This window comes from Equus przewalskii, chromosome 1 (genome assembly GCF_037783145.1).
Source record: "Equus przewalskii isolate Varuska chromosome 1, EquPr2, whole genome shotgun sequence".
NCBI lineage: Eukaryota > Metazoa > Chordata > Mammalia > Perissodactyla > Equidae > Equus > Equus przewalskii.
Genome location: NC_091831.1, coordinates 37,286,155 through 37,574,512, shown reverse-complemented (window position 1 = coordinate 37,574,512; position 288,358 = coordinate 37,286,155). Strand labels below are relative to the sequence as shown.

General features: G+C 40.5%; 2 protein-coding genes and 1 pseudogene across 13 annotated transcripts; 1 reads left to right on the top strand and 2 right to left on the bottom strand.

Annotated features, from left to right (window-relative positions):
* Positions 1–75,292: 75,292 nt before the first annotated feature.
* Positions 75,293–76,224, bottom strand: LOC103559030 (ADP-ribose pyrophosphatase, mitochondrial-like; annotated as a pseudogene).
* Positions 76,225–84,570: 8,346 nt separating this feature from the next.
* PCGF5 (polycomb group ring finger 5) lies at positions 84,571–202,235 on the top strand. Of its 12 annotated transcripts, none has more exons than XM_070610563.1 (10): positions 84,571–84,854; positions 139,638–139,932; positions 157,420–157,516; positions 163,348–163,403; positions 163,516–163,575; positions 166,048–166,196; positions 179,405–179,503; positions 182,609–182,698; positions 189,883–189,942; positions 196,516–202,235. In XM_070610563.1, exons 2-10 carry the CDS (start codon positions 139,821–139,823, stop codon positions 196,561–196,563), a joined length of 771 nt encoding a protein of 256 aa, XP_070466664.1. In that variant the 5' UTR covers positions 84,571–84,854; positions 139,638–139,820; the 3' UTR covers positions 196,564–202,235. The 12 variants fall into 12 exon arrangements, with proteins under 12 accessions (XP_070466664.1, XP_070466705.1, XP_070466675.1 ...); XM_070610574.1 differs by lacking the exon at positions 84,571–84,854 and adding an exon at positions 85,195–85,333 and having other exon boundaries at positions 163,519–163,575; XM_070610546.1 differs by lacking the exon at positions 84,571–84,854 and adding an exon at positions 85,195–85,333.
* LOC139083297 (basic proline-rich protein-like) lies at positions 123,724–138,790 on the bottom strand. Its single transcript, XM_070618808.1, has 4 exons — positions 138,756–138,790; positions 137,185–138,342; positions 134,976–135,060; positions 123,724–128,013 (listed from the first exon to the last, which is right to left on the bottom strand). The coding sequence occupies exons 1-2, from the start codon at positions 138,788–138,790 to the stop codon at positions 137,226–137,228; spliced, it is 1,152 nt and encodes a 383-aa protein (XP_070474909.1). The 3' UTR covers positions 123,724–128,013; positions 134,976–135,060; positions 137,185–137,225.
* Positions 202,236–288,358: the final 86,123 nt, after the last annotated feature.

The following is a 288,358-nucleotide window of genomic DNA, read 5'->3' as shown; positions in this document are numbered from 1 at the left end:
ATGTTGCTCCCACTTATGAGTGATAAGCTAACAGAATTATGACTGATGGACATAAAAACCTATGTGTGACATACAAAGTTGCAAATTTCAGGTTAAATATGGAGTATGCGCTCATTTTTGTAAAAAAGAAAAGCCACATAACTGTATGTGTACACACACATCTGTACCTGTGTGTGTGGGTGATCATAATAGCACGGCAAAAAAGCTCGCAGCATACATTCCAGTCTCACCAATGGTTACCTCCTAGGGTAGGAGCGAGTGAAAGCGGCTCTGGATGAGAATGTTCACTATTATGTCTATGCACCTTTGTATGGCTTTAATGTTTTAAAATAAACATATTATTTTTATAAACTCAAAAATAATTTTAAAAAAGAAAAAAAGATGTCCCACACAATGGACAGACCTAACTAGTTTATTTTGTTGTATTCATGTTTTCACAGTGATTTCAAAGAGACATTGGAAACACCTGCCCCATCTGTGCAAGAAAATAGTGGCATGACATCTGAGTCTTGCATAAAAACAACCTCCTGCTGGATCCCTCTTGGAGGCCTTTGCTCCTGAATGGACTGGAGACTGAGTTGGGATGACCAGAGGCTTCCATCAGCCATCTCTTTGGCTCCATGGAACTCTTCAGGAAGCAACATAAGGATTTCAACAAGTGGAATATAGTCTTCATGATTTATTTTGATTTTTGTAAAAGGCTTTGATAGGATTCCATAATGAAAACAATTTGGGGACGAGTAGTTCACATGACAAAGTCCTCTCATCTCAGTAGGAATTTGACCAAGGAACTGTTAGCAGAAAGAGCAAAAATTTGGACTTCGACAGAATTGCATTCAAGTCCTAGCTGCTGCTTAAAATCAGTTTGGCCTCAAAGAATCTGCTTAACTTCTGTGAAACTATTTCCTCGACTACAAAATGGAATAATCCAGGGGTGAGGGGTTATGCGTAAAGGGCATTGCACAAGACCTGGCTCATGGCAGGTGTTCAAGAAATTCTACACTGGCTAATAGTAAAAAACAAAAAGTGTAAATGGGCTTTAATCTATATTGATACCTACAGTGAACAAATAAGGGAACTTAGAAGGTGAATACCATTTCAACAACCCCTCGGCAGATGGGCAGGAAGTGGCAATGATTCCATCCGTGGTCTAGTTTCCTGTCTGTCCATTATGTTTCCTATCTGGCCAGATTAATCCATCACACTGTGCAAAAACTACTTGAAATGTATCTCCTACCAAGGAAAGGCCAACAGTGTCAACTCTGCATATGAAACAACCAACATGCAAAAAGTAGAAAGTGACTCATTTGTAGACTTACTTGCAATTGGGTTGTTTACAATTAGGAGTTCCTAGTCTGCCATCTTCTCCACCATTCAGCATCAAATAGAGATGGCAAAGCCTGTTCAATTTCTCAGGGACATTTCTCTGAAGACTAGACTTGGCCTTCGAGGGCAGAAAACCAAGCAAAGGAAAATCTTTCAGTACTTACTGCATAAGAGGCAAATGGATGACTGAGGCATTTCAACACGACAAATCCAAAGAAAGCATTTGGGAGGAACTAAACGAAACTGTGTCTGTAGGATAATTGGTTGTAGGTTCTCCAACAATGACCTTGGAAAGGCACCTAATTGTCACTCATTCAACTCATATTTGCGAGCAAGATGCCACATTAGGCCCTACAGGGGATTCAAAGATGGATAAACATGGTTCCTGCCCTCTAAAAACTAACAGTCTTGTAAAATTGCAGAAGACAATGACTCACTGGATCATCTAAGATTAAAATGTACTGGTTTTTATCCTCATCAGATAGCTTCCCTGCAGAGTGTCCTCTGTGATGTTCCAACCGTTAGCGGACATGGCATGCTTTCACATGGAAGAAAGCTCCAAGTCTTGAGACAAACGAGCAGAAAGATGCAAAAGAAGACCATAGCGACCCTCTGTGAGACCACCGTCCTGGGGCTGCAGCCCTTGCTTCTCTATTTTCTATCTCCTTTCCTACAAGTTGACCAGTTGAAGCATTACAGCCAGGTCATTGATTTGGGGAAGAAGTGACTTGTGAGGAATATAGGGACATTTCTTGAGGAAGCCCGGGGCTGGACTAAGGGAGTTTTAGAGTCCAGCCCCTCCCAGCCAAGACCTTTTCCTTGTCTGGCTCCCTGAGTCTGAATTTTTCTTCCCAATGCCACTTGCTGTTTTATCTCTCCCAAAGTGAAGAATTTCTCTCAGCTCTCCTTATCCAGAGGCAGTAACACTGTCTGATCTGCTCTCAGAAACAACTCCTAGATCCTGGGAAAGTGGGGACCCTGGGTACCCAGGAGCCACTAGGTGGATGTTGACGCTTCCTTGTCAGCACATCCCAAAGTTCTCTCCTGAACCAGCTCCTCTCAGACATCATCTTCTCCACTTTCCCTTGCTTTTCATAACTCTCTTTTCTCCCCTAACAGCTGCCAGCACCCAAAGACTGCACTCTACTTCAAAGCTTTTCCTGGCCAGCTTGGGTTTGAATTACAATTGATTTATGCTGACTGATAATCAGGTTGTTTGTGTTCTAGTGCTGTCTCTGTGGCCATAGGTGAGTAACTTCGCCCCTCTAAGCTTCAGGTGACTGGATGGGGAAAACTCCATCATTGGCCAAGGCCTGTTCACCAGGCATTCCCACTCAAACATACACATTTACACATATTTTCAGAACTCATTCTGAAGGTAGAGTGAATTCCATCTCCACCATTTACAAGCATGTATAATCTTGGGCAAGGTAGTTCTTTGAGTCTCAGTGCCCTCATCTGTGAAGTGAAGAAAATAACTCTTCCCTGAAGGGGATCTATAAAGAATGAATGGGGGGCTGGACCTGTGTTGTAGTAGTTAAGTTCACATGTTCGGCTTCGGTGGCCCGGGGTTTGCAGGTTCAGATCCCTGGCACAGACCTACACAGCGTTCATCAGGCCATGCTGTGGTGGTGTCCCACATAAAAAATAGAGGAGGATTGCCACAGATGTTAGCTCAGTGACAATCTTCCTAATGCAAAAAGAGGCAGATTGGCCACAGGTGTTAGCTCAGGGCCAATCTTCCTCACCAAAAATAAAAGGGGGAGGGGAGCTGGCCCAGTGGCGTAGTGGTTAAGTTCACACATTCTGCTTTGGCAGCCCAAGGTTCACCAGTTTGGATCCTGGGTGTGGGCCTAAACACCTTTCATCAAGCCTTGCTGTGGCAACATCCCACATAGAAGAACTAGAAGAACTTACAACTAGGATATACAGCTATGTACTGGGGCTTTGGAAAGGAAAAAAAAGAGGAAGATGGGCAATAGATGTTAGCTCAGGGCCAATCTTCTTCATCGAAAAAAAAAAGAATGAATGGAATCATCTAGGCAAAGCACTTAGGGCAGAGGCCAGCAGAGGAAGAACTCAGTAAATGTGAGTGCCCATCATTTGCTCTTCTGGTTCCCAGGATCTTGCAAGTGTGAGCACATGCTCTCCTAAGGCTCCCTCCCCCACTCTTCTTTCCTTCCTTCTTTTCTATCATCCTAACTAAATGTTTCTTTAGTTTTCCCTCTTTTTTTTTTTCATTTGCACTGAAAGCAGCAGAGGGCTGGGAAGAGAGTGAATTTGCATCCTTTAAAAGTGCCAACTTGTACTAATTAAGGAATGACAGCAGCTGTACCTACACCTTTCTGGCCTTGGCAGCCAAAAGGGACAATATGATTAAACTGAAGAAGTGGTCCTGAGGTTAATTGAGACTACCCATTGAAATCACACCTTCATGAAAAACATTTTCTTGCCATCACATCATATTCTTGGAAGGAAAAGCTAATATCAACATTAGATGACTTCCTAAAAGTATTTTCTCAAACTTATTTTTAATGAAAATTATACCATAGGGAAAAATGTGGAGTAATATGATTTTAATATTCCTTTTATTTATTTTTTCTTAAAATTTATTTTTATTTGGTTTTCCTGACTACATATTTATTCTAGAAAACTGGAAATTACAGAAAAATATTTGGAGGAAATTAAAATTAAAATTATCCATAATTATACCACCCCAAAACAAACATGGTTGGTTTTTTGTATTTTCCTCTTTGCAAATGCTTTTACTTTTAAAGTTAAGGACATATTTGCATATGTAGTTTTGTGTCCTGTGAAGATTTTATGATGCCAATAAAATTTTTTTATAAACAGAAATTTTCAAGATATGCCGTTGTCTCCAGATTTAGCCAATTACTACTGTGAGCTGTTTTGGTTGTTTGCAATTTTGTTGATTTTGTCTACTCTACATCCCTTCTCCTTTTCCCTCTTTGATTATTAGTGATGCTAAATATTTTTAATGTTTATTCACCATGAATATTTATGAATTGTCAGTTTTGACCATTTTTCTAGCGATGGCGGTGTTCACCATCATGGTCCTCATTGTAGCATTCGTGGCCAAAATAGTCAAGCCCAGGTTAGGTCAGAAACGGGTAGAGAAGAGAACTGAAGAGTAGAAGAGACTTTGTCTCTTTCCCAGCATTTATCTTCCTGATACTGGCATTCCCTGGGACCAGGTAGTATTGAAAAGAGTTATTTTCTTGCCAAGAAATCTATTAGTGGGTTTCTCCCCCACTTTCCCAAGGACATCCTGGCCTGGTGTGGGGTCTGAAGCTGAAGAAGAAGCTACAAAGTCATGGGCCCTCTCAAGATAGCTTCATGCTTAGCTAAGGGAACGAAATCCTAGGAAGAATCACTAATGGGAAAAAAACACATGGAACCTTTCTTATTTCTAAACACAAAAACTCTTCCTCCAGGGAGGAAGTAATTTCCTCCTAAGTAGCTCCCTTTTTGACCCAACCTTTACCTCTAGGCCCAGCACAACTCTACTTGGAAATCTACAGAAGGCGGAGAATGGGAAGTAGAAACCCATGCTCCAAATTTGGGATTGCACACCAACCAGGACCTTTCAAGTCACCTACCTGCCAACTTCACTGATCATCACAGGGGGCATGTCAGGGAAGCTAAATGTAGCTTGAAGACAAGTAGGAATGTTGGTTTCTTTTCCAAGGAGAAAAACCAGTTCTTTTGCCTGTTGCTCTAGAAACACTGGGCTTGCCTCCAGCATACTTCCTGGCCTTGATGCTCAATGACCTTCACAACTTTGGGGCACAGGGATACACTTAGTCTCGTCCGTGAGAATATAGCACTCTTGAAGTCAGAGGTGAAATCTTCAACTTCTTTGGAACTCTTACCCCACAGAGGCTGCCCAAAGCTGTCAGGCTAGGAGTCATCCAGAAAGTGTATTGCTTTGCTAGGTGCCAGGTCCCTGGAGGGCTGGGTGTCATTGCCTAAAGGGGAGGAAGTGGGCTGGAGCAAAGTCAGGGATTAAGGACACCATCCAACATAAATCAGCTCACATCACTGCCACTCAACTCCCTCGTCCCACCCCATAGCACTTTGAGTAGAAGCCAGTGTTCTCACAATGGCCTCCAAGGCCCTCAATGATTTAGCCCACAATCCCTTCCTGACCTCTTTTTTTCTCCTTTTCCTACTACTCTTTACTCCACACTATGCCCAATGACATAGAGGGGGGACAATGCTGTTCCCTTACCTAGAAGAGCATGGCCTCAGCGTGAAAGCTAGGGAAAATCCTGACACCGCTAACAGCTGGATGCTCTCGGATAACTACACTGCAGGAGCTGAACAGCAAGATCTTTCTTAAAGGGAAATCCAAGTGCTTTATTCCATGGCTGCCACTCTCCCCAAAGCAATTTTTTTCAGGAGGCTTTCCCCATCACCGCCCCCCAACCTGCCAACCATGTCTGGGTCGGATGTCCCAACAATGTGCTCTCACAGCATCCTGTACTCCCGCATCACTGCACATTCCCATAGCGCAATTGCTCGTTCACTGGTCTCCGTCTCCCACTGGACTGAGGACAGGGGCTGTGTAATTTTATTCACCATTGTATCCTCAACCCTAACCGGAGCTTGGCACAGGGAAGACATGCAGCAGATGGCTGTTGAATGAAAATATAAATGAATAAATGATTACCAGCTGCCTCCATTCCCTTAACCTGCTACAGAATTAATAAACTCATCTTGAACCTAGTGGATACACGAAAATAAAAACATCGTTGAGGACCATCAGGCCAGCCTTTCTTTACTGGTTGCTACCTTCTGCTTGTTGACTTATGCTAATGTTACTGCCACTTTTACTTTGGATTTGGATGTAAAACTATAGTGTTACTGGAGGGAAAGTTCCAAAATTTCTAAGCACGGGGACTCTGCTGAGGATATGAGACTTCAAAGGACTCGGAAGGAATTTATCACATATACACACATGCGTGCGCACACACCACTTTGTAAACATCTAGCAGACTGCTTCTAATAGAAAAATTCCAGAATGAACTTTTTATCTCAAACTCATCAGCCAAAGATCTTCCAACCCCATGGCTGAGCCAAAGATGATACAGCATCCTTGTAAAGATCGGTAGGAAAATATGAGAAGGACTCAAAGTTCCGTCTAGAGCAGGGTGTGTTTCTAAACCTCAGCTGTGCCATAGGATCTCTCAGTAGACTTTTAAAATTGCCAGTGCTCAGGCCATACCTGAGACCAATTACATCAGAATTTCTGGGGGCGGGAACCAGAGAGTGATGTTATTTCAAATGCCCCACATGCTTCTAATGTGCAGCCGGCGTTGAGAACCACTGCTCTGAATACTTCCTCTCACTGAACTCCCTCACTGAGCCCTGCCGGGTGCCAGCCATTGTCCAAGGCCCAATCTTGTCCCTTAATTTGTTGAAATAAAATGGTATGCCATCCATCTTACAGGGACTGCACTGTACCCTGGAATGGGACCAATTTTTTAAGCTCTCGTTGTTTATTCTATACTGTCAGAGCACAGAAAGACTAAGGAAAAAATGTTGTATCCTGGCTTCAGCTATCCCCTTAATAGCTGAAGAGAATCCTTTAGCTCAGTTCTTTAAAAGATCATTGGAACTAAAGCCATTCTATAGATGGTCTCTATCACGTTGAATTTATCCACTTCAGTTTACATGTGAAGGGGTAAAGATTATGAATGTTTGGAGTTCACAGCATTCTCTTTCCACCTTTGCCTGCTCAGCTCCTTATTCTTCCCTCACTTTCTGTGAAAAAAAGAAAAAATCTGATTCATGAGAAAAGTGATTAGCATAGGACACCCCTCAATCCTCAGGGTGCGCTGTGGGACTGGGGGCGTGACTCCTCTGGAGCCTGTGTAGAACTAGATAGAGAAGAGAGGGGAACAAGGGACCAGGGTGGCAGAGACCAGGCAGAAGAAAGAAACTCCAAGGAATTTAGGGGTGCTGAAGAGAGAAGCGGTCAAGAGATTTTAATGAATTTCTAAGGAGTGCATTTTTGGATCTGCTTAAATCCCTACGAGAGAGTGAAGTGTAAAAACTAAAACTTCCATATGGGCCATGTTAACCAAGCTCTGACCTCCGCCTGGACAGGACTGCAAAGGTCACGCCTTTCTGTCAGTTACAAGGACCTGCTGGCGTGCAGGTCCACAGCTGGGACTCCGACTGCCAGCTACTGTCTCCTCATCGGCTATTAAGGAGACATATCAGGAGCGACTGCTGACAGGTTCTGCTCTGCTTCCCAGTGAAGCCTCTTCCTTAGCTGTCATTCTGATTTTCCATCTTCTTATCTTCCCCTTCCTGACCCTCACTGCTCACTTCTGCTTCTCATGCACACTGGTTGCCTCCTGGAATCAGCATCACAGACACACAGAGTTGCCCCAACATATATTGTAGTTGTAGGTACAGCCTCATATACTCCCATCTTCAAGGCTGTGAGCAAACCAGACACTTATTTATTCAACACATATTCACTAAGTGCCAGCTGCGTGCGCAGTGCTGTAGAAATTAAGCAGGATAGACATAGTCAAGCATCTCTGGCCTCGAGGAGCCTACACTGTAGCAGGGACTTAGCAAGCAATAGTTTTGTAAAGTATTACTTTCAATATAGGGCAAGAATAGGGTGCACACTGCAGGGCCTCCCAACCAGAGAGGACTTCTTGAGGAAGTGGCATTCAAGCTGAGAACAGGAGACAAGTGACAAGAAGGGAGGAAAGGGTATTCTAGCAAGGGGGAAGAGCCTGCTGGACTCCTGGAAAGGAGAGGGGAGAATACTCAAGTGCAGCATGATTGGAGAATAGCGCTCGAGGGGAGGCATGGCAAGAGTCAATGACAGAGGTCAGGAGGGGCCAGGTCTGCCTCTTGTAAGCCATATTAAAGAATCTGAACTGTGTCCTGAGGGAAAAGGAGCCCCTATGGCAGCACTAGCCAAAAGAATTTAGGGGGATGGTGGAAATGTTCTATATCAGCTCTGTTCAATATGGCAGCCACTAGCCTCATGTGGCTAGTGAGCGCTTACAATGTGGCTAGTTCAACCGAGGTACTGAGTTTTTTATTTTATTTAATTTTAAGTTAATTTGAAAATGCAAATGTGAGTAGTGGCTCCCATATTGGACAGTGCAGCCCTACAGTGTTACAATCACAGGACACTGACACACATATCCACTTGTTGACACCAGCGTGGACACCTACCTGCATAAACGGTTTTGTATTTGCACATAATTATATACCCTCATATCTCAAGAACGTACGTAGAGATACAACTAGATGCAATTGCATTAAACATACATTACCTATTCTTATAGAAGGATAAGAATGATGACAATTGAAAAGTATGATGAGATTTGACACAAGAAGAATTGGAGCAAGAAGGATATGTGTGGGTTGGAAAACAAAGTGAATTTGGGGTGACACTTTTTGACTGAAAATGAAAAAAGAAAAAAAGGAAAGAAAATCCAATGAGACCAAGTGGTTTGAGAATCCAAGCTGTTTCCTTTGATCTTTGAGCAAAAAAACTTTCACACATGACACATATCCTTCTAAGGCAGACTCGGACAGCGAGGATGGCCCCGATTGCGGGAAGAACTCCAAAGGACATAGACAGAAAGGGGAAGAAAGCACGTCTTCACAAGGAGGACCTAATTCTCTAACTGACGCTCATCCGCCAAGGAAATTTTAGGCACTCTGGTTTGCAGAAGCATTTATTTCAAAGTAATTAAAACTGTATGACAGAATAGATGAAGTCGCAGCTATGAGAATTATTAGTTTACCTAAGAGCTTTACCATCCCATGGACCAGAATATTGACTTTTTCATTGTTGAAAATGTAACTAATTTCTATACCCATGGACTAAACAACAACTCCTCCATCCAGTAAGCAGTGTAATGCACCAGCTAGGGACGTGGTGATTTGTTTCCCAGTGCTCATTTCATCCATCTAAGCCTCTTGATGGGTGCCCTTTACCAATACTGGCCTTGCAGTTCTCTCGATATGCTGTGTTCCTGCCTGCCTCTAAGTCTTTGCACATGCTGTTCCCTCTCCATGCAACATTCTTCCCAATCTCTTGCCAAGTTAGCTCATGCACATCCTTTAGGTCTCAACTTATATACGACGTCCGTAGGAATGACATCTCCAACCACCCCACCTATCCCAGATTAGATCAATCCTTCCTGTTTTATGTCTTCATAGCACCCTGTTCCTTTCTTTCATAGCACTTTTTTTTTTTTTTTTTTTTGGTGAGGAAGATTCACCCTGAGCTCACATCTGTTACCAATCCTCCTTTTTTTTTTCTTGAGGAAGATTACACAATGGTAAACAACTTCAAAGAAACCCTAAGCCTTGTACCTAGTTAATTAACTCTACTCTTCCTCGTTCAGTTCCCCTTAAGATCTGAGAAGCCATCTGGTGGGAAATCTTTAAGTCACAGCAAGTATAAACATGTTCAGGCCCAGCATGAACCTGGTCTGCCATCCAACCAGTCTTCTGGCTGTCACAGAAATGCTTCTATCCATTTCAGATATGTGCTTACTACAGAAGTACGATGCTCAGCGTGCTATATTTATAAGACACTGAATTTCCAGGATGCCTTCAGTCAATAGAAAACAGACATTATATTCTTACCTGAAGGCAATAGCAATGTGCCTGGCTGTGAATCTGGGAGTGAGGAAATAAGATGGCTCTCAGAGAATTATTTTTATTGTTATTTATTTTTGGTGAGGAAGATTGGCCCTGAGCTAACATCTGTGCCCATCTTCCTCTGTTTTGCATGTGGGATGCCTCCACAGCATGGCTGATGAGTGGAGTACGTCTGCACCTGGGATGCAGACCTGTGAACTCTGGTTGCAGAAGGGGAGCACATGGAACTTTAATGACTTGGCCATGGGGCTGGCCCCTCAGAGAATTATTTTAATACAGAGATGTGCTAACTTACTCTAGAGAGAATGACTCACAGAACAATTAGGCTTGATTATAATGAGAACTACAGAAAATTTTTAAATGTATGTTGGTCTAAAGGGGATTAATCAGTGATGGAGAGATAGAAAGGAAGTGACAAACACCCAAGAAGGAGGTCCCAGACAAGGGACCTTGAGGAGCGATGGTCACATTGGTAGAAACTTCTCCCTTGTGAGAAGGTTGAGGGGGCTATCTGCCTCTATTGAGATTCAACATCCATTTCGTTAACCCCTTGTTTTGACTCTATGCTCACTAAGCTACCTTTGATTACAATTTGGTGTCTTACATAAGTCCGTCTACTGGAGAGTGTATGTTAATCTTGCCAATATGCACATTCATTTTGGCCTAACCCGTTCCATTCCTCACTGGAAAGACATACGCTGGCACATTAGTCTTGGGAACTTGGTTAACCTGAGTCCTCCCCTGACACGTCCCGCAGAGGCAAGCGTGGAGAATCAGGTGATGGCGCAGGTATTGCTGAGGCCAGCCCCGAAGCCTGGTGCCTCCACCCCGAATCCTGCCCTGACAAGCTTCCTGAGGCGTCTTCTGCCCTTCCCCTTCCCCTGGCAAAAGCCCAGCCTTGCTCGACACTGTTTCCTTCCAAATTTAAAACAAAGACCAAGGGAAGTGAAATGTCTGTTAAATCTAGTCACACTCTCCTAGAGATCCTTTTGAAGATTTCAGTTATGAGACTTGAAATTCAAGTCATATTGTGGCGATGAAAATTAACGCCTCAGGAAAAAGAAAATTGGGAGGAGGGCAAGGAGGAGAGCGGAAGGAAGGAGCGAGGGGCTGATATCCTCCCTGGAGGAACTGAAGAGACAGAGATATGATGTCAAAGAACTGGATACAAATGTGGTAGAAAATAACTAAGTTACACGAATAATCAATAAAAGAACTAAAAAGAGTTATAGTAACTACATTGTAATAGACAGATACATAGATGAAGAAAGAACTAAAAATAGTAATAGTAACTACAATGTAAAAGATAGAGAAGGGCCGGCCCCCTGGTGGCCGAGTGGTTAAGTTCGCGCACTCTGCTGCGGCGGCACAGGGTTTCGCCAGTTCGAGTCCTGGGCGCGGATATGGCATCGCTCATCAGGCCATGCTGAGAAGGTACCCCACATGCCACAACTAGAAGCACCCACAACTAAAGATACACAACTATGTACCAGGGGGCTTTGGGAGAAAAAGGAAAAATCGAAAAAAAAAAAAAAAAAAAAGATAGATACAGGGTTGAAGAACAGCAGAAGTGCAGGTGGATCCAGTCCAACTCTATCGTAGCAGGGGGTCAAGAGGCAATGTCAGCAGAAGAGTGTAATTTAGAGATCTGGGGGTAAACTAACAGAAACCAGAGCTTAAAAAGTTCTACGTGGTGACCTCTGGAAGTGTGACTGAGTAAGAAGGGTTGGGGCAAAGGAGATTTCTTATAAGTTCTTTATTATTATTACTTGATTTTTGATCATGTGCATTTTGATCCATTCGACAACTATTTATTAAATTTCAACCATGTGTGAGGCAGAGTCTAGGCACAGGAGACACAGCACTGATGATAACAGATAAACGTCCTGCCCTCACAGGGGAGACAGAAAATAAGCAAGTAAAGCATATGGTAAGTCAGATGGTGTCAGGTGGAATCGAAAAAAATGAAACTCTTTTAGATCAACTGAGAGATTTCAACACAGACTTGAAGGAGGTGAGGGAAGGAGCCATGTGGATTCCCGAGGGAAGAGTATTCCAGACAGAGGGAACAGCCAGGGCAAAAACCCTGCGTTGGGAGTGCCTAGTGAGTTTGAGGAACAGCAAGAGGCCGATGTGGCTGGAATGGAGTGAGTGAGGAGATACATTCAGAAGCGGTAGTGGTGGTGGGTGGGATGGAGGGGGACACGTTGTACAAGGCTTTGCAACTATAGCTATATTTCGGGTTTCACTCAGAGCGAGGTGGGAAGTCCACGGAAGGTATCTGAGCAGAAGAGTAACATCTAACAAGTTTTTTTGTTTTTTAATATTCTGACTTTTTTGAGAATAGCCTTTTTTTTGAGGTTGTCAGGAGAAGGAGCAGAGGGACTAATAAGGAGGGAGAACAATTGATTAAAAAAAATTTTAATTATAAAGAAAGACAGTAAAAAAAATAGACTCTCTTCCCAATTTATCATGAAATAAAAGGGCATGTTTTCTTGTTTTAACACGTAAACATCTGTGCGCTAACTATCTTTCGTGACGTAGTGGAAGAGCTTCCTATAGTTGCCCTTGGAGGCACTTCTAACACAAGTGTTCTCAGTGACAGTCTGTCTGCCAACCAGTGTGATCCAGGATGGGGTTTCTAGAATTTGGGGACTTGAGCGGCTCCTGATACCCCAGCCTCCTCCCTTGTTCTGAGTGGTAGGTATTTCTGTCTCTGTTGTTCCCCTATAGCTTCCCAACCCTGGCTGATGACTGGAATCACGTGGGACAACCGCGTACAAATATAGACCTCTGGGCCCCTCTCCCCGCGAGCTTCTGAATATTTTGATTGGAGGTGGGATCTAGGCAGTGATGTGCCAGGGGCAGGTGCAGGCAGTAAGTGGGTGCTTTCTCTTTGAAGAACGATAATAGAACCAACTAGAAGTCAGCCAGCTTTGTCTTATCACCATGTGCTGACAGTTCTAAACAAAGTCAAGGATAAAATACGTCTTCTCCTCCAGAAAGGTCTAAGTCCTAGGCAGTGCTATGGAGTGTAAGCTTACATATACACGCAAGCAAGCTTCCAATGGCACGTGCTTATGACTTCGCCTTTAATAGCCATCACAGTCTACATGGAAGTGAATTTGGCAAACTCCCAGCAACCCAGTCGGTCCCCAACACACAGTCTCACCCACACATGGCCGTTTCCAGAGAAAGTTTTAACAGTCGGAGTCTAAGGCTTGCTTTGGGCTCCGTGTGTGTCTTCACCACCTGTGGTACTATATTTCCTTTATTCTAAATAAATAAGGAGTAAAATGGTAACAGTCTGAGTAAAGACAAAGAAACAGAACTTGAGCTGCTTCAATTTTGCCACCCCGTGTAATCACCTGGTGTTTTGACTTATGTTTCAAATTTAAGATGGTAAACTAGAGTGTAAAGTATGAAGTATAACATTGTATTTTGGAAAGGGCAAATTTTATTCCAGGCAAGAACTATTTTATCAATAATATTTTTTAAATTTTATTTTTCCTTTTTCTCCCCAAAGGCCCCGGTACATAGGTGTGTATCCTTAGTGGTGGGTCCCTCCAGCCATGGCGTGCAGGACGCCGCCCCAGCACGGCCCAACCAGTGGTGCCATGTCCAGCCCAGGATCCGAACCGGTGAAACCCGGGGCCGCCGAAGCAGAGCACGCAAAACCAACCACTCGGCCACTGGGCCGGCCCCTAAACAATATTTTTAATTAAAGGTTGTTCTTTCATTTTAATGGTTAGTTTATAAAATAAAAATGAGTCAAGAAAATGTTTTTATATATAAAAATTATTTGTTATTTTATTAGATATACATGATATATAACATAGACATATATTATGTCTTTTTATACATTTTATATAATATAATCAGTGATCATATAACTGGTTATTGCATAATTGCTATCACAATAATTTTGTCACATACAGGAGGGAGAAGTTTGTCTGCTCCAATGATCAAATGCGCTAGGTGCTTCACTGGCTCTGGAGCTCTTTATCTTTTCAAAGTTCCCCAGGTCACTTCACGCACAGCCAGAGGCAGGGGTCACTCTCAGTAGCATGTTCATCACGTGCTCTGACTCTATTTCTGTATCCCCGACTTCCCTCCCGACCTCCGCCCTACTCCAAGTTTTCACCACATTAGGTCTACTAAGGTCCCTGGGGCGGGCGGGCGAAGGGGTGCTAATTAAAACCTTTGTTCCTTCGAGGCAGCGAGGCAGCGGTGTGCCAGTAAAAACTTAACAACCACTCTCTGCAGGAATTGATAACATTTACGGATTTCCATAGTGTAAAAGACTCCCAGACACCAACGTGGTGTCAACCTGCTTGAGAAGTTCTTGCAAAGTGAACCAGAGCTCTCACAAGCTTGGACAGACAGCTGCAGCACCCGGCCGCTCCCGGGGGCTCCTAAGACATTCTGTGAAAGAGTAACCGATTCCCATGGAGGAGTTTTGCTCATTCTTTACACACTAAAGTTCAGTTTTCTGGATTATTTCTTAAATTTGTGAGTTCATCTTTAAAATCTAGACTACTCTTACATACACTCTCCCACCAAGGGTCAGGAATAACCACCCTCCATGTTTCTTTCTTTATCCATTTTATGTAATACATACAAGCTCTATATTCAGAACTGCTTTTGAATGAAAAAGTGACTTTGTAACAATCTGTGTATAAACATACACCTACAAACTCTTCCTTCTCCTAAGTTTGTTGGTGGAATATTCTGGAGAAAATTTATGCTGCCTCATCCTATCTCCAGCCAACCTGCTCCCCCGTATAACTCAGCTTAAGTCTTTCTTCATTCTTTCCTCTCAGAAGGATGAGGCAAGTTCCCATCCTGACCTTGAAGCTTGAGCCGTAAGCCAAACAGACCTGGGTTCAAGTCCCAGCTCTTATCACTTACGCCACGTGAGACCATTTCCCTGCTTTGAGCCTCAGGAGTAGTTGCTGCCTCACAGAATTGTCGTGAGGTTTAAATGGGGAAGATACCAGCAAAGCGTGCTGCCTGTTCCTGGAACACAGCTGGCCTCACCATGTGCTATTATTATTCTAATCACCTTGCTAAGTATTAATGTGATTACTCCCCTAGACTTCCCAGTTACCACGAGTGAACAGCTGAGGGGCTGATGTTCACTGAGATGCATACTCAGCTGGACTGAAAACAGTGGAAGGATCTTTTCATATTGCTCAGTCCTTGCATTTATAATTACTTGCAATGCATTGTTTAAAAGCAATCCTAATATATACTTTCTCTGTAGAGAATGCTTAAGGAGGATCTTATTACTTACCTGTTCACTTATTGTGCTTTGTTTTCTTAACTATTTTGTGAGAACACGGGAGCCACGTCTTATTCATCAGTGAGCTCCTTCATAGCACTTAGCAGAGTGCCCGGCATGAAGTGGGTTCAGTAAATATTTGATTGCTTACACTGTTAACGGAAAAAGTTTGCTCTGTGCTTTTGTTTTCTTGCTTTGGTAACATTTTCTTATTCTTGATTCCCAGGGATTAAAGACTGTGGACAAAGCAAGGCACCTCCTCCCCCTCCCCCAATAGAAATGTACGTTGTTTATGCTAATACAAAGTACATATGGATATGGATATGTTCAGTTAACAAAAATGATATAAAGAATATAGTTTATCGGGGCTGGCCCCGTGGCCGAGTGGTTAAGTTCGCGCGCTCCGCTGCAGGTGGCCCAGTGTTTTGTCGGTTCGAATCCTGGGCGCGGACATGGCACTGCTCGTCAGACCACGCTGAGGCAGCGTCCCACATGCCACAACTAGAGGAACCCACAACGAAGGATACACAACTATGTACCGGGGGGCTTTGGGGAGAAAAAGGAAAAAATAAAATCTTTTAAAAAAAAATAAAAAAAAAAGAATATAGTTTATCATCAAAACGCTAAGAATGCATTGACTCCTCAGACCTGTTGTGTCTCTCTGTGCCTCTGTTAGAAGCTCAGCAGCCCTCAAAGGGGCGTTTTGGAAGCTGACCCAGGCTGTGACCATGACTGTGCCCTGCTCAGGCGTTCAACACCCGCCGGCCTCAAGACAGATCTTGCCATCCTGTTCTTATAGTGGAACCAGGGAGCAGAAAGCCTAAAGAAATTCTGGCACCAGCTGCATGGATATGACTAGAAATGAGAGATGGCACTCGTTAAACTTTTAGTTTTAGAAGGCAAACAATAAGGAGAGTCAGGTTTCTGACTTAAACCATGGGGAGGATGCAATCTACTGAGTTGGAAAACTCTGGCAGAAAAATAGGTTTCAGAGAGAAGAAAATAGTCTAGTTTAGGAAACAGCAAGTTAGAGATGCTTATAAGTCATCAAAGTGCAGATGTGAAGGAGGAAATTGGACCTAAGAGATGAGAGCCCTAAAGAGTAGTCTGGGCTGAATACGTAAACTGGGGGGTCATGAATGCATAGGGGGCATTGGAAACAGGAATGGATAAATTCACCCGGGAATAGAAATGAGAAACTCCTATTTAGAAAATACAGAGAGAAGAGTGGAAGCTTGAAAAGAAACAGATATGGACTGACAGAGAAGTGGGAGAAAGACCAAGTAGACTCACAGAAGCCACAGGAGGAGCATTTGAAGAAGAGAGCATCTCAGGTTGGTTTCCTCAGGAAGCAGACTGAGACAAATTTCAGCAATGGAGGGGTCTCTTTGGTTCACACCCACAGAAGGGAAGGGAAGGAGGCAGGAGTCCGGAGAAAAGGAAGTTGAGTGCAATGCAGGGCCAGAGGCACATTGGCCCACCCCACAGGTTCCTCTGGAGCTCGAATGGCTGTCCAGAGTTCCGCTCGGGTAGGCAGGCCTTTACCCTCCCCCACATTGGTCATACTGGATGCAGGCCATCTAAGGAGAACCGTGATCGTGGCTGAGGGGCTGTCTGCAGCTGAGGTTGTCCTTGAACAGGCTCACAGCTGAAGGCTCTGCCTTCATCACTCCCAGCAGCTGGGGCAACAAGTCCTTCACTAAACCAGTTCCGGGTGGTGCATCGTCAGCAGTGCTGGAGATTTGGGTAAGTTAAGGGTGTGAAAATATACATTGCATCTGACAACGTTTTAGTTTGGTGGCATTACGGGTTAGAATCTGGTTTTCAAAGGGTTGGAGAATTACTGAAAGTGAGCTAATGCAGGAAAATGTGCAGATAATTCACGGATTTGAAAGAGAGCTCAAAATGGAGCAGAGGCTAGAGAATGGAATATGAGATAAGAGAAGGATTTTCATGGTGGTGGTGGTTTTAATATGGAAGATTTTCTCCCTCCCTGTGACCCAACTGCTTTCCCATCCTTGGGTTCCATGCGACACTCCCACATCCTTAAAATAAATTACCATCTATATGCTTGGGCTATGTGAAGGTGGCTTCTTACTACTGGCAACCAAAGTGGCTGTATGGGTCAGGATTTGATCAGAGAAGTACTACTATGGGGGCTGTAAGATAAAGAACTTATTATAGGATTTAGACCTTATACAATGGTGGGCTGTGTTGGAGAAGTCTATATAAGGCTGTTGCCTCTGCGTCTGATGTTGGACCTGAGTCATTACAGATCAGCCAGGAAAGAAGGAAGGGAGAGAGGGAGGAAGGGAAGGAAGGAGAGAAAGCTGTTTAGGAAACAGGGGAGAACAAGGACAAAGTAGAACCCATGAAGACACATGAAACTCATAAGGACAAACTGAAGTACACAGGACAAACTACTTCAATCTTGATGACATGAGTGACCTTTGAGCTGCATTCCCCACCATGGAGCTGCACACGCACCTGGCCCAGGCCTCTGAGAAGCCAAAGGAAAAAGTTCCAGGGGAAGATAGAGGAGCTGGGAGCCTGGGTGCTGCCCCATGCCAAACAAGCGGAGCCAGTAGACCAGTGACAACGTGCAGGAGCTGCCGGCCTGCTTAGTGTAGAAATGGCAGCTGCTTCACTTGTCTCCCAAATCGCATCCAAATTTCTCTTGGGTTCAATCCTAATCCCAAATCATACAGAGAAGTCATTTCACTTCTCTAAATAAGGACAGTAAAAAGCCACCACAGAGCCCCAGATAACACAAGGGCTATCATTTCCTTGCAGAATTATTGTAAAGGACTGGAGACAACACATGTAAACCTGACAGAGTTGACAGGCACATAACTGGTCCTCAAGAATGAGAGGGGAATGATAGTGCTGTTGATGGTAGTAACAAGAGAATTTGCTACAATGTTAATTTATGGTTTCTTTTCCTTATATTTTAAGCCGATAGCCCTAATTGTCCCTGATATATATCCTCTCCTTCTCCTTCTCAGTACCAGAATTCCCTCCACTACCGTATTTCTTTTGCAGCCAGGGGCGGTCTTGTGAATTAGCTCAGGCGATGGTTTGGGAGTAAAAGCGCCATGAGAACTTCTAGATCCTCTCCCAAAAGACAAGTTACAGGTCCTGGGTTTCCTCTCTTTCCTCTTTCTGCGGACTCGGTCATGGATATGAGGTGACCCAGCTTTGGTCATGCAGATGAGGACGACACCCCAGGGACTAGTGGAAGGAGAAATGGAAGGAGCCTCCATCCCATGTGACCGCGTGGAGGAGATGAGCCCCGGCTGCCCTGACTGCTCACTTCCAGGCTGCTGTTCAAGTCATCGTACTTTTGGGTCTCTTGTCATGGTAACTGAGTCCATGTCCTCACTAAAACCCGTGCTATTTCCCAGCATCCCGGCTTTCCTTCTGATGACCTAAAGCAGAAACTGCTTGACGTCTCTACTAGTTTCAAGTACCTAAACTCGTTGAATAGATATTCCTGGGAGAGAAGGAGAGAGTGAGAAGTGACTTGAGGACAAGAAAAAGAGAGCTTTCTTCCAGACAGAGAAGAGGACTGCAGGCTTCAGGACCCACGAACAGTGGGAACTCTCACTTCACTCTCTGGCAGAGTCTCAGGAAGTGGCAAGTATTAAGGAGGACAACACCACTGTGCCCCAGGGAGGCTGGACCTTGGCACACTGGCTCCAAGTCTCGTCACAGACTACCGCGGTTGAGGCAACAGAGATGCCAGACATGAAGACCATTTGGCCTGGGACAAAGAAGGTCTTAGCAGTAACCAGTCAAGCAATAAGCAAAGGGGTCATGCAAGGGCTGGGCCATTGGAAGACTCAGGAACATTTTACCCAATGGCAATCAGGATAGAGCCTCAGTAATAACTAAGAGGGATTGGCAGGATGGGGACTCTGAGATAGTTTCAATATTATTTTAAAGGAGATACGGAAATGTGATATTTCTGACACCTCTGAGTTTACGGATGTGGATTCCATTGGATGCATCACGGTTTTAATTATTATCCGAGAGTCACGCTAGATTTTGTATCTATATCAGGGTAATCCCTGCCTTGGCTCAGGGACTGACTAAGACTGATCTGCAGAGTGATGGTGTTAGCGTCCACAGGGAGAAGGACTCGGGGAGGCAGGGCAGAAGGCACCCTAACAGTCTTGCTGAAGACAAGAGAACAGGCTCCAAGTGGAGCTGCTTGTGCTAAGCCTCACTTCACCAAACCAAAACCTAACGACAATGTCAGCTTTCTCAGAAATGGAATCTTAAGCCACCCAAACTGGAACCTCCTGATTGGCACTAGTCAGGTAATCACCCTGATAAACCTCTACCATCCCCTATAAGGAAAGTAACCTAGCAATAACCAACCCACATTTTTCCTGGTACGACTTCCTTATTCCTGCTCCCTTCTGCCTATAAAATCTCTTGCCTTGTATAGCTTTTCAAAGCTCCTTTCTAGCTTGTAGATTACATGCTGCTCAATTCATGAATGACTGAAGAAAGCCGATGAGATCTTTAACATTTTCTCAGTGGAACTTTGTTTTTTAACATCCTCAATAGACTGTGGCTCTGGGGCTGAGTAGTCTATTCCTTAGTTCTTGTGCCTCTGACATCCACCAGGTTATCCTTCTCTCTCCCCAAAATGTTGATCTTGACCAAAACAAATGGGCCACTTGGGGACAACGGTTACCCAGAGTGTCCTCCATTTCATGCTCTTCTCGGAGCAGTGGCTTCCTAGACATCAGCATCACCAAGGGGTAGTGGTGGTCAGAGCCTTCCTTAGAACTACAGAAGAGCAACAGCCAGGAAGAACTCTAGAAATTCTACAGCACTACGTTCCCGTTACCCAGATGAGCAAACCAGGGCCCAGAGAAGAGAGACTTGCCCATGTTTACAGCTAGTTGGAGGCAGAAATAAGACAGGGACCAAGGTTATTGATTCTCAGGCATATCCCTAGTTTATCACAGATAAGAAGATCCTAGAGAGAATTTTTTCCGTTGATTTCACTGGGGGAAACTTAAAGGAGGATTAAACGCCCATATTCCCCTTCCATAATCCTGCTGAGGTGCTGCAAACTTTCAGTATTCATTTCAACCCTTGAAGCCTTAAGCCCATAAGCTCTTGTGTTGACATAATTAGGAACAGAGCTCCATGTGAATGTAGAAGGGGTTGTGGAAGCCAAAAATGCTGACAAGTGGGCTTCCCGAGGACTCACAGAGGAGCCGTCTTCCAGAGCCTCACTCTGTTTCTCTCTCTCCCTCTCAGACACATACACACCATCCCCAGCCAAGGGAGGGTACAAGAAGAGCTAAGAGTGACAAGGATCAGAATGCCAGCTCAGAGGGTAGAGATCCCTCCCCAAGTAAAATACTGATTTTTTCTAGTGGGTAGTGCCACCTGGAAACATTTGAGATGCTTTGTAAGTTACAAAGGGATAACAAATTGTGGACAGGCTCACCACAAGGGCCTGAGATTTTATGGCCCCAAAACAGATGTAACAAACAGCTGGGGAAGACAAACAAAGCTGCTTCTTGCAGCCAGGGTGCTCTGGTCCTGGGAAGCAGGGTGGCCAGCCCAGCGGTCTGTTCTCAAAGCCCTTCCTTCCTTCCTTCCTTCCTTCCTTCCTTCCTTCCTTCCTTCCTTCCTTCTTTTCCTTCTTCCTTCCTTTCCTTCTTCCTCCCTCTATCACTCATTAATTCAAAAACATGTATTTGAGTTCCTTCTATGTGCCAGGAACCATGCTTAGACACTATGGTTACAAAGACAACATTTAGTCTCTACCCTAGAGGACGTTGCACTATTTTTATAGATTATTCATTTATTCATCCCTTTAACACACATGAGTTGCTGGCTTAGGAAAAATACTGTCCCCTGGGACTGGAGCTTATACTGACACATGCCCTACACAATTAGCAACTCCCTTCTACCAAACATGCAGGAGAAATACACAGTTCTTCTACAGACTGATTACAGAATTATTCATCTCTCCCTTTCTCCAGCCCTTTCTCAACTCCTAAATGTACTCTTCTATGCCTGTGTCCACTAATTTTTCTTCCCAAAAAGGAAAATAGTTTGTGCCTGAAATTCTAAACTCCCTGATTTCAGACAAGGCCTGGGAGAGTATAAATAAGCATATGAATATTTAGCAAAAATGACTGCTATGCGAAGCTTGAAGCCCTGTTGTCATAATGCAGAGCCCACTTTAATCGCAGCCACAGGAAAAGCATTTGTCGCTGTCTTATCACACAGGAATGATTTTTCCCATTGGCAATGGCAGCCTGCCAGCTGGCTGTGGCGCCAGTGCCTTCTTGGTCCTTTGGGTCACAATATCAGTTGGCATGCTCCACCACCGCCAGGCACTGACATTTCTATTTTTGCAGGAGGCGCCAGGTCAGGAAATAAAACTGCAGAATCACAGACTAATTCTTATTTACATTGAATGTGAATCTCATTTTGGCTCAGAAGCCTACAAATTTCCAAACCTTGTGGTTCAATACATCAGAGGTGACTTCGAGCTCTGCTGATGGAAGTTGGCTGATAATCTTTGGATCTTATCATTCCCTTCAAATTCTCAAGGTGGGTGGTAGAGAGTGTCCCTGTTAATCTGCAGTAATTTGTGATTTCTAAATAAAGCAGCAGCTCAGGTGGGGTATCACTTTCATCCAAGCCCAGCTCAGAATGAGCATAACAGAGTAATGGCTTGTATGGAGAAACCGAGACCTCTGGGAGGAGGGTTTGGAACCGTCGTTAGTTGCCTCCTGCAAAGAATGCTGCCAAGGGCTCCTTCAGACCTTTATGTGAGACAGATCACAACCATGTAGATTTGTTGATAACTGTGTCTCAGAAATATTTAACATTAGATTGGCATTTCTGATTCTAGCCAAGATGGAGTAACAGGGACCTGATTTACTCTCCCACATAAAACAAAAATTGGACAAAATATATGAAACCACAGTTTTCAAGATATTGAATACCAGGCAGTAAAGTTTCCCTGACAGCTGGGAAACAAACGAGATGAACACTGTGCTTATCTCAGCTTACTACTTTGAGAGACTTCACAGGTTGCAGTTCAGGGGTGAGGAAAATGCAGGAAGTATACAATGGACTCCCTGAGTTGAGGGATAGAGCTGAGAGTCTGAGAGACCAAGGCAGCTAGAGTTTGCCGGACAGAATACTGGGGAGGAGAAAGCAGCATGCAGAGAGCACTCTGAACATCTCAACAGAGTCGCCTGTGAGTATTCAGCTGAGTAATGATCAGTTCATGTGTGTGAAGAAACCACATGAGGCTGGGGAAAGAAACACCCAAAACATTAGAGGTAATAGTGCCCAACAATCACATACAGCTAGGATTAGTACCTGTTTCCACAAGCCAGAGTGGAAAACCTCATGATTCATGGAGCATTGGGTAAAGTACACAAAATAGTCTTCTGTAGCAGGGAAAAATTAGCCTTCAACTGAGCACTGCTCCAGTCCTGCCAAATCTTAAAAGCAAGACCCAAAAGGATCAAAGTATTTCTAAATAACTTAACTGGATCCCAGGAAAAAAGCTCAAGAATATTTATAGGAATGTAAAAATACCCAGCACCCAACAAAGTAAAGTTCAAAGTGTCTGGCATCCAATCAAAAATTACCAAGCATGAAAAGAAGCAAGAAAATACAACCAATAATGAGGAGAAAAACCAATCAAGTAAAATCAACCTAGAGTTCACACAGGTATTAGAATTAGTTAGAATTAGACAAGGACATTAAAACAGCTATTATAACTACATGCCACATGTTCAAAAATTTAGAGACAATGAAGATACTTTTTTTCAAAAACTCTAATTCAACTTCTAGAGATGAAAACTACAATATGTGAGATGAAAAATACTTTGGATGGGATTAGTGGCAGATCTGACATCGCAGAAGAAACAATTAATGAGTTTGAAGACAGAACAATAGAAACTATTCAAAATGAAACACAGAGTAAAAGAAAATTTTAAAAGTGAACAGAGCATCAGTGAGCTGTGTGGCACTTCAAATAGCTTAATAATAAGTGTAATTGGAATCCCCAAAGGAGGGGAGGGACAGAAAAATATTATCTAAAGAAATTAAATATTATTTAAAGAATTATATTTAATGATAAAATATTATTTTATTTTAATAATAAAAAATAAATTTAAAAAGTATTTAAAGAAATAATGACCAAAAATTTTCAAATTTGATGAAACCATAAACTCAAAAATCCAAGCAGGTCAACAAACCCTAAGCACAAGAAATATTTTTTAAAAGTACACCAAGGGTCATCATAATCAAATTGCTCAAAACTAGTGATGCAGAGAAAATCAGGGGAACAAAGAAAAGGGTAACCGCAGATTTCTCATCAGAAGCCATGTGAGTGAGAAGACAATGGAGCAACATCTTTAAATTAGTGAAAAAACTTTCAAACTAAAATTCTAAATCCAGAGAAAATATCTTTCAAAAACAAAGGTGAAATAAAAACTTTTTCATAAATAGAAAAGCTGAAAGAATTTGTCACCAGCACACACATACTGCAAGAAAAAATTAAGGAAAATTATTCCAGATGGAAATATGGACATCCACAAGGGAGAGCTTCAAAAATGGTAACTACATGGGTAAATATATAAGATTTTTTCTTATTATGTCAATCTCTTTTAAAGGATGATTATTTAAAGAAAAAGTATAACAAGGTAGTATGGGATTTATAACGTGCATGTATGTGTGTGCACCCAGGTACCTAAAATGTTTGACAACTATATCATAAAGTCTGGGAACGGAGAAATAAAAGAATATTGTTGTAAGGTTCTTATATATACATGAAATGGCCTAATATCATTTGAATGTAGACTGTGATGAGTTAAAGATGAATTCTATAAACCCTAAAACAATCACTAAAATAACAAAGAAACGAGTTATAGCTAGTAAGCCAACAAAGAAGATAAAATGAAATCATAAAAAATTCAATTACTCTCAAAACCATATTGTCTAAGATACTAAAAACAAATCCTGTTGACGTTTGAGGTAGCAATTTGCAAAACATAAGAAGTGGTAGAGGGGTGGATGATGGGAAAGAGTGTAATTAACTGAGAGAGGTGAGCGGATGGTGGACAGAATGGGAGGGTAAAAAAGCGTTGTAGGAAGAAAACAAGGGAAACTGGGGAGACAGAAGGTCAAGAATGAGAGAGTTGTTTGAGCCATCTACACTACCACTTAAAGCGATAAAGCCTTGTCCCTTTCTCCACCCTTGGATCTACAAAAAACAAGTTGGTTAGTCACTATATCTCTCCTCACTTAATATTCCTCCACTCCTATATTCAGCTGATGACTTTATCTCATTCTACATTGAGACAAAAGAAAAGACTTAGTGAGAATTCTCTGATCTTCCCATGATCAATACTACTATCCTACTGCCTCTGCCCCTAACTCCTGCTTCCTGCCTCCTGGTTCAAATGAAAAAATGCCCACCCTCTTTTCGCTCCTTCTCATCTTACCAACAACTTGGCTCTTTCTTTTGCAGTATTGTCTCTCCCTGATTACCAGATCATTCTTTGTGGTATAGATGTGTGCTCTACCATCCCTGCGTACCCTGCTTCCCACAATATGACCACTGGGCTAAACCTCCTCCTCACCCCTACCAGGCTGACCCAAGTTTGTGGCCAATCTTGGGTCTTGGTTTCTTGCTGTGAGCTTCAGTTCTGCCCCTTAACCACTGGCAATTTTGACTTTAGCTCTGAGTCTTGTGTATATCACACACATTCTTTCCACAACCATACTCCTCTTCCTTGTCCCCTCTAATATGTAATTACATTAAAATAATCCTGTGATGTATGCAAAGAAAATAATAATATCCTCATCTATAGATAAAACTGAATGAGATTGGATGATTTATCCAAGGTCACACAGTAAGTGGAAGAGCTGGGATTTAAGCCCAGGTGTTCTGATTATAATAATTTAATTTCATTGCACCAGAGCAGCTGAGCTCATGGGAATGGCCACTGTCTTGGGTGAGCTTTGAAATCCTGACCCCTTCTCAGATTGTACCTGATCTGGGAAATTTCTGAGAGCTGATTCCCTTTAACAATTAGGACAATTCTCCTGTCTCCTCTGCTATTTTTCTGTCTCTCCAGCTCTCAGAAGTCCAGCCCTTGGGTGAGGAGAAATTTCTGTTTTGTCGTTGGCTGTAGGTTATTTTGATCAAGGATAGGGAAGTGAGGTATGAAAATCAATATGGACCAACTTCCTGCAAAATTCTCTAACTCACGTGAACTCACAGAACCATTACGACAATCTTGTGAGAAGGGGCTCAGGATACCACTTATGTAAGTATGCATGTGTTCTTGCATGCTGTATGTATCTATCGCTTGAACTAAGATGCAAGCCACTAGATATTTAATAAAAAAATGAAAAGAATACAGCAAGTTGAAGGACTTACATTAACAGACACCAAGACTTCTTTATAAATCAATCAAAACAGAATGGCACTAACACAAAGACAGACAAATAGAGCAAAACAAAGCAAATACAAATCATACAGTGTAAGATTTTATTTAATCTCTAAAAACGGAAAGCATAAGGTCATTATTATTCCTACTATGTGGAATATAAAACAATGCGAACAATCTAATTTCTAACATATCAATCATATCAACAATTGTAAATGAGTTAAAATCACTATTAAAAGATAAGACTATATTTAGTTTTACAAGATGAAAAAAGCTATGGAGATGGATGTTAGTGATGATTGCACAACATTATGAATGTATTTAATACCACCAAACTGTACACTTGAAAATGATTAAGATTCTAAATTTTATGTTACGTATATTTTACCCCAATAAATTTTTTTAATAAAAGATAAGTCCAACTATATATTGTTTATAAGAAATATATTATGAGAACACAAAAGAAGCCTTGAGCAAATGAAGAAGCATGCCTTGTTCTTGGAGAGGAAAGCTCACGTCACAAAAATGTCAGTTCTCCCACAGTTGACCTATAATTTTGAAATACTACCCAATAAAATTGCCAATAGGAATTATTTGAAACTAGACAAACTAGTCCTAAGGTTTATATGGGAAAAAAATTTAAAATAGCCAAAGATATTCTCAGAAAAGAAAAGTAATAGGAATGAATATTAATACATATTATGAAACTAAAATAATTTAGGCAGTATGGTACATGAATTAATAAACAAATAAGCAGATCAGAATAGAACGCCAGATACGGATCAAAAAAAATTGGGAAATTTAGTAAATTGTTGAAAGGACTTCAAATTAGTAGGAAAAAGCATTATTTGACAAATAATGTTCAGACAAGTGAATGGCCATCTGGCAAAAATAAAATTGAATCCATGGATCTCATACCACACACCCAAAAAATTCCAGATGGATCAAAGATTTGAATGAGAACATGAACCCATAAAAGTACTAGAAAAAGAGACCTCTCTAATTTTGACACAAAACTCGGGCATAAAAGAGTAGGTTGATGAATTTAACTCTTTAAAAATATGCATGTGGACACATACATACTCATCTACATTTCAAGAGACAGCACCATAAAGCCAAAATATAAATGATAAAGGGGGGGGAATATCATATTTCGACAAGGGCTTAATGTAATAACAGCAAGTACAAATGAAAAGAGGGACAACAATAGAAAAATGGGCAAAGCTTTATTTTTTAGATATATATCTTAAAATCCCCTGATGAAAGATGGTTTTCTTTCATTTCCCAGTCTTCTATCTCTCTAACACCTCTAATATAATCATTGTTATACTTTATTGAAACTTTGGTCATTTTCCAGATGATGTTCCTTGTATGTCTTCTCTGTTTATTCATTTCACCACCCAGAGATACCAAGAACTCAATACAAATTTTACCACCACCAGCTTCCTTATAACCCTTGTCTTAGGCCGTTTGGGCTGCTATAGCAAAATATCACAGACTGGGAAGCTTATAAACAACAGACATTAGTTGCTCACAGTTCTGGTGGCTGGGAAGTCTAAGATCAGGGCACCAGCATGGTCACCTTCTGATGAGGGCTTTCTTCCCGGTCCATAGCCAGCACTTTCTTGCTGTGTCCTTACGTGGTGGAGCAGGCAGCAAGCATTCTGGGGCCTCTTTTGTAAGGGCACTAATCCCGTTCATGAGGGCTCCATCCTCGTGACCTAAGCACCTCCCAAAGGCCCACCTCCTAATACCATCACATCGAGCATTAGGATTTCGACATATGAATTTTGGAGGAACACATTCAGACCACAGCATCCTTTAAGGACAAGTCTAGGGTTGAGCAGCAAATTCATGTTGACTCTCTGCTACCCACACAGGCTACCCAGAGACACCATATATCTTGAACCCAGGTCTACTTAATACCTCAACCTGGGTTCATCTCATTTCCAATCAGTGGGTCTGTTGGATGTATCACAAGCAATGCCACATCTCCTAATATGTCTCCTTGGTAGACATCACTAAGTGATCACATCATCCTTTTATGTTGAGCCCATAAAGCTTCACTCTTCTTCAAGACAGACTGCAGGAACTTCAAAGAGAGGGTGACATACACAATCCCCACCAAGGGTGGATCTAGGCCGGTTTCTACCCTGGGTGGCATTTACCACGGAGTTCAGGCATTCATTCACCCCTCCCCTGAACGTTCCAGTTGCACTCACAATGCTAGTGCTCCAACTGGTGACCTTCTCAGTTCACTGCCTTTCCAGTGTTGATGGAAAAGAGTAAGTAGCATATTTTTGTTTTACTTTTATTTTACTTCTAACCAGAGGAATCCCTAAACTCTCCTGCTTACAGGACCCTCATTAGGTTTCCATGTTTGTAGGTATTTGTCCTAAACCAAAGTCAGCCTGGGTTTATATTTGAAATTTCCTAAAATGTAGAGAAGAGGAAGAGGAAGGAAAAGGATGTTATTGTTGTTGAATGCCTATCCACTGAGAACAGCAGAAGGACCATTTTTGGTTTTGCCAAAATTAGCATTGCTAGATAAATTGAGAGCCTTATATCCTCCCAGTTGCCAGGAGAGCATGCCAGCTAATTTTAGGCCACTGTGTAAATATAACCTGCACTGGTATGCACTGGCCTTTAACACTGACAGGGGCCAATGATGTCCTGTAGCAGCCAGAGAAGTGCCTGTGCTGCCCTGGTATTGACCGGACTTCCTGGGCCCTTAGGCCCCTGCTCCTCCCAAACACACTGATTTTCTCCTTGGAAAGGACCTTGGAGATCCTTGGCCTGACTCGCTGCACCGAGTAGGGCCTCCTCCACTTCTCTGAGCAGAAAATTGTCCCAGCAAAGGCAATTTTAATAAGGCAACATCCTGAATCAGTTCATGTAAAGTATTTAGAAGAGTTCCTGGAAGATAATAAATGCTTAATAAATGTTAACTATTGTTTTATTGTCATTGTATGGACTGAAATAACAGCTCACCATTTACTAATTGGATGATCTCAGGCAAGGTAACTTAAGCCTTGGTTTCCTCTTCTGTAAAATGGGCATAAGAAAAAGCTCTACCCGATAGGGTTGCTGTTAGGATCAGATGAGTTGAAGCATATAAAGATCTTGGCCTCTGCCTGGCACTGTGTGTGCCCACACAGAGTGTGTGTGGAAGCTGCTTTTGCTGTTTCTTCGGGCACTCAAGAGTCTTTTCAGTCAGCCGTCAAGCTGACTCAACTTAGATTGTTCCAGAAACAATTTCCAAGTGGCTAAGGAAATTTAGCAGGAGATGTATATGTGTTCATTTTCAACACTGTTTTTCTTTATGGCTACTGAGATTAAGATAACAATAAAGACAAAATGGTTTTAAATTATGTAAATATATAAAATATGTAAAAATAATCATTGAACAGGACTCAGGGTTCAAGAAAGAAAACATTTCTGGCTTGGTTTTTTTTCTCTTTATCTTGTTTCCAGGTGGGTTTTGTTTTGTGTTGTTTGTTTTGGGCTCAAAGTTCTTTACAAGAATAAGAGTAGGATAGAGATATTAGCCACAGTGGATTGGCCATGCTGCTGGTCTCAAGATCCTTGATGGACGCAGATGATGACTGAGATGAGTCAAAATGGCCTACTAGTTCCTGGTAGATTATGCATACCTGGAGGCCTGACGGGGCTAATGCAAACTGGTGGATAATCCCCTAAATTTTCCTCATTCATTTAGTATGCATCATGGTATTTCTTTTTAGCACCCAGCTAATCCTGCTAGCTATGTATTTGCTTAGGCTAATATTAGTTAGGTTGTCTTTCCTGAGCCAGCCAAGCAATTGGTGTAAGACAGTGACACGGGGTGGGAGTTGGCTCAGAGTTTTAAAACTGACAGCAGAACAACTACAAAGCAAATAATTCGGTATTTAAATGTGGACTTCTGCTAGGTCATTTTCTTTTACATGGAGAAGCATTTCTTTTAGGTAAAACTGTTTCTAGTATTTAAAAAATTGTACTCCCGGGAGTTTTCCCTCATTCGTAGTTTCTTTTAGAGGCAAAGATTTCATTGTAATGATGGAATTCCTCTCTGGGGTCCTTGGAAACACCTCTCACTGTGGCTCGCTCCTCCCTCCCAGGGACTCTCAGGGGAGCTGTGGTCAAACTGTGCTGCTGTGTAATCCCAGGTTGTGATAAGGAAGGAGACGTTTCTGCTCTCTACCTGGAACCCCAGTGTGAAGAGATTTACCTTGATGGCTCTGTGAACAGAGCACAGACCCAGAAATAAGACAGACTGTGTTTAAAATCCCACTCTAGAGCCAGCCCTGATGGCCTACTGGTTACAGTTTGGTGCACTCCACTTTGGCAGCCCAGCTTCAGATCCCAGGTGTGGAACCACACCACTCGTCTGTCAGTAGCCATGCTGTGGCTGCAGCTCACATAGAAGAACTAGAAGAACTTACAACTAGAATATGTACAACTATGTACTGGGGCTTTGGGAAGGAAAAAAAAAAAACCAACTTTAAAACTGCACTCTAAAATCAGCAAGCTGTGTGACCTAGGGCAACTTGCTTAACCTCTCAGAACCTCTAAACAGGAACAGTGGTCCCTGCTTTGCATGCTTGCTTTCAACTCAATGAATGTTAGTGCTTTGCATGCATAGTTCTGTTTAAGGCTCACGACACTTCTGTGAGGTGGGTATTATTATTAGTCATATTTTATAGATGAAAAACCAAAGCTAGTAACTGATTCCAAAGTCACGCCATGGTACTTACTGTAAGGCTTGCATAGTACTACTACTGAATGGTGCATGTGGCAGGGGGAATTGCCCTCACCAAGAGGATACTGGCACGTGTAGAGATTTGGTTCAGATGCTCCAAACACACTGCCCCTGTACTTGCCACTAATGGGAGGTAGAAGGGAGAAGATGAAAGCAACCTCCTTGCATTTGTCCTTCTTTCTGCCTATGTGTCTCCCGCCCTTTTTCCCACTCTCTGTTGATGACAGTTTTTCTGAACTGCAGGCAACTTACTTGACTAGAGTAGCTATTCCTTTTAAAGTAGCAAGATTTTCATCTCATTTCTGCTGTTAATAGAACGTGCTGCTCACTCTCCCCACACACATGCACATGCATACACACAGGCACTCACACACACTACTTCTCACCCCTCAGTCCCGTCTCCCCACACTCACACTCTGCCATGGCCACAGAGGTGGGCACAAGACTGTTCTTGGCAGTGATGCTAAATTGAGCCTTCTGAGGCCCAGAGCCCAACAGCTTGGAATAGGCCTTGTCTGGAGTGGGAGACTGAAGGACCAACACAGAAAGAAGCAGAGACCAGCAGAAATGAGAGATGCACAGATGGCAACTCAGGCTGAGTCAGCCAACAGCACCTCCTAAGGAAAAGGCCATCAAGCTGCTGGGTCTGAGATCCCTGGCATCTCTGGGTCCTGCCCTCCTGAAGCCTGGCTGATCATCCTTCTCTTTAGTTCTGTGAGCTCAGTATCCCTCCCTCCCAGCTACCTGAGCCAGTTTGAGAAAGCAAATTTGAGTTGGGTATTTGCAGCTGACAGAGTTCTATTTTGGTACACTCAAGTCTTCCAGCAGAAAATTAAGGAGAAAGAGAATCCTAAATGTGAATATAGTTCTCATTTTTCTGAGGATGACTCTATACTCATTCATTCAACAAACTTTTATTGAAGGCCAACTGCATGCCAGGCACCGTGCTGAGGGCTGGCAATCTAAGGATGAATAAGACACGGCCCTGCCCTAAAGGAGCTTACAGTATAGAAGAGGAAGAGACACACTGAGTTTAAATGCAAGAATATGTCACCAGTGTTTTGATAAAGCCATTGGGAACTATAGATACAGGGGGAAAAAATTGGTCAATTTCAGGAAAGGTTTCAGAGCGATGACAATTCTTTGCTGACATTTCAAAGGCAAGTGTGGTCTAGGCCTTTGCTATTCAAAGGGTGGTCCATGGACCAGCAGCATCAGCATCGAGAAATACAGAATCTGGGGCCCTGCTCCAGACCTAATGAATCAGCATCTGAATTTTAACACAATCCTCAGGTGATTGATGCCCCATGAATGTTTGAGAAGTGCTGATTCAGGCAACAGGAAGGGTAGAGGGAGGGTAATTTCAGGCGGAGGGACCAGTCTGAACACAGACTGGCAGATGTGCTAGCGCGTGATGTGTTCATGAGACTGTAAGCCACAGCAGAGAGCGTGAGGGAGGATACGGCACGAAGGAAGGCAGGTCTAGCCCACGGAGAACGCTGCAATCCATGCAGGAAGGGCTGGACTTTATCCTATTGCCAATGGGGAGTCAATAATGTATGTACAGCAAGAGTTTACATCATCAGATTGCACACTTAAAAGCCGAGTAAGAAAGCTTTCTGTCAAGCAGAGTAATAGATGAAGTTTGGACATGATCCGAAAGGAAGGGGAGCCACTGAGAGATTTAAGGAAAGAGAATAACGTGAGTTGATTGATTTGATTTGATGCAATTTATTTTAAAGTCTTACAGCTAAATGTCTGACCGTAGTGGAAGATGGATTGGAGAGAGGGTAACACAAAAGGTGGAGAGGCCGACTGGCATACTCTCATCCTGGTGAGAGAGGATGAAGATATAAACCACAAAAGGAGCCTGTGAATGGAAAGGAAGAGATGGTTTTCGGACAGAAGATGAGGTGGAATCTGCAGAACTTTGTGGTTGGAAATTGCACACCAGAGTTGGGCAGAGCTAAGATTTCTGGCTTGTGTGATAGAGATATGGTGGAAAAGTCAGTTCTGGAATGAAAGGTACTGAGTTTTGTTCAATGTCTGTTAAAGTTGGGCCATTTGTGAGACATATACATGGAAATAAATAGACAGAACATGTTCGCACCAAATACCAATCTTCATCTACAAGGTCTCTCTTGAGATTCCTCAATTAGAACCTTCTATACCAGCTTAGAAAGCATTTAATTAATTCCACAAATAATTAGCTCTGAAGTAGAATTCAGTGGCTGTGAACTCAGACTCTATGGCTTAAAGTGGATCTTCCGCCTGTTACCTCTGCTCACAGCACACACAGCATGGAAAGTCATCGAAGGCTCAGCTGAACTCAGAGAGTGATTCTGGTGACAGAACGAGAGGACTTCTCTCTGTCGTTCCTAAATGCCCCTAGATCCCTAACACCTTACATACAATTCCACTGAACGAGGAATAATCGAGCATCTACCATGAGCCAAGCACAGCGTTTCACAGTGGGGATACAATTACCAAGGGGACAGTGTTCTCACCTTCACTGGCTCACATCTAGAAGGGAGACAACAGTTAAGCTGAAAAGAAAGGTGGCAGGTGCAGAGACCTGCATAGTTCTCCCTTCGAGAAAGGACTTGCTGCCCAGCTGTCAGGAGTGTGGTTAGCTGACAGCCTCCAGCACTTAGCACCTTCAGGTCTCCCTCAAGGTCACACTTCTCCTGGCAGCTCCTAGACAGTAGCTGAGCAAAGCAGTGGTAGCTGAGTGTGTACTTCTTAGGGTGACCCCCAGCTAGAGTTTCCAGATTTAGCAAATAAAAACACAGGACATAGCTAAATTTGCATTTCAGATATACAATGAACATTTCTTAGTGCAAGTATATCCCATATGTTGCATGAGATATACTTGTATTTTAAAAAATTTATCTGCAATGCAAATTTAACTGAACATCCTGTATCTGATCTGGCAGCCTTACTCCCCAGCCAGTGACAGAGCAAGGCAGTGGTACAAAGGCTTTCCCATTTCCACTCAACCTCAGACTGTGTTAATAGGCCGTCTTTGCTTCAGAGCTCTTGTTGGGTGGGCAAAGACTTTGTCATGTCTTTATCCTGGTCTGATGGCTCTCTACACAATCCCGATTTGTCCCCTTTTCCTTTCATAGGTATTATACCCCAATATATATTTTGCATTTCTAAGTCTTTTCAGCATCTGCTTCCCAGAGAACTCAACTTACAACAGATGGTAGCAAGAATGACCTGAGAAAGCAAGTAGTAAGATAAAAGTTTGGGGACTGAATCACTCACTACCCAGCTGGTTATGGGGGTCCCCCCAGTCCTTGGTGGTAGGTGGTGTGCAGAGAGCCCTTGGCATGAAATGGTGGTCCAGTTGTTAAAAGTTTGACCCGTGGTGGGCTGGGATGGCAGGCAGGCAGAGGAAAATGCACCGATTCAAGCATTTGAAATGTACATTGGGATCTGTAAGTACAAAGATAATGGAACTGGATGGTTATCACTAAGTTGCATTGATACTCTTCAGGAGGACAGTGAAAAGCTGAGAACAGTTACAGTTGCAACTAAGTGAGAAAGGAGTCTCCACAAAGAAGCCCTCTCTCTTACTGTGGGTGAGCACAGAGACTGAGGACGAAGCACAGGACTTGACAGAGTTACTGAACTTCAAAGACAATCAAAGCAAAGCAGGACTGTTATGCCATAGGCAGGGCCTAGTTGGCAAAACCTGGGACCATGACACATGGGACTGGACCATTTGGGTGGATGTTCCCTAGACTCCTCCCAGCCATCTGAGCATGCAGCGTGGCTCACCTCTCTCAGTTAAGAGTTAGCACATTCTTTGTGCAGGAAGACAGTACAGAGGGTTTCCACCCAAAAGGCAGCAGGTGGATCCCTCTTCCTCCCTTGGACATCAGGCTTACAATCAGGGTTAAGTCACAACATAACCCAGCCAGGGATATGCTGGGCCTGATAAGGGAAGACAGTGGCCATGACCCCAAAGGAGCCACAAGATGAGAACAGGTGTTTTGATCAAGGGGGCTGGAGCACAAGTCTGGATAAGGGAGAGTTTCTTTACTTTGGTCACTCTCTCGAGATACAGAAAACAATACAAACTTGCTGCTAGGGTTGTTTCTAGAAGCTTGGAGAAAGCGATGGCCCATGCTGAAAGGTTAAAATGCCTGATTGCATGGCAGATGTACGGAAAGAAATTAAAAGGCTCAGGTAAGTGGGTTTGCAGGAATAAGTGTATTAGTGAGGCCAGAAGACCAATCAGAGGACATGTCATTGCCCAAGGACGCTGAGAATGTGCTGGCAAGAGGAGCATGACCAGCGTCACTACATGGTTCAGTAGTGGCTCTCATCTGGCGCCGGGGCTGACAACAGAAGAGTCCATCACAGGACTTGGCTCCCTGATGGCAATGGGGATGTTTCCTCCCTCTAGTGGGCTGAATGGTGGCCTCCAAATATATATGTCCCCCTCCCAATTCCTGTGAACATTACCTTATTTGGAAAAAGAGTCTTTGCTCATGTGAATAAGCTAAGGATCTTAAGATGAGGCGACCGTTCCGGATTATCTGGATGGCCCCAAACGTAGTCACATGTATCCTGACAAGAGAGACCCCCAGAGAGAGACCCAGAGAAGGCAGTGTGAACATGGCAGCAGAGATTGGAGTTATGCAGCCACAAGCCAAGGATGGCTGGAGCCCCAGAAGCTGGAAGAGGAAAGGATTCCCATCTAGAGAAGTCAGAGGGAATATGGCCCTGCTGACATCTTGATTTTGGACTTTCAGCCTCTAGAACTGTGAGGGAATAAATTTCTGTTGTTTTTAAGTCGCGGAGTTTGTGGTAATTTGTTGCGACAGCCCTAGGAAACCAGTAAACACCCCTTTTCTTTTCACAGATGTCACTCCCCAGTCTTTCCCACTCCTAACTACAATTCTGCATCTGCTTCCTGGAGAACCCAGCCTGCAACAGCGTGATAGCATACAATTACATTGTATGGTTGGAGAGAGTTCATAGGAAGGGTACTTAGCCCAGTCTTGGGGGAGGAGAGCAGGGAGGGCCTTCTGCTGGAAGCGACATCTCAAGTGGCCTGAAGGCTCTGTAGAAGTCAGCCAAATAAAGACACACCAGAGAGAATGTAACATCCTCAAAGAACCAAAAACTATTCAGTATGGGAGAAGGGACTAGCAGTAGGAGATAAGGGCATGGAGGCAAGCAGAGGCCAGATCACATGGGGTTTTCTAAGTGATCTTAAGTCTTTGTGCTCAATCCTTAAAGGATTTTAAACAGAGGATGCTATGATCAGCATTTCACTAATAAAGATTAATTCCTTTGGCTTAAAAGAATTGCCAGAATACAACTATTCCTGAGAAAAATACTGCAATAATATCTTGTGTATTGATGCCTTGTGTGACCAGCTGTATCCGATCCTATCCTGAGAATGTTTCCCCTGGGGAGTTGGAGACTTTATAATGGCTTCAGGCAACCCTGCCTTCAAAATTTGATAAGGACAATTTATCACCTTTTCTCAACCTTGATATAAAGTGCTGTGCAAAGGCAGTTTCAAATCCCACCTTCCATCCAACCGGATGGGCAACCCTAAATCCCCTTGAAATAGACATTCTGAAACTGTCTTCGGCCATGATCTTCAGGAAAGGATTTTCAGCCCACGAAGGAGCAGAAGTACTGCAGAAAACATCGCAGCCATCTGCAACCTTGGAAGAGTCCCCAGGGACTGAAGGCCTCGGGACAGCACTGCAGGGGTCGTTATCTCTGGAGGAGCAAGTTGTGAGATATGAGCGGACCCCTGAGGGAGAAACGCAGCACCCATGCTAGGAAGGCCCAACCTCCACAGGAAGTTGTTATCTTACCTCCCCTCCAGAACAAAGAGGAAGCTTTCTTTGATGCAGACATCAAAAACAAGTGGCCTTAGGGCCACATGTGTACTTTCTCTGGTCCTCCAGTGCTGCTGCTGTTGTTGTTTGTCAAATACAAGAAGAGTTTATGTAACTTCCAAGTTCTCTTGTCAAATCAGGACCCCGGGCTTCAATTCAGCCACATTCCTGCAGCGACCAGAGTCCAGCGGGGGGTCAGTGGCCCTCCCCTCCACAAGGGACAAGCCTGCTCCCGTCTACACTGCCCTGCACCCTCCTGACTTTCTTCTTAATACAGAAACCAAGTGTTTGGTTTTTCTAGCACAAGCATAGGAAATATTTATCTGTAACCTTATTCCCACCAAAAGTGGGGAAATGAATGCTCCATTGAGAGGGCCAGAACTTCTGGACCAGTAGGAAATACTATCCAGTATTTTTCCTCTGACACCAGCCAATCTCCTTTATTTAATTTATATGCCCAGGTTTAAATGTTTTCAGGGCCTCAGCCCTTCCCCTCCTGGTCCAGCTCATCCGCTCTGCCTGCAGCATCCCCTCATCCTGCACACCGGAGGTTCCAGGCCTTGCTTCCATCCCGGTGGCCGAGCCTCACCACCGAGTGTAACCAGGCCGGACATACCACAAGCGAGACCGTTCCTGGGAACCCGGGGAACTCCAAACTTCTAGGAAGAAGCCACAGACAGAAGCACTGGGGGAACTTCAGGGAGAACTTTGGCAGAAAAACTCTGATCAAAAAGGAGATTATTTCGTTTCAGGAACCCCCTTCTTCCCCTTCCTTAACTGGTAACTCACCTGCACACCCAGTCTAGACCAAGCCTCACTGTTAAAGATACCGAGAAATGGAACTGGAGTCTGCTCAAGAATTACTCTTCCTTCGTGTTCACAATCACTGGGGGAAAATGCTAATCCTCTTGAGGAGCTCTGCAGGGACGGCCTGGTGGTGGGAGACGTGCAATTTCCTCTCTCCACTCCAAAGAGCGAGCAGCAGCCCTCCTGGGTAGAGGCGAGAATCCGTGGGTGGTAGTTTCCTTTGCTCGTTCTCCAGGCCAGTGTGTTCTACAGGGTGGGGTGGGGCAAGGTGGGGTGTGCAGGTGGAGCAGATCTCCCTAGCACAGAGGAGTATTTTATCACTGGTAAAGGCTACAATTGCTGGCACGATTCAGTATTTGCTAATTCAGTGCTGGCAACCACGCTTTTTATTCCGTTTTATTATTGCTCTTAAATTCCCCATAGAGAGAGCACCCTCTTATTGCCTGCACCCAGGGCAGCCACGTTCATGGCCCATCCCCACTTGACATGCCATTGCTCCCATCTCTCTGCTGCCTTTTAGCTCCAAGGCAAGCCTAGAGCCACACAGTGTGAGCCTATTATGATGTGGGCTCAGCGAGCCAAAGAGTTGAAAGAAAGATTTCTTGGACTCTCAAGGTCTGGTAGTAGTGCTCCTTTATTCAGAGAATAGCATGGGGACAGGACCCATGGGCAGTGAAGAGCTGCAGGCACGGGGACAGGACCCACAGGCAGGGAATAGCTGTAAGCATGGGGACAAGGCCCATGGACAGTGAAAGGCTGCAATGTGTTGAGGGTTAGGGCTAAATTTATAAGGCATGGGTACGTGACTTATTTTTACTAGACAAAGGAAGATGATGTAAAAAGTGATTAAAATGGTATCAGTGCAGGTGGGGTCTGGTTATTGTGTGGTCGTATAACTTTAGATATGAATCGGGTCATATAGATCGGCATGTAGGCCAGGACGCCTTGGGCTTCTCTCCCTGGGGCAACCTGGATCCACATCATATTAAACCTGACCTCACTGATTCGTATGTCTTATTTGATTGAAGCCTCCCAACCACCCTGTGAGGTTGTATAATCCTGTTCATTATTCAGATGAGGGATTGAGGTTTAGGGAGGGGAGGTGCCTTTCCCAAAGCCACAACTAGGAAGTGGTGAAGGACAGGACGGATGAATTCACGTTCACAGGACTTCAAGTTCTTACGCTGTATTGATCTCCACACCCACTTAGTTTCTGTCTGGGCAGGCTCCCAATCTTGCCCGCTGCTGGGCTGGCATCTACAGTCTCTGTTTCAGCCTTGGCTCACCCATTGGACAGAGCGCCTAGGCACCTCTTCCCCGACTCAGACCTTTGCTTTGCTTCTCAACCAAGTTTAGGATTCTCCCTCTTTCCGTGCTGCCACTAGATTTCCCAAGAACAATCCTCCAATGAATCCAACCTGGCCAGGAGGAGGTCCTCCTGTCTTGATATATTTGAATGTCTCCTATGAATAGGATTTGAACAACATGGATATACGTGTGTGTGTGTGTGTGTGTGTGTGTGTTACATGCGGAGGTCTGGAGGTGTGCAATGGCATGGAGATGCATGGGATGGGGCAGTCCTTTGGGGACAGAGTAGGTAAGTAGAGATATAGGGAGAAACCTAGGAGTGACGGACCTCATGGCTGTCCCTGCACACTTTATAAACATTGCTTCCACAGAGATGTCCCGCCTGGAAGACCATTCCTGCGTTCACTTCTCCTATTCCTGCCTGACACTCTTCAGGAAGAATTCCTTTGTTTTGCTTCTTGAACATTCTGTCAGTGTTCAATCCAGCAATGCAATTAGGGTCCTAAAGATGCACTCCTCCTTGGTCCTTCACTAGGTCCTCTCTCCCTTGTCTCTCAGACCCAGGACCTTAGGACACAGGCCTGGGCACCTGCCACTCATGTGCTGCCACGGAGGGAGAATGGCTTCTGGGGCACCAGGAGCGCCAGAGTAGAAGAAGGAACTGGCATAAAGGTATATTTTAAATGAACGATGCCATTTAAGTGCTACAAAATGGTTTTAGAAATGAATTTTAATTTCATAAGTAATACATAGTTGTTGAAGAAAAATTAGAAAATCTATTTATGCAAAATGATAAAGTCTCACCAGATATTCAGGGAACCATATTCTCCGACTTCCTAATAATATGAATGTGTATGTGCGTGTATGTGTTTTTATAACGAGCATGAGAAGTACATGCAGTTTTATAATCTGCTTTTCTAAGGAATTGACTATTATGGCTTTGGTATAGTTCAATAATTTTCCAGAAATGCAGGTTTCCCTCTATTACACTCTCTTTTTGTAATTTAATGCATCATTTACCAAACAAGTGACAATCAGTGAGCCAGGAGCAAGAGGAATTAATTTTTTTTAATTACGTTTCTGACCTAAGGTCGGCCTATTATGTGCTGGATGCTTACATTAAGTTGATTTTATCACTTTTATTGTATAGATAAGGAAACCTGGGCTTAGAGAAGTTAATTAACCCTCCCAAGGTCACACAGCTGGGAATTGGCAGATCTATTCAGGTCTCCCTGACATCAAAATCAAGCTCTTTACAAATTACTGATCTGTCAGTGAATTAGAACTTGACTTGGTGCAGGCGGGAGAAGTGTAGACTGAAACCAATCATGTGACGTGGACTTTAAGAGAAAGCATCCACCGTTAGCTTGGGGCCCATTATCAGCATTAGGTGTAAAGGTCTCTGATGAAGGCCCCCATGAAAGTCAAACTCAGTCTCTACTGATGAGCCTTCTCTTAAGCATACCAGGGAAACTGAGGCGGTTGGGCCAGCTGATTAAGAGGCAGACCATCTCTTGCCGTAGAGAAAAGTAGGCAGATGTTGCCATCAACTGGGGCTCTGCTGACTGGAGTTGACTGGCACCTGTACCAGCCCTAAACTGGGCTCCCGGGAATCCTGGGCAGGCACACTCAGGACTTATTAAATTCAACTTCTCCTTTGGAAAAGGGTCCCTTCTGTTTCTTGTAAAAGTTCAGGATAAAACAGGTGAATTTCCCAGTGGCTACCCATGGACATTGGCTGACCACATTCTGAAAGAGCAGAGCAAACAATTACTCCATTTAGGAATCCTTTTTCTTCGAGAGATGAAACCCAAGATGTACATGCCCACTTGCAGATTTTGGTATTTCTGCTATAAAGGCTGGAGGATTCGCGCTCTGTAACTTTACCCTTCACTTGCAAGGGGAGTAGTTATTTGCCAGAATGACAGTCATTCGTTTCCTTCAATGCTACAGTCATAACTCTAAACTATTTTAACGTCTTTGAAGAGAATTAATTAGCTCTTCCGTTGATACTTCTAAAGCACTTTAGTGCAGGTCTGGTTTTTACTCAGCCTTTGAAAGAATTTCCATGGCAGCCATTTAACAGATAACAGACTTTTCAGGAAATTCCCAAAGCTTTGGAGCATTTGAAAGGAATCACGTTTGATGGACATTTGTGCAATTACAAAATATAGTTACTCATTGATAAAAGTGAACTGTTGATGAAAACTCCTTTGAAAATGAAAGATATGTCTTATAATTGATTTTTTTCTTAGTTGGAAAATAATGCCATGACCAATTTCTTTAATTATAAGGAAACTTTAAAGTATAGGGCAACACTGCCAGGAAAATCACAAATTATTTAAAATGTCCAGAGTGAAATTCATTATTTCTCCTGGTGGCACATTCCCATGTCTGACAGACATTTTCATTCCAAATGAAAACCTTCTTAGTTTATCATTTTCTTAGTTTATCCTTAAATCAGATTTATTGAAAATCATTGAGCAATTGCTGTGTGCCAGGTTAATTTGGCAATCAATATTTTAAATAATCCTCAATATCAATTCCACACGACAGAGAGTAAAGTAGCAAAATACTGCCATTTTCCAGATGATAAAATTATAGTTTGGGAAAATCAATTGATGTGGTTAAAGTCACATAACTATCAGGGCCAGAAGCAGAATTTGAACCTAGATCTTCTGCCCGGAGTGCCCATCAAGCCACACCTGCTTTGCAACGGGGCTGCTATAAGAAATGCAACCTGCTGTAGTCACCTGCACACCCGTCCCTTCTCTTGTCCTTGTCCCCAGCCCAGGGCTCAGGGGTCAGTTCCCAGACATACTGATTAGGACTTTTGGCTTAGACCCTAGGCGTCTGTATTTTTTTCAGCTTTCTAAGTCACTTTCAGATAGAAAGAGTTGAGAAACCTGCTTAAAATCTAGGAATCCAATTCCTTTGTCCTCTGCTCAGAAATCTCATTTTCCACCAACCGTCTTCATTTTGCTGTTGCTCCCTTTGGGACTCATCTCTCATAATTAACATGGAGTAGCCTTGTAAGAGACTGCCAGTTCCAAGAGACAGAGTGATAGAACTTGTGGCCTGTTTCCTTCCTGTCAAACCGCCTCAATATCTTCTCGTTCCTTCAACATTTAGGTAAAAATTTCAATGACTATTTTCAAAAGCTAAGAGAGGTCTGTAGGTGTAGATGTGGAGGCAAAACACGTCAGTATAATTGAAAGAACAGGAAAATTCCAACAGCCTTTTCTTCAATCCTTGTGACGTGATTTTGGCTAAACCATTTACTCTCTCAGAACCTATGAGATAGCGATAATGATAGGTACCTCTTGGAGCTGCTGGGAAGTCATGTATGGGTCTCAAATAAAACTGGTCCTTCTTTTTCCCACCCTGCTTAGCCAGGGTGTCATGCTCAAAGGAGATGGAAATCAATTCCAAAATATCTTGAAAGCAATTCGTGTCTGTATGGAAGTCTCTTAAAGGATGACAACTGGGGCTTACAAAGGGCAGTACATGTGTGATTAAGCCACGGACTTGAGAGCCAGACTGCCTAACTTCAAATTCTGCCTCCCTCACGTCTTGCTTGTGTCCTTGGGCAGGTTACTGAGGTCATCTCTATGCCCCAGTCCCTTCCTCTGTAATGTGGAGGTCATAATAGTATCTACCTCATAGGTCTAGAAACTACAAGAGATAGGACAGCCGAGATAGAGTAAACCTTTTGGAGGCCAGCTGCCTGTTTCTTGGAAACTCATCTTGATTGTGAGTAGACTAGAACTTGAAGAATCTAGAGGCAAGGCCTGTGTCTGTCCCCTTCCTCCTCCCTACCATCCTGACCACCACCTCCACCTCCGCCCTAATATCTGATTCCAATGGTCTTGAACCTCTAGGGGCAGCTTCTTTGGCAGCCAAGGCCTGGAGGCTCAGGAGTAAAGTATTAGTAGATGTAAACAACAGCACCTGGGACACAGTCTAGAAAGTGTTTGCGGTGATAATTATCATTGCAGTACATAACACAGAGTAAAACATCCTTAAAACACTTGACCCAAGTAAGTGCCCAAGGTCCTACATTGGGTGGCAGCTGCCCCAGTCTCTAGTTTCTTTCTGTCCCTAACGCTCCTGCCTCCCTAGCTAATGCCCTCCACCTGCCTCTCAGACATCCTCTCACATTCCCCAATCCACACAGGCTCAAACCTTTTCACAGGTAACGTGGTGTACCCCTTTCTCTACTTCTCTTGTTTCTTCAACCCGGCACCCCCGACCTTTGCTCCTATCAGCCTAACAGACAACGTCAAGGGCCTGGGGAGGCAGAGGTTGCAGGATGTTTCCTCACACACACATAATATTTTTATGATACTTGGTACCTGGTAGGCACTCAATAAATATGAGTTTCCTTCTCACTTCAATGTTAATTACAGAACAACGAGGGCAAAGCGACACATTTCAGATGTTTATGTCTGATAACGCCAATTCCTTCTCTTTCACAGTGTGTTAATACACTTACCTGATGACTTTGTTTCTGAAAACCAGGAACAGAAACTGACGCATGGACTCGGGGCATATGCAATCTGAGGGTCTAGAGTCCTGCTGACCAGCATGGTAGCCACCAGCCACAGGAGCCTACTACAGTTTAATTACAATTAAATCAAAGCAAAACTTCAGTTCCTCAGCCACTCTTGCCACCTTTCAAGTGCTCACTGCCAGGTGTGACTAGCGGCTTCTACATTGGACAGCACGGCCTGGGAACATTTCCAATGCAGTGGGCAGTTCTATAGGACAGCACTGGTCTCCAGAAAGATAAGCAGACCATGACTTGGGTCCTCATAGAGCCTCATTTCAGACTTCCCTGAGCCTCTAGGCCTCGGTTATAGGAGAAGCTGAGCCTCCAGAGGTTCAAGGTCATTGGAACTGGATGTTAGGGCAGAGGCAGCAGTGGTGATCAGCATAGTAGGAAGGGAAAAAGGGACAGACACAGGCCCTGCATCTAAATTCTGCAGGCTCTAGACTGCTTAAGATCAAGATAGGTTTCCACGAAACGAGGCAGCAGGCCTTGAAAGGATTCTTTCTCCCTCAGCCAGTCTACCCCTTGTAACTGAACTGCTTGGGAAAGGAACTCGGAGGTTATTTCTTGCCTTTTAAATTGAAGTGGAAATTGGGAGCAATTATCAGGACACTTCAAAGAGAAAAATGTCTGACATAAGTTATCAGCAAGATTGACGCAAAAGCAAGTTTTCTGCCCTGAATGATCCCGATTATTGCTTTGATTCTTGGGTAGAAACGGTCTGAGAATTTGTTGCTGACACTCCATTGTGATTTCTTCCCACTGTGAAGTCAGAATCAGAGGAGGCAGGAATGGCAAAGACAGTAAGGAAAATGCACTGGCGTCTGTGACTCGGGCAAGTGGCAGAGTAGGCTGAAGGGGATGTCGGTTATCAATTGGTCCTTTAGAGATGAGAGAGGCTGCTGCCACTCTGATTCTGAAGGCATTCTTTCCTTTCCAGGGCCCCCTGCCTATGGGCCTTTCTTTGCCACTGTCTCTGGGAAGTTTCCACACGCAGAGCTGATGAGTGGGGTTTTCCGGCCTTTTTTACAAGGTGTTTTTCATCAAAGACCTCTCCTCAGGGAGGATGCGAGCTCATGCTCGATGGGCATAGGTGACATCTCAGGGTACTTCTAAGCTGGGATGGCAGCTGCCCAAATGAGTCGTGTGTCTGAGGAAGGGTAGTGCCGTGAGTTACACAGTAGCCCGGCAGCCTCGTTGGCCCCTGGCAGCTTAGGGAGATTTCTCAAGCTCTCTGCCTTAGTTTCTCTCCTTTTTCTGTCCCTTTTCCTACTGCCCCACAGGACCACACATGGAGACACATCCTGATGCTTATACAATATGTGAGGGCTTCTTTAGGAAAAAGGGTAAAAAATTGTGAACACAAATTAGGTAGAAAAGCAAATATTTATTTAGACCTCAAATTCCTGGAATCAAAGAGATTCAGGGCCTCTGAGATCTCTTCAGGCAATTTACCAGAAATGCTGATGTTAAAATGCTTCATGATGGCAACCTGGCTTCTCCTCTCTATCTGGAACATCCTCTAGCACCCTGCAACACCGGCACTCACCAGAGCCCTGCAAGTGAGGGTCTCCAAAGCTCAACATCTCCTAGTGTCATGGTAAATCCCCCTCTGACCATAGATCCCAGCATTCTGGATGGGGTTGTAGAGTGACCTCAGGTTTTTGAGCCCTCCAGTTTTTCTTTGACAAATAAGAGAATGACCCCAGAAAAGTAAACTAGGTTCCCCACTCTCTCGTAACTTTTAACATCGGGAATGAGAATGAGAACCAGGTCTCCTGTTTCCCAGCCCGTGTCCTGGCCTGTAAACTACAGTGTCTGATAAGAGGTTGCACCATGAAGCAGTCAGAGCTTAGAGCTTAGAGTCAGAAGATTGGAGTTACAAATCCTTAAGCTGCATCTCTCTAGCAGTGAGATCTTGGGCAAATCACACAGCTTCTCTGAACCTTACTTTCTTCATCTAATATGAGCCTCTTGGGTTTGTTGTGTGCATTAAGTGAAATAATGTAATGAAAATGTATAAAATGTGGTAGTACTTAATGAACATTGATTGCCTCATTGTCTTAATGCCATTCCTTGCACTATGCCTTTCTACAAGAGCGTGTGTGTTTGGAGCAAAAGAATGTGAAATTAAACGATGTAACTAAAATTTCTTAAATTGTTTTTTGCAAGTCTAAATGGAGAAGAACCCAACACCCTTATATCATTTTTGCAATTCAAACAACCCAGGTGTCGGGTTCCCAGTGTAAAAACTGGCTGTAAAATTAGCTCTAACCAACTAGGAAAATAAAGTACAGAAGTGATTTATAATTAATATATTCTCCATTCTGCCTATGCTATTTTCGTGGCTAGTTTAATGCATTTAAAATTATGAATTCAAACCAAAATTTAAAACATGGGGTATTGATTCTATTCCCTATTTGACCTCATGACAAAAGAGATTTCATGCTGTCATATACACATTCAAGCAGAAAGCCATTTTGCTTTTTCCATTTGTTTTCATTACTTTTTTTCTATATTTGTTCTTTGACACTGTTTGTATTGAAGCCAGGGTTTGCCTTCTTTTCACTTTATCTCTCCATGGCAACAGATAGATTGCAATGCCACACACAAAAATGCAGAATTACAACCTCCCTGCCAGATCAAGCAGAAAGACCTGTATACAGTGTAACCAGTAATGGGAACTTGGGATTGTTAATGAATAAGCCACATCTTTCTTTCTCAGATAGAATATAAATCACAATTCCTTTTTGTATCTTCTCTTTTCTCCCTAGGAAAGATCTCTACGAGGCACTCAAATATTTGCAGAATGAGTGACTGATTGACTATCACCATTTTCTTTCCCAAGCACTTACAGTCATCCGGTTAATAATATATTGAGAAATTATAACTATAATTATTATAGTTTATTGAATGCTTTCCATCCACCATGCACTGTACTGACTGCTTTCCATGCATGAGTTCCTGACATCGTCACCACAGCCCTATGAAGTGGTCATTATCATCTCCTGTTTACAGATGAAGAACCCGCGGTTCAGAGAGGTTAAGTGACACACTCACAGCTAGAAAGCGGAGGGACTGAGCTTTGCTCCTTTAAAGTCTGTCTGATGCTAGAGCTTGGGTTCTTAACCCCTCTGCTGGCGTGCTCACCCAGAATTTTGCTGGGAGATCAATGTCAACTCTATGGACTTATTATTTACCTGAGCTACTGCCCCTGCCTCTATTTTAAAGGGCGGGGGGGGGGGGGTCCATTCACTCATCTCTGATGTGTTCCCCGGACTTTCTCACAGGTTCTGACAGTGGCTCTTCATTACAACCCCAATCTCCTTCAGTATCTAGGATTTGTTCAAAACAGACACCTAAACTCATCTGAAAATAGCTACATGTCCTCTTTCTTTATAATGTTTGCTATAGTCTTTCCAGTTTCAATACCAAGTTATTTGCAGAAGATTATTCTCTTTGAAGATTCATTCTCCTTGCAGTGCTTACAGGTATTGGCATGAGCACATGCTTTGAGCTCATGCTTTGAGCTCCTGGGGTTGAATCCTGTGTGAGTATAGCCGGGTTTTTAGCCTCCTGAGCCTCAGTTTTCCTCTTCTGTAAAATGGGAATTAGTAATATAATATAAACCTCCCGGTATTCTTCAACGCTAAGTAAGTGCTGTCTCATTCTTTTTCCCTCTTGGGACAGGAAATAAGAAATTAGGCTCACCCTTCAGGTTCATCTTACGTATCACCTAAATAGAAGGTGTAACATCTCCACCTGCTCTAAGTAAAAACCTGGCCCCTTGTTATTCTCTGTCACTCCACACTTTTCTCCTTGACAGTGTTTAGCTGCAACTTGTCTCTTAGTGTTACTTATTATCTTTCTCTATTCCTAGACCAAGCTCCATGAGGATGGGAGACAAAATCTGTTTTACTCACCACCTAGTACAGTGACTAGCACGTAGTATTTGCCCATTAAATACTTGTTGAATGGATTTAAAAGTGAATGAAAGCATGAATATTCTTGCCTTTCTACCAGTTCCTTATCAAAGTCAGCACAGCGCCACCAAGCTCTGAAGGCACCAGGCTCAGAACTCAGGTGCCATATTTGCTCTTCCTTCAGTACTTACTCCAAAGTCCTGTTGATCTCTTCTCTGCACCCTCATGCAGACCTGCCCTTTCTTTCCCAGTTCCACAGCCTCTATCAAGTCAAGACACTTTTAAATCACCCCTAAATTACAGCAGTATCCTCATGAACATCTTCCTTTAAGATCTCTACCTCCACCCAGTTCTCCTGCTAAAGCATTTGGGATTCTTCTGTTTAGGTATTTACTGAAGTTTTCTGTCTCTTCAAGGATAGGTTCCAAATCCCTTCACCGTCCTTGAAGTAAGCCATTCTCTCATTCTTCCCAAGATCAGACCTAGACTAGCAAACTGATCAGTCTCTAACCTAGGGCTTACTCATTTCTGCCTCCACACTTACCCTGACCACTCTTCTGACTGAAATTTCCTCTCCATTCCTTTCTGTCAAAACATATCCTCTCCCTATAAATCCCTGGTTTGAAGTTTACGTCCATGATTATAGAGACCTAGCTTCTCTCTCAGCTCTGTCATTAACTAGTTTGGGATCCTGGATAAGCTTCTTAAGTTTCTATCTTTTCAGGCAATTAACCAGAAATGCTTACATAGAACTGCTTCCCAAGAGATTGGCTGTCCTGGGCTTCACGGTGCCCTCATTGATTAAGGCTTCCCTTTGGCTGGGTGCCCAGGAGGTTTTACACCTTGAAGCAAGGCACCAAAGTAAGATTTTAGGTGAACAAGGACCATGTCTTCCTTTTGTAAAGTGGGAAAATGAGCCAATTCTCAGGCAGATCAAATTTAATGAAAAGATCAAGTTTAATAATAATATAGAAGTTAAGGATCTGAAAATATATTCTCTTCAAATATCCATACTTAAGTATCCCTTGAAAAATCTTCCTATTCCCCTAGAAATACAAATACTCCAGATAGAAAATTGCTGGGACTAGTGGATATTTGAAATCTTTTCCAATGATAAGATTCCATGCAATTTGCATTTAAGCTTCTATCTGAGCATCCAGTGCAGTGCAGATCCTGGAGCCAGTTGATCAACATTCAGATCCCAGTGCGTTCTATCACTTACTACCTATGTGACCTGGGGCATGTTACTCATCCATTCCTTGACTAAATCGAGAAAGTAATAGCACCTCTCTCATACAGATGTTGTGAAGAGTAAATGAGTTAGTGCAAGGAAAGCACTTAACAGTGTCTGGCACATGCATTAAGTGTTTACTAAATATTAGCTACTGCTACTACTGTAACTAGAGGGATGCCGCAGCAAGAGTTGGAGAAGTCAGTCATATCTGTATGGTTGCGGAGATATCCGCAGGCAAGTGGTAATGTAAACTGTGTGTGATGATGCTTCTAAGGACATTCTTTCATTCAAGTGTCCATTGATCACCCACTTGCTCTGTGCTAGCTGTTGAAGAACAGATAAGTCAAAGCCCTTGCCCCCCAGGAGCTAACAGCTTGGAAGGGGAAGTTAAGTCAGTGCGTGCTATCATGCAATTAAGAGGTGAAATGATTGGTAGACCATACTTATGACAGGAAGTCAGAAAAGGGTAGAGCAATACGGGTTGAGCCCTGTGGAACTGACTGTATTCTCAAGGAGGATTTGGCTTGGATAAATGTAGAGGGTCTGAGCATTTTACCCACGGCCAGAGCATCAGGCAATGAAGAGTTAGTATAGGAGACCAGGCTGGTGAGAGAGAAGAAAGGAGCTCAGTCAGCCAACACTGAATCTTAATAAGAAAGGGACAATGGTCCCAAGCCAACAAGATGGCAATTGATGGTGATAAAGGCAAAGTCCTGTGTTCATGTCCAAAATGTCACTGCACAAGTTCAGGAGTAGGTAACCCTAAACTGATAGTAGTTTATGTGAAAAATCCAAGGGAAAAAGTAGGGATCAATTGATTGATTATAAGCTCAATGTGAGTGAGAATTTTTCAGCCTGGACTGAATTCCTCACCAGCCTAGGAGGAGATGACAACATCGAGGAGATCTTTGTTCAGTGTGAGGTTTTCCTCTTGCCCTTGAGGAGACTTTTGAAAAGACTCTTAGGGGATTGATTTTGGTTTTAAATTTTAGTATACAATGATTTAAGATACATATTTTTTAAACCTAGTTCTTAAGCTTTTAAGTTAAATTTACAAAACCTATCATTCCATTCTAGTAAATTTAACAATCATTTTAAAGGGGCTTTGAATAATACTTGGCCCTAATTATAAACTTAAAGATCTTAAACCATGTAAACTATGTTTATAAACTGAATGTCGTCTGTCATATTTTTAAAAATGTCTTTAATACCTGACTTAGTAGAAGACCAAACTTTCCAAGTACTTAACTAATTATTATGAAAACAATAAATTGTATTTATAAATATGATGACTCAAATTCTTTTAATGTTCCAATACTGTATGTATACTTAGTAAGATTTTCACTTAAAATCGTAAGTCCAGGTCACATCCTCAATGATACATTTTAAACTGTAGCAATAAGGTTGCCCCTCAAAAAAATTCTCATTGGTCTAAATATACAAAATACTAAATATGCATCAATTTCTTGATACAAAAATGCTAATATCCTGGGTTTGATTTTCTTGAAACCTGCTACTCAATTCTAAAGGTTGAATTGAGTTCCAATGTTGGAATGGGTTTAACCCTTTGTTAACTCCATTATTACACTGCACAGTTTGGGGGATTATCTTTGCCCGTAATTTGGGGAATGGCCTTCTGCATATGAGATTACAAAATGATCAGAGATTTCAGTGGGGGGCTGTCTGAATTTTCTTCTTTGGAAAACTTGATGGAATGCTTTGAACCCAATTAGTTTTTATGGAAATGACTCTATAACTTCAAAGTGTTTATGGGATAGAAGAAGGGAGAGAAGGGGAGACTAGTAACCCATTTCCTTGAACTCAAGGTTTATATATTACCTACTTTTTATTCTTCTCACAGACGGCTGCAATTCCTACCCATATTGACCATTTGACTGGATTTTGCATTTGCTTGGTTCTTACGAGAAGTGTTTTTTTCCTTCTAATTCTAAAAGCCCTCGTACTTAACAGAATATTCCAATTTTTTTTCATGTATTTGTGATTCCATTAGTATCACACAACTCTTGCAATTACTAATAAGATATATTATTTGATTCTGGATATCTCTCTAGGTTTCACCTTACTTTTTAATCTCAACCTGCAAGGCTACGCTGATAGTCCAAATCCACCATATTTGGTTCTAGACAGACCGTGTCAGGTGTCTTCTGTCCAGCGCTGCTGTAAGTGATAAAAAATATCATAACAGCGTAATGAATGCTTTCCAAGGACAGCCATCTGGACTGCAATGGGGACCGGAACCCAACATTCACACAGAAGGGTGGAAGGGAGCGTTTAGGGAGACAGGATGACTATCTGCAAATGTGTGAATGACTATCCTGTGGAAGAAGGAGTCAACTTCTTTTATTTGACTCCTGGCCCCACTGGATAGATGAAACAGAATAGCAACTCAGTTCAGCAAAAGGAAGAACTTTCTAACAATGGAATTTCTCACAAGGGAATAGATTACCTTGGGAGATAGTTAGCCCCTAGTCACTGAAATTATCCAAGTGAACCTGGGTACCCTCCTGTCAAGGATATACTAGGAGAGATTCAAACAATAGTCACCAGATTGGCTTAAATGATTTATACACTCTCTTCCACCTTCAAGAATCTCTGATCATAGAAAACAGAGTTCACAAAGCTAGATGGCTCATAAAAGGCATCTAAATGTCAAAAACTTAATGGTATCATTATATCGCCCCACTTACTGCAGCATGGGCACATCAAAACTCCTGATGCTGAAAGCCTTCCTTTTTCCTGGGACAGAAAGTCTTTTGAGTTTTACAGAGAGATTAGAAATGAGATGGATCAGAGAAGGGGTGGAGGAAGGAGGGAGAGAAGGCATTGCAGCAACAGCTGGAAGAAATTAGAGCCACAATAGAAATCAAAAGAAACAGATACCTTGAAAGGAAAGAGAAAACAGAACCACTCTGCAGTTTGAGAGGGGGAAATGGTAGATAAAGCTTTATCTCAAGATAAAGCCCTTGAAGATATAGGTATGCATATATATGTACGTGTGTGTGTGTGAAACACTCAACGAGAATTTGACCTAAGGATAAGTAACTAATTACAGTTTATCAGGTGTGGGACAAAGTCAGTCATTTGAACACTTCATCATTAATCATCGTGTTTTCAGAATAATATTAGCTAACATTTATTGAATACCTGCTCAGGAATAGGGGCTATCCCAGGCATTTTTCCCAGTTCTTTCCTGTTCCACACCAGCTGCAGATTTAGCATGATACGGTGATCAGAGAAGACAAGGAAGCCTCAAGAACATTGTAGAAAGATGTCCATTGACCACTCTTCAGATCACACAATTAAACTTTCAGATTCTCTCGTCAGACACTTTGGCTTTGAAACTCAGCTCCACCATTTTACCAGGTATGGAAAACCTAACTTCTTAAAAACTCAGTTTTCCTAAAATGCGGATACATGATATATCCACTATTGCATAGTGTTAAAAACAAGACAACAGGCCTAAAATGGAGTCACTCCTGCCAGGCCCCACATCACCAAACCAAGACTTAACTTAATGACAGTTTTGGCTCTCCCAGAAATGGAATCAAACCAGTCAATCAGAAATTGCTCCATCAGCACTAGTTAGGAAATCTGCGTGATAGACCCCTGCCATCCCCTAAAGGAAAGAACCTTGCAATAACCAACCTGCTTTTTTGCTTAGTACAACTTCCTTGTTCCTGTTCCCTTCTGCCTTTGAAAGTCTTTCATTTTGCACAACTCCTCAGAGCTCCTTTCTATCTGCTAGATTGGCTGCTGCCCAGCTCGAATCAATTTTTGCTCAAATAAACTCTTAAAAATTTTAAGTATGCCTCAGTGTAGCCTTTAACAATAAGAAGAGCTGTGAAAATTAAATGAGGAAATTTGTGTAAAATTATTTCTATAGTACTTGGCACACAATACGTGCTCAAGAAAGGAAAGCTGTTCTTCTCCCAGGAGCCAGCAACCTTTTTCTGTAAAGGGCCGGATAGCAAATTTTTTAGGTTTCGTGGGCCATGCAGTCTCTGTCACAGCTACTCAACTGCACAATTATTTTATTTATGGAGGCTGAAATTTGAATGTTGTCAAACTTTCACATATCATATAATATTATACTTCTTTTATTTTTTCAACTATTTAAAAATACAAAACCATTCACTCACAATCTGTGGGCCATAGTTTGCAAACCTTCGTTTCAGTATTCAGAAAACCTTTGCCTCCATTCCACAGTGGCCATGAGTAAGGCTGCTCAGCCCTTGGACCACGTCATCAGAAGAATACCCTTTCCTCTCGAATATCTCATCATTTCTTCTTTTCAGCTACAAAGTGAAAAAGAATCTTTGCTAAGTGTCCCCACTGTGCTAAACATTGCAAGGGAACAGGACTGCCCTTTGATCCTCCCAACTCTAATCCAGTGGCCAACAGTAAATTCATGGAGAGCTGATGACCGCTGCCTCCTTACTCTCCCAACATATCCATCAAGACCTGTCTGCCTCCTTACAGGGGCATCTTCACACTCCATTTCTTTCTTCCTTGTGCCACAGATTCCCTCCCCAACCTAGATCCAATGGCATCGACTTGAAGCTGACCTTTCAAGCAACTTGGTCTCCATTAAAGTTTTTAAAAAATGTTCACAGATCAATATAGGGAAACACACAGTCTGACTGAGCCCCTTTTGTGGGCTTTCATTACCATCTTATTATCAGAATCATGTTAATAAATGACCTCTCAAATAAATTAACGTTTCTGTCCTAATGCAAATTGAAAAGGGTCTGTCAGATGGGCATTTTGCAACCGCACAATGCATAGACGTGCATACAACTTTCCTGGAGAGTAACTTGGCACTGTCTGTCAAGATATTCAATGTTGCCAATCCTTTTGACTAGGTAATTGAACTTCTAGGAATGTGCCCTAAGGAAATAATCATACAGATACACAAAAATTTATAAACAAGATGTTCATCACAGCCTGTGTGCCTCAGACTAAATTCTTGAGAGAGACTAATTAATTGCCATAGTTGGACCTATGGTTTTCCCCCTTGTGCCAGATGCCTACCTCTGGTCCAATGGGCTATGATTGAAAGGGTTGAGAGGTGAGCAGAGTCAGGTGGTAATCAGGGCTGACCCTTCCAGGGACTGTGGATAGGGATACAATACTTTTCATACAATATTTAGTGATAGGAAAACAGTCACGATATAATGGCAAGAGAAAAGAGCAGGATGAAAATTATATACATGATAGATCTTAATTTTTAAAATATAAAATTATTCAAAAAGAAATGAGTACTTACAAAAATGAATCATTCAAAAACTAAGTTATATATGAACATATAATGAAAACCTGTTTGTGAAGAAACTCTTAAAGTCATTTTCCTACTCTTGCAAATGTCTGGTATGTGTCCCTCATGCCACACTGCACCCATCAGTTCTACAATCTGATTCATCCTAGCATATCACCATCAACAGTTAAAGGATTTGTTCCTCTGTTTCCTTAAAGGCTATGAAGAAAAGTGATCCAAATATAAGGTTTTTGACATACATACACCTACAAGTAGAAGTTACATGGTATAATGAACATTGTAATTTGTTCAATTGTTTTTAAATGAATGTTGTAGTTTGTTCAATTGTTTTTAATCAACCTGTAGATATATAACACAAACACATGCACACTTTAGCACATGCACACACATACATACACACAGAAACAAACACTAGAAGGATGTACACCAAAATGCAAGGGGTTATTATCTCTAGGCGATGGGATTACCATTGTGGTTTGTTTCCTTCTTTATATATCTTTCTGTATTTTGTATATTTTCTGCACTAGGTATGTATTTCTTTTATAACAATAAACAGTAAACTTTTTTTAAAAAGATTAAAAAAACAACTATTGAAAGGCAACAGAATATACAAACCCGAAATATGACTGTAGGAGTTCAAGACACGCCACCTCAAAATACGATGCTTTCAAATATTGATTATTTTAAGCTGTAGGCACTTAAAAAATAGCAAGTTTGGGGAGAGGCTTTCTCTGAACTCCCCTTATCTGCCTAAAGACAGGTCCTCCAAAAGGAACTCGATTGTCATAAATCCGCTCCCCAGGAGTTTCATCCACCAGGAAGATTGACTCTTAGCAAGGAGAGATTAGAAGCAGACACCACACCCAAAGTTTGTCACAAACTATCATCCCTCTCATCTATTCCTCTAAAAGCCCATTCATCTTTCCAAAAAGCCATTTACTCTCCCCTAGGAGGCCTAAATCCTTCCTCCCCTTTCCCTTTTTTTTTTTTTTTTTTTTTGAGGAAGATTAGCCCTGAGCTAACATCTGCTGCCAATCCTCCTCTTTTTTGCTGAGGAAGGCTGGCCCTGAGCTGCCATCCGTGCCCATCTTCCTCTACTTTATATGTGGGACACCTGCCACAGCATGGCTTGACAAGTGGTGCACCCAGGATCCAAACCCCAGGCTGAAGCAGAACATGCGAATTTAACTGCTGCGCCACCGGGCCAACCCCTCCCCTTTCCCTTTTAAGATAGTATTTAAGACTGAATTCTAAGCCATCTCAAGGAGTTATTCCTTTTTCTCTGAGTATCTCCTGTGTATACACGAGTTCTACATGTTAATAAACTTGTTTGTTTTTCTCTTGTTAATCTGTCTTTTTATTACAAGGGTCACACCTAAGAACTCAGATGGGTGAAGGTAAATTTATTTTCCCTCCTCTACTGTATTCTTTTATTAAAAAAATAAACAGTGACCACACCGGCACCATTCCTGAGCCATGCCCCCCAATCTTTCCTCTGTTCGTATATGTGAGAGGGGAGCCTCTCTGTTGGAGGAAGATGCACAGCCGTATTGATCAGTCTAGAAATGTACTCTGTGCTGCTATCTTCCATTGGCTTCTCCAGATCCACTTTCTACTCTGCTCTGTGCTCCTGTAGACTAATCTGTGCAGATCTGCATTAAGCAGGCTCCTTTGCCCTCTGGCATCAGTTGGGTTGGGCCAACCCCAAAGAAACGTGTGTACAGCAGGGAAATTGAGGGCCACAGGGTCTGCCAAAAGCCACAGCTCCCCAGCTCCTGTCAGGCAGCCCTCTCCTACTTCTCTCTCGTTAAGTCCTGGTAATTGGTTTCTCCCCATGTCCCTTCAGGCCTTGTACTGATAAAGGCTCCCCATTATTACTGCTCCAGAGTGTTGCACCATTCCTTGTCACATTCCCTAAAAGGTTGAAATCAACCTTTTATTAAACTCTCCTTAATTACCCAGATTGAGTGTGCCCTCTGTTTCCTGCTGAGTCACTGACTAACAAATACTCACATTGCTCTACACATCCTACATATGCCCCGTAGTACTCACCACCGGGTTACATTCATCCTACTGACTCTCCAGGGCTCTCCCACAGTGAGATCCTCAGCACGTTCATAGCTGGATCCAGAGATTCCTCAGCCTTCACAGACTTACTTGCCCCTCACATCTCCCTTCTGGAGATCAGGAGTCAGAGGATGGGGCCTCTCACAAGGCAGGGAAACAGTCCTCCGGGACAATCTGTTCCTAGTGCTGTCCCGATGTGGGCCCACTGCCCAGACTACTGTGACACCCTAGATAGTCCACCACACCCTTTTCTCCCTTTCATTTCATGATATATTTATTGTCCACTTTTTTAATCCTCAAATCCATCCTTTGCCACACACACACACAAGCGCACGCACACACACACACACACGGGCTTTGCATATGGTATTCAGCTATTAGTGAAACTGAAAAGAAAAAAACAGAATTACATAGGTACTCAGGATACTGTCCTTGATTGAGTATACATATTGAAAATATCTCCCAGTTGACTCATCTTTTTACACTTGCCACCTTGAGTTTCGCTAAAATGCCCCTGGTATATTTCTAAGTATATTCAAAATGAGTATAAATTTGACCTCAATTCCTTTTCCTTTGACCAAGTGTGTATATCGCAACCCTTCTTGGGAAAAATTCCTTTCCGTCCTACTAGAAACACTCATGTAAGTAGACTCCCAGTAGGTTCACCCATTCCCAAACACTCACAGAAAGATAAGAATCCTAGTTTCTTGGACAAGGCCCTTAGTTCTCCAAGCTGTGCCACCATGATTGGGCCAAACAAGTCACTCACGGAGTCAGTGAATGGAGTCAACCAATAGAGTGAGAGGCCTTCCAGCTCCACAACTGGGGGGATTAGCAGATACACAAGCTGCAGAGAGCTGGCAGGGTGGAGTAAAAGTTTGGATTCCATTTCAGTTTTGTACACACACAGGAGAACCACCTCTCTCTTCCACCCCTAGCCTCAGTTGCTTTTCCTGTTCTCTCACTCTCCCCCTCTCTCCTTCTGTCCTCACATCCTTTCTTCTCGTCCCATTAGGGTAGTCCTGTTTACAGTCCATGGCAAACCCCTGGCAGCCTCCCAGGGCAGCCGGGCCTAAAACAATTTATCTCCACAATGACAAACCAACCAAGTGCTCAACTAAAACCTTGGTGGGAACTTTTGATCAGATTTTGATACACTTCTTGTTCCACAGCCTAGAGATCTGCCCTGACTTAGACTTTTCAAAGCATTGCACTTGGGAAAGTACCTATCTGTGGATTTCTTTTATTTATTTCCTCCTTTGTCGTCAACGCTAGGAGCATTAGACTCTGTCTCATCTGAACTTTCCCAGTTGACCTTCATGGTCACCTTAGAGTAACTGGAGGTTCTTTTCTTCTAACTCTAAAAACTCATCAACTCTCTATGAACCTAAGATATTTTGTTTTATTTTGTTATTTATTTATTTATTTGACAGTGTGTGTGTGTGTCTGTGCGTGTGTGAGGAAGATTGGCCCCGAGCTAACACCTGTTGCCAATCTTCCTCTTTTTGCTTGAGGAGGATTGTCGCTGAGCTGATATCTGTGCCAATCTGCATCTGTTTTATGTGAGATACTGCCAGAGCACGGCTTGATGAGTGGTGCTAGGTCTGCGCCTGGCATCAGAACCTGCAAACCCTGGGCCGCTGAAGCAGAGTGCGTGATCTTAACCACTACATCACCAGGCTGGCCCCGAAGATATTTTATTTTATTTTATTTTTTTTTTTTTTAAAAGATTTTATTTTTTCCATTTTCTCCCCAACGCCCCCCGGTACATAGTTGTGTATTCTTCGTTGTGGGTTCTTCTAGTTGTGGCATGTGGGACGCTGCCTCAGCGTGGTCTGATGAGCAGTGCCATGTCCGCGCCCAGGATTCGAACCAACGAAACACTGGGCCGCCTGCAGCGGAGCGCGCGAACTTAACCACTCGGCCACGGGGCCAGCCCAGCCCCGAAGATATTTTAGAGAGCAATATGGCGATTGCCATCTAGGTAGAGAATATAGCATAGGCACTGGGAAGTATATAGAGTATTAAAGGGGATTTCCAGCTAGTCATAATTTTAAAAAAATGACATGCATAGCGAGAAACTTAAGTAACAGAATTTAGAAGCAGTTCGAGAAGGTCCTCGAGGCAGGAACTATGCCCTTGTTGCCAGGGCTCTCTCTACACGGTGTGTGGCACACAGTGGTAGCTACGTAAGTGATAGTCAATGAAAAGCATGAGGAAGCCTCCCAAGGTGCCCCACAGCCAGCTCGCCTGGGGTCCTACCACCTCCCTGGCTCTTCCTCACCAACCTCAGCCCCATCCCCACCTCCAGGAATCACTTCCTCTCACCTGCTTTGGCTTCGTCCTTCTCCACATGTCTTAGTCCATTTGGATTGCTACATCAGATACCATAGGCTGAGTGGCTTAAAAAGCAAACATTTATTTCTTTTAGTTCTGGAGGCTGAGAAGTCCAAGACCAAGCCACCAGCAGATTCAGTGTCTGGTGAGAGCCCACATTCTGGTTCATAGATGGCCATCTTTTCACTGTGTCCTCACACGGCAGAACAGAGCTCTGCCAAGGGAGCTCTTTGGAATACCTTTTATAAGGGCATTAATCCCATTCAGGAGGGCTCCACTCTCATGACCTGATCACCTCCCCAAGTCCCCACCTCCAAATCTTATCACACTGGGGATCAGGTTTCCATATATGAATTTTGGGGAGACACATGCATTCAATCTATCGCACCACCCATGGCACTTGGCATAATCCCCGCAGTTTAAATGTTTAGGCTTTCACCAAAGCAAGGAAAAGAATGTCACCTCAAGCAACTTCTGAAGTACAGCCCTACAAACACCCTTGAGACTGAGAACACCAAGGAAAACAGCAGGAACTAACACTAGTTAAGGGCTCCGTAAAGTACCCTGCCACACCAGTCAGGAAAAGTTCCTTCCATCCTGCTGGACTGAGATCTCACTGGTGGCAGGAGTAGGGGGGAGTGGGGTTGGGGAGTGGGCTCTTGGTGGTAGGACAGTGAGATCCAGCTCAGGACCAGGACCGGTGGGATACACCCAACACTGCAGAGCCATGGCCATTTGCTTCTTTAGCTTTGGATCACATGTTACCTTGAGGCGATTCTGATATTATTGTCTTATATCTCCATTTAGTTCTTGAATTCTCATTTCCCTTATTACGGTTATATATCCTGCCTTGCCAACTACCTTTTAGTTCTTATAAGAGCAGGGACCTGGATATATACCTCTTTATATGACACACGGAACTCTACAGGTGCTTGATAAATAGCAATCAAATTAAATCATGCCTTTTAAAACTTTAGACAAATCCGCTCTCTTTCCAAAGTAAGATCCTAATTATTTTAGTCTTGCTCCTCCAACCCTGAATAATTATAGTTACTGATCTCCACATAATCTTCCTTATGTGCAAAGAAAAGTATTTCAGCTACAGAAGTCATGTTTCTAGAGAAGCAGAGATTCAATTTTTTTGTGAAATACTTTGTATTTAATTTCCAGTAGTAGGCTGATGAGACAGAGCATTTTCTTGCCTGTCTAAGGTGAGGCAATGTATTCAGGGATCAGCCTAAGAATGGGGTTTGGAAAGTGTGGTCCACAAGCCCTTGTGTCCCTGAGACCCTCTCAGAGGGTCAGAAAAGTAAAAGCTACTTCATGATAATACTGAGAAATTATTTGCCTTTGTTACTGTGCTGGATTAGCATTGATGATGCAAAAGCAATGGTGGGTGGGATTACTGGCCCCTTCGCTCGAGTGGTTATTGCGTTCTTCACTAGTATGCACTCATGGTTCAAAAAAGCCAGTTTCATTTAAGAATGTCCCTGATGAAGCAGTAAAAATTATTAATCTTATTAAGTTTTAACCCTTAAGAACACATCTTTTTAATATCCTGTATGATAAAATGAGAACTACATAAATACCTTCTGCTGCATTGTGAATATGAAGATTGTCTTGAGGAAAAGCACTCGTAAAATCAGGTTATGAACTACACTCATTGTTTTTTCATGGAACACCAGTTTTACTTGAAAGAATATCTGCCAGAATATGGCTATAGTATTTGGCAGGTATTTTCTCCAAAATGAATGAAGTGAACCTGTCACTTCAAAGCGGTAAAACTGATAGTATTTGTTGCCAACGATAAAATTTGCATCTTGAAGCAAAAATTAGAATTTTGGAAAACTTGCATCCCCCACTGTGAACTGCATATCTTCTCATTGCCTAAAGACTTTTCTGATGAGATCCATGGTGATATTAATAAATACATGCTTTTCCATTGTAGAAGGAAACCTCAACATTTGGAAGATCTACAGAACTTAGTCAATCCATAATTTCCAGGTGAATAATTCACTGTGTTACTCAAATTACAGATGGAGTTAAATTTTTTAAAAAATTCAAAGTGCAAGATAAACCAATGGGTTTTAATGTAACAGAACGTGAAAGGATAATTAATATGGTTTCAGAAAATTAATATGGCTCCCCATTGCAACTAACCTGTAAAAAAGCCACCACTTGGTGAGTTTTAGTGTAGTATCAAAAAGAATATCCACAATTATCTAAAAAAGGCTATGAAAACATACTCCTTGTCCAACTATAGATCTGTGTGAGGCCAGATTTTCTTCATCTACTTCAATCAAAAGGGCATTGTAACAGCTTGAATGTAGAAGCAAAAATAATCATCCACTCTTTTCTCCTAAGTCATACATTAAAGAGACTTGAAAAATAAAATAATTCCATTCTTCTAATTTTTTAATTTGGAAAATATAATATATTAAAATTGTTTTATTTACATTAATATTAACATACAATGAGTTTACTGTAATTTTATTTATTATCTATTTATTTTTTATTTTTTAATTTTTTTAAATTTATTTTTATTTTTATTGTATACCACTTATACAAGTGGTATAAGTCTTCTCTCGGGATCCGAATCTGCAAACCCAGGCCGCCAAAGCAGAGCACATCAAACTTAACCACCATGGGGCCGGCCTCTGTAATTTTTAAATGAACTAACAAATAGCTCTTCGGAGTCTTCAATAATTTTATTTTTTGGTCCTGGAACCAAAAGGTTTGAGAGCCACCATTCTAGGATAATTCAATTTGTAGGTCTTCTTCTTTGATCATAACTTATGAGCAGGGAATAACATCTTTAAAGTCTAAACCCAACATCTTTAAAGTATAAATGGATTATTTTTTATCCACGTCTTATCTGATCCTTGCCTACACTGAGGCTCCCATGTGGTGTTTATGGTGGCTCATATGGCGTGATTGAAGAGCATCCTGTATTTCACTGCTCAGGGGAGCTTAGTGTTATTTGAAAATTTGGAGCTTTTGCCTTTCCAGGTCATTAATGAAGATGTTGAGTAGGATTTCTCTTTGCACTTATTATCCTTAAAAGGCACCTATTTAGCTTTGTACATTTTCTGTCTCAATGACAGTATCTGCCCTTGACAAAACATTGCCCTCAGTTTCACAAAATGTTGATGTTAGGATTGTCTGTGGTGTTCAATCTAGTAAAAGGCTGATTAATAGTCAATATTGCTCATATCCATATATTCCCTTCTCTATAATATGCAGAACTCCTTGAAGATTTCTACAGCATTTTTCAGGTGTGATTTCTCCTTACAGAACAATTTTCCCAAATAGTTTATGCCTGATTTAGTATTCCTTGATCTTGCAGCTTGAGCGACTTATTCCATAGAGTCCTAGTCACTCAGAGATGGTTCACATTAAAATGGCATTCCCTGTTCTATGGGATCCTTGAATTTCTGCCAAATTTCTGATATGGATTTGATCTGACAGAAGTTATATGCCCTCGTTTCCGTCATTTGTGGAATGTTTCGCTTCTCCCATGAAACCCTTTTTCCTCCAATGATTTCGTTTACTGCTCTAGTGAACAACATACGAGTTTTCCTCCAACATCTAATTTGTAAAATTGGTGACAATCATTTCTCAAGAAGGTATTTTTAAAGTCTTTGTATTATTTTTTAAAATGAACTACAGGTATTTATTTCAATCTAGCAATTTAGTCTTGTTTCCTTTTTAAAGTTAAGCATCTCAGTGGATTTTTTCTTATTTTTCCTCTCCCTCTGGACTCTGAATTCAATCATATTGTCACTGTTATGTAACGGTTCACCCACAGCTATTTTCTGTAGCTATTGCTAATCACCACTCAGGACAAAGACAATATATTTCTTTCCTTGTGGATTTGAAGACTAACTTTTTAAAGAAATAATTTGTATTATTGCAAACTCCTTATTTCTATAACTCATCATGATTCAAGAACTACTACAATTTGTATAAATCCTTCTTTGGGGGTAAGTCTAGTTTGGGTCTAATTTTGTAGCTTACGTCCTTATTACAAAATGTCAGACCAGGCTCATCATTTAATTCAATAAACATGTGTTGAACACAGATGAGAATAAGTGCGATGGGGATACAAATATGAAAGAATATGAAAGACTAGACACACCATGGTCTCTGACCTCCCAGGAGTCCTTTCTAATGAGGGAAACAGAGGCTGACATGAGCAACTCCAACTGACACAACAAAGTACTTTGGGAACACAAGGGAGGGTGATGGAACTCCTGGTCCCATAGCTGCATTCTTTAAGATGACTGTGCCTTAAGGTTCTTCACCACCTTTTTGGTGTAGCCATTTCCCTGAGCTACACTAGTCTTGGCATTTATGAGGCTCAGTTAATAAGTACAAGGCCGTTTGTGTCCATCCACCTCAAGAGGTTACATTTGACACCCTCTACCTTCCCAGTGTGTGCTCTTCTGGTGGGTTCTTTGGCTGTTGTCATTCTGTAGTGCCTCTTCTAATGTGTGCCTGGAACCTCACTGCACCCCAACACTGTAGTCATGCCTTCCAGTGCCTTTGGTGCTGGGCTCTACTGCCCTTATTGCCATCACTGAAGAAGTTCTAGAAGCTGAAACAATATTTTTATCCAGTCTTTGAGGTCTGAGAAGGTGGCCATTGGCAGATGTTTTTAAGCTCTTGGGTCGGCCTGTCTCTTTTCCCTAGCCCCTTCAGAAGAGGGCTTGGTAACAGCCCTGCAGAGAGGTGATGGTGATGGGAAAGATGACTTAAGGGTCCCCACCATCCATGTACTGAGCACTCACAAATATACTGTTTTCTCCTCAGAGTAAATGCTCCACCTTCCTAGAGGCATACTGATCCCAGAGGCTGGGAAACTCTTTATCTCCTTTCTGTTGAGCTATATGACCCAGGCATCCTAGAATCTGACCATCAGCTTCAAAATCCCTTCACCACTTATCCCAGGAATAAAGTCCCCCATGTAGATAAGAGTCTTGATGGACTGCCCAACTACCCCAGCATTTCTGAGGTGGGCATTCAGATTACGCCCCAGCCCAAGCCTTGATCCTCTTTCCAGTGCTTTTCCAGCAAGTCTTTTCAGTTATCAAAGTAATACATGTTCTTTTCCAAAAATCAAAATTGTACACAAAGTATATATAAAGTAAAAAAAGTCCCCATCGTACCCTCCCGCTAATCTCACTTCTCAGAGACAGTGACCAATTCAAATTTGATGCTTTTTCTATTTTCACACACAATATATGTTCACATATAGATCTTTAACAAAATAATATTATGCTATGTATATTATTATAAAACTGGCTTTTTTCCAATAACAATATGTTACTGTCTTACCACATCAATTCATATCATCCTAGTTTTTTCTTTTCATCAGATTCCTGGTATTCCATAATATGAATGTATCATAATGCATATAATCATTTCTCTACTCATACATATTTATATCATTTCCAGTGTTTTGTTTTTTCAAAAAATATTGTACTGTAATTAATGCCTTATATGACCAATTGTGTATATGCACATTTTTATAGATAATGCCAAAATAATAAGATTTTAAAATTCTTACCAATTATGTAGCTCCTCACCTACGATGCTTCACCCTCTTCTGTATGTCCACCTCTGTCCTGCAGCAAGAGTTTTGAGTAGCCTGTAGTTCTCTGTCCCTTTGTTTGCCCCAAATCTTAACTATGTATCCTCATTTTCTCCCCAATTGCTAGCATCATGCCTGGCACATAATAGGTACCCTATAAGTGTTCAGAAAGGAGGGAAGGAAGGAAAGATAGATGCCAAGCTCTGCGGTACGTTTATTCTTTTATTAACTGCTGTCTACATATCTTTAACATAACTTTTCTGCCAGTCTTCATGCCAGTAGCTGCTTAAAGAGGTCTTAGTTTGGTCTAGTAACCAGGCTATGGGGTGACGGAAAGTGATTGCAGGAAATTCTTGGTCTTTGGCCTTGGAAGCCCTAGAACCATCTCAGAATTAGGGAAAAGTCAAGAGGTTCAAAGGAGCATCATGATTCCCACCCTTCGTGTATCCCTGTCACGTGTCTTTAGGCTTGGCCATGTAACTTGCTTTGGCCAATGGGACAATAGTAAATGCGACATAAAAAGAGACTTGAAAAGTGTTTGTATATTTGGGCTTGTTTTTTCTGGCTGCTCTTGGGAACCCTGAGAGCAACACGAGAAAAAGTTACAATTTGGGCTCGACTCCTGGAGGTTTAGAGACCACATGGAGCAGAGACAAATCTTCCCAACTGAGGCTTTTTAAATTAACCCTCCTGCCAAGCATCAGACATATCAGTATCACTATCTGAGATCATCCAGCCCCAGCCAAGCTGTCACCTGACTGAGCTCTGACCAGAAAAACCGCCTACAGCTGACACAGACTCATGTAAAATAATAAATGGTGTGTTTTAAGCATTTAAGTTTTAAAGTGTGTGGTTTTTTTTTTTTATGCAACAAAAGCTAATTGATACACAAGCATTTAGCAGAAAAGGACAGCATCAGAAAGAATAATTTAGCTTAATTTTACACTCTAACAAAAATGCAAAACCCTTCATAAAACATTAGCAAACTGAGTCCAACAATGCACGTGCACACACATGGTATCATAGACAACTTGCATTATCCCAAGAATATATGGAATTTGCCACATAAATCATCCTATTAACAGAATAAAGGGACAATGTTTTTAATTGCCTTAATAGACGCAGAAAAAATATTCAATAGAATTCAACAATTAGCAATTTCTAATAAAACTTTTAGCAAATAAGAACAGAAGGAAACTTTAACCTTATAATGGTCATCTACCAAAAACACATCTAATATCTTAGCTAGTGACAAAATGCAGAATTTTACCTTTAAAGTGAGAAACAAGATTAGGATAGCCACCATCACTGCTTCTGGAAGTCCTAGTCAGTGCAATGAGATACGAAAAATAAGATATAAAAGAACTAGAAAGAAAACAAATTGTCATTCATAACCAATATGACTAAGTAATATAAAAAATCGAAGAGCATCTAAAATATATTACAAGTTTAAGAGATTTAAACATACTGGCAGGGTACAAAACCAATATATAGAAATCAACAGTATTTTCCTGCATAATAGCAGTAAGCAACTAGAAAATGAAATTTTTAAAAGTAGTAATCACCACAGTCCAAGCCCAGCCTACCCCAACCGCTTACTCATCTTGGTTGTATTTCCATGTGATATGGAAGGACTAGTTGCATATTTCTAGATTCCATGAGGGCAAGGACAGTGTGTGTTTTGCTCACCACTGCAACTCTAATGCCTGGCACATAGTGCGTACTCAATGAATATTTTTGCGTAAAGAAACCTGATAGAGTGACTAACTGTCCTGATTTGTTCAGGGCCGAGGGGCTTCTGAGAACATGGAACTTTCAGTGCTAAAGCCAGGACAGTCCTGAGCAAACTGGGACAGTTGGTCACCCTACCTGTCAATGAACCCAAAAGAAAGAGAAAATTTGAGCGTCCACGTGTATTGAAAAATTCAGTTCAGTCTACCTCCTTTGTAGGCAGACACCCAGTTCTTCCCTACTGTGTGTTTCTTCCCTGTGAGTTTCCTTTACTACTCACACTAAACACTTCACTTCTGGTGACCAACATGTGGAGGTTTTTCCCCACACTAAGCACTTCTCTCCAACACTAGCTGGGGGTCCTACAATTTAACTCAATTCTGACACTATCTACCAGGCGATAGCTCAGATCGCACAGGCTAATGGCTCAGTCCCACAAGACATCTCCCCACCCCTCCATACACACACTTCAGATGCAAGTCACAAACACAGATGATAACCTATGTTTCTGAAAAACCAGCTATATATGGGAAGTTCCAACAACCTCTGTTTGGGTTCAATTAATTTGCTAGAGCAGCTCACAGAACTCAGGGAAACACTTAAGGTTACCAGTTTATTAAAGGATATGATAAAGGATACAGGTGAGCAGCCAGAGGAAGAGATACATAGGGCAAGGTCTGGGAGGGTCCTGAGCACAGGAGCTTCTGTCTCCACAGAGTTGGGGTGTGTCACCCTCCTTCTATGGATAAGTTCACCCACCTGGAAGTTCCCTGAACCCCATAGTGTTGGGAGGCTTCCTCATGCAGGTATGATCAATCATTAAGTCCATTTCCAGCCCCTCTCCCCTCTCTGAAGGTAGGGGGTGGAGCTGAAAATTCCAAGCTTCTAATCATGGTTTGGTCTTTCTGGTGACCAGCCGCCATCCAAGAGCCATCCAGGAACCCACCTAGAGTCATCTCATTAGAACAAAAGATGCTTCTAGTGCTCTCATCACTTAGGAAATTACAAGAGTTTTAGGAGCTCTGTGCCAGGAACTGGGGGCAGCGAACAACATCTATTTTCTATTATCTCACACCATGGTTAACCAAGGAATGAGCTGTTGCTTTCAGGGTTAGAAAAGAAAGTGAAAGAGTTTTCTTTGAATTTGTTTTGGTAGGTTACTAACCAAACCAGGCTAAGTTAATGAAGCAGTGTTTATCTATAATAAAAACTATACAGTGATATTTTAGAATCTATAACAACATTAAAACTAAGAGTTTGTAGAACTTATAAATATAAGATTCTCCCTGCACCATGCCAGCACAATCTAACAGCATCCTGAAGTGAGAAGCTATAAAAGAGTTTCCTTCATTAAATTGCAAGTAACTGCAATGTCTTTTCTCTCAAAAGTCATCTGAAAAAATCAAAAGGCCTTGTTGCTCTGGAAGTGAAATAATAGTGAGAGAATATTCATCTGATAAAATAGCTACTTCTGATGAGAAATATAAGTAACAAATCTGCATTACATTCAACACCTGATAATTAATTTTTCTAAAATACTCTGAACAGCCACACAGATTGTTTATTTCAAATCAATATTCATTACAAGCAAAATGCAGGGGAGGGGAACAGTGGCATAGATTATTCAATAAGTAAATAATATCATTTACCGAAAAGTGTCCTATCATTTTCCACCATTTATCTATCCACAGACAATAGGTAACGAATTCCTTCAGCAGTGATGAAAAAAGAGAAAATAACATATACCAAGTAGCTGCAATGTGCCAATAAATAAGTTGGCACATTTAATCCTTAAAATAACTCTGAGAGGTAGGTATTGTTATCCATTCACTGATGAGGAAACTGAGGCTCAGAAAGCCTGAATATACTGAACGAGGTCATTCAGTTACTGAGATGTAGAATTCAGATTCCATTCTAGTCAGTCTAACTCTAAATGCTGTGCTCTCCCACTGCATCTCATCTGTGTGAACATGCCCGTGTGGCTTGGGTAGTCTATGATAACCAAATCATTACGACCCAGATAATTACAAAGTGAATTTTCCTGGTTTTAACTAATAAGAAATGTAAAAAAATTAACTTGCATAAACGTGTAATCTTACTTTTAGATTTTATTATGGACATGATATTATAACTTCAAATTTTGATTAAGCTCAACTAATAAGCCACGTATATAATAAATGTTGCCTACCCCTCACCCAAAATAATAAAACTCACCTCTTTGTGGATAAACCTGTTCTCTTTTTTTAGTTTCAATGTATATTAGTAGTTTAAGTTGGAATTTTATATTATTTCAAAAGTTCACCTAATTTAGGATATCTCATTTTTGATCAAATTATCTGATACATGATGCAAAAGATCATCCAGAAAGCCATAATTGCTAAATAATTTTTCTTTCATTAAAGAAAAAAATTTAGCCTCAAATGCTTAGCTTTATTAAAATTTACTTTGCTCTGTTCAGTGATATTGTATTCTTTGTTAGATCATTTAATAACACTAATTTTGTTTAACTTACATTTAGATTATGAAAATGTAAACTATATGTCATTGTAACAAATTAAACAAGGCAGTTGCATATAAAGAGAAATATAATAGAACAGATGAGGTTAGAGAAACAGGCAGAGGTCAGTTTATGTAGAGTTCTATAGGTCAGGTAAAGAGTTTGGACATTACTTACATTTGATAGGAAGCCAATGGAAGATTTTACTCAGGAGAATAACGTGCTTTGACTTATGTTTTAAGAAAAACGCTCTGGTTGCTGTATGAAGAGTGGATCATAGAGGAAGGCAAGGCTAGAATCCATAAGGCCAGCTGAGAGATGTGGCCAAGCAATGTTTGGGGGGAAGACGGTGGTAACTGTGAACAGCGGGGAAGCAGTGGAAGTAGAAGGGTCATGTTTGTTATCTTATTGGTGGATCGGATTGGGGGTGGGCTGGCTAGAGAGAGCAAACAGTCAAAGATATCTCCTAGGTTTGAATGCTGAGCTGTGGATGGCATTTCTGAAATGGAGAATAAGAGAGAAGCAGGATGCTTCCCTTGTTGCAAGGTTCATATATGTGTGCTTTGAGGGGGGGCGGCTCCTAGAATTTTACCCAGTTCTACTGCTCACACACATTTTATAATTTCCCATTGTGGAAGATAGACTCTAGGGTGGTCCCCATAGTCCCAACTTCCTGGTGCTCAAGCTTTGTGTGATCCCTTCCCCTTGAGGATTGATGGGACCTATGACTTGCTTCTAATCAATAGAATACAACAAATGTGACAGGATGTACATGAATACATTACATAACACTGTAACTCATTTTGCTAGGAAACTCTCTCTCTTGTTGGCTTTGGAGAAGCAGGCTGCCATGTTGTCAGCTGGTCTGTGAAGAGGGCAAAGTGGCAAGCAGCAACCAACAAGAAACTGAGGTTCTCAGTGCAATGACCTGAAATGAATTGAATGCTGCCAATAACTACGTGAGCTTGGAAGCAGATTTCTCCCCAGCCAAGCTTCGGATAAGATAGCAGCTACAGCCACATATTGTGGCCTTTCAATACCCTAAAGCAGCTAAACTGTGCTCAGACTCCTGATCCACATAAACTGTGACATCATAAATGTGCGTTGTTTTAAGCCGTGTATCAATTTGCTAAGTAGAAATAGATGACTAACACACCAATCTTCTTAAACTGTTTTCTTAGAAGAAATGATAGTCACAACAGGATTCAGGTTTCTCTCATATATAAATCTTTATTCCTATTTTGAAAAAGTTGCTTTTTATAAATGTATAATATTTATAAATGTGTAAGTCTACATACTCTATCCAGCAACCTACATATAAAAGTATTGCACATATCTGTCAATTTAACACATAGAATTATAAGCTACAAGGAGATTTGGAGAGGTGAAGCAGCTTGCCCAAGTTCCTACAGCTAGTTAGTGACCAATCCAAGAGCAAAACTCACCATATTGAAACGTGATTTTAGCATTCACAAAACATATAACTATGAGGAACGTCTTGACAATCTTCCATTTTTAACCTTTCAAGAACTCCCAAAAGGCAAATATTTCTTACTTAGAAAGCATACTGCCATTGGTAAACTTTAGCATTATAAAACTCATCAGAGCTGAATAAAATGGTTTTTATTTGTATTTGACTCATTACTTCACTTTTAATTATTTCATGGCAGAAGAGAAATGTTTTTTAGTTTTTGTATTTCATTCAGGATCTTATTAAATACATTTTCAGCCAGAGGAGATGCTCTCACAAAGCTGCTAGTTTGAAGTGGCATAGATAGACTCATCTTGGCTTAATGAAAGCCTGTCTTAAAATGTTTCATTTGGTTCTAATAAGAAAACATTAATGATAACGCATGCACAGTGCCTGGCACAGAGTCAATGTACCTGTTACTGTCACTACTGGACAGAAAGAAAAAGAGAGGTACACAGGGACAGTGTGTACCAAACTCTAAGAAAATGATGAAGCAAACCTCACCACCCTGTTACTTTGTAATTCTTCATAATTTTACTTTCGACAGTTTGTCATCATATTTGATTAAGACCTTGGTAAAAAGAAAAGAGCATGTTGAGCAGCATGCTGAGAGTAACTGGAAATGATTCATCAAAGGGAAGAATTGCCTAACTATTGCCAAGTGTAGAAAGAGGCAGAAAGTTGCACCCATACAGACAAATACTTTTGGACTTATGCTAGAAGCCTGAGAAATGTTGATAGGTAAACCACAAGGTTCAGCAAGCAAAACCTGATATTTCTTCCACTCTTTTTGGCAGACATTTATAGAGCACCTGCTGTGGATCAGATGCTGGACTAGACACTGTAAAAATGAATACCATACAGTCTTTGGCTTCAATAAAAATGAATTGTAATAGAATTCTACAATAGAAAAATAAACAAGGCCACACAGAGAAAGAAAAGATTAACTCCGTTATGGGAAGCAGAGAAAGCTTCTCGGAGAAGGTATGGGGTTTCTTTATGGGGTGATGAAAATGTTCTAAAAGTGATTGTGGTGATGGCTGCACAACCTTGTGAATATAGTAAAAACCACCGAATTATACACTTTGAGTGAGTGGACTGTATAATATGTGAGTTCCCAATAAAACTGTTAGGGGAAAAAAGGCACAATAGATATAGGATTATTGACTGTTCAAATGGCCACAATTCTTCACGCCGCTCTGTATCGATGCCCTTTGCCATGTGACTCTCCACTTCTTCTCACCAAATAGGTAGAGTCATTTTCCCGCCCATCAAATCTGGCTTTACCGTATGACTTGCTTTTTCTAATAGAATGCAGGGAAATGAGTTGGTGCCAGTTCTGGGACTCAAGAACCCTTGTGTGTTTCCATTTGACAATTGCTCCTCTGCCATCACCATGAGAGTGTGCCTGAATTAGCGTGATAGAGGATGAGAGACATGTGGTGCAGAGCAGATTCTCTTCAATCATCCCATCTGAGGTCATCCTAGATTAGCCAAAAGCCAGCCAGTTCCCAGACATGAGCCCAGTCATTACCAGAAAAACCACCCAGGCAAACCCAACCCTAATTGTCAACCTTCAAACTTATAAACTAGATGTTTTTTGTTTTAAGCCACTGTGTTTGGGGATTGTTTGCTTTTTTTTTTTTTTGGTGGAAATAGGTAACTGATACAGTGGGATAATACAGCATTCAAGTGTCATCTCATGAACTTGAAGGAAGAGGATAAAAAGAATAATGAATGAAATTCAGAGCTTCCTGGTCACCTTCTCTTACAGATAAGGGGTGGGAAGGTTAGAATACATATATTCAACTGTGTGCGTGTGTGCGTGTGCACACACGTGCACACGTTCATAAAAATATAAAAATGCTGGTCAAAAGCAGTACAAGGTCATTGGAAATTTCAGTGACACTTTAAAATATAGCATATACTATTTACTACCTAGTTTACTAGTAGTGATTACGCTGAAAAATTTACCTTAATTTTTCAATATAAAAGTTTAGCCAAACAGCATCACATCTGTGGTATTTGTGCCAAAAATATATAACCTCAATCCATCTACGAGAAAATGTCAGAATAATCCGAATTGTGGGACATTCTAGTAAAAAATCCGCCAGTACTCTGAAAAGTGTCAAGATCATGAAAGACACACACACACACACACACACACACACAAATTGAGACACTTTCCCTGATTGGAGGAAATACAGGAGACACGGTAATTAAATGAAATGTGGAATTCTTGGATTCTAGAGCAGAAAAAGGACAGTAGTTTAATGATTAGCAAATTTTAAATAAGATCTGTAGATTAGTTAATACTAAAAAGTATTAAATTAGTGTTAGTTTTCAGGTTTCAAAATTGTACTATGTAAATAAGTTCTCAACATTTGTGGAAGCTGGGTGCAAGATTACACTGGAACTCTGTGTACTATTTTCGCAACTTTTTTGTAAGTCCAAAATTATTTCAAGATAAACAGGTTTTAAATAAGAAAGTTAGGCCAAGGGTATTGTGATCACATTTGTAATTTTTTAAAAAGAGGGAAGAGTGTATAGAAAACTGTTAACAGCAGCAAATAATTTGTTGACATGGCAGACACTATTCTAGATACTAGGGGTAGAGTAGTCCACAAGACAGAAAAATCCCTAGACTTTCTTGTATGTAGACAGAAATATACAGGATAACTTCAGCTGGTGCTAAATTCTATGTAGAAAATGAAACAGGGTCAGAGAGTAGACACAGATTGTGGGGAAACAGCCATTTTGTTGAGGTGGCCAGGAAAACTCTCTTCGAGGAAGTGTTATTTGAATGAGACCTGACTGACCTAAGGGGCCGCTTTGTGAAGATATGAAAGGGACATTCTAGGCAGGGAAGAGCAAAGCAAAGGCCCTGGGGCAGATGTAAGTATGAAGTATGGCAGGAAGAGAAAGGCTAGACTAGCTCTGAGTGGAACGTGACCAGGTCAGACTAGAGATTAGGCATTGTTCAGAATAGGTAGGCCTGGGTAAAGAGTTTGTGTTTTATTTTATGTAAAAAAGGAAACCACTGGATGGTTTTACGAGGGGTGGGACATGATATGACTGACATTCTCAAAACTGTCATTTCATTTTTTGTGGAAAATGACCTTCAGGAGGACAAAAGTAGAAGGAGGGAGGCCTGTTAGGAGGTCATTGCTATAGTCTAGAGAAGGAGGGAAGCCAGCTGTGGGGGTCTAGTGGTTAAGATCTGGTGCTCTCACCAGCTGAGGCCGGAGTTCGCTTCTCAGTCAGAGAACCACACCACCTGTCTGTCGGTTGTCACACTGTGGCAGCTACGTGTTGCTGTGATGCTGAAAGCTATGCCATTAGTATTTCAAATACCAGCAGGGTCACCCATGGTGGAGAGGTTTCAGTGGAGCTTCCAGACTAAGACAGACTAAAAAGAAGGATCTAGCCACCCACTTCTGAAAAAAATTGGCCATGAAAACCCTGTGAATAGCAGTAGAGCAATGTCTGATGTAGAGTCAGAAGGGATGGTGCAAAGACCGGGCATGGTTCCCGTCTGCTGTGCACAGGGTCGCTAGGAGTTGGGGTGAACTCACAGCACTAACAACAAAGAAAAGGAGGAATGGTGCCTTGATTAGAATGGTCAGTGAAGGAACGCTGTGAATGATTCTGGATATATTTTGTTGAAGATTGAGCCAACTAAACTTTGCAGACTGATTGGACGTGGGAGGTGAGGGAAAGCAAGGAATCTAGGAAATTTCCCCGTTTTGTTGTGCAACTTGGGTGGATTTCAGTGACAATTACCAGGGAAGAGTGAGGGAGGAACAGTCTTCTTGGGTAAATAAATCAAGAATTCTGTTCTGGATATATTAAATTTGAGACATTAGACCTTCATTATTTCCAGTTTTTCCAATGACATTTTGTGTGTGTGTGTGTGTGTGTCTAAGTGTATTTTTTTAGTAGCTTACATCATGAAAAAAAATAATGAAGTAAGGTTAAGAATATTCAAAATATGTTAGGCCAACCAGGTACCTCAATCATTCAAATAAAGTCAGAGAGCATATCTTACCTGGAAAAGTTAGTGAGATGAGACTAACATATAGGACAAATGGCTCCATCCTAAAAAGCAAGCAGTTATAGAATTCACAAAGAAAAGCGATATATTAAATTTGTTCCTGAGTGTGAACAATGATGGGCAACCGTGGGTGAAGCTTTTTACAATTGTTATCACTCTTATAAACACAACTTCTTTCAAGAGAAAAACAAATGAAACCACGCACGTGTCCTTCAGGTTTGGAAAAGGGAACTCTGACCAAATGTGCACGTAGGGAGAAATACAATAGAGATATAACCCTTTTTTAAAGGAGCAGTGCACAAGAACCTGGAGACTATAGGAGGGTAACTCTTGGAGGGATTATGGTAGAGTGGTCAAGGGAGTGGACTGTGGAGCCCAACAGTCTCTGTTCTAATCTCGCCTCCACCACTTACTGGCTGTGTAACTTGGTTCAGTTATATGGTCTGTATAACAAGGATCATATGTGTTGGACCCTGTAATGCCTGCCCCTGTCCAAGATTCCCCTTCCCAGCTACTGCAAGTATTACCAGAAGATGGCCTTCAGCGGTCAGCCATCTTTGGGGATTGCCTTGGCTGAGGAAATTGTCTCTCCCAAGGTCACATCTCTTTCCTGGGGCAGCCCACATCCGATGACTGATCAACAAGGAGTATAAAAGGCCTAAACCTCCCACCCCAATTTGGGGCAGCTGGAAGCACTTTCCTAGCTTCAGAGCTCCATACCAGGTTGGCTAAGGACTTCACTGGGCTTCAACTTCAACGTCTCGCTCTACTCAATCCTGCTTCCTTCTCCTCCCTTCCCCAGGAATTGATCCCAAAACCACTGCCTGAGAAACACCTCATCTCCCTCTCAGAGTCTGCTTCCCAGGGAGCCCGATCTGTGACCTAAGAGTACCCTTCTCATAGGGTGATCCTTAGGAATAATTGCTACCATATATTAAGCACTTAAAAGGAGCATGTGCACATAGTACATGGAATATAAGTGTTAGCTATTACTATTGAAGTGTTTTCTTGTGAGGTTATCAACGCCTCCAATAGTCTTTATTCCCCCAAGCCATAAAAGCCTCATTGCAGTGGTTTGAGTTACTTTTCCACATGTTGTAGTACATACAAATAAAGTTAATCAGCTTGTTTGGGGTTATAAGAAAAGAAAGAAATGTATTTCTGGCTTATTTGTTGCTATTGGAAACTCATTCTTGATTGTCAGGGGGCCATCTCTGTTTTTGCAAACTGACTATAAATGCCTTCTCTATTTATATATTGCTTTTTTTTAATTGAGAAAAGGTAGGTGTGAATTGTATTTTTATTAGAGATTACATACATCTCCTGAGAAAGACTTCTTCATGACAGGAATTCGCATTTGTCTTCTGAGGTCTTCTGAGACGAGGGTCTCATCTTCTGAGATGAGAGGACACAAATGTCCTGAGTTTAGTCCATTCTGTTCAGAGAGAAACAGTTCTGATAACCAAAGGGCTGGATATTAAGCTCATTTTGTCACTGCATTTTTTTTCTAGTTCATGTGTACTTGATCCTTATGGACTAAAATAGAGATGGAACTTTTCCCATAAAACTGAAGGTTCTAAAAACAAGAATAACAAGAGAGCTTCGTACTTGAAAGTAACGAATACAAAACCACCACATAAAGCTAAATTTGAAAAACAAATGCTATCCAAAAAATCAGATTAGACATTAAATAAGATCACAATCTAACACATTGGGAGAAAGAAAGAATTGACTAATGCAAGCTGGCTGAAAAATAGAGGCTATGGTTGGTAAGAAGTTATCTTGCTTTACCAGCTATTATTCAAAGAGCATTAGTTTTATAATTTGGTTGAAGACATGTATACAGCATATACAATGTGACTATATTCCTCTTCTTCCAATTAGAAAGCCAAAAAGTTTATGATTCTGTTCCCCCATATTTGTCTAATATTATTCCCTGATACAAATTCTTCACATTGTGAACAGTTTTGAAAATAATCACCAAAAGAAGTAACCCTCCCTGTCCTGTTCAGTGGGAATTCTGGGCTGTTTGCTTCTTACCTACCTCTGTTCATTTGCAGGCCTTTGGCTTACATAAGACTCCCAGCCACCACCCATGGCAATCGAGGTATGGGTCTTCACTCCAGTGGACACCTCATTTCTCAGCCACAAGTTGAATAAATTGGGAGTGACTGGCATAAATCTTCAGTTTATCATTAATATCCATCCATTTCTCTTTCTTGGCATCATTGCCAGCTTCCAGAGGAAGATAGTCCATTACCTCACCTGTTTCATCTTGGGAGTTCTCAGCCTCTCTGTCTCTATCCACGCATTACCTGCGTTCCAAGGATCATCCATACAGCCTTTATTGACCACAAAATGTCATGGCTGAATAGTTTCTTCAATCGTTTCTCCAACTTCTGACTTTCTGCTCTGGATTTCTGTAAGGAGATTATGGCTTCCTTACCAAATTCTCTCCTCATTGTGGTACTAACCTCTCATGGATCCACCATCCCCCGTGGGATGGCCCAGTTTCCACAGTCCTTCCTCCTGATGGCTACAAATTGCAGGATGCTTCTCCCAGAAACAGGGTGGGTAACTTTATTTCCCTTGCTATCCTTGTTCCACCTGGTTAAGATGGGAGCTGCAGGATGATTGAGGACCCAACATCCCCAAAGCCCTCAGGCAACCAGCTGTATCTGACCTGCAGGATTTCTAGGTTTACCATTTTCAACCTCATACAAACCATTCTGGCTCCCTCTCTCAACGAGCCCACCCTTTCATTAAATTTAGGAGAGAAGTTCCTTTCAAGTACTTGGGTGCGTGCCCTCATGGATCAGACCAAGAAAGAGCCTGCAGTGTACTGGCTCTGAATTCTGGCCACTCAATCAGCCAGGTCTCTTTCTCTTTGTGGACCTGGCTTCACTCCACTTTAGAGCCAGGGTGCAGAGATGTCCTGGCCTTCTTGAAGGGGTTCTCAGCAGTGCCACTGGAATCTGACATGACAAAGTTTGGAGGACACTCATGTGAGAAAAATGGGCCAAGACATTGGGGCAGCCCCTGGGCTTGACTGCCACAGTGACCAAGGCCACCAAGAAAGACGCCATCCCTGAAGCCTTAACCAGGCGGTGTCTAGCCATCCACCGCCCATTGGCTGGTGGGGCTCTCAGTTGCTCTCAGGTAGGGCACTTCCAAGGGCTACCTCGGGGTGCAGGGACACACGTGGGACCAACTGGTGCAGCCAGGCCTAAGGAGGAGCACCACGACCCTTGTCCAGTGCCCCCTTGCCATCGTTGCATTTTTATTTTACATTGAAAGATTTTAACATCTGGAAGGCTTCCAAATGCCAAGTGCTGGGGTTGAGAAGAGCATCCAACAACAAGAATGAAATTAGGACACAATAACAAAAGTGCTTTCTTGCTTACTGGGTTATTAGCCATTACAGGCAGATTTGGTTCACTAGGTCCAGGACCGCTGTTTGTTTGGGAGAGCGTAGAATGAATGTGTTGGGGGTGAGGCTGGGGTAGAAAGAATTCCTTGGTTGGGATGCTCAAGAGTCTAGTGAGGGTGACCTCAAAGGGAAAGGAGAGCTCGCGTGGTATACAAAGCATGGTCCTGGTGATAAACCCTTGAGGTGTGATGTGTTCAGTGTGAGAGACGGTTTCAAATCTTGGGTTCATCGTTTACTAGCTGAATGGCTTGGGCAAGTTGCTTAATCTTTCTTTTCAAAAGAGTATAGGCTACAGCATGCCATGTGCTGTGTCAAGCACAGAAGATTGTACTGAGGTCTGGACCAGGTGGCTTCTGCTCTTAAAGGATTCTGGTTGGGGAGGCAGCATATACATTAAAGAATAGAACTAACACTGGAAGGACAGTGCCTGGTAATCCTTAAGAGTTGAACACAATCAGGTTCAATCAGCTTCCCTTCCTTACCTGGGACTTTCCTGGGCAAAGTTACTTAAGCTCACTTGAGTTTCCTCATGTGTAAAATAGAAATAGCAATATCTACCTCACAGGGTTGTGGTGACAATTAAGTGAGATGTTACATGTAAAGCTGTTAGCATAGTATCTGGCCCACCATACACTCTCAAAAATGCTAGTTGTCATGACTACAGTTATCACTAACTTTTTGACCCTTTTGACCTTGAAAACTGTATTAGAACAGAACAGTTGAAATGATTATGCGAATTGAGCAGCTCACATATGAGGTCAAAGTTAAACCACCTACGATTTCTGGAGAGATTCAGGCTGAGAAATAACAGCATCTAGGTCTTGAAATGATAAATATTGAGAAGAAGAGGCACAGGCTAAGTCATTATATCTAAGAAAACAAACCCCAGGGAAAAGTATCTTAACATTTGAAACTGTTTTAGAACAAATGGAGTACCATATACTCTAATTGAAACCCACAGAATGTTTAACATTTCCCACAGTTTGTTCCATGTTTCACAAGTCTCATGAGAAAGGCGTTCAAGGAATAAATGATTTGATAGTCAAATATGTTTGGGAAATTCTACATATTTCACCCACCCTCCCTTAGAAATTCAGGATTCACATTAGTGTTTTAAAGATCCTGTGAATTCTAGTAAAAACAAAACTAATCAACCCTAAACTGTTTAATTCTGTTTCATCCAATATTTTCCAAACTACCTGACCAGAGAACGCTTCTTTTATGCAATAGCTGGTATTATTTGGGGAACACACTTCCTTCAGTTTAGAAAAGTTTCACAGTGCGTGTGTGTGCTTGAGGGGAGATCTCTAACCATTTGGAATTATCACCATCATCACTATGGAAGGCAGCTACTGAATACCAACCATCACCCTCATAAGGAACTCTAAACTAAATGAGCCAGGCTTCCAGAAGTCTTGAAACTCAGAAATAGCTGGGACTATAGAGAACAAAATAGTAGAAAAGGACTGAGAGCAAAGAAATATGAGACCTGGTCATCACTAACCATCATCACCATCAAGATTGTTGAGAATTTGCTGTATGCACTGTACAAAGTAGATAAATGCCACTAGAAAAGAAAGATGATCACTAAGGCACACAGGCCCAGCTCTGTAAACTCGCGTCTTCTGATAGCTGCATTTTTCGATCACGGAATACCTATTCCTCTGAGCTTCCTGGTAAATGTATTAGGAAAACCACTGACATGAAAATGTAAACATTTTGGGAGAAGACATTTGTAAATTCCTCATATAAATATTTCCAGTATCATAATCTAACTTACAAGAAGCAAATGAAGCAGAAGTCTTGGGTTGGCTTCTTGCTTGCCCCATCATAGGCTATGTAGCTTTGCATTGGACACTTGACTTCTCTGGGTCTTAGTTCGTCACTATAAAAGGAATCAGTTGGCCTCTGTTATCTACAAAGTCCTTCTGACTTTAACATTTTATGATTCTAGGACCTATGAAAATCTCATTACTGGAAGGCCAAGGTCAATTTTTGCTATGAATCAAAAAGACCAGATGTTCAAATATAAACAACCAGATGCTCAAGTGGCAACAGACACTTGAGGAAATCAAGAGGCAGGGAAGGCACGGTGTGTCAAGTGTGATGTAAAAATACAGTGGGCCAAAGAAGCGTTCATGGAATACCTGGAAAGGGACATCAAAACCAGTAACGAGGGGTTTTGTTTTGTTTTTAGCATCATCACAGGGAAGAAGAGAGTTAAATCAGACCATTTGATGATCATAGTGCAAAAGGTACCCTAAGGGAAGGAAATTAAATACTATAGTAGAGACCAAAAGAATTATTTACTGGGAAGCCACTGGGGAGATTCTTTTTCCTAAATGATCTTCTAAGACAGATAGAGCTGAGGCAGAAAAACTAACAGAGCGAGACACAGATAATGTTCTGGTCCCATCCATGAGAAAGCCCTAAAGCGACAATCAGAGAGCAAATCTTTGGCCTGTCACTACGAACTATTCTGGGGTCAGAGATTGCCTGTGTGATTCCCATTTATCAAGAATATTATGGAGGGCAGACAGGGGATGGGGAGGACCAGGGTGATTGCAGGGTCCAAGCAGTGCAAGAACCCCTAACCACCCTTCCAGTTTCTCTTTGGGAAGCAGAAACAACTGGTACCCAGAACACTGGATTATCATGAATTATCCATCTCTTCCTAAAGTGATGTTAAGGTTCAACTTCTGAAAGAAATCTGGAAGGGAAACAGAGAAAATGTTTTCTCCTCTCTTTAAGGTGATAATACTGATAATAAATAACAACCATAAAATAACTACTGCTTTCTCTGTACCAGTCTGTGGCATACAGGTTTGCCCAAGTTTGACCAGGGAGTTTTGAAGCCTGGTTCAGCCACTTCTTGGCTTGTTGATCTTGGGGAAATTTTCTCAATTCCTTTGGTCCTCAGTTTTCTCATGTAGAAATAATAATGAAATCTATGTTATAGAGCCAATATGAAATAATTCATTTAAAGAGCTTAGAACAATGCCTGGTCCACGGTAAGACCTCAGTAAATACTAGCTATTACAACTATTATTATTAATTATTTCACATTTATTATTCCATCTAATTCTCAAAAAAACCTATGAGTTAGGCACTTATACTAATAATAGTACCAACTGACAGACTGAAAACATTGTGGTTCATAGAAGTTAAATAACTTGCCCAAGGTCACACAGCTACCTACTGGTATATGTTTCAGAATTAGAAAGGCTTGACAATAATAAACTTGTATTTTACGGATAGTCTAAATGAATGTTGAATTTGATTTTATATGACAAAATGGCACCATTTTATTATAACTATAAAAAAATTGAGTTATATTAAGATGGTTCTGCTAGGTTCACTCTGTGTAAGAGGAAGATGTTGGAGACAGACAATGAAACCATAAGCAACCTATGGTAGTAACATAGTTATAAAGAGAAAATGCCCTAAGCCATGGGCTAGTTCAGACTAGAAAGACAAGTCAGAGAGACATCCTGAAGTGGAAGAGGAGGTTTGAAGAGAAGGAAGAGTCAAAGATGACCCATTTGAATCCTTAAGGCTCAAAAGATGGTGGCAACAGGCAGAAACAGGGAAGTCAGGAGGGCAGTAGGCAATGGTGAATTCGCTTTTAGGCGGGCAGAGCATGGGAGGGGTGCTTTGGGAACTTGAGATTCTGTCACTGGCATCTCCATGCCTCAGTTTCCCCTTCTATAAAATGAGGAGTTGATCTAGAATTAATCCTTTGGGTTCCTTCCAGCTTCCTAGAGGAAGCACGTATATGAAATAGAGGAAGTAGAAGGAAGATTTCAGGGATTAAAGAGTCAGTGAGTGATCAAGGTATTAGGTCATTAGTCTGGCTTTGAAGTAAAAGAGAAAAATGAAACAATGATTGATTTTTTTAAGATTAAAGAAAACTGTGCTGGGGCTGGCCCCGTGGCTGAGTGGTTAAGTTCGTGCGCTCCACTGCGGTGGCCCAGGATTTCGCCGGTTCGGATCCTGGATGTAGACATGGCACTGCTCATCAAGCCATGGTGAGGTGGTACCCCACATGCCACAACTAGAAGGATCCACAACTAAGAATATACAACTATGTACCAGGGGCCTTTGGGGAGAAAAAGGAAATAAATAAAATCTTTAAAAAACAAAAAAAAAGATAACTGTGCCTTTTAAGAAATGACTTAGGCAGGATAATTAATAGAGCCGTACGTAGAATGGAGGCCATCTACAAATTAACCTAAGAAATCTAAAGTAAAACGTGTAACCATGAAAGTCAAATAGGCTTTATTTAAAGGAGAGATAAGCTTCAGTTTGTGTGGTGTGATGTGAAGGTGTTAGGAAAGTCCAGCTGTCTCCAAATGTCTTCTTGACTCTCTTAAAATACTGCCTGGATTTACACCATTAAAATAAACTCCTCTGAATGTAGATTGTATTGTTCCATGCACATTTATTTCACATTCAGCTGTTGTCCTGTTTTTCAGTAAATTAGGGTAGCAGGCTGAGAACTAGCTAACGGCAGTCAACTGAGCAGGGAAAGATCTGAAGGGAGAGGAGGAAGGAATGCTTCTGGTATGTGTGGCGTTGCTCAAGTCAGTCAGTTCCACAACCTGTTATGCCCCAGATACTGAGCTAGGCTCTAGAGATAAAAAGGTCAGTAAATTGCGGTTCATTGCCTCCAGATGCTTAGAGTCCAGAGAGTGGACTACATGAAGATCACGGGGCTGGAGGAATTTTGAAAAGTGGGACCAGGGACTCAGAAAGGAAACGTGGAGGGACAAAGAAGATGCTCTTCCATCACAATTTTGTTGAAGGGCTGGACACTCAATTAGGAAGGCTTTTTCTTGGTCTTAGTGAGCTCTCCCAAGGAACTACCAAAATTTAAGCTGGTAGGTTTAACATTCTGTAGGTTGTGGAATGACAGATAATTCAAACCCCTTTAATTCAATGATTTTGTGGTCCTTTGAAATTTAAATTAGTAACATTTGACTATAGCAGAACTTGTAAACCATATTGTTGACTATGGAACACATGCCCAATCCTTATTCTTCATGTCCCCCTCCTCTCCTGGAACTCTGCAGTATGCAGTACTGAATACTCAGCAGGATTGCTGAGGCTGGTGGTAGAGCACACTGCAGGAAATGTAGGAATGGGAGCTAGAAGGATAACTGAGAACCTCTTTAAACAGCAAACCAAAGGAGCATCATATTTTTACAGATGGCATTCAACAAGCACCCTAAGATATAACTTCTAGAAATGGAGAGGACATTCAATTATGGCTTAAAGACTCAGGGGACCAGTTCTGGCTCTGGTATTTACTAGCTGAATAGCCGTGGGAAATCATAATAGTATGCACCTATATTTACTGAAGACTGACTATATGCTCGATACTGTGCTATATGTTTTACCTCTAAAAAGATTTAATTCTCACAACAACCCACTGAGATAGATTCTATCATTTTTCCTATTTTATAGATGAGGAAACTTAAACACAGATGAGTTCAGGGTCATATAACCTAACATTTGTCAAAGCAGGGATTTGAATACAGCTGGTCAAACTCTGAGGCCCATGTTTAACTACCATCATACTCCAGTTACCTAAGTCTTTTAGCCTCAGTTCCCTCACTTAAAAATGGACATGTGGGGCCAGACAATGTCTAGATTTCTTTCTGGCTTTAAAACGTTTTGACTCTATATGAATTATACCTACACTTAATATACTTAGGGTTAATCTGTGTTTCTGAGTAGTCTATCTTAGAGAACTGAGATTTAAAGACAAATTTCTGAACTCTGATCTTATTTCCTAGCCATCCCTTCTGTTTCAGTGAAGTTGAATCATATTCACTGTTCCACCAAGAACGCCCTTCCTCAATCTCCATCTATCGAAATTCGACCCATCCTTCAAAGCCAGCTGAAATGCCCCCTCCAAGCAGCCACTCTGCGTCTTCAGAGATTTAGAGTGGAGATGTATTAGACTATCGGGGGCTGGGATTTGGGAGAAACATCTGTGCCAATGAAAAGAAAAGATGTAGGATAAGAAGAAAGGGTGGAGGGAGACCCTTATAGATGAGGTAAGATAAGAGAACTGTCTGCAGTGTTGGTGGTGACCTGCTCTAGCCAAGCCCTCCCTGTGACAGGCAAGAGTGAAGCCATCAAAGTTATACTCAATGGTGCCCTGCCAGTAGGTGTGAGGTGAAGACGAAATGAGATAACATATATGAAATATCTAGCACAGTGACTGGAGGGACAACAATATGATGGTTCTGAATCCCACTACCTACCACAGGAACCTGGTCATCCAACTTCATGCTGAAGAAGGTTGCATTCCTGCCCAGGAAGGAGTAGGATGAGCAGAGGTGAGAAGAGACTCAGCCGGGAAAAGAGAAGTCAAAAGGAGGTATATGGGAACACAAAGAGAAAATGAAAGCCAGAAACAGAGAAGAGAGAAAAAGGAAACATAAGGGAATCACAGTAGAGAAGAGGACAGAAGGAGAAATGGAAGCAACAGGGTACAGAGGGAAAAGGAAGAGGAAAGGAGTTCTGGGGCTGGAAGAGAAAAAGTTTGTGCTGCAGAATCTGACAGGAGAAAGAGTCCCAGAGGTAACCAGGTACAGTATCCAAGCCCCAGTGCCAGTCACTTGCCCTGAAGGCAGGGGATTTCTCCCACTCTCTGCTTTGGGTGGCATCTCCAGCAGTAGCAGCACTTACTTCATGGCTCCACCTCCCACTGGACCAGCCCTTCAGGGTTCGGGCAGCCTCCTCCCTTTGTCCTCCAGCCCTAGGGGAGGAGGTGCATCCAGCAGTTGCTAATCCCAGGATTGCCTCACCTTCCCCTGGTTGCACTTTCAGTTCTTTCAACAGCTTTGTAACTAATTCACTGCATTAAATTATCACTAGTGAATTATATGGGAAAGAAAACTTTGCTTTCACTTGGACTCACTCCCGGAGTTCAAAGACAGCTTTCCCAGTGGGACCAGAAGCAGTGCAACTAGAGAGAGAAAGAAATTCACCCACCCCAAGAGCCAGGAAGAGTGAGGGTCCACTTCTCCAGTGTTTGATTGGAGAGCGACAAATCCACACCAGCTGTCAGAGTTGAGGGACTCTTAGCCTAGGAATTATCTGTAAAATGGCTGGGTTCATGGCCATTCATGTCTATTCCTTCATGATTTACTATATTCACTTTGATCACCTTGAGCCTTAGCTTAAGGAACACCTGTTTCTCCAAGGTTATTAAGTGCCCAATGCAAGTATGGAGGGCACATAGCTAGGTGTGGTGGGGAGGAGACACAGAGACCCAGGAGAAACGAGGGCATTCTCAGTTTTTGGAAGTGCTTGCTTTTTGCAGGATGAGGTTTGTGGACCGTCTATCAGGAGACCCTCCTGAGAGGAGACTCTCTGGAGTTCTTCCAGTCCCAGCAGAGTTGCAGACAGCCAATTTTGTCCTTACAGCGTTCATCTCTCCCATATCCAGAGCCCTGTTAAAGCCAGGCTTCTGTTCCTACGGAATCCACAGACTAGCAGTGTAGGGGCACAGAGTAGGCACACGACTGACCCTCAAGCCAGACTGATGCCAGACACAAAGGGAGATTCTGCACCAGGGGCGGAGAGGCTGCACAGAGACAGTAGGAGATGGTAGACAAGCTGAGTCTAGGAGGGTTTGACAGGTGGAGGGAGCTATGGGGTTTTCTAGTTTTCTGGCAGAGAACAGAGCTGGATCAAAATCCATTGTGAAAGGACAGAGGCATCTGGGGTGTTGTCTGTAGACAAGAGTTTGGGGAGTGAGGGCTGCGCAGCGGAGAGGAGACTAAAAGGTGGAGGCCCAGCTGTGGAGGGCTCTGACACTAAGGAATTGGGGCTGGAGGTCACGGGGAGTCATCGGAGGATTTTCAGCCTCATGTGGCAAGGTCACTTCTGGGATGGCAACTTTGAACGCTGCGCGGAGAAGGATTACAAGCAGAGAAGCTGGAGGCAGGGGAAAGAACTGCGAGCTCCCAGGATAGCTTAGACAGCAAGCCTCGGCTTGACCATCGCCAAAGGAGCATTTTAACATTCGAGCTGCTTTTCTATCCATTCAAGGGCAAGCTTCCTCCGTCTGTGGGGGGAAAAAAAGGTGCCCCTTCTACGGCTAAACGATACGAAGTCTCCAGCCTCAGAAGTTTCGATTCTCCTCGCCAAGGTCGGGCCACTACAGGTGGGCGATGGCGAGCCCTGGGCCCACGTGCGGCTCCACGCCCGCCGCCGGCAGCCACCGCGGCTCGTCCCCTCCAGGCCCGGGCGTCGCCGCGGGCCGTGCCGGGCAGGGCGCTCCGGGAGCTGCGCGGCGGCGGCTCGAAGAGGCCTGGCGGGCGGCGGTGAGAGGCTGTGCCCCAGTTTGCGTCCAATCAGGGAGTGCGGGCTGTGCCCCGAGCCGGGCAGCAATGCGTAAACAAACCCACGGCAACTCCTCCGCCCCCTCGGCGCGCTCGCCCCGCGCCCGCCGCCGCCGCCGGCTCTCCTCGCGTCCGCCCGCCCGCCCGCCGGGCCGGCCCAGCCCCGCCCGCGCCGCCCGCACCCCGCCGCCCCGCCCCGCCCCCGCCGGCGCGGGCTCCCTCACCTACCGCCCCACGCGCGCGCGCTCGCGCACCACGCGCCCCGCGCGGCCCGCCCGGCGCCTGGCCTCCCGAAAGCAAGGTAAGGGCGATGCGCCGGCACCCGGGCGGCGTCCCCGCCCGGCGCGGCCGGGGAAGTTTCTGGCGTCGCTGTTTTCCGCCGGGCCGGGCGGAGGCCCCCGGCGCCGGGCGAGCGGGGCGGGCGGGAGGCGCGGCGCGGCGCCCGGGGGTCCCAAGTTGCCCAGGCTGACATTGGGGCGGGCTGCCGGGCGGCGCGCGGAGAGGGGCTGGAGGCGCGGCGGGGCTGGGCGCGGGGCGGGCGAGGGGAGGGCCCCGAGGAACTTTCTCCTCCCCGGAGGGGCTCCTTCCAGCCCCGGCCGCGGCCCCGCCGCGGGCGCCGCCGGCTCCCTGGCTGGAGAGAGACCATGAAATGTGTTTGAAGAAGCTGACGCAGTTTGTGACGCTCGCGGCTTCCTGACGGGGACCGGCCACAGCAGCGCCTTCTCCGAGGAGGGCCGAGCCGAGTCGGCGCGCGGGCCCTGCCCCCGCCCGGAGCCGCGCGCCCCGGCGCCCAGTTCGGGGGCGGTGGGCTGGGGGCGCGGGCATCGCGTCCGGGCCGGGAGACGGGCCCCGGCAGCGCGCGCCGCTTCCGTTTTGATTAGCTCGGGTTATTATATAAGATGTCACAGAGAGGGAAGGGGCGAGCGGGAGGCGCGGCGGCGAGGGCGCGTCGGCCTTCCGCGAGGCCCGGGCGGGGCGGGAGGCAGGCCGGGCGGGGACCCACCTGTGCGCCCTCCGCGCCCCCTGCGGGCGCCGCCCGCGCGCGTGCCGGGGGTGGGCGTGGGCGGCGGGGCAGTGGGACGTGCCCGCCGCTCCCCTCCCGGCCCCGGGAACACCCGGGCAGCGGCCGAAACGTGCAGTTTCCTCCCCGCTGCCTCGCCTGGGTCTCCACGTTTCTGGCTCCAGGCGTTTGTACTTTGCAACATTTGTTTAATATTAAGGAAGCTGCGTGTGCGGCCGTCCTAGTACGCCCGGAACGTGTGGCCGTGAGCTGCAGGGCGGTGAATGAATCATCGCCCCGCGGACGGGGTGCCGATGATTCAGGCGGGGTACACACGCGCGCGTACTCGCCGCGTGCCTCTGACCCGGGGACAGCGGCCCTTCTGCGGCGATGACGCCTGGAGGGGTGAGGAGGAGTTACTGCAAAGGGTGGCCGTTGATTCATTTTTACCCCTTCCACAATTTGGGGGAACTCTGGGGGTGTCAGTTTCCCCAGCTTTCCCAGGGCTTGTTTGACGTTCTTGGAAAGGTTACAAGATTCCACCTGGCTGCATTAATGAGTCGGTGGAGGAGCGCTGATTCGCTGCAGGGCTGGATCCTGTCTCATTCAGAATTTGGATGGTGTCAAGTGAGGTATTGGGCTCTGAAGGAATCCTTCTAGTAATTGCCTCTACTTAAATACCGCTAAAGTAATTAGCAAAAACGGAAAAAGTTAGTGGATTTTAGGAAAAAAAGAATCAGTGCTTCCTAAGTAGAGGAGTCCTACTTAGACATTTAGGTTTTACGTTTTTGAAGCCAAATCCTAAAAGGAACCTAGTTTGCCATTAATACCGAACTTTTGACCACTGTGACCACCCTTCAAGACTAACTTGACTCGTTCCCACCCCACCCTACACTTGTAGGATTAAGAGTTTTCTCGGGCCAGCTCTGGTGGCCTGGTGGTTAAGTTCAGCACGCTCTGGTTCAGTGACCCAGGTTTGGTTCCTGGATGGGGACCTACACTGCTCATGCTGTGCTGGCAGCCCACATACTAAAAAATGGAAGATAGGCATGGATGTTAGCTCAGGGCGAATCTTCCTCAGCAAGAAAAAAAAAATGAAGTTTTCTCTTGATTTAGGACTCACCTCAAAAGGCATCTACTCAGCGATGCTCTCTTGATCGCCTTAAGTAGCTTATCACCCCTAACCTCAGGAACCACCCCCGGTCCTGTTTTATTTTCTTCACAGCACTCAATTGCTATCTAAAATGATTTTGTTTGGGTGTTGAGTCCTGTCTCTTTGCCGTAGAATGTAAGCTTCACTGTGGCAGGGATTTTTGCCTGTTTGTCCACTGCTATAACTCTAGCCCCTAGAACAGTGCCTGGCATGTATTAGGCACTCTGTATTTGTTGATTAGTGAATATTCCTTCCTGTTTCTTGGTAGGACTATCTTTGACAGTTGAAATTCAATGCCTTTTGTGGGCAAGGCACTAAGATGGTATAGTTTTAATTTTTTTCTTCCAATTTTCTTTTGATTGACTCATTTCCTCCTCTGTGCTGTTAACTTACAGCACAAGATGAATTTGAGCATCATATCCTAAGATGCTGAGTATAAAGAAAGATAAGGCATGTGGAACCTTGTCAAAAGAAAGTGTGTTACTGTATAAGTCAGTGGATGATTAAAAATATTATATGTCTGTGCTAGTTGGAAAAAATATGCAAGATATTGGGGTTGGCCCCATGGCATAGTTGTTAAGTCTGGTGTGCTCCGCTTTGGTGCCCTGGGTTTGGTTCCCGGGTGCAGACCTATACCACTCGTCAAGCCATGCTGTGGCAGTGACCCACAGACAAAGTAGAAGAACATTGGCAAAAAAATGCAAGATGTTGAAATGGAATCAGCAAAGTGAAGTTCCCACAGTATTATATGTTTCCACTCATATTTGAAATACTACTGATATTTCCGTGTTCCTCCCTCCCCACTGCCTGTACACCAACCTCAAATTTAGCTGCACTTTGGGAAGGTCCATAGTAGATAGCACTTAATATGAAGTATTAATTTAAGTAAATGAATACAAGATTTGCATCTCTGCAGAGGCCTTAGCTCTATTTTTTTGTTGCTAATGTTGATAGCTTAATTCCACAGAAGAGTAGAGAGAAGGAGTTATTTAAAGTTATATTTTAAACATCTTAAATGTATTGTAAAGAGTTAAAGCTATACTAAGTCATTGAATAATGGAAGAAGGATCCGAACATAGTGCTTAATGCTATCTGCTTGGAAGGTAAACTTTCATGAACTTTACATTATTATAAATAATAAACTTTGGAAATACATTAGTTAGCTTTAATCTTGTAGCAGTATTTTTAGAACTCAGTACTTCTGAAGTCCCTGCTAAGGACGAGGGGCATCCAGCCGTTCCCGTTCCGTGACAGTAGCTGTGATCACTTTCAGAAGCATAACCTCAAGAGTGAGCTCAGAAGTAATAGAAAGTTAAAGCTAAAAGGGACTTGAAATTGCTTGGCACAGTTCATTCCTTTTTGCCAATCTCTTTACTGAGGAAACTAAGGTACAGTGAGATGACTTGCTGAAGATGCAGGGCTGGGATTAGAGCTAGTCATCCTGACTTCTTGTTGGAAGTCTCTGAATTAGCCAGAGCTCCTGTAGGTGGAGGAGGAGTGGTACCTGCCATTAGTCAACTGTCTGCCTCTTGCTGTGAACTCTCAGAGAGTAAAACTATGTCTTATTCAACTTGGTACCCTCCCATGTGCCTTGAACATCCAGGGACTCCACAAATACTGGTGGAATGTGGTTGGGCAAATGTATTTTAAATTGAAAATATACTTGAGAATTGAAAAAGCAGGAAAACACATCTCTTGTCCAGACTGAAGAAGTTTTCTGACAAGAGAGTCAGAATGTTGGCGGTAATTAACCTTAGAACTTTTACAGTAACGAAGCTACTGTTTAATTTTCATGCCTCTAAGATTTCAAATAAAATGGCTTACAACTTACAAGTGTGCATGCTTGCTTAGGTGGGATAATTATTCACTGGAGAAACAGTAGGAGACAGGAGTCAGGACATCTGGTAGGTCTTACCCTGCTGCAGTGTCCAATTAGAAAAGCCTAGACTTTACAGCCAGATAGAATGAGGGCTGAAGCTTAGCTCTGCCCCTAACAAGCAGGGCTCTCTGTAGCAAGTCACTTACCGTTTTTGAGCATTCTCTCATCTCTAAAGTGGGCTAATACCATCTACCTTGAAGGATTGTTGAGGGACTGGGATAATGTATATAAAGTGCCAGGAGTACCCTAGGCCCTCAAGAAATGGTAACGGCTATAGTTAATGACTCCTGATTTATGTGAACATGGGAGCAACTTAATCTCTCAAACCTTCAGTTTTCTCAACTAGAGAATTGGTGATTGGGATGGAAGGAGAAGAATTAAATGATCTCGAAGATCTCGTCCAACTCTGTAGTTTAAGGAACCGGTAAAGAATGCACAATTCTCCTGCAATTTTAGTTTAAATAAAATGTTTCTTATATCCTTGATCTATCAAGAGCAACTGCAAAAATGGTTAATTTCTAGGCCTTCCTGAGAATTTGGCTTAATTAACTGATGATATGAAGTACATTTTCATTATTTTATGTGCTTTATGATGGATACAAAGTTAACTTGAATATTTCAACCTCTTGTTCAGCTTACTCTGTGTAAGACAGTAGAAGGAGTATATGGGCTAGTCAGACATAGGCACCCTTTCTTTGAGAGGCTGAAGAGTCATGTAGGGAGCATAACGCAGATAACCAAAGGCTGTATTACGTGGAAGAACGGTTGGAGCAGCATGAAGAAAATGCTTGGTGACTTCAGAGAAGGAAAACTATCCCTAGGCAGAAAAATTGGGGAAGACTTAATTAAGGAATTTTGAGCAAGGCCTTAAAGAATTAGTAGGACTTCAGCTGGCAGAGATGTAGGGAATCAGCTTATACTAAGACTTGAATTTCAGGAGAGGATATGTAAGCATATCCAGGAAGGGAGAAGAATGTGGTTAAGCCGGAGGGTGAGGACCTGGAGGCAGGAGAGTGGGGCAGAGGCTGCATGGCAAGGGTAGGACCATATTGTGTACATCCTGAGCGCCGGGCAAAGGAGCCTGTTTAACTGGCAGTTGATAACCGTCAAAGATATTTTAAGTGGGGAAATGATGTGATTAAAGCTATGGTTTAAGATTAATCTGGATTGGAGGAGCCATGGGTAGTCCCCAGTTAGGAAGCTATTAAAATAGTCTCCAGAAGAGAAGGAATGAGAACCTAAATTAGGGCAGGGGCAGGTGGGTTGGGTGAGACACCGTAGAAGTAAATGCAACAGGGCTTGTTGGCTAATTGGATGTGGGAGTTGAGAAAGAAGTCAAAGACGGAATCTGAGTAACTATGGATGGTGTTGGCAGGAATTGATTAGTCAGAAAGGGCAGCTAGTAAAGCACTTGCAAGTAGTGTGCAATCGATAAATATTTGTCTAATTAGTTAAAGTAATTATAAATTTAGATTTGGATATATTAACTTTTTTGTGCTTATGGACCATGCAGATGGATTAGAGCCATTGAAAATAGAGAAGGATTTGGGGGCATCCTTATGAAGTGGGTGGTGAAGCTGTGAGAAGGGTTCAGAGTGTGGGTGGAGAAGAAGAAAAGGCCAGGACAGAGTCTTGGAGAAACCAGTATTTGTAGCTTGGAGGGAGACAGAAAGAGGCTGACAGGATGCTGAAAAGAAAGAAGCAGGAGGAGAAGGAGGAAAAGATGGGGTAAAGAAAGGTGAGGAAGGAGAATTTGGAGAAGACTGTTAGGTTAGAGGGGCTGAGGTTGAAGACTGGGAAAAAGTCATTAGGTTTGTCAATGAGACCATTGTCAGTGGCCTTTGAGGAACAGGGCCACTTGGGCATTGGGGACAGAAGTCAGCCAGGTATCTAGGGGTGTCTGAAGGGGAAGGATATGAGAAGAGTAAGTATAAACTATGATTGGACTGTGAAAATCTGAGAGGATGCTGACTTGAGGCAATGCAAGTGCCAATGAAACTTTCTTAAAAACAAAACCATAAGAAAGGCCCGAGAGTGTTGTGGGTAGAGTGACTGTCAGTGGAGAGGAAGGGACTGAAGATTGAAAGATCGAGTGGGAGGATAATTAATGCACCAGGACTTCCTCAAGTAGGAGGGTTGGGAACCAGATAGGATGACCAGACGTCTGGATTGCCCAGGGCAGTCTTGGTTCACATCTGTTATCTCAGTTAATTATGGGAAAATATTAGGACAAATATTACGAACATTTGGGCAAATAATGCCCACTTTTATTCTAACAGAAAGCCTCTTTCTGCATAATAAATTATTTAAGCACCCTGGTCATGACACAGGTAAAGTAGTTATGAATGCATGGAAAAACAGATGTGACAGGGAGGGAAAAAGGTTGAATGAAGGCAAAAAGAAACTGAGATTCAGAGAGGAAAGTTGGAAACTGGGAGAGGGGTGGCTGCATTTGAAATGAGTTGGTTCCTTTCTGTTGGGGGGAGAGCAAAACCAGAGGAGGCCAGTTGATTTGCAGAACATAAGCTGGGTGGGAGGGTTAAAGTTGGGAGGTGGAGGAGAATGAGAAGAGTTTGGAGTAGCTATGGATCTGAGGGGGAAGGAGAGCCAAAGGTGATGAGGGCCTGACAAATTGCTAAGAGGCCTTAGCCTTGTGCTAGAATGAATCTTCCCTGTATTTATGACTTTCTCCAGCAATGCTCAGAAAATCAGAAGTGGAGATGATGTGAGTATCATTGAAACTGCCAACTCCATATGGGTCCTCAGTTGAGTAGGAAGGCAAGTGAAACTAGAGTGTTGATGGGCTGGGAGTTTGAGCAGGAGATGCGAGATTAGAGTGCGTAGTGGCTGGTTCAACAAGAACAAAGGAAAAGGAGAAATGGGAATGTGGAGGGGGTGGTTCTGGGGCTCATGTCAAAGGACATGAGGAGCTGTCAGAGTACCTTATCATTATGGAGGGATCAGTTATGAGCAATGCTGTAAATTCAAAGTGTGGCTGAGCTTGAGGATGGTGAAGTGACACAGGCATGAGGCAGGAGGTCATTGATCTCTGGGAACTATGAGGCCAAGGTATCAAATGATTATATATCATTGTTCATGTCTGTTTTTAAAATTCTGGAATACATTTATTAAAGCCTTTCTGAGCTTTTAGTCCATAGAAAGTACCTTAAAGATAGGGAAGTTATTCCTTCATTTAAAAAGTGAGGAACCTAAAGTCTTATAAAGACTTTCTAGAAAGATTGCTAGTTGCCCAGGTCATACATATGTGTGGCAGAGCTGACTCTGGAAGGAACCAGAGTCCCTGAATCTCAGTTCACTATTACCCTCTAGGATAGAAGTAATTAAAGTATCCACCGAACAAAATCGTAGAAAGCTTCCTCAGCATATGGCTTGCTTACTCCTTTTAGAACTCCAGTGTTTGTGGGCAAGGAGTTCTGCTGGGGAGAGCTGTGGAATCAAGTTCATGTGCTCTAACTTCTAACCGAACGGCAAGTGATGGTGTCTTTGAGGAGGACCCATGAAAAGCACAGATCGCCCCGAGTAATTAAAAAACAGATGAGAATCAGGGCTGGCCCAGTGACATAGCAGTTAAGTTTGCATACTCCTCTTCGGCACCCCGGGGTTTGCCGATTCAGATGCTTTGCGCAGACCTACACACCACTTATCAAGCCATGCTGTGGTGGCATCCCACGTATAAAGTAGAGGAAGATGGGCATGGATGTTAGCTCAGGGCCAGTCTTCCTCAGCAAGAAGAGGAGAATTGGCAGCGGATGTTAGCTCAGGGCTAATCTTCCTCAAAAAACAAAAACAAAAAACAGATGAGAATCAGCAGTTAGACAAAATATTAACTTCATTACTGATGAAGTCTAGATTGGAAGACATAGCTTGCTGTGAAGCCCAAAATGGTCTAGTGCAACCCTTACCCCTTAGTCAGAACTTTGGAACACCCTACTGGATGGAAAGTTTGAGGCTGCAGAGCAGAAATACCCAGGTTTCTGCCTTTTACTGTCCTGGTAGAGAGAAGGAGAAAGAGGCCAAATCTCCCTTGCATAATATTTTTGATAGAAAAACTCCATCCATTTGAGGATTGAGAAAAAGACTAATGGCTGTCACACACCAACTAAATCAATTGCTCCACCTCAATAGGGAAGAATATGGTGTAGGGCAAGAGGGCGGGAGAGGAGGGAATATCCCCCCTTTGAAACCTTGTGAGTGGGAAGAGGTGCTGGTTCCGCTTGAACCTAAGGTGATTGGCCACTGGTAATTTGTTTGCATTTGAGTTAAGCTGACTTCCAGGCAGGTGTTACATTTTTATGTTAACTAGAAGTGAGTGAAATGACTCAGAATGGTTTGAGCATAGGTCCTTCTTTAATCACTTCCACAGCCATACCTAGTGCATTTTTCCTTCCTCACTAGGAATCTTGGGAAACCTCACAGCCATCATAGCAGGGACCACTGGCTCTGATATCCTCTGTGGAATTCAGAACTTTGGAAAAGTGTGAAGTTGTTTCTCCTAATAAAACTTTTAAGGAGCCCTTACTTGAACATATGGCACTTGGAATTAGTTCTGATTCTGTCACTATTAATGACCTTACTAATTAACTATTAAGTACCTCAGTTTCCTCATCTGTAGCATGGGAGAAAATACTATCTGCTCTGTTTCCCAGGTATTTGAAGTGAAAGCACTTTGCAAATAAATAGTGTTATGCAAATGTAATCAATGTTACTGTATGGGATGCAAGGTAACTATGAAGTTTAAGAATTTTTTTTTTAAGTAAAGTGTTTCAAATAAGACAACTAAGATGACTGCTGAAATTTGGGGGAACTCTAGTTTAGGCATTTAAGGTAAATCATGATGACTTTTCTCTCTTTATCCGTGTCAGTCAGCATATATAGTAATTCTGGCCAAGTGAGATTAAAGCACTGTGTTTCATGACAAATGAAATTTCTGCCTTTTTATTTCTCTTTTAACTGTTTAAAAAAAGTCTTTTTTATTGTAAAATATAACACGTATATAACTTTTGAAATGTAAGTGTAGTTAAATGGATTATTAAAAAGTGAACATTGGGGACCAGCCCCGTGGCTGAGTGGTTAAGTTCATGCGCTCTGCTTCAGTGGCCTAGGGTTTCACTGGTTTGGATCCTGGATGTGAATGTAGCACCACTCATCAAACCACGCTGAGGCGGTGTCCCACATAGAACAAGCAGAAGGACCTACAACTAGAATATACAAATATGTACTGGGGGGCTTTGGGGAGAAGAAGGAAAAATAAAGTCTTTAAAAATAAAAAAGTGAACATCTATGTAACCACTACCCAGCTCAAGAAATAGACCAATTTAATTTTTTTCCCCCTCACAGGAATCTCTTTTCATCTTTTGGATGCTTGGTTTTCTTTTCAGGGAAGTCGTGAGTAGTAGCAGGAAGCAATGATAAGTATTGACAGGTCCAAGGTCTGTGCTCCTTTTGAGCGGAATTAGATCAAAGGTGTAATATTAGTGTTTTACTCTGTAGTTATTTCTTATTTCTATAACTGAATTTAATGTTTAGGAAAAGTCCTGGGTTTTCAGCCTTAAAGATCAAAATCTTCAGGCTAAGCATTTTCAGATTTGTGTCCTTAGGATGGGAGTGAAAAAGCTGTGATCCTTTGGATGTAAGAAAAGTCCTCATGCTTAATTATTTTTTTAAACATTCTGATTCTCTCTCCTTTGCCTGTCTTTAGAAGCGAAGCAGCTAAGACTTTAGTATTGATGATGGTTTTGTGCAGTAAGCAAAGGTCGTCTTGGAAAAGAATGAGCAGTTATCAAGGCAAATACCTTTCAGCTCAGGCCACCCCATAGGCTAGATTTGAAGTGGCAAGAAGCAGTAGTGAAAATAGCTTTATTCCATGAAAAATCTGTATTATTTTCTTTGTTTAATTATAATCTAGTGTTATAAATCCTATCATCTTTTAAGACTAAATGAGTCAATAAATCAAAAGTCTTTTGTGGTATCTACAAAAGGATTCTCTTGAAGTTTTTTTATTATTAAAAAAGAAAATGATAATAAACATTAGGATAATTGGGAAAGTATCTTAGCTAATCAGGTGTGTCTATAAGAACAGAAAAGCTCTGATTGTTAAAAAGTTGATAAAGGCTCATTTTGAGAGGCAGCTTCTATGGTTGTAAGATTTACTTATTGGGACTTCAGTTTAGCGTTTAGTGTTTGCTGTCAGTCCCTCCTGAAACACCACTGTAGTGATGGTAAACATGAGAAGAGGCTACAGCAGACAGAAGATACCAACACATTTTTGGAGGGTGAAAAGCAAACAGAGCTGTGGCAGTTGACTTAGTGTAGTGGAGAAAGTTGATGCTTAAGTGCCGTAAAGAAGGTTGGGAGTAGATCCTGGAAAGAAACAACCAGTTTATTCCCCAGAATCCTAGAAAGGCTCTGGAATTAGAGGCTTTGGAGCAGGGCATGGGGCTGAAAATAAGAGATTGAATGAAAGTCTTTAAAAGGAACTAGACTCATCCCACACAGCAAGATGAAGTTCTTGTCAGAGACTGGACGTTTTTTCTCTGGAGAAGTTGAAGTACATTAATGGTTCTGGATTTAGGGATACCAGGCAAAAAGGAGGTGAGGGTGGAACGCTCAACTGAAAACAGAGAAATTTAATGAAGTTATGCTTACTAAACAGAGACCCTGCTCTTTTCCTCAGCCCCAATCCTAAGACAGCCAGGTAATTACCAGCCCAGGCAGAATATTGAAGGACTCTTCTCTGGGTGAAATGAACATCCCTAGAGAAGAGACCTAGAGATACTGACATTCGAGGTCCCGCAATGAAAAAACTGACTTACTACCCAGTCTTCCTACAGTGAACCCACTCATCAACAGCTCTGCTCCCTCCACTTCATGAACATGGAACTTGCAATCAGCTTTTTAGCACCTTACTCTTAAATACAAAGAAGCAATGAATATGAGACATTTGAAGAAAACTTTCAATAAAAAAAGGCAGAAACCAGAACAAATGAGAAGAAAACCCAGGGATGAAACAGAAATGCAAGGAGAAGAAGAAAAAGGAAGATAATCAGGGGCTGGCCTGGTGGCATAGTGGTTAAGTTCACATGCTCCGCTTCGGTGGCCTGGGGTTTGCCAGTTCAGATCCTGGGCGCAGACCTAGCACCGCTTGTCAAGGCGTGCTGAGGCTGTGTCCCACATAGAAGAATTAGAAGGACATACAACTAGGATATACAACTATGTACTGGGGCTTTAGGGAGGAAAAAAAAGGAAGATTGGCAGCAGATGTTAGCTCAGGGCCAATCTCCCTCACCAAGTATACCTTAAAAAAAAGAAAATAAAACCACCCCACCTATAATTAATAAGATAAGAATGGGGCTGTAAAAAAGTAATAATGAGAGAGTAAGATATGGATTTTAGAAATTAAAAATAAGATGGCAAAATAAATCATTGGAAGGACCAGAAGATAAAGTAGAAATAAAAGCAAAAAGATAGAAAAAAGAGAGAAGAAATAGAATTGGAGGATCAGTTCAGTAGGTATTATATTATACTAATAAGAGCTCCAGAAAGAGACTACTGAGAAAAGTAAAGGAGGGGAAATTACCAGAGAAATAATACAAGACATTTTCTCAGAACTGGAGGACATACAGTTGTAGATTAAAAGGGTTCACAAAATAGCCAGGAGAATGAATGAAAAAGACTGACACAATCAGTGTGCAAGACATATCATTCTTCAATATGATATTCACAATTCAATATTCACAATTTCAAAATACTCAGAAAAATGGAAAGATTCTAAATCCTGTCGGCAGAGTGAGCGAGAACAGGCCACATGCAAAAAAGATTGGAAATTGCAATGGCACCAGATTTCTTAGCAATAGCACTGGAACCTAAATGACAACAGACTAATTCCTCCAGAATTCTGAGGGGAGTTATTTTCAATCTAAAATTTCCAATGCAAATGATCAAGCAGAAGATAGAATAAAGACATTTTGAGAGCATGAAAGGTCTTCAAATTTTATTCTCTATGCATCGTTTTACAGGAAGCTACTTGATTGTATATTTTATCAAATTGTGGGCACAAACCAAGAAAGAATAATATATGGGATTCTGGAAACAAAGTCAAACACAGGATAAAAGCAAAAGAAAATTCTAGGATGACAGTGAAGAGAAATTTCAACATGACAGTAGTGCAGCAGACAGAGAGAAGCCTGTCCAGACAGAATAGGAGAAAGATCTACTCCAGAGGGAGTTTCCAAATGAAAACAAAAATGACGCTGATAGATGATCTGATCTATTGGACCAAGTATAAAATATTTTTCAGAGGGGCTTTCCAGTTCCTGGGGAGCTGCTGTAATAGAGATTCCACAGGAATGTGACTTAAAGAACAAATTTATTATTCCCTCATGTGACAGTTGAAGGATGAGCATTTTAAATGGGTTGATGTCTCTGCTCCACGCAGCTGTTCAGGAGCCCAGATTCCTTCCGTCTTGTTGCTCTGCCATCCTCTAAGGCTTGTCCTGATGTGTGTGGTTAAAACCTGGTCACAGGGTGTCTATATTCCAGCTCACAAGAAGGGGAAAGAGCAATGAGGGGCAAAGGTTTAAGGCCCAAGCCTTGGCACACATTACTTTCACTCATACTCCAGGGGCAAAAACGTAATCCCAAGGTCACACCTAGGAGCAGTATTCCAAATGTTTAACTGGTAGCCCAGACACTGACCAATGAGAACCTAAGTCTGCTGTGGAGTAGTGGGAGCTGCTCTGGAAGCTTCCTCTGTATCAGGTGTTAGCCCTTTGTTTGCCAGATTTTGGGGAGCTGGGGCAGGGAGGGTCCCCAGGAGGATTTGAGAGAAGATCAGGTACCATACGTTTACCAGCCAGCGTGGAAGTATTTTGATGATGATTGGTACGATGGTACTAAAACATACAGACTGAATATTCACCCTGACTGTGCATGACTGCAAGAGAGGCTGGGGAAAGTGCTGACATAACTACATTAGGAGACTGGAACAGGAGAAGCTGGTGCATAACAAGACATCAGTGATTATATGAATTACTAAATGAAAATCCAAAATTACTAAATCAAGAAATACCAAGCGTATACCTATTGTTTAGGAATATAAAATTAAATATCAGGGGAGATGGCTAAAAGTTTTTAAAGTAGTTTGCCTTTAAGAAGTGGGTTTGAGGGTGAGCGGATAGGTGAGGCAGGTTGCTGCTGAGTGTTCATTTTAAGCCTGATAGTGCTATTTGAGTTTTTAAATAATTTGCATGGGTTATGTCGATAAAAACAAAATTAGTAGGAAAAAAAAGTAATGCAGTGCTTGTAAATAGATTAGGGGATGGTTTACATGGATCCGGAGCTTTAAAAAAAATGTATATTAAATATTAAGAAACATTGTTTTGGTGTTAGAATCCTCCCCCACAACTGTGATTCCAGCCCTCACTCTGTCTCAGAATCATTTGAGGGAGCTTTTAAAAAATTCAAATGACGTCCTCTGTCCCAAGATTCTGACTTATTTGGCTTTGGATGGGCCCCAGGAAATCCAATTTTTAAGAGAACAACAGCTGCTTCTGGCGTATGGCTGGGACTAACTCCTAGCCAGGTAGTTTCAGCACCCTTGTTTCTGCTGCTTCAGTGTCTCTTGTGTCCTTCCTGTCCTCTCTCACTGCTTCTGCTTCAAGTCAGATCTTTGCTCCCTCTCAGTTCTGAAGTAATGGGGTCTATTTTGAGTCAGAAAGAGTTGGAGGAAAGAAAGGAGAGACAGGGGAGAGGTCACTTATGATCGTGAGTAATGGGAATGACTGTACAGAGAGCCAATATTTGTTTCCTTTTGTTTTGTAGAAACTGCTTAAATTGATGGCCTTATCTTGAATTTCCTATGAAGTAATTTGAGAGCTCGAGTTCAAGGGAATTTGTATTTAATAACCTTTTGTTATTTCTTTACCTTCAGTGTTGCCTCTTCCGGCTAACTCAGCTGCACCCGCTGGTTGCCCTCGAGTTCTTTTCTCTCCCCTGGGTTTTGTCCCTGATTCTCCCGGCTGTGGTCTACCAGATGTTCATCAACAGTAGCATTTCACTTTGCACCTGGGATCATTAGCACTTTGCATAGCTCCCTACTTTTCTGTGAGGGAGTTCTTAGAAAGGGGGTTAGCAAGCAAGAGATGAAGCAATACAGAGGTCTTGTTGCATTAGCCTTTGACCAGAGATTTTGTATACCTAAAGGAAGAAATGTTTGTTGTGTAGATAAGAAACATTTTAGACTTAAGGGAAAAACTTCTTAAAAAAATCTAGCTAACTTTAGATTTTTAAAAACATGAATAATTACAGACAGAGTTAGTTTCCTTTGTGCCTTTCTCCAGTTCCACCCCCACCTCCCTAGATTCAGCCCCTCTTGTGAATCGAGTGTGTCAGGGATCTGCTTGTACCTTTCACATCCAGCCAGTGTCCTGCTCCATACAGTGGTAAGACTTGCCTCTAGTATTCTGTCCAGCATATAGGGAGCTGTCCTGGCTGGTTTCTGAGGGGTTACTTTGTGTTTCATACATTTATACAGCTGCGACAGAGTGTGATCTCTAAGGTGAGGAATTGATTCATCTCATCAGTAAGTCTTATTTAGAGTTGGCCCACTTAGTGTAAGACTCTTCTAGCCCAGTGCTTCTCTCACTTGAATGTGCACACAAGTCACTAGGATTCCCTTACATTGCTGCTTCTAATTCACTTGATCTCAGGTAGGGCCTGGGATTCTCCATTTCTAATAAGCTCCCAGAGGATGCTGCTGGTCACAGACCACACTTAGAGAAGCAAGGTTCTGGCTAGTGGTTTCCAGCCCTGGTTACTCTTTAAGGATCATCTGAGGGCTTCTAGGACCTCTCCCTAGTGATTCTGACATAATTGGTCTAGGGTAGAGTGGGGCCCAGACATGATATACGTGTGTTTGTGTGCATGTGTGTATATCTATGTATGTATTTTTTAACTCCCCAAGTGACACTAATGTGCAGACAGGGTTGAGAACCGCTGTTAGAAGCTCTGCGCACTTTGCTGTGACTCATCGGTAAAGGTCTTCTTGTGTGGATTTTAGGGCAACCTGGGCAGCACCGTCTGTAGCCTTTCTGATGTGAACACACCTGTTTTATGGATACACTCCCTGGAGAAGGGATTCCCCTTGGGGTGCTAGGTTCCCAGAGATGAGGTGGAGATGGCTATCAGAGGGGGTAGACGTAAAAGGAAAAATGGCCTTTTCTTTAAAATGCAGATGTCACCTGATACAGGAAGGAGATTTAAAGTGATGAACAAATACGGAGTTGGTGCCTCTTCAGTCAGGGGCTCCTTCTCAGAACTTTCTACATCCTTTCACTAAGAGATCGTGGAAAAAGTATGTTATCAACTTTTGTGCTTTATGTTTTCTCCAGAGAAGTCTATAAATTTACTTCTTAAAATCTCTAAGTATATGTTGACCTGTAAATTGGTGTACTTGCAAAGTTTCTGCATAGCCGAATTCTAGTATTTATAGTTTTCCTTTGCCAATTATTTAAAAAAATTTAGAATATTTTTCTATGCATTTACTTATGGATCTTAACTTGTCCTAAAAATTGAGTGACTTAGCATCCTGATGAGGGGACTGTTGTTCTCAGGAGCTTCCAGTACTAATTGCAGATGGATGATTTGATTTGCTCGAAAATCATAGACCTTAGCTCAGTTCAAATGTTGTTTTATTATTTTTACAAGGATGATTCTAGAAGCAGATAATACAATTTTATGTATATTAAAACTATGTTAATTAGAATTTCTTGGAAACAATAAGCTTTAAAATCAGTGGATTAAAATTATATGTAATTGTGCTGGTAAGAAATTGGAATGTTCTTCTCTACCTCCCTACCATTCAATCAAAAAATAGGCCTTTGATTTCATTTCCTTAGCATTATTTTGTCTACTTCATGGCCACTGACTTCAGTCAGATTCTCGTTACTACTTCTTCACGTTACTTTCCTCACTGGATCTCGCTGCCTCCAGCCTTGCCCCTCACGGTCCTCCTGCTAGTCTTCTCTTGTGGAGGTAAACTGTGGCTCACCCTTCTCTGAGGATAAACTCCAAATCTCCAGTGTCTTGTAGAGCCTCTGACCTGGCCCTGCCTCTTTTCCACCCTATTGCCTGTCGCTTCCCTAGAGAGCAGTGTGTTCGTTTCTTAGCGGAGATTGAGGCTTGGGGAGGAAATATTGGAGGCTTGAAGAGAAAGGGAAAGGCATGAAAGAGTGGTTTAGGGGAGTCGGAGAGTAGATAGCACTCGCGACGCGGAGTGTGATTGCTGGGCAGCAGTGAGGGTCTCCTGAGGTGGTGATGATGGATGTAAAGTGAGCCCAGCTAGTGTTGGACGCAGGGGCACAGGTGTGCAGGAGCGGGAACCTTGCATTCTGCCGGTTGCCTGACTGACCCGTTCCACTTCTTGTCCCCACTTTTGCACGTGATAGATCCTCCATCTGAAACACTTCCCTTCTCTTCTTTGCCTGGAAAACTCTGTCTCTTCTTGGGGAAACCCTGATTGATGATTTTCTCCTCTTTCCAGACATTGTCCATTCACCCCCGTGCTGTTCGGTCATCTCCCTCCATTCTATCCCATTGTTCCATTAACCAGCTGCTGTTATGGCAGTTACCACACCATGACAAGGTGTCTGTTCATACCTGTCTCTACTAGACTGTGGACTCAGCAAGGGCAGGGATGCAATCTTTTGTTCATAACATAGTGCCTGGTATGTAGTAGCCATATATAATAAATGCTGGATGGATTAATACAAGATTTCTCTCTAAAGTGATGAGAACCTGCTCTTGCTGGATTGGGGGTGATTTTAAAAATGAATTGCACTAGTAGTATATTACATGAAAAATTTTATTGCTTTAATTTTTAATCTGATCTCTCCCTACCATATATCCAAGTTAAAAGACCTTTTAAAATGTACACAAATGTGTATATACATACACACGTACATATCTACATGAAAATGGAGGGAAGTTAAAGATATCAAAGAGTATGAATAAATGTTAAATATCTGGGGTAATAAACCCCATAGAGGCCTACAGAATGCACATGGCTTATCTGTTCTCTTTCAAATGGGCCTCCTTGGCTAGTAGGAAACAGGTGAAAACCCTAAGAAATATATGTGCCATTATTGAACACATCTATATTTTCAAGTTGAATTGAAGTTATGAGTATAAAAATGTAGTTTTGAAAAGGTTTTTCCCAGTCATGTAGAAACATATGGGGATTTTAACTGCCAAAACAATTTCATATAGTTTACAAATGAATAAAACCCAGAGAGAAATTAAGGGGTACCTTTTTTCTGAGGTTATGATTTCATATTTTTCCTTAGGAGTGAGGGGACTTGAGTTCTGTTGTGACATGTCGTTAAAGGGCTGTGGTGTCAGACAACCTTCCCCACCTCTCCAAGCTTTAGTTTCCCCATGTATAAGATATGAGTTTTGGTCTAAATTATTACCAAGGTCAGTTTGAATCATTTGTGATTCTGGAAAGTTATGAAATACGGCCTGTAACCATGGTGAGGAAAGTTGATTGGTTACTCCAAAAATAGACTTATTTTCTCCTTCTGTATAACACTGATGCTCTCTCATTGAGTTAGTCACTCTGTGTTCATTGCCTTAATAAACCAATTTCTTGATTTTTTTCTTAATGTTGAATGCTCAAAAGTGAGTGAAGATTGTCTTAAGAAATACCAAACAAACAAGTTCTTGTCTCTTGTTTTAAATATAGATCTGGATTATCGTGCTCTTTTGCGTTCCTGTTGTAGGTATTCAGAAAGCAGAAGGTGGTGATTTGGTAAATTTAGAAACTATTTCTCATCAGTTCCTGTTGCCTTTTGTGTTTGTGTGAGAACCCCATTCAAAATATGTCTTATTTATTCTTCCCTCAAAATATGCTTTCCTTCACTTTTTGCCTTTCTGCTGGCAACAAGCCCATATTTATAAATACTTACAGATTTTGTCAAGATCCTCAGGTGGCGGTTATTTTTCTCTGCTAACGTATGGGTAATCTAGGCAGACATCATTACCGTTTACTCCTAAGCCGTTTGATTTCTTGATGTGTTGCATCATAGGCCTGTCCTCAGTGCAGTGGTTCCTATGGGGTCCTCCTTGAATCACTCGGAGGTTGCAAGGTCTGTGACCATGCCATGTCCCTCAGGGACTGTCCCCTGTCTGGAGCAGCCCACCTGAAATGGGGCATCCTGACCTAGTTGGACCAAGTACAGTGCTGGTAGGCGGAGTCTCCCTGTCTGTTAGCATCCATACTAGACCCAGCCCTTTGAAGCAGAGAATCAGCTCATTAAATGAACACTTTAAACGCCTAGAGAATTAACAGAAATTTAATTTTCCCTCTCTTTCTTCTGTAGTAATATGTATCCAAAGTATCATGTCTCTGACCAGCTGTATAATGTTAGACAAGTCACTTGCCTTCTCTTACTCAGTTTCCTCCTCTATAAAGTTTAGATTTCATTTCTAAACTGTCCTTGGCTCCAAAATCCTTTTATTTTTTTTTCTTTATAGCTTTGTCACCTCTCTCCAGCCCTAAACTGGCTGATGGCAAGCAGTAGTCTTGAACTTCAGCAACTCTCAGTCCTTTCTCATGGTACTTCCTCAAACCACTCTGGTTTATTTTTCTACCCCATAGGTATTTGTAGAGATTTTTTTAAAAAAGCGTTTATGATGATTTTAGTCCATTTATTTTTCTGTACCTTTTGAGACCAGAGTAACTCAACAACTCAATTTGTTTTTGCTTGCATACCTGGATAATAGCCTAAAAGTGAAGTGTTCTTTGTATAAGTAATCATTAAACATTTTTTTTCCAGGAAGCATTGTTGTGAGTATTAATGAGAACTAAGCTACTGTTGATACTTTTTAGATACTATTGACCTTAGCTATGGGACAGTATTAAGAGAGCAGTTCTTTAGTATTTACTCATATTCCTCATCGTTAGTCAAGAATCTTTACTCTAGTTAGTGTTTTAAAACTGTTGAAACTAGAAACAATCTGTGGAAACAGAGAATGTTCTAGAATAAGATGTTCATTCATTCAGGAAATACTTATTGAGTGCCTACCAGGTAGTCTTTGGATTATCAGTGAACAAAATAGAGATCCTTAATGTAATGGAGTTTATTTTCTAGCAGAGAAGACAGACAGTAATCAATGAGCATAATAAATATTCATTATAGATTTGTTATAAGGTAGTAAAAGCTATGGAAAAATGAAAAAGTCGAGTAGGAAAAGGGTGGTGGAGAGAGGAGAGCTGGGTTGCTTGTAAATACTATGGTCAGGAAAGGAGGTATGGTGGGCAGAATGGCCCCCAAAAATGTCCATGTCCTGATCCCTGGAACCTGTAAATAGGTTAAGGTACGTGGCAAAAGGGACTTTCCAGCTTTAATTAAAGTTACAGACCTTAAAATACGGAGATTATCCTGGGTTATCCAAGGGACCCCATCTAATCCTTGAGCCTTTAAAAGTAGAGTGGTGGTTAGAATCAGAGAGGTGTGGCTGAAGTTGGAGTGATTCAAAATGCGAGATTCAACCTGCCAATGCTAGAGGGAGCCGCATGGAAAGCATGAGAAGGAAGGAGGGCAGCCTTGAGGAGCAAAGACCATCCTCCAACTGATAGGCAGTAAAGAAAAGGGACCTCAGTCCTACAGCGGCAAGAAACTGAATCCAGCCAACAACCTGATTGATTCTAGATGCAAATTTATCCCCAGAGCCTCCAAAAAGAAAAAAAGCTGTCTGCTGACACCTTGATTTTGGCCTAGTGAGCCTCTGAGTGGTGGACCCAGCTGAGCCATGCTGTGCCCAGACTTCTGACCTACAGAACTATGAGATAATAAATGGGTATTGATTTAAGCACTGAATCTATAGTAATCGCTCACAGCAGCAATAGGAAACTAATATAGGGGATGAGAAAGTTAGCCAAGGGTTTTGGGGAAAGAGTATTCCAGGCAGAGGGAACAAAAAGAGCCAAATCCTAAAGTGAGTTGCACCTGGAGTATTAGAGAGCAAGTGGCCAGTGTGGCTAGAGTGGAGAGAGCAAGGGGGTGAGTAGTAGGAGATGAGGTCAGAAGGGCAACTGGGGTGGAGGGTGGAGACCATGAAGGGCTTTGGGTTTTATTCCAAGAGAGCTAGGGAGTCACGCACCATTTTGATCAGAGAAGCAATATAATTTGACTTAACTTTTAAAAGAATCGTGCCGGCTGCTCTGAAAATAGACTGTAGGGAAGAAGCCAGGAGACCAGTTAGGAAGTGATAGTAGAAATCTTGACACAAGATGGTGGTGGCTTAGACCAGTGGTAATGGAGATGATGGGAAAAGGTTGGATTCTAGATATATTTTGAAGATAAAGTCTGTTTCTCTGTGAGTTATGTGGGGTATGCAAGAGAGGAAGACTAGTCAAAGATGATTCTAGTTTGGGGCCTGAACAACAGGAAAGATGAAGTTGCTGTCAATTAAGATGTAGAAAGCTGTCAGTGGAGGACATCTGGGATGAAAGGGAGAATTGGAGTTCATTTTGGACGTACTGAGGATGAAATGTCTGTCAGACATCCAATTGGAGATGCATAGTGTGATAGGCAGAATAATGGCCCCCAAAGATGTCCATATCCTAATCCCCAGAACGTGTGAATATGTCACCTTAGATAGCTAGAGGAACTTTGCAAGTGTGACTAAGTTAAGGACCTTGAGATGGATTATCTGGGTGGGCCCAACCTAATCACATGAATCCTTAGATGTCAGCACTTTCCTGTAGTTTTCAGAAGATGTGACTCTAGAAAAATGGTTGGAGAGATGCAGTGTTGCTGGCTTTGAAGACAGAGGAAGGGGGCCACGGGCCAAGGAATGTAGGTGGCGTCTAGAAACTAGAAGTGGCGAAGAAATGCATTCTCCCCTAGGGCCTCAAGAAAGGAACAGAGCCCTACCAACATCTTGATTTTAGCCCAGTGAAAACCATATCTGACCTACAAAACTATGAGATAATAAGTTTGTGTTGTCTTAAGTCACTAAATTTGTGGTAATTGCTTACAACAGCCATAGAAAACTAAAATCAGAGTAAGCAGTTGGATCTGCATCTGGAGGTGAGGAGAGAGGTCTGGATGTTGAAAGCATGGAGATGGTATTTAAAGCCATGGGACTCAATGAGAGATCACCAATAGAATGAGGAGAGATTGTGAAGAGAAGAGGACAAATCATGCAACATTAAGAGATCGGGGGGAAAGAAAGAAATGGCAAAGCACATCGAGAATGATCAACCAAGGAGGTAGGGGGCAAACGAAGGGAGAATTGTGTCCTGGAAGATGAGTAAAGAAAGCATATCAAGGAAGAGGGTGTGATCGCTGTGACATGCTGCTGCTGGGCTAAGATGAAGAGTGAGGCAATGTTAATGAAAAGTTTTGCTGCAAAAGAGAGTAAAGAAAAGGGATGGTAACCGTCAGGAAAAGTAGTGTCTAGAGAACTGTTTTTGTTTTTTAAAGATAGCATTAAGGGCATGTTTGTATGCTCATGGAAACTATCCACTCAAGAGCAACAGTTGATAACAGAGAAAGGGGAGAATTGCTGGGGAAAAGTCCTCAAGGTGGCAGTAAGCATGGTACATGGGGGATGAATTGGGTGCCTACCTTGACAGGAGAATGGCCAGTTCATTATGGTGCCCGTGGAGAAGGCAGAGAGTATAGGGTGGGTAAATGTGGGAGTGTGGGGTCTGGCCCGGTGGCGCAGCGGTTCAGAGTACATGTTCTGCTTCAGCGGCCTGAGGTTCCCTGGTTCAGATCCTGGGTGCGGACATGGTGCCGCTTAACAAGCCATGCTGTGGCAGGCATCCCACATATAAAGCAGAGGAAGATGGGCACGGATGTTAGCTCAGGGCCAGTCTTCCTCAGCAAAAAGAGGAGGATTGGCAGCAGATGTTAGTTCAGGGCTAATCTCCCTCAAAATAAATAAATAAATAGATAGATAGATAGATATACCAATTAAAAAAAAGTGAGAGTGTGTGGGGGTTCTCTTCTGATGCTTCCATTTTCTCAGAGGAGAATAAGGATGGGGAAGGTGATTTGGGGGACTTAACAGACTAGGGACACACAGTAGGATTGCCTGGCAGCATTAAAAGCCCATTAGAAGTCTGTGGTCGTGAATTTCAAGGAGTAAATGCCACCACACACCTTTGAGAAAAGTGCTTCCTGATAGTAGATGCCTCTTCTCTCCATTAAAAAAAAAAAGCCAAATACTAAAGGAAAACATGAGGTGGAATTATAAGAGAAGCCCAGTATTTCCTTACTTATCATTTCTATCACCACCTAGATTTCTAGAAGATAGCTTGCCTTATAGGGTTATTAATATTCCTAAATTGTTGAATATAAATCATGTTTTGCTAAATCAATTTTAAATGCCATTCTAGCCTGGGTTCCTCTAAGTAGCAGAACCTGGACAAGGGTTTATGACAATTAGTTTATTTTGAGGAGTAATCTCAAAGAGCAGGATTTGGTCCTGGGAAGAGTTAACGGGGAGGAAGGAAATTCAGTCCTAGCTTTGTTCAACAACTTGGTCACCACTGTGGCAGCTGGGACTTCATCCTACAGGGACTCTCCAAGAATGTGCCTTAAAATGTCTAATGGGGGGTAATTTCATTTTTCATCCACTTGCTCCCATCTCCCCCTGATCATGTGTTGCCCCACGGGGAGTTAAGTCCATCACAGAACCATGCCTGTGTCAGAATGCTCTGTGTTTCCTACAGATGAGATGAGGATGCAGCTGAAGCCCCATGAGGGTGGCTTGACCACAGTATCCCCAGTACCACACGGAAGGAGCTAAGTCTATCCTTGTCAAATACATGGTTTTCATAATTCGTCTTCCTGCTCCCTGTTTTCCATGCTGTGTGGCTCATCTCGCCCAGTGAAGCCACGTGTTAAATGAGGAACTACTGGGGCTTTGGGAATTCACTGACGGACAAGACACAGTCCCTGCCCTCAAGTCTCGCAGTCTGTTAAGGAGCTTCCAGGTTCTTTTTATCCTGTGCGTGAGAGCCCCCCTTAAATCCTTTTTAAACAAAAGAATAACATGATGTGGTTTCTATATTAGAGGTGGACGGAGTCAATTAATGGCAGTGTTCTGGTTGTCTAATGCTGAGTGACAAACCACCCCAAAACTTAACGATTTAACACAATGATTGTCTGTTACCTCTCACAGTTCCTGTGGGTAGGAATTTAGAATCTGATGGCTATATGGCTTGTCTCCATCCCACTCAGCATCAGGAGGAAAGGCTCAAAGGCTGGGGGCTGGAATCATCTTAAGGCTTGCTCACCTGGTGCCTGGTTTGGGACACCTTGGCTCCTTGGACATGTCCCTGTCTCTGTGTGCCCTCTCCAAGTGGTCTGTCCAGCATGGAGGCATCAAGGGAACCAGACTTGCTATATAATAGCTCGGGCTCCCAAGGACTGTGTCCCAAGAGAGAAAGATCCAGAGGAAAGCTATATTGCCTTTTATGCCCTAGCCTTGGAAGTGACATAGAGGCACCTCTGCCTGGTTACAGGCCTGCCCAGATTGAAGAGGAGGGATTACAGACCCACCTCCTGATGGAGGAGTGTCAACATCACGCCGTAAGAAGACGTGGGATGGGACATGTATGTTGATGCAGCCATCTCGGGGAAAATAACATCTCACAGGCAGTGTTATCATCACACTGACTGCCAACATTTATTGAGGCTCATGGAGGTGCTAAGTGCTGGATGTCTCATATTATTTAGCTGCTGGCAGGTACAGTTTATAAGGTAGCCCCCTTTTTACAGTGAGACAACTGAGACTTGGCAAAGTTAAGTATCTGGTGTAAGCTCACAAAGGATTTCTGTATTTAGTGGTAAAAGGGCAAATAGGAGTGAGGAGTAGGTGGGAGCCTTACTTACGGAGGGAAAACAGACCCGTGGTCCCTTTCCTGACTCCTCCTTCAGCAGCTACCGGACAGTTTTCCCCCACCCCTTCCCTCCTTCTTCTCCCCTCCAGTATCAGTATATTTTCATTTTGTTCAATTAAATTTCAGTGATGTTTCCCTACACCTTTTCTCCCCGACTGTGCAGGTAAATCATTTTAGTTATGTTTTGTGTCTATGGGTTGATCTAGAAACATAAGTATTATGAAAGACACCCAAACTGATTTTAAAAAAAGTTCTGGATGGTAAACTATTGGTATGTTGGAAACTTTTATAAATAGAAAGGATACCTTTCCTTATACTGATAATTCTCAAACTTTTTTGCACCTAGAAGGCACCTCTGAGAATTCACCTAGGTTAGTGATTTTCAAAGGGGATTTTCCATCCTAGTAGGGAGGAAAGTACTGTAGTTTGCAAATGCCCCCTCCCTGACACTTCTTCCCTCCTGACCTGAGAATGGCTGGCCCATACTGCCCAGAAAGGCAGTAGCTCTGAAATCCTGTTCATTTTAAACCTCATTACTGAGCATCTTATGGACACTGTTGCTTAGTGTGTTTAATGAATGAATTCCATAAATGTAAACCTCCAAACTGCTGATGCTCCTCTGGTTTTCCCCTGCATCTAGGCATCCAGTTTTTAGAAATTAGAAGCATCTTTGGTTTTAGGGCCTTGCCTACGTGCCTAACAGAGCTAATAAATCAGTATCTGTTGTTTTGGCCTCACAGCACTGATTTAAACACAGACCTTCTGAGGAAGTAGAAACATTGTTCTCTTTGTCTGGATTCATATTGCCATTTAGAAAATAGTTCTTCAGGTTCTTCTCAAGATGATCCATTCATTCATTCAATAAATGTTGATTATATACTAAGTGCCAGACACTGGGGAGTCCAGAGCAGTGAACAGAGCAGCCAAGAAATGTCTGCCCTCATGGAGCTTACATTCTAATGGGTTGAGACAGTCAATATATGTATATGTGTGTTATTTGTCAGATGGTGAGAAATGCTATGGAGAAAAATCCTCCAGGGAAAGAGAATAGAAGTGTCAGATTATGTCACTCTACCCAATTATGTTCCCATGGCTTCCCTTCTTCTCTAGGTGGAAACCAGAGTCCTTACAGTGGCCCAGAAGGCCCTGCATGATCTGGCCCCTCACCTTCCTGACCTCAGCACCCTCTCAGTTCTCAGCCACACTGGCCTCCTTGCTGTTCCTCTTTGCTGCTCCTTGGGCATCAGTATCGTTCCGGCTCATGGCACTCTCATTTCCCTCTACATAGCCATGCTTCCTTCAGATAACCTTAAGACTAACTCTTCATCTCTTTTTGGTCTTTACCAGGATGTCATCTTCTCAGTGATGCCTTTCCTGACCGCCTTATTTTGAATTTCAGTCACCCTCCTTACCCACCACTAGCACTCATTACTCTCCAGGAGGTCACAGCCCAGCAGAGGAGGTGACCAGATGCCACTAGTTGGCACAACCATTGGCAGAGCAGCATCACTGGCTTTCTCTCCAGGGGGTGGCCTGCCTGTGGGTTGGAGAGCCGTCTCTGTTTTTCAGTATTGGAGAGTTCTCAGTAAAGGCCATGCCTAGTGGCAGCACCATAGGAATCTCCCCGGCCTCTTCAGAAGCATGATCCAACCCTGAGCTTAATTAATGGGAATTCCCAGGATGGCATTTGCCTTTGTCACACCATGGATTAATAGCTCTTATGGATTGGATGTAGTCTCTTGAAATAGAAGGCCATCTTTCAGATGGATTATTTCTACCCCACGATTTTTGACTGAGTGTGTTTGGTATGTTTAGTCTGCTTCTCCTCCTTGGCAAGGCCATTCTTATCTTCCTTCTCTGGGAGATTTTTCTCTCTTTCATCACCCTCTGTGACTGCCTCATCTGAGTTCTCAGCTTTCAGTTTCATTGACTATGCTGACCTTTCATGTATTTCTTCAGAAACTGAAACTGCATCTCATACATAGCTGGTTTATATCTGCCTCATTCCCATTTTATTAAAAAGTTAGCTTTTTTCCCCCCTTGTCTCTACCATTTCCTGGTCTTACAGAATTAAAAGGAACATCCCTGCTTCCACAAACTTCCAGAGTCTGTGATTTTTGTGACATAATAAACCAAATTTAAAATGTAATTGTTACAGGCTGAATTCCCCAGGCAGCAGACTGAGATGGAGTTTAGCGTTCAGGATGTTTATTAGGAAGTCCTCTTTGAAGAGTGGGAAAGAAGGAAGGAGGCAGAAGGAGAAGTTGAGTGGTGGTATAGGCCCAATGACAACCTTCGTCGACCCCACAGGGAGCTCTGGAGCTAGAATGGCTCTTAAGAGTTGTCTTGACTTGGAGCAAGATGGCCAGGCCTTTATACTCCAGCATCGCTTATTGCATGTTGGTCACCTGGGGGGAGTGTGTGACCTTGGGCAAAGAGGATCTCTGCAGCTGAGGCCATCCTTGCAGAGGCCAATAGCACCCCCAGCAAGTGCTGCAAGAGGGCCTCACTGAAGGGGCATCTGGGCTGTGCCTCCTAGTTTCTTCCACATTCATGTAGGTGCAGTTCAGCTATGGCTTCAAGATATGATGCAGTGTTTTCGTTGAGAAGTCACCTCCATTGTCAGTTTTAGTTTGGTATTGAAATTTGCTTTATTTCCTTGAAAGCATAGGATGGTAAAGCCTGAACAGGACATAGAGGTCCTCTGTCCAGCCCTCTTACTGAACAGAAGGAGAAACAGAATATTAGAGGAGTGGAAATCTCAGTTTGGTTTCCCCAGAAACAGACCCCAAGACAAGGATTTGAGAGTAAGCAGTTTGAGAGGTGCTCCCCAGAAATGTCAGTGGGGAAGTGGGCAAGGGGGACAGGGAAGAGAAGGAAGCCAATAAAGGTGCATTTTCAAGAGAATTACTGCTATGGGCACTTTGAGTTCAATCTTTTGAGGGAACTCAGGCCAACGGTCCACATGCTTGAGAATTATCCTACCCAAAGGGCAAGGAAGCTGAGATATTTGCCCAGCAACTTACCCCGTCCATCCTTGACAGAGGGCTGTTTCCTGGAGGAATTAATTTCCCTGCATTCCCAGGTCAGTCTGTGAGTGGGCCCAGACTATTCCCAGAGCCAGAGCAAAAGCCACAGGTGTTCACAGAAAGCTGCCTGTAGCATGTGGAGGTGAGCCTTGAGGACACAGGAGCAGGGGAGAGACAATGACCGTGTCTTCTACAGGGCATTGCCTAAAGTTGCACTAGAACTCAGGTGTCCTGACTACTGGCCAGGGCTCTTTACTCTGATTATTGAGCTTCTTCCAAGACTGTGCCCAAACCTGTTGTAAGTAATTTAGTGAGGAGAGTGAAGATGTAGAAAGAACAGGGATATAGTCCCTCTTTTTGAGAAGCAGCCTAATTGGAGGACCAAGTGCACATTCATGTCTGAAAGAACACAAGGGAAGATTTCATAAGCATTTGCTCAGTGTGTAGATGATGATGTACTGAAAGCTGTGCATCGCGTACGTCAGTGCTGAGATGCTGCTGTAAAGGGCTGCTCCAGAAGGAAAGGTATTTTTCGTTTTTAAGAGATTTGAGTCTGTAACAGGGTCTCAGTGGAAATTTTGCCTATGGATTGATGTGGACTCAGTGGCGAGATAGCATACTGGTTAAGAGTTGGGGGACCTTTGGAGAGCCATTTGGTTTTACATCCTACTTCCATCACTCAGTGGTCATTGGACAGTGGGTAGATTAAGCCTCAGTTTCTTCTCCATGATATAGGACCAGTACTAGAATCTAATTCATAGGGCACATTCAGTGAAGCAATTGATGTAAGAGCATTTCACTGAGAGCCTGCCATGTATAAGGAATTTGATAAACATTAGCAGTGGTCGTGATTATTGTTGGTAGAGGAGAATGGTGAGTTCAGGTCAAGTGGGAGAATGATTAGGGCTTGAGATTCAAGGAGCAAAAGCAGAAATTCTGTGAGGTATAACTTCTGGGATGCTAGGGGAGTGATGGGGAAGGCTTTATGAAGGCGAGAAGGGCTGCCCACTCACCCGAGTTCTCATGGGAGCCTAGGTCCCCTCAAAGCAAAAGTTTATGGGGAAACCCAATATGTAAAAAAGATAAACAGAGCTAGTCGTTTGAAGGTAGAGTGAGAAACCAGGGTCCTATCTTCTCCCTCCTCCCTCAACCACCCACAGCCCCTGAGGGAATTCTGAGAAAGCCCAAAGCTGCAAGAACAAAAACAGTTTCTGTAGAAGGATTGTAAAAAGCTACTGCAACACCTCATTTGTGCTATATTGAGTTTATTTTCCAGAAAAACAGTTTTTCAGAAACTCATCTTGGATGAAATTTTGCTTAAGTTTGTTACTTTTTTGCCTTCTTAACAAGGCTGAATGAAAACCTTTTAATCTGTTCTTGATGATTTTTGATTATAGTAATGAACATTTAGTTATGGTTCTGTGCTTTAATGTGGTGATTAAACCTCAGAGGTTCTGAAGAGCTGGGACTGTTTACTTGTGCTGCGCTTTTTAAATTGTTACAAGAAGCAGAGTGGCATTGGGGGAAGGTTCTGGACTTGGGAGTCAGACTGTCCAAGTCCGTATCCCAGTCTTGCATCTTATTAGCATTGTGATCTTGGGCAAGTACTTGACCTCTCTTTTTCTCAGTTTCTTCTTCTGTAAATTGGGAATAGTATACTTAGCCCATAGGGTTATTGTGAGAAATAAGTGAGTTTTTATATGTTCATTGCTTAGAATAGTGCCTGCATATAAAAAGTGCCATACAAGTGCTATTATTATGAATTTTATCTGTTTTATAATTCTTCTGTCTTCCTCTTTCATGTAGCCTAGAGGGTAAGCCTATGGGCTCTGAAGCCAAACAATCCGGATTTGAATCCCAGCACCATTGTGATTTTGGGAAAGTTAATTTCTCTGTGATTCAGCTTATTCATCTGAAAGATGAGGCTAATATTACAAACTAGTTCACAGGATTGTTGTGAGGATTAAATAGAATAAAATTTGTAAAGCCCTTAGCACAGTATCTGGCACATTGTATCACAGTTATCATTGTTATTAATTATTAAGGCTCTAAATGAGGGATACTTTAACTGGAATGTAATACAGAGCCAGAGGTTTTAACTATATTTACCCCTTAGAAGCCTTTAGAAAGTTCCTTCTCGTTACTTAATTGGTTTTCAGTTAGTAGGGGTTGTTAACTTATTGATCTTAAGTACTGAATATTTTCACTGTGCTTCGTAATATTGGAACAAGGAGTGGATGGGTGGAGGGATTAACCATTTATGCTATATAATATGAAGCTTATTATCAAACTCTGACTCAGAACTTCTAGATGTATTTATGTTGAAGGAGTTAGATATTTTTTGGTTAAAAGGTTGACATGATTAGTGTTCATACAAGGGGATAGTTTTGAAGGAAGAAAAACAGTAAAGAAACGTATTGGTGGAAATGACTAGAAGCAACACAGGGTAGGCAGAAAATTTTCTGATACAGAAGAATAGATGCCAAACATGATAAAAAGCAAGCAAGCAAGCAAACTGATTTTGCAGCCTTGGTGGGAGGGATGTTCAGCCACCAGAGTACCGCTTGATGCTGAGCATTTTAAGGGCTAATTTAGGTCTCTGGAGCATGCCACGATCAAGACTACATGCATGAGGGTTTCGTGTAACCAAAGTTTTGTTGCGTATCAGAGTGTTAAGAAAAATTATCCAGTGCTTGGAAATGAGGTACAAGGATGATTACATGCCCTTTCAGTGTTATACTGGAGCATTGTCAGGTGTATCCAGCCAAAGATCACATAATTCTCTAGGGAAATGAACCTTTTTTTTAACTTACTGTTTACTATTGATTAGGACTCAGCTTCTATGAAGTTAGATTTTAATTGTAGACTGATATCTTGCAAATGATTTCTGTCTCATAGAGAAGATAACCCGCAAAGTTTACAGTTTTATTGACCTATAGGTCATTAACCAGTTTTATATCTAAATTAGCAATCTTATTTCAGTATTCTGTCTTTTATCGACTACATATACATCAAGTGTTTTTTGTACGCCACTGAACCAGATGTATCTTTCTGCTGGGTTCCTCATTAATTGACTTAAATAAATTTTTGAAACATGCTCAATTTATGTTTGTGTAAGAGTCCCATTTTTAGCTTCTTGAAAACTGTATCCCACCAAACGAACTACCTATTCATAGAAATTTCTTTTCTTCCTGTTTTATGCTTTCTTTAACATTTTTGTTTGCTTTCCGTGGTAATTTCAAAATTGAAGTATATTTTATAGGTATTTCATTCTTGTAGGAATTCTGTGAAGAACAGAAGCAAGTGTAGGTAGTTGAAAGTTTTAAACCTGATTGTCTTAGCCTAAGTTTAATTGTTGTGAGCCTAGTTGTTTTAGTAAGACACATTTCGGAAATGAATGTTCTATCAGTGTAAGCTACTGTTAACGATTTTATACAGTTTTCATAATGCGATTGTGTAACTAGTTGCTATTTATTGTAGTTGATTGAGTTTGTGGAGCATGACATCAGAGACTGTAAAGATGTTCCATTTTATGTAACCAGAACTACAAATGAGATAGTGATAAAATTTAGAGACCATGTTTTTGAATAGTTATTTGCTTTTATCGTGAAATGTTTTAGAATTGTGAAGATAATGTTTAATTTGTATACATTTCTGTCCGTTGTTTGCTCCTCATAAAGTATTCTGACAAGCCTTGCAGTAGGGAAGAAAGCTATTTGTTAGGGATGTCTTAGACAGGATCCCAGCGTCGGATGATAAATAGAATTTATGACCTTTAAGGTCACTTGGATTGTTAAAGTTCTGTGATCCTAAAGTTGTCATGAAAAACTCTTTATATTAGTCCTTCCTCCGTTTGTTAGAGGTTTGGTCTCAACTGTTTTAGATATGCTTAACTAATTTACTTGCTAGATATTTATTTAATTAATACTTAATTCTTCTAGAAGATAAGCTCCATGAGTACAGGGCGGTGTCTGCCTAATTCACCACTGTGTTCCAGGCACCTGGCTCAGTACCTGGTATGTCGTAGGCCCTCAACAAAATATTTCTGGGGTGACTGAATGACTCCATGCCCACTTTCACTCCATTATAAAACAAGGAATGCATTTAGAACTTGATCATAGACAAATGATTGCAAATGCTGAGCGCGGTTGGATGTTTAATCCAGGGTTTTACCAAGCTGTGAGAATCACAGAGACAGAACATATCCTTTAAGTACTCCTGTTAGTCATCTGTATTGAACTCTTCCATTCTCTGCAGCTTTTTTTTTTTTTTAATTAGCCTGTTTGGAAATTACCAAAACAGGGAATAAATTGATAGGAAATGAAATTTTCTATCCGGACAAACCCTTGGTTCTCAGAAGTTTTGGAAGATGATTAACATGAGCAGAAAATGCTAAGAGGGGTAGCCCACAGAATAAAACCACTAGTTGTACATAGCAAAAGGTGCACTGTTCTAATTCATTATTGCTCTGTCCTTTTTCTCTCTTCCTCAGACTCTTTCCCCTGGTAACTGCCTCAGTTTCTTTTCTGAAATTTGAGTACTTTTGGTATTGACTTGATCCTGTGTAGGCCACCAAGTCCAAGAAATGTAATAAACTCCCTTTATCTGGACACAATGTTGAAGTTTCCTTGGTGTTCAGGTTTTAGCTTCTTTCTCATAAAATGCCCAAAATGAAGATTTTCGTAAAATTCAGAGTGTGTATTGAGTGTATTTAAATTGAATATATACATGAAAATTGTCTAGTAAATTTGTATTTTTTATCTATATAAACAACTTTTAAAAACTCTTGAGTAAACCAAATTATATGTAATACAGGTTTAGGGTCCTAGTTCTTCCAATCCAATGAGATTAAATCTATAAATATAATTATTTTTAAAGCACTAAATATATATCTCTCTCATTAGAGTCACTAAGTTGGGCAAAATCTTCACTTCTTTAATTCTCCATGTCATCCAGCACAGTTGCTCACAAATATTTTGAAAGAATGTTACTGAATTAATTTCCTTTTTTCTGAATTTCTAAATTGCTAGAAACTTTTAGTCTCTATACACTCAGCTCAGTAACAGGGTGCAAATATCTGCCAGCTGTCCCCACGTCAGCGGTGGCAGTCTAAATCCCTCACAGGCTGTGAGTTGGTCGAAGCGTACCTGCAGTCTCAGATATCAGTATTACACCCGGCAGGGTTGTATTCCAAAGTTCACTGTTAAACTCATTGTTATGAACTGAGCTCAAGGTACATTTTTTCCCTTTAGAAACAATGTTATTAAATATTATAAATGATGTGTTTCCCAGGCCAGCCCACACAACTCCTATCTGAACTGCAGTTGGTCATCCATCCATCCGTTCCTCCATCCATCAAATACCTAGAAAGTTCCTACTGTGTGCCACGCACCAGACTGTGTTCACAGTTAATAGAGGTGAAAGCTATGGCCAATAACATTTTGGCAACCCCCATCAGCTTAGCAAAAATTGGCTTCTTAATCTTTTATCTGTAAATTAATCTCACAAATATTGATTGAGGAACTACTCTTTGCCAGGCCTTCTGCTTGTCACCAGGAATAAGAGTGAACAGGATGACCCCTGCCTTCAGGCTGCTTAACAGCAGAACTTGAAGAACAGCAGGTTTGCTGAAAGGAGAACGGAGAGCCAGGGACAGATGTTTTCTGAAGCACTTTCCAAGCATTTTCAAAGCCGTTTTTATGCTGATGGCAGTAATGCTTTATTGTGCCTCGGTCCCCTTCCAAACTTATCATCCAGGAGGGGAGGACGACTTCTGTGAAAACCAGCACTGAAGGTTATAAATATAAGTCTTAAGCTTATCAGCTGTGAAAGGGCTCATATTATTTTTTAACTTCCCAAACCAAAGAGAACCTTTTTGAAACTTTCGAATGGGGGTTAAACGAGAGTGGAAGGGAGAAAGGAGTTAGGCAGGGGGCATTTCCTAGTATGCAGAAGAAATAACCTGCGATGGAACTAGCAGAAAGGGGGGAAACCTGCACGAGCCTTACACTGAGCAGAGCAAACTGGGCTGTTTCTCCACAGTGGTTCCTTCATTATGGGACTGTGTAGTTGGCTGTCCAGAGCAAACGGGACATTGGACAGATGGAAAAGGGGGAGGCAGCAATCAGCTTATCAGAATAAACGAGAAAGTCTTGATAATGGGCCAGGAGGGACTACATGACCTCTAATCTCTTCTCCTCCTTACTCTCTTCCTCAGTAGCCTGAGCACAGGATCCTGCCTCCGGACCTTTGCACATGCTATGCCCTTTGCCTGGCATACTCTTCCCCTACTTACCTACACAGTGTAGTTCCTCAACTCAACTGGCCTCTGCTCAATGTGACCTGACTAGAGTCCTTCTCTGACCACCCTGTTTTAAATGACATTCCCCCTCAGTACCTCTCAGCTTTGTTTTTGTTTATAGCACTTATTACTGCCTGACATTGTTTATTTTCTTGTAAACTTTTTTTTTTTGGTGAGGAGGATTGGCCGTGAGCTAATACCTGTCCCAATCTTCCTCTTTTTGCTTGAAGAAGGGTGGCCCTGAGCTAACATCTGTGACCATCTTTCTCTATTTTGTATGTGGGATGCCTCCGCAGCATGGCTTGAGGAGTGGTGTAGGTTTGCACTGGGGTTCTGGGCCATGAACCCCGGTTGTTGAAGCAAAGTGCTCTGAACTTCACTACACCACTGGGCCAGCCCCTATTTTTTTTATTGTCTGTTTCCTTCTACTAGAATGTGAGCTCCATGAGAATAGGATCTTTGCTTCACTGCTCTAGTCCTGTTTTGAGAACACTTGCTGGCACATTTAAGAAGGATTTAGGAGGTGTACTTTCAAAGAAGGGACTTTTAGCCTAGAAGGTGCTTTTTCCTAAAAATCTTTTAAAGACGAATTTTTTCAGCCTGCCATTTTTACCTGTGTTCAATTTTAAGACCACTTTGGGTAGGGGAGGGTACAATTGTTAATGGTATTCTATACTATATTCCTCTACTAGGAAGTTGTGGGATGAGGGCCGTTTCTTGCATTACTTTTAATCTTTCACTATTTCTGGTTTTTTTCGGTTTGCAACTTTTTATTTTGACAAATTCAAAATCTGCAGAAAAGCTGCCAGAATAATTCAGTGAGCACTCATATACTTTTCACTTAGATTCACCATGTTAGCATTTTGCCACATTTGATCTCTCTGAGTACATATTATTACAATTCTCACTGAACTATTTAAGAATTAGTTGCAGATATGACCCTTCACCTCTAAATACTTCAGTTTGTATCACCTACAAAGGAGATACAATTACCATATTCAGGAAATGTAATGGTGATACAATAGCATTATCTAATGTGCAACCCTGTCTCAATGATGTCCTTGACAGCAGTAACGTACTTTTAACAACAGGAAGGAAGTCTCAATCCAGGGAACAGTCCAGGATCACACATTCCATTTAGTTATCAAGCTTCTTTAATCTTTCTCAGTTTTTCTTTGTCTTTCATGATGTTAGCATTTTTTTTAAAAGTACTGGCCATCTGTTTTGTAGACGGTCCCTCAGTGAGGGCTTATTTTATGTTTCAGCATGATTAGAGTTATGCATTTTTGGCAGTAATATTACAGAGGTGATATTGTATCCTTCTAAGTGTGTCACCTCAGCAGGTACATGATGTCAGGTGGTCCCCTTACTAGTGATGTTAAATTTGGTCACTTTTAAGTAGAGTCCAACAGATTTCTCCACTCTAAAAGTACATTTTTCCCTTTGTAATTAATTCATAAATAATCTGTGGAGAGAGACTGCAAAACTGTGTAAATATCCTGCTCCCCAACAAACTTTCAGCTAACGGTTTTAGGATCCTTAGAGATTCTTGCCTGAATCCATTATACCAACGATGGTTGCAAAATGGTCATTTTCTAACTCTTGCATTGCTTATATATTTATAAGTTGGCATTCTATTATAAAGAAGAGCCTCGGCTTTCCCCATTTGTTTTTTGTTTGTATGCTTGTTTTTTGTTTTTGTTTTCTTGGTGAGGAACATTATTCCTGAGCTAACATCTGTGCCAATCTTCCTCTATTTTCTGTGTGGGACGCCGCCACAGCATGGCTTGGTGAGCACGCCTGGGATCCGAACCCGCGAACCCTAGGCCACCGATGCAGAGTATACGAACTCTGCACTGGGCAGGCCAGCCCTCTCCCCATTTGTTTTATTTGCTTGTTATAAATATGGACTCATGGATTCTTTTCTTGAAATTTCATGTGTTATAAGTTATAATCCATTACTATCTTTCATTTTTTGTTTTTAAAGATTTTATTTTTCCTTTTTCTCCCCAAAGCCCCCGGGTACATAATTGTGTATTTTTAGTTGTGGGTCCTTCTAGTTGTGGCATGTGGGATGCCACCTCAGCGTGGCCTGATGAGCGGTGCCATGTCCGGCCCAGGATCCAAACCGGCAAAAGCCTGGGCTGCTGAAGCAGAGTGTGCAAACTTAACTGCTTGGCCATGGGGCCACCCCCACTATCTTTCATTTTGATGCTCAGATTATCTTAGAGTTGGCCTATCTAACTGCTCTGATCCTTAGCATCTGGGGAGAGAAATACCTAATCCCAGGAGTAGGAAATATTTTTAGTACATTCACAGTACTTCTGAAATTTTAATTGCTTACAAATCACCTGGGGCCCCAGATTCTGCATTCCCAACAGGCTCCCTGGTGCTGCTGATGCTGACAGTCTGTGGACTGCAGTTGACATAGCGAAGGTGCCTGTAGGCTGATCTGGAAGACTTAAAATACTTCTTGCTCTCCCTGTATTAGTATGAAAAGTTCACCTCATTAACGTGGAAAAGACTGATCTTTGGAAGGGTGTATGAGCTCTGGTAGGCATGGAGGAGACAAGAGCTACACTCCAGCTACTTGATTCTGAGAAGTTATGATAATGAGGAACGCTGTATTCCCCTCACTCATGCTTACTTTTTCATTTCCCTAGAAATTCTGACCTTTCGGGGAACTGCTTCAGCTCCCAATACCTGGTATCAGGGGAAATAGTGACAACTTCAGTGGAGGATGTGTCTCTACCAGCATTCTCTGTTACTCAGACCCAACTTTGATACCACGGGAAGTTAGGCAGTTTGAGCTCCTCTTCAAAAGAAAAATGTTCATGGGGCCAGCTGGTGGTGTAGTGGTTAAGTTCACACGCTGCGCTTTGGCGGCCTGGGGTTCACAGGTTCAGATCCTGGGTGCAGACCTAGCACCGCTCGTCAGGCCACGCTGTGGTGGCATCCCACATAAAATAGAAGATTGGCACAGATGTTAGCTCAGCAACAATCTTCCTCTCTCTCACACACACACACACACACACACACTCACGTATTTTGCTCTGGAAGAATTATGAGTTTCCTATCATTGGCAGATTTCAGTGACTTTTGGTCAAATAGTTTCCTTTTTTCCTTTTAAAGCCATTTCTAGACAGATTGTTGTTGGCGCTCTGGCCATCTGCAGTTTGTCTGCGACCATAACATTCATAGAAATTCCAAATGTGCATAGTATTTGTATTGATTAGTAATCTTATTTAATCTATTTACATTTTTGTCAGCAATCCTTTTTTTTCTGACATAATTTCATTTACCCGTCTGTCATCTGACTTTTATATTTCCCCTTACTTCATTCTATTAAGAATGGATGGGGTCTTCCTTATGGAAGGAGAGAACTTTACAAGTGAGGGCATCCCTCTGTGGAGGTCTTAGAGGATGCATCAGAAATCAGAGGACACCTAATGTTATAGACTGAATGATTGTGTCTCCCCCAAATTCCTATGTGGAAATCCTCCTTCCCAATATGATGGTATTATGAGGTGGGCCTTCAGGAGGCAATTAGGACTGGGTGAAGCCGTGAGGGTGGAGTCCTCATGAAAGGCCTCATGAGAGAGCGTGTTTCCTCCGCTCTGCGCCATGTGAGGATACGATGAGTAGTCTGCTGTCTACAGCTTGCAGGAGGGCTCTCACCAGAACCCACCGGTGCTGGCATGCTGATTTCAGACTTCCAGCCTCCAGAATTGTGAGAAATCAGTTTGTGTTGTTTATAAGTCACCAGTTTATGGTGTTTTGTTATAGAAGCCTGGACTAAGACACCTGTTGATATAAAATCATATAGTCGTCCTAGCGGCTACTAGTAAGCATTGGGGGAATGAATGAATGTGGAACCAGTGTGCACATACCAACTCATTTAGCAGAATCCTAGAGAGTTCCAAAATGAAAGTGTTGTTTGTTGTTTGTTTGTTTGTTTTAATCGCTATCATTTGTATCTTTTGCTGTTTCTGGCGTTTAGCTAGACAGCTGAGCATGGTATTAGACTTGAATAAAGCTTGGGCACTTTCTGACTTACGAATGATTCACGACTCCATACGTTCCAGTGTGCTCATAGCTCCCCCATCTTTCCAGAAGGCTGCCCCACCACCCTGCTGAGGGTGCTAGGCACTCTCACCCTTATTGCAGAGATCTCCCTGGTGCTAGAGCCCGCTTCTCTGCCAGAGAGTGCTGTAGCTCTTGCGATCCCTTTCTTGGTCACAGCACGTACTTACATGCTCATTGAACTCTGTGGAGTTGGTAGGGGGTTTATTCTTCCTCTCTGAGTAATTATGTGTTTCAGAAGGGTGTTTAATATAGCCACACTATGAAAACATTACCTCTAAAAGCTAACCTGGAAATCTTCTCATCAGAGACATGAACAAGTAGAGACCTTTTAAGTTTTCTTTGTTGGAAGATGCCACCTGAAGATTTCTAACAGCAAACTGCATAATTGGCTTAGCCTGGTAAGAGGTGATTGTCCCACAGAGGTTCAGTGGTTGCTGTGGAAGCACAGGGCCCACAGAGCCTGTGATCTGTGTGGGCCACTGTCAGTGTACAGGGGCATGGCTGTGGCAGGGTGCCAGGCCCTGTGGAAAGCAGAAGGGCTGTCTCAGTGCCTCCAGTGCTAGCCACCTGGTACCAATTAGCCCACACCTGCTTTCTGCTGTTGGTCTCTCCCTTCTCTCTCCTGTGAGCTACTCTTAAAAAAAAAAATCACTGAAAACCAGAAATGTTTCAGATTCTGACTCAGATTTCTATGTATCTTAATAAGTTCTCAGAACTGTGTTTGAATTCTGGTGATACTAGTAAATGGGAGAGCAAGTCTCACCTCTTCTCGCATTCAAATATAGAAGAATATCTCATTCTGACATGGAACAGTTCTCAGACAGGTGGGCTGCTTCACAAAAACCTCCGTAGGACTATGGCAGCATCCTTCACAGAGCCCCAAACAGTGTTTAACATGTAGGTACTAGGGAGTGTTTGTTAAATAAATGATCCAGAGCAAAAAGGACTGGCAACTGAGTGCATTTTATCTTCATTTCCCATCTTAGCAGCTTTTTAAAAGCATCATTTTGATTCCAACAAACTTGGATCCCTCATTATATTTGCAATGCTTTGTTTAAACATTGCTCGAATGTCAGTCTCTGGCTGTTTATACACACACATATGCAGAGACTGACTTGCTATATCCAAACACAGAAATACCTGCTTAGTTGGCATGATTAGCTGGGGGAATTGGTTGTTAGGTTGAAGGATACACTGGAAGTTATGTGTGTCTTTAATGTTACCCAAAAAGTCTTGAGATGATTGCTTAGAGTGTTACTTCGTGACAGTGTGCCACATTAATTTTACTGACTGTATTGCTGTAAAGGTTATTATGAATTCAGCCAGCATTTATTGAGTGTTTCCTAGGCTCACAGACCTGTCCTGGGCCCTGTCAGTCCCTGCCTTCAGCTTGTTTACCATCTGACTGGATAGACTGCATAAACACACAACATCAATACCAGTAGTAAACCAGTTAAATATCAGGTGCACGAGTCTCCAGTAGTTCTCAGAAAAGAGAGACTCAAATGAGGTGGAAAGGTGGAAGAAGGAACAGTTTGGAGGCTGGAGAATTGCAGTTGGCCATAAGGGATGGTGAAGAGAAAGAGGGAGGGTATTCCATTTAGTAGGGAGCAGCATAAGCAAAGGCTAGAGGTTGGCATTTGCCACGTGTTTGACGGACAGTGAGAAGCCTGGTCCAGCTGTGGAGCAGAGGTTTCAAGCTGAAAAGAGCAGAGATAAGGTGATAAAGTTTGGTGCCAGGCCCCAGAGGCGTTACACTGTCACAGAGCAGAGTGGCCTGGAAGGTGCTGCAGCAGCCCCAGGACTGTCCTGGTGCAGCTCTGCGAGGTCTACCCCTGCCTCCATCTGTCATGAGCTGTGGCCTCCTGGTTGTCATGCGAACTCTCTGTGCCACGGTTTCATTTGTAAAATGAGGACAGTGATTGTATCTATCTCACAGGGTTGCTGGAAGGAATAAGAAACAATCGCGGACAGCACAGCGCTGGGTGCTTGGTAGAGCTCCTTACGTCACTGGTTCTTAGGCAGGCAAGAGCAGCCATGGTGGCTGTGCTCTGGAAGGCTGACTGTGACATGCAGGTCAGGTTGAGTGAAGCTTGAGGAGGCTTTGTGGAGTTGCCTTTTGCCCGGATGGAGTTGAAGACAGGATTTTAGAGGTGTCGTCGGATTTCCAGCCTTTACGGGAAGGCGCAGGAAAGTGTGCAAGATTACGGGTTGAGCGAAGCCATTCTTTTTTCACTGCATCTCTATTTCACAGACTTTAGGAATGATCCTGCTTGACAGTCATTCAGAAGTGATTTGATCAGAGTAATTGGCAGTGTCCCTTAATAGCCGTGGAGAACTCCGATGCTGGTCAGTTAGAGGAAGTGAATTATTGGGCCAGAAATAACTGAAAGTTTGTTTGCTGGCTTTTTTTTTTCTTAGTTAATATTTTATATTGTGTAACCAGAAGCTGCTGTGCTGACAGGGATGAGCTAGAGAATTGAATCTGAATAAATCAAAATGGAAAACAACTGGAAATATCCCTACAAGAACTGTCGTGTATAACTTCAGTAACTCATGCAAGCTAATTTTATTTGTTGTATTTACACTTTGGGTGGATAAGAAAATGGAGTGCAGCTCTCTATAAAAACAGGAATTCTGTTTCATACCTTTCCTTGAAGCTTTTCCTTCTTTTAACGATAATATTTTTAGCTGAAAGTAAGTTTAATTCATCTAGTAGAATGTTTGAATTTTTCTAAAGCTTTATGTCTTCTATCTTTGTAAAGATATGAATAAGTTGCACTTCAGTCCTATCTTCATGGTAGAAACTGGATGAAAAAAATTACAGCATGAGCATCACACCACACAAAGAATCTGCATCTTCAGAGGATAACATTACAAAACACTCACATTTTTATCACAGTTAAGTTTTACTTCCTAAGTGCTGCTTGTCTGTATTTTGATTCTGAATGTTATATGTGTTTCCACATATGGTATGGAGTGTTCTTATGTGCAATTTGAGTGGTTTCAAGGGTCAAAACTTATAAATGCTAATAGTTCTGGTCTGGCACTCCAGATACAATGCCGTGCATTTACTGACATCAACAGTTGTTCATTAGTCTGGATGATATTTGTGTCTTATAAAATATAAAAGAGATAATCAGTTAAAAGTGTGACTGTAATGTTTGAAGAAATACACCTCTCTAGGTCTTAGTCTCTGCAGTCTTTAAAATATACCATGCATATGTGTGTGTACATATATGTATATGTTTATGTATGTATATATATGTGTCAAGTAATCAACCTAACAATTTGGCTATATCTAGCACAAATTAGGTCTATGCCAGATATTATAAGTATTAATCTCTATCAGAATTCCTTTGAAGTGATCCAAAAGAATATCTAGAATTAACTGCAGTATAAATTGATTTTAAAATAACCATATTCTGGCTTATACACTTGGAAATTACATTAGTATGAATGGGGATTCACTACTCCTCCCTTTCTGTTTAGTTCAGTCAACCACCCTCTGGATCCCTTTCCTTCCTTGTCTTCCCCAGATCTGAATGTAACCATCCTTAACTGTCTCTCAGCTGCCTTCCTACACCACACTTTATCTGCAGTTGTTTAGCCTTTTGGCCAGTCCATTCGTCTGTTTGTCCTGCTCCTTTGCCAGCATGGCTGTCTGCAAATCAGTACTACTAGAAATATTTTATCCAGTTCAACTGGGTTCTCAGTGCTCTTGTGCCTGGACAGAGTCTCCCTGATTTCCCATAGCCATGGTCCTAAATTTGATCAGTTTCCTTAAATTTTTTTACCCAGAGTTAGTTGAGTTGTAGTCCCTTCTTCTGGTGGAAACATCCTTGGAAGGATTTTCCCCTCCCCTACAATGCAGTTCTGGTGCTGCTGCTTCAATCTCTACCTGTGTTGTCCTAGGGCCATCTTCTCTCTGTGTGTCTGCGTCTTCACATGGCATTCTCCTTGTTCTTTTAAGGACACTAGTCCTATTGGACTAAGAGCCCAACTACTGTACTATGACGTTGTTGTAACTTGATTATACCTTCAAAGAACTTATCTTCAAATCAGGTCACATTCATAGGTTCCAGGGGTTAGCATTTCAACATATTTTTTGGGGGGACACAATTCAACCCATAGCAGGCATTTAGAATAAATCTGTGCATATTAATACCTAATATTAAATATTAAAATAATGAAGTTAATGGACAAAGTATAGAAGTGTGAAATGTTCACATTGTTGTCGAGTATGGGTTTTATAAATGTCAACTTTAAAAAGCTAAATTCTATTTATTCAGTTTTATTAATGACTAGTTTATTGTTGGATACTTCTAAAGTTAATTATTTTATATGACATAAAGACTTCATACAAGCACTCATGCCTATGCTTATAAGTTCAGTTTCTAATTACAGAAATTCTTTTCCTTTTCCAGTAGAAATGAGTACTCCACTTAAAACTTCAGACTTCATTGGTAAAAAGGATTAACGAATAAATTGTTTAGGAAATACCGTAAAGGAAATGGTGATCTACTAATTTATGATCATCAAGTTCCAATTAATTTCCTTGTCAGTATTTGTGATAAGTGTCATCCTTCTAAAATTTTAGGAAGTGATATGTCATTGTAAGTTGTTATATCAAGAACAACAATTCTTGACAAAACTTCCTTTTTAAAAGCATAAGTGAATACAAGTAATTACCTCTCGTCCTTGGATTTTTGTGCAGTTTTCTCAATGTAGTAAATTAAAATGTCAATATTCAAATGATCTAATAGCAAAGCCTCCTCTCTTGTAATTCAACCATGTAGATAGTGAATGGGCCTCAGTCTTGATGACTTGCCTGAAAAGTACTTTGAAACTCTTTTCCCTTGTTCACAGATTGTTCTTGTTTGCATATAACAGTCATCCAAAAAGCCAGAAGGGGAGCATATCATCAGTACCTGTCAGCTGTGTCACTTTCTTCGTTTAGCATTCTAGAAATAGAAGCATCCTTCCTGCTCCTTAGACTGTCTGGCCAGGTCTGGTACCCACACTTGCAGTATCCTTATTCAAATGTGTCCTCTCTTATTGCAGCTGCTGTCCTTCAAAAGAGATGGTATGGTGAACTCTCACCACCCTCTCATTCTGGGCTTCTTCTCAGACCAGGATCTAGTCTGCTGAGGCTGGCCACAGTGAGGCTGGAGTTGACATATACGCACACTCCAGCATGACTTCCCCAGGTCAGGCCTGCTTGCAGCACTGTCTGTAAGTATGTAAGCAGATAGCTTACCCCTCGAAGCCCTGTGTTTTCTCTTAGATGAGCACTTTAGAACCCCAGGTAGAATGGGAAAATACTTTCTCTTTAAATGTCACTAGATCTGTTTAGTATCTTGAAGTCAGAGGTAAGAGACTAAGCCTGTTTTTTGGTAAACAGGAGAGAATGTTTTTGTTTAATATTCCTTTTTTCTTTGTTGGTAGACTTTCTCCATTGTGACATAGGAGAAAGACTAGATTATACAACCCTGTACAAGGAAGAATAAAAGTTTCTGACTCTCTGAGCTGTTTCATGATGATGATGATGGTATCACTACCTTCCAGAAGTTAAGCCACTATATTCTACTCATTGCCTGGAAAATAGAAATCATAGAGTTAGGTTAAGATGTTGCACTAGAAGTGTTCTGGTTTGAAACTGTCATCAAGAGCTTATTGGAATTGTAGAAATTATCAACCCTGGGATACAGGAAAATTTTTAATCGCTATCATCCATACATGTTCACAGGGATATTCTCAAGGTCACGAGTTGGCAAACTACAACCCAAGGGCCAAATCTGGCCCACTGCCATTTTCTTAAATAAAATTTTATTGGAATACAGCTACATCCATTTGTTTACATATTGTTCTGGCATTTTTGGCCATATATGAGCAGAGTTGAGTAGTTGCGACAGAAACCATATGGCCCACAAAAGACTAAAATTTTACTATCTAACCCATTACAGATAAAATTTGCTGACCCCTGCTCTAGCTGATGCTTCCAAATTGTACAACCATATAATTGAAGAACTTCAAAGCCCATTAGAGATTATGTATCCCAAGTCTAAAGTGATTTTATGGATGGGCAGATCAAGGCTCATGAAGTGACTTGCCGAAGGTCTTACTGTTTGCTGGTGATTTTCTTTTTCTTTTTTAAAAGGAAGATATTTTTCCAATAACTTTTTTTAAATTGTGATAAAATGTATGTAACATAAATGTTATCATTTAACCATTTTTAAGTGTACAGTTCAGTGGCATTAAGTACATTCATATTGTTGTATGACCATCACCACCATCCATCTCCAGAACTTTTTCATCTTCCTGAACTGAAACTCTATATCCATTAAACAATAATTGTCTGTCTCCCCTACCCCTAGTCCCTGGCAACCACCATCCTACTTTCTGTCTCTATGAATTGGACTACTCTAGATACCTCATGTAAGTGGAATCATACAGTATTTGTCTTTTTGTGACTAGCTTATCCATAACTTGTTTAATTGAAGGAAGTATGCTTTACAGAAACAGGGAAATTCTAGCCTTGTCCCTGCTGATCCAACACTTGGCTTGGCCCAGGGTGAGCTAGCTGATCAACTTTTCTTAATGGCCTCAGCTCTAAAATGGTACATTTTGGTATCTTTCTTTGAAGAATATACACAGTATCATGATATTGGTCAATTAAAGCAAAACAGGAAGATCCTAAAATTTACAGTGGAATTTGTTGTTGTTAGTGCCATCAAGTCGATTCCATCTCCTAGTGACCCTGTGTACAGCAGAGCAGAACCCTACCTGGTCTTTTTGTGCCATCCTGTCACCTTTGGCGCTATATCAGACAGTGCTTCGCTGCTATTCATAGAGTTTTCATGGCCCATTTTTTTTGAAAGTGGATGGCCAGGTCCTTTTTCCTAGTCTGTTTCAGTCTGGAAGCTCTGCTGAAACCTGTCAACTGTGGGTGACCCTGCTGATATTTGAAAAGCCAGTGGCATAGCTTTCAGCATCACAGCAACATGCAGCCATCACAGTATGACAACCGACAGACTGGTGGTGTGGTTCCCTGGCCAGGAAAGGAGCCTGGACCATGGCTGTGAGAACACCAGATCTTAACCAGTAGACCACCAGGGCTAGCTTTACAGTGAAATAGTCACAAAATATTAATTTTGAAGTTCAGGTTTTGCTTCCAGTATTTTTGTACAAGAGAGCACAAATTAATACTCAGAAAGTAAATTTGTGGGCATTGGAATTAGAGGGTAGACAAAGGATGATAATTCAGGTCTCATTACCACTCCTGGTAGGATCAGAGCACACTTCTCTGGCGACTAGTTCAGAGTTTGCCCAATTCTGTGTCTCCCTGCCCTACACAGTGGTGCCCACGCACTGCCCACATCTTGCCCTTTCCACTTCCCTTTTTTGTGCTCCTTGCTCATCGTTTTTCTGTTTTCATAAAGTTATTCCAGACAGGGTAGGATATAATAGATTATGTTTTAGTTTACGAAATATGTCACATTTCAGTCCTGCCTGCCTAAGACTATACCCAGCTCACTCAATTGGAGTTTTCAATGTTCATAAAACTCTTTCGACTTCTGTGTACATCCTATTTCTTAAGTTCATCTTGAGATGAGTAATTTAAGCCATGATTTTCATATTTTACTCATTTACCACTTAGAGAGTAACCTTATTTAAAAATTCTTGTAGGGGGAGGAAGGGCACCTGGTATGGAAGTTAGGTGACTAACTGTTGCCTCCGTGTACATCCTAAAAGCAAATAAATTGTACTTAAGGCGTTTGTTCTATTTGTTTATCACCATGCCTTAAATTGTGTCCTATGTTTCATTGTTGTTTTGTCCGAAGAGCAGGGAAGGATATAGATATGAAATTCTTAAAATTAGTTCAGCAAGCATTTGTTTGCTTACTGTGTATGAAGTGCATTACTTGTATCATCTCATAGAATCCTCTTGAAAACTCCTATGAGACGTGTACTTTTTTTTTTTTTTTTGAGGAAGATTAGCCCTGAGCTAACTGCTCAGGTGCCAATGTTAAAAAACAAAAGTCTTCTTTTTTCTGAGGAAGACTGGCCCTGAGCTAGCATCCGTGCCCATCTTCCTCTACTTTATATGTGGGATGCCTGCCACAGCATGGCTTGCCAAGCGGTGCCATGTCCACACCCAGGATCTGAACTGGTGAACCCCAGGCCGCCGAAGCAGAACATGCGCACTTAACCACTGCACCGCTGGGCTGGCCCTGAGACATGCACTTTTATTATATACATTTAGGTGATGAGAAAACTGAGACACAGAATAGTTATTTGCCCTAGGATACATAGCCAGTAAGAGGTTGTGCCAGAATTTGAACCTGGGCTGTCTTGACTACAAAGTCAGATTTCATTTATTTGCTTGTTCATTTGTTCATTCATTCATTCATTCAGCAAATACTTAATGGCAGCCTACTATGTTTTAGGCTTGATTCTAATGATAAAAGCCTTGCCCTCATGGAGCTTATGCTCTGCTAACCACTTTCTATGCAGCCGTCTTGTATTCGCATTAGTCATCTAATCTAAGATGCTTTGATGCTGGTGCTTTTTTTTAACTTCTTATCAAGAAGGTATCAAAGGAAGCTTTGATAACTGCCAGGAGGTTTTCCAGTCAACTAGAATAACCCCTTTCTAGAGTGAAGACAAAAACTATTTCTTTCTTCTTGAACTATCAAGGACAAGTTATCCCAGCTTCTGAGACTATTGTAGGGTTTATCATGCAGAAGATAGACAATTAAGTATGTCTGTCTTGGGGCTGGCCCCATGGCCGAGTGGTTAAGTTCGCACACTCTGCTTCGGTGGCCGAGGGTCTTGCCAGTTTGGATCCTGGGTGGGGACATGGCACCGCTCATCAAGCCATGCTGAGGCAGCGTCCCACATAGCACAACCAGAGGCACTCTCAACTAGAATATACAGCTATGTACTGCGGGGCTTTGGGGAGGAGGAGGAGGAGGAGAAGAAGAAGAAGAAAAAAAAAAAAGATTGGTAACAGATGTTAGCTCAGGTGCCAATGTTAAAAAAAAAAAAAGAATATCTATCTATACCTATCTTATAGCTAATGTCCTCCTGCTCTAATTTAGGCCAATTTTTGCTTAGCTTTTCTGCAAACCTGAACAAAAATGCATCAGTATCTTAGTCATTAAGTCTTTGAATAGTTGAAGACAATATGAACACACTAATTTGGCTTTTGTTTTCAAGAGTTGTTTTGTTTTTGGTCCAAGATGGAATTACAAAGTGAAGTATAAGAGAGAAGGTCATCTAAGTGGTTTGCCATCTCCTCTTTCAGATACGCTTTCCTTCTCCATGCTGGCTCCCCAGCCTCCCAGCCAGCAAAGCGTTATGGTTAATACCCTGCTAAAGTGTTAACTCATAACTTAAGCCTTGTGTCCTTCCTTGGCCTTTCTCCCTTCCTATGGACTAAGAAGTCTACTAATCCTGGCAAGCTGGGAACCCATAGCTCAAGAGATGGCTCATGAGGGCTTAATTATGACCCCACCTGAGGAATTTGCATTTTAATGGAAAACATTTCTGCTACCCGTTCAGTCAAGGGGAGTGAATAAAGATTTCACCAACCACTTCTGCAATGTTGAACTAACCCAAATTATTAGACATATGTGGGGAACTAGTTTTCTTTGTATGACTTTGAATTGCTTAGTAAAATATTTAGGTTTCTCCATCTTGTTTTTAAAAATTGGATGTGATGGCTATTGAGTTCAGGGGAAGGAGTGCTTTCTGATGGTTGTGTTCCTTACTGAATGCCCTGTCCTAGATCCATTGCCCTGCCCTGCCTGGAGTGTCTTATTCATTCTACATTCTTGGGATATATCTTAGTATGAGGACCTCTGCTGGGTGGAACAGGATTACTAGGTACTATTCTGCTGGTGGTCCACAGAACTACTACTTATACCTTGTATTTTGACAGTCCTTTACAGTTTACAATTTAAAAAACATTTCTCACTTATCTCATTTAATCTTCTATGTGCTCATTATAACAACCCACAAGTATATAAAGAAAATCTTCCCTGTAGACCAGTGATTAAGATGATAATATTAACCTCAATTTTCATAGGAAGAAAATGAAGCCAAGGGAAGTCAAGTGACTTGTCCTGACTAAAAATCAGGTTCTCTTGACTCTGGGTCCAGCGTCCGTCCTTCTACACCATAGCTACCTGTAAAATCAGGACCTTTTCAATTCACGTGCCTAGTCTCCTCTGATTGTTTATGTCACTAAGTTTCTATATTGCATTTCCTCCAATTGAATTTCTTATCTTTTTTTGGTAGCACATTTTTTTCTAACTTTTCTATAATCACTCCTAACATTAGAATCATCTATGTTCAGATTTGATGGAATATTCTTGAGTCATTTGTCTGTTTATGATCCTCAGGGATTTATTCTGACCTCCCAGAATAATAGTTGTGGTTCTATAATGATGTTTTAAAATATCATAACCCTGATAGTTGGAGTAAATCCAGGTTTTCCTTATAGTCTGCTCCTATTTTAGTTACATTCTCTGTTCTTGCAGTATAACTAGAATTTGTTCCAGCCAACTGTTGACACCACAGTAAAGAAACTACAGCTAGTTTTTTCTGCCTCTCAAAGGAGAAAAAATTTTTGTTGGTCTGTGTCTTTAGCATAATGTATTTAAAGCACCTTAAAACACTTACTTAGCTAGTTGCACAGTCTTTCACAGACTAACCTTGTCCCTATACCTAATGCTATTTGTCTGTATTCACTTTTAGTATATTGACTTAATTTCTCTCTTTTTTTCTGGCTTTCTCACTTATTTTTCATATCCATAGCTTTTGGTATTTTGCCTTGCTGTTTTTGTAACTGACACGAGTCTTAAGCATGTAGGACTAATTTCTTGACCACCCATAGTATGCCTTCCTTCAACGGGAGTTTTTGTCATTTGATCATGTTCCATTTAACATGTTATTAATAAATTTGGTGTATTGCTCCATCTTTTTTCTTGTGGATAAGTCTCTACTCCCTGGTGTGACTTTAATTAGTAGTCCTAGAGGACATGGATTATGCCTTAACACATCCTTTGTAAAGACCCCTCAAAGAAGAAACCAAAGAAAGAATACAGGGTATGTCTTAATGTGTGTGCAGATACTCGGCTTTTCAGTCAATATTTATTTGAGTGTTTACCATTTGCCATCCACTCTGCTAGGGCTGCACAGTCAAGCGATGGATCCACTGGGCTTACACGCTAGTAGAAGGTTCAGACAAGTAAACCAGATAATCCAAGATGGTGTTATATGGGACTTGAGAGAATGAGTTATTATGTATGTATGTGGTATACGTGTATCCAGGAGGCTCCTCAGCAGCTTTGAGGTGTCTGGGAAGGTGGCCTTTGACATCATCTGATACCTAAAGGATAAATAAGGATTGGCCAGATTTAGCAAGGGTGGGGAAGGATAAGGGGATTGGGACAGGGTGCTCATTTGAAAGAAGACCTGTCTCTAGCTAGAGGGTAAAGAGGTTCATTATGGCTGCAACATGTAGATCAAGGGAGGGGGATCCCGGATGTGCTTATTAAGTGTTTGGGCTTTCTCCTAAGAACAAGGGTTTTTTAAGCCAGGGAGCAGCATGATCAAATGTGTAGTTAGAAAGCGTCCTCTGGCTGTGCAGTGGGGAGTGGTTTGGCAGAGAAGAGCTATAGGGAGGCTACTTAAGAGTTCAATGAAGTAATAGAGGGTAGAGATGATAGTGATCTGAAACCAGGGTAGGTTAAGTGGAAGGATTCAAGAGACAGTTAGCAGAGAGAGTCCTTGAGAATTATTGATTGCAGGGGAGGGGGCATTAAGAGATAAAGAGACATGGTCAGGGGTGATTGGAAGTCCTTCAGTTCTCTGTTCCCTTCCCACTCCTGCATCATTGATTTTAGGCAACCATAGATTTTTAGCTGTAGTATCCATGGCCATAAAATAAATACATTTGGGTCCAGTAGGACACTTTAAATTTTGATGTTTTCTGAAATCTCTGTAGGAAAACTTTTAGAATACAGAGGGTAGTTTTATGTTGGAGATACTCTATGTTAAAAGATTAAATAGCATACTTAGGCTATAAAATAATTTATGATAATGAAAAAGTCGTTTAATATTTCAGGGAAATGGTAAAATATAACCCTATTTTTAAAATGTTATGCTATTAAACATCAATTCATTGATGCTACATTTATTAGGCAAGGAAGGAATGTCAACTTCCCAGTATGGAATTACCCATCCATTGCCCAGCCTTAACTGAAATAAAAATCTACATAAAATATAAAGTAATGAAAACATTTCTTAGGTATACACATAGCTCCAGGTAGTTCCATGGGTTATCAGGAGCTATTAATGGGTTTCCTGGAAGAATCTGGATCAATAATCAAATGAAACAAGTTACCGCTTTGGGCTTATCCTTTGCTAGGAAGTCACCAGTGGCCAGTTCACTTCTAATACCATCTAGGCAGTTATTTCCCTCCCTCCCTTCATCCATCCTTCTCTCCCTTTGTTCTTTTATTTTCTTTTAAGTTAATTTGTTTCTTACCAGAACTTCCTTAAATGCTTGGCTTGAGAATTCTCTTGAGAAGTGTAAAGAATATGGAACTGGCACCTTTGTTTTGGTCTTGACTCTGCCAAAAGAAGCTGAGATTACGAATTTGCTACTTCTCAGGATCTTGGTTTCTACAGCTATAAAATGAGAAAGCTGAAGCAGATTAGTCACAAGGGGACTACCAGCTCTGATTCTTCCATCTGCGTATTCTTTTTGCTGGACCTGTACATCCAGTTGCTTCCAGGCCTTTGTTTACTTGACGGTGCCACTGGTACTTGAGATTGGTTATCAGCGCCACCACCTCATATTGAAGCTTCTGTAGTTTGTTCCAGCCCCCACCATCAGAACCAAGGGACTGAGGGATAAGTTACTGGAAAGCAGCCCCAGGGGAGGAGGAGAGGCAGCTGCAACTCCAATGTTTAAATGACCTACACGTAGCTCAGGAAACTTGCCCCTTCGTAGCATTTCCTTCTTGCCATTTCTTTTATTATTTTTTTAACCAGACAAATGTTTGAATTTTTTTGTTTTGTTCTGTTTTCCTTTTTGTGTGTGTGTATTTTCTTCTTGGAATGGGAAAGGTGGGGTGGTTGCTGAAGAGGGGAAAGGAGAAACAACCGAACATTTTACTACAAACTGTGTGCCTCCAGGGACACAAAGCACACATTTCCTTACAAAGGTAGTGATTCTCTCCCCCACCCGCAAGTCTGTCATCGCAGTTTCAGTTAGGACAACCCCACCTCCACATCTCTCTTCAGGTTCTGCTCTCTAGCACATTGGAAGCCCTCCCTGCATTGCTGATCTAAGTCCTCCGAACACCCGTGCCCACACTCACCTCCTCAGTGAATGCTGCTTGACCTCACTTGCTGGTGATTACCAATCAATCACATTTAAGCCCCCTAGACTTCATTGTTATTCTTTAAAAATATATTTAACATAGGTTCAGATGCAAAATCAGAAGATACCAAGTCATACTGTGTATGTTGTAGTATATACAGTAATATCTTCCCTTACATATTTTAAATACATTAGAAGTAGGGTGACTTTTCACGTATTGATCTGTTTAGTCTCCGAGATGAAAGGTCTGAAGAGTAATCCTTCAGCTATAAAGTCATTTGACCTGACTTGTTTTCTGTGCTCATTGTGATTGCTGTGACTTATTGAAGTTGATCCCAGCTTTGAAATTGGCATGTATACTTTTTCAAAATGGTTCTTATAAGGACTATAAAAATGTGGTCATTGAAAGCTATTTCAGAAAATGTATTGCTCTTGCTATGATATTAAAAATGGTAATTTTTAAAATTTTATGTCCACTCTGCATGTTTAATTATAAATTGGATATTTTTAAAAGCTATCTTGGTCTACTTCTTTGTGTGTTTTAAATTTGGAATGGATCTTTGAACAGCTGTACAGCTGCTGGACCAGTGGTCATTGGGTCCGTTGGTTTGCCATGAGAGCCATCACCACAGGCTGTCTCCCTGGTAGTAAGGAAGGTGTCTTGGTCAACTGGAGGTAAAACAAATACTTTGCATTAATCACTCCCCCCTTTACTGTCAGCTCCCTGACCATCACTGCTCAGACCATCACGGAAGCAAAGATGATGTAATTGTAACATCTTTTCCTCTTTATTATACACAAGATTGAAGCTGCCCTTTGCTAATTCTCTTTGAGATGTCCATTCTAACGTGTGTTTTATCGATGGAGACCACACTGCTTTGCCTGCTACCCTAGGATTACTGGATTGCAGTCTTCCAAGAAGCAAAGAATCAGGTCTAATTTATGTTTAGCAAAATAGTGGTTGTAGTAGAAATTTGTAAGTTTGTGGAATGCAGTAGAATAGGATTGAATGACTGTGAGGAATCCTTTAATGCATGCTTTTCAGCAATTCTTTTTGCAATGAATGTTCTCTTGTCCATCTCAAAGTCCACTAAAAGAGCACTGGGGGGTTTTGTTTGTTTTGTTTTGAACCTTGCAAACAGTGGTAACTCTTTACCTTTCCACTAACACCCCCACCCCGCTCCCTCTTGCTTACAGTTGTCAAATGTCATGATCTCTGGACCCACCCCACAGTAACAAGTTCGTTAGTGATTTTTAAATACGGTGCAAATCAAGGGATGTCCATCCCGCTGCGGCCCACATGGGACTGGCTTGGGGAAGACGCAGCCGAGTAGACAGTTTCTCAGGGTGACTCATTCTCAACACTGACCGTTGTTTTTACATCCGCCAGGGAAAATATACCAGACATTGTTATGATGAAAACAACCGAGAGAGGCTGGTGGTGAGAAGACCCGAGGTAGAATTTGGCCAGAGCTGCGCGTCGCCCGGGAGCTGCGGCGGCGGGGCGGGCGGGGCGTCGGCGGCACCTGTGAGGCGCGCGGGCGGCGGGCGTGGCCGGGGGCGTGGCCAGCGGCGGCGCCGGCGGTTGGAAGGGGGTGGAGTTGCCCTTGGAGGCGGCACCGGCCCTGGGCCCCGAGGCCCGCCGCGCCCTATCGGGCCCGAGCCGAGTGGCCCCGCGGAGCCGGCGCGCTCCCGCCTGCAGGGGGAGGGCGGACGGGGCGCGGGGACCGGCCAGGCCGCGGCGGGCGCTGTTTCTCTTTCACTTTCCTTCCCTCTGAGGCCGGCGCGCTGGCGGGCGAGGAGCGGCGGCGGCCGCGGCCGCGGGGTAGGTCCTGGGCGGGCTCGGGAGCTGCCGAGTGGCCGGACTGCGGCCGCCCCCGCGCTCCCCGCCCGAGTTGGCGCCCGGGGCGAGGGGCACCTCCTGGCACCTGCCGCGGCCGGCGCCGCCGGGAGCCCGGGGAGCCCGCGGGGGCGGGGGCGGGGGCGGGGGCGGGCCGCAGTCTCTGGGCTTCGGAGCCGCGCTCTCCCCTCGGGGCGGCGGGCGGCGGGCGGCGGGGGCCGGGGAGGCGGCGCGTCCTCCTCCGCGCAGCGCGGCGGCGCGGCGGCCGGGCCCGGGCACCTGCCGGCGGGCGGGGCGGGCTTGCGTGGGACCGCCCAGGGCCTGCCGCCCGCTCCCGCCGGGGCGGCGGAAAAGTTCCCTTCTGGCCCGGCCCTGCAGGGACTTGCTTCCTTTAACTGTCTCGCTGACAGGGCTCTCGGGCTTACGGGCTGGACCCGCCCCCGGTCGGGCCGTGCATTTCCTCTTTGAGAGGACTTTCCCTTACTTCCCGGCAAACCTGTGGGAAAGGCAGGGCCGTGAATCCCAGTGTCTGGAAGGGGAAGCTGAGCCCCGGGCACGGATGTGCGGAGCCTGGCCAAGGGCTTCCAGCGCGGAGGCCGGACTCCAGAGCCCTGCCTGTCGTCTCTGCGCGCTCTCTTGCACCCTAGGCACGTTTTCCCGAGCGGATAGGATGCTTCCACGCAGAGCCTATTCCGTGCACATTGTCAGTGGCGGTGTGTCCAGGGAATGATGCCTTTGACCTTTCCGGTTGCTTTATGCTTGCCTATGAGCTAACAGCTAGGACAGGAGGAAAGTTCCTGTTTATCGAGTTAACTTAGGAAATCAATACCTTCTTTCGTGTTGTGTTTTCTAAGAGGACACATTTGTTGCAAGAAACTTTTTAAACTTTTTTTTTTTTTTTTTTTAGTAATCTGTGTACAAGCCAATTATGCTAAACATTTTTGGGAAAAAATGACATTCAGTTTTTACTGTGTGCTAACTCTATGTATATTGTCTCATTTAATCCTCACCACTCTAGAAAACTGGCACTCTTATTTTCATTTTACAGTCAAAATAGCTGAGATTTAGGATAAGTAACATTGCCCAGGTTATACGTTTACCAAATGTGACTGGTTTCTCTCAAAGATTTTGCCATCCTCTAATGGAGGAGATAAAGAGTGAATGTAACTGTAAATCAAAATAAAGGGAAAATGTAATAGGAGAGAAGTAAGGGTCTAAAAGGGAGAGATTACACTGAGGATAATCAGCGTAGCTTTTTGTATGGAGAAGGGTTTTGAAGGATAGGTAGGATGTAGAGCCTGCAGAGTGGACTGTGGGAGAGAGTGATCCTTTCGGTTTGTCTGAAGAAAAGTGTGGAAAGGTGTGTTAGGGTCACCCTGTGAAGGGTCTCATATGACAAGCTAAGAAATATAAACACGTTTCTGTTGTAAAGAGGAGACACTGACATTCTTTGAGAAGAGGACTCAAATGTGATGGAATAAAATCAGCCTTGCAGAATATAAGGTGGGCTGCAGTTGGAGAGGTACTGTTGAGGTAGGGCGGCTGCGGATGGAATGGAAAAGGACGCGAACTTGATTGGACTACTCACTGGGTGTGGGGTACAAAGTGGAAATAGCGTTTTGATAGGGAAGATAATGACTTCAGTTCTGAATCTTTTAACTTGTATTGGCAGGAACTCCTAGTCAAGCAGATAGTTAAAGTGCATTACTGGAGAGGGAAGGAAATCAAAACTGGTGGTAATAGCCTTGGGTGTCATTTGTACAGAGGTGATAGTTGAGGCCCCGGGATTGGGTGAATTTGTCATTATTCTGATTTAAATAATAACAGTTGTACAAATTAATGTTACGATGAGGGAAACGTTCTCTTCACCTGTTCACCCAATTTGGAACATGTAACATGTGCTGCTAAGATAATGATATTAATACGGTATGAGGAATTTGACACCTTTTTCTCTCATCTTTTTAAAATTTTTGTGGAGACAGATATGGAAAAGCAGAACCACCAAAAGGAGTGATGACCAGTGATCTCATGATAAATCTGGATGTCAGTTCTCATGCCTCAGGACATCCAGTTGGGAACTCCACACCAGCTCCTGGCATCAGACTTTCATCTACTTAATACCCCTCTTTGCCTGTACTACTAAAGCCAGTTATAGCTGACCACGAATGGCTACCCAAAGGAAACACTTGGTAAAAGATTTCAATCCTTACATCACCTGCTATATCTGTAAAGGGTATCTGATCAAGCCAACTACAGTGACCGAATGCCTCCATACCTGTAAGTATCCTTTTATGTCATCTATCCCTCCAAAGTCATCAGTTGCGTGTTCTCTTTTAAAACCACACATTTTCTTTTTATCTAGATTTTAACTTTTAAAGCAATGAGTATTCTAAGAATTAACTTTGAATTTATTTTCAGGATTGAATATATTTGTCATTAGGATACCTGTGACATGAAATTTTTCTTGTGTTATTTAAATCTTAATAGGTGACTTTCATCTGATTTTAAAATGTTCTAAAAAAATCGTAAGCATATTATTGGTTATAGTTTTTTAATTAAGATGTGCATACTTTAATTCTTTGCTTTTTTTTTTAAACCACTTTATTGAGGTATGGTTGAAATACAAAAAGCTATACATATTTAATGTATGCAGCTTGATGAGTTTAGAGATAAACGTATGCCCGTGCAACCATTACTGCATCTATGCCATAAACCTGTCCATCACCTCCAAAAGTTTCCTCCCCCTCTTATTATTACTTTTGTGATAAAAACACTTAATGTAAAATCTACCCTCTTAGCAAAGTTTAAGTATACAACACAGTATTATTAAATATAGGTCCTATGCTGTACAGATCTCTAGGACTTACTCATCTGGTATAACTGAAACTTTGTACCCTTTGACTAATAACCACCAGCCTCAACATCACCCGGGAACTTGTTAGAAATGCAGGTTATCAGGCCCCAACCCAGAATTACTGAATCAGAAACTCTGGGAGTAGGCCCAGCAGTCTGTATTTAACAAGCTCGCCAGGTGATTCTGAAGCACTCTCACATTTGAGAAGCACTGTTTTATTAATATGGTCAAATCTGTGGAACTCCTGACAACTTTCTTTCTCACCTGTCCCATCAGTAGAGGAAGAAACATTTTTATAGCCACTTATGCCAGGATTTCATACCTTTTGTGTTTCTGCCAGTATGAATTTATCTTACTTCAATGAAAATAATTCCAGTGAGTTCTAGTTTAATGCCTATTTTGTGCACCAAAATAGATACTTTATATATCTGCATTTTAGCTTTACAGTAACCTTGAAGCAGTTTGGAGTGGATGAGGGGAGAGAGAGAGAGGGTATAGAGATGATCTTCATTTTGTGGGTGTGGAAACTAAGAGTTAAGTAACTTTCCCAGTCTCACAGCTAGTGAGTGGTGGAATGGACCTGGATTCAACTCCCAAACCCATGCTCTTTCTAAGATAACATGGTGCTTTTTTTTTTTTAATCCCTCCCTTTTAGCTCTTCTCCCTCTGCTGAAGTGACATAATATTATACCATTAGTTTCAAACGGGTACAAGACAGAATGACCTGGAAATGGTTAAAATGGCAAATTTTATGTTATGTAGATTTGACCACAATAAAAAAGAATAGAATCATCTAGAAAGCTGTTTAAACATACTCATGCTCAGAAACTCTACCTAGAGAGTTTCAGTGTATGTTGTGGTGAGGTCTGGGCATGTGTTTTTTGGAAAACCCCTCCAAATGATGCTGATATTTATTCCTTTTGGGTATTACTGGCCCATGCAATTCAGTTAGCAATTAACTATTAACTGTTCTTGAAATAGTAATTTATTGTTGCTCTGTGTCATTATTTAACTTGAACAATATTCAGTTAAATAGCATCGAATAGATATTTATTGAATACGTGCTGTGTGCCAGGCACTGTTCTAGGCACAGAGGCTGCAGCAGTGAACAAGATAGTCAAAACTCTGCTCTCAGGAAGTTTACATTCTAGTAGGGGAAACTAGTAATAAATATGTGCCACGTTAGATAGTGTTAAATGCTATGAAGAGGAACAAAGAAGGATTGTAGATAGGAGAGATTGGGTTATTTTATAGAGTGTCAGGGTCCGCCTCTTTGCTACCAAGACGTTTGAACAGAAACCTGAAGGGACTGACTTCTGTGGATATAAGAGAAGAACATTCTAGACAGAAAGAAAAGCAAGTCCAAGGCTTGGGGTGGGAATGTCCTTAGCAGGTTCAAGGAATAGCAAATCAGTTAGAAGGCGCTGGCTGAAGGTCAGCTGAAAGGTTATCCAGCCGCAGCCAGGGTAATGAGGTGTGAGATGGAGGTGGGCCGAGTGATTGGATCATGGATGTACTTTGCAGGACCCAATGGGATGTGGCTGCTCTAGAGTGGGATCTTTATCTTATACTCCTGTGTTTCACTCTACACCAAGCATAGTACTTGGACATGGTCCACAGTGTGTTTTGTTTCTTCCAACAGTTGTGCATTGTTTTTATCTTTGGATTTCTCCAGGAAAAACTGCCAACGTTGTTTTGAAAGATGAGAAGAAAGCACAAATTCTCCAATTTCTACCTATATAATACAGATTTTATATCTGTTCTTCTATGAGAAAATTTTCTTTGGGGTATAATGAAATCCCAATTTAAATTTCACTTTTTTAGAGTAAAAACAAAGATTCTAGAAGTATGAATAATCATTTTATAAGATAGGGTTATGTTTATGTTTGCAACAGCAATTTAAGGTCTAAAGGGGTAAAGTGACAGCTTAACTGCACAAGTCATTCTATCCTGAAAAATCCCATGGTGGTCATCAAGCCCCATTACTGAGAGAGACTGAACATGGCAGAAGTGTGATTAAAAGACAGTGGTAAATCACAAATGTGGTCTTTATCATCAACAGAGAACATAGAACAGTAGAGTAAATGATAGAGTCAGATACTCAATCTCATGTCTGAGGAGACTTGAGGACTCTTTTATGCTAATCTTGATACTTTCTGGTCCTTGGATTTCTGTGTATTTTTTTGGTTGTATTTATATTGGGGCTTAGAGGCAAAAACTATCCCACTTGTAAAATGTCCTGTTATTTGTTACAATCAGATAAATAGTACCGCAAAACAGTGTTCCTGAATCATTTTTGGGTCTTTGTTGTTATCTGGTTTTCTTATGTATAATGTGGGACAGATAACAGTGGTGCTGTAATTTGGGATCAGTATAGAAAATAGAAAAGTCAGATGGCCAAATGGGACAGGAGGAAAGTGAGAATTGTCATGTGACACTGTGGTACCCTATAATATTTTTTATCTTAGGCATGTAAAAATAATACCTAATTAAAATAACTTTATGCAAAGACTACAATTTTATGATACCATAAGGAAAGAAGGAGTAAACAGGGGCCAGCCCCGTGGCCGAGTGGTTAAGTTTGCATGCTCTGCTTGGGCTGCCCAGGGTTTTGCTGGTTCGGATCCTGGGCGTGGACATGGCACCACTCGTCAGGCCACGCTGAGGCAGCATCCCACATGCCACAACTGGAAGGACCCAGAACTGAAAACATATATACATATACAACTGTGTACTGGGGGAATTTGGGGAGAAAAAGCAGGAAAAAAAAGATTGGCAACAGTTGTTAGCTCAGGTGCCAATCTTTAAAAAAGAGACAAAGAATGGGTAAATAATAGTTCTCATTATGAAAACTCATAATAAAATACACAGATTTTGGTCTTACTGTTCAAGTTTGAAATATATAAATGGAGCTTTATTATTGGTAAGCAAAACCAGACTTGGAATCTACCCTTCTGGACTGTCTGGTCAATGGAAGAAGGAGTAATCAAGTTATGAAATGTACAAAATAAATTTAGATGCCGATAGGTGTGATGGAAATAATGAAACAGAATGATATAATGGCAGATATGTGTCAGGATATTGTAGTAGAATGGAATGCAAGAGAAGGAATTAGAGTATTTTCTGAAACTCCTAAAGCCATAAGCCCTAGGCCTTCTCAGGTGGGACATTAGCACCTGGGCCTGGCTGCCGTGGAGGTGCATTGGGGTGGGAGGTAGGGAACATGAGTGACTCTTCCCACTTTGACAGAGGTAAATGAAGTTATTTTACTCTTCTTTCAAAATACTCTGCAAAACGCATTTCAACTCTTTCTCTCTCCTCCTCAAATCAGATAGATTGTTGCTCTTCCATTCTCCTGTTGAGAAATTCTGGAGCTAACACAGCCTGGCTTCCCTGTGAATGTAGAAATAAGGGCCAAAAGGACCAGCAGGACGGCTGACTGTGGTAGCATTTAATGTTCTTAGCACTCTAGCTATGTGGGAGAAAGAGAAAGGGGGAAGCCAGTCAGGTGGGAGAGAGAGGCAAACTATGTCCCGGGCTCCTGGCAAGGAGTTGCAAAAAAAAAAAAAACTTATAAAAGCCCCATCTTTAAGGAGGCTCATATCTTACCTTCTAACACCACTTCCCTTCAGTAGGCCAAGGACATTTGTTAAAAAGATAAAATTTTAAAATGAAGTAAAAATTTGAAGCACAAATGAGTTTTAGCTTTACACGGTCACTTAATGCTAGATAAACCAAATTCATATTAACCATGGTAAGATGTCTGTGAGATAATTTTAATAACCCAGCAAACCTCAGGAAATAAACATCTTCACACAAATAATTACTGAATTCTTTAAAATAAATAAGTAGATGTCAGGCACTTCACTAGCCACTGGGGTACAGTGGTAAAAAAGATAAACTTTGAGGACCGGGCGCCTGGTGGAACAGCGGTAAAGTGAACACGTTCCGCTTTGGCGGCCTGGGGTTCGCCGGTTCAGATCCTGCGTGCAGACATGGTACCACTTGGCAAGCCATGCTGTGGTAGGCGTCCCACATATAAAGTAGAGGAAGATGGGCACGGATGTTAGCTCAGGGCCAGCCTTCCTCAGCAAAAAGAGGAGGATTTGCAGCAGATGTTAGCTCAGGGCTAATCTTCCTCAAAAAAAAAAAAAGATAAATTTTGAACTTAAACTCTATCAGGCAAAACTTCTCATAAGCCAGGAAGAACTTTCTCCATGGGTATTTTGATCTATCTTTTTTCTTTCCTGTGTGAACTCATCTACTCTGAGACTTCAACTACCTGTGCTGATGCCTCCCAGATCTTTATTTCTTCTATCTTCAGAATCCTACTGGATGTCCACTTGCATATTCTAAATCCACCTGGAACTCAGCGTATCCAAAAATGAATGAGTGGGATGTCCAGGCAAGAAATATACTCCATACTTGCCTCTCTTTGCCTTCACTAACAAAACAGGGACAAACTCCTGTCTAGTCTCTCTCTTTAATCTCTCTCAAATCTGTCCCTTCACTTCCATCCCCCTGTGACTCTTCTTGTTCAGGTCCTTATTACTTCTCACTGAAGTCACTGCAGCCCACTTCTAACCTGTGTCAGAGTGATGATCATTTAAAACAGCTTACTGTCTTCATCAGTCACTCTCAGCCTACCCAAAATTTCCTACAGATACCCTACTGCCCTCAGGATAAATTAAAGCTACTTACCTGTAACCATTTTCTGCCTACCTCTTCTTCCCCTGCCACCAAACACACACATACACATGCACATACTTGGTTCAGTGCTTGCTCTGCTTGGAATGCACTTCCCCTGTATGCCTGCCTAGCAGTTACCCATCCTTTAAAACTCATCTCCTCTGAGATATGCCACACACCTGCTACCACAGACAGGTTTGCATTAAGTGTATCCTTAGTACCTGGTGCTTGAGTGCTCACTAAAAGCTTAAATGAATAAATAAATGGCTAATCAATTGATTATTTTATTGTGTGTTCTTCCTTTTAAAGATTCAAATGCATGTAGGCAGTTTAGGTTAGGAATTATGAATTTTGAAGAACTGTCTTCTAGAATATAGGTGGGAGCCTTGTGAGTCTTAGGGAGGGAGGCACTGGATTGAGGACTAGAGATTGGCGGTTGGAGATTAAGGGATGTTCTGTCTCTTGCACCAGGTCCTGAGAAACTTTTTGAGGTTGCTTGTAGAGTATTTCCTGGTGGTTGTATAGGTTGGTGACTGAAAATGAAAGATTTTTCACTTAAACTAAGAACAAAAGAGCTTTGTTCCAGCAGCTGAAATGTGAAGAATACAATGCATTTGTTCTTAACTCTTTGTGGTTAGGGTCCCCTTTAAGAATCTAATGAGTCCTTCCTCAGAAAAAAGGGAAGGTTATAGACATGGAAATCTGTGGTACAGGAAGGGGAAGCTTTCTTCTTTCTGCCCTTGCAGAGATTATGGCAGTAATCCTTTAGCTGAGAATGAATTCTTTGGAAAAACACATGGTTGTACTTAGTTTTTAACTTATGCAAAGAAGAAGGGTTAATTGTTAATCAAATATAGTTGATGTGACAGTTAAGGGAGTTGGTGACTTTATGTGGTAATCTGTAAGAGTGAGGGAATAACTTAATCATAAGATGGTAACATTTAAGTACCAACCATTTATTGTTTCTGAACAAGTGTCATAAGTACACAAGTATCTAAGCTACAGAGAGCTCTTGATACATTGGTACTCAATGTTTACAAATCTTATGCTACATGCACTTGCAATTCAAAGTGCGGTCTCCAGACCAGCAGCATCACCTGGGAACTTGTTAGAAGTGCAAATTCTTGGGCCTTACTGTTACCTACTGACTCAGAGTCTCTGGGGAGGAGTCCAGGAGTCTGTAATAACAAGCTCTTCAGGTGATTCTGTGGTGCACTCAAGTTTGAGAAGCACTGCTCTGGACCAGACATTTATAATACTGGCATCTCTTGAACTAGACAGTTTGTACTTTTAATCATATAGTAATTAAAGTAAATGCTAATACAAGATTAAAGTAATAGTTATTTATTGAATGTTTGTCGTATTTGTGGTCGTGAGCTTTACAGTCATTGTCTTATTTAATCTTCTCAAAACCCTTCTAGTTAGGTGGTCTTATTTAACCGTTTGGCAAATATTTATTAGCACTTGCGTTGTGCCAGTCGTTGTTCTGGCCAGTGGGAACACAGCAATAAACAAGGCAGGCATAGTGTTTGCCCTCCTAGAACTTATGTTCTAATAGGACAAACAGACAGTTAGCAAGTACATGATGTAAGTTCAGATGCTCTGTATAACAAATGCTATGAGGAAAAATAAAACAGGAAGGTTTTTCTTGGGAGTTACCATGTGAGCAGAGACCAAAAGTATAAGAAGGAGCCAGCTATGAGAAGGTATAAGGGCAGAGTATTTCTGATTCTTATTCCAGTGTTTTTCACAGAGACAAGACTCAGCAAGGTTAAGTAACACAGCTAATAAGTGCTAGAGCCAGGTTCTGAATCCTGGATCTCTTACTTGGGGGCATCTTCATACTAAATTATGACATTTCCTTAATTTTACTTTTTCTTCTTTCTGCTTGGCTATATTTTCTAAAATTTCTTTAATGTGAATTAAAAAATGTATATATAATAAGCCTCTTCTAACTATGTTTTTGTGAGTATATGCCTGTCATTATGTACCAAATCAGAATCTGAATTTATTATTAATTCTGAATAAATAGCCATTATAATGAAGGAAAGATATAAAGTGAACTTTTCAATAATGTATTCTTTATAAAATTTGATTTTTAGAGTCAAGACTTATTTTTAGAATAAAAATCAAAGGCCTAAATAGAAATTATATTTAAAGTCTCAGTAGGTGCAAATATAATGTTTTAGGGTTGTGCTGGAAAAGAGGTCATTGGTATACTGATGTTAGATGTTTCAAACAGTATTTTGGCAGAAACTAGTCAATCATGAAAGTGAGTATAGTGTTCATTTTGATGATTCTTTCTAAATGAGAAAGAATAATTATAGGTCTTAAACAATCCAGGTGTCATCTGTTATTGGTAATAATGTTAAAGAAGAATTATATTAGATATATAGTCCTTTTAGCTTTTGAAACTATGCATTAGATAGTAAAGAATGTTTAAACAGTTGAGCAAAGTGTCATAGTGGACACTAAAAGACAAAACCAGGGGATAACAAATTAAAAATGAAATTGTCTTCTCTATTGGCTTCTGAGAATAAATCATATCTAGGTCAGAATGGATTGGAACTGACACCAAAGATGGATTGAGAAAAAATATAAACCTAAAATACAAAAGTATGTAGGATTAGAGATCATGGTTGGTGTACAGGTATGTTTACGAGTCTAGCACAAAGGTGGAGTATAAACGTGAACAAGTACAGTCCAACCTTGTAGAAAAGATAAAAGATAATTTCCTTAGGGATACATTGAAGACTTGTCATAACTGCTGATGTTTTATAACTTAGTGGTTTTTACCAGACTACTATGTTGTATCAAAAATTTAAAAACCAGTGAACAAAGCTATGTTCTTTCAGAATGCTCAGCCACTGACATTTCTTTATTCAGTTAACAGAAAATGATCATTGTATTTTAGAAAACTGAAGTAGATTTAAATTTATATTGAGTTAGCTGATTTTAATTGTCAAAAAAACTACTAGTAAACTCAGGATCTCTTGCCTTGTTTTAGTCAAAACTGTAGACTGATTTCTGGCTTGACTATAATATTACACTTATAGGTCCTAGAGTCTTGGCTCTGTTTACTATTCCTAACCCTTGTGTCCTCATTTATTCCACAAATATTTACTGAGCACCTCCTCCTCCAGGTAGTATTCTGGGCACGTGGGACACATCAGACAACACAGTAAGCAGTAAGTAAATCATAGTGTATATTAGAAGGTAATAAATGCTATAGAAAAAGGGCAAGTCAAGCTGGGTAAGGAGAATTGAGCAGTCAGTGAGACGGTGTTATAATTTAAGCTTGTGTTCAGCGTGGACCTCATTAACTCATTAAGAAGGTGACATTTGTACAGACTTAAGATCATAAAGGAGTTAACTATTCAGATATCTGCGGGAAGAGTATTTCAGGTGGAGGGAATAGCAACAGCAAAGGCTCTAAGGCAGGAGTGTGCCCGACATATTGAGAAGGGGTCAGGAGGCCAGTGTGGCTGGACAGCAGTGAATGAAGGAGAGTTCAGAGAGATTAATTGGGGTGGACATGGGCCACGGGTGCAGTGCACAGTTCTTGTATGGCCATTTTAAGGATTTTGGCTTTTACTCTGAGAGAAATGAAGACCCATTTCAGGCAGAGTTTTGAGCAGAGGCGTGACGTGATCTGATTTATGTTTAAAAGCATCACTCAGACTACTGTTGAAAATAGATCTGTTAGGAAGCTATTGCAATAATCCAGGCAAGGGATGGGGATGGCTTGCACCAAGGTGTTGGTGGTGCTGGTAAAAGTGGTCAGATTCTGGTTATATTTTGAAGGTAGAGACACATTTGCTAATGAACTGTATGTGGATCATAAAAGAAAAAGGAGTCAAGGATATTTTCAAGATTTTTGATGTAAGAAACTCAAGAGATTAAAGATGTCATCAAATCTTATAGGAAAGGCTGAGGGTGAACGATCAGAAGGTTATTTTTTGGAAATTGAATGTAAGCTATGAGACATTCAAATGGAGATGACCAGTTGGGAGTTGGATATATGAGTCTGGAGATTCAGCACAGAGATCATATTTAAACAATGAGAGCACCAAGGGAATGGGTGTAGCTAGAGAAGAGGACCAAGGACTGAGCTCTGGGGTGCTGAGAAGGAGGAGTCATTGAGATAGGAGGAAAACAGAAAGTGTGGGATCCTGGGAGGCAAAGTAAACACAGAATGTCAAGGAGGAGGAGGGATCAGTTGAGTCAAATGTATTGAGTAAATTGAGACTGAGAATAGATCACTAGCCTTAGCAACACAAAGGTCACAGATAATCTTGTCAGGGAGTTTCAGTGGAGTGGTAAGGAATGAAAGTCTGGATAGGTGTGAGAGGATGGAAGTTTTTTTAATTTCCTGGTTTTGATAATTGTACCATGATTATGTAAATATTTCACATTAATGAAGGTAAAGAAAGGGTGAAAAAAGAATGGGAAGAGAGGAATTGGAGAGAGTGAGTATAGGTAGCTCTGAAATGGAGTGGTAGCTGACAAGGGAAGTAGAGTCAACAGAAGCTTTTGGTTTTTTTTTTTTTAAAGATGGGGAAATAGTATGTTTGAAGTTGATGGGAATCTTCAGTAGACGGGAAAAGATGTACATGGGTGAAAGGGGAGAAGTACTGGAGCAGGGTTCTTGGGGCACCGGGAGGGGGTGCAGTGCAGGAAGCAGAGATTGGCTTTAGATAGGTACATGAAAGTTCTGGAGACAGGCAGGAGCACAAAGCCTGGATGCTAGTGAGTGAGTGGGTGTGGTGGTATGAATTCTCTTTGTTTCAGTTTTTTTCCCCCTTTTTTCAGTAAAATAGGAAGCAGATCATCAGTGAAGAGTGAGCTTGAGGGGGGATATGTTGAGGGTTTGAGAAGACAGGAGAAGGCATGAAGTATTGGTGAGGAGCATAATGGACAGGGTGGTAAGTATGACTGGCAGATAAAGGACCCCTTTGAAGTTTATGGTCTTAAATTTAAGGTGAGAGCCCAATCAACATGGTGCATGTTTTTCTCCCAGTGTTCAGCTGTAATTTTGTAGAAGAAGAGTATGTAGAGAATTTGATTCAGCCAGGTTTAATGGTTTAAGTATGACAAAAGAAGAGCGAGGGAAAGGAGTTGAAGTAGAGAAGGGGAGAGCTATCAAGAGTATGTGTAAATGATTATTCTGATTGATCATGGAGTTTATATTGATAATGAGAGGAATGAGGGCATCGCTCTGCTCACCGGGCTACCAGACTCCACCCTGACCTTGCAGTCCCACTTGACTCCATAAGCCTTTCCAGCTTCCCTGGACCTTTTGGTCTCCTGGCCTGCTTGGTCTGAGATACCCCTACCATGCTTAAATCCCAGGACTCTGTCCTAACCCGGTCAACAAGCTCTGCTTTGCTGCCTGTTCCTTTGTCCTGACACAACGAAAATAGAGCATTTTTTACTCAGTATAAAGTAGCGCTGTCCTTAGTGTTCTCCATGAAATTGCAGCTCACGTAGGCCTTTGAAAGAAGTGTGCCATGTATAACATAAGAGAAATAAGGATGTTCATTAGTTCTTTGTATAAAGTAAAACAGAGAGATACTGTCTTATATAAGCAAATTACAGCTATCCTGGAAAATTTTTTTAAAAATAATGTCATTTTCACTCGTAAGAATATGTATCAAAAGCAGGAAACTGATGCCTCTTGTCTTTGTAGATGACCACAGTTTACTTGTAAACCGTTAGCAGATAATAGATAAATTTTCAAAGGCAAACTGTATCAAATGAATGTTATCAAGAAAGGCCCATAAAGATAGTGAAGTATGTAAGGAAGGAAGAAAAAACATGCTTCTGTGTTTACAGATAAAACCAACACATGCAGAGGATTTTAACAAAGGAATTCAGCATTTGATCACATATGATAAACAGAGCCTTACTCATGAATGACAACTCCAAGGACATGGGGGAAAGACTATTATTGTTTTATTTCAGTGATAGCAGAATTAGTGCTTGAGAAATTTGTGTTGATGACTTTGTGTCATCAAAGCTGAGAAGCTACCTCTGTGTGATACATAAGAGATGTGAGTGTGCCATACACCCAAGATAACAACAACAAATGGTCTTTGTACCTTTTTTGAAGAACCCCCCCCGCCAAGAACTTAAAAATAAGGCAGTAGGATAGCCATTTAACAGTTAAGCTAGGAAATCACCATATAACAGTGCTTCAGAGCAGGTATATGCAAAGTGATCAGGAAGAGACAGAAGAAGGTAGCCTCAGACCAGTGGGGTTTTGCTGGAATTGTATTAAACATATAAAGTTAAGGAAGGAATGTATAATGGAGAAGTGTTGGTCAATCTTGGACCCTCCACCCCATAAAAAGAAGTATCGTCCATACAAGATAGGCAGTTCCCATTTAGGTGAAGCAATGTATCATAAATATCATACTTGAGTTGCAACAGTCTCTAGAGTGGCCATGGCTGCAGTGGATTAATACCAATACATGATAGATATTTCAGATTCCGTTAGCAAGATGATCCATTATTTCAGATGGATTCATCAAATTAATTATAGTCTGATGCCATTCAATATTCCATTACTGATTCTCCTTGTTATGATTTTATGCTCATCCCAGTGATCTGATTTATAGTCATAGCCCACATTTACTGAATATTGACAAATTAGCAGACACTCGTTTACACATTTTCCATGTATTATCTCATTTAATCCTCACAAGAACCCTGTAAGATAGATACCTGTGTACATGGACACAAAGTAAGTAATTAGCCTGATGGCAGAACTGGGATTCAGATCCAGGCAGTCAGCCTCAAGGTTACCTTTTATCTAGAATAGCTTGCTGTACTACGTTGGCTTCTCATATAAATCTGTGTTATTGGGGGAGAGTGCGTTAATCACGTATTCTTTGAGTTGTTTTGTGCTCTGACAGTGGTTTCCTAATGGTGGATAATAAAGTGACTTCTGATTATGATTTGGCAAAGGACCAAATCCTCGAATAAAGCAACCTAACAGAGGTACTAGCCAGTAAGGATTTTGTGGCCGGCTCCTGGCCTCCCTTAGACAGGATTTCCCAGTTATCTTTTGGCTGCCTTAGTGAGAGAACTTTGCAAAGTTAGAGTCCTGATGCTAATCTTGCAGAGATTGTTCTGGGATGGGGCCCACGAATCTTTTCTTTAAAAAAACCTCATTGGTGATTGTGGTGCCCATCTAAATTTGAGAACCACTGCTTTAGATGACACAATGACTATTTCTCTATTAATTTGTACAACATCCTAGTTCAAATCTAAGAAATAGTAAAAGGAAGGATTTCACTTGGTAGACTTTAGGCAGAAGTTTAATGATGTTTGTGATGAGCTGAATATAAAGATCAATTAAAAATATGAAATCTTGATGCCAAGAACCAAATGTTATTGACTTTAAAATATTTTGCTTAGTGGTTTAGATTTTAAGCCTGGAGCTGCACAGCCTGGAGATGGATGCCATCTCTGCTGCACAGCTGGGCAACCGTGGGTAGTCTGCTCAGGCTCTCCAAGACTGTGTTCCTCATTCTCCAAAGGGGGATGGTAACAGTCCATACTATAACCTATGCAGAGCCCTGAGTCCAGAGCCTGAAACTTGGTTGGTTCTCAGTAAATGTTAGCACTTGTTGCTATTTAAGTGTTTTTCCAACGGGATATCTTTGGTGAGCCTAACTCCCTTTCTGACCTAAGTGTTTCTTGTGGCTACAGCATCTGTCTGTAGAGTGGCTGGTGAGAATGAGGACTCTAGTTGGTCTCCATATAGTCTTAACTGCAGATTGGGACATTTTTAACATTATTGTTGGACAGTCCAGTTAACCAGTACAGCAGTTAAGCAATTAGAGAGCTTGGCAGTAAATCTTTAAGATATTTTTAAAATGTATTTTACAGCTACTATAAACCAAATTATAAACAGAGAATCAAAGATTAGTTTTGTAATGATAAGTTTTTTAAGCATCTAAGGGAAAGCAAATCCTCATTTTACTCTTTTCAGTTTCACTGAACTTCTGGCCTAGATTTCCTCAGGTTCTAACTGGTATAAGGTTTTGCTTTATTTAACAGCTTGTAAAAACCACGTGGGAGATGTATTTTCTGGAGGTTTTTGTTGTTGTTAAGGAATAAATAAGTTACTTTTTTAAAAGGGCTATTTTGTGCAAAATATTCGTTTTAAAAAGAGATCTAACTCTTCAAGTAGATATATTTAAGGCTTCCAAAATAAAGGGTAAGACATTCTTTTTCTATATGTTGTAGACCTATAGAAATAAAATTAGAAGAAAATGTATCATATAGGCACATTGTTTAAGAAAATAGACTCTGGATTCAAATCTTGGCTTTAACCACTTACTAGCTCTGTGATTTTAGGCAAATTGCTGATGTTTTCTACTCAGTTTCTTCATCTGAAGAGGCCTAATAATATTACCTAATTAATAGAGTTATAATGAGGATTAAATTGTGTTGAATTAAATATATGTTGAAGCATTTAGGGTCATGTCTGGTACCTAAACTCTTTAAATGTTAATCATGATACCAACAATGACAGTGACTACCAGCTCATCCGAACAAAAAGGAAAACTAGAGTAAAAATACTGTATTTCAACATCTTAAATTTTTCTCTTTCTAAAACTATCTGAAAAAACTTTTTTAAAAAAACAATTTTTGGCCTTAGCCTCTGAAAAAAGTTTTTAAATTCTTTTAATGTAACACTTAACTTTATGTAATGAGGTTAATTCCCGTGCCCCAGGGCATTGCTCATCTCATGTTTACTTGCTGGTCAGACTTAATAGAGATGCTGAAGATGTGTTGGGGGTGGTATTTCCTATATAACGTTCTTTTCCTTGTAAAGTTAAAAAAAACTTAAAAATGTGACATGAAGTTTGTGATTTCATATCAGAAAACCTGGATTCAAGTGTCTGTGCTGCCTGTTCATCAGAGTAGACAGGTTACCTGGCCTCTGGCACCCTCTTCTCCTTCAACTGCAAAGGTAGAATAAGATACTGTCTGTGAAGTGTTGGTGTGAGAAATAAATTCACCTCCTGATGAGGCTCTGTATCTCCCTCTATAACAACACTGTTCAGTAGAAATAAAATCCGAGTCACCTGTAATTTTAAATTTCCTAATAGCCACATTTAAAAAAAAGAAAGAAATGAAGTTAATTTTAATATATTTTATTTAACTCAATACCTCCAAAATATTATCATTTCAACATGTAATTAATATATAAATTATAAATGAGATTATTTTTTCATGTTAAGTTTTTGAAATCTAGTGTGTATTTTATACTCACATTGCATCTCACTTTGAACTGGCAACATTTCAAGTGCTCAATAGCCACATGTGGCTAGTGGCTACCATACTGGATAGTCCAGATCTAGAATATAGAGTGATATTCCTCATCAGCATCCTTGAGCACTGGTGCTGCCTTGGCCTTAAGCAGTTAACACAGCTTTATTCTTGAAACTGTGTGTTCTTCTGAATGGATGAGCTTTACATTTCTTTCTTCAACAACCTAGATTAGTATCTCTGCTCCCATGAGGACAGGGTCCTACTTTTAGCCTTCTGGCTGACACAGGTGAGGACTTGCTCTGGGCATGTCCTGTGCCTCTCTTTTGGGCCAAGGCTGGTATACAACCAGGAATTCCTGACCCCTTGAGTGTGTTCAAACTTTTGAACCACAAGGATCAGAGCTCCGGGGCAGGATCAGAGCTTCAAGATAGGCTCAGGCTTTGTGCTATCCTTTCATTCTTTTATCTGTCCTTTTTTGTCGTCTTTCCCAAATTTCAGAGCCTTATCTAGTGTCCCTGGGAAAAGAGCAAATATTGGCAGTCTTCTAAAGGAATTCAGCTTCTCTGTCTTCTCCTTCAGTGTGGACTCAACAAGGCTGCCCATCTCTTCCTAAACATTATTTTGACTTTTTAAAAGACATTTAGAACTTTTCTGGGGGCCAGTAGATTTGGGGGATGGGAGAGGTACTCATATCTAAACTTTTTTTTTTTTTTTTGAAGGCTTTCTGATACTATCTTTCATCCAAATTTTGGGAGAGTTATAATTAAGGAGTGTTACCCTAAAGGCTGTATGGTAAATGGTAAAAAACAGGTAGAGAATATGGGATTCAGGTACTCATCCAACAAAAAAATCAGCTCACTGTCACCTTCATAGAAAGTCCTACCCTGATCACTCTATCTAAAATAGCTGCCAGCCGCTAGCACTCTCTCTCTTTTTTCTGTAAATATCTGCTAACTAACTAAAATTCTTCGTTTGCGTTCCCAAATAGAATATAAGCTCTATTAGAGTATGGACTTTTATTTGTTTACCCCTGCATCCCCAACTCCTAGTACAATGCCTGGCACTCAATAAATGCCTGTTGAATCAATGAATAAAGAAGTGAAAGGTAATACTAAGATATTCTTCTCTATGTGTACTAGTGTGGGGCACGAGGAGAGGAGAAAGAAGTAGTTTATAACGGAGTTGTAAAAGCGAGGTGTAGGAGAGCTAATCTATACCAGGTGAAAATGTGAGATGATGCAGGATAATAAAGTGGAGGGAGTCTTGGGATAGGGAACAACTGAAAACATTTTATAGTTCAGGTGCTATAAATATGTCTGAGGTTTTTGGGCAAGACAGTTGGCATAGCAGGGAATGGAAGGTTAGGGAAAAGGTGAGAGAGATGCATAGCCATAGAGACTAGTATTATTTGGAGGAAATGTGGGCTATATAAGGCTTGTGGCCCCAAATCCACAAATCATATTTCCATTGTCTTTGTTTAGAATCTTTATTTAAAATCTTAATTACCCTTGTCAGTTTCTCAGTCGTTCTTCCAGTTTACCTCTTATGCCTTTGTACCAACTTGTTGCCACTCCCCGTACCTTGTGCTCCATGGAATTATGGGACCTGTGAGCACAGACTCATCATACTCTACCAAGGCCAGAAGTTCCACTGTAACTCCCACTTGTAACAGGAGCACCCCGCCAATAAAAAGTGATCTGAATATGTTGAAAGCTCAAGTTTTGTTAAGATTTATGGTGCATTCAGGTAAATTTTTAGCAAAAGAAGTAAATGCAGACTTACTGTCAGTTTTTACCTTTCTTTGTTCTACTGATACCGCCCCGGGTGGGCCTGGGGTTCCCAGTCAGACCCGGCCCTTAGTATGGGTTCTTGATCTGGCGCAGGAAAGAATTCAGGAGCGGATCAGGAGAGATTATACAAGTTTATTGAAAGACGAAAGCTAGGCTGATTAGAAGGAAACTAAGGAGGGAAAGCCAGCCGGGCTGATCAGGTGGAAACCGACTGACTAGCGCCAGGCGGGGTCCAGGGTGCTGATTCATAGTGGTAGGTGGGCAGCTGGGGATTGGTTAGGCTGAAGCAGGAAATCGGGTTGGCAGATGGGGATTGGTTAGTCTCTGGGCCAGGCGGTCATCATCTGCAGGCCAGGCAGGCGGTCATCTGGTGCTGCTTGAGAGACAGTTTTCTGTTCTGCCTTTTCCCTGTCTCACTACTTTAAATGAGAAAACCTCTTGTTTTATGTAGATATGACAGCTTTTTTATAGTAGTTAGCACGAATAAATTATTTGGTTTGTGAATGTATTTAAGAAAAACAGTAAGCAAAATAGTATATACATTTTTTATTGAAGTAAAATCGGTATGTAACATTATATAAGTTGCAGGTGTACAACGTTGTAATTTGACATCTGTATACACTACAGAGTGATCACCACTAAAGCTCTAGTTACCATCCGGCACCGTCAAATTGACCCCTTTCACCCAACCCCCAATCCCCTTCGCCTCTGGTAACCACCAATCTGTTCTCTGTATCTATGAGTTTTTGTTTTTGTTTTGTTTGTTTTTGTTTGCTTAGAGTCCACATATGACTGAAATCATATGGTATTTGTCTTTCTCCATCTGCTGTTTCTCTTAGTATAATACCCTCAAGGTCCATCTATGTTGTCCTTAAGTGTCCATTGATGGATGAATGGATAAAGAAGATGTGGTATATACATACGATGGAATACTACTCAGTATATACTTTTTATATTGTGGCAGTAGGCTTTAATTTCAGTTGGGTTTTTTACAATTTTAAGGTTTTATAAAGTTTGATTAAAGACTAGTACTCTAGTTGTAGTAGGTAATTTTTAAGGACTGTTTCTAATTACATGTAGTTTAACTTTAAATTTAAATGATAGTTCAAATGATGCGTTTTAACCTAACATCTTCCTTCTTAGTCTGTAAGACTTGTATTGTCCAGCACTTTGAAGATAGCAATGATTGTCCAAGGTGTGGCAACCAGGTTCATGAGACCAATCCATTAGAAATGTTGAGGTAAGTAAATGTATTTTATAGTTCATCTAATGTAAATAAATTATATAAACTCTTAGTAAGTTTTATTATACATCATAATGTTTGTCTTGACTCAGTTCATGTAGGTTTTATGAATTTTACAATTTTCATTTTAAAGCATTTTATTTCATTTTTAAAAGAATTTTATTAAAAAGAATTTAAAAATAGGCTGGATGTCTTAAGTATTAATAAGAAATACATTTCCAAATTAAAAATTTTAGCTTTATCTCAGCCTGTCAGAATTACCTTAGTTATAGTTTTTTTCAGTATTTCAGTACTCTGCTATTGTTGAGCTACATGGTAGTGGAAAAAGAGCAGATGTAATAGTCGGGAAGACTCATCTTGGTAGTATTAATTTTTTAAAATTTATATATTCAGAAAGTATACAAATGTTTATGTAAAATGTAAAGAATGTTTTTAAATGACTACCATTTAATTAAGAAGTATAATCATATATTTTTAAAGCTGAAAGTGGTCTATAAGATCCTAATAGAAACCCTTTTTTCCAGGTAAGGAAATTGACATTTATAGAAGGGAAACAACTTTGCTTAAGGTCTCAGCACACTCAAATATCACTTCCCAGCTACAGGCCAGGTGCCCTCACCACGAACCCGTTTTCTTCCCACTATTCCTACCATAGCTCTACCAAAGATTAACTGCAATTTTAGGGAAGTACACATTTAAAACCAGAACTAGATATTCTCTATGTAGCCTTTTATAATGCTTGCATCTGTGTGATGTTTGCCATCATTCTCTAAATCTGGATTTGCAAGTCTTACATTTCAGACTTTTCTTTTTCCCTATTTTAGTGCCTATAGTTGGAGTAATTTGTCTATAAGTAAATGTCTAGCCTGGTGGTTTTCAAAGTGTGGTCCCCAAACCATTAGTGTGTTGTTAGAAATGACAGTTCTCAGACCTGCTGAATCAGAAACTCTGCGAGTGAACAGCATCTTAGTGTAGCAAGCTCTCCAGGTGATGCTGATATGCACTAACATTTGGGAGCCATTGTTCTGCTATAGTCTGTAGTCCTGAGTGAGGCTTCTGCCAGTTGGATTTAAATCAGTGGTTTTCAACCAGGGGTGATTTTGCCCCCCAGGTTACATTTAGCCATGTCTGGAGTCATTTTGATCGTCAGGACTGGGTGGACGCTGCTAGCATCTAGTGGGTAGAGGTTAGGGATGCTGGATGCTGCTGAGCATCCTATAATTCACAGGACAGTCCCCCCAAAATGATGTAGCCCAAAATGTCAGTAATGCTCAGGTCAAGAAACCCTGATTTAAATAATTCAGGGAAGAACAAAAACTTTTCCTGTCAAATAAATTACATCCTAATGTTTTTATGAAAAACTGTAACAGTTAATAATACTACCTCTCCATTTTAAAGTGCTGTGTTGTAAGACAAATTAACTTTTGGTTTTGACCATTAGATACTTGAGGGAATCCAGTCGCAGTTTAATCAGTTCTAATCCATTGGCTCAAGTATGGATATCATGTATTTTTTTTATTTGCAACTTAGAAAAGTTGCAAAAATAAAAGTATTACAAGGAACACTTGTGTTCTCTTTACCCAGATTGTCTGTTATTAACATTTTATCTCATTTGCCTTATCACATATACATATGCTTTCTCTATTTTTTCTGAACCATTTCAGGGTAAGTTACACATCATGGCCCTTTACCCCTACATACTTCCATGTGTATTTCCTAAGAATAGAGGTATTATCTTATATAACCACAGTATAATTGCATTGGTATAATGTTTTAATCTACCCTCCATATTCCAGTTTTGTCAGTCTATCTAGTAGAGTCCTTTATAGCAGTATTTTTTCCATCCTATTTCACTACAATTACTACAAAGGAGTTTTTTTTTAAGATATAAACTCACAGAGATAATAAGAACAAGAACTTCAGTATTCTTGGCAGGAAGGATAACTCCTGGAACATAACAGGTTCTCAGTAAATACTTGTTGAAAAGATGAGAAGCAGCAGTAGCAAAACATGGGAAGCTGGAGAGCAGATTGATGGTAGTGATGGCTGAGCAGACCCAGACACCTAAGTGTACTAGGAGGTGTCAGGGGGAAGAGCTTTACCAAAGATTGGCCCAAACTAGCTCACATGCCAACCCTTAGGTAAAGGGGTAGTGTGGGGCTTTCAGATGCCTTAGCAAGTCATGATTTACCCCTAAGGCTGGACACATTGCTGCCGGAACATAACCAGATTTTCTTAGCAAGAAATAAGGGGAATTAATGCTTCTTCAGTAGGTAACAGTGTCTGCTACACAGGCATCAGTGGATTTATCTCCTAAGTACCCTTTCTCAGGAACTATTGGAGGATGTGCTGGAGTATAAACCAAGGAAGAGGAAGGGACTTTAACATAGGAGAGAGGTGAAGGAGTATGACAGTTGTGGAGTAGGCCCAGAAAACAAGCAGTCTATGTCTGTGCTGTCCACAGTGGTAGTCATTAGCCACATCTGGCTGTTGAGCACTTGCAGTGTTGTTGGTGCACCTGAGGAATGGAATTTTTATTTAATTTAAATTAAAAACTGAAACAGTATAAATACTTTCCCATTAAATAAAACTCTATTGAGTAAATAAAAATTAATAAATGCATTATTAAATATATTTTAAACAAAACATTACTAAAATGAATTTTACATAAAACCTAAAATACTTTTCTTAATGTGCCTACTAGAAAAATTTGAAATTACATATTTGACTCACATTATATTTCTATTGGACATCACTGATATGAATAGTAGGAGGAGGATGGAGAACTCTCTGTGGGCATCATTCATTCAACAAATATTTGCTGAACACCTGCTATGTCCAGGCATCATTCCTAGGTGCTTGAGGTCAATTAGTGGGCAAAATAGATAAAGATTTTTGCCCTTGTAGAGTTAATATTTTTGTAGGGATGGACAAGCAATAAACCATATAATAAATAACTTTTATGAAATGTTAGAAAGTGCAAAGGGAGAAAAAGAGAAACTGCTGCAGGTAAGGAGGGTCCGGAGTGTGAAAGGAGGGACACATTGCAATTTTAAATAAAATGGTGAGGATAGGCCTCGTCGAGAAGGTAAGATTTGAGCAAAGAATCAATGGCTGTGAGGAAGTTAATCACATATACTATAGATAGCCCTTCATTCAACTTTTTTCTCTCCCTGGAGTTAGTAATTTGCTTTCTTTTCTTCATTTTCTATTTCCAAATTCTCTAAAAGAATCTCTTCTCACTATGTGTAAACATACCAGGAATAAACTGGTTTCATTTCTGTCCCTCTGAGACCTCCCTCACCAATTTGATGTCCTTTCTGTCCTCCTAATCCAATTTAGGATTGATTTAATCCACGGTCAATCGTTAAAGCCACACCTTTGCATGTACCTTCAATCCCCTTGTCCCTCTCTCACTTAACTCAAAATTATTTGGTACAACCACAACTCTGGTTAAATCCAGCTGTCCACTACCTCTGCGCTTGCACCCATGGCTGGAGAGACACAGAGCCCCACCCCTTCACATTCATAACTACAACCCAGCTGTGCCTTTAAGGTTGCCAGGAGTCATACTGCATTTCCCTAGTCCATTTATTCTCTCACTGTCCTGGACAACACACATTTTTTCTTTCCTCAAGCCCCTACATCCCCTGTCTCCATGCTTACTTTTGGCTGATAAACATTTTCTCCTCAATGAAAAACTTCCACAGACTCTGACGACCACATCTACCCCCCGCATCTGCACTCGTGTGTACTCTGCCTTTCTGCCTGTTTCTACAGATGATCTGTCAATGCTCCTATCTAAAGCCAATCTCTTATCTTATGCTGTTAGATCCCATTCCCTCTCATCTGCTCAGGAACATTTCTTCAGCAATCCCTCCTCCACCCCATTCTCCTACATTAACTTTGTGCTCTCTACTGGATCCTCCTCTTCAAACATGCCATTATTTCTCCCGTATCAAAACAAAAGAGAAACCTTGACTGTACCTCCTCTAACACCTGCCACTGCATTTCTTTACTCCCAATTGTAGCAAAACTTGAAAGAGTTGTCGATACTCACTGTTTCTAATTCTTCTTCCTCCTTTTCTCTCTTGAAACAATCCAGTTAGGTTCTTGCCTCACAGCTCTACTGAAGGTGCTCTTGTCAAGGCTGATGACCTCCGTGATGCTGAATCCAACCATCACTTCTCAGCCTTCACCTTACTTGACCCATGAACAACATTTGACACTGCTGATCACTTCTTTCTTTGATACACTTTCTTTACTTGGCTTCCAAGCGCCATGCTCCTGGATTTTCCTTCTATTTTGCTGATTGTGCTTTCTTAGTTTCCTTTGCTGGTTCCTCCTCTTCTCCCTGATCTCTCAATGTTAGGGTGCTCCAGGGCTCAATCCTTGGTCCTCTACTTTTCTCTCTCCCTTAAGTGATCTTGTCCTGTCTCTCAGCTTTAAATTCCTTCAATATGTTGAAGACTACCACACATTTATCTCCAGCCCAGACTTCTCCCCTTGAATCACAGACTTCTATATCCATCTGCCAACTTTCTCTCTTCTCTAAGATGACTAACAGATTTAACGTGTCCAAAATCAAAACTCCCAATCTACCCTTCCCCGCAAACCTGCTGTATTCTTAGTCTTCCCTCTCTTAGTTAATGACAACTCCATTCTTCCAGTTGCTCAGGTCAGAAATCTTAAGAGTCACGCTCTACTCTTTAACTCACACCCTATATCCAATCCATCAGCAAATCTTGCTGGATCCTCCTTCAAAATATTTCTGGGATATAACCATTTCTTTATATCTTTATATCGAACCATTAACCCCCTCTACTGCTACCATCTCTTACCTGGACCACTCAGATTACCTTCCGACTGTTCTCTCTTCTTCTACCCTTGCCTTGCTATGTGCAGCGTATTCTCAACATGGTCATTAAAATGATCCTTTTAAAACTAAGCCAGGGCATGTCAATTCTCTAAGCAAAACCTTACAGTGGCTCCCCATTTCACTCAGAGTAAAAGACACTGATTATTAAATAAAAAATGGTACTAAGACATCAGGAAGATGAGAGTAGGGGAAAAGTATATGTTTGCAGTATGGTATCAGAAAACCTTTATCTTCCATAAAAGAAAGTCAGAAACATCTAGACAGCAGAAAAAGCGTCACTGTATTTATATATATTATAATGATATATAAATATAAATATGAAAGTAAATACTAGAAGCAGCAGGTTGGATTTGAAAGTGGTTGCCTCTGGGGTTGTAGGAATCAGGAACGGAGAGTGTGGGGCAAGAGAACGTTGTATTTTAATCTAAGTTTTATGGTTTGTAAATTATGTATATATATTTCTTTGATAATAACAAAAGTATTAAGAAGAGAAGTACTACTTCTTTTAAGTACTATCAGTAAATAATCTGGGAAAACTGAATGAGTTTGTATTTGAGGTAAGTCTTGAAGAATAAGGTAACATTGATTTGGTTGGAGAGTAGGAAGAGTATTTGAGCCAAGAGGAAGGCATGAGGGAGAAAAACAGTTTCAAGGTCAGCCCATATTCTTGGGGTGGTGAAATAGTCTCCATCCCTTAATCAAGGGAAGAATTTCAAAGTCGCATTCCAAGGTTGTAGATAGAGAGCTGGGGACTGGGACCATTTTTATAATCAGTCTACCACTGTGGGAAAGGTATGCTCCACGTGCAGAGAAATTTGGTATAGTAGATGTGCTAAAATTGTGTATGTTCTGTATTTTTAATACATATAAGATACAGATCTCAAACTGTTTACATGTTGGATTTTGATGTCTTCGTTGTTAGTATATTCTCTTTTTTCCTCTTTGAAAGGTTGGACAATACGTTAGAGGAAATCATATTTAAACTGGTCCCTGGACTACGAGAACGTAAGTTGCTCCTTGGTTTCTTGGAGATTTTTGTGTTTTATGAAATCAAAATTTCTATTAAAGATTTCATAATTCTATTATTTTTATACTTCTTTTTTTTCTTTTACATTAGAAGAACTTGAGCGTGAATCTGAATTTTGGAAGAAAAATAAGCCTCAAGAAAATGGACAAGGTGACTTTTTCTTCTGTAGCTGATAGAATCTTTCAAAATGGTCAGCTTTTTGTAGCTTTGGTGGGCTAATATCTCTCTCCAAACTCAAATTTCTCCTGTACAAAATTAATATACCCCTTTATTTACATTTATGAACCTTTCTCTCATTATGAGCCTTTTATGTACAATCTTATATAAATGTGTGTAAAGCTGGAGTCACTCCAGTTGAAGATAATTGGAAATAGAGGAAATTGGATTTCAGGAAGAGAAAAAGGAAATAAAACAGAAAACTGACTTCTGGTTATAACAATATTTGCTGGAGAGCTAAAGGAAAATTAAGTAAGAAATAGCCATAGCCTGCAGATAAACAGTGAGGGGTTTTCTGTTTTGTTTATTTTGTTTATTTCATTTTATATGTTTGTTTTAATAGGAGAGGAAACAGAGGTATAGCTGAGAAACAGATCAGGGGACTTTGCTGTGCTCTGATAATCTGGAATGAAGTTTTCATGAGGGGTGCTCAGATGATACACATTTATGTATCCTGGGATTTGAAAGATAGTTCTAGGTGCTGTGGGAATTTTCCCCATCGCCTATGCTAAGGGTCCAGATTTCTCTTCTGGGTCTTAGGAGACTCAGCAATCAGTAATTTTCACTGTTTGCCAGCAAAGTGGCAAACATTACTGGGCAAAGTCTTTTAGTATGTATATAATTCACACAAAGGGGGAAAAAGTATAATATATCTGAAATGATAAGGAAGTAGTCTTGTTTCCCATTGTTATGTAATATGAGGTTTATTTCAAGATGGCCTAAATACCATTGAAATCTTTCAAGGATGTATGTGTGTTTTTGTAAGCTCACTTGTGAGCTTAATTTTAAGATTAAGATTATAAGATTGTCAGTTATACATCATTAAGATGGATGAGACAATGCTGTCTTTCTCTTTTCATCTGTAAAATGGAGATCATAGTTTATTAGTTCAACTTAACTATGCAGGACTGGCTTCCTATAGCAGGGGAGGTTTGAGAATAGTTTTGAGTGACTGGAATAAGGCAACAAGGGATTATTTTTGAGCTATAACAACAAAATGGGCAAAGAAGCCAAGCCTGACAAAAAATGACTTAACTAAAGGCTTGTTTTACCCAAGTGTAAATTAGCCAAGTGTAAATTTAGACAATAGTGTTATAGTAAAAATATAGATAATATAAAGTTGACTAAATGTTTCAGTTTTTGACTACCTTTTCAAGAGGACAGGAGCCCAGGGAATCGTCGTCAGAAGCCATATGGTAGGTTTAGTCCATGACTCTGTATTTTATAGACTGACTTGTGAAGAAACACAGGCCTACTTGGTGTTTGTCTCCCCTTTCCCATTATTTCTCCCTTTTAAAAGTATTTTATAATATTTGGTCTTTAGTTTGGGTGGAGCATTTGGATCTTTTCTTGGAGCTAAGAGTTTGGTTCATAAAAGGCAGCTCCTGTTACATGAGTTCCATATAAATACATAGAAGAAAGAATGCAGAAGAAAGAGAACCCACCTGCCCTTTATGATACAACTCTAATGCTTTTACTACAGGCATTGAAAGAGGAGCTAACTTGTCTTTTTTTTTAATACTGTAATGCTTGCCTGGCTTATTCTTCAAGTTTCAGCTTAGAGATATTTTATCTGGAAATCTTCCCTGAATCTCTGCTTCACCCCAAAGTTTGGGTTTATTACCTCTCTTACATGTGCCCACATAGTCTATTTTACCTCGTCCATCAAAGTCCTTATGACACTTCTCCATCTGTCTGTTTCCTTTTCTTGCTTGTATCTCCTCCTACACCCTGACCACTATGAGGGTGAGGATGATAACAGCCTTGTTTCAATATTGTTCCCTCAGGCCTAGCACAATGCATGTATAAGTTAAAGGCACTCAAGAAATGAATGAATCAACAAATATAGTTGCATTATACATAGGCTACAGGTATTTCATGGGTTAAATACATTTGTATATAATACAAAGTATGCTATTCAGATTTCTTTAATGGAGTTTTAACATATTACGTAGCTACTTACGTGTTAAAAAAGCTAATTCATTCTATTCATACTTCACTAGCTGATGAAATTTTTAAAACTTAGAGAATATTTTATAGTTTGGAAAGAGTACTTGTTTTTAAATTTGAGTATATGGAGAATTTGGAAGTATTTTTATATCCTGTCTACTTTTTAAGTGCTCTGATTGACTAATTGCAATCATTTTTGTGACCAGATTTCATTTGGATGTCCCAGTGAGCCTAGAAATCTTAGGCTTGTTAATAAGTAGCTGATGGTTTTTTTTTTAAATATTTCCTATTGTTGAGTTGATTGGAACATTTTAAAGATACTAAAGTTTTCAGGTATTCTTCGTCAAAAACTGTTAAGAAATGTTTTTTAAAGTTGATTTTTGTTTTGATGATTACTATATTGTTAACTTTAAAATCAACTTCGAGTTCTAACTTAGTTTTATTTAAATTATGCAGATGATACTTCAAAAGTTGACAGACCTAAAGTTGATGAAGAAGGTGATGAAAATCAAGATGATAAAGACTATCACAGAAGTGACCCACAAATTGCTATATGTCTAGATTGTTTACGAAATAATGGACAATCAGGGGACAATGTAGTAAAGGTGAGTGGATGGGTACAGTTGTATTTTTATAACCATTTTATAGTACATCTTTGATAATTTGTTGATGAATTTTCCTAATGTTTCAAAATGTTTGCTTTTGTAGTTTTTATTAACATGATCAAATAGAATGCCCTTCTCTGACAGAATACCTACGAATGTCCAAGCAATTGCTTCCTCCAGGCACCTGATTTCCACCCCTGGCAACTGAAACATCCTGGTCCAATGCTACCACCTAGTGGCTAATGCTGAGAATCACACCTCTGTTTCTCTATCCATCTCCTTTTATACCTTTGTTGGGAGTTCATAGACACTGTTTCTCCCTTTTTAAGTGTGATGACCAAGTCACAGTCAGATCATTTCATGTCAGGCTGTCTCTCCAACCCTTTTATTCACCCTCTAATAATTTTCTCATTTATATTTACAGTGCAAAAAGCTATTCATGTCATGGCTAATATGTTTTATGAGAAATATAATTAATTGGGTTTGAAGTAAAATTGGATGTTGTAAAGTACCTGTGAACTTTTAAAGTCCTTAAAAGCTCTCAGATATTTCCTGTAGAAGCTGCAATTCTAATCCTGTTTCCCTCTCTGCCTTTTTGTAAAGAGTCTATACTAGAGAGTTTAAAACACCCTACTTAGTTTTCACTTTATTATTTAAATAACAGCATTTAAAAGCCAAAGAATTTCTGCTTTTTTCTTGCAAGTAACTTTCATTTTCATTATAAATGTTTACTACTTTAGCTCTCAAATAGATTTTTGTCACTTAGTCCAAGCACGTCAGCCATTGAGAACATTTCTGTCTTTGTATTCCATGTTTCATTCAAATACTTGTATTCACTGTCTCTTATTTTCTTTTACTTCCTGTGTGTAATCTGTAGGCCAGTGTGTTGAATTTTTTACTAATACATTTAATGGCATTTTTCTATTAGGAAATTAAAAACATAATTTTTGAAATCGGATTGTTTTCCCAGCATCATGCAACAAAGACTATGAGCGTAGCGATTCAATGAGTATTTATTCACTGTGTAGATATTAGACAGTGAAGGTATAAGAAATAAAATTTTTTCACTCAAGGAACTTTGGTTAGGTCTTAAACAGTTATAATACAATAAGATGATTGATTTAGTTAAAAGGGGCTGGTTGGACAAGGCGTGTAGTAATGCACAGCAGTCTTTAGAGAATTGGTCACCGTACCTATTTGTCCTTCCAGACTTCTCTCTTGTTTTTTATGCTCTGGTGCAGTCCCCTTACCTTTTGTAAGTCTTTTGTGTGGGTTTTTAATAATCTTACATTTCTCTCTTCTAGCCAGTCATTTTTGTAATCCCCTTTTTGGAAGTTGTGATCATCCTTTAGCTCTCTAATACATGAGTTAATATCTTGAAGTAAAAATTAAGTCAGTAGAAAGGCTGGATATCCTTTCTTCTCTGCAGGATTTCTAGTATGAAAGTTATAATGCATTTAATTTTAGAAATTCATCTGAAAAATTTACTACTCCCTAGCTTGATACTCTCCTCTTTTTGAAATCTTTGATATTCACCATTCCAGTTGACCTTTTATCCATTCGCTCTTTCCTTTATAGACTTTTCTTCACCCTAGTGCCTTCTTTCTTAAAACAACTTTCATAGCTTCCATGACTTGACTTTGCTACTGCGATTCACACCTTCCCTCTCTGGCCCTTCCTACCCTGTCTCCACTGGCTCTGCTTTCTGTCTTCTGCTTGATGTATGTGAGTGTCTCCCAATACCTAGTGCTCCACTCAGTTATTCTTCCTCCATATTCATCCTAGGAGGTCACTTCCGTTTTTGTAGCTTCAGCTGTGCAAAAGAACTTTTAAATCCTCATTTTCAGCCCTGCCATCCCTCCCAAGATGAAGTATTATATCTCTAACTATTTTTAAGTATCCCAGTTAGGAATTTCACTAACATCTGAAACTTAATATGTTTAAAGACAAATTCATTATATTTTCACCTAACTTTACTCCAAACATGCAACTTTAGTTATCACTACTATCTTTCAACCAATCGTACAAGTTCAAAACTGAAGTCGTCTTCAACCTTTTACTGTTTCCCTTCAACTAGTCATAAATCCTGCAAAATTTCTCTCAGTCTAGTGCTGTTCACCTTATATTTAGATTTTTAAAAGCAGTCTCTTAAGTGCTTTCTGTACCCTTAATTTCTCTTCTCTTATCTAAGGCTGAGGCTGCAGTCTGAGTGTTTGCAAGGCGGAGAGGGTGAGGGCCAGAGTCATGGCCAATATCAGAGTCAGATAGTAAATATTTCAGGCTCTGTGGGCCATATGGTCCATGTTGCAACTACTCAGCTTATTCAAGGTGGCACTAAAGCAGCCATAGACAATAGTGAATGAACTGGCATGGTTGTGTTCCAATAAAATTTTACTTAAAAAATAAGTGGCCGGCCAGATTTGGCTTGTGGGCCTTCACCACAGTTTGCCACCTTCTGATTATAGAATCAAGTGTTAACTGCTTGTATTAGCATTCAAGGCCTTTCACTAGCTCCTATCTTGATAAGTTTATCTCCTATTATACTCATCCGTGAACATTCCTCTCAAGACAAATGATTATTGCTTTATATATGAGTGTTAGCATATATCTTGGCACTTATACCTGACAAAGTACTTGCATCCAGAATATAAAGACTCGTTTTAAGAATATTTAAAAGTCGTTCCTTTTTAGCATATTCTTTTCTCTTCTCACCACTGTCCTATGCTTCTGTCAAGACCCAAGGAGAGACCTCTGTTCGTTGTGATGCTTTTCCTACCCTAGTGAATCCCTTGTCTGAAATTCTGTAGAACTTGCATTTATCATTCAATTGGTGCTTAATTTATTAGTTAAAGTCAGTATTTATTGTGTTCCTAAATGTACCAGGCACTGATATTGTCTTTTATTTTTTTTGGTGTGTGTCTTGTTCTTGAAACTAGATTATAAACTCCTTAAAGGCAGAGAAACAATATTTATGTTCCTTTATAGCCTTCTCAGCCAGCTCATTCCTCTGCAGTAGCATGTGATTCTCAAATGTGGTGGTGGAGTATTTGCATATATAGTTTATACAGTAGATCTATTGCTTTTGTAATTCAAAAGTCAGTCAAGAGCAGGAAGGCGGTGAAAATAGTAAACACCTCCATACAAGCAGTGAAAAAAATGGCAAAAACTTTCAGGATCAACTTTTTCAGAAATCTGATGATAAGCCAAAGGCTTGCAGAAACCCCTGGAGCATGTAATCAAGAAAAATGGCTGACTCTTGGTGAGAACAGTGAGCTTTCTGGCATTTTAATTTGCCTTAGTCCCATCCCCCACTATCCAGCTCTGGAATAGCCTTGAAAAATAACAACCCACTTTCCCATGGCAGCCTCTCAGGCACCAAAGGGAGTTAAAAGAGATGGAGTTCTTTCAAAGTCTGATTGCCAAATAATTATCATTATTTGACCTGTCTGGTGGTTCCTGGAATACCCAACTTGACAAGGCTGTCTATATTAGACCTGACTTGGAGCTTGCCCAATTGAAAAAAAGACCTTCTCTGTGCTGCTGGGAGTGCAGGGGAGCATTTGTCAAAACCAGTTATAGACAACTGTTTTTACTTCATGACTACCTGAAGTATAGATAACATTTGGAGCAAATGATAAACTTAACCAAAAAACTTAAAAGGAAAGGCTAGAGAATGAGATGTCTACAGGTGTCAGAGTTTATGGGGGCTTTGAAAAGCTCTAACATATTCCTGGAAATCTAGAAAGTTAAGCACATACATAGGACTGTCTACATGCTCAGGAAAGACATCGGTAGGTCCTAATATATGGCTGACCTTGAGTATCTATACAAGCAGGAAGTGAAAATAAGGCAGAGTTGTCAACAACCTGGTTGAGTGTTGGAAGTATACCCCAAAACACATACAGAGTCCCTCAGCGAAGACTGGGAGACTTATTGGTTCTAAGTGTATAAGGAAATCTCTTGTTCAATTATTAGCCAACCACTAGACAGAAACTTCAGTGGCCATATACTGTAAAGAATACAGATCTTACGGAATTAGTTTAGGAAAATGTTTAAACAAAGAGAAAGAACAAGAAACAGCCACCACAACCAACCCTGAGGGGCAAACAGGGATCTGATTTCCAATGTTGCCACATTATATTATTTAAAATGCCTAGTTTCAACAAAAAAAAATCATGAGATACATAGAAACAAGAAAAGATAGCCCATATATAGAAAGAGAAACAGTTAATAGAAACTGTCCCTGAGGAAGCCCAGACATTGGACTTACTAGTTAGAGATTTTAAATGATCCACTTTAAATGTATGCAAAGAACTGAAAGAAACCATGTCTAAACATCTAAATAAAAGTATAAGAACAGTCTCACCAAAAAGAGAATATTAATAAAGAAATAGAAATTATTTTTAAAAATATTCTGGAGTTGAAAAAGTACAATAACTGAAATGAAACATTCACTGGAGAGGTTCAGCAGCAGATTTGATTCATAGAAAACCCAAAAACTTGTAGATAAATTAATTGAGATTATCCAGGTTGAGGAACAGAAGGAAAAGAATGAAGAAAAATGAACAGATCCTCAGAGACCTGTCAGACACCATCGAACTTACCAACATACACATAATGGAAGTCCCAAAAGAAGAAAGAGACAGAGAAAGGGGCAGAAAGTATATTTGAAGAAATGGCCAAAAACTCCCCAAATTTGATGAAAAACATTAAACATCTAAGAAGCTCAACAAACTCCAGGTGTAATAAACTCAAAGAAATTCAAAGGTACACACATCATAATCAAACTATTGAAAGACAGAGAGAATCTTGAAAGCAACAGTAAAGAAGTGACTCATCACTTACAAGGGATTGTCAATAAGATTAGCAGCTGATTTCTCATCAGAAGCTACAGAGAGGCCAGAAGGCAGTAGGATGATGTATGTGAAGTGCTGAAAGAAAAAAAACCGTCAACCAAGAATTCTTGGTCCATCAAAAATCTATATCCTCCCAAAGGAAAGGGAAATTAAGATATTTCTAGAAAAACAAAAACTAAGAGAATGTGTCACTACCAGACCTTCTCTGCAAAAAATAATGAAGGGCATCCTTCAGACCTAAATGAAAGGACACTAGACCATAACTCAGATTCACATCAATTAATAAAGAGCACTGGTAAAGGTAACTACACAGGTAAATATAAAAGACAAAATAAATGTATTTTTTGTTTGTAACACTTTTTGTCCTGATTTAAAAGACAACTACATAAATCAATAACTAAATTTGTGTTGATGGGCACAGAAGTACAAAGATGTAATTTGTGACAATAACAGTATAAAGGGTGGAGGGGAACAGAACTATATAGGAGCAAATTTTTGCATACTATTGAAATTAAAATAGTATTAAGTCAAACTAGATTGTTGTAAATTTAGATGATAATTGTAATCTTTAGGGAAATCAGAAAGTAACTTGAAAATATATAGTGAAAGAAATGACAAGACAATTAGAATGGTATGCTAGAAAATATCTCTTTAACACAAAATAAAGCAGTAATTGAAAAATAGAGAGCAAAAGACCAAGACATGTAGAAAACAAATAGCAAAATGGCAAATATAAATCACCCTCTCAGTAATTACATTAAATGGAAATGAATTAAATTCTCCAATTAAAGGCAGAGATTGGCAGAATGGCTAAAAATACTTAATACAACTATATGCTATCTACAAGAGACATACATTAGATTCAAAGACACAGATAGTTTGAAAGTAGGAGATTGGAAAAAGAAATACCATGCAAACAGTAACCAAAAGAGCAGGAGTGACTGTAGTAATATCACACAAAATAGACTTTCAGGCAGAAATTATTATTTGAGACAAAGAAGGATATTTTATGATGATAAAAGTGTTAATCCATAAAGAAAATATAATGGTTACAAACATAAATGCACCTAACAGAGCCCCGAAATATATGAAACAAAAAGTGACGGAATTGAAGGGAGAAGTAGACAATTCAACAGAAATAGCTGGGGACTTTAATACCACACTTTCAATGATGGACAGCACGACTAGACAAAAAGATTAATAAGGAAATAGAAGATTTGAACAGTACTAAAACTAGCTAGACCTAACAGACATCTATAGAATGCTCTACCCAACAACAGCAGAATATGCATTTTTCTCAAGTGTATATGGAACATTCTTCAGGATAGACCATATGTTAGACCCCAAAACAAGTTTCAGTAAATTTAAGAGGATTCAAATCATACAAAGTAAATTCTCCAACCACAAGGAAGTAAAATTAGAAATTAGTAACTGTAGGAAACTTGGGAAAATTCACAAACGTGTGGAAATTAAGCAGCACACTCCTAAATAAACAATGTATCAAAGAGGAAATCACAAGGGAAATTAGAAAATATTTGGACATAATAAAAGCACAACATACCAAAACTGATGGGGACGTAGCAAAAGCAGTGTTTAGAGGGAAATTTATACTTATAAGTATCTACGTTAAAACGGAAGAGAGCCAGTTCTGATGGCCTGGTGGTTAAAGTTCAGCACGCTCTGCTTTGGTGGCCCAGGTTCAGTTCCCAGTCACGGAACCACACCACTCGTTGGTCAGTAGCCATGTTGTGGTGGCAGCCCACATAGAAGAACTAGAAGGACTTACAACTAGAATATACAACTGTGTACTGGGGCTTTGGGGAGGAAAAAAAAGAAGAGGAAGATTGGCAATGGATGTTAGCTCAGGACAAATCTTTCCCAGCCAAAAAAACTAAAAACAGAAAAAACATCTTAGGGCCGGCCCAGTGGCACGGCAGTTAAGTTTGCACATTCCACTTCTTGGCGGCCCAGGGTTCACTGGTTCGGATCCCAAGTGCAGACATGGCACCGCTTGGCAAAAGCCATGCTGTGGTAGACGTCCCACATATAAAGTGGAGGAAGATGGGCATGGATGTTAGCTCAGGGCCAGTCTCCCTCAGCAAAAAGAGGAGGATTGGCAATAGTTAGGGCTAATCTTCCTCATAAAAGAAAAAAAGAAAAAACATCTTAAACTAATAACCTCGTCTTCTACCTTAAACTACAAAAAAGAAGAACTAAAAGCAAGCAGAAGAAAGGAATTAATAAAGATTAGATTGGGGAAAAAATGAACTAGAGGGTAAAAGGAAAGTTAATGAATCCAAAAGTATGTTTTTGGAGAAGTTCAACAAAATTGGCGAATCTTTTGCTAGACAGACTAAAGAAAAAAAGAGAGGACTCAACTTACTAAAATCAGGAATGAAAGAAAGCTTACAGAAATAGGATAATAAGGGTGTGCTATGAACAATTGTATGCTGTCAAAATAGATAACCTAGTTGAAATGGAAAATTCCTAGAAAGACACAAACTAGCAAAACTGACTCAAAAAGAAACAGAAAATCTGAATAGACCTACTATAACAAGCAAAGAGATGAAATTAGTAATTTTTTTTTTTTAAAAAAAGGCCCCACAAAGAAGAGCCCAAATATTTAAAGGAAAATTAATACCAATCTTTCATAAACTCTTCCAAAAGATAGAAGAGGAGGGACCACTTCCCAACTCCTTCTATGAGGCCAGTATTGCTGATACCAAAACCAAAGACATCACAGTAAAAGAACTTTCATGTGTCAAAGGACACAGTCAACAAAGTGAAAAGGCAACGTACAGAATGGGAGAAAATATTGGTAAATCGTATATTTGATAAGGGGTTAATATCCAGAATATGTAAAGAACTCTACAACTCCACACAAAAAAAATAATCCAATTAAAAATTGGGCAAGGGAGTTAAATAGTCATTTCTCCAAAGATGATCTACAAATGACTATAAAGCATATGAAAAGATGCCCAATGTCACTAATCATCAGAGAAATGCAAATCAAAACCACAATAACATATCACCTCACACCTGTTAGGATAGCTACTATCAAAAACAAAACAAAACAAAATAGCAAGTGTTGGTGAAGATGCAGAGACGTTGGAACTCACGTGCACCATTGGTGAAATTGTAAAATGTGCAACTTCTATGGAAAACAGTACAGAGGTTCCTCAGAAAATTAAACAGAGAACTATCGTATGATCTAGTAATCTCATTTCTGGGTATATATCCAAAAGAATTGAAAGCAGAGCCTTTAGGAGATAGACACTTATGTTCATAGCTACACTATTCACAGTAACCAAGAGGTGAAAGCAATCCAAATGTCCATCAACAGATAAATGGGTAAACAAAATATGGTATATATAATGGAATATTATTCACCCTTAAAGAGAAGGAGATCCTGGCGTATCCTACAACATGGATGAACTTAAGAACATTATACCAAGTGGAATAAGCCTGTCACAAAGAGATAAATACTGCGTGATCCCACTTGAGCTATCTAGTCAAATTCATAGAAACAGAGAGTAGAATGGTAGTTACCAGGGGCTGGGGGAGTTGTTAACCAGTATAGTTTCAGTTTGTCACAATGAAAAAATTCTGAAGATCTGTTTCACAACAATGTGAATGTACATAACACTACTGAATTGTATACTTAAAAATGGTTAAGATGGTAAATTTTATAGTTTTTTTGCCACAATAAAAATTGCAAAAAAGAGTTTAAAAATTATCACCAGTTTTCTTCATAAATACAGATGCAAAATACTAATAAACTGAATACAGGAGCATATAAAAAAAGGATTATACCCCATGACTAAGGTTAGTTCAACATAGGAAAATTAATCAGTGGTAATACAGCATATTAATAAAGGGATGAAAAATCACATCATCTCAGTAGACAAAGAGAAAGCATTTGACAAAATCCAACATTCTTTTTTGGTAAGAACACTTAACAAATTAGGAATGGAAGGGAACTTCCTCAACCTGATGAAAGGCATCTACAGAAAATCCACAGCTATCATCACAATTAATGGTAAAAGACTGAAAGCTTTTCCCCTAAGATCAGGAACAAGACAAGGACGTCTGCTCTCACCACTTCTAGTCAACATTGTACTGGAGGTTCTAGGTAGAACACTTAGACAGGAAATTAAAGGCATTCAGACTGGAAAAGAAGTAAAAGTATTACTATGTACAGATGGCAGAATCTTGTAGATAGAAAACCTTAGGAATCCGCAGAAAAACTATTATAGCTAATAAACAAGTTCAGCAAGGTTGCAGGATACAAGACTCAGGAATAAACTTGGAATGGACAATGTAAAAATGAAATTAAGAAAGTAATTCCATTTACAATAGCATCAAAAAGAATAAAATACATAGGACTATATTTAACTAAAAAAAGCATTAGATTTGTACACAGAAAACTACAAAACGTTAAAATAAATAAATGGAATATATCCCATGTTCATGGGTTGGAAGACAATATTTTTAAAATGGCCATCCTGCCCAAATTGCTGTTCAGATTCAATGAAAACCCTAACCAAAATTCTAACTGCCTTTTCTTTACAGAAATTGACAGGCAGATCCTAAAAGTCTTATAGCAATCCAAGGAGTCTGGAATAGTCAAAACAATCTTGAGAAAGAACAGCAAAGTTGGAAGACTCAAAGTCCCAATTTCAAAACTTCCTTCAAAGCTAAAGCAATCAAGACAGTGTGATACTGGCATAAGGGTAGACATGTAGAACAGTGAAAGAGAATTAAGAGTCATAAATAAACCCATACATCTATGATGAATTTACTGTTGACATGGGGGCCAAGATAATTCAAGGGGAAAGAATAGTCTTTTCAATAAATGGTGCTAGAACCACCACATACCCACATTCAAAAAATGAAGTATCCCTACCTTATACTATATACAAAAATTAATTCAAAATGGATCAAATACCTAAATGTAACAGCCAAAACTATAAAACTCTTAGAAGAAAGCATAGGAATAAATTTTCATGACCTTGGATTTGGCAGTGAATTCTTAGAAATAATACCATCAGCACAAGCATCAAAAGAAAAAAATAAGATTTTATCAAAATTTAAAACTTTAGTACATCAAAGGACACTATCAAGAAAGTGAAAAGGCAACCTACAGAATGGGAGAAAATATTTTCAAGTCACATACCTAATAAGCCTTTGGTCTCGAGAATATATAAAGAACTCTTACTTTTAAAGTGGGCAAAGGATTTGAATAGACATTTCACTAAAGAAGAAATACAGATGGCCAATGAGCACATGAAAAGATGCTCAACATCATTAGTCATTACGGCTATGCAAATCAAAATCACAAGATACCACTTAATACCCACTAGGATGGCTATAATTTTTTTAAAAGGGAAAGTAGCAAATGTTGGGTAGGATGTGGATTGGAACCCTCATGCATGCTGGTAGGAAGGTAAAGTGGTGCAGCCACTATGGGAAACAGCTTGGCAGTTCCTCAAAAAGTTAAACGTAAAATTACCACATGACCCAACAATTCCACTCCTAAATATATATACCCAAGAGAATTGAAAACATGTTTGCACAAAATCTTGTACATGAGTGTTCATCATTATGTACATTATTCCTAATAGCCAAAAAGTGAAAACAACCCAAATGTCCACCAACCAATGAATAAACAAAATGTAATTGGAATATTATCCAGTTATAAACTGGAATGAAATACTGATACATGCTACAACATGTACAACATGAATGAATGTGGAAAACATTCTGCTAAGTGAAAGAAGCTGGACACAGAAGGCCACAGTATGATTCCATTTGTATGAAATAGCTAGAGTAGGCAATTCCATAGACACAGAAAGTAGATTAGTGGTTGTCAGGGGCTGGGGAGAGGGCAGAATGAGTAATGAGTGCTGTGAGTATGGAGTTTCTGTATGGGGTGATGAAAATGTCCTGGAATTAGATAGTAGTAATGGTTGCAAAGCCTCGTGAACATACTGAAAACTACTGAATTGTACACTTTAAATGGTAACTCTTATGATCTTTCAACTGTATTTCAATTTTTAAAAAGTCAGTCAAGCTTGACAGTTGCTTTAGCTGGTGGAGATACTAACCATACCATTCTGAAGATGAGAGGAAAAACACATTGTAAGGGGTTTGCATTTTTAAAATAAAAATCAAACAAACAGAAACAAAAAACTCAATAATCATTATAATAAGAACTAGAATTTGTTGAATTGTATCCTAGAACAGGAAACCCATCTAACTTGCGACATGGACCCTATCTGATTTCAGATCTAGTTTTTAACTCTGGTAAAACAAAGGGATAAAGAGCAGAGAAGCCTCTAGGATAGCCACCTTAGAAGCAGAAAGGGGCCTTTTTTGAACTGTTCCTTTTCTGGCCTGAGGTGGAAGGAACAGGTTGGAAGGCAAGGGAATTGTGCCGTGAAAGGGAAAGGTAACATACTTGAAAGACAAAACAAATCTTCTTCCATATAATATTTCTTCAGATATACCCGTGCGCCTGAAAGGTCGACTCCCTCAGGGCAGCTGGGCAGAGCCTGGGCTGCACTGCACATCTGCCACAGGCCGCAGTCAGCTCCCAGCCCCGTGCGTAGCACAGATGTTGCCATTCTCCGTGTTAGGAAATGAAACGGGAGGGGAGAAGCACTGCCCGTAGGGGCCTCTCTTTAATGTTCTCCCCCACCTCTTCCTCCTCTTCTACTGAGCACTGTTAGTTGTCATTTCCCCTCTTAAAATGTGTCACTTACTTTTCAGAGGTCTGTGTCAGAATTCCCAGGTGTATCTAGCTAGAAAATAACAGTTAATTTGGTATAATTACAAATTTTCTATAGAGAGAGAATGCAAAATTGTTATATTTTTATTTTCTAAGTAGTTACAGATCAAATATTAAATAATCCAGGCCGGAATTTTGTTAGAGATTGATATCAAACTTTACTGAATTATAAATTCCAGAAACAAACCTTTGCCTAGTTTTTAAAATCTTAACTCTTCTGACACCTCTGTAATTATTAATACTTTCTGAGGGATGTTGAGTAATGATGCCATGGTCGTTTCTGCAGTTTGTTTCAACAACCTGAGGTTTCTCTGCAGATGAGAATACACTTAGAAGGTCTTCCGTTACCCTCACATTACTCTCTAACTTAACTGGGACCTATAAAATGTGCTGACAATTCTTTATAAGCTGTTTGGAGCAAGAAAATAGGAAACCTTGGTGTAGTTGAGATGATGAGAACAGAAAACAGAAGATCTATGCATATATTTATCCCTTCGTTTTCATGGTGTCGAATGTCAGTCTTCCCGTTTGAATGGGTAGAGTATCTTTTGCTTCAGATGTAACCTTTAACTTCTGTTTTCTTTTAATGGATACTTTACCATCTGAATTGTGACCAAGTATCATTTGTAGATTTGTTTTTGTTGGTCTTTGCTAGGAATACATTTGCTAGGAAATACATATTGACTGGATAGTTCTACTTTTGATTTAATGAATTTAAGAACATTTCCAAATTATTGACCTAATTTCCTATACTTATAAGTAGAAGTAATACTTAATATGTTTAAAAGATTAAATTACTGGTTTTTGTTTTAGTATTGATAACTTTTTAGGTTTGGGGATATAATTTTGTTTCACAATTGGTTTGTGTTTATCATACCTACAATCTCATTTTTACTCATTTTCAGTTTGGGTGTCCATTCTGGATTGGTTCTTATATTTAGTGATGTTCAGGCTTATACTGTGAATTAGTGCTTTTAATGAAATGAGAAAAATCAAGGCATATGGAATGTTGTCTTGCCAGTAAAGTACCGCCACAGCCCATCAGACACCACTGGGTGTGTTTCTTCCCAACCAAAAGTCCCTTCTATATGACTTTAGTTGCTGGGGATGTTGTGGCCTAACTGGCCTCTCTCTATTGAACTCTAGGGCTCCTTAGAGCCCCATTTGAAATCGTTTCTGTTTTTTGAAATATTTAAAAGTTATGAGACTTTTTTTTTAATGTCCCTAATGCTTTCAGAAATAACATTATATAATAAAATATTTTATGTGCTTTTTATGACCTCTTTTTTATTTTCAGTTAAACTCATGATGTGTTCTTTACCAAAATGTCTAAAGGTATGCAATTGTCTATTTGCCAGGATTTTCCTAGTACATTCTTGAAGAATATCATGTAAGTATCCAAGAATTAGGAACATTTTTACTCACAAGTTACTAAAGAACTGTAAATTGAAACATTTTCAGAATACATTTTGAAAATACTCAAAATGATGGTAGAAATGACACCTGCATTTTCATTAAAAGCAAGGTAGAATATTTTAATTAGTAATCTCTATTTCCCTTAGGGTTTAATGAAGAAATTCATTCGGTGTTCTACACGTGTAACTGTGGGAACTATTAAAAAATTTCTAAGTTTAAAACTAAAACTTCCAAGTTCTTATGAGGTAAGTTAATAATCTAACCTTAATCATTTTGATAATTCTGATCTCAAGTAAAATTCTAACAAAAGAAGTAAAAATTAACTGAGAATATATTTTAAATTAATTTTTGTGGAAACTGGTTATTTCCATGTTAAAAATTTAATTTTTAGAATGTAATATTCTATTTATGTAATCTGCATTTTCAAATTTAACATCTTGACTAAAACATGATACTAATGCATTTAGTGTTTTATAATTAGAGGAGATATTTAAATAACTTACCATTAAGTATTCTCAAAATAAGAATCCCACCTAAATGGATTCTTTTTTATTTTTTTTTTATTTTTTTAAATATGAACATTTTTTTTTTTTTAAAGATTTTATTTTTTCCTTTTTCTCCCCAAAGCCCCCCGGTACATAGTTGTGTATTCTTCGTTGTGGGTTCTTCTAGTTGTGGCATGTGGGACGCTGCCTCAGCGTGGTCTTATGAGCAGTGCCATGTCCACGCCCAGGATTCAAACTAACGAAACACTGGGCCACCTGCAGCGGAGTGCGCGAACCCAACCACTCGGCCACGGGGCCAGCCCCTATTCTTTTTTATTTTTAATGCCAGCATACTTTAGAGTGTGTCCTTTTTCTTTTTATGTGAGACCTTTGAGATCCATTTTTCCCAGTTCTTTATAGACTTCCTTTTCAGTGTAAAATAGTCTTTTTATCAAAAAGAATTTCATAAATAGTGTTCCTTTAGTTCCGTGACATGCAAAAGTAATATTTATCACTAGGTAAAAACTACATACTGTATCTGCATAAACAGAATTTACAAGTTTCTGTACAGGAGAGAGAAATTGCCCTGATGCTGATCACTACACAGCTTGTAAAGTGTTCAGTGTTTAGAGAATGTTTGTGATCCTAGGAGTATGGCTGTCACATGAGGCGGAAACGTGGCTACTGTTTCTCACCTGCCCAAATGGCAGTCTTACAACTGCATCAATTTCTTCTTCCTCCCCCTTGGGTTCCAGTAGTAGCATCTAAAAAAACTAAAGACCAAGGGTAGTTTCCTAAATAAATGAAGACATCAAAGGCAACATAGTTTTTCAGGCTTAATATGAACAGTTATCATAGATAAGATAGGATTTGAACATAGGCATTGATGGGTATTAAATCTATATTTTGAGAAAGCCTCTGATCCTGAACTTACTTAAAAATTTCTCTCAGATGACTAATCCGTGAATTAAAAATTCTTATTATGGTTTGGTCCCACAAATTTAAAAAATTTCCAGAGATGGCAACTTTTATTTTAGGAAAAAAATGGTGAAAGTTAATCAAAGCCCTATATACTTGGTAAAAGTAAAGGATAATAACAATTTATACATTCAACAACAGTGAAAATGGAAAATGAAATTGTTCTTATGATTTGGTTTTGCGCTTTATTCTGTTCTTGCAAAGAGCCACACCAGTTTTATTTCCTTTTAAGTGTGACTCATTGAGTTATTTTCTGGTTTTCAGGAAGTTGTTAGAGGTGAGAGAACTATTGCTCTCAGATAGTCTTAACTGCTGGCACATATTATATTTCTCTACAGAAAAAGACGGAGGGGAAGGGACTCAATGCACAGACATCTCCTTATCTGTCCCAGTGCAGAGGACTTTCCCTATGATGCTGAGTAGTAATTACTGATACCCCCTTATTTTGATGCCCAACATTTAGGCGGGTGATTTGATGAAACACTTGACACCTGAAGCTTCTGTAACAGCATTGCTTATTTGGGCAGGGTAGTTCAGTTTTAAGTGACAATAATAGAAGCAGTATACCTGATTAGAAATTAATCCTAGGGTAAGTCTCTTTTACTTCTTTGCTTGTGAATTTATTTTACAGGCAAGATAAAGAAAATAAAATTGTCTGCTGGGGCTGGCCCCGTGGCCAAGTGGTTAGGTTCACGCGATCCACTTCGGTGGCCCAGGGTTTCACCGGTTCACATCCCGGGCACAGACATGGCACTGCTTGTCAGACCACGTTGAGGCGGCATCCCACATGTCACAGCTAGAAGGACCCACAACTAAAATATACAATTATGTACTGAGGGGATTTGGGGAGAAAAAGCAGAAAAAAAATTTATCTGCTTTGTGCTTTTAAAAATAAAATGTCTGAAAAACATTTTGAGGTCCATATGAATCATCAAAAAATCAATATAATTTAGCTAGTAATTTGTCTAAATTTAAAGCCCATTCTTCTTCCCCCTTTCAACACTTTAGATTAAATCCTATTGGTTTGCATTTCAAGCCAAAATGTTGATTTATAGGGATCTATGATAAACATTTGTTTAATTATGCTTTGTTGAATTAGTACATCATAGCAAATCATAGCCACAGTTCCTGTGGCCTTCTTAAGGATTTGGGGGGTTATTTGGTTCCTGCAGCTCTAGAGCAAAAGTGAGCATTGATAAAAAGAATCTTTTTTTAAAGTTCTATGCAAGGTGAGAAGAGGGTCCCATAAGTATCATGCAAGTCACCAACCAAGCAGAGCAGAGAGGCTGGAGAGCTCTGGGGGACACAGGCTGTGGCAGGGTTCTAGCTGTTCTGCCAACTTTACTATCAGTAATTACCGGAAATTCTCATAGGCCTCAAAGGCCCTCACGTTCATTTGTCCCTCTTTGAATACTAACTAATGAGGGGAAAGCAGCTCCTTCAAATCTTGGGAAGGTGAAAGGATTCTGAGAGGTGAACTCATAAGGCAAAGGTGCTGTGAGGAACTGTGAGGTTTCCACATGTTCTTCTCCTTCAGTAAGAGGCAGTCACAGAAATATGTCTGAAACCTCAAAGGTTGCACAGAGACATGGACTAAGAAAGGTTAGACTGCATTTCAGAATTATGTGTGTGAACTTGAGATATAGGTAATAGCTATGTGGGAGAAGACAAACAGGGCTTCATGTTACTTATAGCTGAATTGTTAATACTTACGGGATGGACCAGTGCTTTTAATAAAAATATTCAGTGTTCTTTTTAAATAATGGATAATACTTCTATTTTGTTATAACTATTTAAATCTTTTTTGAAATTTGAAAGAAAATGTATAAAACACTTATGAATTCAAAATTACATATGTTAATGGATCTGTAACTGTTCTTTTTAAAGTTGGATGTGCTGTGCAATGGTGAAATTATGGGGAAGGATCATACTATGGAATTCATCTACATGACGAGGTGGCGACTAAGAGGCGAAAACGTAAATTGCTTTTATACTTACCTATGTGTATATTCAGTTATATACCATTATGTTACTCAAATTTAACAGTATAACTTAGAAACTAGAAAAATAAACTGGCTTGGGAAAGAGAAGAAACTGGTTCCTCTTACTGTTTCTCCCAGCTACTCTATGATAATTGGTCCCAAGTGCAAGACCAAAGTCTGTGTTAAATGTGGTTTTGTTGTATTTAAGGTGAGTTTAAAACCCCATCTAAATATGTTCAGAACTCTACCAACCTCAAGACAGAAGATGACACTTCCATTTTTTTAAACACCACAAATATATGGGAACTTTTAAGTGTATGGAGTGGAGGTGGGAGACTAAGTCCTCTCCTGACTAATATATTTAATGGTTGATAAGATGTTATTTTTTGGTCATGGTAGAGGGGACAGGGTAGAATCTAGATAATCTTTTTTTCAGGTCAACCTCTTTACACTGAAAATATAAAATCGGACTAAAGGGTAAGTGAGTTTGCAGTGGTTTCTGATGCCAGAATTAGATTATTATGCCTTAGGCCCTAGACGATACGGAAGAAAAAATTAAAAGGAAAAAAACTAAGAAATCCAAAAAACCCAAAAGGAGAATTTTGTATTTCTAACCGTATCTTTGATAGGGGTTAATTAGAGGATTCAAACCTATCTTATCTGAGTTATATGTAACATTGTTATTAGGGAAATGTGAGGGGCTAGGGATTAGAAGGCTGAATACAGGAGTAAGGAATATAGTAGTAATACCTCCAGAAATTCTGTTCATAATCTGATTACATGAATAAACATTAATTAAGACTGACTAGAAGCTTGGGCCAGAAGACCTCCATGGTCCTTTCAGACGTTTAGATTCTGTGGTGTTTATGGTACAGTGTGTCATACTTTTAAACTCTGTGTAATTTTAACCTCTCTAAACTAGGTTTTATTACATGTTCTCATGAAAATATAAATTATTTTAAAAACCACAAAATTAAGATGTAACCTCAGACAAGCATAAATAATACGAAATCCAAATATAACGGGCATTGCCTTGTTACAATGGTTCAAAGACGTAGTTATATTGAATGTAAACATCTGTGGAACTACTATGAAACAGATCTCAAAAAATCATTGTTTATGTGTGTGCTTTTCAGTGGGTAGGAATTTGGCTATTTTTAGAAGAATGTCTTGATATGATATAATAATAGATGAAGCACCTAACTTCGTATGTGAGAATTTTTTTCTCCTTGAGTCCCACTCGAGTGAAGCCTTCCTGGGGAAGCTGAATTCTTAGGACCAGGAAGAAAACACTATGTTCTAGTATCTGCTACCAACTAGTTGTATGCCTTTGAAGAACTCATTCAACCTCTTTAGGGCTCTTCTTTTTTTTTTTTTTTAAATCTAATTGTCTTTGTGTTTGGTAAATTACTACTACTTGCCTTTCTTGGACACTTTATAGGTTTCTAAATGGTTGTACATACATCACCCTCATTTAATCCTTCCCACCAAAATGTTTCGGGTACTAGTTGCAGATTACGGAGGTAGTCAGTTCTCTCTTACCCAGCACTGTTTGGGCCTAGATATTGTGACTTTACACATAATATTACTGAAATAATTTTAGCTTTCTTTGACAGTTCATTGGGCATTTTGGTGTGTGTTAGTGCTTGAAACCATCGTTATGAATAGGTTTGCCTTAATGTTGAAGAGATGTAAATAGTCATCCGCTGCAAGACCTTGACTAGCACGTCCTTCACAAGATCCCTTCCCAAAGGTCGTTTACACTGCCAGTTTTTTAATGTCAAAGCATGCAAGAGCTAGTTCATAGAAATTGTTATTAACAGACTAGCAGTTAACTCAGTCTTTACTACAATTATGTTTCTGATTACACATTTCTGAATAGTTTAAATTCCTTGGTTTTTTAAGGCACTTTTTAAATAAAACTTGGTTTAAAAAATGGTTCAGTACCTTATGACTTTTTTTTTATTTCATTCAGGTAAAAACCAAAAAATAGAAAAATTACCTATTTTATATTTAGTGCAACAATAAAGTAATATATTAGCGTCTTTCATTTTTTTCAGTGACACATCTGTTTTTGTTTTTTCTCCTCCAAACATGTTTGTTTTCTCTCAGCCTTCACAATTTCAATAGTTGCAAGATTAGTAGTTCCATTTTTCCATTTTCTCAGACCAAAATCCTTGAGAGCAGTCCTGATTAGTTTATTTTTCTTAAATCCATCCGTAGCAAATTCTGTGGCCTCTGCCATCAAAGGGCCATACTCAGAATCCAGTTATGTCTCAACACCTCTACTTCTGCCACTCTGGTGCAGGCCACTGTCACCGTTCTCCAGAATTTCTACGAAAGTCTCCTGCCTGGGCTCCATGCTTCCACTCTTGCCGCCACCCGTCCCCCCTCCCCCATCCCATCTTCGCCCAGCGCAGCAGCCAGAGTGATCCTCTTAAAACGAGTTAGAACATGTCCCGTCTCTGCTCTGAACTCTCCAGTAACATAACACTTAGATAAAAGCCAAAGTCCTTCCAGGGACCTCTAGATACAGACCCCACACAGTTTTCCCCAGACGCCTGACTCTCTTCCTCTGGCCTCACTGGCCTCTGTTTCCTCTAATATGCCAGGCTTGCTCTTGCCTCCATAAGTATCCACCTAACTTGCTCCCTTTACCCCCTTCACTCAAAGAATTGTGCTTCTACACCACCTTCTCAATGAGTCCTCTGACTCCCTTAATATTACAACCCCTCTCCCAATCTGGCACTCTTAATCCCTTTTCATGCCTGTTTTCCTGCCCTGTTTGTACTGTTTTCCATAGTATTCCGTACCATCTGACGTACTGTGCCCCTCATTTATGTTTATTGTTTATCTCCCAACGAAAATGTAACGTGAGGGATTATTATTCACTGCTGAGTCTCCAGCACCTAGAGCAATGCCTAGTACAGATACTCAATAAATATTTGTTTGAAGAGTAAATTGAATGAAAGTTTTGTCTTTTATAAGGTGTTATGCAAACTAATCCTAAAGACCATTCCATTTATTTGAATCTCAATTTCTTATTTGTTTTCTGTTAAGCAAATTTTAAATTTTTGCTCGTGTTCTGGCTAATTATGAATTATTATAATATTAACTGATGAATTCTGACAGTTGGAGTGAATGGACAAATTAGCAATAAAACAATCATTTTTTGATTAAGCTCCTACTAGGGTGTTTCTTGCCATCACATCCCTTCCCATCTCTACCCTCCATTGCCAGCAAGACGCCAGGACGTCTGCAAAGCTCACATCACGCTACCTGCTGGCACTGCTGACTGGCTCTGCCTTGGGCTGGGTCAGCTTATTTCCTAAACTAATGACGACCTTGTGGTTCTTTCACTTGCTCCTAGTACTTTTTTATATTAATTATTTTAATCCACCTGGGATTTGTTTATTTACACACACATACCTACAATAAGACTGACTTATTCTAAGATTTTATTGAAAAACCCATACTTTACCTCATTGTTTTGAGATGTCACCATTCTCTATGCATATGCATCTGTACATATATGTACACACACATGTATATATACACATATATATACATATATACACACACACACAGATATATCTATATATATCTGTGTGTGTGTGTTCCTGGACATTCTATTTTGTTCTTCTGAGCCAGTGTTATCTCTACACCAGCATTACACATTATATAGCTTTTAAAATCTGATCACATAACACCCCTATCTAAAAACCCTTCAATTATCCATTTTCGTTGGGATAAGTTTGAAGTCCAAACTAACTTATAAGGCAAATAGTTTGGCCTTCTAGATTGCTTTATGATGTGTATTAGTATCCGTTAGGGCAAAGCTCATTATTATTCTTTTTAAAATTGTATTGGCTAGTTTTACCCGTTTATTTTTTCAGGTGAGTTTGAGAATGGGATTGTGATTGGCATTGTATTAAATTTCTAAGTTGAAACTAGAACTGGCATCTTTGTAGTTTTTTATTCTATTCAGTGCTGTGGGGTGTCTCCTCATATCTTCTGCTCTCTTCTATGTCTGTGAGTAAACTCTGTGGTTTTCTCCCCTCTTCATGTTGGATGCTGCCTCTGCCCCTCTGGGTCTTTTGCCTCAGGAAAGGCTGCTCCATGTTCAGATCACCTCTTTACCTTGTCCTGTTTCTACACTTTTAGGAAGAATCTCGGGGAAATCAATTTTGTCCCCATTTCTCAAGAGCAGTGACATTATCTCCCTGTGCCATACAGCACCTGTGCCACTCCTTTCCTTTATCCTGGGGCAGTTCCACTTTAGGCTCAGCCTGTTTTCTATGGTCACTGCTCTTTCTGGATCCTTGTCTTTGTCGTGATGCATTTTTGAAAGATTTTTATCTTTAGTAATCAAATATCTGGTCAAACTTAGCTATCTCTTAGAAATTTTTCAGTTCATAACAGTATTCCCACCTCAAGACTTATACTCAAGATTGGCATTCATCTTTTGCTTATTAGTGGGAGAAAATGTACCTTTTTTTTTTTAAAACCAGTGCTTCTCAAACTTTAATTCTAATATAAATCACCTGGGGATCTTGGTAAACTACATATTCTGATTCACTAGGTCTGGGGTGGGGCCCAAGATTCTGCACTTCTGACAAGCTCCCTGGGGATGCCCATGCATCTGACCTTTGGATCATTCTTTGAGTAATAGGATTTTAGGAGACATGATCCATGACCACTGGCTTGCCCTGTGGCTTCCACATCTATAAATTGAGGGTGTAGAATTACAGAATTAGATCTCAGTTTGGAAGGGACTTAGTTATCTAAACTAACCACCAAACTAGTGTATGGATCCTGTTTATAATATCCATACAGTGTTGATCACATTTTTTGAAACATAAATGGAATCATGTATTGTTCTGAAACTTCTTTTTCTCATTTGATAATATGTCTTGTGGAGAATCAATAAACTTTGAAATAATTCCTTGTAATAAGTTGATAGTATTCCATTTGTGTGACTGTAGCATAATTTGATTAACATACTTCTTTGGTGGACATTTAGATTTTTTTCAACTTTATTGACATTACAGGCAATGCTGTATTCCAGTCCATATATCTTTTTGCACATTTGCAAGCATATTCATTGGCTAGATTCCAGATGTGGATTTACAAATAGTGTGCATGTTTTAAATTTTGATAGATGCTGACAAATTGCCATCTAAAAAGGTTTTAGCAATTTATAATCATACTGATAATATATGAGAGTGCCGTTTTCTGACATCCTCACCAACACTGCGTATTATCTATTTTGTATTTCTTCTGTGAAATTTCCTTTCATATCCATTGCCTTCATTTTTTTTTTTAGTTGTGATGTTTGTCTTTTTCTTATTGACTTCTGGGAGTTCTTTATGTATTCTGGATATTAATCTTTTGTTGTATATGTTGCACCTATTTCCTCCCAGTTGTGTCTTGCTTCCTAGTTTTGCCTCAGTTTTTTGATCCTTAAAATTTGGATAACAATACCTATCTTGAAAATTTTTAGTAAGAATTAATGAAATATTATATAAGTACTTAACATAGTGCCTGACATAATAAATGTTAGTTATTTTGTTAATAGCTTATGTATGTTAGCTTTTATTATTATTATAATTCTCTCCTCCCACACTTAGTCTCATCCCTAAAGGCTTACTGTTAATATCTTTCTATTCAGCCTCAGCTTTCATCACGAATTCATGTTCTTCCTGCTTACCTTTTCCTGGGTATGCTGAGTACCCGCTCTCGATACAGCCCCTCTTTCCCAGATGATCCTGGTTGGTTTTAGCTCTTTCAGCAGCCCCTGCAAGTCCATACCTAAAGTTACTGCACCATGTCTGTTTTGCTTTGCTTTATTTGCATTATCAAGCAATTTTAGGAAAAGCAAGCAAACGTCTATCTTGACTGATACTAAAGAGATTAACAGGAAAAGAAAATAATCACTTACTGAAATTGCCTTTTTCCACCTTAACCCTTTACTCTTGTTAAATGCTACTTGGGACTTGCATAGTTAGGCAAAGTCTCACAGGCCGGAGCTTGGGGCCTCTTCAGAGAGAAAGGGTGCAAGGATAGCAGTGCTAGGCTTGTCTTATAGCATGTTGATGAACCCTGTACAGAAATTCAGACACTGACTTCTACGGAAAAAATTGCAAGTCTTTTGGGGAAGTGGAAAATTTCTGAAATTTTATTTAAAAAGCTGTCAATATATTTGTTTCAATGATTGCTTACTTAAATATTCTTTCAAAGTATATCTTTTTAAAAGCTGCTCTGGGATGTTAGATTTATCCTGGTTAATTTACACCTCACATATTTTTTATGTATTTTTTTTCATTTTGAAGTGGCATGCAATGTTGAATTCATATAATTGCAAAGTATATAGTTTATGTTTTATAATCCTATTACAATTAAAATAATTTTATGGTTAATAAGTATTTAACATGATATTGAAAAAGATTTGGAAATGATTTTTAATATGAATGGTTAAACTGTTAAAAGTTAATGAATTTACAAATAATCTACTCAGTAGTTTTAAAATATGTTCATTCATTGATTTACTCATAAAACATTTTTTGAGTGGGTGCCGTGTACCAGTTCTGGGCCTTAGCTATTAAGACTGCAAATGTGAAGAACATATAGACTCAGGGTGCTCACAATCTGATGCTGTTTAAGGAGATACAGAGACTAAGAACCTAATCTGAGCAATGTACAGAACCTAATCTAAAAGACGATGGATCCCTCCCAGGTTGAGGTGGGTGCCATGCCCCTCTCAGAGCTCGGAGCTCCTAACACTGTTACTTTCAGGGGTGGTTGAAGAGGGGATCTAGGAGAGATTAGCAGAGAAAGGGATGGAAGAAAGAGGGTGCCCTCCGTGATTGAAGAGGTGAGGGTTTTCCCAAGGAGTTCATATTTGAAGAGGAGAAGGAAAGGATAGGCCACCATTTTGATAAATATTTGCAGAATATTAACAAAACTCATATACTAAAATTATTTCAAGCTAAATTTTACGAGTTGCTAAGTTATTAAAATCTCTTTCTTCCCCAAAAACAACTACCATATTTTGGAAAGTGTTTACTGAAAATTAATCATGTTGACTCATGTTTGACGTTAAAATATTTTAAATAATCAGTTTTAAATATGTATCCAGTTGTGGATGCCTCTTATCTGATGAGTTCATCTCCTCCGCAGTTTCGGTGTCTGAACTGCTCAGCTTCGCAAGTCTGCTCTCAGGATGGCCCTTTATATCAGGTAAGAGGCACTCACGACGGTACATATGACCCTAATGATGCCCACCATCATGGGGATTGCTTCATCCCAGACTCAAGTTCCAATGACATGTAACTTTGCAAAACTAGTATTTATTGGAGCTACAAAACTTCATCTTTTCTAGTCCCCAAAGTTTCCCACTATTTTAGTTGTCTTGAATTATCTATTTAATTTTACTGAACTAAAAATGAAATTATAAATGTTAAGACCATTATTTGTGAGTCAGAAATTGTTAATAATTATGAGTTTCAGCCCTTGAGAAATCTCTGCTCCTTACCGAACACTTCTTTGTATAAGTGTTTTGTTTTTTTTTAATTAGTCATTCACCCACAAGTGAAAGGTAAAATATGCCCGACTAGGTGAAGCTAACTTACGGCAATAGCTCACTGTAATTGTGAGCTTGCTTAATAGGCCCTGCCCTGTGCACTTGAATGGGGTTAATTACTCTTTTAATACAGAAATGAGTTAAGTGAACTAACTTAATAATGCACCCAGAAAACTTGAACATGGATCTGAGGAAAGTTTATCTAATAAAAATATGTTGTAAATGTTCAAAAACAGGAGAGACTAAGTGTAGTATAGTAAGGATTACTGTTGAGTACAGAGATGATCTGTGATCAACCTTAATCCATATATTAATTATAGCAGTTCTTAAAAATCTGCATTGTTCTTTTATCCCAGAAATTAGCCTTCATCCTTGTTTCCTTGAAGCCAAGAAAAGAGAATTGTAATCGTATAACTAATAACTAGCAAACTTACTCCAAAGTTGCAGTTTTAGGGTTGGGGTGAACACGCAAATGAATGTGTGCTAAGTATTAAAAGAACCACTTCAGATCATTAATCAAAAATGTTAAATTAGCAGTTTACCCAGAATTTCCCTCAGTCTTATTGTCAGTGCTGTGATATGGACATCCCCACACCCGTCATTAAAATGTGTGCTTTTTAATATACACTGGTTAAGTCCTGATTTTTTTAGCAATGGAGTAAGCAAATTTAACAATTTTAAAGGCCGAGAGAAAATCATTCAGGGAAAAAAAAGTCATCCTCTTTACATTATGCAGTTAAGGGTGAGGAGTGAGTAAATAATTTAACTGAGCTGGTAAGATTTGTATGTATCTGAAGTGTTTAGATGTTTCATGCTTTTAGCCTCACAGCTGGTTTGGGGATAATGAATTGTAATGCTTCCCTTGCCTTTAGCTGTAACTCATTTGTACATGGTTCTTTGCTTATGCTCTTGGCACTGATGTCTGCTTATTTCCTTAGAAATAAAGATGTTCTTAAACTCTTATCTAAAGTATTAGAGAACAACTGGAATAAGGCCAAATTTTCAAAAATCCACACAAATTTTCCTTTCTTTATTCAACACTTCATTATAGATTATAGTCCTGTCAGAAAGTTGAACTTGTCATTGATAAGATGTACCTTTAGTCAAAAATTACCTAGAAAATTTTGAGGAAAAAATTAACACTTTTTTATTATAAGAAAATATTATGTATATAATGCTATTAACTTTTAAATTTTGTGAAAATTCCCTGAAATGGACAGTTTTCTAGGAAAATACCAATGGAATAAAATTTACCCAAGAAGAAAGAAAACTTAAATCACTGAGTCAGGAAGGACATAAAAAAAATTACTAAAGAATTACTTCCCTTTTTCAAAGGATACCTAAATAGTTTTATGGTCACATTCTCTCAAACTTTCAAGGAATAGATCATTCCTATTGCAAATTGTTTTAAATTATTGAAAAAGATGGAATTCTTCCAAATCCATTTTACAAAGGTAACATAATCTTGATAGCAAAAACTGACTCCAATTAGAAAACTAGTATCAAATCTCATTTTGAACATAAATACAAAGAAATAATATACTAAAGGAATAATAAACCAAGACCAAATAGTATTTTTATCAGAAATGCAAGAATGGCTTAATATTGGGGGGAGGGAAGTTATATATATATATGTATGTATATATATATTACATATATATAGATATAATATATATCTAATATATATGTAATATATTAGAAACATTTTATACACACACACTAAGTCAAATAAAAATCATCAGTAGATGCTGAAAGGGCATTTGATAAACTTTAATGTTAAGTCCTAATTTTTCCTACCAGCTTCTTATTTTGAAAATTTTCAAAACAAAAAAGTTGAAAGAACAATACAAAGGAAGATTTTTTACTTTTACTTACAGTTACCAGTTAACATTTTGCTACATATTCTGCTTCCTCTTTCCCTCTCTTCCTCTTCCCCTCTCCTTATCTTATTAATCTCTTTGTAAATGTATCTGTTGTTTCTTTGTGGAATTATGGGAAAGTAAATTGCAAGAATCAGGACAGTTGACCACTAAGTCCTTCAGCATATATTTCCTAAGATCAAAGACCTTCTCATATATAACCAAAACACCACGTCACGCACCAGAACTTTAAATAGGATATTAAATATTATAGAGAGATCAATTATCCCCTTAATTAAATTATGAAGCTTAACATAGTTCCAAACACACTTTTACCAGATTCTTATTTAACTGGACAAAGTCGGTCATTCTAAAGTTCATCAGGAAATATGAACTAGTGCTCCTGGTCAGCCACATTTTTAAACGAGTAGTTGGGGGCATGTGCACTGCCACATACAAAATGTATTCTAAAGCTGAAGTAATTAAAATAGGGTTCTAACTTAAACAAAGACTTGTCAATAAAAAGAATAGCTCAGGAACAGACTCTAGTATGTGTGAATCTACAAAGAGTATTTCAAATCAGTGGAGGAAAAAAATATTCGTTTACCAAACATCCATTGAGCGCTTAGCTGTGCACTGGGCACTTTGTTAGGCCCATGGGACACAGAAGTAAAAATGAACAAAATTCTTTGCCCTCATGGAGCTTACACTCTAATGATGGTAACAGGAGAAAAATGAGTAAAATGTGTAGTGTTAGAAGAAAAATTAAAGTAATTAGAGTATTTTAGATAACTAGCCAAGGGAAGACCTCTGGAGGTGGTGATTTTTGATCAAAAAGAAGTGAGAGAAATAGCACGTGTCTATCAGGAGTAGGCGCTCCAGGCGGAGGGGACACGATGCAAAGATCCGAGGAGTGGTCCTGTCTCGTTGTTTGTGGACTGCTGGAAGAGACAGGAGTTGGCAGGGGGAGTTGGTGAACTCAGAGCATAGACGTTGGGGCTGGGTGTGATCTAGTAGGTTTGTTTTCAGTAAACTGTACTGAGACTACTGGGGTAGTGAAGGGGGGGTTTCAATCCATACCTCACATTATATGAGTTCTCATGGCTCACAAAGGGAAATGTTAAAAATCATACCAGCTGGGCCGCCCGGCTGCACAGCGGTTAAGTTCGCACGTTCCGCTTCGGCGGCGTGGGGTTCACCGGTTCCGATCCCGGGTGTGAAACTGGCACCACGTGTCAAGCCATGCTGTGGTGGACGTCCCACATATAAAATAGAGGAAAATGGGCACGGATGTTAGCTCAGGGCCAGTCTTCCTCAGCAAAAAGAGGAGGATTGGCGGCAGATGTTAGCTCGGGGCTAATCTTCCTCAAAAAAAAAAGAAGAAAACATAGTTGAATAATCTCAAAGTGGGAATGGCCTTTCTCACTGTGTATGTAAAAGGGAAAAGAAGACAAACTGAGTTGACCGTTAATATTGAAAAGTACATAGCAAAAATACCATAACTAAGGAAATGTTTGCAATGTATGACAGGACGCTTTAATGTCCTTAATGCATAAAGAATTCATACAAATCTCTAAGACAAAGTTCAACTTTCCATAGAAAAATCAGCAAAAGACGTGGTTAGGCAAGTCACAAAAGAAGGAAACAAAACTGGCTAATAAGCATACAAAAATGGTTAACTTCTTTAGAAGTCAAGAAATGAAAGAAGAAATAAAACGCTATTTCATGCTTATTAAATTGCCATATTAAGAGGAAAGAAAGGATAGTACTCGTTATTGATGAGGTTATTGATGAGGCTATTGAAGAATGAGCTTTTATATTTCCTTTGGAGTAAAAATAGAACTTTTTAAAAGTCCAGTGTGACAGTATTTATCAAAAAGCCTTTTAAAATGTGTTTGCTGTTGGGACCAGCAGTTCCACTTCTAGGAACCAACCCTGGGAGGGGTGGGGAGTGGAGAATAGATCATTGGGTGAAGATTATTTGTAATAGCAAAAAAAGAGAAAAAGAAAGAAACTAAAATACACTGCAAAAGATTTATTAACAACTTATGATTCACTTCTATACATTATATACAGCCTTTAAAAATAATGTTGGGCCATATTAAATAGTATAGAAATAAATTTATGGAATTTTTAAATGGATAAAAGTATTTAACAAGCAATATGTGTAGCTGATTCCAGTTTTGAAAAAAAAAATACGTACATAGACAAAAAGACTAGAAGGACATACACTAAAATGATTATGGTGGTTAACTTTGGATGGTGGGATTTAAATGATTTTTCTTTTTTCTTGGTGCTTTTCTGTATTTTCCAAATCTACAGTAAAACCAACTTACCTTTGCTTTTTAAGAAAAACTGTACATCAGTCAGTGTTACCATTTTCTAAAGTTATCACATTTGAAATATATACTTTATATACTTTAGAATTATCTGTTCTTTATTTTAGTACATGATGAGACTGAGGACTGGAAACTCACAAAATGCGGGTCCATTCAGTGCACTCACTCAACACTCAGAGGAGTGAGATGCCGTATTTCATTATAGTGAGTGCACTGCCATTTTATCTCAGAAAGCAGGCTGAAACCCAAATAGAACTTAAAGTTATCTTCACAATTTCCAGTATTCTAACTCATTCCAATAAAATTATTAAACTTTATATGTATCATAGAACAAACACAAATGATTACTTGGAGGGGAAAACAAAACCATTTTCAGCCAAAAACTGGGGAATCCCAATCAATGATAACCAAGCCATTTTGCCTCGCTCACTACCTTCATCCTAGTAGAACTGGTGATGGATTCTTGTCTATATCATGAATGGATTATAGAAGGAGTGACTTAATTATTTTCAGAAAGTGTGCAGATTCAGCAGAGTCAGGAATGAAAAGCAAAGCTGGAAAGATTGTTATCCTGCAGAGCACGCCGTGGGCTGGGGTTGGGTAGAAAGGAAATGAGTGAAATTAGGGTGGACTGTCTAGGTAACAGTCTCGAAATCTGGCTGAGCTCTGGAAAACCCAGGGAGTTTTGTAAAATACAGATTTCTGTGCTACATTCCCAGATACTCTGATTCACAGGGAACACAATAAAGTTTAAAATAAAAAACAAGTAAACAAAATTTCAACCAAAATAGATTTAGACCATGGAAACCCTGAGAGACTGAGAATTTTAATCCAGCGCTTAGAAAACTGGCAGTGACATCACCTACTTCTTCAACTGGAAGAGCAAGACGTAGGGATTGTCATTCCTACCCTCCAGTCCCTTGCTGAGCTGAAGGAAGAGAGACTTCAACACTGGGTCTCCTCCGTTTGTGATATGTAACTTAGCTGTGATAGTACAGAAACGGTTATTCTCAGTCTATCCCTCTCGTCTATGTGAAAGCATACACAGTTCTCTGTACTGGATTTTTGTGTTCACCCTCACTAAGATGAAGGGGAAACAGCGGCCACTTCAGCCCTTTCTTGGTTTCATGAAAATAGCTCCTCAAAATTTCATTTTAAAAAGGGAAATCTGCAGCTTTAAGAAAAGGAAAACCAGTAGTTCCCCAGACCCTTTCTGACTTTGTGATGTTAGGGTTCTATGTGATATGATAAAATAGAGGGTAAAAACAGATGCAGAAGTAGTCGTGTGGCATACGCCTTTTATCCGCAGAAGCTGTTTCCTCCCCAGTACCGTTTGTTGATGTCTGTTACCTTTTCTGCATAAAGCAACATGAAGGACGATCTGAACCATTCAATTATATAATAGTCAAATCAAATATTTAATAGTGCTAACTGACTGTTGAAAGGAGGCAGTAACCTACATGTTTCATGTAACTGTTAGCTACTTGCTTTTCAACATTTTTTAAAGGACCATTAAAATAAATTTTAAATGCTACAAAGAAAAATAGTGTCAAACTTACTAAAAACTGTGATTTGTGAAAACCTCTCCAGTTTCATAAATTCATAGCAGGAGGTCTCTGTTAATTTGTGACTCAGTGGGCCCTCACACACAGCAGCTCTCATGGAATCCAGCCTGCAGACCTGTCTTGTTCAGCCTCACAGGGTTAACGACTGAAATACCATTAAGCATTCAGTCCTCCACAGGCCCTGCATCTAAGTGTTATATTAGTACTATTCACATGTGCAACCAGTATGACATCTTTAGGCCTTTGAACTTGACCTTTGTTGCATAGAATGGAAAACTTGACTGAGTGTAGAAAAATAATGGCAATTTAAAAGCAGTGTTTTAATAATATTTACAATCTTAATTGTCATAATCATTAGTACCAGAAAACATTGTAAATTATAATCCCAGATTCTTAAAGCCTTTATATGTTATCTGTGTTGTTTGATATAAACACAGACTTATTCATCATCTGTTTTTATTTTATAGTCATACCCCATGGTATTGCAGTATCGACCGAGAATTGATTTTGGTTAGACCAAGGGCCCTAGATGCCACTGAGATGAATCCTGCGCTGTTTGTTGACTCATCGGCAGATTGCACAGGGACCGGTGTGTGGACCAGAGGGACACAACCAGATTTCTCAGCATGCAAATAAGGCCATTGTCTGTCTCTAAATTGTCAGTTGCATTTATGTTGTTTCTATTAAGAGCAAACCAAGTGCCATTCTGCTACTGAACCATCTGCATAAGGTATCTGTGGTGTCTCACAGTGTACAATACACGTCACGGTGGAAACAAGTTAGCTGTGCAGCCATGATTCGGCCTTTGGAATATTTTGCTTGCCTGTTCCAAGATTGTTCTAATGTTTAATTACACTAGTAATATGGCTCAATCTTTGTGGTGTTGCAGTTTTTACATACTTACTGTTTTATTAATTCTTGTTTAAATAGAGTACTGTACAAGAAACAATTATTATATCTCGAAATTATTTTGTATGGGAAGTGTATCTAGAAAAGTGGTTTTTGAGCCACTGTCCTGTTCTTGGTAAGCTTTTTGTGTGCAAAATAGTTCACTCTTGAGTGTGCAAGTCCTTTTGGGAAGAATTCCAATTATTCTTTAACATTAGAGCACATTATAATTGTAGACATTTTGTCATATGTCTGTGTAGTCTACCAATTGCACAAGGAAGGCAGATTAGCCCTCCAGATCAAAAACGTATGTGACTTCTTAGAGAGCTGAAGTTAGATTCACAACCATTCAAAATGTTGGCAGCTGATCACATTTACTTCTAACAAAATTAATGTGTAAGTAAGGTTAATCTTCTTTCATAATGCCTTATGACAAGCGGGTGCTGCTTCATGAAATGTCATTGTATGCCCATTTTATGTATGCATCATTTTATTGTCACCCTCATTCAATGAGTACATGGTTTCTCTTTTTAAGTTGGCCTTAGGTGTGTGTCATTTGGCATGCAGAGGATTTTGATGATTTTAAAGATTAGGATTTTTAGAGCAGATAATGTTAGCTATTTTATGTATTTCAAAAATTTCAAAGCAATTGTAGATTAAAATTGTCACCTATCACATTTCCAAACCATATGCATAAAATAGAATAAATGCAGTGTAGTAGATAAATACGCTAACCAAAATTAATGGTTTGAGGATATTTCATTTTAGATCCTGTAGTAATCAGGGGGAATGGGATTACCGTTTTATACATAAATTCCGTTAAGGTCTGAGCTGTGACAGTGTCTCTGATTTGGTGGTTCTGTTAAGTCTTCCATTCATTTTGAGATTAGTCCGCAAGTCAAAGAATGTCTTGTTATCTTAAATTATATGAAGAACTTCATTTTAAACCTTTTAAAATTTACACTTGTTTTAAAAAATCTTCTTTGAAAATTAAGTTTTATTAATTGCTTCAAAATAAGTTAGCCTCAAACTTAGGAAAAAATCTTGAGTGTTAGGACAAATATTTGTTTTAGAAGTCTGACATGAGCACAATCTGTGTGTTACACACATGGTTTTTATACTGTATACATGTAGACGTGCTGCATTTTCCAGTAAAATGTATCACAAATTAATGCCTTCTGAATCTCAAAATGTACAACTCTAAGAAACAGTACAAAATACAGCTAAATTTTGATGCATTTCACAATATAAGAGGCTGAAACTTCATAATTATCTTTTCTGTCTATCTTTGTTTCAAGTAAAAAAGTTTATATTAAAGTTTTCTGTTGTTTTTGTTCTGACTTGTGAAAAAGGTTATGGCAATACTTTCTTGTTTCATTTTGTTAGATTGTGTTTGTGCTCGCAAGGGCTCATAAGCAGAATTTCAAAGGCAGATTTTTGTGAACTCTTTAAATGGTTGGAACAGACCATTACACTCAACCAAAAACTGAATTGACTCTAACTACAGAAATTATTTTGTCATGCTGTGAAATACAATTCCCTGACATCCCTAACAAACTGTAAAATTTATTATAAATTTGTCACATCAAGGTCAGTAATTAAAATAATGTTTTACATACAGAAGTTAATTTTAATTAACTTAACTCAGATTGAATTGAGAGTGCATTTTAAAAACCACAAATGAGACCTGGATGTTTTTGGGTCCCCAGCCAAAACGTACAGCCTTAAATGAGTTTTATATTCAAGATCTCTTTAAATTTGGCCTGTTGCCTCATCATATGTAATTTCACTATTTTCCAAGGAAATATATAGGAAGCAGTTATGGAATTGAGAATAGTTTTATATAAAATTCCTTTATTAATGTTAATGTATTAACATTTTTATTGAAATGCAATGGAATATGTGCCAAAACGTGAAAACTTACAGAGAGAAGGGCATCCAGTTGTCCTTTGGGGAAAGGTACACATTTTATGATGGTCCTGAGTAATCCGGTGTTACTATTAGAACCACAGACTTCTTCAACCAACCTCTTTTGGTGTATTCAACTATCATTTTCTAAGTATGGGACTACTTTCGTGTCGAGTAATACACTAAATCCCCAGTTAATTATTCCCTAAGTCAGGATGTGGAATTTGTAAGAAACCAGGTATAGAAAAAATATACAGGCAACTTTTGTGGTTAGCTTTATAAACTTAGGGTGCTAATAAAACATTCTTTATCTCAATAACCTATGGGAATAATCCTCTGAATCTGCAAAATTGGAGAATAAAAATAAAATTAAGTTTTTCTTTAGCCTGTTGTTCTTAAGCAATACACTGAAAGACCTTTACTTCCGTAAAAGATTTTGTTATCTGTTTTCTCTGCCTTGGATATCATAGATGTAAATGGATCAAGGAACTTTGGATATAAACGCCACCTGTGGTTTATACTCATCACCTTAACTGAAGTCATCATGTTAGTTAACAGAAAAATCAGAATATGGCCTTTTCTATAGATTAACAAAATACTTTAAATATAAAAAAATAAACTAAAAGACTCATTAACGAGGCGATAATTAGGTCATTCATTCTGGGGTGCAGGTACCTTGGGTAATATCTTTTAACTACTTTTAGAAAAGTATATTATGTCTTTATTCATGGAAAATCTGTCCCATACTAATATGCAACATTTTATAAATTTAATGAGTTTGCTCAACTATATTATACACTCAAGTGGAATCTAAATTTAAATGATTCTTTAAGGGGAAAAAAGTGTGTTATATACTATTGTGAACTGTTTAGCTTTATTGAAATATTTAAGAGAAAGTGCCTCATTGCTAAAGTGCATTTCTGTTTTAGATTTATTGCATACATTGAGTTATCTGTACCTGTCTCTTATGAATGGTTTCGTATCTAAATAGGCACTCATAAGAGTAATCTCTTTTTGAAAGATTTTCATAAGAAAATAGATATCGCCAAAGATATTTTACTGTTAATTAATAACCATGTTGGAGAGACAGTTTTAACAGTTTGGAAGTTGGAAATTTTTAGATTGCAATTTAATTTTATATAGTTAGGCAATAACCTTGATTAATAGCAAAACTATCACCAAAGAAAGGCTTTAAACTGAATTATCACAGATCAGTCAAATGCAGGTTTTTCTTGCAGTAATCAGAGTACAGTTCCTTTCAAATATGTTCATTGTTTTTCAGAACCATCTGACAGATTTTAGGAAATCCTCAAAGGTGAGAGAGATAAACACAACAAATAGCCTCCTTCTGGATGAAAAGCGCGAGAAATACATACTTTGAGAAGAAAATTGAAATTGAGGTTTTAAATTCTAATTTGAGAAGCTTTTTATTCCATGGAGGCAGTATAAACTAAAATTATGCTTATTTAGTTTCCTGAGTTCTCTGTAATATGGGAAATTTTGTTAAAGACAGACCTTGGGAAAAGTGCCGACATGCTTACTTGTATAGAAAATAGTATATTCTATTGGACTTACATAAGTAAGTGCTTTTTCTGTAATTAAAACAAAATTTTCATGAAAGCCTGTTTTTCTTCCCTTAAAAAGTAACTCTGTCTTGTTTCTCAGCAATGGCTTTATTGTCATTAGCATTTAGCCATACAGCCAAATCTGGCAAAATGGGTCCCAGATCAAGAGCATATACATCAAGTTAAGCACTCTCCCTACACCGTTCCCTTTGGGCGCTCCTGGAGTGGGCACCTTAAAGGTGAAGCGCATGTTGTGAAGTCTTTATGATGGTGAGCCTCCTTGTGTAGGATAAAACTCTATGACATGCTCTGGTTTATCAGAAGGAAGTTTTCAGCAGGCTGTTTTATACCAGTAAGACGTTGGTTGGTTGTAAGAATTACAAAAATGAATGAGTTTGCCATACTTTAATTTTCTGGATTAGAAACACAAAAACGTGAAATGCTATTATTATTTTAAGATATATATCCCTGCAATAAGGAGCATAACATGTTCCAGATCTAGTTTATGAAAAATTGAAAGATACGCTAGAGACTCAGAAACCCTTTCAAAGCACAAAATAACCAGCTGTTTCTGGATTTGCTTGATGGGCCTAGTTCACTAGTATTTTAATGGAAAAACATCAGATTGAAAATTCATTAAAATGTGTTTAAATATACATTACAGGGTTTTCATAATTTTCTTTTTCTTAAAGCAATGGCATTTTCCCAAAAATTTAAAGTGATTCTCTTCCTAGTGTAATGTAGTTTTCACAAATAGTGTGTTTACTTGCTGTCCTTACTATATTTTCAAATAGAATCAAAATGCTTGAGCACTTCCTTTTCAGAAAGTTATGAAATTAAACATTATTTTAAATGCTCACTAAAATGTGTCTGTACTCATTATGCCTTTTCTAGGATTCGAAACCAAGACATTGTTCAGAAATGCTTTTTAATTTTAATTATCTTTAAATCTAGAATCAAGCGAAACAGATATACGTTAAATACCGGTCTAGTTTTCTTCCATCTCTCAGAGCTTCATGGAATAAGAAACTGATCTAGTACAAGTGAATATTGGACATTTCTGGGCAATGTGGAGATAGTAAACAGATCATTTCTCCGTAGACTTCCCATCAGTCCACTGGCACAGGAGTTCTACACATTAAAAGTGTAATGGGATCAGCCTAACATTGTTTGGGGTCGGTTTTCTTTTGCTGTATTTTTTAGAACGGGGTTGGGGGCCTAAGTGTCCTTATGAAGCTGTGGTCCACGACAAGAGCTTGTGGGGGGAGCGCCAGTCTTCTGCGTTCCTGCATCTGGCAACACAACAGCAAGCATCCGTTTTAATAGAGTCGCCCTCACATTAAATAAAACCATCATAGAGTATATTGTACAGTTATGTTGCTAATTTTCCTTTGAAATATAAAATATTTTAAGCTTTTTTTGTCAAAAGTGGTAACATCTTAATACAAATAAAAACCTTTTTGTGGTTGTAAGATTTAGCTTATAAATCATTCAAATTGAAGTGAAAGAATTACCAGGTCATTGTTAATGACTTAGTCTATTAAGAATATATGTATTTTTGTAAAGGAAAAGCACTTGTAGATATTTAATCAGTACAAGATATATGTCTGTTTTGCAGAAATAAAATGCTGCTTAGAGATTCTCTTTAAATGTTTTTTATTTTTGTGCTCAAATGTATTTTCTGTTGATCTGTGGAATGTTCTGTACAAAGCTGTATGGTTGTACTGTTTGGCTAGATACTTTTGTTTTTTAAAATCTGGACTTAGCCAAGTATATTTGACCATGTTAAAAACAGTATCTTTGTTATTAAAAATTTGATTGCATAATTTGCTGTCTCCTGTGATCCTTAATATTAGTAGTTACAGATTGCAGCCTCTATTAAAGTGTCTCTGTTAAGTACTGCTGTAGCAAATTTTAGTGAAGTTTTTGACTATTTGAGATCAACCATTTTCTGAAGATTCTTGAGCTGTTTAGTTAAGATGGCAGACTGCCCCTCAAATAATACTCGAGGTGGACACACACACACTTTAGAACAATTACTCATTTTGTTAATCAAATCCAAATAATCTCTTGAAAGTAATTGGGTATCAAAGAAAGGCCCAAGTGAGTTGAAAGAAAGATTGCTTCCTCCAGCCAGTTACATAACAGCCTTGTATTAGTAAGACTTTTCATGTACACTTGCCGCAGGAATTCTGGTTCAGCTAAAGTAGGACATTCAAGTCAGGAAAGCTCTGCCCCATTATGACTTTGATGCCTGAAGCTTTGCTTTATGTTAGTGATACCACGGAGGTGGCTAGAAACCCCAGGCATTCAGTGAGAGATGGAAAGCAGCATTTCTGAGCAGGATTTGACTCCTTCCATCTTTTAGCTTCATCTTCAAGGCTGCTGCAGAGTGGGAAAGAATATGGAGGTCTGTGCATGGGAAGTGCTCAGAAATGTAGCACACGTTACTTTTATCACATGGCATTGGCCAAAACTTACATGGCCTCACTTACCTGAGGTGAAGGGCTCAGGGAAGGCTGGAAGACATAGTCAAGCCATGCCCCAAGGAAAAGAAAACCAGTTTTGTGACCTGCTAATCAATCTGCCACAGCTCCACTTGAGAAAATGGGTCACAGTTTACCCAGTTCTTAGAAGAGTTTTTTCAACACGGGCTCAGCGGTGATCTTTTCACTGGTTTAGAAAGGTATGGAGGAGTCGCACTCCAGCTAGGCCTGAGAAGCTGGGGAGCTGGCCTCTGCTTTTTATGTGGCTGGGGAATTTGCAGACTGTTTTGCTGGAAGCCACATAGAACCCTGCTTGACACCCAAAACTCTGCCATGGGATTTGGGGTGCCAGAAGTGCCACAGTAACAATCAAATGAAGAATCATGCCCAGAAAGGACAAAGAGGCACCAAATGGTCACCAGCTCCCACCAGTGGAAGCCCCCTTCCTCCAAAGCCCAGTCCAGATCCCATCAACTCCAGCAGGTTTATCCCGACCCTCTCCCTCTTCTGTAACACTTTTATCACAACCACAACAACTGGAGTGCTGTGTCCTCCCATTAGATTACGAACTTTGAGAGGGTTGTTGACAGTCACTGTGGCATAGCCCAGCCCTCACATGGCATATTTACATACTGACACCGATAAAACCCTAGTGAAGAATCCAGATTTCAGAAAGCAGGGGTAATGCTGAGAGAATGGTCTCCAGCTGTTTCGTTAACAGTCTCCTGGCCTCATTCCTCTTCTTAAAATGACATCAGTCATATTGGATTAGAGCCCCACCCTTATAACTTCATTCAACCTTTATTACCTCTTTAAAAGCCCTATTAAAAAAAGTCACCTTCTAAGATCCTGAGGTTTGGGAGGACATTACTCAGTTCATAACAGCCGTATGGTGCCCCATCAACCTGGGCTCATGTGCAGGGTCATTCTGTTGTATAACTTGGGGAAATTAAGCTGGCTGAGTCTCAATTTCCTCATTGGTAAAGCAGGAAGAGTAATAACTTATAGGTTTGTGGAGGAAGGAGAGGCCATAGAAAGTGCTCAGAGCAAGAAAGAAGAAGAAATTAACAAAGGACAGTGCAATTGTTTTCCATCTCTATCTGATCATCTGCAAATGGCAACAGTGTAACATCAATGTTCTGATTTGCTGTGAGCTAAAATACTGTCAACTCAACTCTTGCTTGCTTAGAGCTATTCCAATAACATGGTAGCTCATAAAACTCATTCCCACTGAATATGCTTGGAGTCAGGTACCTGAGGGTTACTGTAAATATTCAGGAAGAACATGGTTTACCCTTCAAACTTGGTCCCAACACAGATACGGATGAAGTTAATCCAGGCATCGTTATTCGTTTGTTAATTTGCTGTTTTCTCATTTAAGCTGAGGGGTGACTCAAGGTTTGCAAGGATGTATGAGCTTGTTTTGCAGAAGAAAAAGAACGCCTTTAAGGAAGTTACGATCACCAGATAACCAGCCCCCAGCTGCCACTGGTGCCCAGAAGCCTGGTTGCCCAAGGGCTTATCTGGAGTGAAAGGAACACAGACTTCCCATTTTTTCTCCAAAACTGCTCCTCCCAAGCCCCTTAGCTCTAAAAAGACCCCCTGCTTTCTTCTTTTGTTGAGGCAGATTTGAGAGAACCTATCCTCCCACCTTCTTGTTTTGGCCAGTTCAAATTAACCTTTCTCTACCTCCAAGCACCAGTGTCTCAGTGATTGGCTTACTGCACATTGGGCACATGGACTTGAAATTAAGAGGTCCAGTTTCATGCCAATACATCAAGGACCCAGCACAGAGTCTAGCACATAGTAGGCACTTTACAAATGTCTTCCCTGTCTCTCACACTCAATCATCAGAACAGACCTATGAGGTAGGCATTCTTAGCCCAATTTTAATAATGTGAAAGCGAATCTAAACAACTCATAATCACCAAAGATGTATTTCAGTCTCCAACACAAGCCTTTCTTTTTCCAAGGGCAATTCTGTTCTCAGGGGCACTGGCTTTGGATCAGAGAGCTGAGAGATCTAGAGAAGATTGCACCCAGGCCCTCCTGGCTGCTCTACACTGGATTGCATAGAGGGTAAACACTTGGCAGCCAGTGTGCCTAAGATGACACAGCATGTATGTCCTTCCCATAGCCAACACATTGTTTTGAGCACCCTCTGTATACCAGGTACTGTGCCAGGCTCTAGGGAGACAGGTGGTGAACCAAACAGATTCCACCTTTACACTAATGGAGCCTCCAGGATGAGGAGGAGATAGACATTAACACACAATAAGCACATAATAAGAGTGGTAAGTGTTCTAAAGAAAATAAATTCTATGAGAAAGAATGGGAGGTCTAGACCTTTCTGAGAAAAGGACATTTAAATGAAGACCTGAAAGATAAGCTGGAGCTAGGCAGGTGAAGAGAAGAGGAAAGAACATTCCTGAAAAAAAAAAATAGGAGCAATTGGAGTTCAGTGTAGCCCAGCCACGTGTGGAAAGCCAGCGCAGCTGGGGGGTGACAAAGAGGAGGGCGATAGGAGAGGATTCTGGAGAAGACGGCAGATGCCAGAGCACCTAGACACGTTTAGGCCCAGTTTAAAAGCTTGTGTTTTATTCAGAGCACAGTAGAAAGATTTTAAACAGGGGATTGACATCAGCTTGTTTATATTTTTAAGTTATTGTGGGAGCTGTGTGGAGAATAGATTGTAAGGGATTAGAGTCTAGAATAGAAATGGGAACAGGTGGGAAGCCTAGAAGAGTAGTCCAGGTAAGGAAAAACAGAAGGGTCCCAGACAGCATTGGTGGTCCTCAAGATGAACACAAGTGGCAGTGGAGAAAAGTAGGTTTCTTTGCACATATCACCCCCTACTCCAGCCGCAATGGGCCTAAATTCAATGTAATCTAAGTTTTTAGGTCATGGGTGAAGTTCTAGATGGGGGTAGGGAATTCAGACAGACGGGTGGGAAGAAGCCACCGGACCTGAGAGAAGCAGCCACAGCCAAACTCCCACCACTTCCTTAGGAAACCTGGAGTGGGAGGGTGGCTAGAGCAGGGGAAGGGAGGCGAGCTCTGTTTGGAGCACGTGGGAGAAAGGATCCTGAAAACTCTTCTCCACCAGGCCCATCCTGATGACCAGGGCTCCCAGAGAATCTGCTGCCTTGCTGGTTGGAGCACCCAGCCTTGCCCAGCGAGGCCCCTCCTTATCCCTCCAGGCCTAGCCACCAGCACCTGCTCAGGGTGCCTTCTTCAGGAGCCACCCACTCTCCCTCTCCAGAAGTGGTCCTTGCCTGCTCTTCCTCCATAGCCCTTTCCACAGCCCAGTCTTGTCACAGGCGTTGGAGCCATACAGCCCTGGATCCCAGTCTGGGTTCTACCACCACTTAACTGAAGGATGGGTAGATTACCTCACATCTCCTCAATGGCGAATGAGACACTACTGTAAATGTAACGTAAACTAGCAGAACTCACGAGATGTAACTACAACACCTACTTATTTAATTTGTGTCTCTCACAGTCCCCTTCCAGTGGATGAAAACGTCAGCAGTCCCAGGTCTTCCTTAGCACATGAACTTACAAACCACCACCTCAATTCAGAAACCAGAATGTCTAGTCTAGAATATTAATCAACCCTTCAATATTCATTTCAAGGTTACACTCCTTCCCTAACTGGGGGCCTGGTAAAGGGTCATCTTCCTTCCAAAAATGGAGGGTGGTCAGTTTTCCTCCCTTCCCTCCCCTCCACCCTTTATGTACATGGTCAAGGAGGAGGGGAAGCAGAGTACAGCAGAGCAGGCTGTAGACCAGCTCCACGCTCTCTGGACCTGACCGATATGGAATGCCCCCCCTCTCTGGGCAGTCTTTCTGGGTTCCTTGGAGGATGCCCTCGTGGGCCCTTCAGCCGCTGCTCACCTTACCAGGAGCCATGCCTCTCTTTCAGAGGGCTGCTCCTGGTGACCCTCACAGGGTACAGCCCACAGCCTCTTACTGGAGTAAGGGTTCTCTCTTCCCACAGGCTGCCATCTTGTACAGAATCCCTTTTAAGTGCCTCCTAGCTAATATCCTTATTGCAGGTCCCTCCTGGGGTCCCCAAGTGTCATGCGACATTGACCCACTGTCAAAGACAGTCTATGTTTCTTATCAGCCCAGGAGCAACTCTCTCTCCCTCTGCCTGCCCTGAAGCCTCCAGCTGAGAGGCACAGCCTCTGGCCTGTAGATTCCTCTGGGGGTGCCGACTCCAGGCAACATGTCCCCATAGTCTCAGTAACACATATCAAGCTTTCCTGGGGTGCTGTTGAAGCCCCACTCCCACTAGACTTGCGGGGAGTGGCAGCACCCTCCAACCTCCACCTTGAGGAATGGGGTTCCCAGCCCAGCTCACTCCACAGAAAGCCTCTGCATCAACCCTCCGTCCTTAATCCCTGCAGTGTTTCTTTGAAAATGAGGAGAACCCACGAGGTAACCAGAAGCCTTGGGCAATTTATGATCACTGGGTATGGGTGGACTCCTCCCTCTGCCTTCCGTCCACCTTCCTGTCCCGTGGAACAGAGGCTGTCCAGGCTCCAAGGAAACACGGCTCTCTCCAAGTCACCTTGTCCAGAGGCGAGACGACATGCAGCCCGTCAGCCACAATACAGCTCCTGAGGGCACTAGCGGATGAAGAGAGATCTACCTGTGCCCTACCTTGCAGTGTCCTGACCAGACTGAGGGACCGAGGCCCTGGCATCAGGCCAGACTCTTTCAAAACAGCTGCCCCCTGAGATCTGAGGACTGGACTGAAGGTAGGGAAAGTGAAGTCCTTTCTGGACCACCAGAGTCCATGCTGGCTACTGACTCTCAGGTACTCTGAGCAAGAGCACAACTCACTCAGGAACTGGAAAGGAATAAGCAAAACCAGCGTGAGGTTGTGTAGATCCCTACGGTGCAGAGGGCTCTGCTCCCTGACTGTGGAGTTGGTGCCAGCTGTTCTGGGCTGGTTAGTACGACTCACTGGCATCAAACTGCCTTTATTTCGCAGGCTCCCCATGTGGAAGCAGTTGGGGGAGCAGCTGATGGAGGGAATGGGGTGTTCTGGGAAGTTTTCCCATTTGGGCTGACCAAGAAGTGAGATGGAAATGGCCCAAGGACAGTGCCTCTTTCTGGTTCTTAAAAATATGCTCTCTGAAGAGAAAGACAAACTCTGTATGACTCCACTCATAGGTGGTAGTTAACATATGGACAAAGAGAACTGATCGGTGGTTGCCAGGGGAAAGGGGGGTGGGGGGAGGGCAGTAGGGGTGAAGTGGTGTACCTACAACATGACTAATAATGATGTACAACTGTAATTTCACAAGGATGTTAAATTTTATAACTTTAATAAAAAAAAAAATATATTCTCTCTGAAGAGCATCTCAGAGCTGCCACTGGGGGATTTGCCTCCGAGCTCTGGGGTTGAGTAGGTGGGTGATGGGGAAATAAGCAGAGATCCAGGAGTCCTCGGCCACTTCACCCTGTACCTCCCTTCCTGCAACACTCATGTCGTCTGTAACTCCTTGTGTAGCACCCGCAGCACAGGGCCTGGCCACGGTTGTGTAAGGGAAACATAGAAAACCCCGAGTGAATGATATGAGTGGTGACTCTCCTGTACTATGAACTCACAGGTATTGTTCTTAATGGAGAAATGATTGCACTACCACAGTCAACCCTGGACTGGGGCGAAAGTTCAATACCCAATTGAGTAAACAAGAATTAGGGGAGAGGAACATAACATCTAAATGGGGCCCCCTGGCCACAGGATGTTGTGGGGAGGGGAAGTGGAGGGTCATGGTCTCTGTCCTGGGAAACTACAGAGGGGGCTGCTGCTTGGTTAAAGTCACATAGCCCAGATCAAGCCAAGTGAGTGTCTAGGTAGACAGATAGCGGCACCCTGCCCCGTTTGCCTCTGCTTGGGGGCGGGGAGGGTGAGTTTTGGAAGTCCTGGCTCCTGGGGATCTTAACAAGTCAGTCTCCATCCTGCATTAAGGTGGGCTCCAGTGGGTCCAGATAACCTGGGATCCCGGGCCAATGCCCAGCTTCTTCCTCCCTGCCACCGCAGGCCCATGAAACCACTCAAGCTCACAGGCAGCAGGGCTGCCAGGAGAAGAATGCCACTCTTCCACCCTCTGGGAATCACGCTGCGGGGCCCTGGGTAAGAACAGTGATGGCTGTGGCTTTCTATCTAACTCTAAATATTTTGGCGCATGCCATGTGGCCTCCCTTTGTATTTTTGCTTCAAGTCCTGCAGATTTAGGGATGTGTCTATACGATTGCTCAGTGCTCAGGCTTAATTAGCCATGAGCTATCATTCCTTTATGTCTTTAATAAACCTTTTATTAAAGCTCCTACTATGTGCTAGATATTGTGCCAGTACTAGGTCCTTCAAGGGTCTCACTGTCTAGTGAAGCTGACAGACACATGGACAAGTGAATTATAATGCTGTGTGCTCAATGCAATGAGAGAGACACGTACAGGCTATTTGGGGAGCACAGAGAAAACTGTAATGCAGCAACAGATCAGGTTATTTTAGATTTAAGAGCCTCCCTCACCCACAGATCAAGGACAAATTAGACTGCCAATCTGGAATCCAAGGCTTCTTGGAAAAACTAGAAGAATCCAACAAGAAATCTAATAAAACTAACAACAGCAGCAGAAACTGTTGCTATGATTCTTAAGTGTTTAATATTGGCCAGACAGTGCGCTAACCCCCTTACACGTATTATCTCATAATCCTTAATCAATCTTGTGAGGTTTGATTATGCCCCTCATTTTGCAGATGAGGAAACTATGGCTCAGAGAGGTTAAGTAATTTGCCTAAAGTCACATAGCTAGTGACTGTCAGAGCTGGGATTTGAACCCAGATCTGTCAGATTCCAGAGCCTGTGTCTTTAACCCCCATGGCCTCTAATAAACTACTGTGTACCTGCTATATGCCCAGCACTGTTCTGGGTCATGCATGAAAAGGATATTTCTGGCATTCATTGTTCTGAAAAGGAGAGCCCTACACATATCAAGACTCCTCAGCTACTAAGATCAAGCAAATTCAACAGTGGTAGGAGGGTATTTGTGACAAGTTAAATAAAGAGCTCCTCTCAGAGAAGGAAGGATAAAATGACTCAGGTGTGAGGCTGGCTGGAGGCTGCTCCAGGAGGAGCGGGGCAGGCTTTCAGGATTGCTCAGGCTGGAATATGAAGAAAAAGAGAGCGCAGAGGAATCTATAAAGGAGCGAAAGGCCAAGATGACATGATCTTCAATACCTTCACCTCTCCATCTCCCACAGGACACAGCACCTGGGCACAAAGATAAATACACTTTTTTCATGCCCAACTTATCTGTCCCCTTAGCAGAATTCAACAACAGTGACCTTTCCATCCTCCTTGAAAAAAATTCTCTTCTCTTGACGTTCATGATGCATCTCTCTCCTGATTCTCATTTTTCCTCTCTGGCCAGCAGGGAAGGGACTAGGAGGAGGCAAGTGAAATGTCTAGCGTGCAAACTTTAAGGAGGTATTTACTCTCAGGGTTGTGCAAACACCTCCCTCTTCTGCTGGGTCTTTAACTGTGGACAGTCCTCCAGACTTGGCCCCATGTTCTCTCCTCTTCTCACCCTATACTCTCTTCCCAGGCCCAGAGCTTCAATCACCACATCTATTCAGAGGACCTGCAGATTGATCTCTCCAAACCCCCTCACTCCTCTCAGCTCCTGAGCAAAATATCCAACAGCACTTGGAAGCCCCTCTTGGCTGTTTCAAAGACATCTCAAACTAAACATTCTCAAAGCAGGATTTAAGATCCTCTCTCTCCAAATCTTTCCCAAGTACTCCCAGCCTCAGTGAATGGTTCCACAATCTACCCAGTTCCCCTTACCTGAAACTGATACCCAACCTCTTAATCTCAAGTTCCTGTGCCTGATGTGCAATAAGCCAATCACTGAGACATCAGTGCTTGGAGATGGAGAAAGGTTTATTCAAATTGGCCAAAACAAGAAGCCGGAGGATAGGTTCTCTCAAATTCACCTTAACAAGAGAAGAAAGCAAGTGGTTTTATAGAGCTAAGAGCTTGGGAGGAGGAATTTCAGAGAAACAAAGGGGAATCCATGTTTCCTTCACTCCAGATAAGCCTTTGGGCAACCTGACTTCTGGGCATCAGTGGCAGCTGGGAGCTAGTTATCTGGTGGTTGTTAACATCTTTAAAAGCATTCTTTTCTTCTGCAAAACAAGCTCATAATTCCTTATGAGTCTTGAGTCACTTCAGGTTAAACAAGAAAACATCAAATTAACAAGATTAATTTCTTTTCATCTGTCTGTTTTGGAAACAAGGTCAAAGAGTAATCATGTTCTTATTGAATATTTGTAGTAACCCTCAGATAGCCAGCTTCAAAACCCTGGGGTCATGCCTGACACAATCCTCTTCCTAACCCTCCATCCAATCCACCAAACACTGTCTGTTTACTCTTTAGTATCTCTTCACGTGGCCTACATCTAGTCTACGACCACCCTAGTCTATTCTTCCATGTTCCCTTGACTGGATGTCTGTAATAGCCTTTTATCTGGTCCTACATAGGAGCTCTCACCACCGCCCCTTATGCCTCCTCTGTTTTCAGAACAATATTTTCAGATTGCAAATCTGATTATGTCACCCCATCTTCTACACCCCACTCCTCACCCCCTTGCTCAGAGCCTTTTAAAGGCTTCCCATTGCTCTTAGGATAGGTTAAAATCTTTAACACAACCTATGAGGACCTTCATATTCTGGGCTCTGCCCACCTCTCCAGCCTCATCTTTCCTCATTCTTGGTCATTATAGATTCTGTAACCAATTCCAACGTATGTGTGTTTGGGGTGGGGTTCCCCACACCAGCAAATTCTCTTGACATCAGCTGGGTGCCTTACAATTCAACTCCACTGTGACACTATCTACCTGGAGAGTGTGTCAGATCCCACAGTTAAGGGCTCAGTCCTACAAAACTGCCTCCACCCCTTCAGATGCCAATTGAAAGTCCAGGTCACCTGTGCTTCTGATCAACCAGCTTTAGATTGGAGATTCCCATGACTCCCTCTTTGGGTTTGATCAATTTGCTAGAGCGACTCATAGGACTCAGAGAAACATTTTACTTACTAGATTACTGGCTTATTGTAAGAGGATATGACTCAGTAACATCCAGGTGGAAGAGACGCATAGGGCAAGGTGTGGGGAAAGGGCATGGAACTTCCATGCCCTCACCAAGCATGCCATACTCCCTAAATTTCCACATTCACCAACAGAAAGCTCTCTGAACCCTGCCCTTTTGGGGTTCTATGGAGGCTTCATTACATAGGCATGATTGATTAAATCAATGGCCATTGGTGATCAATTCAACCTCCAGCCCCTCTCCCCTCCCTGGAGGTCAGAGGGCTGAGACTGAAAGTTCCAACCCTCCGATCACATGGTTGTTCCCCTGGCAACCAGCCCCCATCCTTAGGTGCTTTCCAAAAATCACCTCATTAACTTAAACTCAGGTGTGGTTGAAAGGGGTATTTTACGAATATCAAGACACCTTTATTGCTCTCATTACTTGCAAAATTCCAAGGGTTTTAGGAGCTCTGGGTTAAAAACAAGGATGAAGACCAAATATATATTTCTTATAATAAATAACAATGTCACAGTCATGATCTGCAGACAAGTTCCTTCCAGACCTACCTGGCTTTCTTGTGCCCCTTCTCCTGGCTTGTTTCTCCCCACTACTGAGGCTTTGCTCATGCCTCCCCTTCTCTTTACCAATGTAACTCCAAACAACCCTTCACCCAGCTTAGTCATCATCACCTAGTGAACTAACCCTTCCCAGCTCAACCCATGAGACCTTTCTACAGGGAACTCTTTCCTGACCTCCATGACTGGGTTAACTCTCCCATTAGAGGCTCTGGAAGGTATCAGATATCTCATCGTGTCACAGTGGCACATTTATGTTTGTGATACTGGCCCTGCTATCAGTTCCCCTACATTAAACCCAGCATATATGGGGTTAAAACTAAAGCACTCATTCCCTGCCTACTCCCACTTCCAGGCTCCAGAATGCACTATCCGCCATGGAGACAAACAGCCAAGGTCACCCACCTACAAATTCTCTTATCATCCTCCTCCCTGTGAGCAGCCTCCCAAGGCTGAATGCAGGCTCATGGGAAAGCTCCCATGATCAAGGCCACAGACTCCCCCTCCCTATGAACAGAGACATTCCTAGCAACCTTTAAAACCCTTCACCTCCCATCTTTCGGGGGGTCAAGAAGAGACAAGACGAATTTGAAGGTTTGCTCTCATCTCCCAGCTGATACCATCTGAAATAAAAACCCTTTCCTTGCCATAGCCTGACATTCCAGTTTTTATTTGGCCCCTCTTTTGTGGTGGGTAAAGAACCTACATTTATCATAACAACTTGGCAAGCCAGCCAGGAGGCTCTTGCCCAAGGCTCTGTGGCCCCGAGCTGACGGGAATTTCCTGGGAAGCAGTGCAGCAACTGCCTAGGTGATTTGCCCTCGGGACTACCCCCAGTAATTTCGCTCTGGCCCAGCACCCCTGACCCTAGGCACATTTTCTTATGGCAAGAAACAGGTTCTAGATTTGTTTGTTTTTCCCTCCGGTGAGTCAATAGACTCTGTCTGAAATAGGGCAAGTCACCTCAGGGACACCCGTGAACTTTCTTCCCCTCATCTGGGGTCCCTTCCATTCACAGAGGGGCCATCTGGGTACACATTTGGAGTGGGAACAGTTGTAGGACTTTCTACCCTAAATCTGGGAACTGGTTCAGTGGTGTCTGGTTTTTCTGTGTCTGGATCTATGTGTCTGTCCGTCTCTGTGCATCAGAATGGGAAACATGATGCCTGTCCCCAAGCAGACACTGGGGCTGATTCTGAGTAAATGGTCTAGCTATAGTCATAAGCCAATGTCTAAAAGAGATGATTTTCTTTCTTAATACCACATGGCCACAATATTCTTTAAACTCTGGACAGAAAATGGCCAAACAATGGATCCTTAAGTTTAAAAATTTTTAGAGAGCTCTCATCATAATGAGCTGTTTTATTGGTACTTATGAAAATGCCAAATTAAAAGAAAAGTGGGATAAATAAAACATATAAATAAAGTTAAACAAAGATTTTTAAAAAACACAGCCTAAGGTTGGATGGGCTAAAGGGACCCCCTATTGGCCTCTCAACATTAAAGGACATCAGACAGGCCTGTTCTATTCACCCTAGTGTGAAAAAATTTAAAAGGACAGGAGACAGAAATCACAGTGAAAAACCTGACTAACAATTGTTTGGGGCAACAGTTAGGCTGCTTACATGGAGCAGGATGATAAAGGAATTTGCAGGTGGGTGACCCTGGCTGTTTGTCCCCATGGTGGATAGTGGATTCTGGAGCCAGGAAGCAAGAGAGCAAGCAGGGAAAGAGTGCTTTAGTTTAAACCCCATATATGCTGGGTTTAACATAGGGGAACTGACATTAGGGCTGGTATCCTTTGGGGATTGGATTAATAGCTATCTCACATGCTAGCATGTCGAGTTGGATGGTGTCTGTTGGATTAACTGCTGAGTCTCCAGGACCCAGCACAGTGCCCAACACACAGCAGGCACTCCAGGAATATTTACTGAATGATTGAGTGAAAAATTCAGTGTAATGTATGGAAGAATTCAATACATGTTTGATGGTTTGAATTTGACAATACTTATTGGGCTTTCATAAAACATATGGTCTGAGTAGGGGCAAACGGCACCAAACAAGAACCATCTGAGGCTAGTTTCATGGTACTCAGATCAGATAACTTGGTTCAACTGTGGAATTTATGGAAACTATGCTAGGCTGACAAAGAGATTGGACAATTACCTTCTGTGGTCAATTATACTCCCATCTTATTCTGTTTGCACTCATCACTCCGAGCTACTTTTCCTGATATTTAGTTTTTATGACTCTTCACCCATCCTTTCCTTTTCTCTCCTATGTGACTTTCAAATGACTTCACCATCGGAAAAATCAATCTAATATGCATACCCTTTGATCCAGACATCCCAGCTGAAGGAGTCTAGCTTACAGAAATAGTTACCATTGAAAATGATATAGTACTGCAGCATTGTTGGTAATGGTGAGAAAATGGAAACAATATAAATGTCCACCAATAGAGGAGTGAATTAACGAATCTGTACTATGGCACTGTGAAGAATACAGTCGATTTATATGTCCTGATGAGGAGAGTTACATATACTATCTTGTTAAGGAGGAAAAAAGCAAGTTGCAATGCAATAGGGACATTGTGATTCCTCCCCACTATAAATATGTGTATGTGTTTGCACAAGCATGGTAAAAATCTGGAAGGGATAGACATTAAACTGTGTGTAGAAAGGAGCGTGGGAAAATGACCTTGTTTCTTGTTTTATACTCCTCTGCATTATCTGAACTTGTGACAACAGCTTGTTATATTTCTAACTTTCAAACTCCAACAATACAGGTAATATATTTACTTGTTTGTTTACTGTCTGTCTCCCCTCACTGCGGGGGGAACTACATGTGGTCAGCGACTCTGTCGGTCTTCTCTCCCTGCTGTGCCCCAGTGCCTAGAAGAGTGCCTGACCCAGAATAAGTGCTCCGTGCATATTTTTTATGAATGACGAATCTATTTTTTAAAAAGAAAATGTCATTTTAATAAAGTCTCTCTTCGACATCCCTTCCCGCGGCATGTCCTTCTCTGTGAAATTGGGTGCTGCAGAATCTGAAATTCTCTGCATCCGCATGGTAGGCCCTGAGTCAAGGGTGCCCTCTTCCCCACATCATGGGTTCACACGGCAAATGAGTTGAAAACCCACAAGGTGCCCCACACATGAGTGTGGAAAAGCCCAACAGGCTCAAAGTTCACAAGTAATAAAGCATCAAGTAACAAAGAATGGGTGGTTTTAAGAGAAACCTTGAAATGGGAATAAAGTTGATCCATTCAAAAAAATAAAAGCTAAAAAAGAGTACACTGTGTAACAAACAAGGAAGAACGTGCTGTCCCATTACATGTTCAGTCACTGAAAGGTCGCAACTGTTTAACCACCAAATACTTTAGTTAGAAGAATTGAACAAAACCACAAAAGTATAATAGATTATAGCTTAGGAAAAGATCTTCAAAAATATGCACTCAACTGTATTCTGTGGTTACGGTTTCTTTCTAACTTCCCTTTTGCTTGACTGCAGAACCATCACACAACAGCAGCAAGGAGCCGTGTGATCTCAAGGACATGTCCATGGGCCACCGGCCCTTTTCTGCATGTAACTGTCCCTCAAGTTTGGGGGCCATGGCACAGAGAGAGAAATTGGTCAGGCCAAAGAACCCCGAAACTTAGGAGTTTCTACCTTTTGGGCAAGCAGGGAAGGGAAGGAGAGAGTATGTTTACCATATCGCCCGGACCTATGGTTCTGAGTTTGGGGAATCCTCATTTCCTGCTCATGTCACAGTTACGTAATGACTGACTTCTCTGTCTTTGTTTTTTTCCGTACTGCACCAACAGGCTGCCGGAGAGGTCGGTGCATAGTCAGGCCATGGCCACCCAGGAAGAAACCCAATGAATTCTTAATGGGAGAAGCAGGTGCACTCGATCCCTATTTACAGCCATGGAAAAACATAATTTGCTAATTTAACTTCTAGAAGCTAACAGAAATAAAATGCTAAAGAATTTCCAACCCAATCTCTGATTATTTTGTACCTGTTCTCCTTATTTACAAAAGAGAAATCTGTTGTCTTTCCGGTATCTCCCTGTGACAGCAGCTTATTGTGATCTTATCCAATGTGGGTGAAAGTTAAAGACTCTTTAAAAAATAACTTCATAAGAATAAGTCTTAGAAGGCGAAAAGGCTGTAACTGAATTTTATTTTAAGGGGAATATTTACAGAAAAATTAAATGAGGCATGTGATTTGAGGTGAGGAAGGAGAGAGAGAAATTTTTAGCTTCATTCTGTTCTGTACTGTTTGAATTTGTGTCAAGAATCAGGAAATATATAACAAACAAAAAGGCATAAAAAGTGAATTCAGAAAGGATAAAATCTACAGTTTTCTCCAACCACAGTAGCGAACATTGCCCCATAAGCCACTCAGGGTCTTTCTCAGGAAGTCATTTCCCTGCCCCAATCGGGCCAGCCAGCACTTGTAGGTTCCCTCCAATGGTCCCCCATAAAAATCAGCTCAAGATATGACTGGAGCTCAAATCTCATCTCTCTTGGCAGATGGGGAAATCTACAGCGGACATTTACACTTTATCAGAGAACAAAATTCTAAGCCACAGGAAAGGAAGTGGAGGGGGATGAATTGTAGACCATGGAAAAATTATTGGGATGGGAGTGGGGGTGGGGAGATACTTATAAGATTTCAAGCAATGTCGTGTTTTGATAAGTTTTATCATAACAAGATCATATTCAAAGCAAAGGAGATCACATGCAAAACAAGTCAAATATGCATGATTAAGAGCTCAGGCTTTGTGGTCAGAGAAATCAGGGTACAAACGTTTCTCTGCTATCTGCTTTGGGCAAGTTATCTGCCTCTCCAAGACTCAGTTTTCTTATCTATCAACTCAGTATAATAAAAAGACAGTGCTGTTCTGAGGAGCACATGAAAGTGCTCAGTAGAAGGTAGTCATTGACCCAAAGCAATCTACAGATTCAATGCAATCCTTATCAAAATTTCAATGGCATCTTTTCACAGAAATAGAATGAACAGTCTTAAAATTCTTATGGAACCACAAAAGATCCCAAATAGCCAAAGTAATCTTGAGAAAGAAAAACAAAACTGGAGGCATCACACTTCTTAATTTTTAAACTAATTTCAAAGCTATAGTATTCAAAACAGTATGGTATTGGCATAAAAACAGACATGTAGACCAATGGAACTGAATCAACCTCCCAGAAATAAGGCCACACATATATGACAAATTAGTTAATGACAAAAAACACATGATGAATGTACCATGAGGATCATATATTTGAGAATATACAATTATAAGCCAAGAATAATACAATAGGGAAAGGACAGTTTCTTCAGTAAATGGTGTTGGGAAAACTGGACAGCCAGTTTCATCCAAAAGAATGAAACTGGACCACTATCTCACACACAGATACAAAAATTAACGCAGAATTGATTGAAGAGTTAAATGTAAGACCTGAAACCATAAAACTCTTAGAAGAAACCAAAGAGTTAAGCTCCTTGACTTTGGTCTTGGCGAAAATTTTTTAGATTTGACACCAAAAATAAAAACAAACAAGAAGGACTACATCAAACTAAAAAGCTTCTGCACAGCAAAGGAAGCCATCAACAAAATGAAAAGTCAACCTACTGAATGGGAGAAAATATTTGCAAATCATATATCTGGTAAGGGGTTAATATCCAAAATATTTAAAGAACTCATAAAACTCAATAGCAAAAAACCAAACAATCTGATTAAAAAATGGGCAGAGGATCTGAATAGACATTTTTCTAAAGAAGACATACAGTTGGCCAACAGTGCTCGATGTCACTAATCACCAGGGAAAGGCAAATCAAATGAGGTAATGAGATATCTCATGATGAGACAGCACCACAATGAGATAGCACCTCACACCTGTTAGAAAGGCTGTCACCAAAATGACAAGAAATAATGAGTGCTGGTGAGGATGTGGAGAAAAGGGAACCCTTGTGCACTGCTGAATGTAAGTTGGTGCAGCCACTATGGAAAGCAGTATAGAGGTTCCCCCTAAAATTAAAAATAGAACTTCCATATGATCCAGCAATCCACTTCTGGATATTTATCCAAAGAAAATGAAAATGTTAACTTTGAAAAGATATATGCACCCCCATGTTCATTGCAGCATTATTTGCAAATTTACAACAGCCAGGACATGGAAGCAACCTAAGTGTTCATTGATGGATGAATGGATAAAGAAAATGTGGTATATGTACACAATGGAATATTATTCAGCCATTCAAAAGAAGGAAATCTTGCCGTCTTGCAACAACATGGATGGACCTTGAGGGCATTAAGCTAAGCGAAATGTCAGACAGAGAAAGACAGATACCATATGATTCACTTTTATACGGCAAACCAAAAACTAAAACCAAACTCATAGATACAGAGAACAGATTGGTGGGTGTCAAAGGCAGGGGGTGGGGAGTGGGTGAAATGGGTGAAGGTGGTCAAAAAGTACAAACTTCCAGTTATAAAATTTAAAAGTCCTGGGGATGTAACGTATAGCGTGGTGACTATAGTTAATAATACTATATTGCATATTTGAAAGTTGCTAAGAGTAAATCTTAAAAGTTCTTATCGCAAGAAAAAAACGTGTAACTATGTGTGGTGATGGATGTTAACTAGACTTAGTGTGTTGATCATTTTGCAATATACACAAATATCAAATTATTATGTTATACACCTGAAACTAATAGATGTCAATTATGTCAATTTTTAAAAAGGCAGCCATTACTTTTTAGCTTTTATGAGATGCAGAAGCTATTTAGAGTAATAAGAAATTACACAAAGCATACATAAATGAAAATTATTAATGTTTCTTTGACAAAAATTCTAGATTGCTTTTTGTTATATAAGGAATTTTACTGAATGATGAGAAAACAGACTCAATACTCGGCCCGCATTACGTCTATTTCAGTGTACGGTACAGCCTTCCTGGAGCTCCCCGAGAGCCCGCGTGTCCCCAAAACGCCTGTAATCTGTACGAGTCGTCGATTTTCTCTTTTCCCCCGTCTCTCAGAGGGAAGGGCTCTCCCACTTCTCACTGCATGGAGGAGAGCGCCCCGGACTGCTACCAAGTCCTGGGAGGAGGGTGACCAATTAAATTGTCCCAGTTTTCTGGGAACCGTCCCAGTTTTAGCACTTGAAGGCCCAAGTCCAAGGCAATCTTTCTCAGTCCTATGCACGAAGACAGTGGTTCCCTCCGCCTGGGAGCCTGGTACCCGGACCAGGCCCTGCGGGATTATCTTGTCTACACTAAATTTTACTTCAAAACCGATGCCTTTTCTTTCCCTTAGTAGAGCTATTTCACTCACACTCCTATAAGTCTTGTCAGATGTGATTTGAGTTAAATTGGGGCAACAGAAATGGAATAAAAACTGGGAGATGGAATTATTTCTTCCCTGCAATAACTGGGTAGGAGTTGAGATGATTTAAGAAGTGAAAGAGGGGTATGGGTGCACACATATGTGAAGGGGTGTGTGTGATACACTCCGGAAGAGACAGAACAGGCAGGGAATTTGACCTGGGCAGTAGCACGTGGAAGGTTAGGGGAAGGCCGTGGTGGTCGCCAAGACGAGTCACACAGTTCCCCACACTGGCCTCCAGGGGGTGCCATCAGCCCGCAATAGTTCCGTTGCTTCTTGGGGACAAGTCGGGAGGAAACGGACCTTGAGGGTGAAGACAGAGAGGATGCAACCCACCACCTTCAGGGGTGGGGCGTGCGAAAATGAGGTATTACGAGTCAGAGGAGGGCCCGAGTTTCCTTCTCATTAACCGCGGCTGAGTTAAGTGCCTGCGCCTCCCAAGACTGCCTCCCTTGCATTCCCGCTTTCCCTTTGCCGGCCTCCCTTGCTTTGGAAAGAATGAGAAACCTCATCCCAGCAATCTCTCGGGATCTGTACCCTCGAGAGAAAGGACTCTGGATGGCTATCTCCAGCAGGTAATGGGGAGGCCAGGCCTCTTCCACGGCGTCCATCCCCCAGCTGCTTTCTCAGGCCGCAGGGCCCTCTGGGTCATCAGCTCACATGAATAGGGAGCTGATTGCCACTCCACGCAGACTGAGGTGTATTTATTCCATTTGAAATGTTCTGGGAAAGGAACTGTTACTTAAGAGGAGAGATGTGAGCACAGTGAACATTAAGGCAGGATTTCAAAACTACTGGGGGCGGTGGTCAGTTTTCTTTCTATGCAAGAATGTGCCACAGAAAGCAGAAGAGAGGTTTCTAGAATCCTCTGGTAACCTGTGAGAGAGGATGGACATCATCACCTTGTCTCAAACCCGTTGGTGGGAATTGTTAAAAACAAGACAACAGGCCCAAAATGGAGTCACTTAGGCTAAGTCCCATGTTACCAAACTGAGACAACTCAATTACAGTTTCTACTCTCTCAGAAATGGAATCTTAAACCAGTCAGTCAGGAATCGCCTGACCAGTACTGGTTAGGAAATCTGCTTGATAGACCCCTGCCATCCCCTAAAGGAAAGTAACCTTAAAATAACCAACCCACTTTTTTGCCTAGTATAATTTCCTTGTTCCTGCTCCCTCTGCCTATAAAAGTCTTTCATTTTGTACAACTCCTGGGAGCCCCTTTCTAGCTGTTAGATTGGGTGCTGCATGATTTGAATCAATTTTGCTCAAATAAACTCGTAAAATTTTTAATATGCCTCAGTTTATCTTTTAATAGAATCCGAAAGTCTAGAGGCTGGCCCAGTGCTAGTTCTGGCATTGCCCCTTCAGTGACATCTTGGCAAGCCACACAAAATCTCGACCTCAGTTTCCTCATCTCTAAATTGATGGAGCCAGGCTGGACGGTACTCACAGTCCCTCCAGGTTGACACTTCAGGAGGGTGATGTCATTCACCACAGAGGTAGTACTGGTTCTCAAACTTTTTCCTGTTGGGACCCCACCACAATTCTTAAAAGTATTGGGAACTCCAAAGAGCTTTTGCTTATGTGGGTTATATCTATCCATATTTATCATATTAGAAATTAAAACAGAAAGTTTTAAAACAAGAATGCACAGGTAGATACTGAATGATGATCTCATCACTCATCATATATTCTCTGGAAAATTCCTCTATGAGAATGAAAATGAAAAGTAATAACACCTTAGACTTATTATGAAATAGTCTTGATCTTGTAGAGCCCTCAGTAAGGGTCTCTAAGACCCTAGGGGTCCCCAGGCCACACCACCGTGAGCACTGCTGGTGTCATGAACGCTCCTGGAGCCGGAACCTGCATTTGAACCCTGGTTTTGCTACTTGCTGAATATACGACCTTGGGCATGTTACTTAGCCAGTTTGTGCTTCAATTTCCTGTAAAACTGCATTAGGAATTATGAATTAGAAGAACAGCTAATTCACAGGCTTTTAGAAGAGTTAAGTGAAATAATGCAGGAAAAGTCCCGCAACAAATGTAAGTGCTCCATAAACGCAGGCCAACTAACCAGATAGATTTTCCTCAAAGAGGCACACTTAGAAACCTATCAACGGAAAAAGAAAAAAAATCAAACAACTTACCAAGCAACAAAATTGCTACGTTTTTAGGCAGGCCTAGAAAACCAGACTTGTGCCGGGAACTTCATTCGACTTTAGGCCAATATTTTGGGTCTCTGTGCTTGAGCTGACCCCTGCTTCAGCAGAGTCCAGAATGGGTGCACCGGGCCCAGCCACAGCTCCGTCATCACGGACCTTCGAGGCAACGACAGCCGACACAGAAGCTTCCCAGCTCTGCTGAAGTAGCTTCGCGGGGCGCTTCCTCCACAGCTGCTGCCTAATTGAACAAATTCTCTGCTTTCAACACCTGAGCCCCCTTTAGCTATGTGAGGGTTTCCTTTGCTATTTGGCAGTCAGTACTGATCACGATTGATTAACTGACGTACAAGAATTTGGGGTTTAAATCTGTAGATCTAATGTTCTCTCCAAGCCCCTTATCTCTGCCTCTTCATTTTTTCGTTTTTCTTGGTTGATGTAATGCAGTGCTTAGGAACTCCGTGGACGCACACTGGAATCATCTGGAGAGCTGAAACCCAGCCTGGGGCTCACTGCCCAGAGATTTTGATTTGATTGTCTCTGCTGGGGCTCCCGGGTAATTCTAATGTGGAGCCAGGCTTGAGAAGCACTGCTCTAATTGCCCTGTGGTTCTCAAAGTGTGGTCCTGGGCCAGCAACATCAGCATCACCTGCAAACTTGTTAGAAAAGCAAATTCTCAGGGGCCAGCCTGGTGGTGCAACGGTTAAGTTCACACATTCTGCTTCAGCGGCCCGGGATTCGCCAGTTCAGATCCTGGGTGCGGACATGGCACCGCTTGGCAAGCCATGCTGTGGTAGGCGTCCCACATATAAAGTGGAGGAAGATGGGCACAGATGTTAGCTCGAGGGCCAGTCTTCCTCAGCAAAAAGAAGAGGATTGGCGGTAGTTAGCTCAGGGCTAATCTTCCTCAAAAAAAAAAAAAGGAAAGGAAAGCAAATTCTCAGGCCTGCCCTAGACCTACTGAGGTGGGGCCCAGGCATCTGCATTTTACCAAACCCTCTAGGTGATTCTAATGCACACTAAAGTCTGAGACCCAGTACTCTTGATTGCCACACCTCCACAACTTCCACCATCATCACCACTTCCAGCAACTAGGTAAGCCTGGAAAAAGAAAGTCTCAGGTTCTTGTCTTCCAAGGTGCAGATTCCTGTGTGGCCTAAGGTGGAAGAGCTTGGGTGACTCTGATAGCGTTTGCATGCAAAGTCCTTCTGCAGAGCTGCTGGGTTCTGGAGAAAATGAACCAAAGGTCACTAAATGTCATCAAACACATTATCAATTCAGCAAACATTTATTGCGTAAATGTTTACCGAGGCATCAGACTACTGCTGAGGGCATTAGAAAGATGGGCAGATCCCAGCCCTGCCCTAAGGAGCACCTGGTCTAATAGGCGCAAGGCACGTGTACAAGCAAGAAGGCAGGACGCTAGGGCCTTCAGAGAGACACAGAGTTATCCCAACGCCAAGGTCGCATGATAGTTAATACGGATGGAGCACTTCCTATGTGCCGGGCCGAGGGCAGAGAGTGAATGTGTAAATTCTCACCGCAACCTCGCTTAATCCTCACAATGACCCGTGATGGAGGTTCTAGGATTATTCCCCTTTTACAGATGAGGAAACAGGTTTACAGAGTGACTACATTGCTGGGTGACACAGTTGGCAAATGGGGAGCCAGGATTTAAAGCCCACTCTGTCTGACCCCTAATCCTTGTAATTGCGTCCCTACATATGCCACTTGAAACATGCAAAGGGTGTAATAGAGATTGCAACCCACCCCACCCATGTAATGTTTCTCCTGGGAGCTGACATATAAAAATGTATATATATACATATTTTTTTTTTTCTTTTTTTACATGACCCACGAGCCTAACCACAGTTAATTTGTCCAAGAGTTGACACCCAATCCAAGCTGGGCTATTGACTTCTTTGCTTGGGGTCTATTGGATTTGACTCTGAGAGTCTTCCTCTGGTGACTGAAACTGGAAGGTACACAGCACAAATTCTGGTGGACGTGTTGCTGGCCACGTGGAGTGATCCAGTCTGCAAAGGAAGAGAAGGTAGCTGACAACACACAGAGCAGCAGAGATGAGGGAGGGGGTCCTCGTGCTCTTTGAGAACCTGGCTTTGGTTATTCCTGAGACCCACCTGCATCCCCACTCTTTCTCAGGCTTGGTTTTTCACTATTTCCTGAGATTTTGTGACTCAATCAATTCCCCTCTGAGTTGAAGCTGGTTGGAATTCTGGTTCTGTCACTTGTAACCACTTGTAACAGCCCTGACCAAAACAGGTATTTGAACAGCTTTAGGGTGATTAAAATGAATACAAAAGAGAAACAAAGCAGTAGTTCTAAGTTCTCATTTTCAGCTGCCTCATGTTTTTCCTAAACATGTGAATTTCAGTACATATCCTCAAAGGGTTAGCCTTTATAATTTTTAACAAACTTTTTATTGAATTATAACATAGCAAAAAATCCCCCCAAACACTGAGCAATCATGATTTTCAGAAAATACACAAGCCAGCATAACCTGCACCCAGATTAAGAATCAGAGCATTTCCAGCAGCCCAGAAAGCTCCTCACGCTCTCACTCAGACAAGTGGCCTGCAGCTTTGCAGCAGAGACAAATTGCCCTTAAGAAGTTGGAAGTTTTATGAAGATTATCATAGTGCTCACTTCAAGTGAGCACACAGGCTGCTTCCTTCTTATAAAGAAGGATAAATAACAAATGACCTGCCTCCTATCCTTGTTCAGAATAGAGCTTCTAAGAGAAAAACACAGCACAGCTCTCCTCAGAAGTGACCGTTCCAAAAACCTCATCAGACCACATAGTGTTTATTTTAGCAAATAGCATTCAGTGACTCTAAAGACATATAACCCTTTACAGCGATTTGTATCATAATTTCTGGAAGACAACACCATTATTCTAATTTTCACTGAGCAAGCTATCAGAAATTTAGCTACAGGTCTCTTCTGTCAGACTTTTCCTCACCAATCTTGAGATATAGATTCTCGGTATAATTTCCATCAAAACCTGTGGTTTTCCTTCTTTATGCTCCATGGGAATTAGCATGAAAATAATTATACACCCCAATTCAACTGGTGTAAAAACTAAGGAAAATGTATGATTTCCCAACACAAGAAGTATGGAACTGGGGAAAGCTGGTTCAATGACGCCGACAAGGACCTGAGTTCTTTCTGTATCTGCCTGTCCGCAGGAGGGCACCCTCCAGATCCGAGGAGACTGAGCCCGTCCCAGGAGTCCTATCCAGAAATAACTTCCAGCAGCAAAAGGAGCGATGTCTTCCCTTTCTCTCTTTCTCTGAGGAAACCTTCCTCAGAGACCCACCACTCCTCATCAGCCAGAATTAAATTCACAGCCATTGGGAAAACCAACCAATGGCAGAGGGAATGGGGTTACCATACTTAGCACGTAACAACAGTGTTTATCACTAAAATTAGGAATGGAGTTTCCTTGCCTGAGTCACTTTCAAGTAAAACAATGGCTCTGCCGGCAAGGAAGAAAAGAAGAAAGATCATTGGGCTAAAACTACCCAGCTGTTGTCTTCCACAGTCTACCTCTGCGGCTTTCCAACATCCATACACACCCCATGTTCCATACATTGCTCAAAACATGCTCCTACTCCCACAAAATAAATAGTCCCTCCATGAGTGAAATAACCTAAAGTCTCAAGAAGAAACAAGATAAATCCAATAACAACTCCCCTTCAGAAAAGTGACCATTGTCATTGGTCCCCATGGCACACATTATTTCCTGCAGGACAGGAAGAGCAAGTACTATTCCCATGACCCAGCCAATCTGGCTGTCCCTGCTTCTGCTCTCCAGGAGGACCTCCCCTGCCTCCCAGCCTCCTGGCCTTCATGGCTACCTCTGAGGTGAGCACTGAAGATGCCCTCCAGGAGGGCAGCCCACTTCCTGCAGGCACAAATTCTATGGCCTCAAGGCCACCTTAGGACTTGAATAGCCCAGACTTTCATCAGTCAAGTTTGGAATTCACTTCTGGTCTGTTCCAGGGACTGACAATGGCCAACGATCTTGTCTGAATGAGGTCTCTGAGTCCCACAGTCCCTGACTCCGCGCCTCGCTTCTCTATGCTCTGCCCGCCCTCAAGCCCAAAGGTTAATGGCCTCCACCTTGAGGCATTTGATACAAAGCCTTTGTGGTGGAACAGGGAGCAGAGCAGAGGAGGAGAGGTGCTGCCCGGAATCTCAGCCTTTCTGGCGGGTCTAAACTAGATTGTGCCTCTTGTCTTGTGAAGAATGTTCGATGAGAGATATCAAGGGGAGGTGTGGAATATCAGATTTGCTTTTGTCCCAATCCTATCAGTCTTACCTCCTGCTAAATTTCTTTCTTCCCCACATTATTTTTTTGGAATCAATTTTGAACAAAATTAGGATTTCTAACCTTGAAAATCTCCAAATTATGGGACTTTAAGTCAATTTAGATTGCAGGTTACAGGCAGAAAGAGTCTGTAATTAGCAAAACTCTATTTTCTTTCCTTTCTGCATTCAGACATCTACTTTTCATCTAAACGTGCCCCTCAGACTATCCCTTTCTGGAAATCCAACACGTGTCAATATCCCCAGTTCTCCTACCATTACCTCTACGCATACGGTCTCGGCAGACACGTGATCAGGGGCCCGAAGTCCAACAAGTGACAATTTGTCCAAAGGCCTCATACTCAGAACTTTCGAAATATAGTTAGGAGCTGCATACAGAAAAAATGAAGGAGTTGACCACCAGCAGAAGCCAGGAACTACCATACTTTAGTTTTTAAAACACCAGGTTTACATTTTCTCTTTACATATGAATAAACGCCAGGTTCCCCCTGCCCACTCCACCTTTCCACAGATTGTCATAGAATCCACAAGGAAGGGAAGCTCTTTGACTCACAAGTAAACACACTTTTGAAAAGAGGTTTGAATACACATTTGGGAAACAAGGTGAGTCACAGCAAACAATGTAAAATATGCATCTGAAAATAAACTAAGATGCACTTCTTACAAAAGGAGGAGGAATCATTTTGATCAGAAGCACAAAGGGTAGAGTAACATGGAAAATTTCTTTGCTCACTGAGATGTTTCACTTTAAGGAAACATGACATGAAGTTTTGTCCATCAGGGACATTCCCAGGTAACCCTTGTTTTAAGGAGGAGGCTTGTCTACATCAGTGTTCCACCAATGGAGCACTGATTTTCCTCCATGACCCCTGGGAGGAAGATTAGTGCTGGGCCCCACTGAGCCTTCTGATCTTTGCACTGTTAGTCAAAGTCAGCATTCTAACCTGGCAACATGCTGACAAACAGGGGATTCACACTGAATCCCATGGGACTGGGAAGTTTCAGTGGTCCCAGCATTAACACCAGCATCCTGCAACTCACCACGTGGTTCTGGTAGTATAATTTTTACCATTGACAGGTTTGACACTTTTTGACTTTATTTAAACCAAATCAAATTCCCTGTCAGAAGTGAATACTGCTTTTTGGTTTTGAGTTGAATGTTAAGCAATTCTGCTACTTTACACAAGTCCAGCACATTTGACCACAATAGAACCATATTCCAAAAACAGGGTTGCTACAGTATATCATGTTCGCCAAGTCATTCCTTATGGTTAGCATGTTCCTAGCACAGGGTGGGAGCTCAACAAATACCTACCACGTGGATGAATACATGAAAAGAGACATGCCCACTCAGTAGATTGGACAGCCTTGGCTTTGAACATTTCACTGGTCACACTGAGTGGTTTGCAGTTTAGTAACAATGCAGGGAGAAGCCAGATTTTTGTATATTTGACATAGTTTATAGTTTCATTAGACTTTAGGTCTTGCTTTTCTTGTCAAATAATGTCTAGTGACATCTGTTCCGTTCCAGGTAGATCTCTAGGCAGAGAGTAGAAAGTTAAAAATTCCAGAATGAATCTCTCTACATTTTCTTCCTTCACCCCAAATACCTGACTCTGAGCCAGGTGGCTGGGAGGTCCAGCCCTGAAACTGCTGCAATGATTGGCCCCAGCGAGGCTCCTTAAACTCTGCCCCTCGTTCCTTCTTCCTCCAATCTCAGAAAGAACTGCGGCTTCCCAATGCCCATAACATTGTTCTTACCACTGGTATAGTCATTATTAGTGCAAGTTACATACACATGACTATAAAATTACTAAAAACACCTGGCTCCCTTTCTTGCTTTGCCACATCATGAGTTCCTTGAGGGCGGGCACCCTAGCTTCTAGAAGCCCTAGCTTGTAGTATGGTGCCAAGTACAGAACACACATTTGTCAAATAAGTAAATAAACAGCAGAGATACATTTTTTCTCCTCTGAGAACTTAAAGGAAAACTGGATAAAATTTCTTTCCTTAGTATAGGACAAAGACAGGAAAATTCAGCACTTAATTAGCTGGCAAAGCAATGAAGGAGAGAAGTTGCCTATACTCTTTGGGCTGTCATTCTAGAGAATGTGTGTAGTATGAGACAATTTCTTGACACTCTTCTCATCAGACATGGGCGTCTGTGTCCCTTCCCCTTGAGTCTGGGCCTATCTTACTGACTCAGTTATAACCAATAGAATACAGTGGAAGTGATGTAGCATAACTTCTGAGGCTAAGCCAGAAAAGGTCATGCTGCTTTCAGCTGGTCCTCTTAGGATGCTCACCCTGGGGAAGCCTGCCCCTGACACCATGTAAGAAGTCTGGGGGCTGGCCCAGTGGCGCAGCCATTAAGCTTGCACACTCTACTTCAGCAGCCTGGGGTTCACCAGTTTGGATCCTGGGTGTAGACATGGCACCACTAGTCAAGCCACGCTGTGGCAGGCGTCCCACATATAAAGTAGAGGAAGATGGGCATGGATGTTATCTCAAGGCCAGTGTCCCTCAGCAAAAAGAGGAGGATTGGCGGCAGATGTTAGCTCAGGGCTAATCTTCCTCGAAAAAAAAAAAAAAGCCTGTCTACCTGGGATCACCATGCTGGAGAAGCCACATGGAGGCCTCTGATCAGTCCCAGCTGATCAAAGCCAGTGTCAACTGCCAGCCATGTGCGTGAGCCACCTTGGCCATCCAGCTCAGTCAAGGTTTCCATGACCACAGCCCCAGCCGACATCTGACAGCACCTACTTGAGAGACCTCAGCGAGAAGTGCCAAACTGTTTCTAAATCTGACTCCTAAAATCAAGAGCAAAAAAAGTGGTCGTTTTAAACCACTAAATTTTGTGACAATTCATTACACAATAGTAACTGGACCAATTGCCTCTGGGGATGACTACCCTGGAAAACCTCTGAATTTTTCTCCCACATTCCTGAAGGGGGCAGTGGAGCCCTCTGTCGATTTTCAGACCAAGCACCCAGGACATACAAGCACATCACTTATCAGTGAGTGTCTTGGTCCATAAATAAAAACAACAGCAGAGCTTGTGCACGCAGAGCCCATCAAAATGTAGATTAAAATCACAAAGATCTTCTGGAACGAAGCAGTCTCTTCTTAATTAAGGCAAGATATGCAAAACCTATCAAAGATGAGAGTTGTAAGAATAATTATTAGAGACTTCTACAAAGTGATGTTTCTTAGTTACCGAACAGAGACTTTGTTCCTTAGAAAGGCTCAGAAATTATTCTCCTCTGAAGGTAAACGAGAGGAAAAACCATTCGCAGAAACATCTTGTGATTGAAGCCGGCTCTGCCCCCACGTAGGGTGTGATACCGACTTCATCCGCTGCTACGTCCTGTGACTAATCTCTGACAATTAGTCCAAATTTACAAATATTCTTTCCAGCCCAGGCAGCAGTAGGAAACCTTTCCAAATGGCCAGATCTTTCCACAGTCGGTGGAGTTGGCGGGATTCGTAAATTAGACCTTTCACTCATACCAAAGGAAAGAATTGCACACGTGGTCACTTCCTCTTCTTTGCTTTGTTTCCCTTCCCACCAGAAATGCGCCTCATCCATGTGCATTTGTCTAGAAGGAGTCTTCTTGAGGCTGTGCCCTTCCTCACAGACCTTGCCCTTTTCAGATCAACCCTTTGGCATGCCCCACTTTGGGAAGCATTGGCCCAGACTGGCCTGCGTGGCAGTTAAAAGAGAGCTGAGCTGTTGTCTCCCAGGACCAGGGCAGCCTAAGACAAAGAGCACGTCAGGCAGTGGTTTGGTTACCAGGAATGACTCCCTGTGGCTGTCCCTGGCACTAACTGTAACCCACGTCTCAGTAGCCCCCTCCACTTGAGCAACCTCCTTGCAAAGATCCCTTAGCAGTCCAGAGAGGCAGTGGCTTGCAAATTATGCTCTGAAAAGCCACATTGGACATGCTTAGGGGTTACTACAGAGAATGGAGGGTGGGGGAATGAGGTGAGTGGAGCTCTGCGCTCCCCACCCACATGACAACCAGATAGTCTCATTTTTTCTGTTTCACATATTTGGCTTGACATATTTCATTTTTGGAAAAAAGTGCTGCCCCTAAAACTTCTTTGGAAACCATTGCAGAGTAGAAAGAGGATGAACTCTGGAATCAGAGGGCTGGGGGCTTAAATCTCAGCTCTACCCCTTATTGACAATCCTGGAATGCGTCTGACCTCAGTTCTTCCACAAAGTGGGGATAACGATGCTAAACTCACAGGCCTAGGGAGGATCGAATGAGATGATGAGATTGTGGAACCTGGCATATAATAGTTGCTCCAACAAATGATGAAGGTTGGAGCTTTAAAAGATCAGTAAATATTACTCTTTTTCCCCGCCTAAGTGCAGAATCAATTGAGAAAAAGACTCAAGACTCAGATAAAGGCCAAAAGGTGCAAACTGTGTGGAGAATGAGGTTTAGCTCTGAGGCAATAGAGGGCTTTCTAATACTTTATTTCAGAATTGAACTCACCCATTCGATCACAGGTAGAGCTGGAAATCTGCAGCCTCCAGGGGAGGGAGGGCTCACTTGTATAATTTACAACATGGAGGATCTCTCCAGAGAAAGGCAGATCCCAAATAAACAAGTAGGAGGAAGGGGCGGAGTTACACATACTCAGTTCTCTCAAACTCACTAATAGATAAATCACCCAGGGCCATTATACACGGTTACACATGTTGTTCACTGCACAACTGTGGACAATACAATTTGTAATGTGTTTTAATTTGCCATCTAACGATAAATCCAGAAGTTTCCCTAGATCACAGCTAACTCCATTGATTTCTCAAAATTTTGTAAGATAGCAAGTGAAGAGCAAAGTATCGACTGGAAAAGTATCCAAAGAGAAAATTTACCAGATCTAATCTTGGCCATCTCTTGACAAGCAGGTTTTGTGAAATGATGGATGGGTTAATCCCATTCTAGTCAAAATGAATAACACTACTTACTGCCTGAGAAATATAAATACATAAGAACTGCAGGTTACCACTGGTTTCTTCATCTGGGACAACTGCCCCAGGACTTGACAGACTTCACACACATGCTGGGCCATAAGACAGGAGCCCTGTCAAGTATTTGTTGTTGGGGTAACCTTTGGGGTAATTTTCCAGGGGTGCTTATTAGTTATTGTTAGTGATATTAGTTGGTGCATTTAACTTCTGTGGTCATACAGAGACTTGCTCTCTGCCCCCTGACTCGGAGTATTTCTATCTGCCCCCAGGGTGTATCTTGCCTGGAATCTATGAAAATTAAAAGAGGCTTTTACAATAATTTGTCAGCTTCCTTTAACATGAAGGCTTATCTTGGGAGAGTACCAACAGCTCACCCTAATGTCACAGTGTGTAATGTATATCCACCCTACCGAGATGAAAATTTCAGCTCAGCGTGAAGATAAGCATTTCCCTGCCTCCCTCTGAATACACTCAGTTTAACTAGTATTAACACTAGTCTTGAGTTGCCAGAAATACTTGGAAAAGGGACAAAGGTTGTTTAGTTTATTTTGGTCTTGTTCCCTTGCACCCCCTCTCCTGAGCTTTCTGCTGGAGGGGTTTTGCCATATTTGGTTACAAGAAATGGAGAAGAGAGTGGTCTTATTTGTGGGAGAAAGAAACAACCACAAATTATTTGGTAAAACAGTCATGCCTTAACAGAAACATGAGCATTTCTGAGGGCAGAAATTTAAAAGATTTGGTGGTGGTTCTCCGTAAGTACAGAATTTCTCTGAACTTCATTATCTCCAAAAACTCCGTGTATTTGAACAAGAAGCCAAAGACAGTGACAATCACAATAGCTACTGTTTGTTGAGTTTTCACTGAGTTGAGTGCTATGCAGTAGGCTAAGTGCTTTACTTTCACTATTTCTTTTAATCCTCTATGAAATCTGTACTTTTATGGTCTCCATTTTATAGAGGAGGAAACAGAAGAGATTAAGAAACTCACCACAAGGTCATAGAGCCAGTAAGTTCTAGATATGTTCTTGGATCCAGGCAGCCTGACTGCTGAGGTTGTGAGAATATACAGAAAGTATTGTCGCTCTTGAAAAGATTCAAACAAATATCACTTGTGTTGATTTTTCTATAGAAAAGCCATTCTGGTTTCAACTGGAGTTGAGGGGTTTTAACCAGCCATGGAACTCTACGAAAAATTCTCTTCTTCATTATTAGAAGCAGAGGACTCCTTGATTTATAGAATAAACCTGATTAGAAAAGTATGTCCAGGCAAGGAGCTCTGGGAAACAAAATTGTTCCTGTCTAGGGGGCATATAATGGATTATGAACAAGAGCAAAATAGACTGTACTGCTGTGTTGAAAATGCCCCATTCCTGAGCTGCTTCCCCAATTCTAAATTGGGAAGGTATTTTCTACAGTCAGTGTTGGGGTAAGCCCCTGGCTTCAATTAAAAATGCAAAATACTGGGGCTGGCCCGGTGGCGCAGTGGTTAAGTGTGCATGTTCTGCTTCAGCAGTCCGGGGTTCCCCAGTTTGGATCCCGGGTGTGGACATGGCACCGCTTGGCAAGCCATGCTGTGGTAGGCATCCCACATATAAAATAGAGGAAGATGGGCACGGATGTTAGCTCAGGGCCAGCCTTCCTCAGCAAAAAGAGGAGGATTGGCAGCAGATGTTAGCTCAGGGCTAATCTTCCTCAAAAAAAAAGAGCAAAATATCTGAGGGTGTGGAGATAACTCAATACCTATTAGTCTTTATACTGATCCAAATGAAGAATCTGAGAATAAAAGAATGGAATAAAACTTTGGGTAAATTTGTATGAAAGTAAAATAAAAGTGAAGAATACTCTTGAAAAGTTCAAGATAAAAATTGCTCAATGCATTTTTATTAGGGCTGTTGATTTTCCAAAGGACCTGGGATGCTGTGGTGAGAAAGCCTCTTGGAATTACTTTAAATTGCGTTTTATTGATTTTCTGATTCAGTTTTAAAGGGAACAATACTTTTAAAAAAAATCAAACAAGATTCGGAACCATCATTATCCAAGGGTTCAACTGATCGGCAGCTTTTAGTTCGCTGGATACAAAGCTTTCTAAAAAGTCTCAAGTGTTTGGAAATTGCCTGTTACTTCATCAGAAACAATCTTCCCATGTGAGGTTGGCGGACAATGGGAGATTGGCATTGGAAATAAAGTAGGAAGTATTTCATGGGCAGCTCAAACCCATGGCTTTGCCTCATGTCCCATTTGAACAGAAAACAATCCTAGGGCTAAAAGGAACTGAGGAAGAATTCTCCCTGTTTGACTCAACTAGAATCAAGCTTGGACCATCCAAGGGCTACCTAAGGAGCTAATTCTATATATTATGCCTCAATGCCAGTCATCACCATTATCATTCAAAGCTCACTGAACTGTTGAGCACAATGCTACGAGTGGGGGCGTAAACATGAACACACTCGCTTCCTGCGACAAGGAGCTCACAGTAAAATTGAGGAGACCGCACGCAACCATATCAAGATAGATCCTGATTCAAATCAGCATTTGACAGTTGATATAGAATAGTCCAGAAAAAAGAAAAACTTTAGTGATTTAGATGACTGACATCCTGGGGGCTGGGGAGGCAAGTGGGTCTCTAAGAGGAAATAGTGGTTCTAGGGAAGGTGGGAGAACAAAAGGCTTTCAAAGTCTGAATCCTCCATCTTGAATCTGGTTAAAACATTTACATAGTTTGAATTAACAGAAACTCAAGAATTCATTACTGAGAATTTATTGAGCTGTGTACTAACGATTTGTGTGCTTTTCTGCATGTGTGTTATACTTCAAAACAAACTTTAACAGTATGTTTTTAAACTTTAATTAAAAATTTTTTTAAAGGAATGCATATTTGTTATAAGATAGTTGAGTAGCACAGAAATTTTGTAAATAGAAAGTAAAACCTTCCCAGATAACTCTCTCTCTCTCTCTCTCTCTGGCTCTGACTCACATTGTTCCTCCCCTTCCCCACAGCTGGAAACTCACCTGCTCTGAGGCCACTGTGCAATCAGTGGCTCTCTTACCTGCACCATGCCTTCAGCCAACAACTGAGCCATGCTCTGAGAACCTTCCCAGTGGCCCACAACGTGAATGGGGAAGACTTTCCTCTCCCTTGCCATCCCAGAAATTGTATTGTTTGCAGGCAAAGTTTCAAAATTTAGCAAAAACAAACAAACAAAAAACAGAATTCTTAGCTATATTTGAATTATGGATAAATAACTAATGAAATTTTAGTATAACTATATCCCATTCAATATTTGGGACATCCTTATACTAAAATATTGTTTGCTTTTATCTGAAATTCAGTTCTAACTGGGCACCTTCTATTTTACCTGGAAACCCTATGTTTGGGACACATGGATCTACAGCTGTCCTTCTAGGGATTAGAGTTTACTCCCTACCCTCAAGTTACATGGAAAGAGAAACAGGGTTTATAAGGTTCTAGAACTTGGCCAACATTTATTTTATGTTTTTATTCAGTGTACTTGATGTATTATTTGTTTTTATCTTAAAATTTATACATTCATATGGATTAAAAAAAAATTTTTTAACACTAAAGAGGACACCATCAGCAGGACTGGTAGAGAAAGAACCTCCAAAAACTTGCTCCTCTATAAAATCGGCAAGAAAACCAGCAAAAATTGTCAAAATCAACATTTTACAAAACTGTAGAAATTAACCAAAGACTGGCAGCAATCCAAGGAGAGTTCATTCAAGATAATTGGCTGAATCTCAGTAAGAACAGTAAGATTTGTGGTATTTAAATTTCCCTATTCCTATCTCCTGCTGCCAGGATCCATAGAAGTCTTGAAGAGGAAGAGCCACACAGAGTGACAACCAGCAGCTTGGCAACTCCAGGAGGGGGCAATTTCTTAGAGAATTGTCATTATTTGACCTGTCTAGCAGTTTCCTAGAAATGCCCAATTGCAAGGCTTGTCTTTATTTGACGTGACTCAGACCTCTCTCATTTCAAACGGCCTTTTCCCTGGAAGTGTTTGTTGAAAACAATTAGTCACAATTGTTTAATATCACAGTTACCTGAGGCAGTAATAGCAGTTGGAGCTAACAAGAAGCTGATCAAAAAAGTTAAAAGGAAAAGGTGGGGAATGAGCTGTCCATAGGGGGCTTTGAAAAGCTCTAGCACATTCTTGGGAATCAAGAAAACTATGCACATCCGCAAAGTTGCACACATGCAAGGGCCTGTGTATTTGCCCAGGAAAGACCTGAGAAGGCCCCATGCTAAGCTTTCACCACTAGCTGACTTTGAAGCTCTGTGTAAGCTAGAAGTGAATACTAAGGCAGAGTTGTTAACTGCGTACCTGAACATTAAAAGTGTTCTTCAAAATACACACAGACACTACTGGCAAAAGCTGGGAGACCAACTAGTTCCAGCCATTTACAGACATACCTTGTTTTATTGTGCTTTGCTTTATTGCACTCTTCAGGTATTGTGTTTTATACAGATTGAAGGTTTCTGGCAACCCTGCATCAAGCAAGTCTATTGGTAGCATTTTTCCAACAGCAGTTGCTCACTTCATTTCTCTGTCACATTTTGGTGGTTCTCACAACATTTCAAAGTGTTTTATTATTATGGATAAGAAAAGAAAGTGGTTTCTTGAGATGGAAACTATTCTTCTTGAAGATGCTGTGAAGATTGTCGAAATGACAACAAAGTATTTAGAATATTACGTATACTTAACTGATAAAGCAGCAGCCAGGTTTGAGAGCATGGACTCCAATTTTGAAAAAAGTTCTACTGCAGGTAAAATGCTATCAAATAGCATCGCATGCTACAGAGAAATTGTTTGTGAAAGGAAGAGCCAATTGATGCAGCAAACTTCATTCTTGTCTTATTTTAAGAAATTGCCACCGCCACCCCAACCTTCAGCAACCACCACCCTGATCAGTCAGCAGCCATCGACATCAAGGCAAGATCTTCCACCAGCAAAAAGATGATGACTCACTGAAGGCTCAGATGATGGTTAGCATTTTTTAGCAATGAAGTGTTTTTTAATTAAGGTGTGTATATTGTTTTTTAGACATAATGCTGCTACATGCTTAATAGACTACAATATAGTGTAAACATAACTTTTATAGGTACTGGGAACCAAAATATTTGGGTGACCTGCTTTATTGTTATATTCACTTCATTTTAGTGGTCCTGAACTGAACCCATAATATCTCCAAGGTATTCCTATAAATAAATTTTTGTTTAATCACTAGCTAAGGGGAGACTTCAATGGCTAAAGATAACAAAGAATACAGACTTACAGAATTAGTTTAGGAAAGTTACCACAGAAACAAACAGAAACAACAAATGGCTACTACAACAAACTCTGGGAAAGAGGGAAAATGATTTCAAATGTTGCCACATTGTATTACTTGAAACATCCAGTTTTAGAAGAGTCACCAGATATGCAAAGAAATGGGAAAGTTTGGTCCACACACACAGGAAAAAAATAATTTAACCAAAATTGTTGCTAAACAGGCCCAGGTATTAGAATCAGCAGACAAAATTTAAATCAGCTATTTAAAATATCTTAAAAAATTAAAAGAAATCATGTTTAAAAAATGAAAGGAAAGCATGAGAAAGATAGCTTTCTAAATATCTATAAAAATATAGATATTATTAAAAATAAACACATAGATATTCTGTCATTGAAAAGTACAATAGCTGAAATGAAAAATCCATTAGAGAAGCTTAACAGATTTGAGCTGCCAGAAGAAAGAATCAGCAAAACTTGAAAATAGGGCTATGGTGATCTAGTCTTAGGAACATAAAGAAAACAATGAAAAAAAAAACAAACCCAAGAGCCTCAGAAACTGTGTGACATCATCAAGCATACCAACATATGTATAATGAAAGTCCCAGAAGGAGAAGAGAGAAAGAAAAGGGCAGAAAGAATATTTGAAAGAAAAACAGCTCAAACTTCCTAGTTTCAAAGAAAAATATTTATATATCCAAGAAGCTAAACAAACTACAAATAGGATAAACTCAGAGATATCTATATCTAGACATCATAATCAAACTGTCAAAAGACAAAGACAAAGAGAATCTTGAAAACATCAAGAGAGAAGTGACTCAACACATACAAGGGATCCTCAGTAAGATTAACAGCTGATTTCTCATCAGAAACCATGCAGGTCAGAGGGCAGTGGCATACCGTTTTCAAAGTGTGGAAAAAGGCTGTCAACCAAGAATTCTATAGCCAACAAAGTGATCCTTAAAAAATGAAGGAGCAGATAAAATGATTCACCTGGTTTGGAAAACAGTTTGGCAGTTCCTCAAAAAGTTCAGCATGGAGTTATCATATGACCCAGCAATTCCATTCCCAGATATATACCCAAGAGAATTGAAAACATATCCACACAAAAACTTGTACATAAATGTTCATAGCAGCATTATTTATAATAGACAAACAGTGGAAACAATGCCAACATTCATCTACTGATGAATAAATAAATAAAATGTGGCATACATTATTCAGCCATAAAAAAAGAATAAAATGCTGATAATGTTACAACATGGATGGACTTTGAAAACATACTAAGTGAAAGAAGCCAGACACAAAAGGCCACATATTGGATGATTTGTTTATAAGAAATCTCTAGAATATGCAAATACTTAGAGACAAAAAATTGGGTCAGTGGTTGCCAGGACTGGTGAGATGGAGGATTGGGGAGTGAGTGCTAATGGGTATGGGTTCTTTTTTGGGGCAATGAAAATGTTCTGGAATTAAATAAGTGGTAGTGATTTCAACAATCCTGTGAACATGCTAAACCCAACTGAACCATACACTGTAAATGTGTGAATTTTATGGTATATAAAATATATCTCAAAAAGAGAAAAAACACTATAATAGAAATATTTAAAATGGAAAGTCAATGCACCCTGACCACTACTCCTTCCACCACCTACTGGTAACCATTTTTGAGTTTCTTTTCTATTTCTACAGAAATATTTTATGTGTATGTAAATAAATACTTTGAAAATTTACCCAAACAGGAACACACTACACATGCTGTGCCATTATGTCATTTTTCACTTTAAATATATCTTAGATTTTTCCCTTTTAATACATAAATAATAGTCTTTGTTTTTCAAAAAATGCTGTAAGGCATTCTACTCCATGGATGTGCCATAATTTATTTAATGACTTCCCTATTGAAGGACATCTGAATGGCTTTCAATTTTTTTCATTAAAAATATCCTGCAGCAAATATCCTTCTAGATAAATCTTTGTGCACTTATGGTGCTATATGGTTAAAATCCTACTAGTAGAATTACACACAAACATTTTAAAGTGCAACAACAGGGAGAGTGTAGTGGAAAGAGGTGAACTTGGTAGTCAACTGGACCTTGATTTTTGGTTCTGCCACTTATCAAATGTGTGATCTTGGTCAAATTATTTAACTTTTCTGAGTCTCATTTTTCTCATCTGTAAAATTGACCCATGTTTGGGAAATACTTTCCCACTCTTGAGGTTTCCATTCTAGTTGGATCTCAAATAGGGATGTGTTCCTGGCCTTTCTCCACCCCCTTTTAATCATTCTACCCCAGGCGATGTGAAGTGATTTATCTGATTGGCAAATTTGTTAAGAATAAATGGAGTGTCCTTAACTCAGATTCTCCATTTCCCTTCTTGAAAGTGAACTCCTTTTTTATGTTCTAAGTCTTCCTTGGACAGCTCCCATGTTGAGAAGTCTGCATTGGTCCAGCCTTCAAGTGACCAGATGGATTCAGTGGAGGAGGCATGCAGTTCTCCTGCGAATCTAAATAATCTGATTTAGCCTTTCTCAGTCAGAAAAGTGACATTTTGCCTCTATCTTCTTTTTAGTCTTATTTCTAAGGTTTTTTAGATCTTCGGTGAAGAAGAGGGGTGATATTTATTTGACCCTCTCAAGATCCTAACCAATTGTTACTACCTTCCTTAAAGTACAGTTTTGAGGATTGAAAGAGATATGTCTGAAAAGTATCTGGCATATCTAGGTGCTTAAAAAATGATACCTATCAATATTATTTCTGAACATAAACAAAAAATAAAAATCAATGGTTCACCTTACTTCTAACTCTCTATTATATGTGTCCCCATTAGCCAAGATCTTTTATTTTAGATTGGCTTTTTGTGTTTTGTATTACGAAAAAAGTCATACATTGAACATACCATTTCAAATTACAGGTGCTCTTTTTACACTCTTGCCAAGATACTTTTTTTACCCTCTAATTGGTCAGATTCTTTCACACACAAGGGACAGAAACAAAATTCAAACTATTTTTAGCAAAAGAGAACATCTAATGACCTTATATAACTGGGAAAGGCAAAATGGATGTGACCTCAGGTGGGACTGGATGTAAGGTCTCAGTCAATGTCCCCTGGAATTTCTCTCTCTTTATTCATCATCAAGTATGCCTTTCTCTGCTTGCTCACCACTGTATTCCCAACACCTAGACCGGTAACTGATATATAGTAAGGATGCAATAAAATATGTATACAATGAGATAAATGACTGAATAAGTTCTCCCCTAATGTCCTCAAGCTTCCCCCATACAGCTACTCACAGTCAAATCTTGTATTACAAAGCAAAACTAGTGGCCCCAGATACAAGGAGAGCCTTCTCTCTTTTGCTTCAGTAAATCTTTATATCTCTGTATATCCATATCTATACCCAAATTTCCTAGGAAAGGGTTTTTATTGCCTGAGTCTTGTACTCAACCTCTTTGGCCAATGACCACGGAAGGTGATAGGGCACCATGACAAGCCAGTTTGGGTCACATGACTTGGCAATATGCTTGGCAGTATTACCACAAACACATGGATGGGTAACTGCAAAGAGAAAGATTCCCCAAAGTAGGAGGTGATGCTGTTAACTGCAAAAGGGAAGAAAGGACACTGGGAAGATAAAGACAATTGAGATTCACTACATCATTCCATCCCAAAGGTCTGTATCCTGTTGAAAAGGATTGAATCCTATAATTGAGGGTTTATAGATTCAATAAAAAGAATTGATCCCAATGACTAGCTTTGTGACAGCTACAAAGGTTTAGTATTTCTCCAAATGCTATGACATTTTTAACAACTTTATTGAGGTATAATTGACATACAACAAACTGCATGTTTAAAACGTATAACATGATAAATTTTTAAATATGTATGATGTGAATCAAGATAATAAATATATATCCATCACCATGCAAATGTTTCTTCATGCCCCTTTGTCATCCCTTTCCACTCTCCCCATCATCCAAAGGCAGACACCCCCTCCCCAATCCATAAGCAGCTTGTCAATTTGTATCCAGAAAAACTGCTGAGATTTTTATTTCGATTGCGTTGAATCTCTGGTTCAATTTGTGGAGAATTGAAACCTTATCATTATTGTCTTCCAACCCATGAACATGATATATCTCTCAATTTATTTAGATCTTATTTAATTTCTCTCAAGACTTTTTGTGGTTTTTATTGTATAGATCTTGCATATCTTTCATCAGACATTTTAATATTTTTATGGTATTGTTTTCTCATTTCAATTTCCAATTGTTTGTTGCTAGTGTATAGAAATACAATTGATTTTTGATGTGTTGATTTTGCTGAACTCACTTATTCCAGTAGCATTTTTGTATATTCCATTGGATTTTATACAGAGCCAATAATGTCCTCTGAGAAGAAATGTTGATTTCTTGCTTTCTAATCTGGATGCCTTTTATGTATTGTTACTGTCTTACTGGCTAGAACCTATTAATTTTTGCTTCATGGATTTTGAAGATCTCTTACCAGATTCATAAACATATCATGTCCTCTTGATAAATTGACCCTTTTATCATTATGAAATGACTCTTTATCCCTGGTGATATTTTTTTTGCTGTAAAATTTACTCTGTCTGATATAAATATAACCACTCCCACTTTCTTTTGATTGTTAGCATTATATAACTTTTTTCATTATTTTATTTTTAACCTTTCCAAGTGTTTATATTTAAAGTGGGTTTCTTGTAGGTAGCATTTAGTTAGGTTTTGATGTTTTATACAATCTGATAATCTCTACCTTTTAATTGGGTTATTAAGGCATTTACATTTAATATCATTGTTGATGTGGATGGGTTTAAACCCACCATCTTATTTGTTTCTTGATTTTCCTTTTTTTTTTTTTTTTTTTGAGGAAGATTAGCCCTGAGCTAACTACTGCCAGTCCTCCTCTTTTTGCTGAGGAAGCCTGGTCCTGAGCTAACATCCGTGCCCATCTTCCTCTACTTTATATGTGGGATGCCTACCACAGCATGGCATGCCAAGTGGTGCCATGTCCACACCCGGGGTCCGAACTGGCGAACCCCGGGCCACCAAAGCAGAACGTGCGCACTTAACCACTGTGCCACCGGACCGGCCCCTTCGTATGTGTTTTTTGTACCTTTTTCTTCTTTTCCTATCTTCTTTTCAGATTATTTCAGAATTATTATTTGAGAACTCTTTCTTGGCTTATTAGCTAAAATTCTTTGTTGTGTTTTTAGTGATTGCTTTTGGGTTCATAGTATACATATTTAACTTATTAAGTCTATCTTCAAGTGATATTATACTACTTCTCGTATAGTATAAGAACTTTACAGCATCTTATTTTCTCCCGTCCTAGGCTTTGTGCTATTACTATCTTACACTTTACTTCTCCATAAGCTATAAACTCCACAATACATTGTTATTATTTTTGCTTTAAAGAGTAGATTATTTTTTAAGATTTTAAATAATAATAGAAATTTTTTAAATTTACCAATGTAGTTATTTCTAGCGAATTTTGTTCCTTTTTGCAGATCTAGATTTCTACCTGATATCATGTCCCTTCTGCCCAAAGGACTGCCTTTAACATTTCTTATAGTGCAGGTCTGATGGTAATGAATTCTTTCAGGTATTATATGTCTGAAAATTTGCCATTTTGATTCATGGAAGATATTTTCACTGAGTAAAGAATACTACTTTTAAAGCCTTTTTCTTTCTCTACTTGAAGATATTGTTCCACTGGTTTTCTTTATTATTATTATTTTTTGAGGTAACATGGGTTTGTAACATTATGTAAATTTCGGATGTACATCCTTATATTTTGATTTCTATGAAGACTACATTGTGTTTACTGTGCAAAGTCTAATTGACATCCATTACCACACACACGGGCACTTTTACCTCTTTTGGCCTCCCCCCCTTCCCCTCTGGTAATGGCTGATCTAATCTCTGTGTCTATGTGTTTGTTTGCTGTTGTTGTTTATTTGTTTTTTAAATCCTCCACATGTGAGTGAAGTCGTATGGTATCTGGCTTTCTCCGTCTGACATTTTGCTTAGCATAATTCCCTCAAGGTCCATCCATGTTGTTGCAAATGGCAAGGTTCCATCTTTTATTTATGGCTGAGTAGTATTCCATTGTTTATGGGATGCCACATCTTCTTTATCCATTCATCCCTTGATGGGCACTTAGGTAGTTTCCAAGTCTTGGCTATTTTGAATAATGCTGTAATGAACTTAGGGGTGCAGGTATCTTATCAAATTAGCGTTTTTGTGTGCTTTGGCTAAATACCCAGATGTGGTATAGCTGGATTATATGGTAGTTTTATTCTTAATTTTTTGAGAAATCTCCAAACTATTTTCCATAGTGGCTGCACTAGTTTACACTCCCACCAGTAGTGTATGAGGGTTCCCTTTTCTCCACATCCTCTCCAGCACTTGTTGTTTCTCATCTTTTTAGTAATAGCCATTCTGATTGGTGTGAGGTGATATCTCATTGTAGTTTTGATTTGTGTTTTCCTAATAATTAGTGATGTTGAACATCTTTTCATGTGCCTATTGACCACCTGTATATCTTCTTTGGAAAAATGTCCATTCAGATCCTCGTCCCATTGTTTAAATTGGTTGTTTGGTTTTTTGTTGTTGAGTTGTATGAGTTCTTTATAGATCTGGCATATTAACCCTTATCAGATATATGATCTGCAAATATCTTCTCTGAATTGTTAGGTTGTCTTTTTGTTTTGTTGATGGTTTCCTTTGCTATGCAGAAGCTTTTTAGATTGATTTAGTCCCATTTGTTTATTTTTTCTTTTGTTGCCCTTGCCTGAGGACACATTATATTCAAAAAGATACTTCTAGGGTTGATTTCAAAGAACATACTGCCTATGTTTTCTTCTAGGAGTTTTATCATTTCAGATCTTACACTCAATTCTTTAATCCATTTTGGGTCATTTTGTGTATGATGTAAGATAACAGTCTACTTCCATTTTTTGCATGTGACTGTCTAATTTTCCCAACACCATTTATTAAAGAGAGTTTCCTTTATCCACTGTGTGTTGTTGGCTTCCTTATTGAAGATTAGCTGTCCATAGATGTGTTGATTTATTTTGGGGCTCTCTATTCTGTTCCATTGATCTATGTGTCTGTTTTTGTGCCAGTAGCATGCTGTTTTGATTACCATAGCTTGGTAGTATATTTTTAAATCAAGGCGTGGGAGACCTCCAGCTTTGTTCTTTTTTCTCAGAATTGCTTTGGCCATTTGGGGACTTCTGTTGTTCCATATAAATTTTAGGATTTTTTGTTCTATTTCTGTGAAAAATGTCATTGGAACTTTGATAGAGATAGCATTGAATCTGTAGATTGCTTTAGGAAGTATGGACATTTTAACTATGTTAATTCTTACAATCCATGAGCACAGAATATCTTTTCATTTTTTTGTGTCTTCTTCAATTTATTTCAATGAGTAAATTGCTATTTACTAGGTTATTATGTATGAACCTCATGGTAACCGCAATCCAAAAACCTATAATAAATGCAGAAAAAATAAAGAGAAAGGAACTCAAAGATAAGACTAAAGATAGCCATCAAACCACAAGAGAAGAGAGGAGGAGAAGAAGAAAGGAACAAAGAAGAACTACAAAAACATCCAGAAAAAAGTAACAAAATGACAATAAGTACATATTTATCAATAGTCACTTTAAATGTAAATGGACTAAATGCTCCAATCAAAGACATGGAGTGGCTGAATGGATAAAAATAATAAGACTCATATATGCTGCATACAAGAGACACACTTCAGACCTAAAGGCACAAACTGAAAGAGAAGGGATAGAAAAAGATATTCCATGCAAATGGAAATGAAAAGAAAGCCGGGGTATCAACACTCAAATATTAGAAAAAATAGACTTTAAAACAAAAACTATAACAAGAGACAAAGAAGGGCATTACATAATGATAAAGGGAACAATCCAGCAAGAGGACATAACATTTATAAATATCTATGCACCTAACATAGGAGCACCTAAATACATAAAGCAATGATTAACACACATGAAAGGAGAAATAGACAGTAACACAATAATAGTAGGGGACTTTAACACTCCACCTACATCAATGAATAGATCATCTAGACAGCAAATCAATAAGGAAGTGTTCATCTTAAATGACACATTAGACCAGGTGGACTTAGTAGATATATACAGATCATTCCATCTAAAAACTGAAGAATACACATTCTTTTCGAATGGACACAGAACATTCTCCAGGATGTATCACACATTGGGCCACAAAACAAGTCTCCATAAATTTAATAAGATTAAAATAATTCCAAACATCTTTTCTGACCAAAATGGTATAAAACTAGAAATCAACTACAAGAAGAAAACTGGAAAAGTCACCAATATGTGGAGTTTAAACAAAATGATACTGAACAACTATCGGGACAACAAAGAAATCAAAGGAGAAATTAAAAAACACCTGGAAACAAATGAAAATGAAAATATGGTGTACCAGAATCTACGGGATACAGCAAATGCAGTAAGAGGGAAGTTTATAGTAACATAGACCTAGCTCAAGAAACCAGAAAACAATCAAACAAATAAACAATCTAACAATATACCAGAGGAACTGGAAAAAGAACAATAAATGGAGCCCAAAATCAATAGAAGGAACAAATAACAAAAATCAGAGAGAAATAAATGAAATAGAGACTTAAAAGGCAATAGAAAAGATCGAAAAAATTAAGAGCTGGTTCTTTGAAAAGATAAGCTAAATTGACAAACCTTTAGCTAGACTCACCAAAAAAAATGAGAGAAGGCTCAAATAAACAAAATTAGAAACAAGAGAGGAGAAATTACAAGAGACACCACAGAAATACAAAAGATTATAGTACTATGAAAAACCATATGCCAACAAATTTGATAATCTAGAAAAAATGGATAAATTCTCAGAATCATACAACCTTCCAAAACTGAATCAAAAAGAAATAGAGAAGCTGAATAGTTTGATCCACAGGAAGGAGATTGAAACAGTAATCAAAATCTCCCAAAAGAAAAGCCCAAATGGCTTCCCTGGTGAATTCTACCAAACATTCAAAGAATATTTAATACCTATTCTTCTCAAACTTTTCTAGAAAATTGAAGAGGAGAGGAGGCTTCCTAACTCATTCTATGAGGCCAACATTGCCCTGATACCAAAACCAGGCAAGGACAACACAAAAAAAGAAAATTATAAGCCAATATCACTGATGAATATAGATACAAAAATCCTCAACAAAATGTTAGCAAATTAAATATAATAATACAATAATTAGCAAATTAAAAGGGTCATATAGCATCATCAAGTGGAATTTATTCCAAGGATGCAAGGATGGTTCAACATCCACAAATCAATCAACATGATACATCACATTAATAAAATGAAGACTAAAAGTCACGTGATCATATCAATAGATGCAGAGAAAGCATTTGACAAGACGCAGCATCCATTTATGATAAAAATTCTGAATTAAATGGGTATAGAAGGAAAGTGCCTCAACATAATAAAGGCCATATATGACAAACTCACAGCTAACATCATAATCAATGGTGAAAAACTAAAATCTATCCTTCTAAGAACAGGAACAAACAAGGATGCCCACTTTTGCCACTTTTATTTAACATGGTATTGGAAATCCTAGCCAGAACAAGCAGGCAAGAAAAAGAAATAGTATCCAATTGGAAAAGTAAAACTGTCACTATTTGCAGGTGACATTATTTTATATATAGAAAACCCTAAAGAATCCACCAAAAAACAATTAGAAATAGTCAACGAACACAGTGAAGTTTCAAGGTATAAAATCGACATATAAAAATCAGTTTCTATACACTAAGAATGAAATAGCAGAAAGAGAAAGCAAGAGTACAATCCTACTTACATTCACAACAAAAAGAATAAAATACCTAGGAATAAATTTAACCAAGGAAGTGAAAGACCTGTACGCTGAAAACTATCAAACATTGTTGTTCGACTGTTTTACTGCGTGCATTTTTCCAGCAAGAAATCTATTATCATCCTTATCTTTGTTCTTTTGCATGTGACCTGTGTTTTTTTCTTTCCCTGACTGCTTTTAAGATTTTTTTTTCTTTACCACTGGTTTTAAGCAACTTGATTCTAATGTGCATTTGTGGTAATTTTCTTCATGTTTCTTGTACTTGGGATTTGTTGAGCTTTATGGATCTAAGGGTTTATTATCTCATCGAATTTGGAAAATTTTCAGCCATCATTTCTTCAAATACATTTTCTGCTTCCCTCCTTCAGAGACTGCAATTTTACAAGCATTTGGCTGCTTGATTTTGTTCTGTAGTTCACTCCTTTTCTGCTCATTTTTATCAGTCTATTTCATTTTGAGTATTTCTACTGCTCGTCTTCAGGCCCACTAATCTGTGTCTAACCTGCCATTATTGCCACCCAGTGCATTTTTCACCTCAGACATTATAATTTTCATGCCTAAAATTTTGATTTGGGCATCTTTTATATCTTCCATTTTTCTGCTTATGTTCAATATTTCCTCTAATTTCTTGAACTTAGGGGATATAGCTAAAACAAGTGTTTTAATGTCCTCACTTACTAATTCTATCATATATGTCATTTCTGAGTGCCTACATTACCTGAAACTTTAGCCCCAAATCCCAGCAAGCCTGAATTTTCTATCAGGAATCTGCCTTTGCCCTCTGCTGTAAACCTCAGGAAGAAATCCTACGGGAGATGGTAGCTGGGCTCATTAGACTGGCAGCCTCAATGGAGACACAAGTAGGATGGGGAGAAGACTTACCCAGGGCCTCTGAAAACTGACTAGTTATATGCAGATTGTTTCCTCTTTAATAAGCCAAAATACACCTGAATTGAGTCCTGTAATGTGTGTATACATATTGTGAATAACTTCAAAAATCATCTAGGGATTTTGCAAACCAAGATTTGGAAAACTACAACCTGTGAGCCATGTCCAGTCATACTCATTTGTTTAAGTATCATCTATGGCTGTTTTGATGCATTAATGACAGCACTGAGTAGCTGTGACAAAGATGATATGGCACCCAAAGCCAAAATTTTTACTATGTGGCTCTTAGAAAAATTTCACTGACCTCTGATCTAGATCGGTGGTTTTCCCCACCTTGCTCTTTAAAGTTGGAGCAATTCTGGGGCTGGCCCCGTGGCTGAGTGGTTAAGTTCGCGCGCTCCGCTGCAGGCGGCCCAGTGTTTCGTTAGTTCGAATCCTGGGCGCGGACATGGCACTGCTCATCAGACCACGCTGAGGCAGCGTCCCACATGCCACAACTAGAAGAACCCACAACGAAGAATACACAACTATGTACCGGGGGGCTTCGGGAGAAAAAGGAAAAAATAAAATCTTTAAAAAAAAAAAAAAAAAAAGTTGGAGCAATTCTATAAAGAAGCTCTTGGGTTCCCACGGGAACTGAAGGGAAGAGGATAGCACCCGCCACTACCAAAACCACAACTCCTACTTAGACATAGCAACTCTCTTTTTTCTACTGGGTTGCCTTGTAAAGTTTCTTTGGAAGACAGCATCTTAGAGAGTTTAAATCTACTATTCTATTTCAAATCTTTTTTTTCAGATGTGAAAATGAAAATTGGAGAGGGAAAGCGAATTTCTTATTCAGTATTACAAAGCCTCTTATAACTCAAATGTCATGATACCCAGGTCTAAGAGTTTTTTACACCATGGTTAATTAAAATCAATTATGAAAAGGCTCCCCTGAAGAACTCTAATCTCAAAAAAAAAAACAAGAATAAAAGAAGCAGAGTAAAGGGGACAGTGCCCAGACTGTGACAGAAGAAAGTCTGCCTTGGGCTAGAATTCAGGAGCACATCACCCCCGCCCCGTCTTGGCAGTCCTGCCTCTGGATTCATGGGACTGTTGTAGAGCTGTCCCACTCATGAAAAGAAGTTATTGTTTATTCAGTCCTATGTGCAGGGTGACAGGCAGGAGTCCTATGAGGCTGAAAGGGTTGAGAGTCCCAGAAATAGAGATCAGCGGGTGATAAAAACTAGAAGAGAACAGTAAATATGGACGTGATAAAAGGATTAGCTGGGAACACAGGGAAGGGCCTGAGCCAGTAGAAATTTACCATCCAAACAAGCCTAATGGAAACACGTGGATTCTCCAGACAGCCCCCAAAAAGCTTGGTGCCACTTCAAACTCTGCTTTCATTTAGAGGGAAGCCTGAGGGAAATATGGGAGAAAGGCCGGGAAAGACCACCGGGATAGCTCTTAATCCCTCTTCAGCTCTGACCCCAAACTACAAACTCCACTCAGCAAAACAAAATATTCATCCTCCTTAAAAGGCAGTTTAGCATCTATTTGTTCTTCCTCAAGCATGCACCTGGGGTTTCATATTCCCCACTCCAAGTAGCATATTGTTACAGACTGAACGTTTGTGTCTTCCCAAAATTCGTATGTCCAAGCCCTAACCCCCAATATCGTAGTATTAGGAGATGGGGCCTTTGGGAGACAATTAGATTTAAATAAAGTCATGAAGGTGGAACCCCACGATGGGATTTGTGCCCTTATAAGAAATGGAAGAGGGCCTGGCTTGGTGGGGCAGTGATTAAGTTCGCACGTTCCACTTCGGTGGCCTGGGGGTCGCTGGCCCAGATCCCGGGTGTGGACATGGCACTGCTTGGCAAGCCATGCTGTGGTAGGCATCCCACATATAAAGTAAAGGAAGATGGGCACGAATGTTAGCTCAGGACCAGTCTTCCTCAGCAAAAAGAGGAGGATTTGCAGCAGATGTTAGCTCAGGGCTAATCTTCCTCAAAAATATTAATTAATTAAAAAAAAAGAAGTGGAAGAGACATCAGAGTTTCTTCTCTCTGCTGTATAAGGGTATGGGGAAGAGGCAGCTGTCTACAAGCCAAGAAGGGGGCCCTCACCAAGAACTGGCTCAGCCAGCACCTTGATTTTGGTCTTCCAGGCCTCCAGAACTGTGAGAAAGAAATGTCTGTCGTTTCAGCCACCCAGTCTACGGTATTTTATCATAGCAGCTGGAGCTGACTAAGTCAGACATCAAAGTATTTCTTTCAACTTCCCCCTCACAATACCTCTCCTTATTTATTGGCACCCCAAGCTTCAATTGAGCAACTTATTGGCTTTTATCTCTTAGTCACTATGAAATGTGTAACTAAGTATGTTTCTCTCTTTGAATTGACTATTGGAAAGCTTAGAGACAGATTGAGTTCCCTCCAATAGCAAGCGTGTGAGGATTTCCTCATATGCATTCTTGTAATAACCTCATTCCTAGCCCCACTTTATGTCCTTGACTTTTCTTTCTTTCACTGTTTTAAGTGAAGGGTGTATGTCCACACGTGGCCTGCAGAGATGCACTGAGGACAGCAGCTCCTCGCTAAGTCAGCACAGTGGTAGCAACCGTAACTAGCAAAGGGAAGGAGAAGCTCTTGGGACTTTAATTATAAGGTTCAAATTCCCTCCCCATATGGAGGTTTTTCCACCGCTGCTTAACATTCGAAAATTTGAGTTTGTTCTTGCCACTGCTGACTACAACTGGGTCAGCATCTCCCAAGACTCAGTTATTAGAAGAGGGCTTTATAACAGAAATCAAAGTGGGAAATTAAAGTTTATCTGCATGATACATTCCCATATTATGATAACAAGAGAAATGTGGAAGTTGTATAGAGACCCACGGGAGACTATGTGCAAATTAAGGCTTACAGGAACAGATCTGAGTTTTGTTTGCTTGTTTGTTTGCTTTTATTGAGGGATCACTTAAAAAGCCTATGTGTGTAGGAGGCTCACATGAAGAGGAAACTTGAACCATGCCTCTAGCAAAAACAGCTGAGAATTTTGAAAGGCTATCCCATCCACGAAAATGGGGCAAGAACGCCCCTCCCCGCCCACAATCCCCTAGCCTGGGAAAGTGTCAATAGATCTTTTAATTAACTAATTTATTTACTTTTTGGTGAGGAAGATTGGCCTTGAGTTAACATCTGTTGCCAACCTTCCTCTTTTTGCTTGAGGAAGATTGTGTCTGAGCTAATATCTGTGCCAATCTTCCTCTGTTTTATATGTGGGATGTGCCACAGCGTGGCTTGACGAGCGGTGTGTGGGGCTGCGCCGGGGATCTGAAACCACAAACCCTGGGCCACCAAAGTGGAATGTGCAAACTTAACCACTATGCAACTGGGCCAGCCCCTCAATAGATCTTGAAGATAACAGGGCCCTGGGTGGAAAAAACTTACGTAGCTCATGAGAAATCAAAATCCATACCGTGTAAGGATATAAATTTTCCAAGGATCCAAATTTTCACCACCCTTATATTGCAAAAACCAAAGTGATAAATTAACATTAAAATTGGTCCAGGATTTGTGAAACTACCAGGACCAAAGGAGAAACAAATTCAAAATAGTTCTGTAGGAATACTGCTACAATTCAGAGCATACGGGAATCGCCACCTCAGAAAAAAACACTGAGATGACTTCACAATAGGAACATTACAAACTATACAAGGAAACAATCTACCACGAGCGAGAACAGGCAGATGTAACAAACAGAAGTAGCATTTTCACGGTAGAGAAAGTAGAGTCATCTGAAGACTAAAATAGAAGTATGTTTAAAATAATGAAAGATACTGTAATGAAAGAACACAATAGGATGTAAAAAGAATAGGCAGAGAGAGAATAAATAGAGCTTTTAGAAATGAAAACCTGTTCAAATATCAGATTAGGCACTGAATAGAGAATCGGTGAACTAGTGGACAGACTGGAACAAATTACTTGCAATGCAGCACAGAGAGGTAAAGAGGTGGAAATTATGAAATAGAAGTAGGAACACGGAGAAACGAGTAAGAAGGTAAATCCTCCGTGTGTTTAGCATATCAAAAACAAAGTGAACCGGAAAATTAAGGAGATGATTTTAAACAGGCTCTTGTAACAGATGAATGTTGACTGATGAGGAATGTCTCCATGAAAAGGAAGGGGACCTGGGGTTACAGAGGCAGGTAAACAAGAGCGACATGGAGAATCTTAGGGGAGTTATGAGACAGGAGATGAGCCTTATACCAGAGGACACACAGGCAGGGTGGTCCTTTGAGGTTAGCTGTTTCCAGAACACAAAAGATTTCTTAATCATCCCTGCTTTCTAGAAACACAGATCTCAGATGAAGCTCAGCACTGCCAAATAGGAGTTCCAGAAGGACCAGGTAGGAAAAATGAAGATAATAGAGGGAGTTTGAAAAAGATAAAATCTAAGAATTTTTCAGTAATCAAAGAAAGACGTAAGTCCTCAGAATTATGAAGCACATTGGTTCCCAAATAAGAATAAACAAAAGCCATACCTACACATATTGGAGCAAAACTGCAAATGTAAAGAAATATTGTTAATTAGGAACGTTTTTCTTGCTCCTTATTTTTTTCATCTTCCCACATTTCAGGTTTCACTGGTTTTATACAGTGAAAATTATACTTTTTACTGATTGCTTTCTGAAATTGAGAACTCAAGCAAAAGCAAAAGCAATTATTACAATAAAAAGACTTCAGGGCAGGCCCCATGGCACAGTGGTTAAGTTTGGCGCATTCCGCTTTGGCAGCCCGGGTTCTCAGGTTTAGATCCCGGACATGGACCTACACCACTTGTCAGCCGCGCTGTGGCAGCAACTCACACATAAAGTGGAGGAAGATTGTCACAGATCTTAGCTCAGGGCTAATCTTCCTCAGCAAAAAATAAAACAAAACAACTAAAAGGACTTGGAGCACCCCCAGACCAGATTGCCCTTCTCCGTCGCAGTTATCTCCTCCTTAGGACTTGGCTTGCCACCATCTTGGGCCTCTTCCCCTCTCTTCTTACATTCCCTTTTTTCACTGATCTGAGCCATTTGCCTTCCCTCTCCTAGATTGTCCCTGAGAAACCTCACAATTTCCTTAATTTATTTTGCAGAGAAATTCAGCCTTCTCTCTCTGATGTCTCTCTCTCTTCTTCTTCCACCTTTTGGACCAAACTCACTCCCAAAGAGGCCTTCGAAACATTTCCCTAAACAAAATATCTTCCCTGATACAAATCATGTCACTACCCGTGTATATAGAAGTTGCTGCTGTGGGCTTTTTGTAATAAATAGCAATTCTTTTTTTCCAGCAACAAGGATTTCTCCTCTTAATTAGCAAGTTCTATATGTAGTAGATATCACTGGCTTTTAAGTCATCTTTGACCCCTAATTTTTCACGCTGGGCCAGACTTGGAGTGGGACTCGGGAATGGGATAAATATTCTCGTACACATTGCTTTAAATTAAAAAAAAAAAAAAAGATCAAAAAGGCCAGCCCCAGTGGCCTAGTGGTTAAGTTCACCCTGCTCCACTTTGGTGGCCTAGGTTCAGTTCCCGGACACGGACCTACACCGCTCTGTTAGTGGCCATGCTGTGCTGCTGGCCCACATACTAAAAAATCGAGGAAGACTGGCACTGACGTTAGCTCAGGGTGAATCTTTCTCAGACAAAAAAAAAGGTCAAAAGTGTAAAAGGTTTGTTATTTGTTTAGGCCACACGAAAATGGCTAAGCCAAAGCAGCTACATTAAAACTACTTCATCAAAATGTCATGTACACACATCATATTAATATTCCTATCTTACAGATGAGGACACTGAAGCTCCCAGCATACATAGCTAGTAAGTGGTTTAGCTGGGCCTTCAACACACACCTTCTGATTCAAATACCATTCTCTTTTAGTGATACATTGCGGTCTGCAGAGTTTGCCTCTCAATTTAATGTTTTATTTTAGCCTAAGGAAAAAAATTGACGGTCATTGCAACTACATATACTTTATCTTTCTTCCTAAGTGTCACAATGGAGTACAACTGGGAATTCAATTCCTCTTTACCATGGAAATTCCCAGAGGGTAAACAGGGAAAGAACATACACAATTCTTCAAGCAGAGCTTTATTTTCTTCCTTCTACATGAGCATGCAAAATCCCACAGCAATGTTGTGACTTCAGTACTTATGGAAATCAAACTGGCCTCCTCCACTACAAAATAAAGTGGGATCTTGATGGCCTGTATTATTTCCCGCATACGGTGTTCCAGCTATGTCATCAGCCAACAGCACCACCTTATTAGGACCAAAGAGTGTCTTTCTGAAAGCATTGCCCTAAAAACTGCTGCTGCTAGACCCACCATCCTCCAAATCATGAGCCTTCTAATGTGCCCTGCGGACCTTGGGCAAAGGGACAGAGGAACACTGTCTTTTTACACTTCAGTTCAGCTGGAGATCAGAAGCTGTACGGAGCCACTGAGTGGAGTCATTCGTGTATTCATCCAAGAAATATTTGGAAACCTATTATGTGCCAACATTGTGCTAGGCACTGGGGATATGCTAACAAGAGAGACAATTTCTATCCTCATGCAGCTCATAGATTAGGTAGGGAAACAGGCATTAAGCAGGTACTGTAATTACACAAGTAACTCAAATGTCACTGTCCCCGCCAGCAGCCTCTCTTTTGGTCTCCTGCTAACATTGGTGCTGGACATAGCACCTCTCTTTGTTCCAATAAATATGTAAACAATCTGCTCTGCACCAAAAGCACTAATGGGCAAAATACATCTTGACCAAGATTCTGTATAGGAGATGGAGGGAGGGGTTTGGTTTCCATTGTAACACACCTGAGTGAAATACTCCCAATTCTCTTAGGAAGTCTCTGATCTCCACCCTGGGTTCTTCTCTGTCTTTTGCTGAAAGAGTTCTGTAATTTACTGTCTTGTGTCTCTTCTTCCTGTATTTTCCCCCTGGAACTTTAGTTTTCCTGCTCCCCACCCCCACCCACATCATGGTGAGCAGTTTGGCCCTGCTTCCGAGTCTGCTTCCAGCCTCGTTCCCTGGCAGCATCTCAGAGCTCACAAAGTAAATGCCCTCCAGTGGCTGGACGCCACCTCCTCAGAAGATGGCACGTGTGTCAGGATGGGGTTGATATAACATCAAAAACCGGTTGTGCTACACTTAAATAGGTATTAATCATAATTGTGATAATTTGCTAAACGGAGAAATACAGGTGCTAGGATACTGAGTAAGAGGCCAGCCTGGTGTTTTGGCCAAGATTAGATGCACTCAGCGTTCCTGCCACGTCAAGCCCCAGCTCCTGAATCAGCTTGCATTAAACGAGGAGCAGCCACAATCGCTGTCTGAATAATTCTCTGGGATAGAGTTTCTTCCTGAATGACTCGATTCACATAGGATGAAAAATTGTCTCTCTCCACTAGGAAGTGGAATAAAACAACTGACTCACATTTCACGCTTCCACTTCTGCCAAGCCGAGATGATACTGTCTGTTACTCAGATGTGAGCTGGAGCTGAATCTGCTCTGTGTAACTGACTGATTTGGCTAGGAAGTTAAAACCCAGGTACTAGGCAGTCCAGAGAGGCTTACTGAGTTAAGTTCCTGGGTCTTAGATTCCAGTCAAGTTCTGGAGCATGGTGATTCTTTGGTCTGGTGATAGGGACTCATCCTGGAAGATGTGAGGTGATCCTGTTGATTCAGAAGTTTCCTCCTACCAAGCTTCATACTCCCTGGATGTCTCCTGGGAGGGTTACAAACCCAAGATAGCCTTTGAACATATCTGATGCCTAGACCCGGAGCACGGAGCATGAGGCTTCACAGGTCAATGGTAGACGCCCCTTGCTGACAAGAGGGAAGTTGGTGTTGAGAATATATGGCAGAGACTGAGTTCAGGGACTAAGCTGGGAGCAAACCTGACCACCATGGTCAAAACCAAGACTAGTCCCTAGACCTAGAGTACTAGACACACACCAGGTCTGAAGGCCCAGCGCCCACGGGCTGCAGCGGATTGGGATGGAAACAGGACTCCGACCTGGATTTATGTGCCCCCTAATTACTGATAGTGATTAAGGGAGTCAGCCAGTAGAACCTTGCTTTTTTTGCTTTAAACTTTATTTTCTGAACATTTCCCCATGTCATTACATACCGGAGACATGGTAGTTCTACCAACTATTTCAAAAAAAGACCTGTGATTTATATGCACATAATTATGCCACAGTGAGTATTGCTCACGGTATTCTAGGATATGTCCTCACGGTGTATAACATCACGGCAAGTACATTGTACTACACTGAGGTGACAAATTTTCCTCAGCTCTACCATCATCACCACTAGGGAGTTCACACGTTCTCCCCACCCATGTGGTTGCAAGACATGATCCTGTTGTTTTCAAGACTAGCTTGCCAATTTAAAAAAAATCACTTTTGACTCTTTCTTTTGATACTCACAAAACTAAGAATTGACAAATTAAAGACTTTATTGGGTAGACTCTGTAAACTTACAGCCAGCGGACAATTACTGAGATTGGCACACATATTAATAAATCTTCCTAACACCCATGTAATCTAAGTACCTTTATTATCCCTATTTTATAGAGAAGGAAACTAAACATTAAAAAGGTCAAGTAGCTTAGCCAGGGTCGTTCAATATAGAAATTATTGAAAGTCATTCAATAGTCATTCAATAAGCCAGGACTCAGACCGAAGTCCGTCTGATGCCAAGTCCACGTGCATAACCCCTCTGCTCTTTCTGGGGATGCATGTCAGATACCGTTACGAACACTTTCTGATATCCTCTTAGTTCACAGTGCGTTGATACTGCACGTTGGCTCTCCTCTCCTCCATAGAATGTTCTAAGCATAACAATTCTTCCCAGAGTTGAGAGATTCTTCATTAGCCTAATTTTATCACACCCACTCTTGTCCCTGACCCTTCTGTCCTTGATCAAGTCAAGTTAGACTACTAAATAGTAGATTCTGATTTTAAATTTATCATCACCAAGAAATAGAAAACTACCAATCAGTTTAGAGGATCCTTCAGAAAACTTAAGTTCTGCCCAAGGCTGACACAACCTGAACCTGAGTTAGATGGAAACACAGGCCAGTCAGCTTCCTGAGGCAGCAATCACTGAGTCACTAAGACATCACTAGAACCGAGCAGAGTCTGTGTTGGTAACTCAGGTTTCCCAATGCAGTCAAAAGAGCTCTCACGTAGAAAAAAGAAAAACATTTATCACACAAGAGGCCCATCTGTGTTGGTTACCTTAGTAATATTCCCTGGAACTTGAATAATCATAGCTGTGCCACAGACCCTGGGATCTGCCAGATGTTAATGCCATCTCAGCTAGAATCCTTAAACTAGAGAGCGGTTTGTTTTACTATTTACATGGTAAACCTATTATATATCTTCCATTAAGTTGTCTCTCACCCCCCCAAAATAATCACAAAATAAAACTGAAAATAACCTTATAGAAAAGTGGGAAATGTTTTGGCAACACAATAGTCAAAAAAAGAACCTTTAAACATAATTTGAACAATTTCAATTGTAATTGTATGCATATAAATTCTCTCTCTTCATAGGGACAGTGAAGGACTTATGACGCTGAGTTGTAAGTGATGGGGGAATAGTGACATGAAAGACCATTTCAAACAGGTTAAAGTGTCATATTGGATCATGGAAGCCAGATTTCTCAATGTTTAAAGAAGGGAATGAAAAACTGGAAATACAGAAGGCTAGAATCAACACGTGGTTCACAAGGGTGAGAAGGTAATCTCAAATATCCCCCCTACAAACCACTTATTAATTACACAGGGGGAAGTAGTAACTGTACGGGGGAGGATTAACGTCATCAACAGTGGCACGAACTGGCTTTGTGTGTCTCCTGATGTGATGCGCAGAGTGGGACACAGTATCACACCTGCGGAGTTTCTGCCAAAAATGCATAACACGAAACAAATCAGAGAGAGCTTCAGACAAGCAAAACTGAAAAATATCCTGTGAAATAACTAGCCTGTACTCTTCACAATTGTCAAAAACAGGAAAGATAAGGGAAGATGAAGAAACTGTTCTAGATTACAGGAGACTAAAGAGGGGCGACAACTGGCTGCAATGCATCCCCCCGAACTGGCTCTTGGACAGGGAAACTAATAACTATAAAAAACATTACTGGGACCATTGGAACAATTTAAATTTTAGGTTGAAGAATTATATCAAAGTTACAGTTTATGATTTTGATCATTGTAATGCGGTTATGTAAAAGGGGTCCCTACTTTTAGGAAATGCACACTAAAGAATTTACAGATAGAGGATCCTAATATCTGCAAGTACTTTAAAAACGGTTTTAAAAAATAGAGAGAGATTGAGAGCAAATGATAAAGAAAATGTAGCAAAATATTAACAACTGGTGAATCTGGGAGAAGAGAATACAGGTGTTTCTTATACTTTTCTTTTGACTTTTGTGAAAGTCTGAAACTGTATTAAAATAAAAATGTTTAAATGTCATATCACATTCAAATCATTCAATAAATCTTTGTAAAAACAGAGATAAAGACTATATTACTTTCCTATTGCTGCTGTAACAAATTGCCACAAACTTAGTGGCTTAAAACAACCCAAATTTACTATCTTACATGCCCTTTCCAGCTTTTAGAGGCTACCCTGCTTTCCTTGGCTCACAGCCCCTTCCTAGCATCAGTCCAACCTCTGTTTCCATCATCACGTCTCCTTTCCTGATGCTGACCTCCCTGCCTTCTTAGTAGAAGGACCTTTGTGACTACATTGGACCCCCCTAGATAGTCCAGGATAATCTCTCCAGCTCAGGCCTTTAATTTAATCACATCTGCAAAGTCTCATTTATCAAAAGTTCCAGGGGTTAGGATGCAAACATCTTTGGGGAGCCATTATTCTGCCTACCACAAAGTAACTATAAAGAGAAAAAATTCTATCCTTCTCCCAAATAAATATAAACAATATTCAAAGTATTTGGGTTTGAAGGGGCATCCTCAGGTCTAGGAAGGGGGGTTGCCATCACGGATGAAAACACAGGACATCAAAGTTACTATAATCTTCCAAATCTTACTGTGGGAAATGGATGTAGGGTGTCTGTTTTATTATTCTTAAGCTGCACTTGCACATTAGTCTCTTGTATGATTTAGTTCATAATTGTTTTTAAAAACACTTGGAATTATATACAATGATAGAATATTCTATGCTGATAAGACCTTTTCCTAAGGCCTGGAGTATATTGAAAACTATTCTACTTAAGTGTTCTTGAAAAAAAATTTTTTAATTGTTTATCTTCTCATGAGGGTTAATTACGTGGAAACATAATCTTAGCAGACCTAGCAACTAATATCTTGAATCTGTTTACAACAGAATAATCATTACTTTGTCAATCAATCATACTTAACAAATAGAAGATTATTATCATTAAAAATTATGCTGACATACAGCAATCCCAAAAGTCCTATGCACCCCAATGTTCATTGCAGCATTATTTACAATAGCCAAGACATGGAAGCAACCTAAGTGCCCATCAACAGACGAATGGATAAAGAAGATGTGGTACGTATATACAATGGAATACTACTCAGCTGCAAAACAGAACAAAATCATTCCATTTGCAATAACATGGATGGACCTTGAGGGAATTATGTTAAGTGAAATAAGCCAGCGAGAGAAGGATAATCTGTGCATGACTCCACTCATATGAGGAATTTAAAATTATGGACTAAGAACAGTTTAGTGGATACCAGGGGAAAGTTGGGGTGGGGGGTGGGCACAAAGGGTGAAGTGGTGCACCTACAACACGAATGACCAACATTAATGTACAACTGAAATTTCACAAGATTGTAACCTATCATTAACTCAACAACAACAAAAACTATATGTAAAAAAAAAATTACGCTGACATAGATCAGTGGTTGTCAGGGGTTATGAGTAGGAGGAAGAGGATAAATATAAAGAAAAATCATGAGAAAGAGTTTTGGGTGATGTGACCGGATTCTAGTGGTGGCCACATGAATCCACACGTGTTAAAATTCATAGAGCTGTACACCAAAATGAAAAGGTCACTTTTACTTTATGATAATGTAGAAAGTAAAAGTTTACTTTATGATAATGTACAGAGTAACTTTTAAAAATTATGCTAATCTCTTTTGACTCAACAGCTTTAAATGTAGGAATTTAGCCCCCATGAAACACATCCATACGTAATCACTCACATCTCCCCCCCAACAGTAAGAGTATGTTCATTGAAGCAATAACAAGAACCCAGACCCTACCCAAATATTTATCAGCAGAGCAATAATTAAACAAATTATGATGTTTTCATACTATGCAAGTCATTAAAATAGGCTTTAAGTAAGCTGACTTGTAGTAGAATGTTGTTCCAGAATTGGCTTGGGATCGAGGTGATAAGTAACCCACCTTCCAAAGAGAGCCTAAAGCAACCGGGAGCCAGTTACCTCTTCAGGGCAGGTATGAAACCACCGGACTGACTCCCCTACCCAGCTGACAGTACATAATTCCCTCCAAACTACACATCTACACACAGACCACTTTGGGAAACAAAGTTCAACGCGAATTTTCGGTCTTAAGATGTCAGCCTTGTGGGGAGTGCTACAGTTTCCCTTTCTCTCCCCACAAGGGGAATATCCCTCAAAAGAATTAAGTAAGAGGAAATATGCCCAGATTAGAGATGCAGGCAGGAAAGGAGTCCTCACATTTTATTCCCTGCTTGGCTACCTGTTTCTTCAGTGGAACAGCTCATCTGTCCTCTGTGTCTATTTGAGCAGGGAATGAAAGAAGACAGACAGCTGGGTGAAGAGGCCATAGATGGAGCAGTCTGCCTGCCCCATCTTGGGTGTGACAAGGATACGTGGACTTCCTGGTAGTGAAATGATCCTTGGAATGTAGCTGGACTCGAGATATCTTATTAGGTATCCTACCCAAGAGAATTGGTCACCAGGAGAGAGACCCCCAGGAACAAGAGGCTATAGGACGAACTGTCCTGGGTGGGAGCTGAGAGGGTATTGAAAAAAGTTGAACTCTAGCATATTTACTGTGAGAAAGAACTGTGCCCTGAGGAAAACCTTCCTTGAGCACCCTGAGAAGCCACACATGTGTCCCGGGAACAAGGCAGCCTTTTGAGTACAATAAGCACTGTCAGAACACCCCAGCAATGGTTACTGCATTTGTTTGCTTGTGCTGCCATAACAAAATACCACACACTCGGTGGCTTCAACCACAGAAATGTATTTTCTCACAGTTTTGGAGGCTGGAAGTCCAAGATCATGGTGCCCACAGGGTTGGTTTCCTCTGAGATCACTCTCCTTGGCTTTGAGAATGTGATTCCAGCTGAGCTTCTCATAATACCTCATGGCCCTGGCCAGAGTGATTAATCAACAGACTGAACCAATCAGAAACATTCCCTGGGATTTTGCAAGCCAGAAGCTGGGAGCTGCTAGTGGTGGTATCTCCTAGTTCGTGGAGAGCCTGATGTGGAAGAATGAAGCCACCATGCAGGGAGACCTAGAGATAAGAGATAAGAAGAATGATTCCTGATGACACTCTGGTCCTGGTTTCAGTCTTCTTGAAGGCTAATTCTACTCTTGTCCCTCCAATATTTGGGGTATCTGAGCCAGTTAAATGTTTCCTTTTGCTTAAGCCAGATTGCTTTTGCTTCTATCCCTTGAAACCAAAGAATCCTAAAAAATAAAAAAATACGTATTTATGTGGTGTAATTCTATTTCATGGAAAAATACAAACAAAATTGTTAACAGTAATTAATTCTGGTAAATGACATACTTTTTTTTCAATTATTTTGTTGAGATCATAATGGTTTATAACATTGTGTAATTTCAGGTGCACATTATTATTTATCAGTTTCTGAGTAGACTTCATTGTGCTCACCCCCAGTAGTCTGATTTTTTTCTGTCACTGGACATATGTGCCCCTTTACCCCTTTTACCAAGCCCCCACCCCTTTCCCTTCTGGTAACCACCAATCCGTTCTCTTTATCCATGTATTTGTTTATCTTCCACAAATGAGTGAAATCATGCAATATTTGTCTTTCTCTGTCTGGCTTATTTTGCTTAACATCATACCCTCGAGAACCATCCATCTTATTGCAAATGGGATGATTCTCTGTTTTTTTTCATGGTTGAGTAGTATTCTATTGTATTTATACATACCACATCTTCTTTATTTGTTCATGTGTAGAAGGGCACTTGGCTTGCTTCCACATCTTGGCTATTGTGAGTAGTGCTGCAATGAACCCAGGAGTGCATAAATCTCTTTGGATCACTGATTTCAAGTTCTTTGGCTAAATATCCAGCAGTGGGGTAGCTGGATGGTATGGTATTTCTACTTTTAATTTTTTGAGAAATCTCCATACTATTTTCCGTAGTGGCTGTACCAGTTTGCATTCTCACCAGGAGTGCCTGAGGGTTCCGTTTTCTCCACATCCTCTCCAACATTTGCTGTTTTTGTCTTGGTAAAGATAGCCATACTGAGTGGTGTAAGGTGATATCTCATTGTAGTTTTGATTTGCATTTCCCTAATAATTAACGATGTTGAACATCTTTTCATGTGTCTATTGACTATTTGTATATCTTCTTTGGAACAATGTCTGTTTGTATCCTCTGCCCATTTTTTGATGGGGTTGTTTATTTTGGGTTTTGGTTTTTTTTGGGGGGTGAGGAAGATTGGCCCTGAGATAACGTCTGTTGCCTATCTTCCTCTTTTTGCCTGAGGAAGATTGTCCCTGAGCTAACATCCGATCTGTACCCCAATCTTCCTCTATTTGGTATGTGGGATGCTGCCACAGCATGGTTTGATGAGCTGGTAGGTCCGTGCCCAGGATCCAAACCCGTGAACCCTGGGCTGCTGAAAAGGAGCATGTGAATTTAAGCGCTATGCAACTTTGCTGGTCCTGGGTTGTTTTTTTTTCATTGTTGAGTTGTATAAGCTCTTTACGTATTTCGGAAATTAACTCTTTTTCAGATATATGATTTGTAAATATTTTCTCCCAGTTGGTGGGTTGTCTTTTTGTTTTGTTCATGGTTTCCTTTGCCTTGAAGAAAGCTTTTTAGTCTGATGTAGTCCCATTTGTTTATTTTTTTCTTTTGTTTCCCTTACCTGAGTAGACATGGTATTCAAAAAGATGCTGCTAAGACTGATGTCAAAGAATGTACTGCCTATATTTTCTTCTAGGAGTTTTCTGGTTTCAGATCTTACATTCAGATCTTTAACCCATTTTGAGTTAATTTTTGTGTATGGTGTAAGACAATGGTCTACTTTCATTCTTTCGCATATGGCTGTCCAGTTTTCCCAACACAGTTTAGTGAAGAGACTTTTCTTTCTCCATTGTATGTTCCTGGCTCTTTTGTCAAAGATTAACTGTCCATAGATGTGTGGTTTTATTTCTGGGCTTTCAGTTCTGTTCCACTGATCTGTGTGTCTGTTTTTGTGCCAGTACCATGCTGTTTTGATTACTATACCTTTGTGGTATATTTTGAAGTCAGGGATTGTGATGCCTTCAGCTTTGTTCTTTTTTCTCAGGATTGATTTGGCTATTTTGGGTCTTTTGTCGCTCCATATAAATTTTAGGATTCTTTGTTCTATTTCCATGAAAAATTTCTTTGGGATTCTGATTGGGATTGCATTGAATCTGTACATCGCTTTAGGTAGTTTTGACATTTTAACTGTGTTTTTTCTTCCAACCCATGAGCATGGAATATCTTTCCATTTCCTTATGTCTTCTTCAGTTTCCTTCAATAATGTCTTACAGTTTTCAGCGTATAGGGCTTTCACCTCTTTGGTTAAGTTTATTCCTAGATATTTTATTCTTTTTTGTTGCAATTGTAAATGAGATTGTGTTCTTGACTTCTCTTTTTCCTAGTTAGTTGTTAGTGTATAGAAATGCAACTGATTTTTTAAAATTGATTTTGTACCCTGCAATTTTGCTGTAGTTTTCAATTATTTCTAATAGTTTTCTGATGGATTCTTTAGGGTTTTCTGTATATGGAATCATGTCATCTGCAAACAGCGAGAGTTTCACTTTTTCCTTTCCAACTTGGATTCCTTTTATTTCTTTTTCTTGCCTAATTGATCTCGCCAAAACCTCCAATACTATGTTAAATAGGAGTAGTGAGAGTGGATACCCTTGTCTTGTTACTGTTCTCTGGAGGCTTTGCTTTCGATTTTTCACCATTGAGTATGATGTTGCCTGTGGATTTGTCATATATGGCCTTTATTATATTGAGGTACTTTCCTTCTATACCCATTTTATTGAGAAGTTTTTATGATAAATGGATGCTGGATCTTGTCAAATGCTGTCTCTGCATCTATTGAGATGGTCATGTGATTCTTATTCTTCATTTTGTTCATGTAGTGTATCACATTGATTGGTTTGCAAATGTTGAACCATCTCTGCATCCCTGGTATAAATCCCACTTGATCATGGTGTATGATCCTCTTAATGTATTGCTGTATTTGGTTTGCAAGTATTTTGTTGAGGGTTTTTGCATCTAGGTTCATTAGTGATATTGTCTTGTAATTTTCCTTCTTTGTGTTGTCCTTGTCTGGTTTTGGTATCAGGGTAATGTTGGCCTCATAGAATGATTTAGGAAGCCTTCCATCTTCTTCAATTTTTTGGAATAGTTTGAGAAGGACAGGTATTAAATCTTTGAGTGTTTGGTTGAATTCTCCAGAAAAGCCATCTGGTCCTGGGCTTTCGTTTTTTGGGAGGGCTTTGATTATTGTTTCATTCTCTTTACTTGTGATTGGTCTATTCAGATTCTCTATTTCTTCTTGATTCAGTTTTGGGAGGTTGTATGAGTCTAGGAATTCATCCATTTCTTCTAGGTTATCCAATTTGTGGGAACATAGTTTTACACAGTATTCTCCCAGAATTCTTTGTATTTCTGCAGTATCCATTGTAAATTCTCCTCTTTCATTTCTAATTTTATTTATTTGAGGCTTCTCTCTTTTTTCCTTGGTGAGTCTGGCTAAGGATTTGTCAATTTTGTTTATCTTCTCAAAGAACCACCTCTTAGTTTCATTAATCCTTTCTACTGTTAGTCTCTATTTCATTTATCTCTGCTCTCATTTTTATTACTTCACTCCTTCTGCTGACTTTGGGCTTTGTTTGTTCTTCTTTTTCTTGTTCTGTTAGGTGGAGTTTAAGATTACTTATTTGATCTTTTTGTTGTTTGTTGAGGTGGGCCTGTCTTGCTATGAATTTCTCTCTTATAACTGCTTTTGCTGCATCCCAAAGAGTTGCAATGTGTATTTTCTTTTTCATTTGTCTCCAGGTATTTTTAAACTTCTCCTTTGATTTGTTCATTGATCCAATGGTTGGTCAGTAGCATGTTGTTTAGTCTCCACATATTTCTGACATTCCCAGTTTTTTCTTGTAGTTGATTTCTAGTTTCATAGCATTGTAGTCAGAAAAGATGCTTGAGATGATTTCAATCTTCTTAAATTTATTGAGGCTTGCCTTGTTTCCCAACATATGGTCTGTCTTTGAGAATGATCCATGTGCACTTGAGAAGAATGTATACTCTGCTGTTTTTGGATGGAATGCTATTAAGTCCATCTGATCAAGTGTTTCACTTAAATCCACTGTTTACTTGTTGACTTCTTGTCTGTATGATCTGTCCATTGATGTAAGTGGGATGTTGAGGTCACCTACTATTATTGTATTACTGTCAATTTCTCACCTTAGGTCTATTAATAATTGCTTTCTGTACTTTGGTGCAACTGTGTTAGGTGAAAATATATTCACAAGTGTTATGTCCTCTTGGTGGAATGTCTCTTTTATCAGTATATACTGCCCCTCTTTGTCTCTCATCGTCTTTTTTAACTTGAAGTCTGCTATGTCTGATATAAGTATAGCAACTCCTACTTTCTTTTGTTTGCCATTTGCTTGGAGGATCATCTTCCATCACTTCACTCTGAGCCTATGTTTGTCCTTAGAGCTGAGATGTGTTTTCTGGAGGCAGCATATTATAGGGTCTTGTTTTTTAATCTATCCATCTACTCTGTGTCTTTTGATTAGAGAATTCAATTCATTTATATTTAGAGTGATTATCAATATATGAGGGCTTAATACTGCCATTTAATCTCTTATTTTCTAGTTGTTCTATGTTTCCATTGTTTCTCTTCCTTTGTATTTCTGATTGCCATTTCATTTGGTACTTTCCCGTGGAGGTTTTCTCAGTTTTATCTTTTTTTATGAATTGTAGCTCTGCTCTGATTTTTCGTTCAGTGGTTACTGTGAGTTTTGTATAAAAGATCTCGTAGTTGGGGGGCTGGCCCCGTGGCCGAGTGGTTGGGTTCGCGCGCTCCACTGCAGGCGGCCCAGTGTTTCGTCGGTTCGAATCCTGGGCGCGGACATGGCACTGCTCGTCAGACCACGCTGAGGCAGCGTCCCACATGCCACAACTAGAGGAACCCACAACGAAGAATACACAACTATGTACCGGGGGGCTTTGGGGAGAAAAAGGAAAAAATAAAATCTTTAAAAAAAAAAAAAAAGATCTCATAGTTGGGATAGTCCCTTTTCTCACAGCCTCTTATCTCCATTAGCCTAAGCAGGTTCCATCCCTTACCTCTTCTCCTTCTAAGTTATTGTTGTCACAAATTATTCTGTTTTGTGTTATGAGTTTGTGACTAAGTTGAAGTGTTTATAGTTACTTTTGATGCTTTTCTTCCCTTTATCTTTTAAGTTATAACTGAGTGTTTGCTTCCCTGTTCTGATAGAGAGCTGCAGTTTTCTGATTTTCTCTGTCCATTTATCTTCTTGCTCAAAGCTTTGTAGACCTTTGCCTTTTTGTTCCTGGTGTGAGGGCATCTTTAATCATTACTTGTAGGGGAGGTCTAGTGACAATGAACTCCCTCAGCTTTTGTTTGTCTGGGGAAGTTTTTATTTCTCCATTGTAGCTGAAGGAAAGTTTCACTGGATGGAGTATTCTTGGCTGAAAGTTTTGTTTTTCAGTATTTTGAATATATCATTCCATTCTCTCCTAGCCTGTACGTTTTCTGCTGAGAAATTCGCTGAAAGCCTGATAAGGGTTCCTTTGTTGGCTATTTTCTTCTGCCTCGCTTCCCTTAATAGTTTTTCTTTGTCATTGACTTTTGCCAGTTTTACAATTATACGCCTTGGAGAAAGTCATTTAGCAGTGATGTAATTAGGCATTCCATTGGCTTCATGTATTTGTAAATCTGTTCCCTTCCCAAGGTCTGGGAAGTTCTCAGCTATTATTCCTTTGAACAAGCTCTCTGCACTTTTCTCCCTTTCTTCCTCCTCTGGAATACCTATAATCCTTGTGCTGCTTTTCCTAATTGAGTTGGATATTTCTTGAAGAATTCTTTAATTTTTTAAAAAAGCTTAGTTCTCTCTCCTCCACCTGTAGCACTTCTATATTTCTATCCTCTAACTCACTAATTCTTTCCTCTGTAACATCAGCTCTATTTTTTAAGGATTCCAGATTATTTTTTGTTACATTAATTGTGTTCTTCCTATCCAGAATTTCAGCTTGGTTTTTTTAAAATAGTTTCAATCTCTTTGGTGAAGTATTCCTCCTTCTCATTATTGTTATTCCTGAGCCCATTGAACTGTCTTTCTGAGTTTTCTTGTAAGTCATTGAGTTTCTTTATGACAGTTATTTTGAATTATCTGTCATCTAGATCGTAAATTTCCATGCCTTCAGGGTTGGTTTCCGGAGAATTGTCATTTTCCTTCTGGTCTGAATTGTTGCTGTAGTTTCTCATGGTGTTTGATGAACTAATCTTTTGTTGTGCATTTGTGGTAGTAGTAGGTTGCAGATTCCACCTGCTACCACTAGAGGGAAGCAGGAGCTGAGTTTCTAATCCCATCCCATCTGTTAGAAGCTGTGGGAGTACTATAGGTGCTTGCAAAGGCCTGAAGAACATTTGGGCATGTGTATCAACTGTGCTTGGTCGGCAGGGCTTCCTTGCAGGGTCTGAGCCTGGGCCACTCCTTGGGGCTGCAGTGGTATGGTGGGCTCCCCCACCAGTGGGAAAGAAATCATGAGCAGGCTAAGGGCTACTGCTGCCTCTTCCTACTGACACCCTGGGGTGTGTTCCAACTCTTGGGATGCAGTGGTACTATGGGCGCTTGCATAGGCTGGAAATGCGCTTGTCCTGGTGAGTAAATCTGCCACCACTTCTTGTAGTGTCACCAAATGCTATGCTTGGTGGCTGGGGCTTCCTCATGGGGACTGAGTCTGGGCCACTCCTTGGAGCCACAGGGGCACAGTGGGCTCCCTCATCACCAGGAAAGCAATCAGGAGTGGGCTAAGGTCTGCAGCTGCCTCTTCTTACAATCACCCAGAGATGTATTCCCACTGTCAGAGTGCAGCAGTACTATGGGCTCTTGTGCTGACCAGGAAGGCATTTGTGGTTGTGCACAGGGCCGCTGGGGAAGGGCAGGGAGTGCTCACCTATCTCCACCACTTCCCAGAGGGCCAGTCAATCTACCTTCAGATATATAACTGTGTGGGTCTCTCAGGTGTGCTGTTGTGCTGTGTGGGTTTCCGCTGTTGGTCAATAAATGTCCATTTAGTTGTAGTTCAAATGGGGAGAGACAAAGGGAATAGCTCACTCCACCACGTTGCTGACTTCACTCTCCAATATACTTTTTCTTTATGCCTTTCTGTATTGTTTTAATGTTTTCATATCAATTATTTGTTACTTTTATAATAAAACACGTTTAGGAAAAGGAGAACACAAAATAACATAGCACTGATGATAGCTAGGAAGAATTTATGCATACACATTGAATAAGATTGGGAAATGAATTTAGAATATGGACATTTAGCTTAACATTCTCTATGCCCCCCTCCATGTAAAGTTACTTAAATTCTTAAGACAATTTTTAAAAGATAATCCACAGCCCTACAAAGAGCTAAAGAGATAATTAATTCTTAGATGTTTGAATAAGTTATATATAGAGAGCACTAAATGTGTACAGGATGACCAAGCAAGGTATATGAGATAGACCTAATGCAATGGATATTAATGTGCAAAAAAAGAAATGCCATAGAAACCTTAGGGTTTGCCCTGTGGGTCCACCTCTGGGTTAAGTGTCTTTTGTGAGCAGAGATTCCGTCTCACTCATCTGCTTCCTGATATATTACTTGATACACTAGTGACCTGGATAACTATATCTATTGGTATGTAATAAATTATCACAAAACTTAGCAGCTTAAAAGAACAGCATTTAGTATCTCAGAGTTTCTGTTGGGCAGGAATCTGGGTATGGTTTAGTTGGGTGCCTCTGACTCAGGGTGACTCATAAGGCTGCAATCAAGGTATCGCCTAGGGTAGTAGTCATCTCAAGGCTCAACTAGGGATGATCCTCTCCCAAGTTCACTCACTTGGCTGCAGGCTGGCCTCAGGTGATTGCTAGTTATTTGCTGGAGACATTAGTTCCTGGTCACCTGGGCTATTGGTAACAGGGCAATCTGCTTTCCCAAAAGAGAGAGAAAGACAGGGAGGGAGGGAGGGGAAGAGGGAACAACGGAGAAAGGAGAGAAAGATGGAAGTCATAGTCAACCAGGGGGGTGGGGTACTACTGGCGTCTAGTTTGTAGAGTCCAGGGTTGCTGCTAAACATCCTACTATGCACAGGACAGCCCCCACAACAAAGAATTATCCAGCCAGAGTGTTAAAAGTGTTGAAGTTGAGAAACCCTGGATGTTTGCAAAGCATTTTATGTATATTACCTCAATCCTTACACAACACACATAAGGTAAGAGTTATTATTTCTGCATTTTATTGCTGAAGAAACTGAGGCTTAGAGAAATTCAGTGATTTTCTCCAAACCACACAGCAAGTAAGTAGGGAGACTGGATTTGAATACAGGTTGGTCTCACTCCATTGCCAGGCTCCTACACTGTGAAACAGGAGCAGAAGGAGCTTTCAAAAGGGAGAGGGGAGGGGAGAAATGCTCCTCTCTGCCAGGAAATGTTCCAGGTGCCACTCTTGTCACCTCATTTGAAACTTGCAATGAGGCCAGAACATGAACCTGAGCAGACTCTGTTATCTGGGAAAGGACAGCTTGCCAAGGCCCTGGGTTACGTCACAGCTGAGTTGGAGCTGCAGATCTCTGTGATCCTGGAAACCCACAGTGCTCACGCTGACCGCTCTCTCTCCCTGCTGCTTGGGGCCCTGGCTGTGCCTCCAGATAAATCGTGGTGACTGCTCAGAGAGCCACATCAAGCTCCCCGCCATTCTGCTTTCAGTACGGTAGGCCTGGCTTCTTTCAAGCCTGGGGATACACTGCCAATTAGATCACATTGTGAAACCATCTGACAAATACATTTTACATTCCTTATAATTTCTGTCCAATTGTGTTCTCCATCCCACTCCCCTTTTAAGGTTTTAGGACTTATTTCCTCCTGACCCCCTCGGTCAGAATTTGAACATATCAGTTGCCAAATAATCATGCCATTCCGAGATAGACTCTCCATCTTAATTGCCCTTTCAACCTGCCTTTCCAACTGGGAAGTCATCCCTTTATGAGTTGTGGTCTTTATTTTAATAGGACTTATTCCTTCTGGGTTGGAAACGTGCAAATCCATTCCTTGGTGGAACTCAAACAGTGAGAGTTTGTCTATTAGTGCCACAGAGTTTTAGAGGATTTGAATTAAAAATTTCCATGTTTGTAGGCATTATGAAAGCTCATAGTTCTTAAAGTTTTATATAAGAGAAAAATTTGGCAAGGAGGAAACGTTCTCTCCAACCCGGGGCTACAAGAATAGATGAGACTTTCATCAGCTGAGAATTTGTAGGTGTATGCCTGCTGGGATTTCAAAGGGCACACATTCCTTGGCCAACTATGGCCTTGGCCTGTAGCCAACCTTGTAGGAGCATTGGTTGTTGCAGCTTCAGTCTGTGGTTGAGTGACTAATGTCATCTTATCTTGTTCTTACCATGACCTAAACTGGGGGGGAGGGGAGGAGATGCGGCAGAGTTTTTCATTTAGGCCCTTGGTGAACCAACCGCAAAGTTACGCAGACTTACTCATCCTCCTACTGATATCATACCAGCTGCATCTAGAGACAGACAAATCCAGTCTGGAAATGGCAGTTTGCAAGTAACAAAAATGGATAGGGCCTTTAAAAATCCACAGAAAAGCATAGTAAGCAAAACCACACAAGAAGAACAACAAACAGATGACACCTAGAAGCCTGTTCTTCTGCCAGGTTATTTCTGATTTCTGATTGGTTGGCGTGATTCAGCTTTAGTTCTCTGATTCATGTGATCAGTTATTGGGATTCTGGTGGGAAAGAAATTTTCATTGAGTTATCTTGTTCATTTTTCCCTTGAGTGTTTTTGCTTTTTATATATTGTACGCACAAATTTGTTACCTAGAGGTTTTCAAACTTTTTGGGCAATAATCACAGCGAGAAATCGGTTTTTACATTGTAACACAGCGCAATGAAAAACTAAAAGTTTTACAAAAAAAAATTCACCCTTACTATGTACAAGTCACCATAATATTTTCATTCTATTCTATTCCATTCTAATGTAACCTAGTCTATTAAAAACACTTTTTGCTGCCCATTAAATTAATTTCACAACTCGTTAAAGGTATATGATCTGCAGTTTGAAAAATATCACATTAGTTAAACTGGTTTAAAGAATGATGATTTATATGATTCTAATGAAATACAAAATGTAACTAAAAAGTGAATTTAATTAGCATTTTCCAGGATATTTTTCTGTGAGATCAGTAACATTGTTTATCCAACTCTTTGATGGAATAGTAGTACCCATAGTTTCACACGTTTCTCTTCCAATTCTGATGACCTGTTGCAAAAACTGTGCAATTATATCAGACTCTTTTCTACAGCCTCAAACAGGCAGCATCTTTGGGAGTTCCTGTCAAAGTATCATACCCACGAAGCTTGGCAAGGTTGGGGGACATGGTGCCACTTGGCACCATGGTATGTGTAGACATAAGGGAGCCCATACTGGACACAGCATGTCAAGGATGTGCCAGGGCTTAACCTAATCCACCATGTGGAGTCAACACAGGAGAAAGAGAGGGAACCAAATAGAAAGCCAAGTAAGATGGAAGCTATGAGAGTCATGGACAAAAGGGAAAGGGAGTAGGGCATAAGGCAATTCCTGAACAAAAAATTAAAAAGCTGTGAGGGCTCCTGATCCTGGTCTTGTGGCCTTGGTTAGGAGCGTGCTTCAAACACTTTCAGAGGACGCTCCAAAGTTACCCATACTAAAGTAAACTTTCAGATTCACCCATAATAATTAATTCCATGAGCTGTTTCCCTTTAAGAATCCGATATTAAGCCAAAGCTTTGTATCTCTTTTCACTCGTTTATGCAGTGGCAAATGCCAGACATTTTATCATTTCATCCATAAATATGTCAGTATGCATATAAAAACTATTTTAAAAATATGATTCATTCTTTCTCAGGAAGCCACTATAGTTTTTACAACATCAAAACAACAAAATAAATGAGAGAAGAAGATTATATGAGATGAGAAATTTCCTGGGATCCACATATGAGCGAGGTTAGAGGAATTCTCTGATGACGGTGAAGGGAACCCCAGAATGGTAGCAGTGAGGGTAGCATCCTAAAGAGCAGGAGTTACAAATAACCCAAAGCTCCAGGAGAGAAATTTCTTTTTTAAAAAAATGAAACTAACAGGAGACGGGGAAATTGTATTGAAGGCTGTTGGAGCAAGTGGGAAGTGTTAGCAGTGGATACAGAGAAAGCTAGGCAGATGATAAGACTCCAGAAATTATTAATGCCAGAGCTAACAAAAAACTGTAAAAGAAAGGAAACATAACCATAGCATACTCTGATTATGCTTCAGCAGTAAACGATGTATATTTAGTCACAACACTATAAAAATTGAATATTGATTTTTTTAAATTGATACATTTCTACATGTAGAAATGATGACGAGTGAACCATGTGTACTAAATCCTTTTGTACCATAATAGAAAACACATCGGTAACTTATAAATTGATCTATTAAGAAATAGAGTTAAGTACTTAATTTTACATTGTGCAAATAAACACTAGAAAAAAACAATTGCAGTGCTTGCCTCTGGGAAGCAGGACTAGCAGGGTGGCAGGGTGTACTCTTTGACTTTTAAAACTACTAGCATGAACTTTTGTTAGAAATAAAAATTAGTTAAAATTTTTAAGTGATTTCTAAACCAAATTTACAGACTGTATGCAAGTAAACTGACTTCTCCAAAGATTCATTTGGTTACTTTTTTTTTTTAATGAATTTGTTTCTATTTGTTACTTATCAGCCTGAGTGGAGATTAAAAGTGAATAATATCGCTGAAGTCTTCTGGAAAACTTCTGCCAAATTTGTTACACGAGTATGAAGATTGACAGATTCCTTTGTGCCTTGGCTGGGATGTGAGCTTTTCAAAACACCATCTTTAGCTCTGGGAGTTTTCTCTATTGTTTGTACTCTATTGCAACCATTTCTGTTTTTATCTTTATTATTTCCTCTTTCTGCTTAATTCACTCTTCCTTTTCTAGCTTCTTAATTTGAAAACTTAGATCATTGATTTTAAACTTTTTTCTTTTCTAAAATAGGCATTTAAATCTACAAATTTCCTTCTAAGTACTACTTTGGCTGAGTTCCAAAATTTTGATAAATTATATTTTCATTATCACTAAATTCAAAATGTTTTCTAATTTCCCTTACAAGTTTTTTCACTGAGTATGGATTATTGATAAATGTGCTATTTCAAGATCCAAATATTTGGAGGATTTTCTAGATGGCTTATTGCCAGTGATTTCTAATTTAATTCCATTGCTGTCAGAGTATACACTCTGTATGATTTTAATCCTTTTAAATTTATTGAGATTTATTTCATGTCTCAGCAGATGGTTATTTTAGTAAATGTTCCATGTGCACTTGAGTGGGTAGTTGTTGGGCATACTGCTTGGTAAATGTCATTAGGTACATTTGATTGATGATGTGTTTAAGATTTTTATATCCTTACTGATTTTTCACCTACTTACTCTATCAATTACTGAAAGAATGATGTTAAAATCACCAACTATGATTATGGATTTGTCTACTTGGTTTTTGTCTTTTGGTTTTTCCGTTTTTGCCTCATGAGTTTTTGAAGTTCTTTTAGTAGGCACATACACACTTAGGATTATTGTGTTGTTTTTTTTTTTTTAAAGATTTTATTTTTTCCTTTTTCTCCCCAAAGCCCCCCGGTACATAGTTGTGTATTCTTCGTTGTGGGTCCTTCTAGTTGTGGCACGTGGGACGCTGCCTCAGCGTGGTCTGATGAGCAGTGCCATGTCCGCGCCCAGGATTCGAACTAACGAAACACTGGGCCGCCTGCAGCGGAGCGCGCGAACTTAACCACTCGGCCACGGGGCCAGCCCCTGATTATTGCGTCTTTTTGATGACTTGCCTCTTTTGATGTCTTCTAATGTTTTTGTCTTGAAGTCTAATTTATCTGATATTAATGTAGTAATGTCAGTTTTCTTATGCTTACTGTTGCATGATGTATTTTTTTCTGTTCTATTTGTATCTTTATATTCAGAGTGCGTCTCTTGTAGATGTCACATATTGAGTCTTGCTTTTTTATCCAACCATAAAATTTCTGCTTTTTAGTTGTAGCTTTGTCCATTTATGTTTAATGAAATTATTCATAGGATTGGACTTAAATCTATCTCCTTCTATTCGTTTTCCATTTGCCCCTGTTTTTTGTTTCTGTTGCTTGTTTCCTGACTTATTTTGGGTTAATTGAATATTTTTTAGTATTCCATTGTGTTTTCTTCATTGGTTTCTTAGTTATATCTCTTTTATTTTAAATTTTTAGTGGTTGCTCTAAGACTAACAATATGCATCCTTAACAAAGTCTATTTAGAGTCCATGTTTTGCTTCTTCAAACTTCACACTTCATCTCTGGCCTTTGCACTTCCTACTTCATTCTTCCTGCTTTACACCTGGTACTTTTCACTTCCCACTTCCCACTTTACAAACGTAATAAGTTTACAATCGTATAATTCCATTTACTCACTCACTCGTCCTTTGTGCTACTGTTGTCGTATCTTTTGCTTCTACAAATGTTGTAAAATTCCCTTACAACATTATTAATTTTGTTTTAAATAGTGTGTTCCTTTTCAAGCAAATAATGAAAAGAAAAATAATGTCATCGTTGAAATGTACCCTCTTATTTGCCGTTTTATTGGGGTTCTTCTTCCCCCTGTAGGTCTGAGTTTCCCTCTGCGTCATTTCCTGTTAGCCCGAAGAACACCCTTTAGCATTTCTTGTGGTGCAGGTCTTCTGGTGAGGAATCCTCTAAGATTGTATTTATCTGAAAATGTCTTTATTTCACCCTTTTTATTGAAAAATACTTTCACTGGATATGAAATTGGAGGTTGACAGAGTTTTTCTTTTTTTCTTTTTGTTTTTGTTTGTTTTAATTTTAGCGCTTTAAACATGCCATTCCATTATATTCCATTGTATGTAACATGCTTTTTTCTCTGGTTGCTTTCAAGATTTTTTACTTTTTATTTTCAGTAGTCTGATGTATCTAAGTGTGATTTTCCTGATATTTCTATTGCCTGGAGTTCGGTTCTTTCTCATATCATTAAGTTGATGATTGTCATTAAATTTCAGAAATTATTGGTCGCTATTTCTTCAAATATTGTTTGTCTCTTTTTCATGTCTTCTCCTTCTGACATTTCTTTTACATGTTTGTTAGACCATTTGTCCCACAGGTCCCTAAGGATCTGTTTATTTTCGTTAAAATTTTTTCCTTTCTGTTCTGCAGATTAGAGAAGCAATTGTACTTCAATTCTTAAATCTGTACATGGTTCCTTCTAGATAGATAGATATTTTCCATTTCTCTGCTGAAATTCTCTAGCTATTTACTGATTAAGGCATAGTTTTCCTTAACTCTTCCATATTTTTGATTTTTTTCTTAAGATGTTTATAGCAGCTGCTCTGAAGTTTTTGTCTGGTAAATCCAGCACCTGAGCCACCTTGAGCTTGGTTTTCATTGACTTCTTTTGTTCTTCACTATGGGTCGTGTTTTTTCTGTTTCTTTGCATTTCTGGTAATTTTTTTATTCTGCAGTGGATATTGTTCATAATACACTGTAGAGACTCTGGCTTCTGTTATCTTCCTTAAAAGAGGGTTAATTTTTATTCTAGTAAGCAGATAAATTACTGGCTGATCACCTTGAACTTGCGTAGGTTTGGCTTTTCACTCTGTTGAAGAGGATCTGCATAAAGCCCCTCAACTTAGCTTCTTGTGGAGGATTGGTATTAGGCTTTCTTGGATCAGATTGAGAAAGTAAGGCTTACTCTAAGGCATGGTCCTCACTCCTAAGATGTGACCTTTCTGGTCTCAAAGCTGGGTGCTTGAGGTATTAACAAGATGTAATGCTGTCTCTCCACTCGAGCTGTACAGGATCTCCAACATCCCCCAGCCCTGCTTAACCTTTATTATTTCTGTTCCATATTCAATTGTGCAGCACTTGTTCTTCGGGAAGCCTTGCATTGTCTTGCCCTGTACATATGTAGCACAATCCTCAGCCAAGGACTCAGGGAGAGCTTCCTTCCTTTCTGGTGCTCTGCCCAGCAGATTCCAGCCACTTCAGGAACCCCAGACTCTGATCTATGTTTCCTCACATCAATAGGACTACTATGCTCTGCTTAGAGCTCAGCTCTCCACACCATAGTTGGGAAATTCCCAAGCAGAAAGTTGTAATGTGTGGCTTATCACATGAGTTTCTCTCAGGGATCATCCTTTGCATTGCTTGTTTTCCAATATCTGACAAGAGTTGCTTCATATGTTTTTTCAAGTTCTGTGATTTTTTACCACAGGAGGGATAATCCAATACCAGTTATTCCATCCTAGTCCCGAAGCAGAAACTAGCCGGGATTTGAGTCAAAAACCAAAAACGAAAACATTTTCTGAATCTCTTGCAATTTTCCAACTCTATAATATTCATATTTATGAAAGCTAATAAGAATGTAAATGCTTTAATCTATTAAGGAATTTAATATTAACTTGCAAAACTAAGCCAATTAGACCAACTTGGCCTTTTGGAAACACTGTGCTGCTCTGAGACGGGCCATTAGGGCTGAATGATTAGTTAGAAAGCCCTCCTCTAGATGGAAAATGGATAGAGTCTGGATAGAAAAAGAAAAAAATATTTGAGTCTGTAAGAAGCTACACCTAGAGTTGCACAGCATCAAACAGCCTACTATTTTTGTAGAGCAGGATGGTTAAAGGTCTAACAAAATGTCAGGGAGTATAGGCAGAAGGATAACACTACCTCATATCCGAAAGTGAATTTCTTAATTGGGCCTCTCACTAACCCCCTGAAAAAGGCAACAATCTGTTATCATTCCCATTTTACGAACGAGAAAACTAAGAATTGAAGAAGTCAATTGACTTTTCCCACCTCATGTGGGTAGATGATAGAATTCAGAAGGCAAAGTCACTGTGAGTAAATTTACCAGTTATGCCCTGTTACATGGGCAGCTCAGGTCAGTCCTGAGAATAGATGGAATATATGGCTAACTATGGGGTGTAATTTGAGAGATGCCAAATCATTCACTCTCAAGTTTATCACAGGGCCTAAAATTTCAGCATTAGTCATTCATTTTAGCTTGAGCCATCCATGACCTGTTAAAATGGAAATCTAATTACCTTACATTTGTACAGCAATTCACATTTTTCTAAATGTGTTTTACATGTAATAATAATACTTAACACTTATTATGAGCACTTTCTACGTAGTAGGCACTATTTTTTCAGTGTTTTGCATATATTGACTATTTCTATCTGTACAATAATTCTAAGGGAGGGGTACTATAAATATCTCCATTTTACATATGAAGAAAGTAAAGCATAAAACGATTAAATGTCTTGCCTAAGGTCATACAATTAGGAAGTAAGACATTAGGATTTGATTCTAGATCCAGGGTTCTTACTTTTAACCATTAAACTACTTGTTTGCTATGCTATCAGATTGAGTTCAAAGTCCTACAATGTGAAGGCATTCTTAAATCACTGTTTACAGATGAACCAACGGAGACCCAGAAAATATGAATGATTTGCCCAGGGTTCTCCAGCTAATTATTAGTTGATTCTTAACTAATCCTGAGAATCATGACTCCTGGTCAACTCTTTCCAATATATGAAGCCAAAAGGATTATAGGTAAGTCATTGTTAGCAAAAAAAAAAAAAAAAAAAAAAAAAAACCCAGATTGGACAAAGACAGTTACATTTTGATGAGAGCGAAGGTAAAATATTCTGAGAAGCAAAGAAGCGGCTGGAGCATTTTGAGCCCCTAGATGGTGATGGGAAATATTGATTTCATTCCACAAATGTTTATTGAGTCCCTAACTTTGTTCTTGGTACAGGAATTTATCTATGAAAAAACAAACAAAAATCTCTGCTTTCATAGGATTTACATTCTAGCAGAATATAAGAAAATATTACTGATGATACAGAAGAATTATATTAAAAATAAAGAGGTGCAATACAAAGCAGAATTGAAAGTGAATTCAGCTAGAAATTTTTTTCAAACCTACTCCTTTAATAGCTCGTTTATTTCCTACATGCTTCTTTCAGGAAACAATACGCTGATACATAAAATGTGGGTAACTTGAGATTTTTCAAAATACAATGTCAAACTTGTTGTTGATAGTGTAAGTTACAGACTATCAAAGAAAGGGATAAGTTCTCCGAAATAATAAGATAGGATCAGATGGAGCTGTAAAGACACAGATTTTGCAGCCTACTAGAGCACAATAAAATCTTGGAGAAAGTTGCCCCGCCTTAAACAACAGGTTGCAATTTATCAATAAAATCTTCCAAAATTCTTCTTTTGGAAAGTCCTCTCTAGGTTATCAAAAGTTCTGACAACTGAAAAGCGGAATGCTGGCAGCTAGGACAGGTGGAGATCACTGAAGGGGAGGAGGGCCGGTGAACTAACTCTAGTCCTATGCAAACTAACTTCACCGCCATTGCTTTAAAGGGGTCTAGCATCTCCAGTTCTCTACTTGGATTTACTCTAACAAACTCGTCAGAACTGACAAGGGATGAATTCTTAGTTCAGGGTAGAAAAACCTCTGCTTTGAAGCTTTAGCCGGAGTTGCTAGGCAGCAACATTTTCCACACCGAGCGAGCCAGATCTTGCTTTTGTCAGCAGTTGTCAATCATGCCCAGCAGGAAATAGCCTCCAAGAAAAGCTGATTTTTCTCCTCTCTCTTGCTGGTCCCAACCACACCAATTCTGTGGGATCTCTCCAGGACCACACTTAACCTTCAGGGATTGATGGCTCCCAATACCATTTCACTCCTAGACTCAGGAAGATGTTCCCTCTCTCCAAACCATGCCTCTGCTCACCCAAGACAGCCTGAAGTTCCAGAAGCCTTCACTCTTTGGACCCCAGCACTTTCTTTTACATTGAAATGCAAATCCAGTCCCTGTCACTGACAGGTTTGGGTGAATGAATTTATCAAATCTTTTGCACTGGAAAGGTGGGTGTGGTAGAGGTGGGGGAGCTGAGCAGAAGAGCTCCCTGCAAGGAAGGGAGGAGCAGGGAGAGGAAGAGGCATTGGCAAAGGGAACAAGGAGTCCAGGAAGGGAAGCCAGGACCTCTGGCAACAAAATTGTCAGCTCCTCAGTTTCCCCAAGGGCTGGTCTTCTACTTGGCAACTAAGCCATGGTCTCTCACAAACCAGTCTGAGCAGCATCCTGCTGTCCAATCGTGTAATCAAGAATGGCAACTGGAAGTCAAGATGGAGGCAGGTATGGGGAGGCTGGGATGTGCTGCCAACGTTCCTCTCCGGGAATAAAGAGCCATTTACTCCCAGCTGCTGGACTGTAACCGGCACTCCACCCTCAGCCGTCAGCCCCCTTCAGGGATTGCCTCAGCTGACGGAAACTGCCTGACCAAGATCACCTCTCTTTCCCAAGAGATCCCACATATAATGACTGATCAACACAGCAGGATAAAGGCCTCTCCCATGACACCTCTTCAGTTTCATCTCATCATCATACCTGCCCCCATGGTTGGCTGAGGCATCTGTTAAGACTGCATCACAGCTCAGCTTCTCCTACTGCCCGGTTCTGCTTCCTTTCCTTCCCTTCCACAGGGGTTGATTTCAAGACCACACCCTAAAAATCTGCACACCAGTCACCATCTCAGGGTCTGCTTCCTGGGGACCCCAAAGTGCAATAACCAGGCTGGGAGACTTCCATTTCCCAGATGAAGCTAATCCCATCCTACACCATTAAATACATGAGAAGACTAGGATGTCTTGGACTGCTACACATGGCTGCCTACTGCACTGTTTAGGCTAAAACTGAGAAATTTAGCTCAATGATGAAAGCAGTCCAAACAGACCCAGTGAAGTCTTCCTCTGTCCCTGAGGGAGGTTCTGGAAGCTTACCTTCTCAGACGTCAGACAACAAAAAACGATGATCCATTTCACTCAACAAGCATTCACTGAGTATGAACTCGTTCTCGAGCACAAAATTATTTGCTGCCGTTATTGTCACCATCATAATTATTGCCATCGTCATTGTCGACATTGTTACTAGTTAGTATTTCAAGTGGTGTCTCCAGACCAGGTATTCCAGGAATTGAGAAACAAATCACTATCCATTCATATTCCCATTACAGTTTCATAGACAAAGATGCTGTCCCCTTTTAGTCTTCATATTTCTGATAGAAGTATACTTAGTTTTCAAACTGGCCAGCTGTAGACATTTCTCCATCTGCTTGATCGTTCCAATTGCCTTTCTCTAGAACTGCCTCACTCTTGCTGGGGTTTTCTAAGTCGTAGTGATTCTGTATGTTTCAATGTGGCTAAACCAGACTTTTGAGCCCAGGTGAGATTATACTTTTTTGGTTTGCTTCCTGTGATCTCACTGAAGATGTCCAGCCAGCGTTCGCGGTAAAGCTATTCACTGTGTCAGAGGGACTTTAGGGTTTCTCTGAGTGTATCTGATGTTCAAAGTCCATCCCCATATGCAAAATTCGAACCATTGTATTTCCTCACACACTACCTTCACCCTCACTGACACTCAGCTGCTAATTTTCTTGTGAGCTCTCTGTAATTATCTTTGCTGGTTGACATTTCATTCCTTCAAACAATTTAATATCTCCTGTAAGCTTAGAAGCTTGATTACAGAAGTCCTCTGCCAGTATGTTCATAATCATGAAAAATAACTAGTTCCATCCTGCCCCCTCAGGATTCCATTATTTAGAGCTCCATGAAGTGCCCACATTCTTACCTTTTGTTTCTTGCCTTTAATTTATATTATTTTCCCCTCATAACATAATCATCCTACGAATTCCATGATGATGCATGCTGGGGACTGAGACAGTGTGGTGGCAACCGTAGGGCTACCCTAAGATATACACTGATGCAGACATTCCATGGGCATACCTACTGGTCATTGGTGATTCATTGTTGGCCAAAAGAACCTGGGAAGTCTTGTCCATGTTTTCCCTCAGTCAGTCCTGCAGTGGCTTCTGAACTCCTTCATTGGCCCTAAACCTGCGCCACTTTCTGCTTGTGACCTGACCAATTTCAGTGTCCGGGGTATGATCTCTTTAGCCTTCCTCAGGCCAAATTCACTCCCAAGTGACTCCAAATAGACTTAGAATAAGAACAGAACAGAAAGGTTCTTGTGAAATTATCATGTTTGAGACGTGGGCTAGTTATCTTAGGAAGAATAAGATCAATAACTTCCAATGTAGACAGTAACAACACTGTGTAAAACATCACTCTGGCATTCAAGATGATACTTTTCAAACATATTTTGGACAAAATCTTGAGATTCTGCTATTTATTAGAGACTGTAAGGAGTCACGTGTGCATAATTTACAATATCACAAGGATCAAAAGCACCTGTTCTCTCACATTGATCCATGGAGAACTGGGAAAGGGGGCATTTATAAGGTGTGAATATAAAACCTCTATTCTTCCCGGCTGTGAATCATATCTCTAAACATAGATTTGCGTGTGTGTGCATGCATACAATTGCGGCATCTTCCCTGTTGACTCAAAGGATTTTATTTCAACTTTTCATTTCTAAGAAGTCCCTGTTCTTTCCTATTCCTGTATGCCTGAGTCACCCTCCCCCATCCCCTTTGCTCACTGTAAGATAACAGAGATGGATTTACACAACTAAAGCACAGGGTATTTTTAGGAACAAGCTGCTAAAGTTGCTCGTCTTGATGGGAATCAAAACCACCATATCATACTTAGGACAAAGCTTCTCATCTGATGACTACTGACAAGGCAGCATGCAATTTGTGCATCTGGAATCACAGGTGTTGAAAACTTGACTGGGATTCAATGCTTTGTTCTTGTAAATTTCTAGATACACCACAAATCTATTCAGGTTATTGGTAACAACAGATAGATAGATAGATATGACAAATAGAAATGGCAAGCAATAGGATATATTGGAGTATATGAGGAAGCCATTTGGTGTAAACCTAATTCGGCCTGACTTTACTTTTTCCAAAAGGGCCTGACTGTGGCCGTTGAGCACACATTGTATATCTGCTTTAAACATTTACTATGGCAAGAACAAATGCCCTTAAGATAAAGGTGCAACTTCCCCCCACATTGGCATTTCCTTAGGGATAAGCATCTTTCCTTAGGCTAGAAACTGATTGCTGTGCTCACCTGTGACCGTCCAGCTCACCTGTGACCACCCAGCCTGGGACAACAGGCCTGTCACCCTGCTGTGTACACTGAGACAGCAGAGCTACCTGCTGTTTCCATCAATCGCTGTGCCATCAGAGCAGTCTCCCTGGTATTGTAAAAGGGACATTTCAATCTCTGTATCTACAGACTTGGTAGGAGAAGAGGAACTAGTCAAGTACTCCCTGGCTTTACAAACACTAGGCACTCCTAAAAGGAAATTTTCTAATCCTCCTCCTCCACCTTGCCCTCTTTGTTGAGGGAAAGGAGATGGGGAGGCAGGAACGTCAGTTCTACTGAAATGACATTTCTCAGCAAGCCTTATGGGGAGATGCCTAGCAGATCAGTTGGTGGTACTTTTACATTAGAATGGGGAGCTGTGGGTGCTACACTCAATTTCAAGGAAAACAGGATTTATGTTATAAAATCTGCATGTTTCTTTTAACCTCTTTTTAAAATTTTTGTTTTAGAACTACCTCTAATAAATGCCTTACATAGAAATTCTGACTAATATAAGAGTCTTTGCAGTTTAACAAAAGATTTTAACTCTTGTATGCTTATTGTAATAATTGGCATGCTTGGTCTCGCTTTCATTGTCTTTTTAAAAATGCTTGCTATTTCCTTTGTTTTCTATATTTTTTAATTTACGGTTTATTTTTGCTTCTCTCCCCCACTTCTCTTGTGTTCTGAGAGACAGATACCCTGTTTGATTTTTTAATTTCTACTATTGGCTACTGCTGTGATTAATTACATGAATATTGGGTGAAATGGGTGAAAGGGATTAAAAAGCACAAACTTAAGTTATAAAATAAAAATTCAGGGGGATATAATGGACAGCATGAGAACTATAGTTAACAATACTGTATTGTATATTGGAAAGTTGCTAACAGAGTGGATCTTAAAAATTTTCAACACAAGGAAAAAAATTGAAGCTATGTATAGTGATGGATGTTAACTAGACATTGTGGTGATCATTTCACAATATAGACAAATATCAAATCATTATGTTGCATACCTGGAACTAATATACTGTTATATGTCAATTGTGTCTAAATTTTTAAAAAATAACACAAATATTTAAGCCAAATAAAAGTTATAACTAGTAGTTTGACACATCAGGGCAAAAAGCACCAATTTTTTTCCTTTTTTTTTTTTTTTACTGTTTTGTTGGTAAACATTTTTATTATTGATGTTTTGCCTAGAAAAATATTGAATTCTTTGTTTATGTTTAAATTTTTTAAATGCCACCAGCCTTCAACAAACATTTAAACAAACTGTGGTACATGCATACCATAGACTATTACTCAGTAACGAAAAGGAAGAACTATTGATATACATAATAACTTAGACAAATCTCCAAGGAATTACATTGAGTGAGTAAAGCCTCTCCCAAAAGATGACATACTGTATGGTTCTATTTATACAACATTCTTGAAATGAAAAAATTTTAGAAATGGAAAACAGATTAGTGGCTGCCAGGAGTTTGGAATAGAAGGGCAGGGAGTTGGGGTGAGAGGAAGGTTGGTGTGGTTATAACAGGGCAACATGAGGGATCCTTGTGGTGATGGAAATGTTCAGCTTCTTTACTGTGGTGGTGGATACACAAACCTACATATGTGATAAAATTGTACAAAATACACACATACAAATCCAACAAAACACATACGCATACAAATGAGTACAAGTAAAGCTGGAGGAGTCTGAATAAGATTGGTGGATTGTAACAACATTGATATACTGGTTACGATATTATACTACAATTTTACAAAATGTTACCATTAGGGGAAACTGGGTAAAGGGTACATGGGATCTCTCTGTCTTATTTATTACAACTGCATACGAATTTACAATTATCTCAGTAAAAAATTCAGTTAAAAAAGATTCACCAGGGGACTGGTCTCATGGTGTAGTGGTTAAGTTCAGCACACTCTGCTTCAGCAATCTGGGTTCACTGGTTTGGAGCCTGGGTGAGACCTACACTGCTCACCAGCCATGCTGTGGCAGTGACCCACATATAAAGTGGAGGAAGACTGGCATAGATATTAGCTCAGGGCTAATCTTCCTCAGCCAAAAAATAAAATAAAATAAAAAAGATTCACCAGGATTTAGATCCGAATAGGTCTTGGTCACTTTACATAAACCTTTCCCTTATACCACCATGAATCACTCTCATTTTTGAACACTACTCTTTCTTAAGTTTAAGGTCATATATGTTCGAAATTTTTGCTTCAGTCCTGCTGGTTCTGGCCTTTTTTTTCTTGTCTATATTTTTAGATCTCTCTTCTTTACTCTCCACATCCAATACTCTCTTTTTTATCATGTTGTTCTTTTAGCTCTTTTCCTCTTTATCCTGGAAGAGTTTTGACATGGTTCTATAGAGTCTACAGCACAGATTTGATTTTCTATAGTGTTAATTCTGATTATTTTTTACGTTTTTATATTTTATATTTTTTATTTTTATATATTTTATATTTTTACATTTTACATTTACATTTTTACTTCCTTTTGACATTTTTTTATCCAAGTCCTTTTCTGCCCATCGTTCAACCAACTCCTTTTCCATTTCAATATTTTGTTTTATCTTCCCATTTTTGATCTTTTGCTTCACATAATCCACATTTTCCACATTTTTAAGAGCACAATGTAGACAATATCTAAAATTAACTAGTTCCTTGAAGTAGGTGTTTATCAAAAGTTAGCTCTTTCTCAGCCTCTAGAGCGTTGCATTATCATCTTTCACGCGAGAGAAACATTCTTTTGTTTTGCATAATTTTAAGTTTACTCATCCCTAAAAAAAGGAGATTTGTATTGAGTCCTGGCAACTGTCCATAAACAGAGTGTGTAGTTTCTTCTTGTTTCCTTTTACTATTCATCAAGCTACCATCAAATTCTTTCTCTTCGCTCATAACTCAGAAGTCTATTCCTAGATAACTTTCTGGATTTTTGCACCTTTTTACCTGGTATAAATTTGCAGGCCTTAGAAAATTTCTTTTGATCTTTTTACCTGATGTCGTTTCATAAGGAGTGGAGTTTATTCCAGAATTCTTTGAAATTCTGTATTTCTTCCCCTTCCAGAAACAGTTCTTTCAGATTCAGTCCCTTGCCACTACCTAGTTCACATCCCAAATATAAGTGCTCTCAGCCATCTTACATTATCAGAAACTGTAGCTCTGTGGTGGGGAGAAGGGGGAATGTCCATGAGTCTCATAACCCTGGGAAGCAGCTCTTGTATAATAAGGTGTCTGTCCCTCTCTCGCTCTCTCTCCCTCACCTCCCACCCTGTTGTTGAATGCTTCTGTCTGTGTGGTAGGGGGACTAGCCCCATGCTTCTGACTCAGAGCTTCATCTCAAATAATCTTAGTTGATAAATTTATAGTGCTGTTAATAGAAACTTTCTATGTTTTCCCAAACAGTGGTGAATAATCCAGAAATTCCCATGAAGCATTTTAAGCACAGGAATAACACAACAAGATTCATATTTTCAAAAGACTGTTCAGACAACAGTATAGAAAATGTTTGATATCAGTTGGGAGTGAAAGCAGGAAGTCATATTAGGAGACTATTGTAAGAGTCCAAGAAAGCAATGACAAGACTGGAACCGGGGAAACAGCAGTGGAGATGGTGAGGAATGGAGAGATTCACAAGAGGTTTACAAGGTAGAGTTGACATGCGTTGACTTCCTCTGTGGCAAGCAAGTTAGTTCAAGGGAAACAGCTGTAACTGTGCTAAACGGAGAAATTGGAGGCTTGGATGTGACTTCAGGTGAGTACCTTGGAATGTTAAGCTGTTTAATTTATTAAGGAAGAGATGCTAATATAGTAGACAAACCAACAATCCTCCCTAAATGTGTTTAAAGTTTTTTTTTTCTATTTGTTATCAACCCCTGAATGCCATGTTTATTTAATTCTGTCACAGCCAGGTAACTTTTTAGAAAATTTCTTGATTTTGTGATAACAACGAGTCAGTAGCATTAGCTTGCCTTAAATGGATATCAAAACTGGAGAAATCACAGCGTCGGTTGGGGCCGTTGTCTAGGTTGCCATCTAGTGACCAAAATTCTGCACAGCAGACGAGGATGTCGCAACTAGGAGTGATCCTGCTGCTTGAAATGCACGTGTGTTAGTATCCTCATATATCCAGTACATAAGGTGAACGCCTGCCAAATGCAGTCCAATTAACTAGCTGTGTGATTTGAGGCAAGCAACTTCATCTCAGCAGGTCTCAGTTTCCAAATCCATAAAATGTAAGTTAGTGCTCTCTCATTTCTAAGGCACTAAAAACGTTTAATAGTTCAAGGTTCTCTCTCTTTTTTTTTCCTTGCAAGCAGGCTAAAATAACTCTCTAGGATGAGAAATATGTCTTTTATTTTAATTTAGTCACCAAAATTGCTTATCGTGTAGCTAGCTTAAAGTCCTCTGAATGACGTCAAATTTTGAGAGCTCACATTCAGCAGTTTAATCTCGCTCCACGTTCCCCATTGCTTCAAGTAATTCTCCATATTGCTAACCCTAGTTATTTTTCTAAGGGCCAAATCAAATAATAAAAGAATATTATATAACTATTTGAAACACTTCAATTGGTCTCAGTAAGCCATAGCTTGAGCTTACTCCAAGATTTTACTTATTCATCCCTGTCTGAAAAAAGGGGACATACAACTCCTATATGTAATATATAATATTGGAGATACATTATCATCTTATTATTTGATTGATAAATACTATGCATGAACACTGAACTAATATTGTGATACATAATGAAACTAACATAAAAACAGAAATCTTTAAAGGATAAAGCCAAAATAAAATAATGTCATTTTATTTATTGATTTCAGAAAAAAGAAAATGTTTGCTTTCACTAAAATAATACCTTGGTTCTTTTAAAAGAAGAAAAAATTGTGTTCTGTATTAGCCCATATATTTACCATTTCAAGTGCTCTTCATTCCTTTGTGTAGATTCAGATTTCTATGTGGTTTCAATTTCCTTCTACCTTAAAGACTTCTTTTGAGATTTCTCGTAGTGCTGGTCTGCTGGTATTAAATTTTTTCAGTTTTTAGGCACCTGAAAAAAAATCTGTGCTGTTTTTAATTTTTGAAGTATATTTTTGCTGGGTATAGAATTCTAAATTAACAGGGTTTTTTTTTTTTCTTTCAGTGCTTTAAAGATGTTTCTCCACTATCTTTTCTTGTTCACTTGCATTGTTTCCAACAAGAGGTCTGCTGCAATACTTTTTTGTTCCTCTGTATGTAATTTGTGTTTTCACTCTAGCTCTTTTAAAAGATTTTTCTCTTTATTACTTATTTTAATCAATTTGATTAGAATATACCTTGGTATAATATTCATCTTTCATCTGCTTGTGATTCATTGAGATTCTTAAATCTGTAGATATATAGTTTTCATCAAATTTGGAAATTTTCAGCTATTATTTCTTCAAAACCTTTTGCCCTCAGTCTTTACTCCCTTTTTGAAACTCTGTGTACATTATGCCACTTGAAATTGTTCCAAAGCTCTCTGATATTCTTTAATGTTTTAATAGAATAATTTTCATGCTATGTTTTCAAGTTCACTAATGTTTTTTTCTTTTGAAGTGTCTAATGTACTGTTAATCCCATTCAGCATATTTTTCATCTTAGACGTTGTATTTTCCCTTTTTTCCCAATTATTTTATTGAGGTCGTACGTTTTATAACATTGTGTAATTTCAGGTGTACATTATTATTTATCAGTTTTTGTATAGACTATATTGTGCTCACCAACAATAGTTTAATTTTTGTCTGTCGTCATACATATGTGCCCCTTACCCCTTTCGCCAACCTCCCAATCCCCTTCCTCTCTGGTAACTACTAATCTGTGTTCTTTCTCCATATGTTTATCTTCCACATATGAGTGAAATCATGTGGTGTTTGTCTTTCTCTGTCTGGCTTATTTCACTTAACATCATACCTTTGAGGTCCATCCCTGTTGTTGCAAATGGGACGATTTTGTCTTTTTTTATGGCTAAGTAGTATTCCATTGTATATATACACCACATCTTCTTTATCC

What these genes read in the sequence shown, in the direction of transcription:
- PCGF5 (XM_070610563.1), top strand. Translation starts at nt 139,821, where the DNA reads ATGGCTACCCAAAGGAAACACTTGGTAAAAGATTTCAATCCTTACATC. An exon ending in GGTCCCTGGACTACGAGAAC is followed by an intron (nt 163,404 to 163,515) that starts GTAAGTTGCTCC and finishes CTTTTACATTAG; the next exon opens with AAGAACTTGAGCGTGAATCT. An exon ending in AACTTCCAAGTTCTTATGAG is followed by an intron (nt 179,504 to 182,608) that starts GTAAGTTAATAA and finishes TTCTTTTTAAAG; the next exon opens with TTGGATGTGCTGTGCAATGG.
- LOC139083297 (XM_070618808.1), bottom strand. Translation starts at nt 138,790, where the DNA reads ATGGCAAAATCTTTGAGAGAAACCAGTCACATTTG. An exon ending in AGAGAAACCAGTCACATTTG is followed by an intron (nt 138,343 to 138,755) that starts GTAAACGTATAA and finishes TGCACGGAATAG; the next exon opens with GCTCTGCGTGGAAGCATCCT.